Source organism: Rana temporaria, chromosome 10 (genome assembly GCF_905171775.1).
Source record: "Rana temporaria chromosome 10, aRanTem1.1, whole genome shotgun sequence".
NCBI lineage: Eukaryota > Metazoa > Chordata > Amphibia > Anura > Ranidae > Rana > Rana temporaria.
Window position 1 is genome coordinate 92,005,240 of NC_053498.1, and position 262,748 is coordinate 92,267,987.

General features: G+C 44.0%; 1 protein-coding gene across 1 annotated transcript; it reads right to left on the reverse strand.

Annotated features, from left to right (window-relative positions):
• Positions 1-10,214: 10,214 nt before the first annotated feature.
• Positions 10,215-199,799, reverse strand: LOC120915307 (brain-specific angiogenesis inhibitor 1-associated protein 2-like). The gene is made up of 14 exons (XM_040325687.1): positions 199,577-199,799; positions 137,302-137,377; positions 111,879-111,965; positions 94,633-94,694; positions 79,541-79,612; positions 79,288-79,425; positions 41,856-42,008; positions 35,067-35,276; positions 24,686-24,926; positions 24,399-24,600; positions 19,131-19,202; positions 15,464-15,635; positions 14,741-14,781; positions 10,215-13,279 (listed from the first exon to the last, which is right to left on the reverse strand). The coding sequence occupies exons 1-14, from the start codon at positions 199,622-199,624 to the stop codon at positions 13,207-13,209; spliced, it is 1,647 nt and encodes a 548-aa protein (XP_040181621.1). The 5' UTR covers positions 199,625-199,799; the 3' UTR covers positions 10,215-13,206.
• Positions 199,800-262,748: the final 62,949 nt, after the last annotated feature.

A 262,748-nucleotide genomic window follows, 5' to 3' on the forward strand; every position in this document is an offset into this window, starting at 1 on the left:
GTTCCACCCAAAAGTGGAACTTCTGCTTAAACCACTACTCACCCCCTTACATGCCACATTTTGCATGTCATTTTTTTTGGGGGGGAGTGGGAGCTTCAGTAGTGGTGGGACTTCCTGTCCCACTTCCTATTTCTGCCCAGTGACCTCTTAGACGATACGTCATATTGCCTTTTAGCGGCCCCTCCCTGTAGGTGATCACCTGGGACACATGACAGGTCCCAGGCGATCGCCTGTCCACTCAGATAGCGCAGCGCCGCTCACGCATGCGCAGTGAGTTCCTGGCCGTGAAGCCGAAAGCTGTCACGCCTGGGTTCCCACAGTTAGAATGGAGGCACCGGCGGAGAGGGGGGGATAGGAGCGGAGCTCCGGGCGTCGCGTTGCTGGACAGTGGAGCAGGTAAGTGTATGTTTATTAAAAGCCAGCAGCTATGCTTTTTGTAGCTGCTGACTTTTAATAAGCATAAAAAAAGGCTGGAACTCCGCTTTAAGACTCCATGAAACCTTGGATGAAAAAGGTTGCTATAGGTTCAACTTTCTGGCAGGGAAATAGAAAGGAATTTAAGGTGTGCTTTTGTTAAGAACAGTTGACAACATAGGAGCATTTAGACTAGCTGCATGACATGTTCTTGGTGTCAAAAGCTTCACAAAGCTTCAAAATGCCAGTGCTGAGCTGTTGAAGCCAAGACCATATAAAACAAGCTTAATGGAACATGCTTAGCATTTTTGGAGTGCTACAATCCCTTTAATATTTTTTTTATAAGGGGATTATTCCATATTGTAAAATATAGCGTAGTTATTGTTTACACACTAGAAAACCAGTCAGATTAAAAGACACTTTTGAAAGTAATTTGAAAATTCCTACAGTGCTACTGCATGGTAGCTAACCACTGCAGGTACCCCAAATCCCAAGGTTTAGTTAATAGCAAAATAGAGCTGATATGCAGGCAGTTGTACATTAGGTACTCTAAAATTATTGCAGGTCCATTTTAATCTACAGTCTTAATCTACAGGCTTCCCCGCCCTCCTGCCAAGAGAACATAATGGCTCCACAGGAGGGATTCCTCCATCAACAGAGACGATCGATGGGGGAATCAAGTGATTTTCTTTCCTGCAACCAGTGATTGCAGGAAAGAAGATCGCTCTGTCTATGGCTGGCCTTGAAAAGTGGTTGAAAAGCCTCAAGGTTTTTCACCTTAATGCATTCTATGCATTAAGGTGAAAAACCTTCTGCGCTGCAGCCTCCTCTCAGAGCCCCCCTTTTTGTTACTTGAGTCCGATCTGATCCAGTGATGTGCAAGCGGGGCACCCCAGAAGAAGAGGATTGAGGCTGCTCTGTGCAAAACGATTGCACAGAGCAGGTAAGTAAAGCCGTATTTGTTATTTTTCTTTAAAAAAAAAACGAGGGTTTCTCCGTTTTTTGTAGTACAGTGCAAATTAATGCTTACAATGTGTGTTTTGGTATGCTGTACTACAGGTGTGTTGGCAGCTACTGTACATGTGTGTTAAGTCTTAATGAACTGCAATGCAATGCACATAATACTGTGTGTTCACCTGCGTTGCAGTAGCATGCAGTAGAATGCATGTTTGATTGCACATTACCACAATACGTAGGTGTGAGACCAGCCGCAAAACCCCTTAGTTGAAAGACATGCATGATATTCTTTATCAGCTCAAGTAAATTACAACAGGTTCCAAAGTAAGCTGCTCATAATTCCTGCCAGAAATTTTATAGCATTACCTACAGTAGACATTCACATATTTACTGGAGGTATTTAGGGAACATTAATCCAGGATGATTTGTAATAGTCTTCAAAGGTGAAAGATTAATTCCAATATTTTACTAATTTTGTCCAAACTTTAGAAAGTAACATCAACACTCATCAGACTTATAGATACTCGGTGATATCTGGGGACACAGGCACAGTGTGATTTTTTTTCACTAATATTCCTATTGATTTATAATGTAACCAAGTAGGATAACATAGGATTAAAAGAGACTTCACTTAAAACTAAAAACCTTAGTTTTGAATGGATTTCCTTTTTAAGATCAAGGGAGGCTTAAGGCATTGCTGCTCCTTCCAATATGTATAAAATGGGTTATAAGAGTATAAATATATACATATATATATATGAGAAACCATAAAGACCGCAGTATTATCTCTCAGAAACTCACATTATTTTTACATGGTTAAAATGTGATGTATTTTGACAATTTTGTCTGTAAATAGGATACATTTGCTGTTCTTAAGTGCAAATTGAAAACAGAATTTTTCATTCAAAATGGTGTTTGTTCGCCAAAACAATGTTTGCCAAAAAGGGAAACACATTAAAATAAGATCTTATACTGACTGGCTGTTTTTGTTTGAATGACTGAGCATTTCTCAGGTTTGCACAGATGATATGATATATTATTATTCATACTGTAAGGATTTCTGTAAAATGTCAAACAGAATTGCAGTCAGGGACTTTAAAAGAAGAGGGTACTGGATATGGAGTTTTATACGTCAGCTCTTGTACTTATTAAATCTGGTCAGTGCATTTGCCTCTTATAAATGTGAACAAAGCAAAACCCCATCCATGTACTCACCAAAAATCAAGCACAATTCTACCTGGGTTGCAGCAGACAACACTGGCTGCATTCAATTTGCCGAAAGCATTACAGATGGTTGAAGTAACAAAAAATGTCTCCTACAGCAGCTCACCCCAGCTTAGAAGCCAAATTCCACCTCATTTAGGGTGTGTGTAAATATGCACATGCAACATGCTTTCAGATGCATTTACCTTGTGCTTAACCCTCCTCTTATGTTAGCTTTCTGTTACTATCCATGATGTTAACGGGTCGGTTTTGACCCGTGTCTTAAATCAGCCATAAAATACCCTTTGAACAATTATTTATCATCCAATTTGTTTCTTACCTCTTGGTTACCTTGTTAGGCTTCTTTATCCTTGAAAAGATTGGTTTTTAATATTTTTGGTGTGACCCCTTAGACCTTTCTTTTGATAGCATAACTCTCATTTTCAAATTAAAAAAATGGTAAAATAAACCTCAATAGAATAGAAATGTATTGGTCCTATGTTTCTTTACTTTATTTAGAGAAGCAGACAAGCAGGCAAAGAGATAGGCCCCTCCCTAACTACAGCTCACAGGGTTGAGAGGTGATTGGCTGTCAGTGTTACTAAGCAGAGAGAGTGTTTATGATTTCAGTTTTGGCACTTATTAGTGTCCTATAATCAGGGCTCAAGTCCTGCGGGAACGCGTGGGAACAGAGTTCCTGCACTTTTTTCACAGCAGGAACGCAGTTCCCTTTGCAGGACTAGAGAAGCCGAGCCGACCGAGCCAATCCTTCACTAAGTGGCGATGCCCAGCTCGAGTCACTTTTAGGGGAACTTGCTTCTTTCTAAATCCCACGATAACTCACGGCAGACCTCCGCGATGTCTCCTGGGAACAATGAAAAAAGCTCCCAGGAGACATTGCGGCATCGAGGAAGTGACGGAATACTCACACACTACCCGATGAATCCATATACAGGAAGCGGCCAGTAACATAAAGGATTACTAAGGTACAGTGGATCAGGAAAAAAAAGCATGTGGTTTAGTAATTATGCATATGAGCGTATCATTTTTTTGGTGGGGGAGTGAATCTTGGGTGGGAGTTCCCACACTTTTTTCCCCAGGACTTGACCCCTGCCTATAATCCTATATTATAACTGGGTCAGAATTGACCCTAACACCATAAACGTCTTAATTTTCACCACAGTATTTTATAATTTAGTGAAAAGGATTATTTTTCTATTACATTGTTAAATAGAGGTTCCTGACAAAGTAAAAAAATCTTGATGCAATAAACAAATTTATGTAATACTTATAGACATTCAAAACCTGAAAACGGGTTGGTTCTGACCCTAACACAAGAGGAGGGTTAAGATTGTTTTCAGATGTTTCAAAGTTCCTTCAGAGGTGCTCCTGACTTCTTTCTAAATTGTCACTTTGCCTATGCAATGTTTCCGGATAATCACCATGAATTCACCTTACCTACACTCCCACGGCTTCTTGTTCTTCTACAGCTGGCACAGAGATCGACTGTGACCCAGGGATAGCATGACATCATTGACCCAATCATATTGTCAATATTCCCATCGCACACATTCCTGGAATGGGCTCAAACATAATGGGTGCTGTAGCATCAATCAGCTGGAGACTGGAAACATCATAGATCAATGCACATATTTACCAGCACGCTACGGATCATCAAATGTCATCCAAAGCTTTTATTGAAGAATGATCACATCACATAGGACCTAATGCCACATTTCAGATCCACACAGGACCCCCTTGTCAGGCATGCCTGACCCTTTATCTCACGCCTGACAAAGGGGTCCTGTGCGGCTATAAAACATTGCACATGGTCTTTTATGATTTGATCATTCTTCAATAAAAGCTTTGGACGACACTCGATGATCCGTGGTTTTCTGGCAAAAATATGCATTACTCACCCGATCATGTGACATGATGGCATATAACAATTTAGTACACTGATCTTGCAGCTCCATACCATGACCAGGAAACCAGTAATTGCAGTCACACAACAAGAAGAAAGAGCACACTGTTTCGAGCAACAAAATAAACAACTTTATTATAGCAGAAAATAAAAATGCACTCACAAACTGAGCTGGAATTACAGTAGGTGTTTTACAGAGGTCATGTAGACATCCTGTGCTTGTGATTGGCCCACATACCTTGGCCAGTGGTATGGTTAACAGCCATATGATTGAATGTTAGGATTGGCATGAACCCAGACCTGCTCAAATAGATCACACAGGGTCAGCCTCACCAAGAGGGTTGCAAAATATCTCCTCTCACTTCAAGGTCATCATTGCTGTGACGAGTTTTGGGGGGTTCCCCCTTTGTCAATCCTGAAGTTTTGGAAAGCCTAGAGGCTTGACAAAACATTTCGCCATAGCAACTACTTGGGAAGGGATACTATGAAAAACCTTTTGGCAATGTAGATGCCACCAATATCTTTTGGAGCAGGTCCTGGTTCACACTGATCCCAACAGTCATCCAATATCCAGCTGTCAACCACACCGCTCTCAATAATGTATGGGTAAATCACAAGCAGGGGGTGCCTACGCAATCAATGCCAAATGCTTAATTCCAGCCGTTTGGGAGTGCACTTTAATTTTCTGCTTGAATAAAATTATGTTTTTCTTTGTGCACTTTTTATGTTAATAGAATTACTGGCTTAACTGGTCACGGTGTGGCATTGCTATTCAATATAATCCATAGTGTGTTGGTACTGGATAATTTTGATGAACTTCAAGCTATATTCACATTTTTTCTCTGTTAATTTGTGCATGTACCATCTAGCATTTTGGAAATTGGGTAGTTGTGCCACATATATTTTTCTGATGTCAACATACCCTTATAGCAGCGCTCCAGTTTCTCAATTTCTCCATTTCATGAGTTTAGGTATACTCCTGGCTGTGGTCACACAACCATTTCTGTCCTGTTTTCCCAATTGTGTTCAGCTTCCCTTACTACTGTATTGCTACAGGGATGGTATAACAGTCTGCCTAACGCTGCTAATGGGTTTTCCTTACACAGTCTGACGCTCACTGTCTTGCACAGTGAGCTGTAAAAGGCAGAACATCTTATGTGACAAGTGGCCTCTATGCAGATGAGCACCTCAGTGACCTCAGAGGAGATTATGGAGAGAAGAAGAACAAAACTGTCATGTGACCTCAACTTTTTATTACTTTTTTAAGTCTTCTAATATAATAAACATTGATCTTTAAACAGGGACAGGAGGTAGTATTTTATTGGATAACTGGAGCTCTGCCTTAATTGTCTGGGGTTAAGAAATGATTTATCAACATGGCCGAGAAGAAGGGGCATAGTATCAAATTAGGTAAATGTAAACAGGGAAAAATCAGACTTCTTACAAATCAAGTATTTGTTGGCATCACCAAATAACATACTGTATTTTTGTTTAAAACATTGCCCCTATTCTGTAATAAAAGGTGCTGCTCTGGGTTCCATGGTGTCAGGTAAAGTCTAAGTAAAACTTAAATGGTGAAAAAAATCCTTTGAACAAATATGTATGTGTGTGCTCAAAACATTTTTTTTTTTTAATTGTACATTGAGGCATCAGGTAAACCTCACAAAGGCTAAAATGGGCTCTGGTATATTGCTGCGTATCACCTAGAGCCTTACACACCACACTGTGTGTTCTAACTTTGGACACACAGTGCGGTGTGTAATGCTTTGTACACACGTATGGGTTTCCCGTCCGAAAAACTGCCATGAGAACTTTTGGCCGGGAATCCTGCCCATGTGTATGCTCCATCGCAGTTTTCCCGACAGGAAAAACTGCAAAGAAAAAAAAAGAGAACTAGCTCTCTTTTTTCCCGCCAGGGTTTTTAAGCCGTCAGTTTTCCTATGGGAATAGACTGCGGTGGAGCATACACACGGCCGGGTTTCCCGACCAAAGCTCTCATGGCAGTTTTCCTGACGGGAAACCCTTACGTGTGTAGGGGGACAAAGTAACCGACCAGGTTCTTGGTTTTCCCCTCGGGTTTCCCAGCAGTAAAAAGTCCGCCGGGAAACCCGTACGTGTGTACTAGGCATAAGGCTTTAGTCTAGGTGATATGCAGCAATATACCTGAGCCCATTTTAGCCTTTGTGAGGTTTACCTAATGCCTCAATGTTTGTTACATTAAGGATTCAATTCTGTTTGGCAACTGTAATTGTTAATAAGTTTTAAATAAAGAAGAAAGGAAAGGGATCTGCGGTGGCTCAACGCGATTGGCACTGCGCTGACAAGCCATTCACCTCTGCAGCTAGGGGTTCGGATCCCGGTCTCGGCTACATGTGAATTGAGTTTGATGGTCTCAGCCCGGCTCCCGGTGGGTGTGCTATGCGAGGCAAGCCTGCGCTTAGTACGCCTACCCCCCCCCCCCCCCTAACAACCACCACACTTACACGCACTCGAAATTGGGTTAACATGCACGCACTTTGACCACACGGTCTCTAAAAAGAGAGGCGAAGGACTAACGGGGCTGGTTGAGTCCCTCTGCCCCATTGGGCTTCAAAGCAGAGCAGGTAGGACGGGCTGTGTGGGAGGACCCCCTCACACACCCGCCATTGCCACCCGGGGCATTGAGAAAGGAGGCAGATTGCCTCTGGGGGAGGCCTGCCTACTCCCAACTCCTGCAGTCCGGCTCCTCTCTCGAGTACACGCACAAAAATACACTTAAAAAAAAAATAAAGAAGAAAAAAAATTTACGCTATGAGGAGCCCATTTTCTTTTTGATTGCCACAAGGTTAACCCTTGGATTATGGGCCGCAGCAAGGAGACATTGATCGGAGCCTGTCCTGGGGATTCCTTGGTCACGGAGACCGCTTAAGCACGTTGGACCTCTCTTATCGTACGATAATGAGGGTAAACATCTTTTGGTCAGTAGGGACATTTACTTCACTTACCAGTTGACTGGGGACACCTTTTCAACTTTATATCATCAGCGTGTGGAATTTCAACGAAGAGCACACACACATACATATTTATTCTAAGGAGTTTATTCACCGTTTTAGTTATGGACTTTTATTTTAGTATAGTTCTTGCATGTATATTACACAATTTCCATGATTGCACTATTTATGGGTGTACAAGTTGCTAATTGCATGCGCTGTTTGCACAAATATTTTAGATATTAATTTTCAAGGTGCGAGTGTTTATTTTTTCACAAAGTCTAAGTAAAGATTACATGGTCTCTCACTACTGTGTGCAATGTGGGTGTATGACATCATTTGAGAAGTCTGTGCCTTATCAGTAAGATAAGAGAAAACTCTGCTAATGTAAAGGACAAATACGGCTGCACACATAAAATGTGTTGCAAATGATACATAGAAAGTTTGATTTTAAAAGTACACTTTAATAAAACGCTTTAGCTGTCCATGTCTATATGGTTAAGTACAAAATATTAAAAAGCTCTAGGCTTTCCCCTGATAGAAATCTGGAGTCTGCCATTTCTGATTTCACCTAATGAAAATGCTAGTTGCCTGGCTGTCATGCTGAGTCACTATCCCAGAACAAGGGCACAGGGTCAGCAAAACAGCCAGACAACTAAAATGTTCAGAAAAAAGTGACTTTATATCTCCTAGGATGGTCTTCATATAACACCATACACGGGGGTGACTATGATCCAAAGAATACAAAAAGACATCATACCACAAAGTGGATTAAAGCAATATCTATTTGCTGAATTAGTGAAAAAGTCCATAGACATATTACAATGTATGTTACAATGTTACATTGTGTTACAAAAAGGTAACAGGCACTGCAGCATTAATTGTTGGCATTATATATTTCAGCTAAAATATACACATTATAGAAAGTACTTATACATAGACAATATCACTAGACATTTTATGATTCAACATCATTTCCGAGTAACAACATCCTGTGCCAGTCAGGTATGTAGATTTGAACAGTGCTACATAGTGCCTGGAGAACTTTGCAAGAACAAATATTCTTTGTCCAATGGCTGGGTGCTCAACCTGTGGCCCTCCAGCTGTTGTGGAACTACAAATCCCATGATGAATTGGGAGGCTGGCAGTTACAAACGTAACTCCCAAAAGCAAATGCCTGATGGGACTTGTAGTTTTGCAACAGCTGGAGGGCCACAGGTGTAGCACCCATAAGTCTTGTTTTGTGTTCATACAGACTATACAACATAAACATTTTCTAGCAGACAACAATCATAAGTACTCCTTGACATGAAATGTTCCTGCTATGTTCCCAAGTAGCAATAAAGGAACCAACAACACAACCCCAAGAAATTCAGAGATTGCAACTCATGATCTCCTTCATAAATGCAGTCTATAGCAATGCTGATCTTCTCAATTTAAGCCTGGTACCCACTATGAGTTTTATTTTTGGTCGAACAAAAAATAACTGTCCGCTCTGGTCATAGCCACTGTACTAACTATGCAAGGTTAGCACAGCGCTCTCCCCTGCTGAGCTGTTGTGTGAGACAGGGGGACGACCATTCACCAAAACACTCCGATCAGCGCTCTCTGCCATTGGCTGAGAGCACTGATCGGGAGTCGGTAGGCTGCTGGTTTTCCAGCATGTTTGTCCGAAAGAGGCCGGCTTCTGTTGGACAGGGTAGCATACACATGGGCCGAGTGTCGGCATTTTTTTTTAAACCGGCCGATGTCTCCCGACGTTTGGCCCGTGTATATGGGACTTTAGTTTATTCTGAGTCACTTATCTACAACAAATATGCAGGTAGTGAAGAACCCTGGCAAAGTACACTTCTTTCAGATCAGTGACTCCAAAGAGAAGATCAACATTTTATTAGGAGAGCTTATTTTTCAGAATGGGATTACCTATGAATTCTTTCATGACAAATTTCATTTAAGCACAGCCTTCAGTTTTCTTATGAAATTGATATTGTAATGCCCCGTACACACGATCTGGCCTTTTCCCGGCCAAAAGCACATCGGAATTTGTTCTATATTTAAACTCTGATGGAATTCGTCAGAATTTCTCAGATGGGGCACACACACGGTAGGAATTTCCGATGGAAAAAGTCCATCTGACTTTTTCCATCGGAAATTCCGATCGTGTGTACAAGGCATTAGACAGGACAGTGGGGCTCCATTGACACTTGTAGGACTCCAAAGTTGCAGCGATTTTGGAGTGCAACTTTGATGTAACTTTGGATGGGTGTTACTTGGATAAGACTTTGGCTTTGACCAGTAATAATGGACAACTTGCATAACTGTTGCATTGTAAATCATTCAGGTACGACTTTCATGCAACTTTTGAGGGTTAACATTGAAGTCTATGGCCCTCAAGTTGTATGAAAGTCAGACCAAAGTAGTGCATTAACTACATTGTAGATGCTGCAACTTTAAGTTGCACATATATGAACAGTTATCGTTGGAAAACATGGGGAACAACTTGTCATGCAACTAATGTCCAAAGATCCCAAAAACGCACAAGTGTGAATGGAGCCTAAAATATTCAGTTTTGCCGTATTCATCCCAATCTTGTTCTATTATACCGGAACAGAAGTATCTTATATCGTCTGAGAAAAGCTCACATATCTGTCTATAGTTTATTATGACAGCAACTACAAATGTTTCCCAATATACACAGTAGATAATTCAGCGGTCTGAACAGTTATAACTGAAAGTATGTGATAAAAGCCATTTGCAATGTTTATTGATTTTCCATAAGAATAGAGCCATGTTGTAAGTAATTAGTTATTTTCTACTTTTACGTGTCATTGCTTAGAGACCCGATCTTATTTCATATAAATATATTAAACTGTGGTTCTCCAGCTATTGCCAACTACAGACTAAGCTGCAAATGCACCATGGGACTGGGTTCTCTTCCCGAGTGGGAGCTACAGGTTGTCAGCATGGTCACGGTTTTTCCCAAACAGCATATTTGCACTGGATGCTGCTTTCTCTTATCAGGGACAGTATTTGTTTGTCCCTTCACACAGAGAATGCATGTACAGGTACTATATACTATCATAGTCACACTTTCCATACACTTTGCACAAATGCCTAATCAAATCCAATATCAAGAATAACAAAAAATATAATGCCATCATAAGCTGCAAAGCAGAGTACCCAGTACCCAACATAGCCCAACTCTCCATGACCAGGAACTGCAACTCAAGGTTTTGTGTGGAGGGTTTAACCCATGTTTTACCATATGACAGGGTAGGTCCTTGGCAGAACGAGAATAGAGTTCTCTTTTCATCTCTATTTTTATATCAAATTATTTATTTTGCGTCTAAATTAATTCTATTTTACTCTGGTAAATAGCTGGCCAACATCTACCCTAGTATACTGTACATTGATATGCTTTAGGTGATGAACTGAATTGTCAGAATAGATTTATAATGACAGCTAGTGATAAAAATATGTGTGTTACTCTTATCCTGTTTTATCCTTATCCTATTCATAGGCATCTGATGCCTACTCATTCAAGCCTCATCAATCTTTTTTCCCCACTGACTTCACTTCCCATGCACATTCGCTCTAGCCCTAGCCTAGAATATTCCCTCATAGCACATCCTACAACAATCATTTTGCAACTTTCGTTTTCTTTTCAGTAACATCTGTTCACCTGTGTTATGTTCTTGTGTTATTTTAATACATAAAATAAATTATTCTTGTATACAGCTGTTTCACATATTTATGTCCTATGTCTCCTAGCGGGCTTGGTAGTAATAGTTGGTTGAATCAGGGCATTTCTGCCAAGTCTTCACTTTGCTTCGCCATGGAATCAGGGTCTTCTGCTGAGAAATTATTAGGTTGAGACATAATGTCTGTGAAGGCTCTCATTTATCCAGGTGTTAGTATATCTAGTAACAGACACATTTAACTGGACTAGTTCTGTAATATTAAATATGTTTCATAGCTTGGATAAGTTACAAAACTTCTTCAACATGGAACAAGTACAGTTGATTGTGACTAACTACTACTAGATATAGCCAGTTGAAATGTATAATCCTTCCAGCTCCAGTCTACCTGGTGGTCGCCTCTCATTTGGAAGTGATTGAACACCTCAAGTAAGTGCCTTCTATAGGACACTGAAGCCATCACAACTGTATGCCAAAGTATTTGGTAACATTTCTTATTCTTCTATGGATAATACAGCCATTGCTTTGACTTCTGTAGAATGGAGTACTGTATTATTTATTTTGCGGCATTGACTCTTCCCACTGAGCTATCTGGTATGCTGGACAGTTCCCTGCCTGATCTGCTGGACAAACCTATCTGATCCGTTGGACAAACCGGCTTGTCTCTTGATTGCTGTTGAACCTTGAACCCCTTCCTCCTCCCATGAACTTGTCTCAGCACTTCCTCTTTGCCAGGTTATTGTGCCTTCTCAGCCTGTGTTTTGCTATTTGTCTGCCCAGCTGCCATCTGTATTTGCTACCACTCGTGTTTGACCTTGGCTTGTTCCTTGATTACTCTACTGCCTGATCCCAACCTGCAACCACTCGTGATTGGTCTCTTCACTTGTTTATTGACCACACTGCTGTTTAACCCTTATCTGCTACTGGACCCCGGCTTGCTCACACCCTGGTGGGGCAAACCCGACGACTGCAAACCTGGTACTAGCTCGCAGCTAAATCCATCTCCACCATCAGGAGCTCTGGTGAACACCAGCTAGTACTTAGACTCCGCACCTCAGGTGAGCCTGTGTCATCTGCCAGAAGTGACTCTGTATACCTGTCCTGCAACTGCTATAGCTACTGGTCTTCAAGCCCGACGCCTGATCATGACAACAGCATTCTGAAGTTAAAGCAATAACAAATTTACTAGTAATACTTTTGCTCTGTGAGTACTGTCAACATTTTGGCACAAAAATTAGTAATTGTCATACTGATTTGGGCCTATCCTTGGGGTTACTTCGGAGGGCATGGCTGCTACCAGGCCAATGAGGTCAGCTGGTGTTTTATCCCATTACATATTGTATATGCAGATATACAGAATTGAATGAATATATCATGCATATCACCTTTCTTATGCTTCCCTTTTTCCATTCATTTATCTGCTGTTTAAGTATGCAATATGCTTATTAGGTTTAAATAAAATGAGCATTAGACTTTAGTCTGAGATATTAGAAGGTATTCAGATTTTACACCAGAGCTCCAAGGCTTTTAGTTCTGCCACTGGACCTAAGTATAATGATCACATAACTTAGACAGTGTTTAATCTTTAAATTTAAACGTATATTTCATTACAATTTACATTTATAATAATCGTAACATCTTTGATCATGTTTTCTTTCAACGTGATCTTAGAACACATAGCTGATTTTCTCTCTTTTGTTCACCATGTGACTGGAGAAGGTCACCTTTTCTATAATACTGTTGAGGTCATATGTAAATACTTTAATCAGAACCTGGCACCAGCAGCCTATAGCTGACCATATGTGTCCACACACAGGGCTACTGGGAATCTGATAATCAGGTCAACAAAGATATTGCAGGCAATTTTCTCAAGAATGCTGTAAACTGGGTACATGATTTAAAGATGCTGGTTTACACTGAGACCAGTTCACAGTTTATTACATCAGTTTATTAGCTCTCATAGAGGAGATGAGATGTCAAAGGATTTTTTTCCTTCAAGGACAGGTCTTGAGTCACGTTCACCTTGAAGGATGTCACAAGGTCATTGGATGACAGGAGCTGAGCGATCATTGGTAACTGTCCTCTTCAGTTTAACATGAGCAAATGGGTTTCTTCTTTAAAAATAAAAAACAAAAAGTTTGTAGAGACTAAATACAATAAACGGCTATACATTTTTTTAAATATACAGCTTGAAGCTCACAGCAGAAATCTAACATGGAGGCCGTGGCCATACTGGGGGAAATAACATGGTGGTCCACCTCAGGTACAGCCATGTTGGGGATACTTTAGGACAGCACCTCCTTTCAGATGCACAATACTGTGTTGAATGTGGTTCTACAGGGAAAAAAAACAGCAGCTCCGTCAGACCACAGATACAGAGGCAGCACAGAATTAAAGAAAGCCTTCCAAGGAACTCGTATGTGTCACATGACACATTCAGGAGAACTTACTTTGCTGGGTGTAGTTCTATCCAAGGTTTAGTAACTATTTTAATGGAGGAAGTTTGCTAGGGAAAAGGGGGTTTGCTGAGGTAGGGGGAGTTTTGCTGGGGGTTAAGGGTTTTTGCTAGCGGGGGGTTTTCTGGGGTGGGGGCGGAGTTTTTTTTGGTGGGCGGTATATCTTAGGGAGGGGGATTGTTGCTGGTGGAGGTTTCTGCTGCACGAATGATTTTTTTTTCTGCTGGTTGGGGATTTAGCTGGGGAATGAATTGGGATTAGGGGGGGGGGGGTGTTTTGCTTGTGGGGGAGATAAAGGAAAAACATTTGGCCATATATGGTCACATTCGCCCATTTAGTGTCCGCATTTAGTTATGAATGCCCATTTGTTATCTGTAGATTTTCACAATTGCTCATATTTTTATAATAGGCTGTTTTCTGCATGCATATTGCAATGATTGCCTATTTTCTGCCTACATATTGTAACAGTTGACTGATTGCTGATGTACATTATGGACAATTGTCCATATGAAGCCAACTTTGTTTTCTGGCTAGCCATTTCGTGAGTATGTATTGCAGATGATCATTTTACTATCATTTAGTGCCTGCACTCCACTATTATCCTTATGTTTTGCCATGGTGCACAAAGTGCACCGCTATTAAACCCTTGAATTTTATGTTACTTAGCATGCCATTATTGTCCCCGTCAGTGGCTGCTGGTGCTCAATATTTTGGGAGGAGCGGGCAAGCCACCAATGACAACCCCCCCCCCCCCCCGCATTGGGAGACGGATGGGAATGTGGCGACCCCCCCACAGGAGACAGACGGGAATGTGGTACGCCCCCCTCGGGAGATGGACAGGAATGTCGCTGAGTGCTCTGCGCCCTGAGTCCACCCTTTTTTAAGCCAATTAGAGCCTCGTGCTTAAAAAAACTATTGAAATCCATGTGTCTGGCGTCCTGCATATAGAGTAGGGGGCCAGATGCATTGATTTGACGGACTGCCACTGGTCCCTGTGTGTCTCTGTGGTGCACTATGTGCCACTATTAAAAAAAAATTATTTAAAGTGCAGTTTGTTTTCTTTTGGGGGGGCTCACTACACATGCTTCTATTTCAACGTAAATGCTTGTTTGCGCTTACCTGGAAGGAGATGCTGCGGGGCTTCCAAATTGATTTGCTAACTGAAATAGAAAATAAAATATAATTTTGTTCTTTGTAAAACACCAGCTGCATTGCAAATTTTTTTCAAATACAATTTTGTAACTAAAATAGAAAAAAAATTTAACATGCATATTAACTGTAGTTGACACTAACAAAAAATGATTGTTTTCGCTCATTTTTTGTTCTGATGTCACATGGACAGGAAGTAAGAAAAAAAATCACCTCAATAGGTTCAGAGGCAAAAAGAAATGGGGCAATAAACTAAACAAAAAAACGATTAGGGTTAGGCTTAAAAACCTGCACTTACTCGTAGGTTTGTATTAAGGTGATAATGGGAACACCCAGAAACCCCTTTGTGAGACACCAAGGTATGTGGGTGAGTAGTAATAGTAATAGAAGTTACATTTAATTAGGACTATAATGATGAAGACATTTTGCTGCTCATCCATCCAGGTTCTCCAGTTCTTGTGTCAGGGACATACCCAAAACTGAAAGAGCGGCTTGGATGAGAGCTTTCGTGCTTTTATTATTACAAAACAAGTTCAGCTGAATGTGATAAACTATCTATACCTTGATCTGGCGAACTGAGAACCTTCACCAACAAACAAAGCATGAATAAGCCTACGACACTACATCTGTGAATAAAATATCACTTTTGGCTGGATTGACCTTTAAATTGATGCCTACTGATGGAAAACATACCTGCACCAGGTCCGGGCTGATCATGCTGTATGGCCGCTGCCGGAAGGTGCTTATACGTGGTGAAGGTGTGTATCTTACTGCTTCTAGCCGAAGATTTTCAGAATCTGGGATTGTAACACCAACTTTGTCCAGATTTCCAGTGCTGCTACTGTTTAATTTACTAAGAGGAAAACTGGAAATACAAATAATATGGGGTATAGGGTTACACAATATATTGTCACAGAGAGTTCTTCTTACCAAGCAAGAAAAATCATCAATACATGTATTATGTTTAAGCTATGTCAATCATCGCTTGCAGACATCAGGCCACGTAGGTGCAAGCTCAGGAGTGATAATGACCATCGCAATCATTGGAAAAGGTAATTATTATGCAAGGATAAAGTGCTGGAAAACCTCTGGGAGCATTCAGGTGTGCTCAAAGCATCAAGCCTTTCTTGCAATGGTGGAGAAGCAATTACAAACCAACAGTGTCAGATTTCTGACCAAGCTTTGTTCTCAGTGGAAAAATTGCCCATACATGACCAGCTCAGAGAAATTTGGTGATGACTGGAAAATGCAGCAACTAACTCACCCTTGCAGCCTATGTTATCTCAATGGAACATTAATAATCAGCTAGAAAAATCCAGCCAGATTGATCAATTCTTCCCTTAATATGCACTTGCTTGCAGACAGCAGGCCATGAAGGTGCAAGATCAAGAGTGATAATGACCATTGAAAGCATTGGAAAAGGTCATTACTATGCAAGGATATCCTCTAAAGTGCTGTAAAACTTCTGGGAGCATTACATAGTTACATAATTGGTAAGGTTGAATAAAGACAACAGTCCATCCAGTTCAACCTGTGTAGGTGTGTTTGTGTAGAAAAATAATTTCCCACAACCCTGTATATTGTTTTCGTTAAGATGCCCGTCGAAGAGCATTTTAAAACTATCTATGCTTCCTGCCGATACCACTGAGAGAGTTCCACATCCACATCCTTTCTGCCCTGACAGTAAAAAAAAACCCTAGGCAACCAAAAGACCTGACCACTGGGCCAGTAAAAGAGCGCAGCACGCTTCGTGCATGTGTAGAAGGGACCCGGGCGTGAAGCTACAATGCTTCACTGCCAGGTTCCCTTACCGGCAATGTCGGCGGCAGCACTTGGCAGCACTCGGCAGTGCCGATATTGCGCTTGTAGTCGTTCCTCATAATTAAGATCCTCCAGTCCCCATATTAGTTGCCCTTCTCTGGAGTCTCTCCAGCTCCAGCACATCCCTTCTGAGTATTGGTTACCAGAACTGGACGGTAACAGAGTTTTGTAAAGTGGCAGAATAATCACTTTATCTCTGGGGTAAATTCCCTTTTTTATGCATGCTAATATTCGCTGGCTTGGGTAGCCGCAGCTTGAAACTGCATGCTATTGCTCAGTCTGTCATCTACTAGGACCCCTAGATCCTACTCCATCTTGGAAGCCCCTAGGGGTTCTCCCCCTAGTGAGTAACTTGCATTTATATTTTTACCCCCAAGTACATTACCTTACATTTGTCAATGTTAAACTTAATTTTCCATGCAGTAGCCCACTCCATTCATTTATTCAGGTCCTCTTGTAAAGTTTCTTTATCCTGCTGTGTTGTTATTGCCCTGCATATTTTTGTGTCGCCAGCATACACTGAGATCGAGCTATTTATTCCATCCTCTATATCATTTATAAATAAATTAAACAGAATTGGTCCCAGGACAGAGCCTTGGGGAACCCCACTAACTACTCTAGACCATTCTGAGTATACATTATTTATCACAACCCTTTTGACACGCCCCCATAGCCAGTTTTCTATCCAAGAACAAACCTTATGGTCCATGCCTACAGACCTCAGATTAAACGTTTGTGGGGGACTGTATCAAATGCTTTAGCAAAATCCAAATACACCACATCCACCGGCCTTTGTCCAAATGGCACCTCACTTCCTTGTAGAATGTTAATAGGTTGGTTCGGCAAGAGCGACCTTTCATAAACCCGTGCTGATTACCGCATATTATACTGTTTTTGTAAGCAAATTCTTGGATATAGTCCCTTATTATCCCCTTCAATAGTTTACAAACTGACTGACGTAAGACTGACAGGCCTATAGTTCCCAGGAATAGATCTTTGCCCTTTTTTGAATATTGGTACCACATGGGCTTTTCACCAATCAGCTGGTACCAATCCTGTCAGTATGCTGTCCTTGAAGATTAGGAATAGCGGTCTGGCAATAACCTGACTGAGTTCTTTAAGGACTCTCAGGTGTAGGCCATCTGGTCCTAGTCATTTATTTATGTTAAGCTTATCTAATCCCTTCCAGACTCTGGTGTCTGTTAGCAACAAACCACATGATCTTCCCTCGTGGCTAAAAAAACTGCTGTGGTCGGTATACCCCTCGCTTTCCTGTGTGGAGACTGAGGAGAAGAAAGCATTTAGCACAGCTGCCTTCTCCTTGTCATTTGTAACCACCTTCCCTTCCGAGTCCTCTATGGAGCCTATGTGTTCCAACCTCGCCTTTTTACTGTTAATATATTTTAAAAACTTTCTAGGATTATTTTTTCTCTCCTCCGCTATATGTCTCTCATTGTCTTTTTTAGACACCCTGATTGTGTTCTTACACCTCACATTGCATTCCTTGTATTGTTGGAATGCTGACAATGACCCCCTCCACTTTGTACTTTTTAAAGGCCATTTTTTTCGTACCTCTGTGCTTGCCAACAAGGGTTTCTCCACCAAGTACTAAATCTTGTTTTGCTCGGGGATCAAATACTTATTTCACTCACTGAACTACATCTCAATTTATAATATTTGTATCATGTGTTTTTTTCTGGATTTTTGGTTGATATTCTGTCTCTATCATTTAAAATACACCTATGATAAAAATTATAGTCCCTTCATTTCTTTGTAAGTGGGCAAACTTACAAAATCTGCAGAGGATCAAATAATTATTTTCCCTACTGTATATATATATATATATATAGATACACACACCATTAAACTATAATAATTCTGACAAACTTGGTAATGGTCATTTGTACTGTCGATTGTACAGCCTTTTCATTATGGTGAACTTGTCTACTAGAGTTATTTCTAGATGTGACCTGCAATTCCTTAAAGTGGTTGTAAACCCTTACATACTGTATACCCAGTGAAGTGACTGGCCTCATGTGATACACAGAGCTGAAACAAATCCTCCTACATAAGTTGTAACTGTTTATCTGCAGTCTTCTTTTCTCTACATTCGTTCAAAGTCCAGAATTTATAAAGCTTGTGTGAGCATTCAAAAACAAGGGGCGGACAGCTGGAGTAAGGTGAGCTCTGAGAGTTGATTGGACAGAAGAAACACAAGACCCTTCACACAGCACACAGGAACAGAGCTGAGGTAATCAATCAGCTAGAGGTCCCTCCCCTGTCACCTTTTTTCTCTAGGTGTCAGGAAAAAAATTCAGAAGTGATTTATGCTGATAGCAGAGGAAAGAAGCAGCAGACAGAAATTACACTTAGTGCTCCTAATTAAGATAAATATTATTTGTTCATATTTCATGTCTGAGGTTTACAACCACTTTAAGGCTTGGCATAACACTTTATAGGTTGACACAACATACTCTGGCATGTTTAAGAGCATCCAAAATTGATCAGAAGACATAAAATAATTAGCAGTGATACTCACTTTGAGCCAAGTTTGTCTGAAGACTCTGACGGTGGAAGAGGACGAGTATAGGAAAATGGAAACCAGCCTTTCCTATAAAAAGAAATAATAAAAATAAAAACCTATTACTAATAACAATTCCACGGCTCAAATCTGTAGTGGGAGCACACTTCACAGGTAAGCCTAGATTTCCTATTGTCTCCTGCTCTTCTTGGAGGATTCCAAAGTGTTCATAAGCCAACTGCTACAGCTTCAAAAGGAGCCACCTAGGAGATCATGGTACAGTGGCAGCCCATCCATTAGGGGTGCATGGACGCCGCCACCAAATCCATGCATCTGACCCCTGATCTACATGCAGAGCTCTGGACACATTGAATTCCAATCAGGGTTATTCTTATTTTTTTTTAAGCACATGATTAAAGCCAGAGGGGTTAAAAAAAGGGTGGGCTTGGGGAACAGAGCACTGCGCCCGAAGCCCACCTAGTTGTATGACAATAGAAAATTAATATTCGCTTCCCGGCTAATCAGGAAGCAGGTCATCAGAACCGTCAATCGATTGGCCGAAAGGGGAAGGCGGGAGGAGACGCAGGAGAATCGAGGAAGCAGCCGGAGAAAACAGCCCGGAGAGAAGCGGACGCTGCCCGCAGCACTGCCCGGGAGATGGGGTAAGTACGGGGCCCCCCGACTGGCTGATTGACCGACCCGGGGGGGGGGGGGTTTAATGCCATGCTGACACCTCTGGATTGAGGGGTTGGAATTTGAAGACCCTGAACACTGGAGGGTTAGAATCGCCTAATTTTCTGTTCTGACACCCACCATGTGGAAAATAAGTGAGAGTTAAAGCGGAGGTCCACACAAAAAGTGAACCTCTGCTGTTCGGAAACCCTCCCCCCCTCCGCTGTCACATTTGGCACCTTTTGGGGGGAGGGGGATGCAGATACCTGTATAATAAAGGTATTTGCACCCACTTCCGGGAATAGACTGCCACGGGAGTCACGCCCCTTCGCGTCACCCCCCGCTGTCTTCTGGGAAACACACTGGTCCCAGGAGACAGCAGAGACCGGTGAGGGCGCGCCACGTGGCTCGCGCATGCGCAGTAGGGAACCGGGCAGTGAAGCCGCAATGCTTCACTTCCTGACTCCCTCACCGAGGATGGCGGCGGGAGCAGTCGAGAGACGAGCGATTGCTCGTCCTCGTCTGCCGACATCGCGGGGGCGCTGGACAGGTAAGTATCCATTTTTTGAAAGTAAGCAGCTGCAGTATTTGTAGCTGCTGACTTTTAAAAAAAAAAATTTGGGTTGACCTCCGCTTTTATGTCCCTAATGGGGACAAAGACAGCAATACAATCCTGACAAGGGGTTTAAATATTTAATTCTGTAAAATTAGAGCTAGAGTTGGGTTTTAATGTATAGATTTAGGCAGCCATCTCCAAGTGGATTTTTCACATTATTCCTATGTTTGCAAAGGTAGTAGGGACACAAGCATAAACACAGTAGCAGAGTAAGGAAGTGTTAGAACTTCTTACTGTGCAGGTGACCACACTCCCCAGTTCTTGACCTGGTGTCACAGGGATAGAATTTGAGAGAAGTCTTCCCAATGGAGTCACAGAAAGCCATTTAAAAATGTAAGACATTAAAGGAGAAGTTCAGCCAAAGCTTGTTCCACTCCTGTGGGTCTCCTGCAGTTCATTCTGACAGCTCTCTGCTCAGTGAGAACTGAGTGATCCGCAGTGTTTGATCAGTCAGTTCTTACTCTTGGAGCTGGCGGGGAGAGATGCTACATCGGACTGATTACTGCATCCACCTAGGTAAGTATAAAAAATCCCTAACTTCTCATTTAACATTTTAAAGAAAAGTGCGGGATTTAAAAATAACAAACACATATACTCACCTATGTAGATGTAGCGTGGATCGAAGCTACAGCTGTCCCCCACTGGCTCTAAGAAGCCCAAGAACTGATCGATCAAAGACCACTGATTGCTCAGTTCTCAGTCTTCAGTAAGTAGAGAGCCGGTGGCTGTCACTCACCGCTCTGTGCCCTGCACCTCCATTACTCACTGGAGCGCCAGGCTGTGGAGGGGGTGGGAGAGGCACACTGAGAGGCTGAGCCAGCTGTTGGTCAGGCATCTAGGCTTATCCCGACATTATTGTCAGAATCCTCGCAAAGCCTGGAGTGGCTCTGTGATGTCAGCTGTCGGTGGACTTTAGCCCGCTGTTGGCTGAATCTGGGTCACAGAATTAGGTGCATCCCTGTGACCCACAGGAGAAGTATGACCAAAAGAGCTGTGTCCATACTTCTCCTTTAAATTAGAACAAGGTATCCTTTTTCATTTGCTCATATGCAGCCACCAGCTTTATAAAATCCAAATGTAGTAATACACTTTAAAAAATGTCATTCAGCATTTTGGATTCACAAACTTGCAGAGACAGTAAAATTGCGTTGAATGTGAATTAATGCATCTTGATGTCGTGTCAAAAGTTAAGGAAAAATTGTCACAATGTGGTGTCAAAAGGGTACATTCTGACTCGTGATATTCCTGTATAGTATAGGCTAAACATATAGAGTTGTGCCAATTATGGAATAGCACTGTTATGAAAAATTACTGTTAGGTTAGTTAAAAATAAAATGCATTTTGGTTCAAAAACAATGGAAGCAATCACATCCCATTTCAGAATATAATACGTTTGGGTGCTATCACCACTAAAAAACACTAGAGGGCACCAACTGGTTATTGATACTCATACAGAAAGTGACTCTTTACAAATTTCCCCTCTGAAGTTCAGCAACATAAATGAGTAAAGCCAAATTTTCTGTAAAAACACTCCCATCGCAATAAAGGGCTCATGTACACAGCCATCGAAGGCACATACATCGTTTTTATCAGTAAACTTTTTTTTATGGCTCTAAACATAGGTGGGTTGTTTTCTATGAGTCCAAGCACACAGTTGGGTAAAACTCAGTAAACTTTCACTGAATTCAGATCCAGGGAAAAAAAATCTAAAATCTGCATATAAAATGTATTTTATGCTGTACACATGTAAACATTTGTACTAACATTTACATGAGTACAGCATACAGCGCAAATGTACTCTATTGGAATGCAAGAGCCGCCTGTGTCCTAGCAACAAAGGATGCTAAGCAGCAACAGCAACGGAGGACACTCATGCCCCGTACACACGATCGCGCTTTTGCCCGGCCAAACTCACATCGGAATTACGACGGAATTCCATCGGAGTAAAAGAGAACATGTTCTCTCTGTTAAAAAAAAAAAAAGAGGACATGTTCTCTCTGTAAACTCAGACGTAATTCCTCAGAATTTTCCGATGGAAAAGAGGGGGGACCTTATTAGCTGCTCGGATTGCTTTTACATTTTTCAGCATCACCAGCTGACTAAATACTGGGGTAATGATTGCAGCCATGGCTCCTTCAACCAGAGGACGTATGGGTACTTCCTTTTGGGGAAGGGATTAATGTGGAGGAGTTGGGAGGTTATGTGCAACTTAAAGTGGAACTAAATCCTCCTATCCTTTACAGCCAAGGAAGCTGCCATCTTAGCGTCTGTTTAATTTACAGTTGCCATGGTGCTGCACATGTGATCAGTCATGATACCAGCCATTTATTGGCTTTATAGTTCAGCTGAGAGCACAAGCAACCGTGACAGTTATTATTCACAGCTTTTAAAAAAAAACAGTGAATAGACAAGCTTTTTATTGCATAAGAGAAATGTAATGTCTATTCTGGAATAAAACAAACCTGGTGCTGGCAAGGGACCTCATACTATTGAAGCAGAGTTTTGCATAGTATTGCATACCTTAGTTCCGCTTTAATTCAGTGGGCCAGATTCTCAAAAGAGTTACGACGGTGTATCTCCAGATACACTGTCGTATCTCTGTTTCTGAGCCCGGGTATCTATGCGAGTGATTCTTAGAATCATTTACGCATAGATACCGCGTAGATCCGACTGGCGTAAGTCACTTACACCGTCGGATCTTAGATGTAATTCCACGCTGGCCGCTAGATGGCGTTTACAACGATTTCTCATTTGTTTATGCAAATGAGCCTGATACGCCGATTCCCGGACGTTTTTGCGCTGCCTCGTCGTCGTTTACGTCGTTTCCGTAAGCGTAAACTTACCCCTGCTATATGAGGGGTAAGTTTACGTAGGACCGTCGTATGCCATGTCAGGTCCGCGGACCAGTTTCAGCAGACATGTTCGGACATGTGTGTAGGCCCGAGCGGACAGGATTCCAGCGTACATTTGCCCGCCGGGCCTTTTTTCAGCGGGCAAATATTTCCAAACTTGTTTAGAAACAGTACGCTGGAATCCTGTCCGCTCAGACATGTTCGGTCGTCTGTACAGACCTACCGTACATGTCCGAGCGCCCGCCATCCCTCGCATGCGTCAAATGACATTGAACTGGCAGGGCCGCCCACGTCGCCGCGTCATCGTCGCGGCGACGGCGCGGCCACGCCACGCGTATTGTTTACGCGCGGATTTCTGTATGATGGTGAATACAGCCATCATACAGAAATCCCCGGGCAGACATGTACGGTGAAAACGGTCCGGCGGACCGGTTTCATCGTACATGTTTGCTCGTCTGTACAAGGCCTAAGTCGTTCGCGAATAGGGCTTTACGTTAATGACGCTCACGTCGGCTTCAATGACGTTTTCCGTCATGAGCTGAAGCATGCGCACTGGGCTATTTTTACGGCCGGCGCATGCGCAGTGCGATCGTCACGGGAGCGCGCTTAATTTAAATACAAGCCGCCCCCTTTGAATTACGCGGGGATACGCCGGGCCATTTACACTACGCCGCCGCAAACTACGGAGCAAGTGCTTTGAAAATACGGCACTTGCTCCAGTAAGTTGCGGCGACGTGGTGTAAATGGCTTACGCTACGCCGCCGCCGATTCTACGAGAATCTGGCCCAGTGAGTTTAGTTTTAGTTTTAAATTAACTCAGATAAGCTCAGGTAAATGCCTACATTCTCCTGGGAGATTAGGTATGGGGGTTCTTTGAAATCCTTACATGACCAGTAAGGATGGGCAAATGGTTCACCCCGAGCATGAGTTTGAGCCAACAAATCACTTATCGTGTTTAAATATAAATTCTTATTTGTAGTTTATATTCAATTACATTAGTAAAATGGATTTTGGTGGGACTGCTTCCATCCAGCGATCCTCATGAAAAATCAGCATGCAGCTGTTTGGGCTTATTACACAACACACACCCTACAAGAATAAGTGAGTCAGAGAAATAACTATGGCTACTACACAGCCATAACTTACATCTTGGTGGCTTCATTTTCTCCATAGTGCCAGCCATCTCTGGCCTCTGGCACAAGTAGAAGGATGATATCCCCTTCCTCGAAGTTTAATAAGGTGCTGTTCTCTGTAGCCGTATGTGAGAAGATGGCTTGAACTCTACGTCGCTCCACACGAGGAGGTAAGACAGAGAGGGGGCTGATCCGAGGTAGGGTTTTATTTTCCACTAATCAAAGAAAAAAAAATACCTGTTAAAACTCCAGCACTGACATTCTTCATAAATACAGGGCCATTATGACAATAATACTTACCCAGAGTGGCCAGTCTGTTCTCTGAGGCTGGTTTGCGTGGTATGGGTAAGGTGCATGAATACATTTCATTGACCTTGGGGGTTGGCGGTGTGGGAGAAGCTGGCGTTGAAGGAACTGGAGGGACCACTTGATTGGTGGATAATGGGTCTATAATAACAGGGTTTCCCATATCACGAGACCCCCTTGTGCGATGAAGACTTTCTCCATTAGGAATTGGGAGAACTTCTTGAACAGACATTCTCTGAAAATTTTTAGAAAGAGAAATAAAAAAATAGTGGAAAAGTTAAAGTACACCTAGAGGCTCTGATGTACTGTACAAGATTCATAAAGTAACAAACTTAATGTACCATTCCTGACTGAGCCAAATACTTCTTAACCTGTTTCACATGGTCCCCCTCCCAGACACTGCAGCTCAGTGTGAGGTTTTCTGTAATAGAGGCATTGCTGCCAATCCAGATATCGCTGGGCAGGACTAGGTGTGACCTAACAGATGGACAGCACATACACAAGGCAATATGACTTTCCTTCTATGGTGCAAGTTCACATCAGTGTTGCTGTGGTGCGTGCTGAGAAAAGAACTACATGCAGTCCTTTTTTTAGTCCAGTGGGTTGGGAGCGCAAGGCCTCTCTGGTTAACAGAACACTATTGAAATATCACCTGTGACATTTCACATAGAGATTATGCAACAAGCAGTGTAACCAATAAATAACTTCTCAATGAAGAAGGAAGGACGGGGCATGTCCACGTGGGGCCATCTATACTGCCTGAAGGCCCAAAGTTGTTAAAGCAGAGCTCCACCCCCCGCTGCCACATTTGGCACCTTTTGGAGAGGAGCGCCTATCTGGTTTTGACAGGCAAAATCAGACGGAAGTTCTTTACAGGTCCCAGAAGACTGCAGCCCATTCACATTCAGCATCTACAGTAGGAAACCGTTTGTGAAGCCGCACCGATTAAAGAATTGGCTCGGGTGAGGACACTTCTAAATGCCTGGACAGGTAAGTGCCCTTATATTAAAAGTCAGCAGCTACAGTATTTGAAGCATCAGACTTTAAAATTGGAGGGGAGGGGTGGGTTTGGTCTGGAGCTCCTCTTTAAACGGTTCCTGACCAGCTCATGTGAATATACTGAGGCAGAGTAGCACCGATGAGTGAAACACAGTACAGGAACGTCTTCCCCTTTAAGAGCCGCCAGAGGGCTGCACGGTGGGGGACCCGATGCGCACGATTGCCACCACCCACATGCAATTGCGTGCACGAGAGCCAGTACGGGGATTTGTGTGTGTAAACACACAAATCCCTCTTCTGTCAGGGGGAGGAGACATATTGTAGGAACAACGATATGTCTCCTTCCCCAGTTAGTCCTATCCCCATACAGTTAGAACACATCTAGGGAACACACATTTAACCCCATGATCACTCCCTAGTGTTAACCCCTTCCCTACCAGTGATTTACACAGTAATCAGTGCATATTTATAGAACTGATCACTGTATAAATGTCAATGGCAGTAGTGTATTTAGGTTTTGTGCTGCCCTAGGCCTGACTAAACTCATGCACCCCCTAATTTAAATATGACACACTCCTTCCTGTCAAGGCCACACCCCATTCTGTTTAAGACCCACCCTGAATTTTCGACACTAGTTCTAAAATCCTGAGGCAATGGATTCCCTTAATTTGCATAGATTTCTTCTTACTTCCTGTTTGGCTATGGGGCAGGAAGTGAAGGGAAATCTCTACAATGGGGCAGGGATGGTAAAAAAAAAACTGACAGGGGCTATAACCCTCCCTTACTCTATCCAAAATGAAAAAAAAAAGTGTTGCCTATAGTTCTACTTTAACCACTTAAGGACCCATTCACGCCGATATACGTCAGCAGAATGGTAGCCCAGCCGTGGAGTCGCAAGCGTGCCGCCGGTGGCGCTTTTGCGACCCGATCCGAAGCTCCGTGGCCGTGCCCGCGGGACCCGCAGACCCAATCGCCACCAGTGTCCCGCGATCGGTCACCGGAGCTGAAGAACGGGGAGAGGTGTGTGTAAACATACCTTCCCCGTTCTTCATTTTTTTTTGTTTACAAAAGTTTTATTGTATAGATTAGTATGAATACAAACATAGTCAATATGTATGAAAACGTCTCAAGAGGTACAAAACAAATAAACATCCAATTAACATTGTATGCAGATTTTACACGAGGTATAGCAATTTAGTGAGTCCGTTGGTGAGGAAATAATGAATAAGAAAAGAGAGAAATTAATATTTTGGTCATATAGAAACTAGTGAGTGAGATTGAGATTATTGTGTTATAGACCAGTATGACCATTTATCATCAAATGTGTGTAGGGTATCATTTAGTGTGTGGTAGATCTTTTCAGAGAGTTTTAGCAATTCCATCCTATCTAGAACCTGTGACCATTGTAGGGTATTTGACCTCCAGTTGAGAGCTATCATCCATTGGATGGAGCTACAGAGAGAATGAAACAATCTGCTACATGGGGGAGGAACATCAGGGATACTAAAATACAATAGACATATTTGTGGGGTAAGATTAAGTTTTTGTTTAGAGGAACTTTCAAATCTGTGTAGTGCGGCTTTCCAGATTGGAGTTAGGTGGGGGCAGCTCCAGAAAATATGCAATAATGTGCCCTCTATAGGGCAGCCCCTAAAACAATTAGGGGAGACTGAGGGATAATACTTATGAATTTTGGAGGGAGTTAGATACCATCTGCAAAAAAGTTTAATCGGGGTCTCTCTAAAGGAGGCCGCCCTATTACTTTTCCGGAGGTTTTCAGACATCGATTTCCAGGTATCAGGGGTGAAGTTCGACCCTATATCCGCCTCCCAGAGCAACATTGGTTGTGATTTGTCAGGAGTGGAGATGTCATTGAGGTGTTGATAAATTCTTGAGATCATCCCTTTGTCTCTAGAAGTGGAGAGGCAAATTCTCTCAAATAGTGTGTTCGTAGGTTGGGTGGAGAGGGAGAAGTGGGAGGAGAAGAATTCTTTTATCATAAGATACCTTTCATGTTCGACTAGGGGGAATCCATCTACTCTCTGGAGAGCCTCGAAGGACTTGAATTGCCATTTGTGTTGAAGAGATCCTAGTGTGGTCTTATTGGAGTTTATCCAGCATGAGAATGTGGATCTATCGTCAAGTGCTGAAACTAATCTGGGGTCTCCAAGGAAGGATGTGAGTGGCGAGATGGGGGAGGATAGTCCGAATGTGTCCTTAACTTTAAGCCATAATTGAAGCATATGTGCCACTATCATATTACATTTGCGGAGTTTACTGTATAGGACTAGGTCGGACCATAATATCCCCTGGAGATGATAAGGGAGGATGGAGGATGTTTCAAATCTAATCCAGGGGATATCCTGAGAGGGGGAGAACCATTGTGAAATTTGTGAGAGTCTGGCAGCCAGAAAATACTTCCATAGGTTAGGGAGGCTTAGTCCACCATTGGAGAGGGTTCTGTGTAATAGGGCGTAGCTATATCTGGGTTTTTTGTTGGAGAATATGAATTTATTAATAAGCCTTTGAATGGATTCTAATTTGGATTTGGGGATGTTGATAGGAAGGGTACGGAAATAGTATAACATTTTGGGTATAATGTTCATTTTAATAGCACAAATTCTTCCAAGGAAAGAAATGTTGTAAGTGGACCAGGTGTCTAGGAGGGAGCTAATATGGTTAAAGAGGGGAACGTAATTAAGTTTGTATAAGTCATTATGATTAGGAGTAATATTGACCCCTAAGTATCTCACAGAGCGTGAGTTCCAAGAAAAAGGGAAGTTGGCTTGAAGTAGGGAGAGGGTGTTTTGTGGGATGTTAATGGGCAAGGCTGAACATTTATTTAGATTTATTTTGAGACCTGAAATGTCATGAAACATGTTTAGTTCTTTTAGGAGGACCGGGATAGAGATATGGGGGTCTGTGATATATAATAATGCATCGTCAGCATAGAGGCTGACTTTATATTCCGATTGATCTTTAGAGTATCCCCTAATATCAGGATTAGCTCTTATGGCTTGTGCTAGGGGTTCAATGGCCAGAGCAAAAAGGAGTGGGGATAGGGGGCAGCCCTGTCTGGTGCCTCTACCAAGAGGGAAGAAATCCGAATTATAACCCGGGATCCTAATGCGGGTTTGTGGGGCATGGTATAGAGCGTTAAAGCCTTGCAGGAATTGGCCTGAGATTCCAAATCTAGGTAGGAGATTGTTCAAGTATGCCCAACTGACACTATCAAAGGCCTTATGTATGTCTAGGCTGAGTAGGCATGCTTGGCGCGAATGTAAGTTGGCGTCCTGTAAAATGTTGGTCACTAGTCTAATATTGTCGGTTATCTGTCTATGGGGGATGAAGCCTGATTGGTCTATATGTATTAGTGGGGAGATCACCTTAGCGAGCCTATCCGCAAGAATCCGTCCAAATAATTTAAGGTCATTGTTTAATACTGATATTGGTCTGAAATTTTGTGGGAGGGTATGGTCTTTGTCTGGTTTGGGAATGAGAGATAAATTTGCCAACAGCATCTCGTTAGGAAAGTTGTTACCTTCGAGTATGTGGTTAAACAACCTCACAAGATTGGGGGCTAGGAGTGGAGCAAACTTTTTGTAATATGACGATGTAAAACCGTCCGGGCCAGGGGCCGTAGAGGTTTTGAGGGATTTGATGATATTTGTTATTTCTTCGACTGTGCAAGGGGAGTTGAGGTAGTCAGTTTGTTGTTGCGTTAAGGAGGGGACCGAAAGAGACTCCAACCACAATTTGGACGCGTCTCCCGAAGCTCCATCAGGGCCTGCCATGAGCTCTTTATAGAAGGAACTAAAAATTTCAAGAACCTTTTGTGGGTGGGTGACCAAGTCTCCCTTACTGTTCCTTAATTTATAAATATGAGTGGGTTTACAGTCCTGATTTAGTTTCCTGGCAAACATCGCCGAGGTAGTGTTGCTGTAAAGCATGAACTTGGCCCTGGAGAATCTAAGGGATTTCTCTGCATTAGATGATAATATCAAGTCAAGGGCCTGCCTTTTTTCCTGAATCTGTTGGGTAATAAGTGGTGTGGTAGAGTGTTGTAGCTTGTTATATAGGTGGTGTAGGTCTCTAGTGAGTCTCTTAATGTCCGCTTGTCTTTCTTTGTTTTTGGTGGAAGCTATATTAATTATATGTCCTCTTAGGACCGCTTTATGGGCAACCCATATTGAGGTAGGCGCAGTTTCGTCGTTTATGTTTTCAGTGAAATAATTGTCAATATGGTTGGAGATTTTCGCAATGATTGTAGGGTCTGTAAGTAAAGAGTCATTAAGACGCCAGTTAAAGGTGGAAGGGGCAAGGCCAATATAAGAGATGTCAAAGGAGGTGATGCTGTGGTCTGACCACGAGCAGGGGTGGATTTGTGCTTGTGCGGAGTTTGCCATGAGGGTTGGGGTGCAGTATATATAGTCAAGCCTAGCATAGCAATCGTGTGGATGCGAGTAATGAGTATATGCTTTCACTCCTGTGTTGTGGGCCCTCCAAGAGTCAATTAGTTGCATCTTATTAATAAGTCTACTGATTGTCTTAGTGAAAGATTTAGTGTGGGGGGAGATCTTACTCCTATCTAGAACCGGGTGAGCAGCCAGATTGAAATCCCCTCCAATCACCAAATGTGGAGAGTGGTATTTGTCTATGGAGTCGAAGAATTTCGTGAAAAAGGATGTATGGGTGTCATTTGGGGCATATACGGATGCAATTGTGATATCTCTGTTATTTATTTTTCCTTTAAGGATGATGTATCTACTTTCGGGATCTTTAAAAGTGTGGTGGATGTCAAAGATTATTGAGTTGCGAATAAATATCGCCACTCCTCTGGTTTTATTAGTGAAGGTGGTGAAATATGCCTGATTGTAAGATCTGTGAAAATATTTAGGATGAGCTGAGGTGGCGAAATGTGTTTCTTGGAGCAGTATTATATCTGCTCCTAGCTTTTTATATTGTTGGAATGCTTTTTTGCGTTTATTAGGGGAGTTAAAGCCATTTGTGTTGTGGGATATTATTTTAAGGCCCATATTGTATCTTTCCTAGAACTATCGACTGAATATCGTACAAAACTATTCCTATTATAACCCTACAATGAAGGAATGGCACCCTTCTGTGTCTAGAGACAAAATCGCATATAGGTATAAAAAGGGGTGTAAAGGTGATTTCCTCAATGTGTGAGGGAAGTCTGGTGATTCTACCATAAATCAAGTAATATGGACACAAAGCTGTAGGAGCATACATATCATTAGGAACCAATGAGATTGCATATTTATATTCAAAAATTGCTATGTAACTATAGGCCCAAAAAGCCTTGGAAAGGTAAACAATGCTGAAGCATACTAGCATCAGTGGGACAGGGGAAAGTCTGTCAAAATTAACCTGTAAAGAACACAATAACGTGTGAAGGACCAAAAAGGGGTCCATTTCCTGCAGTAGACTCGGGTGCTGCAGGGTCTGATGTGCAGCAGACGAGTCTCTGAGCAGGAGTGGGGTCAATCCAGCAACGGCAGATGCCCCCGGTCATTGGAACAATAAAATGCAGAAAAAATAAACATATATAATAATATATTTAGTTAGCTTGGTGCATGGAGTTTGTATGCATAATCATAAACATATGAGCTGTTAAGAAGGAAGTATAGATATGCCTCTAAGTTATAGATTATTACATGTTCTACTTTAAATCAGCTATATCTTGTATGAGCAATAGGAGATTAGTCCAATCGTGTCAAGTTATAGAATGACACATTCCTATAGGAAGGTGGTTAGTGGGGTTGTCACACCTCACTCAGTGGGTGAGCATGTATGATGATTGGGTTATTAGATACTCTGCCCTGATGAGGGTATCAAGACAGGGTGAGATAGATACGTGACCCAGGGTAGGTTGTTATAACCTGGAAAGCTGGAGAGGGGTGGGGGGGGAGGCCTATGATGCAAACCTTGGACAAAAACCACTATCGCATTAATCAGAGAAAAAATCTCTCCTTCACAACTATTCAGCATAAACATATGACCTGTGGAAGGCAGGTAAATAATTAGAGCTGTCCAAGGGTTGTAAGTCACTATGCATATTCTCCGAGAAAGTTACAAGTCCTGTATATACCAGAAGCACTACTGGGCATATTAGACAACATTGTAGTATGTTCTGGAGGATAGTGGTTAAGGTATAAAAGACTTCAGGAGCAGGGGGGGGGGGGGGGGGTCTGTGGGGCAAGGCAAGGACAGAGGTGTCAGCCTCATTTCCCAGGGAGGATTCGTTCCTCAGGGGCTTCTGAGAAAAAAAAAAAAAAAAAAAAAAATATCCAAAAGTAAAGGTTTAGGGGACACAGGAGGGAGTGGTAATAATCAAATCGCAGTAAGTGCAGCTCCAAGCGATTCTAATGTAGCTGGGATTATCAATTATGTTGATTTTGAAAGGAATTGATCAGTCTCCTTTGGTCCCTCTGGTTGCGCCTGTTAGGGGGGGTGGACCAGATGGGTGAGGGTCTTGGAGTGGATGGAGGACGGGCGTGAGGATCTTGTGTCAGCAGGCCCAATTTTATCAGAAGCTCCTTGCCTTCGATCACATTAAAAACAGTGTATGTGGATCCATTGTGGGGTACTGTGAGCTTAAATGGGAATCCCCAGCGATATCTTATTCTGGCTGATTGTAGAACTGAGGTGACCTCCTTCATCCGACGTCTTCTATCTAGCGTGGCAGGGGAGATATCTGGGTATATCTGGATTCTTTTCCCTTCATGTGAAATATTGGGAGTGTTTCTGGATGCCCTCATGATGTCCTCTTTGACCAAGAAGTCCTTCATGCACATGATAATGTCCCTGGGGGGGTTATCAGCTGTGGGTTTTGGACGAAGGGCTCTGTGAATCCTGTCACATGCAAAAGCAGTTAATGGCTTGTCTGGGAGGAGACCATGAAAGATTTTAGACACTGCAGGCATTAGCTCTGTGACAGTCTCAGGGACCCCACGCAGCCGAATATTTTGGCGGCGATTTCTGTTGTCCAAATCTTCAACCTGTGCCTGCATAAAGGCAAAATTATCTGCCAGATTCTCATAGTCTTTTCTCAGGTCGTTATGGGCCAGTGAGAGCTCGTCATGTTTAGTCTCTAAGAGATCTGTGCGTGTGCCTATGGTGGCTATCTCATGCGAGAGGGCTGTAGTAGATTTGTGCACCTCTCTCTCTATTTTCTCCACAAGCTTGACATATATGGAGGTGAGACTCTCATCCAGGTCTGCCTTTGACAGAGGGGAGTTGTACTCACGATTTTCCTGGGTGCTGGGCTGTAGTGAGGCCTGCTCTCCCCCTCCCCACGTGAGGCCGCCGGCGCCATCTTGGGATGCCTTGCTGCTCCTCTGCTCCATGTCCAGGAGAAAGTTAGTGAGGCAGTGCTGGGGTCTTTTAAACCTGTTCTTCCTCGCTGATGGCATGCACCCTTTGTTCCCACGGGGGTGCTCGGTGTTTTCGCCGCGATTTGTGCTGTATAGCCCCGGGGAAATGAGCCAAGAGGACCGGGTACGACGGAGCTGTGCTCAGGCGGGTCCTGTCAGCATCGCGCCGCGCATGCGCCCCCCTCCCCGTTCTTCATTGTGGCAGTCTCAGTGATCGTCTTTTCCCTGATATAGGGAAAGACGATTACTGACATCACACATCCAGCCCCGCCCCCTACAGTTAGAAACACATATGAGGCCACACTTAACCCCTACAGTGCCCCCTAGTGGTTAACTCCTAAACTGCAAATGTCATTTTCACAGTAAACAGTGCATTTTTATAGCACTTTTTGCTGTGAAAATGACAATGGTCCCAAAAATGTGTCAAAATTGTCTGATGGGTCCGCCATAATGTCGCAGTCATGGAAAAAAACACTGATCGCCGCCATTAGTAGTAAAAAAAAATTATTAATAAAAATGCAAGTGTTAAATTGAAAAAAAGTCGAAGCCCCCTCTGTGGCACAATGGAAAAACTTGATAAACAATAATCTGTCACTGTTTAAAGAGACATACTATAACAGAGGAAATGGGGAAAAGTATAAGAAAATATGGGCAAATTGGATAGAAAATGTGACAACAGCTTCAGGGTAGGGAGGCACGGAAGTGGGAAGGAACTACAGCAATGGAAGAAAGGGATAAGAAAGAGGTAAATGGGAATAGGATGTGAAGCATGTAATGAAATGTCTGCATTAATGTGATTTTAATAAATGAAAATGTGAAATGTAAAAAAAAAAAATTAATAAAAATGCAATAAAACTATCCCCTATTTTGTAAACGCTATAAATTTTGCGCAAACCAATCGATAAACGCTCATTGTGATTTTTTACCAAAAATAGGTAGAATACGTATCGGCCTAAACTGAGGAAAACATTTTTTTTTATATATTTTTGGGGGATATTTATTATAGCAAAAAGTAAAAAATATTGAATTTTTTCAAAATTGTCGCTCTATTTTTGTTTATAGCGCAAAAAATAAAAACCACAGAGGTGATCAAATACCACAAAAAGAAAGCTCTATTTGTGGGGAAAAAAGGACACCAATTTTGTTTGGGAGCCACGACGCACGACCGCACAATTGTCAGTTAAAGCCACGCAGTGCCGAATCGCAAAAAGGGGCAAGGTCCTTAACCTGCATAATGGTCCGGGTCTTAAGTGGTTAAGCACAAATTTCTGATAATTTTATGGAGAGGACTAAGAAGAAACAACCATGCCAATGGTGCAGCAGAAAACATATAGCACAGTGAGGAAGGTTTGTGGTCCAGAATGATAGGACAGTCAAAATTAGAAGCAGAGGTGATCAAATACCACCAAAAGAAAGCTCTTTTGTGGGGAAAAAAAGGATGCACGTTTTGTTTTGGGTACAGCATTGCCTGACCGCGCAATTCTCAGTTAAAGCGACGCAGTACCAAATTGTAAACAAGTGACCTGGTCAGGAAGAGGGTAACATTTTCCGGGGCTGAAATGGTTAATCATTGCAGTGTCAGAGGTTTAAAGACAGGAAGAGGACCAGTATCCTGGCACTGAAGACTTCTACAGGATCCAGCTGCCTGCAGAACGTGAGGCATCCTTTGTTACAGGTACTGTAAAGTTATGTGACTAAAAAGTTTTGGATTTTTGTTTTTGTTTTTTACATTTTTTGGAATTTTTTAGATAAGCTTTAGCTTTAAGAAGACACACTAAATTACAGAGGCCTTTTTTTGTTTGATTAGATAAAATATCTTGTGTAAGATTTTACACAATTAAAGAGAAAGCAATTAATATGCACTTACATTATTATTATTCAGGATATATATAGCACCAACAGTTTGTGCGTGGCTTTATAAAATGAAGGTAGACAGTACAGTTATAATACAATTCAACACAAGAACGTTAGATGGTCCTTACATGATTTAAAGAGAGTCCCCCACCTAAAAGCGCAACGAGTTCAGGAGGGACATCTAGCGGTTTGGTGCTTGGCACCGGATCTGAGATGACTAGCTCAGTCGAAGCATTAGCAGTTTGTTTCACAAGCATCAGTGCACGTTCTGGAAGTTTTGTGGGCTGAGTACATGTCTGCTGCCATGACGGTAGCTTGGCACTTAACAGTTCCTTCACCTATAAAAATAGAAAAAATTCTGTTTTAGAAGAGAAGTTCAAGGTTTTAAAGAAATGAACATTTATACTCACCTAGGTGTCTCCCGCTGCTTCTGTAGTGAGAACTGAGTGATCAAACACCGCTGATGGCTCAGTTCTCATCCTCCGTCTGAGCAGAGACTGTCAATCAGCAGCTCTCTGCTCTCTCCTCCAGTGCTCACTGGGGTGCTGGGCTGTGGAGAGGATGGGAGTGGCTGACTCAGCCTCTCAGGCTTCTGGGTGAATACCAACCATATGGTCAGGATCTTTTCAGAGCCTGGACTGGCTCTGTGACATCAGCCGACAGCGATCTTCAGCCCGCTGTCAGCCTAAAATGGATCACAGGAGTGGCGAACGAATGGCACCCCTGAGATCCATAGGAGAAGTATGGCCAAAAAAGCTTTGGCCATACTTCTCCTTTATTAAACATGGTAAGCAGTTGCTTAAATTAGACTAAATCCTCCTATCTGTTGAGGACAGTGCCATCTTAGCTTCTATTTAGATCTGTATTTGTCATGGCGCTGCACACACGGCGAGCTATGATACCAGCCATTGAGGGCTTAAAAGCTTGGTTGAGAGCTGACATAATCACACTGACAACTGTGACAGTTATTACCAGAGGCAATGCCTTGAATGTAACATTCACTCTACATACGCTAATAGACAAAATGTAAATCAAAACTACATTGGTATGTTTGATTAAAAAACAACTCCGGGCCTAGATATTTTTTTTTTTTTTTTTTAATCTTTATTTTTCCCAATAATACTGTAATTTTGTTATTATTTCTGTAGCTTTCTAAGCTCCTCTATGTGTCTATGAACACCATTTTCAGGGTTGTGTTTCTGCTCCCTCACTCACAGGGTAGCTTAGAGAGATCCTGAAGTAATAAAAAAAATGACAGTATTCTTGAGAAAATGAAAGATAGAAAAACATATTGCCAGGGCCGGATTTGCTCTCCTTGCCGCCCCAAGGCCAGGTTCCGCAATGCACCCTCTCCCCGCCAACCGAACCCCCCCCCCCCCCAAATCAACGGAGAATGGGCGGCGCGGTTAGTTAATTTTTTTTATTTTTTATTACTTTTTTATCACATTTTTTTTTTGTAGCTTGTCGCTTACTTTTTTTTTATTTTTGTATAATTTTCTTATTATTTCCCTTATTATTTTTCTTATTCTTTACATTTTTATTTTATTAATTTAATTATTATTTCTTATTATTTATTTATTTTTTATCAAAATTTTTTTCACTTAACTTTTTTTGCTATCACACAGGAGAAAACAATTCCCTGTGTGATAGCAATTGGAGGTGACATGTTCTCTTTATTGACCCTGTCACCTCCAAGACAGGAGTCCTAGGACTCCCCCATAACTTACCTCCCTTAACTGTATGTTCTGGGCGTCGGGGGACTCCATGCCACTGCCCTGCCGCCCCAAGGCCTGGCCTCAGTGGCCTTGTGGGAAATCCAGGCCTGCATATTGCTGCGCCTTGGGTTGGCCTTCAATGATAATATTCATTTAACATTTCTATGCTGAGCATATTTTGGGAAACAAATAAATCATTGGATTTAGTTCCACTTTAAGAAGAGCCTATCACAAAGGAAGACACGTGTGATTAGACTTTGGGAAAGCTATCATTGAGGTCCCATTCACACCCGAGCATTTTGTACATTTTGGAAGCTCCAAAACGCTCAATATCAAAAATTTCAATGTTTTAAACTGTGCCTGTTCACTCCTGATCCTAGTGTTGCTTGAAGCTCAAAAAAGTACAGTGGAACCTCGGTTTAAGAGTAACTTGGTTTGAGAGCGTTTTGATTTGCGAGCAACTTATTTTTTTTTTTATTCTGACTCGGTTTGCGAGTGTTGACTTGCATGTCTAACAGAATTCAAGCTAAATAGGCCTGCAGTACCTCATTTGGCCTGAGGTACGTGGGGCGCAGAAGCCGAGCATAGCCGAAAATAGGCCTGCAGTACCTCATTTGGCCTGAGGTATGGGGGTGCAGGAGCCGAGAAAAGCCGAACATTGGCCTGCAGTACCTCATTTGGCCTGAGGTACAGGGGCACAGGAAATAAGCTGAAGTGTCCTCGGGCCTTTTCGGGCGTTTTTTGGCGCTCTCTGGCACCCCCCCACCTCTGGCCGCATTCGGTATTGCATCCCATTGAAGTCAATGCGGAAAGAATTATGTTTGTTTCCATTGACTTCAATGGGAAAACTCGCTTTGATATGCAAGTACTTTGGATTACGAGCATACTCCTGGAACGGACTATCCTCGTAATCCGAGGTTCAACTGTACATGAGTTTCTTTTGAGCAATAAACGTTAAGAGGTTTGGGGCCCAATCAACTTCAGTGGGAACACCTGAAAAAATGCTGTGTGTTCCTGTGCATCCCTGTGCGATTCCAATTCAGTTCTGTGTGGTGCAATTTCAGACCATTCAGAATGGGAATGGGCTTAAATTGTACCGCACCAAAAGGAGTGCATGCGCTACTTTTGGAAACTCACTGCAAATGCATCACATGGTACTTCTGTAACATGCGATGTGCTGTGGGCAAGCGCACTGCGTTGCGACCTGTGTTTGGGGTGTCATTAATTTAATATTGAGATGCAGATCACAACTGTAGTGCATTTTGAATGTGTTATTGTGGGAAACGAGCAGAGAACGCGGGTTTCCTGCACCGGGTTATGGTGTGAACTGGCCATTACTAACTGACTTGCTAGTGGAAAGGGAGATTGTTTTTTATGTTGTTACTAGCTATGACTAAGCATTGTATAACAATGTGAAACGCGTCAGCTATATTATCCCACCGTTTGCTGTTTCTCTGTTTGTGCAGTGTTTTTTTACTGGATTAAAGGCTTTTATTGTTTTTTACATTTATCGGAGTGCGGCTATCCATACCTTTTTGCTTCCATTTATAACTGACTTGCTACATACTAGTTATAAGGCAGTGACTAGTTAAAATATAATTTATAATATACATTTTTTTTTTTTTTTGGACAGAGTGGAGATGAATTTGAGCACCTGTCAGTATTTTATTGCTACTTCTGCACCGACTAGGGAGATTCACCCTGTCTATTTGTCCTGTTTATTTATCATTGAAAGTTAAGGTAAAAGAAAATCACAAATTCTTAGTTGTCCCTAGAACAGTAATGCCGCGTACACACGATCGGATTTTCCATCTAAAAAAACCTTGGATGGTTATTCCGACAGAATTCCGCTCAAGCTTGGCTTGCATACACACGGTCACACAAAAGTTCTCTGAACTTTCATCCGTCAAGAACGCAGTGACGTACAACACTACGAGGAGCTGAGAAAATGAAGTTCAATGCTTCCGAGAATGCGTCGAATTGTTTCCGTGCATGAGTCAGAATTTTGTGCGTCGGAATTGCTACAGGCAATCGGATTTTCTGATAGGAATTTTTTCCGTACGAAAATTGGAGAACCAGCTCTCAACCTTTTGTTTGGACGGAAATTCCGACAGCAAAATTCCGATGGAGCATACACACGGTCGGAATTTTCGTTCAAAAGCTCACATCGGACTTTTGCTGTCGGAATTTACAATCGTGTGTACGGGGCATTATAGAGGGTAAACCTTTCAATGGGGACACTGGTTCTAGTTACCTAGAGGGGGGATTTTCCTCTCACTTCCTGTTTTGGCTATATTCAGGAAGTGAAGGGAAATCTTACCAATAGGACACAGATAGCAAAAAAAAAGAAAAAAAACCTGACAGGGGTTATAACCTTCCCTGTAAGTTGGTCAGTTATCCAAAAATTCCTACAGTTCTACTTTAAATAGGTTTAAAGCGTATCTCATTTCTAAACTTACTTCATTTTTTCTCTCATTGTACTGTGCCTATGGACAGGAAGTATTTTACTACTAATGACCCCCACCCCCCCCCCCTACTTCCACACAAAGGTAACCTAGGCAGGAAGATAACACTGCTAGTGTATAGGACAAGCTTGCTTTCTGGGAGGATCAGCAGGTATTGTTGTAATTACACATATTAAACATATATAACAAAACATAACAAAACAGTGTGACTGGCATATACTGTATATATAACTGACCAAAAGATATCATTACTTCCTCTTAAGCCCTGTACACACGATTGGTTTGTCTGATGAAAACAGACCGATGGACCGTTTTCATCGGACAAACCAATCGTGTGGGGGTTTGTTTTCCATCAGTGGAAAAAAATAGAACATGTTTTAAATTCTTCCTATGGATAAAAAAACGATCGTCTGTGTGGAAGTCCATCGGTCAAAAATCCACGCATGGTCAGAAACAAGTCGACGCATGCTCGGAAAGCATCAAACTTAATTTTTCTCAGCACGTGGTACTGTTTTACGTCACCGCGTTTGGACACGGTCGGATTTTTGACCGATGGTGTGTAGACACGACTGATGAAAGTCAGCTTCATTGGATATCCGACGAAAAAATCCATCGGATTAGATTCCATCAGATATCCGATCGTGTGTACAGGGCTTTAGGTCTTCTGGACAGGAAGTAAAGATAAAATTCCCCAGTATAGACGCAAATGGCAATAAAAATCTGACAGAGGTTATAACCCTTCCCCACTCTAAAGTTAACATAGCTTTGCCTAACTTTTGCCTTTTATTGAAATTACTTTCTACACTATTAAACCCACTAAGATGATGAGAGACAAGATGCGACCAAGAGAGGGCTAATTTAAAATTTTACATCTTTAGAATCAATGACACTGATTTATAGGAACTTGATTATGAAGCCCATGGCAGCCAATTAGACTGCTTGAAAAATGTATGTACTGTAAACATCTTGAGCTGATTACCCAAAGGAGTTGAGAATTTTCACTCAAAAAATTGTGTGAATATTCACTTTAATTATCCAATCACATGAAAAGCTAATTCCTGTTTACTTTGAATACCCAATCATGTGCAGCGGCTTTTTACAGGACTGGATAATTGAAGTGAATATTCACAAGATTGAAGTGAGCATTCTAAACTCGTTTAATAATTCAGCCCAATTACCTTTAATTTTCCAAGCTGTGTTTGGGCATCATAATCATGTCCTTACAAAATTGGATTGTTCTGCCTACATATGATTAAATTAGTCTATCCTTGGTTGAGCTTAGGTTGACATTGGAGCGATTTGGCATGCGATTTGACATAAGCACTAAAGTTTGGTGTAAAAGGCGTCAGTTTTTACCCCGTCTGCTGTGGCATGCTTTTTGTGTGTTTTGTGTTTTTAACCACTTAAGGACCACCTAACGACGATATACGTCGGCAGAATGGCACCGCTGGGCACAATCACGTACCTGTACGTGGTTGTATAAAGCCCAGCGGTGGGTCGCGGGCGCGCTCCCGCGACCCGGTCCGAAGCTCTGTGACTGGGACCGCGAGACTCGAGCTGAAGAACGGGGAGAGCCGTATGTAAACATGGCTTACCCGTTCTTCACTGTGGCGCTGTCATCGATTGTGTGTTCCCTAATATAGGGACGCACAATCAATGACGTCAGACCTACAGCCACACCCCCCTAAAAATCGCTGATCGCCGCCATTAGTAGTAAAAAAAAAAAAAAATTAATAAAAATGCAATAAAACTATCCTCTATTTTGTAAACTCTATAAATGTTGCGCAAACCAATCGATAAACGCTTATTGCGATTTTTTTTACCAAAAATAGGTAGAAGAATACGTATCGGCCTAAACTGAGGGGAAAAAAATTATATATGTTTTTGGGGGATATTTATTATAGCAAAAAGTAAAAAATATTGTATTTTTTTTCAAAATTGTCGCTCTGTTTTTGTTTATAGCGCAAAAAATAAAAACCGCAGAGGTGATCAAATACCACCAAAAGAAAGCTCTATTTGTGGGGAAAAAAAGGACGCCAATTTTGTTTGGGAGCCACGTCGCACGACCACGCAATTGTCAGTTAAAGCGACGCAGTGCCGAATCGCAAAAAGGGGCCTAGTCTTTCACCTGCATTTTGGTCTGGGTCTTAAGTGGTTAAAATAAAAGCAATTTATTTTTGGAGTGCGGCTGTCCAGAAAGTTTTTCCTTCATTTTGCATCATTCCATGCATTGCCAGCACCCGTGGCTTTGGATCAGGTGAGGAGACTTTCTGATTAGTATCCTACAGCGGTGATTTCTCTTTTTCATATTCAAAGAGTAGTAGGTGCATAGAATAAACTGTACTTGTTATTAAAAAAAAATCATTGTAAAGAAATTTATATACAGTATATGTTATCTTAAATCACATCAAAACTAAATGAATAAACTAATAATATTACAACTGAGATCTGCTCAGTTGAGTATTGTGAGCTGTCAGAATTTACTCCTACTTTTAAAACCAAACAAGTGGGCCTAGGGCAGTTATACTGTTACCACAATTAGCTGTGACCTCTTCTTTTATCTACATCATGTATCTTAGCAATATCTTTTGGCCTTCATTTAGTCTTACGTGTTACATGGCTTTGGAACAAATTCCCCTTTGACCATATGTTAAAGCAGCTGTGTATACTGTATATTTATTAATAGTGATGAAGTTTAAGAAGTCCAGCACCAATACTGGTCAACTTTGTGCTGTACCTTGCTGTGGTAGGCACTGAAGTGCTTGGACACCGCACATTGCCGGTCCACCAGAAAGGAATATCTCCGTCGTTCTTCTGTTAGAGCTGCTTTATAGCCATCCGCCACAAATTGGTCCAATTCACACTGCTTGGTGCTCATAATTTCAACATACTGCAAAAACAAAACAGGGTACCTATTGAACAGTTATCATAATAATAAAAGAAATACAATGATGATATAGCTTTGCCAATGTGTAATCCAGATTTTCATCACAGCCTTTACATAGCAGCTTACATTCTGGCCCTCCTTTGCTTCATCCTTCGACTTCATACCACTGGAAAGGTGTAACTCAATGAGTAACAAAAGCTACTCCAGGAGCTCCTAACTTAATTATTTATATATTTGTTTCAATTAGCACTGGGGACAGTATTGACATTTAATAAAAAGTGGCATTTGTACTGGTGCCAGCTGTCCTAGTTGTAATATTCCATCCTCTGCCCCACACCCCCACAGCGCCAAACTTCTGGTGTTGTAGAGAGTTACTACAGCCACTGGACCTGTCATAGGCACTCATCAAGAGTGCCGACAATGCCTGCCCTTTCCACCCCCTCCTCCATTCATAGCTGTACTATATCTTCTATCAATTAAAATGACTCTATGAATGGAGGATAGGCAGATTAAAGAAAGGTCAGTCTCCTTCGTTTGTAGAGTGCATTTTATTGATGAAAACTTTAATACAGCTTTTTTGATTGGAGGAGGGGGTGGAAAAAATAAGTATAGCTGGAAGTTTTGATGAGTGCCTATGACAGGTCCAGTGGCTGTATTAGCATGCGCCTAATTACGAACGTACGCTTGCCTGTCGCAGTAAGGATACGCCGTTTACATAAGGCATTTTCAGGCGTAAAGATAATCCACCAAAAAGATGGCGCAGCCAATGTTAAGTATGGACGTCGGAACCGCGTCAAATTTTTCAAATTTTACGTCGTTTGCGTAACTCGTCCGTGAATGGGGCTGGCTGTAATTTACGTTCACGTCGAAACCAATGAGTCTTTGCGGCGTAATTTGGAGCATGCGCACTGGGTTACGTCCAAAACTTCATTTACATGGGGTCATGCTTAATTTACATAAAACACGCCCACCTCTTCCACATTTGGATTAGGCGTGCTTATCCTGGCACATTTACACTACGCCGCCGTAACTTAGGACGCAAGTTGTTTGTGAATACTGTACTTGCCTCTCTAACTTACGGCGGTGTAGCGTATATGAGATACGCTACGCCTGCCTAAAGTTAGGCACGTCTACCTGAATCTGGCTAGTAGTCTTTAAAGCATTAATCAAAGATACACTCAAGTCAAATCTGAAAATTAAGCTGCGAAATGCAGATTAAAGACACAGAGAGGGAGATTTACTAAAACTGGAGCACTCCAAATCTGGTGCAGCTGCGTATGGTAGCCAATCAGCTTCTAACCTCAGCTTGTTCAATAAAGCTTTGACAATAAAACCTGGCAGTTGATTTGTTACTATGTAGAGTGTCACAAGGTTTTGCACTCTCCAGTTTTAGTAAATATCCCCCAGAGTGTTGCTTTTTACCAAGGCATACTTATAGTACACCGCCCCTATCACACAGCACAGTCCTGTCTACAGGAGGGAGAGACCTGATGTTTCTCTGCTGCAGTTAGGTAAGGAAAGCAGGTGAATTTATCTTGGAATCTAGTTGGACTGGATAACAGAAAACTCAGATTAAGGTAAACAATGTGAACTTTCTGGCAGTTGAATTATTTCTGGCATACTGTTGCATTTTCACGTCGCTGGCTGATCTCACTTGAAAATCACCACTCAAGGCCGCTCCAACTGTTAGCATGCAAAGAGATCATTGGAGCAGATCCACCTCGTCCCCATGAAACAGAAAACAACTGGAATGCAGAAGAAGCAGAGTATACTTTTTTTATGCTGGTGCAGATATACACAAAGCAGATCACATTAAAATAAATCAAAACTAACAAAATTGTACACATTCATTGAGTGGTATAAATTAGGAATTATTAAAAAATTTCAAAAAGTACAATATAATACTGTATACAGAGTTCAGCAGTTAAGAAAATGTTATGTTTAGCACAGAGTAGAAGTTTGTGGTACTTGTTTGTGGTACTTTTGTGCAGTTATCTTGACAACATCCAGTGGAGAAGTGTGCAGGTGCAGTAGTGGTCAGTATAGAAGCGTGTGGGAAAAGTGATTGTGGAGAAGTGTGTGGGTATGGTGCTGGCCAGTTGAGAAAAATGTAGGTGACTCGAGGTGGTCAGTGGAAGTGTATGTGTGTAATATGTAGGTGCAGTGGTGGTCAGCGGAAGTGTATGTGTGTAATATGTAGGTGCAGTGGTGGTCAGTGGAAGTGTATGTGTGTAATATGTAGGTGCAGTGGTGGCCAGTGGAAGTGTATGTGTGAAATATGTAGGTGCAGTGGTGGTCAGTGGAAGTGTATGTGTGTAATATGTTGGTGAAGTGGTGGTCAATGGAAGTGTATGTGTGTAATATGTAGTTGCAATGGTGGTCAGTGGAAGTGTATGTGTGTAATATGTAGGTGCAGTGGTGGTCAGTGGAAGTGTATGTGTGTAATATGTAGGTGCAGTGGTGGTCAATGGAAGTGTATGTGTGTAATATGTAGGTGCAGTGGTGGTCAATGGAAGTGTATGTGTGTAATATGTAGGTGCAGTGGTGGTCAGTGGAAGTGTATGTGTGAAATATGTAGGTGCAGTGGTGGTCAATGGAAGTGTATGTGTGTAATATGTAGGTGCAGTGGTGGTCAATGGAAGTGTATGTGTGTAATATGTAGGTGCAGTGGTGGTCAGTGGAAGTGTATGTGTGAAATATGTAGGTGCAGTGGTGGTCAATGGAAGTGTATGTGTGTAATATGTAGTTGCAATGGTGGTCAGTGGAAGTGTATGTGTGAAATATGTAGGTGCAGTGGTGGTCAGTGGACAAGTATGTGGATGTAGTGGTGGTCAGAGTAAAAGTGAGTGGTTGCAGAGTAGGGATGAGCCGAACACCCCCCTGTTCGGCTTCGCACCAGAACCTGCGAACAGAGCAAAAGTTTGTTTGAACTCTAGAACCCTATTAAAGTCTTTGGGCACTCGAACGTTTGAAATCTAAAGTGCTAATTTTAAAGGCTATTATGCAAGTTATTGTCCTAAAAAGTATTTGGGGACCCGGGTCTTGCCCCAGGGAACATGTATCAATGCAAAAAAAGTTTTAAAAACTGAGGTTTTTTCAGGAGCAGTGATTTTAATAATGCCTGAAGGGTCTGGAATTGATATTTGGGGGGAACCCCACGTCTTTTTTTTTAATTTGATGCGGGGTTCCCCTTAATATCCATACCAGACCTGAAAGGCCTGATAATTGAATTTGGGGGACCCCCACGCATTTTATTTTTTATTTTTTATTAATGACTTTTCTCTGTATTGCCAGGAGCCGACAATTCATGATAGCCGTGATTGGTTTTAAATGACTTTTTTTCCTTCAGAAATGACACTTTGTGCAGGGACAGTTCTAAGCACGGGAAACAAGCGCTACTTTACAGGCATACTATACACTCCCTCTAGGTAGGAAATTTAAAGGAATATTTCACTTTTATTGTTTCACTTTAAGCATTATTAAAAACACTGCTCCCAAAAAAAATTCAGTTTTTAAAACATTTTTTGCATTGATACATGTCCCCTGGGGCAGGACCCAGGTCCCCAAACACTTTTTATGACAATAACTTGCATATTAGCACTTCATTTCAAACGTTCGAGTCCCATAGACTTTAACTGGGTTCTAAAGTACACACGAACTTGCCGTGAACACCCCAAATTGTTTGCTGTTCGGCGAAAACTCAAAGCTCATGCCTATTGCAGAGGCGGTCGGTGGAGGAGCGCATAGGTGCAGTGGCAATTAGCGGAGAAGTTACACTAGTGCAGCAGCTGTTAATGGAGATGTGCATGGATGGCGGTTAGTGGAGAAGTGCATAAATGCAGTGACAGTCACTGGAGAAATACATATCAAATCAGCTGCAGTCAATTGAGAAGTGCTTAGGTGTAGTGGTGGTTAGAGGAGAAGTGCATTGATGCAATGGCAGTTAGTTGAGAAGTGCTTTGGTGCAGCGGTGGTTAGTAGAAATGTGCGTAGGTACAGTGGCAGTTAGTGAAGGAGTGCATAGGTGCAGGAGTGCATAGTATTGGTAAGTGGAAAAGTACACATCAAAGCAGCTGCAGTGAAGAGAGAAGTGCCTGAATGCAGTAGTGGTTAGTGGAGATGTACATGGATGCAGTCATATTTAGTGGTGAAGTTCATTGGTGAAGTGGTGGTTAGTTGAGAAATGGCATCGGTGCAGTAGGGGTTGAGGGAGATGTGCATGAATTCAGTGTGATGGTTAGCAGAGATATATGTGGGTACAGTGGCAGCTAGTGGTGAAGTGCATTGGTGCAGTGCTGGTTAGTTAAGAAGGGCGTTGGTGTAGTGGCAGTTGGTGGAGATGTGCATTGGTGCAGTTGGGGGCGGTGGAGATGAGCATGGGCACAGTGGCGGTTGTCGAAGATGTGCATGTGTGTAGTGGCAGTTAGTGGTGAAGTGCACAGGTGCAATGCTGATTAATGGAGAAGTACGAATCAGTGCAGTAGCAGTCAATGGAAAAGTACATGAGTGCAGTGGTGGTTGGTAGTTGTGGTGGTTAGAAGCGCAGTGTGGAAGTGGCAGTTAGTGAAGGAGGACATAGGTGCAGTGGTGGTTGGTAGTGTCACCCCTATCCATTGCAGCACACGGATCTGCACACCGGTACCAACAGGGACCGGTTTCTGGGTGTGCACCATAACCATGCACTGCCAGCCCAAAACTAGCCTTCCCGGCGCCATGCAGGGCACTGTGGCAAGCTAGACAGGAGAACGTCCAATGCACTAGCCTGCCCAGTGTCTACTGCTCTGTCCTGCTCCTGCTATCACTGCGCACAAAAAGTGTAGTTCTATTATTTTCATATGATATTGTTATTTAAATTTGCTATTTGCCTAAAAGTTGTTAACGGCACTACTATTGTCATTATATGCAGTGTTATGTGGGGAAATAAATTATGGGGGGGTGACACCTTGTTTTATCGCACCAGGTGGCAGTAACTCTAGTGATGCCACTGCTCTTTGCACTCTGAATAACACTTTGGGGTTGATTTTCTAAAACTGGAAAGCGCAAGCTCTAGTGCAGCTCTGCATAGAAACCAATCAGTTTCCAGTTTCCAAGCTTAACCGCTTCCCGACCGCCACACACATATTTACGTCGACATAATGGCACTCCTGGGCAGAAGGACGTATATACGTCCCCTTTAAGGAAGCGCCATTGTGCACGTGCGCGTGTGCCCACCGCGGGTATACCTGTGATCGTCTCACAAAGAGATAGAAGATGCTTGCTTACATTGCCTAGTGACACTGAGGCCTCGTACACACGGCCGAGGAACTCGACGTGCCAAACACATCGAGTTCCTCGGCCAGTTCAGCCCTGAAGCCGCCGAGGAGCTCGGCGGGACGAGAGCTCCCATAGAACAACGAGGAAATAGAGAACATGTTCTCTATTTCCTCGCCGGGGTCCTCGTCGGCTTCCTCGGCCGAAAGTGTACACACGGCCGGGTTTCTCGGCAGAATTCGGCCAGAAACTCGGTCGGAAGCTGAATTCTGCCGAGGAAACTGGTCGTGTGTACGGGGCCTCACAGTGATCACCGCTTTCTGTAATCAGAAGCGGTGATGACTGTCTTGTCACACGTAGCCCATCCCCCCTACAGTAGGAAACACTCACTAGGGCACACTTAACCCCTATGGCGCCACCTAGTAGTTAACCCCTTCACTGCCAGTGTAATTTTCACAGAAATCAGTGCATTTTTATAGCACTGGTCGCTGTAAAAATGACAATGGTCCCAAAAATGTGTCAAAAGTGTCCAATGTGTCCGCCATAATGTCGCAGTCATGATAAAAATCTCTGATCGCCGCCATTTAATATAGAAAAAAAAACTATTATTAAAAATGCCATAAAACTATCCCCTATTTTGTAGACACTATGGGGCAGATCCACAGAGATCTGCATTGGCGCAGCATATGGGAGATACGCTATGCTGCTGTAACTTACTTTTTTAAACTTCAAATTCACAAAGAATTTGCGCCGTAAGTTACGGCGGCGTAGTCTATCTCTCGCGGCGTAAGGGTGCCTAATTAAAATCGGTGAGTAGGGGGCGTGTTTCATTTAAATGAAGCACGGCCCCACGCCGAATGAACTGCGCATGCGCCGTCCCTAAATTTCCCGCCGTGCATTGCGCTAAATGACGTTGCAAGGACGTCATATTTTTTAACATAGACGTGAATTACGTTCATCCCGATTCACGGACGACTTACGGAAAAAAAAAAATTCAAAATAAACGCGGGAACGACGGCCATACTTAACATGGCAAGTCTAACTATACGCCGCAAAACACCAGCTTTATCTATACGCCGGAAAAAGCCGACTAGAACCGACGTAAGAGAATGCGACGGCTGCGCGTACGTTTGTGGATCGCCGGAAATAGCTAATTTGCATACTCAACGCGGAAAACGACGAGAACTCCACCCAGCGGACGCCGAAGTATTGCATCTAAGATCCGAAGGCGTACGAAGCCATACGCCTGTCGGATCTAACCCAGATGCCGTCGTATCTTGGTTTGAGGATTCAAACCAAAGATACGACGTGGGTAATTTGAAAGTACGCCGGCGTATCAGTAGATGCGCCGGCGTACTCGCTCTGTGGATCTGCCCCTATAACTTTTGCGCAAACCAGTCAAACGCTTATTGCGATTTTCTTTACCAAAAATATGTAGAAAAATACGTATCGGCCTAAACTGAGGAAAAAATATGTTTTTTTATATATATTTTGGGGGGATATTTATTATAGCAAAAAGTAAAAAATATTGTTTTTTTTTCAAAATTGTCGCTCTTTTTTCGTTTATAAATAAAACTAAAATCGCAGAGGTGATCAAATACCACCAAAAGAAAGCTCTATTTGTGGGGAAAAAAAGGACGTCAATTTTGTTTGGGAGCCACATCGCATGACCGCGCAATTGTCAGTTAAAGCGACGCAGTGCCGAATCGCAAAAAGTGGCCCGGTCATTTAGCAACAAAATGGTCCGGGACTTAAGTCGTTAATTGAACAAGCTGAAGTTAGAAGCTCACTCCAGTTTTAGTAAATCAACCCATTTCTGTCTTTCATTTAGGTGTTAAATCTTAGGGGTCAACTTTAAAGCATTCACTGAGGAAAAAAAAATAATGATAAGAACTGTCAAGCTATCAGTTGACCAGACAAAATGCAGATTGCTTTAACTTTAACTGTTGACAGTTCTTGACAGATGCTTATTTACAGCAGAATCTTTCCCTTCTCTCCAGAACAATTAGAAAACATCTGGTGGACCTGCAATTCACCCCACAGCTTATCAGAGTCAATTTAAACTTAAGCCAAATACTAAAACATCCCTCTGTGAGTCAAGCAATGTCTACGACTAGGGCAAGAATTACTAAAAGGATGTATCAGCATGAGGAATATTCTGACACAGAAAGGGTTACCACGAGGTCTTTGGCCTCCTGATCTATAGCTGAATAAACAGGATGGCACCAAAGCATTACATTGGGGAAGAGTGGGTGGGGGGCATCCTTAGATTCTTTATAAGAAACAGTCACTATTCATTGCCCTCTCCCCTCCTCTCTGCCTCCACCACCAGCTTCATCTTCCCTCCTCAGTTAACCTCCCCCATAGCACTCCCCTACCAGACTGGCCTCAAGTAGGCAAGCCATGATCCAAAAGTAATGGTTGCTGTGGTGACCATGTTTACAAAAGGGATGCAGAGATAATGGCCAAGCCTTTCTAAATCACTGGAGCCAAATGCTGTTCCTCCCTCCAGCCTCCTCCCCCAGCCTCCTACACGGCTGACATACTAATGAAAAATGGACCCGGGAGCTGAGACAATGTAGATCCAAGCACACAGCAAATCAAAGGCCCGAGCCATAGAATGATGGAAGAAGCATTTAATATGTCTTTTCTATACATCTCTAGCTGCTCAATTACTTTTATTAACGTGGCATTCCAACCAAGACACGGGACAACGTGGGTCTCATGGATAATGATCCCCTAAATGCCAACACTGGAGAGTCACTATTGTTCTCAATAAAGAATGTTTCGTTGATGTGTTCATTCACTTTTCAGGATAGATCCATCTTTTTTTTTTCCACAATGCCATCATCAACATTTATATTGAAGGAGCCCAATGGAAATGTAAGTATGGGCAATGCCCTACTGGGTGGCAGAAGTATAGTTAAAATAAAATAAAAACTTGTCCATCGAGTTTATATTCCTAAATGATGGTACAGGAAAAAAAACATTTTTCTTTCTAGACCAGTTTAAAACACTCAGGCCCCGTACACACGACCGAGTTTCTCGGCAGAATTCAGCCAGAAACTCGATCGGAGCCGTATTCTGCCGAGAAACCCGGTCGTGTGTATACTTTTGGCTGAGGAAACCGACGAGGATCTCATCGGGCCAAATAGAGAACATGTTCTCTATTTCCTCGTTAGTCAATCAGGAAACTTGGCTCGCCGAGATCCTCGGCCGCTTCACAAGGAACTCGACGAGCAAAACGATGTGTTTTGCCCGTCGAGTTTCTCGGACGTGTGTACGGGGCTTCAGGCCTCGTACACACAACCAAGGAAATCGTAAATGAAACATCGTTTTCCTCGACGAGTTCCTTGTTAGGCTTGTCGAGAAACTTGACAAGCTTTCTTTGCGTACACACTGTCAAGACAAAATCTCGTCGTTCTCAAACGCGGTGACGTAAAACACGTACGACGGCACTATAAAGGGGAAGTTTGATTCCACTGGCGCCACACTTCTGAGCATGTGCGGGTTTCTAAGCATGCACACGAACGTGTTTCTCGTCGAAAACCAGCCAGACGAGGAACACGGCGAGGAAATTGAGACTCCCGACGAGGAAAAAGAGAACTCTCTTTTTTTCTCATCGAGTTCGTCGACAGTTTTCTCGATGAAAAACATACACACGACCGTTTTCCTCGGCAAAAAAGCTCTGCCACCAAGTTTCTTGATGGATTCTGTCGAGGAAAACGGTTGTGTGTACGAGGCCTCACAAGTGTGGTCTTTTTTTTTAAACAAATGTAGATTGTAAGCTAAGGAAATTGTTTCGGATGGCTGCACTTCCAAAAATCCTTTTATTGAAGCTTTATATTAAAAGTGGTTGACAGATGAAGCAGGGGACAAAAAGGTAGACGCGTTTCACGCAAATGTTAGCACTTGATTTCAATCTATAGTATATATGTAAAGCGCTAAGTACCTGTAATAATATTAGCCCCTTAACGCTGACATAACGCATATATGCGGCCTTCTGCTTCAAGGGTTTGTTTAGAGCCGACGGTTGGCCTTCAGCCGGCTCGAACAAAGCCAGAATTGGCTTACATCAGGTCTCGGATATAGTAACACCGAGGGGAGTTCTATGAACTGTTCTATGAACTGAGAAGGGGGGTGCCACGAATTGAGAAGGGGGGGTGCCGTGAATTAAGAACCGGGGGGGGAAATAGGCCGCGGGGGGGGGGCTGCCACCGCAAATTGAGGTGGGAGGGGGGCTTGGGGAGCTGACAAAAAAGGGGACCATCGGGCACCTTACAGGTGTACTGCCTGTACCCCCCTGATGGCGGCCCTGGTGATGCGCATGTGCAGTAGGAAACAGGCAGTGAAGCCGCAAGCTTCACTGCCTGTTTCCCTTACTGAGGATGGTGGTGCGGGACCTGCAATGATCCGGTTCGGCATCGGGGGGGGCCCATCATCGTGGGCGCCTAGGACAGGTAAGTGTCCTTATTAAAAGTCAGCAGCTGCAGTGTTTCTAGCTGCTGACTTTTAAGAAAAAAAAATTGCGGGTGGAATCCCGCTTTAAGTACCGTAGTTTATGACATTCCATAAATAACATGTTAGGCCTCGTACACACGGCCGAGGAACTCGACGTGCCAAACACATCGAGTTCCTCGGCCAGTTCAGCCCTGAAGCCACCGAGGAGCTCGGCGGGACGAGAGAACAACGAGGAAATAGAGAACATGTTCTCTATTTCCTCGCCGAGGTCCTCGTCGGCTTCCTTGGCCGAAAGTGTACACACGGCCGGGTTTCTCGGCAGAATTCAGCCAGAAACTCGGTCGGAAGCTGAATTCTGCCGAGGAAACTGGTCGTGTGTACGGGGCCTCAGGTATCTATTGACTCAGCGTAACATCATCTTTCACATTATACAAAAAAATTGGGCTAACTTTACTGTTTTTTTGCAAATACAGTGTGACATAAAATACATAACGACCGCCTTTTTATTCTCTAGGGTCTCTACAAAAAATATATATATAATGTTTTGGGGTTCTAAATAATTTTCTAGCCAAAAATACAGATTTTAACTTGTAAGCAACAAGTGTTAGATAAAAGCTTGGTCTTCAAGAAGTTAAATAATACATTTATCAAGCTCATCTACTATAGCAAAGAACAAAGAACAACAGCCCATAGAAAGCAGTCAGCATTCACTCATCCGCATTAAGTATTGATAGTTTCCTACGCCGTCGTATCGTGGGCGCATATTTACGCTGGCCGCAAGGGGCGCTCCCATTGATTTACGATTTGAATATGCAAATGAGTGAGATATGCCGATTCACGAACATACTTGCGCCCGGCGCATTAATGTACGCAGTTTACGTAAGGCTTACGTCCGGCGTATAGTTATTCCCCATCTATGAGGCGCAACTCATGCAAAGGTATGGACCAGGGAACAGCCGTCGTATTTTACGTCGTTTACGTAGTAGTACGTGAATAGGGCTGGGCGTAGGATACGTTCACGTCGTAGGCAGTGATTCGACGTATCTTAGGGAGTATTTTCGACGTGATTCTGAGCATGCGCACTGGGATGCGTCCACAGGACGGCGCATGCGCCGTTCGTTCGGCCCATCATTTGTATGGGGTCACGCTTCATTTAAATGGATCACGCCCATTTCAACTTACTTTAAATTAGGCTGGCTTACGCCTACGAATTTACATTACGCCAGCGCAACGTTGGGAGCAAGTGATTTGTGAATACTGTGCTCGCCGCTCTGCGCTACGTCGGCGTAGCGTATATTCGATACGCTACGCCGGTATAACTATGCGCCGCTGTATGTGAATCCGGGCCATTGTGTGCAATACCACAATGCATGTAGCTGCATATTTTCCTGCTTTAGTGTGTTGCAGTGCCATTCCTTTTTAATTAAATTCAAGATACTAACAAGTTACAAAGCCATGCACAACTCAGGCCCTAGCTACATGTCTAACCTAGTCTCAAAATACCAACCAAACTGTTCTCTTTGTTGCTCCCAAGACCTCCTGCTCTCTAGCTCCCTTGTCAACTCATCCCATGCTTGCATCCAGGACTTCTCCAGAGCAACTCCCATCCTCTGGAAATCCCTACCCCAATCTGTGCGACTATCTCCTACTCTGTCCTCATTCAGACGAACCCAAAAAACAAATCTCTTTAGAGAAGCCTATATGCCCCCCCAACAACTGTTTTTCTTTTCAACATCAGGCCACCCCCCACAGTTATTACCTCTTGTATCTCTTGACCCTCCCTCTTAGATTGTAAGCTCTAATGAGCAGGGCCCACTGATTCCTCTTGTAGTTTATTGAATTGTATTGTAACTGTACTGTTTGCCCTCATGTTGTACAGTGCTGTGTAAGCTGTCTGCGCTATATAAATCCTGTAAAATAATAATAATAATGGCACCCCAATGCACAAAGGCAATGCTGCAGTGCAACACATTTTATCATTATTTTGCGCCGACATGTGTTGCGCTCCCAAAAAAGGGTCAGGTGATTTTTGATCTATGTGACTGTTCCAGGTGATAGAGCCATATACATTATTAATGGGTTAGAGACAGCCAGGCAGCAATCATTTAGGTTTCATGTACATTGGATGTTTTTGGACGTTTTTACAGCAGCTGTTTTTGTCTTCTTTTCTGCGCTTTTTGTCCGCTAGCGGGGCGCTTTTAACCCCCGCTAGTGGCTGAAAAAGGGTTAAAAGCGCTCGCAAAGCGCCGCTGCAGTGCCGCTTTGCCGGCGCTTCGACGGCGTTGCCCATTGATTTCAATGGTCAGGGGAGCTTTAAGAGCTCCTACAGTGGCTCAAAGATGCTGCTTGCAGGAAATTTTTTGATGTCCTGCCAGCGCACAATTCCAGTGTTAAAGCCTCTCGGGCTTTCACATTGAAGAGACAGGAGAGGCGCTATTTTTAGCACTATAGCGCCTGTAAAGCACCTCAGTGTGAAAGAGGTCTAAGTCTAATTTCAACACTGGGGTGTCGCGGGCATTGGCGGTAAAGCACCGCTATTTTTAGGAGCGCTTTACGGCCGCTAGCTGTGTTTTTAACCCCCACTAGCGACCCATTGATTTCAATGGGCATGGGCACTTTAGGAGCAGTGTATTCACCACTCCTACAGTGCCGCAAAGATGCGACTGGCAGGACTTTGAGCGTCCTGCCAGTGCACCGCTCCAGTGTGAAAGCCCTTGGGCTTTCACATTGGAGTAAGATTAGCAGCTCTTTCAGGGCTCTTTTCAGGTGCTATAGCGCCTAAAAAGCGCTCCAGTGTAAAAGCAGCCTTAGTGATTCATTTTCTCCTTTCCTTTGGATCACCTTTTTTTTTTCTTTTTTCTTTTTTTTTTCATTCATCACTTGTTATTATTGACACTTTTTAGGCATTTAAATTCATCTGTTTGTTTTTATTCAATGAGGTTTTAATGCTGCACTATCTATGCATACCTTAAAAGTGGAAAAGTTATACAATTCAACTGATCTCTGTTCACGCCCAGGGCTTCTATACAATAAGGCAGTGGTCTCCAAACTGCGGCCCGGGGGCCAGATGCGGCCCTTTGCTTGCTTTTATCCGGCCCTTGGGGCACTATTTCATTCACCGATACCAACAATGGGGCAGTAGTTTCTCCTACTGACACCAACAACGGGGCCCAATGACATCAACGATGGGTCACAATTCTTCCCAATGACACCAACAATAGGGCACAGTTTTTCTCAATGACACCAACAATGGAACCCAATAACGGGGCACAGTTAGTCCCAATGAAACAATGGGGCGTTAATTTTCCCACTGATGTCGGGACCTTTTTGACTCCCACTGTCCGGCCCTCGTAAACTCTGAAGGACAGTAAACTGGCCCTTTGCTTAGAAAGTTTGGAGACCCCTGCAATAAGGAGTGTGGTGAGGTCACTGTCCAACAGAAATACTCCTTATCTCTAACATAATTTATAAATAACGGTGAACTTGCAATTCTGTACCATGCCTTATTCAATCAACATCATCATCTTCAACAACAAATACAAAAGGTTGAACAATACTGATGCCTATAAATTGCACATACAATGTGCTGCTTTTTGCAGCATTCAGTGTGTGATTATTGTGCTGTAGGAAATGCCCAGAGAAGATCTTTTATGTGGAACTATTTGCTAGCTTCAGACAAGTGTCTCTTTCCTTTCTGACAGCAAACAATAGAATGAAGAAGTTCAATGACAGGAACTGCATGACTTACATAGGAAGTGTATGTGACCTAGGTCATTCTGTTATACATTTGAACTTTATATTGTGTACAAACATTATAAATAAAGCTTAGTAAAAACTTTATTTATTAATGAAGCTAAATAATAGGCTAATTTAACAGAACAAACGGCAGTAACGCATTGTAACATATTTATTTAACTTTTTCTCTATAGACAAATCACTGAAAAAATACATTTTGATTTGTTGGTTCAAGATACTGCTCAATGCCTTAATAATCAACTCTTTGTTTTAAAGAACATTGAGTAGAATGTAGAAATAGGAACAGGGGCGGACTGACAACTCATGGGGCCCCCGGGCGATAGAAGATTATGGGGCCCCCGGGCTTACAGATGGCCACCAAGCCAGGAGGCAGTACAGAGGCGGGGCAGCTAAAATCTCGGGATTTACACATCAAAAGCATGTCGGTTTTGGACATATCAGGGACAGATGTAAAAAAAACACAGATTTTTACATACTGTCCCTGGTTTTACTAAGCCTGAGTGCCTCAATGATCATTGATTTAGGTTCTTATTATAGTTCCAAATCAAAAATCTGCATTAAGACAGGAGCTCTCTAGGGAGCTGCGGTGGCTCAACGCGATTGGCACTGCGCTGATAAGCCATTCACCTCTGCAGCTAGGGGTTCGGACCCCGGTCTCGGCTACATGTGAATTGAGTTTGGTGGTCTCAGCCCCGCCCCCGGTGGGTGTGCTATGCGAGGTAAGCCTGCGCTTAGTACTCCCACAAAAAAATACCACACTTACACGCACTCGAATTTGGGTTAACATGCACACACTTTGACCACGCGGTCTCTAAAAAGAGAGGCGAAGGACTAACAGGGCTGGTTGAGCGGGCAAATCCTCTCACTCCCTTATAGGGAGTCCCTCTGCCCCGTTGGGCTTCAAAGCGGAGCAGGTAGGGTGGGCTGTGTGGGAGGACCCCCACATGCACCCGCCATTGCCACCTGGGGCATGGAGAAAGGTGGCAGATTGCCCCTGGGGGAGGCCTCCCAACTCCTGCAGTCCGGCTCCTCTCTCGAGTACATGCACAAAAAAATACACTTAAAAAAAAAGAAAAAAAAAAAGACAGGAGCTCTCTGTGCGCAAACATGGCTCTGTGCAACTCTACAACCACCACTCATTGATTTTGACAGGTCCTAATACCGTTCATACATTTTTTATCATCTGTATGTATTGGCCAGCAATTCTCAAAACAAAAATAAAACATATTTCATTATAACTGTTTTATCTAAAAGGGTAGCTAGGTGATGGCAGGCAGCACCTGGGAATGCCACCATTCCATCAGAAAGCAAGAGGACACTTATTTATGGTAAACTCCAGTGCCAAACCTTTGTCTTTGTTTTGGTAGCGATAAGACCACTATCAGGTCTATATTTTAGAGAGAGGGAAGGGAGATTGGAACAGAAGAAATCCCAAAAGTGTTGTCTATGGGTAAATTAACCACGTAATACCAGCAGTAGGGATACAAGACTTTATTGATGAATGCACTAAAAATATATATTTAGCCTGTGCCACCATTAGGGTCTGAGCAAAGAGCTGTGTTTTTCTGCAGAAGAAAAATAGCTCTCCATAAGGACAGAAAACAAAAAAGTGTCAAAAATGTCAGTTAGGTGTCCGATCTGTCCGCCACAACGTCGCAGTCCCCACTAAAAATCGCTGATCACCACCATTACTAGTAAAAAATTATAGTAATAACAATAAAAATGCCATAAATCTATCCCCTATTTTGTAGACGCTATAACTTTTGTGCAAACCAATCAATATTGCTCATTGTTTTTTGTTTTTTTTACCAAAAATATGTAGAAGAATATACATCGGCCTAAACTGATGAATGAAATTCGTTTTTTTATATATTTTTTTGTGGATATGTATTGTAGCAGAAGGTAAAAAATATTGTTTTTTTTGTTGTTTTGATTGCTAAAAATAAAAACCGCAGATGTGATCAAATACCACCAAAAGAAAGCTCCATTTGTGGGGAAAAAAAGGACGTCAATTTTGTTTGGGTACAAAATGCCTAGTGCTGAATGGCCTAGTCATTAACCCCCCCTGGCGGTATTCCCGAGTCTGGCTCGGGGTAAGATTTTTATACCAAAATCGGTATCCCCGAGCCAGACTCGGGCTCGCCTCGCTGCAGCCACAGACAAAGTTACTTACCTTGTCCCTGGATCCAGCGATCCTCGCTCGATTCACACAGTGTCCTCCTGTGCCGCCGATCTCCGTTCTCTGCAACGTTACGACGCACGGGGGCGGAGAACAGCGCCAAATTCAAAAAGGTAAACAAACACCTTACATACAGTATACTGTAATCTTATAGATTACAGTACTGTATGTAAAAAATACACACACCCCTTGTCCCTAGTGGTCTGCCCAGTGCCCTACATGTACTTTTATATAATAAAAAATGTTCTTTCTGCCTGCAAACTGTAGATTGTCCATAGCAACCAAAAGCGTCTCTTTATGTCAAAAATGGTTTTAGAGCAGCTAGAAAACAGCGATAATAAATTGTAATCACTTGCAGAATTGTGCGATAGCGATTTGTGGGGAAATTCGTCATAAAAATATAAAAGTAATGACAGCGACAATTCTGCAACTGAGCAAATTTCAGTGATTTTGAGTTGATTACATTATTGAATAATTTTTATTATAATTATATTATTATTTGTTATAATTATTTATAATTATTTATTATATTATAATTTATAATTTTGTTTTTAAAAAAATGTCATATCCGGGATGTCTACTAGACTCTTGTTTGGACAGATTTAAGTGAGTTATTCCTAAGAATTACAGGCCTACAGTATAAAACGCCAAATTTCCTTGCAAATAATGGTACCGCTTTCAGCACCTTTTTTCTGAAATAATCATACCGTCAGGGAGGTTAATGGCGGGTACATTGTGTGAAAAAAATTCCAATGTGAACCGAAATCTATAACTACTGATAATTTATTGAATTGCAGATGACCAAATTCCTAAACACTGTTGGCTGCTACTTACATATCCATTCAGGAATGCAAACTTCACTACTTTACCCTTTTCTATGTGGCACACAAGGAATGTTTACTGCTACAGTACTATGGAGAGGGGAAGTTGTGTAAACCTGTTATATATTGTTTGCAGTCTTTAGAAGTGATATATTGTCCAGATGAGCACTGCAGAGTTTCCTGGGCAGATGTGTCATGTTTCTTGTTGCTTTTTGAAGGAATTCGGAAAGGCTAAAATTCTATTGTTCTATACAACAAGTTTGCTGGTAGATTAAATGAATGAGGGGTAAAAAAATAATAATTATATATATATATATATATATATATATATATATATATATATATATATATATATATATACACTAAGAAAAATTATAAATGCGACACTTTTGTGTTTCCCTCAATTTATTATGAGCTGAACTCAAAGATCTACGACTTTTTCAATGTACACAAAAGGCCTATTTCTCTGAAATGTTGTTTACAAATATGCCCTGGTTCACATTGGTATGGTTTGACATGTCAAGTTGCATGTCAAATCGGCAGCATTTTCCAGGAATTGGCAGCAATGGCACCGTCCTAATCTAAGTACTTTTTGCGATTTCGGACTGCGATTTACATTGACATCTGTGCAGAAATCTGTACAGATGTCTCTGAAATCGCAAAATGTCCGAAGTGACAAGCAGAAGTGAAATCGTGCGAGTTCGGCAGATATCGCACGGCTTAATTCCCGCATCCCAGTGTGAACCTGGGCTAAGGCTGGGTTCACAATTAATGCCAATGCCGATGCCGATGCAGCTCCCAGCAGGGGTCCTGTGGGACGGGTCTTAGTTCCCTGTTTCAGGTCCAATTTCAGCCCGAATTTTGGGCTGAATTCGGACCTGAAACAGACCAAAAGACGCACTGTAGCCGCTTTAGACATATGTTGACCGGCTCCTTAGAGTCACAATCTCCTGCTATTGCGAATTTGATGAAGGGATCCTGCATCCAATTCGCAATAGTGTGAACCTGGCCTAAATCTGTGTTAGTGAGCACTTCTCCCTTGCTGAGATAATCCATCCACCTCACAGGTTTGGAATAGATGCTGATTAGAGAGCATGAATAATGCACGGATGTGCCTTAGACCCCTTTCCCACTGAGCCGCCCATAGCATCAGCTATTTCTACCGCCGACGCTATGGGCAGATTTGCGGCACATTTCGTCCGCTAGCGGTGCAGTTTTACCCCCCGCTAGCGGCCAAAAAAGGAGCGGTGGAGGAGCAGTAAACACACTGCTCCTTCACTGCTCCAAAGATGCGGCTAGCAGGACTTTTTTTTACCGTCCTGCTAGCGCACCAATGAATGGTGCAGCTGTTTAAGGGCGTTTTGCAGGCGCTATTTTTAACGCTACAGCGCCTGCAAAACGTTCCAGTGTGAAAGGTGTCTTAGGCTGTGTACATAGAAAAGGCGTAGATCTTTGCATTCAGCTCATGATAAATAGGGGCAAATACAAAAGTACTTCTTTCAGATTTTTTTGCACATTCTTTGCACTTTCTTAACCACTTAAGACCCGGACCAATATGCAGGTTAAGGACCTTGCCCCTTTTTGCGATTCGGCACTGCGTCACTTTAACTGACAATTGCGCGGTCGTGTGATGTGGCTCCCAAACAAAATTGGTGTCCTTTTTTTTCCCACAAATAGAGCTTTCTTTTGGTGGTATTTGATCACCTCTGCGGTTTTTATTTTTTGCGCTATAAACAAAGATAGAGCGACAATTTTGAAAAAAATCCAATATTTTTGACTTTTTGCTATAATAAATATCCCCATTTCCTCAGTTTAGGCCAGTACATATTCTGCTACATATTTTTGGTAAAAAAAAATCGATTGTTTTGCGCAAAATTGATAGCATTTACAAAATAGGGGATAGTTTTTTTTTTATTAATATTTTTTTTTTTACTACTAATGACGGCCATCAGCGATTTTTTTTTTTGTGACTGCGACATTATGGCGGAGACATCGGACACTTTTGACACATTTTGGGACCATTGTCATTTTCAGTGCTATAAAAATGCACCGATTACTGTGAAAATGACAATGTCAGTGAAGGGGTTAACCACTAGGGGGGCTGTAGGGGTTAAGTGTGACCTCATGCTTGTTTCTAACTGTAGGGGGGCAGGGCTGGACGTCTGACGTCAGTGATCGTCGTTCCCTATATCAGGGAACAGACGATCACTGACATTGCTACAGAGAAGAACAGGGAAGGTTTGTTCACACACACTTCTCCCCATTCTTCAGCTCCTGTGACCGATCGCGGGACACCCACGGCAATTGGGTCCGCGGGTGCCGCGGTCACGAAGCTTCGGACCACGGCGCGCTCGCGACCCACGGCTGGGCTGGGCTCTTAAAGAGGACGTGTATCGTCGTATGGCGGTCCTTAAGTGGTTAATATATGGACATTTTTGGATTTACTCACGTTTTATATTAATACATTTTTTGGAGTTTCATATATGATTATTTCAAGTTCTTTAATGCATTTTACGTATTTTTAATTGGATACATAGTATTTGTACCACGTCTAGCACCTTATAATTTATTTTGGAGTGCAACACCATTTATTGATTTTTTAACAAACACAAAAGTGTTGCGCTTATAATTTTGCTCAGTATATATATATATATATATATATATATATATATATATATATACTATATATAGTATATATTCTGTATACATAATGATAGAACTAAGTATGTTTGCATAATATTTATAAAAAAAAAAACATTTTAAAAGAAACTTTGTTTAAACTTTTTTTAATACCTTTGCTAAGATTTAAATTTTTTCTAGAATAGTGTTTCCATAGGAGTGTGATGTATTGCCTCATACACACGGTCGGACTTCAAACAAACTTTTCCGAGGATTTTTGAAGGGCGTTGGCCTGTGAAATTGGTATACATTCACACGGCAAGGATTTTGTCAACAAACTTTCCCAAAATCACATGTTTTTTCTGCTCTTTACCGCCACCCTTTGGTCAACTTCTGCTTATTGTTGGTTGATTTTAACATTGGTTCTGAGCATGTGTGCTTGTACTTTGGACTAAAGTCTGATGGACATCTGTACACATGAAGGACTTCTGTTGCCGAAAAGTTTGTCCGTTTGCAGTGCGAACATTTTTCAGATGAAAACCGAAAAAGTTTGTCCGATAGAGCGTACACATGGTCGGATTTTTTTGAAAACCAGCTCATTTTGAAGTTTGTTGTCAAAAAGTGCGACCGTGTGTATGGGCCTTAAGGCTGAACATACAGAATTTTCTTTTGAAAATCAGAAAATTTGTGCTTTTTGTGATTTGATTGGTTTCGAAATTCGACCAACCAGGCCTTTAGTTTCACCTCATGTTGCTACAGAAAATAATGTTTGTATCTGGGAATCTTCTTTTCTTTCCGGGAATTTTCTTTTCTTGCACATGCGCATTTCTTTTTCGATTACATTTCTCGCACGATTCTCCCATCATTGATTAGAAAATCGTCCGTTTTACAAAAATTTTCAAAGGTGTCTCATTATTAACCACTTCCTGCCCGCCAATGACAAAAAAAAAAAAGTCTGGGCAAAAAAAAAAAAAAAAATGCCAATCAGTGCCCACAAATGGGCTCTGATTGGCACACATGGGTAAATCAGTGCCGCCCCACAGTGTCCATCAGTGCCACCCCACAGTGTCCATCAGTGCCACCCCACAGTGTCCATCAGTGCCACCCCACAGTGCCCATCCATGCCCAGTGCCCACCTATCAGTGCCCATCTGTGCCACCCATAAGTATCCATCGGTGCCCATACCCATAAGTGCTGCCCATCTGTGCCACCTATGAGTGCCCAGTGCCGCCCATGAGTGCCCATCAGTGCCGCCCATGAGTGCCCATCAGTGCCGCCCATGAGTGCCCATCAGTGCCGCATACCAGCGCCGCCAATCAGTGCCACCTCATCTGTGCCCGTCAGTACTACCTCATCGATGTCCGTCAGTGCCATCTCATCGGTGCCCATCAGTGCCCGTAATTGAAAGGGAAAACTTACTTATTTTCAAAAAAATTAATAAAAAAATAAAAACGTATTTTTTTTACAAAATTTTCAGTCTTTTTTTAGTTGTTGTGCAAAAAAAAAATCGCAGAGGTGATCAAATACCACCAAAAGAAAGCTCTATTTGTGGGGGGAAAAGGACGCCAATTTTGTTTGGGTACAGTGTAGCATGACCACGCAATTGCTATTCAAAGTGTGACAGTGCTGAAAGCTGAAAATTGGCTTGGGCGGGAAGGTGCGTAAGTGCCCTGTATGGAAGTGGTTAAAATTCAATGGCCGCACGAAAATTGGCTGTTGCTGCAGCCCACTAATGGTGCGAAATACGAACGAAAATTCTTAGATACGATTTTCGAAAGAAAATTCTTTCCAAATTCGACCCATGTATGGCCTGCCTAATCAGCGGCTGGTTTGTGTTGGATAACAGCAGTGCAACGGCAGTACATCGGGGTACATCACACTGTTTGGCTGCAGTGTAGTGCCAGTGGATGGATTGCGTCGCAGTGTGACAAACATCCACACATTTAGTATGGAAATCGCCTTATTTTCTATAATATATGTTGTTCCCATATCGTCAGAAAGTCTGCTCTAGCAATTCTCATATCTTTCTACTAGAACTTGTCTGACTTATGCCCTACCTGTAAATGAAACACTCACACACACTTAGACAGGGATGGACTGGCCATTGGGACTACAGGGAGTTTCCCGGTGGGCCGATGGCTCAGTGGCCTGGGAGTTTCTCACTTCTGCCTAATCTTGTCCCATAAGGGGGGGCACCAAACTGATTCTTTGCCCAGGGAGAAAATAATGTCTAGCTTCCCCACTGGTACTGCCTATAAGAGGACCAGTACCAGCCGTTCTACTCTAATAAAGTAAAACAGCTAGTGGTTAGTGAAGGGGGAGAGGGGGTGTGGGTGGCCCGGGGGGGGGGGGGTGCGGGATTGGTCCGGCCGCTGTGGGAGAGACCTGTCAAAGTGGGCCAGTCTGGATGAAGTCCAGGGCTAAATGTTTGTCCCAGTCCAGCCCTGCACTTAGATGTAACACTTCCATGTCTTTATTACCTCTCACAGAGATAACCATACTCTCCCTGACAATGCTTTCATCTGACCTTTCTCAAGAAGGATGGCGCCATCTTTGTTTAGTCATCATCCAGGGAACGTATCTCCATCCCAGACTGGAATGCTGACTCAGAGATGACACAAGAAGGTAAATTCTGATGCTTGTACGGTTCTTGGCTCTGATTGTAAATTTCTTATCTAGATCAGCTCTTTATTTCAGCCACTCACATTGCTGTTACGATGCTGCATTCTGAGGGATGGGGCAGGGAAAATTGAGGAAATGCCTGTAGCAGACTAATGACACAATCTCAGCCTAGCAAAGGCACTTTAATGGAGCTCAATTACGGCATTTAAATAATAAAAGCCACAGCTTTTTTGAAGAAAAAAAATGACACTGTTGCTTTATATTGTGACAAGGTCAGGAATTTGTTCATGCAGACTTAAAATTGAAAGGGTAACTCCACTTTCATGAGGAAAAAATAGCAAAAAAATTATAATAATATAGCATACAATTGTGACAGTCATATTGTATTTGAATGTTATTAAAAATTACCTTTCCTATTCAATCTTCAGCTCTGTAATTTTCTGTAAAGTGCAATGCAATATGGCTACCTGGAAGTGTTCTATACACAGAGGCCCAGATTCACGTAGAGCCGCGCATATTTCTGCCGGCGTAGCGCACATCATATGCGCTACGCCGACGTAACATCTCTAGGCAAGAAGAGAATTCACAAAGCACTTGCTCCCTTTGTTGCGCCGGCGTAACATAAATTGGCCGGCGTAAGCCCGCCTAATTCAAAGTAGGAAGGTAGTAGGCGTGAGCTATTAAAATGAACCGTGACCCCATGCAAATGATGGTCCGAACGAACGGCGCATGCACCGTACCGTGGACGCATCCCAATGCGCATGCTCAGAATCACGTCTAAAATACTCCATAAGATACGTCAAATCACTGCCTACAACGTGACGTAAGCTACGCCCAGCCCTATTCACGTAAACGACATAAAATTCGACGGCTGTTCCATCGTCCATACTTTTGCATGGCTTGCGCCTCCTATATGGTGGAATAACTTTACGCCGGACGTACGCCTTACGTAAACGGCGTAGATGACAGCGACGGGTGCAAGTACGTTCGTGAATCGGCGTATCTCGGTCATTTGCATATTCGACGCGTAAATCAATGGAAGCGCCCCTTGCAGCCAGCGTAAATATGCGCCCAAGATACGACGGCGTAGGAGACTTACGTCGGTCGGATGGAGCCAAAATTCTGGTGTATCTTATTTCAAGAATCAGGCCTTGTACACACGACCGAGTTCCTCTGCAAAAACCAGCAAGAAACTTGCTGGGAGATATTTTTTTGCCGAGGAAACCGGTCGTGTGTACACTTTCGTCGAGGAAACTGTCGAGAAACTCGACGAGCCAAAAAGAGAGCATGTTCTCTATTTCCTTGACGGGAATGGAGAAAATTGGCTTGTCGAGTTTCTCACCGGCTTTACAAGGAACTCGACGAGCAAAACGATGTGTTTCGCCCGTCGAGTTTCTCGGTCGTGTGTACGAGGCCTCAGGCGCAGAGATACGACGGCGCATCTGAGCACTTACGCCGCGTATATAAAGATACGTCGGCGTAAGTGCTTTCTGGATCCGGCCCAGAATGTGTACAGATCACCCCCCCAGAAACAAAATGTCCTGCTTGTGTGATTGGCTCACTGATTTCCCCAGAAGTCTGCCCTAATATACAAGTCAGATTTCAGGTATCCCTGCAACAAAAATTTCATTTTTTGTGAGATACTCCCAATAGGAACACGTCTGAAGGGATGCAGACCCAGCAGATTTCCCCATTAGTGCTCTGCAGTAGCTGCAGCTGATTGCTAATCATGACACCCCTCCCATTAGACTCACTGTACACATGGACACAGACAAACACACAGTGATTTCTTCAGAATAGAAGGAATAGGAATCTGCAACAAAGTTTGTTAAAATCCTTGTACTATACTAGGATCACCCAGAGGGGAATGCTTTTTTTCCCAACAAACACACAGTTACTCTTTAAAGTAGTTGTAACGTTTCTTGTTTTTTTTTTACCTTCATGCATTCTTTGCATTAAGGTAAATTATGTGCAGAGCCCCCCCCCCCCCCCAAATACTTATCTGAGCCCTATCTTGATCCAGCACTCTCTCTCTCTCTCTTCACTGACAGGACTCAATGAAACACAGGGGTTGATTTATTAAAAGCAAAATTATTGTGCATTTTGCAAAGTGCAGTTACTCCAGCGCTTAGTAAATGAGGTAAAACTTCACTTTACAAAAAGTACCCAATCAAGTGCAAGGAAAACAAAATGCACTCACATGAATGGATGATGAAAGTCAGCAGTTCATTTGCTCGTTTACAAAGCTCTGGAGCAACTGCTCTTGCAGAGCGCAACTGCACTTTACAAAGTGCACAGCATATTTGCCTTTAGTTAATCAACCCTATTGGCTTTGGATGCTGTCCATCAAATCCAGTGATGGTGGGATGGGGATGGGGGGCAGGTAACACAAACAGGCATACTGTAGTAACTCAAATGACCACTCATTACAACCAACCTTTGTAGAATACCCTCTCTGAACGCAGAACACATTAAACCTTGAAATGGATGGGCTACAGCAGCAGAAGATCACACTGGGTGCCACTCCTTTTAGCTAAGAACAGCAAACTGAGGCTACAATTATCACAGGCTCACCAAAATTGGACAACAAAAGATTGGAAAAATGTTGCCTGGACTGATGAGTCTCTATTTCAGCTGCAACATTCAAATAGTAGGGTCAGAATTTGGCATAAACAACATGAAAGCATGGATCAATCCTGCCCTGTATCAACGGTTCAGGCTGGTGGTGGTGTAATGATGAATATTTTTCTGGCACGCTTTGGGTCCTTTAGTACCAATTGAGCATTGTTTGAATGCCACGGCCTACCTGAGTATTGTTGCTGACCATGTCTTACAGTGTACCAGTCTACTGATGGCTACTTCCAGCAAGATAATGCTCCATGTCACAAAGCTCAAATCATCTCAAACCGGCTATCATGTCAACATGGACCAAAATCTCTGAGGAATGTTTCCAACGCCTTGTTGAAAATATGCCACAAAGAATTAAAGCAGTTCTGAAGGCAAAAGGGGGCCACTACTAGCAAGGTGTACCAAATAAAATGGCCGTTGAGGGTGTATATATATATATATATATATATATATATATATATATATATAGAGAGAGAGAGAGAGAGAGAGAGAGAGAGAGAGAGAGAGAGTATCACTGGGGAGGTTTCCCCTATTTCTAGGTAAATCCCCTGTTAGACAGTTGTCAGCATTGAAAGATTTCCTCTAACCTCATGTTTCCCTGACAGCCATAGCATTTTGGATTTCCCATCACTTTCTGTTCTGATGACATTATTCTCTAGGACACAAAGAAAGGTTAAGTCTCCTAAGGTTTTAACCCTTCCCTACTCTATAGAAGGACTCTGCAGTAAAAGGTTAACATGTTTTGACAGGAATACAATTAGGCTTGACACTTTCCTGGGAGTGACCTTGTGGCCTGCAGGAACAATTGCACTAATAACAATATATCTTAAATTCTTTGAAGCTTACTTTGATCTTAAATTAGGAGAAATCACATAACAGAGGACGATAACCTCTATAATTTAATCTTTACTATGCTAGGCATAAGCTACAATGGTGATTTGTATTAGCATGACCAGTTTCATGTGTTTACAATGGTCTTAAATGTGATCTCTCGAGGCAGGGAGGTCGGTACATACCTTCACCTAAAATTTGAACTGCAGTATAGTGGTTATAACAGTAATGGAAAAAAATATTGTGCTCATTCAAGGTGGACCAGCAGCAGCTAAACAGTGTTATATTACACCAGGGGTGGGGAACCTGCGGCCCGCAAAATCATTCCATCCACCCCCCCCCCCCGCAGGCGCAAGTTCTGCCATGGCCGCCTGCCAGTGTGTCACTTGGCTGTGTCATTACATAGTGAGGGCGCTCCTCCGAGTGCGGACTGTCACCTCCCCTCCCTTCACTGTGGAGGTTACTGTCTCCCCCTACGGAGGAGTCTCGTAGTCGCTCCCTGCCAGCGGCGTGACGTCACTCCACTCACGGCCGGGGGCGAGGTGGGAGCTGGAGAGGAGCGCTGTGCACAGGGAGCTGTGACTAACAGCCTGTAGGCTGTGCCCGAGCTAGAGGAGCCGAGGACCCGTCTCGAGGAGCCTGCCTGGCTCTAGCTGAAGCTAGCACTGTGCTACAGAGCAGACGGACTACTTGTAAAGTAAGCAGAAGTTGAACTTAGAGCAGATCAATAAATGGCTGTATTGGGGGGGGGGGGGGGATGGCTGAGGCAAGGTTAATGACCACTACTGTGTATTATAAAAAAAAAACAGCAGATAAAATATGGTTTTGAGTTATTTTAAATGAGCCATGCTTGCCATCTGACTTGCATTGTTGCTGCCCTCTGTTCATGTGTTCCCAAAGTGGCACCCCCACTGTGAAAGTGCATAAAATTGGAGTATGAACTGTATGCGAATTAACCACTTAAGCCCCGGACCATTATGCAGGTTAAGGACCTTGCCCCTTTTTGCGATTCGGCACTGCGTCGCTTTAACTGACATTTTGTACGGCCCCCGAATGATGTTACAAAAATCCAAATGGCCCTTGGCAGAAAAAAGGTTCCCCACCCCTGTGTTACACCAACAACAAATTAGCAAAACGACAGCTGCGCTAAAGGAAAAGATATGAGAATACAAATATGGATGCCACTATATAAATGAAGTGCACATGTTGAAAATAAAAAAATAGCAATGACTGAACATCAATAAATCAAATAAAGTGCTCACACGTGATTAAATGAAAAAAACAATAATAACAGGTGTGATGAAAGGGAGTCCAATTAATGAACTGTCCATATAATAAGATCTCAAGTCCATAGAAAAATGATCCCCAAATGGTGAATATAAATTCTTAAGAGTGTCTGAGGAAATAAGTATCCAGTGCACAAATAAATGTTTGTATAACAACACACCCCCATTGTGTTGTTGTTGGTCAAGCCTGCAATCCTGTTTTACACCTCAGGCAACATTTTATGTTGTGTGTTTTCCTCCGTAGTCATGTAAAACAGCCCCTCCCTTATCTTTTCTTCTGAAGTCCATATACACTGTACGCCTCATTAAAAGCAGACACCTTACGAACGCACAAACTGCTTCTCGTGTCTTGTTATTTAGGTGTCTCCAGATCATTTGTAAGAACGCTGTTGGGAGACCTATTAAGAAGGATAATTCATCCAGAATAACTAATATTTCCTTTCATGTATGTCTGATGAATAGCTATCATTCACTTGAACACATCAAACAGTGAACTGCAGATTTATAAAATGTTTGGTGATTTGTTTACATTTTCTGTACACCTCTCTCATCACATTTGATTAAACTGTATGTAAAGTATTATTTTTTTTTTGTTTCAGATAGAGTGTGCAAGGGTTATCGACCCTGTTAGGTTTGTATTGCTTGTCTCCTTGCTCACTGGGACACTGGGAACAGATATATCGCTATGTGTCCTGGTGACCATAATCTCCAGTAAGGTATGTGATGGGAAACTCAAAACATTTAAAAAAAAAAAAGAACGCTCGTATGGAAAAGCGACCATGGAGGAGTACACAGGGCCGATCCTAGGCAGGGTGCATTGCACCCAGGCGCCTGCAGAGGTGGGGGTGCCAAACATCTAACACAGCCCTCAAAATTTCCACTCGCCTACTAGCATTTGGCGAGTGGATTTAAGCTGGTGGCGAGTGATGACAGGGCTGCATGACCAATCTCCCTCCAATCTGTCCCTACACTTAGAGTCTCGATGAGATTGGCAGCCGAAGAGGAAAGGTGCATGCTCGGAAAAAGTAGTCTGGTGAGCCGCGCACAGGCAGAGCAGTACACAGGTGCTCTACTTACAATTCTCATTAAGCCATGGGACCCAACAGTATGACCTCTCTGAGCCTGCCCCCCTCCCCCGGACCCCGACCAATGTAGCTGAGGAGCAGAAAGTAATGAGTGAGGTGGAGGATTGCAAAAATTACCACTCCGGTGCAGCGCTCACTGAAAGTTGCCCTGACATGAGAGCGGCAGCCTTCTAGTTTGTGCAGTTTTCTTCTTCTTGTGCTCTATGTAAGTGTCCAACAGTTTAGCCTGAGCACTGTGAACAGACTGGTCTAAATGTGTGCTGTGCGCTGTCAGTGTGCGCTGTCAGTGTGCGCTGTGCTATGGTGTCAATGGCTGTGCAGTTGTGTGGATCTCAGCGCTGGATTGTACTCCCTCCCGCTGTGCTGCAGCTCCTCTCCTCTCTGCCAGCCTGAATAAAAGGGGGAAGTGGGGACATGCAAGCGTGGAGCCGCACACACAGGCTCCTGATGATGAGATGAATGGGAGAGAGAGAGAGGATGGATGGGAGTTGCAGAGGAGACAGCAAGAGAATGGGGAAGAGACCCAGTTCTAGTGCCCTGTCCCTCTGGTCTGCCCCCAGTGCCCTGTCCCTCTGGTCTGGCCCCAGTGCCCTGTCCCTCTGGTCTGCCCCCAGTGCCCTGTCCCTCTGGTCTGCCCCCAGTGCCCTGTCCCATTTTGTTAAAGTTGTTGTTGGTAATATTTAATTTTGTAACTTGATTCTGCATAAAACATTGTCATTCCATGAGATAATCTACGAGGGCGTGTTTACGGGTGCAATTAGGCGCAGGGCAGTGTATGAATTAGGTGGGGCAACTGGTGGCGAGTAACTCTTGAGGCCTGGCTAGTAGCTCAGGACTTGAAATTTTGAGCCCTGATCTAACAGACCCTCTAACAGAAGCCATCTCTGTGTTCATCACAGAGGCCCTTCTCCAGGTCCCAATAAAGTACTTTGCTTCTCTTCCTGTATTTTGTTTATTGTTAAGAGATCATGTAAGGATCCCAGGTTAATGAAGAATTTGTGGGGGGAGCATCTCTGTGGTTGAGTCATTGCCATAGAAACATTTGTAAAGGGGAGGAGTTAGTAAAATGACGATGCCCATGTGGGGGCGCCAGAAATATTTCTGCACCCAGGCACCTGTGACCCTAGTATCGGCCCTGGGAGTACACAGACCCAGGATGTAGGTTAGGGAGACAATTGGAATTAATAAAATCTTGTAAGAGGGTCAATATCCATAGTAAAAATCTTTAAAGGTCTTTAAAAACAGGGAAATCCATGATCCAGCACTAAGGGCAGCCAGTGTAAAAGAGCTAGAAGCAGTCTCTGCAATGCACAAAAGGAAGAAAACACAGCGCCTCTAAGTGCAGTATTAAGGAACCATATAATGGTAAAAACAGTAAACAGGCTACTCACAGACAGAGTATAGATACACGTATTGTGATCAGCAGTAATCCTGCAGTGTGATCCAGAGGAGGTCTCTGTTTATGTCCGTGTCCCCGGGGTTTAGCTGGTGTCTCGCACAGGTGGTTTCCGGCACTCACAGCCTATTCTGAACAGAGAAGGAGCACGCATGCTCCGAACACGAAGCCGGCACCCTTACCCTGCACCCTGATGTGCCGTCATCCCTGAGTCTCCAGCGTTCCCCGCTGTTCAGAATGGGCTCGAGTGCCGCAAACCACCTGTGCGAGCCGCCAGTTGGACCCCGGAGACACGGCATAAAGAGAGACCTCCTCTGGATCGCACAATGCATGTATCTATACTCTGTCTGTTAGTAACCTGTTTACTGTTTTTACCATTAAATGGATCCTTAATACTGGCCGCTGTGTTTTCTTCCTTTTTATTTTAGGTTGTCACAGAAAAAGGTTAGAGGAAACCTTCCAGTGAAGACATCTGTTCTAAAGACAATTCATTTTGAAGAGAGAGATTGAGGCTGGTTTCACACAATTGTGAATTGGATGCGGTACAAAATCTCATCCAATTTGCAATTGTGTGAACCCAGCCTCAATCTTATGTAAATGATTTGTTTCCCTGCATTCAATTCGCACGTCAAGAGATTATGACCAGCTCTCAATGGAGCCGTTTCACACATCTCCAGAGCGGCTCGTTGTGAATTGCACAGGAATCCTGTGGGTTTTCTGGTCCGTTTCAGGTCTGAATGCAGCCAAAAATTTCGGACCGAAAACAGACCTGAAACGGTAAACGTGGGACTCACCGGACCTCTGCTGTGGGCCGTTCCGTACTGCAGTGTGAACCCAGCCTAAAGCCTCGTATACACCAGCAAAAACCAGCAAGAAACTTGCTGTTTTTTTTTTTTTGGCCGAGGAAACCGGACGTGTGTACACTTTTCGACGAGGAAACTGTCGAGGATCTCGTCTAGCCAAAAAGAAAGCATGTCTTCTTTTTCCTCCACGGCAATGGGGAAATTTGGCTCGCCGAGATCCTCAACAGCCTAACAAGGAACTTGACGAGCAAAACGATGTGTTTCGTCCGTCGAGTTTCTCGGTCGTGTGTACGTCGAGTGGGCAGGAAATCTTCTCATTGGTAAATACCCGTATTTATCAGCGTATGACACGCACAGGCGTATAACACTCACCCTAACTTTAAGAGGGAAGCTTCAGGAAAAAAACTTTCCACAGCCCCCTGCGTATAACACGCAGGCACAGTTTACCCTCTATTTTCAGGGTAAAAAAGTGAGTGTTATACGCCAATAAATACAGTAGCTATAAAAAATATGACAGAGGTCTTAACCATTGCCTACTCTAAAATGTAGAGGTTTTGGTGCCAAGATACACTTTAAAGTGCAAATTCACACAAATCTATTTTGCTGTGAACATTTGATTTGACATTCCTCATCCTTTATCTTCTTCTAATATACTTAGTCCTCCGTATCACCTTGAAAAGTCAAGATGATTGTATCCATTTTAGTGCTCCTTTTTAAAAATTTACACAAACACTTTATTTTTCAGGACAACTTTTTTTAACAAATTCACTTTTTTTACCTCAATACTTTCTGCAAGAGTCAGTACTGTTTTGACCTCTTGAAGATAGTAGATCTATTGGACGTTTGTCCTGAAAGTTAACTGAAGTGCAAATAAAAATGTTTAGTAGTCAGCTGTTGGGAAATCCACTTGCTCATTTAATTAGTAAATTCCCACAAAGCAAAACTTCAATGTGAAAATATCTGAGCCCTACAAGTGCAGCTCCTTGATTCCAGGTCTTTGTGTGCCTGGTATTTATATCTTGTTATTGTAACAGACACTGGTGCTCCACTTGCCTGCTCAGCCCATCACTGGATTTCAATTCATGCCATTCCATTAAAGAGTTAACCATTGGTATGCACCACCGCCTAGAACAGGCACAGGATTTCAATGAATTACAAAGCCTTTTCTATCGCTAATGGGATTTGCCTGGTTTATGGGACATGTGTTGAACATAAAGACGGCCTCATATTGGTGTCTAGTACAACAGTGTTTTGGCTCTTCTATACTTGCTGACTATCTCAGACTGCTTTGTGAACAGTTATACATATGTGTTTTCTAATAACAAGCACATTGCTGAATACGTGGTTTACAATGTGAATGATTCTGCACACCAATGAATTATACATTTTATCTTCTATTTTATGAAGACAGCAGGGCACTTCATGTACGTGTTAGTGGATGGCTGTCACATTCACGAACATTCACCACCTCCTTCTCCTGTGGCCAGTTTCCACAGTTTCTCAACTCCCTGTTATTCCCTTTCCTTTGCGGTGGTGCAATTTCACCCAGCTACCTTCTTCATGGTGTCTCCGGTTTTCCTTACTTGTTCTGCTCTCAGTGTTCCCTTTCTGCAATTCCATATGACCTCATCTACCTTGCTCTGCACCCTTTGTCCTCATTTATGTTGTACTCTGTTATCTTCCTTCTCTGAGGCCCCGTACACACGTCCGAGAAACTCGACGAGCAAAACACATCGTTTTGCTTGTCAAGTTCCTTGTGAAGCCGCCGAGGATCTTGGCGAGCCAAGTTTCCTCATTGACTAACGAGGAAATAGAGAACATGTTCTCTATTTGGCCCGACGAGATCCTCGTCGGTTTCCTCGGCCGAAAGTGTACACATGTCATGGTCTTACCTCTCTCCTGTCTCCTTCGTTTGACATGTGCTGGCGGCCATCTTGGTTTCTGGGACTCTTGTAACCTACCATAACTCCAAGACCGCGGGGCATCCTGGTAAGAATCAGCTGTCCTGGGCTGTTTCACGTCTGTTCTGGTGGCCTTCCCTACGTTCCGACATCGCCGCATATGTAGCGGCATGCTCCGTTTGTGCCCAGAGTAAGTCCCCTCGGCACCTTCCGTTGGGCCTGCTGCAACCCATAGCCACCGGGGAGCGCCCATGGTCACACCTGGGGATGGATTTCATTGTGGATCTCCCTGCATCCCGAGGCCATACGGTCATTCTCATGATTGTGGATCGGTTTTCCAAAATGTGCCACTGTGTTCCTCTCAAGAAGTTACCCTCTGCACAAGAATTGGCCACGATTTTTGCCTGGGAGGTCTTCCGGTTGCACGGTTTGCCCAAGGAGATAGTGTCGGATCGGGGGAGTCAGTTTGTGTCCAGGTTCTGGCGCGCCTTTTGCTCCCAGTTGGGGATTCATCTCTCCTTCTCCTCGGCCTACCACCCTCAGTCCAATGGGGCCGCAGAACGATCCAATCAGGCCTTGGAGCAATTCCTTCGTTGCTATGTCTCCGATCACCAGGACAATTGGGTTGACCTCCTGCCTTGGGCTGAGTTTGCCAGGAACACGGCGGTGAACTCTTCCTCTGGGACGTCTCCCTTCATGGCCAATTATGGGTTCCAACCTGCCGTGTTACCGGAGGCATTCTCTCCCCAGGATATTCCGGCTGTGGAGGATCACCTTTCCGTCCTACGCGCCTCTTGGGTACAGATCCAGAAGTCCCTTGAGGTCTCTGCGCAGCGCCAGAAACTCCAGGCTGATCGCAGACGAGCGCCTGCTCCTTCCTACCAGGTCGGAGACCGTGTATGGTTGTCCACTCGCAACCTCAACCTTCGAGTGCCCACTCCCAAGCTGGCTCCTCGCTTTGTTGGTCCCTTCCGAGTGCTTCGCAGGGTAAACCCGGTAGCCTATGCCCTTGCGCTTCCTCCTGGCATGCGGATCTCCAACGTGTTTCATGTCTCCCTGTTGAAGCCACTGGTGTGCAATCGCTTCACTTCCTCGGTTCCTCGGCCTCGTCCGGTCCAAGTGGGCAATCATGAGGAGTATGAGGTGAGCAATATCCTGGACTCACGCCTGGTCCGCGGTCGGGTGCAGTTTTTGGTCCACTGGCGTGGTTACGGTCCAGAGGAGCGTTCCTGGGTTCCCTCCGCAGATGTCCATGCTCCTGCCTTGCTCCGAGCCTTCCACGCACGTTTCCCTCAGAAACCGTTTTTTGCACCGCGGAGGAGGGGCCCTTGAGGGGGAGGTACTGTCATGGTCTTACCTCTCTCCTGTCTCCTTCGTTTGACATGTGCTGGCGGCCATCTTGGTTTCTGGGACTCTTGTAGCCTCCCACCCTGCGGCTCCTCCTTCCCACTGGGAGGAGCTGGATGCCTGGCTCACATATATAGGAGCTCTGTGGCTTCAGTTCCTTGCTTGGTCCTCCTGTGTTCACATGCTTCTAAGACTGCTGCTGCTTCTGGTTCCGATCCTGGCTTCGTCTGACTTCCCTGCTGGTTCCTGATCCTGGCTTCGTCTGACTTCCCTTCTGGTTCCTGATCCTGGCTTCGTCTGACTACCCTTCTGGTTCCTGACCTCTGGCTTCGCAAGACTCTGTTTTAACCATCCGTTTGGACTTTTGCTTTACAGCTTGATTTTCAATAAAGCCTTCTTATTTTCACTTATCTCTTGTTGTACGTCTGGTTCATGGTTCCGTGACAACACATGACTGGGTTTCTCGGCAGAATACGTCTCCGATCGAGTTTCTGGCTGAATTCTGCCGAGAAACTCGGTCGTGTGTACGGGGCCTGAGTCTTTAGTCCATTTCAATGTGATTTTTTTCCCTGTTTGTGCTCTTTTTATGCTTTTTTTTTTTTTATCAGGCCCTGTTCTTGCTGTCAATTATTTACCTATCGTTTTCTGCACTCCACTTTCCTGTGTTCCCTGTCTGCAGTATTCATGCATTGCCATTCCAATCTGTCCCCTTATGTCACTTACTTTTTCATGGCAACCCTCTTGTGTGCCCATTCTGCTGTTCCTTCCCAATATACTACGCTTGCCTTGTTCACTCCTCATCCGTCTCAAGGCTGCTATTTAGCATTCTGAACTCTCACATCAGTGCTGTGTGCCACTTCTTTCCCATTCTCTTATTTCTACTGTAAACCTCAAATTAAGTTGTATATATGTCATTAAACAAAAAGTCCCAGTAAAAGAAAAATAGTAGATGCAAAAGTCCCACGATGCTACGATGATAGTAAGGATAGTCCCATGATGATAGTAAGGATTCTTTAGAAAATCCAGGTGACACCTCACACTCTCATGCTCTGCTTACCAGACAGCGTGTGACCCCCTTGTTAGAGTGGTCAAAAAGCGATTTAGTATAAAGAATAATCCAGCATTCTCGACGGACAAGAGAATCACTTTTAGACAGGCAGGAAAAGAACCAATCCAGCACCCGGAGAAACCGATCGTGTGTGGGACCCATCTGACTTTTTTCCATCGGTGAAAAAAAATAGAACGCGTTTTAAATTTTTCTGATGAAAAAAAAAAATCATAGTAAATTCCGATCATCTGTGTGGAACTCCATTGGAGAAAAATCCACGCATGCTCAGAATCAAGTCAATGCATGCTCGCAAGCATTGAACTTCATTATTTTCGGCTCTTCGTGGTGTTTTACGTCACTGTGTTTTGGCTCGGTCGGAATTTTGTCTGATAGTGTGTATGCAAGACTGATGAAAGTCCGCTTTATCGGAATTCCGACAAAAAATTCCATCTGATTTTATTCCATCAGAAATCCGATTGTGTGTACGCGGCATTAGACTCATTCCAGTGCCTGGATTACATGAAAACAAAAGCACTGCAATAGTGTAATATTGCTAAAAACCATATGCCTTTATTAAAACAAGAGGAGATACACTCACATGTCTTGTAAATATTAAATCGCACAATCCAGCGTGACAAACTCCGACAGATCGAGTTTTTCAATAGCAAAGATGGCCGACTCGCGACTGCTCATGCAAGGAAGTGTACGTACGTAGCTGCCTCTGGCACGTTTCGTCACATCTGATGTCATCAGGGTATTCAAAACATTAATGAGCAGGCTGAATGTACCAAGTTAATTGTTCGATTAACCAGCCTGACAGTTTTTTTTTCTTGCAGGGGGCTGCTATAGCTGCCAGTGATAATCACTGTCTTCTCCCAGCTTTCCCTGCCCGCTCCTGACCTCCTGGGAGAAGACAATGCCCAGGCAGAAGGGATGCCCCTTTCAGCACTGTCTGTGCTGATGGGGAAATTGTGCTAATTTCAACCTGCCTGCAGAAAATAATTGTGCACTGTCTATGGCCAGCCTAAGGCTCCAGATGAAGCAGTGTCCCCTATTCCAGAACTGGGTTCTAAAGTCACATTATTTTTTCTGAATCATCACAGATACTCTCTCTAAAGTTGTTCATACACTGCCATACACACAAGCAGGGCTACTTTTAGGAATTAAAGGTCCCTTTTCAACCTCCCTGACCCCCCCCCCCCCCCCAGAAAATATAAAATCAATATGTTCTCTAAAAATACAGTAAAATCTTTAATAGTAGACACAAACACAGCATAACTTACAAAATTCCTGCTAAATCTAAAGCATAAAACTATATTGAGTTAAAATAAAGCTCTGGGTGTGTGAATGCGGTCTTGGGGCTCATTCACATGGGCGCGCTGGCCAATACAGTGTGAATCAGTGTTCTTTTAGGTGCCTAGAGCTGTGTGCAGGCTCGAACACAGCCACAGGTCCTAATTTGACAGGCATGTCCCCAAACACAGACAGTGTGCATACGCGGATCACTCACCTGCACCTGCACACCTATCAAATTAGGACCTGTGGCTGTGTTCGTATAGCAGTTGCACCCCCGTAGAATAACAGGAGGCTTCAAATTGCACAAACTGCAGAGAACCCATGTAAATGAACCCTTAATTATGTGTTTATTATTTTTATTATTTCTTACAATGTTATATTACCCGGTATCTATATATTTTTTTTTTTTTACAAAAACAATTAACAGCCCTGTTGGAGGGCTTTGGTGAAATATCAGGGGTATAAACAGACACCTGCTGTCTCACTATTGATACAAATAAAGTGATAGAGGACACAATGCTCAATCTCTATCTCACTGCACTGAATAAATTAACAGGACGAGCTCCGCACAGTCTCCCTGTTCATTCACAAATTTAAACACAGTTTTGAATGAACACAGGGAATTATTGGTACCAATCACTCACTTTTATATATTTCTTACCTTTTAGATGCTTCCCAGGTGGAAGTGTTACAGCTGACGGCAATTTTTGGAACAATGCCTGCCCCAAATCAATCCTTGTTAACATATTGTACAAGGCAAGAAGCCCAGCCTTTTTGTTAGGACACAGATTTCAAATCTAGTTGCAATTGATCATGGGGGCAAGGGCCTCTTCCCTACAACTCTGTGCGGTGGTTGTGGAGGTCTGCAGGTGGGGGGGCTTATCGGAATCTGGAAGCCCCTTTTAACAAGAGGGCCCCCAGATCCCAGCCACCCTCATGTGACTATGTGAATGAGCATGGAGTACAGTGTATCCCTACTTATTCTCCAAAAAAAAAAGTGTCAGAGATAGTTTTTGTAAATTTTTTTATTAAAAAAATCAATGTTCCCCCAAAATAAATCCAGCGTTAATCACAATGAGTGCCACTGCTGCCAACTCGAGACAAACAAAGGTCCGGACCCGATGAAGGCTCCTGTCCTCTGACAGTTCATAAATAACTAAGGGGCAGGGCCACCCAATGATGTGGCCGGGCCCTCCACCCCTTTGTGATGCCATGTTGGGTCGATGCCTTCACAAGGGGGTGGGGGGTCGCCCGGTGATGTCATCAGGTGGCCACACCACTTAGTTATTGCTGCTGTCTGATGAGACTGTCAGACAGCAGGAGCCTTCATCGGATGCGGAACTCTTTTTTTTCCGAGGTCTTTCTTTTTGACACTTTTTTTGGCAAATCAGTAGGGGTACAATATGCCCTATACCCATTCACATAGGAGAGGGTGGGATCTGGGGGGCCCCCTTATTAAAGGGGGCTTCCAGATTCCGATAAGCCCTTGCCCCATCAACATGGGAACAAGGTGCTTTGGGGGGGGGGGGTGGGCAGAGCGGCCTCTGCCCAAAAGCACCCCCCTACGTGGCCAGGTATGGTTTAGGAGGGTGGATGCTCGCTTGTCCCCCCCGTTTTCTGACCTTGAATCGTTCTTAAAATTTGCAATTACTTAGAAAACTACTAAACAAAACAAAACAATTTTTTTCCATTCTGCACGTCTAGTGACTTTGTAGAGCACAAACAAAACAATCAGACAGGTCAAAGCCAAAGTCATAACAAAGTCGCACTCATCCAAAGTCACATCAAAGTCCCAAAAAGTTGCACTGTAAAGTCGCAATGGAAATTGCACTGTTTTGAAGTTGCACAAGTGTGAATGGGAACTTACATGCAAGTAAGATTTGGTATACCATGAAATTAAAACAAGTTTAAAATGTTTAAGTTTGCTCCAATGCAGTACTGAAACAACCCTACCTGCACTTCTTTGTCTCCATATTTCTGGGGGTTCTTGCTGTTCTGACACTTTTTTCTGAGCTTCTTGAGTTCAGATTGACATTTTTCAATTGACTCGGACTTGGAACGATGCTCAACCTGGTATTTCTTCAGTGTCGCCTGGGAATAGCGAAGGAAACACTATCAGTTACTAAGTGTCAAACCCCTAATATAAATAAGGCAGAACAAATTATCACAGTGGACATTGTAAAGTAGCGGAAACTAAAGTACCCACAGTTAAATACTTGATGTCTAATTCCAGCTTGTGTTCAAGTTGAGCCAGGAGTTCAGAGTGGAAAAGCTTTAACTGGAAAATAAAGAGAAATATGTTTTTCACCTTTAAATTATTATTCGAATGCACTTACTTGTCATTAAAATCAGAACATAATATTCACCACAGTGCCCACCTCTACCTGTATCTTAAAATTAATTATAATAACCCTGTATACATATGTAGCCAGGTGCTTGGCTAAGAGAGAGAAACATTGGCTGCAGCTGCTCTCTGTAGCTGCTGCCCTGTGGTGATGAACTGGTTAACAGCTACAGTATATCAGCAACAGGATGGAGCTGCCGATCAGGAAGAGTTCAATAGACTGAATAAGGCAGCACTGCACTGTGGGAACTGTAGTCCGGAGGAGAGAGACTCTACTGTAATCAAGAGCTTTTGAACTGCATTTCCCAGAGGTAGATTGCCAGGAGGAGGGAGAGAGGTGCATTTTCTCAAACTGTAGAGGAGGCAGCTTCCTCCTACCATGAGGGAGCCCAGTGAGTGCAAATTGCGGTCTAGTGTGCGCCACCACTGCTGCATACCGGTGGCTTGGAGTGCTGAGTTTAGGTGTACAAACAGCCAGAGTAACCTGGGTGCAGAGCGAGGGTGGACTAATCACTGTATATGATTAGATGGTAAGCTGCAATATCACTGGGACTGGTGAGCTGCTGCTGTGGGGATTTACTATCTGCTGCTATTGCTTATGCTAAGAGGTACCTCTCAGGGGACATTGCACCATATTCTAACCATTCTCTTAGACAGCACTCTAAACTAGTTATAGTATTATTATTCACATTGCAGTTAATGCTTATAGTGCCTTGAAAAAGTATTCACACCCCTAAAAAATGTACACAATTTGTCATTTTACAACCAAAAACATAAATGGATTTTATGTGATAGACCAACACAAAATGGCACATAAAGTGGAAGGAAAATGATAAATGGTTTTCAAAATGTTTTACAAATAAATATGCGAAAAGTGTGGCGTGCATTTGTATTTAGCCCCCTTTACTCGGGTAACCCTAACTAAAATCTAAAGGATCCAATTGCCTTCAGAAGTCACCTAATTAGTAAATAGAGTCCACCTGTGTGTAATTTAATCTCAGTATAAACAGCTGTTATGTGAAGCCCTCAGAGGTTTGTTAGAGAACCTTAGTGAACAAACAGCACCATGAAGGCCAAGGAACACACCAGACAGGTCAGGGATAAAGTTGTAGAGAATTTCAATTAGGTTATAATAGAATATAAACAAGCTGACAGCTGATGACTCATTGGTTATTAAGGACTCGGCGGCCGGCTTCCCGGCCCACTCCTTAACAACCAACTACTCTTCACACAGAATTTGAATTGGTCAATCATTTTTCAACCGATCCTAATTCGAATCTTTCCGAAAATGTTGAGTTCCTTAGAAAAGGAATAAAATAAAACAAAATTAAACTAAACTAAACAAATTTCAAAATGAATCAATGATCAAAATGTGTAGCATAACGAATCTACCTGGAATATCTTCCTTGGATAACTTGGTCACATATACCTCTTTTGCTTAAAAAACATACTTTACTAGGACCTACTCTAGTAGTAGTCCAATGAGCTGCTTCTCAATATAAGATATATACTTAACTGGGCCATCTAACTACCTTGATTAATAGTCCTGGATTCCTGCCTAGCATTAATAACCAATCATTCCCCTTCATTCAAATGATAATCCTATATTGGCCTTGGAATTTTATATTGGCAAATATAAAACTAAGACAGAGTTTACAAAATATACAAGGTGTCAATATACCTAATTAGATATATTGGATATATTTCCAAATTCTGAACTTTATCAATAATAATAAAAATGTAAACAATTTTTCACTAAGCTTGAAAATATCTGTGTTCAAGGAATGATTTTTACACATTCAATCTCATATAATTATAGTCTATTCTATGATATCAAACAAAGGGAACCAAATAAACATAACAATTTATGGAACAATGCCCTACTGGGTGGCTTGCACCCAAGGGCCATTAAGGAACTGAGTCAAGTAATTGCCAGACCATTGTTCCTAATTTTTACGAGCAGTTTACTGACTGAAATGTTACCAGCAGATTGCAGAAAAGCCAATATAGCACCAATATTTAAAAAAGGGCCAAGACACATCCCTTGGAATTACAGACCAGTTAGCCTAACATCAATAGTATGCAAGCTCTTGGAGGGGATGATAAGGATAAGGGACTATATACACGATTTTAGTAATGAAAATGGAATCATTAGTAGTAATCATCATGGATTCATGAAGAATCGTTCTTGCCAAACCAACGTACCAACCTTCTATGAGGAGGTGAGCTGCCATTTAGATAAAGGAAGGTCCATACACGTGGTGTATCTGGATTTTGCAAAGGCATTTGATACAGTTTGCCATACAAGTTTACTGTACAAACAAGGGAGGGGGCGAGCACGACACTCCACGCCAGGGAGAAAGCCTTGCATTACTGTGTGGAGTTACAGACAGAAGAACAGGAAGTGAGGTATTCTCAGAAGAAATAAGGACATTTAAAAGCAAAATGGAAGGATGAGGTAAGTGAAGGAGGACTGCACTAAGGTAAAGGAAGCTATTTAGGGGAAAAAAATGTTTACCTTTACAACCGCTTTAAGGTAAATATTAAGGAAAAAAATATATTTATTTTGGAAATAGTAAGTAAGTAGGTCAGGGACAGGACTCAGGAAGTTAGGAAATTAGAATGGCTGGCACACACAAATTAAATTGACTCACACAGTGACACTGACAGCAGTGTGCAGCAGCACAGATCACTGACAAGACATGTCCCCTCCTGAGTCACAGTGACAGTCTCCACACCATTTTTTACTGGCTGCGGGTAAAAATACTGACGGTTGGCAACACTGGTAGAATACCCTCAGTGAAAGATTGGTTGTACAAAATTGATTCTATATGTGCCATGAAAGAAACTAGAGCCTTGTCTTCTGATACGTTATCGCAAACTTTGTATAAACTGGTCCCTATTCAAGGATTTACCCTATTATAAAGCACTTATTTAAAACTAACTGCTGTATCTACCGCTTTTTGGGATTACTACCACGTTCAAATTTTTTTAGTTAATTTCCCTATTATGTATTTTTCTTTCTTACTTATATTCTACAAATTTTTCCTTTTATTTTATTGATCTAATGATTTGGGCTACATACACAATTAAAGATGGCCAATACGAAAACAGTACAGGTACCAACAAGCTCTTTATTGTGGTAATTTTATATGATAAACAAGACCAGTTGTATAGAATTATGTGTTTTTTGGTTATCATTACATAAATGTATTAGAGAGAAAGATTTATTACTGTAATTTCTCTTATCATATCATAACATATCATATTGATATGAAATCTTTTATTTAATGTCTACATTTTCTGTATTAAGTTAGAACTTTACATCTGTCGCTCTTTCTTTGATAAATTTGATAAATATATATTGAAACGAGTTTACATGCGTTTTGCCACGTTTCAGATACGTTCCAGATAGAAAAAAAAATGCAGCAGCAAATTTTGTTTACTGCACTAATGTTAACTAGGGCAATTAAAATGCATGGAAAATACTGTGCATGCATTTTTTTTATGCTGTTTAAAAGAACACTGTAAAGCATCTGGTGTGAACCAACCCTAAAAGTCAGGTGCCCTCTGACGGACTTTGGAAGTGGCACAACCAGTTCAATAGTAACCCTCTTAAAAGGGATATCAATTATGGGCAAGGGTACCAGCAGACTTCTAAAATGTGGTTGGTGCATCCATTTGACATTTAGGGCAAGACTTACTCCTGCTCAAACCTTTTATTTATTTATTTGTATTTTTTCTAACTCTAAATGACCATCCAACACAACCAGTACTATCCTTGTGTGAGACTGGGGAACCACCATCTGCACATGCTACAGTAGTTTATGGTATACTGAAACTTGGGTTTTTACCAGGCGATTTGGCGAAATCGTGGGTGCGCGATATTTCCACCGATACCCGCTTCCCGCGCTTTGTTCGAACCTCTGCGCCGACATATACCGAGCGCAGTACACTCGGGTATAGTCGGGCAGGCTCGGCTCCTCTCGCGGTCACGTCCTGTGCGTCCTGTACGTCCTTTACGCGAGAGGAGCCGAGGCCGCCCGACTATACCCGAGTGTACTCCGCTCGGTATATGTCGGCGCAGTGGTTGGAACACAGCGCGGGAAGCGGGGATCGAGCAGGGATGGCCGCAGAAGGACGCCAGACCGGACGAGTCCGCCGATGGACGATGGGCAGGACGCGATGAACGACGGGCAAGACACCGACGAGGGGCATCCAAACTGTAAGTATTTTTTTTTTTGCAGGAATCTTCCTTCAAGTTCGGGGGTGCGCACTATACGCCGGGGCACGTTATAGCCCGATAAATACGGTACCTTTACATTTTTCCATGCATTTTACAAATTAGGATCCATTCAATTCAATTAAATTCTCACTGGTATATCTGTTATTTCTGGCATTGGGGCAATTTCCCAAACCATGGAAAGTTGTGGCTGAAACCATAGGCTGCAGCAGGAAACCAGGCAATTGACAAACCCATGTGCGTTGGATGCGGAAGATTCTTTGGCAGTGGTAGAAGATCAGTGGCATGGACAGGCGATAAGTGCATTTTACATTTTTTTTGTTGGTGAGGATAGAGTAATTTTTAACTAAACTCAAAAGCCCTGTACACACGCTCGGTTTTCTCAGCGGTAAAAAGTCAGCCAAGAAGACCAAGGGAAAAGCCAAGAACCTTTTGGCCGGGAATCCCGGCAGTGTGTATGCTCCATCGGCACTGCCTCGCAGTCTTTCCCATAGGTAAGTAGTAGATCTAATAATACGTGCAAGCAAACAATAGTGAAGTGAAACCCTCACATATGAAGGGTATAAATGGTAAGTGCACAAAAAATCAATGTGTAAATTGAAAAACTGTAATGATAAAGTTCAATAACAAAAGTTCGGTATTCATATTCCAACGGAAGGTGACTCAGTGCTGGGAAGAAGATATAGTGAGTATTGAGTAGGTAATCCACCACCAAAATGAATCAGAGGCTTACCAGATGTAGTAGACCTAGATAGGTATATACCTAATAGGTCACAAGGGCTTAATGGTAGCGATGTCCTGGCTTCACAAGACTTGAACGATAAGGGAAGATGATTCCAATATTGTTGCAGTATACGAATAACCACAGGAGCACGGACCAATAGTGAACAAACTCCAGCACAGATAAGCAGATAAGCTCACCAACAATACATCCAGGGGTTCAAAGTATAATGGTTCAAGAAAAAAAGGAAATGGACATAGTGTGATACTGTATAAAAATTTACTGATAATAAAAAGAGTAAAAATATCACACTCACATATCACATGAAGATACAGGCATGTAAAAAGTGAACAGTGGGGTCAGCGGGTCCCGACGCATTTCGATCCAACGATCGTCATCTGGGGTACTGGGGTACTCGTATACTGCAACAATATTGGAATCATCTTCCCTTATCGTTCAAGTCTTGTGAAGCCAGGACATCGCTACCATTAAGCCCTTGTGACCTATTAGGTATATACCTATCTAGGTCCACTACGTCTGGTAAGCCTCTGATTAATTTTGGTGGTGGATTACCTACTCAATACTCACTATATCTTCCTCCCAGCACTGAGTCACCTTCCGTTGGAATATGAATACTGAACTTTTGTTATTGAACTTTATCATTACAATTTTTCAATTTACACATTGATTTTTTGTGCACTTACCATTTATACCCTTCATATGTGAGGGTTTCACTTCACTATTGTTTGCTTGCACGTATTATTAGCGCTACATTTTTTTCTTGTTTTTGCTTGTTTTTTCAGAATTTTATCTAATTCTGTAGTGTTGGCAGCTATCTATACGTTTATTAGTAGCGCGGTGATTTATATACTTTCTGTATATTGTATTTTTCAAGTAGTAGATCTGACGGGGAAAAAAACAACAACGGGAATCCCGACGGGAAAATAGAGAGCAGGTTCTCTATTTTCCCGACGGGATTCCCGGCTGTTTTCCTGAAGAGAAAAGTGCGAGGAAGCATACACACATCCAGTTTTCCCGGCCAAAAGCTCTCCTGGCAGTTTTCCTGTCGGGAAAACCAGTTGTGTGTACGAGGCTTAACTGCATATAGTAAAGACAGGCAGAAGAGATGGTGTCTCCTTATATTTGCTGTTGATTGTACAGGAAAATACATGCTATGCATTTGACTTTCAGTTGACAACAGTTAATTTATTGGAAAGTATTAGCAACACAAAAGGAACAGGATAATTACAATGTACTTGGGTAGACACAACACTGTAATTCATGTTATAATTAATTGCTTTGCAAAAAGGCAACAGATTAAATAAACAGTATAAGGTTTAATTAACTACTCATACACAAATACTGCTAAAATCTAGAAAACGGCACCTAACAGATACACCTGAGTAAACTAATTAATTATTAGCTAAGACTGGTGATCAAATGATTAAATAAACATTATCTTTAATCAACAGCTAAATACATTTGTAATATACATACACAACTGTTCAAACGTTTTTGGCAGGTTTGAAAATGCTGTAAATTATTTTTCTAAAAAAAATAAAATAAGAATGCTTTCGGAAATAGAAGTGTTAGTTTATTTTTATTAGTTAACAAAATGGAAAATAAATTAACAGAAGAGAAATACAAATTAAATCAATATTTGTTTTTTGCATTCAAAACAGCATCAATTCTTCTAGGTACCCTTGCACACAGTTTTTGAAGGAACTCAGCAGGTAGGTTGTTTCAAACATCTTGGAGAACTAATCACAGATCTTCTGTGGATGTAGGCAGACAGAATTGATAATGTTAAGATCAAGGCTGTGTGGGGGTCAAACCATCACTTCCAGGGCTCTTTGTTCTTTGTGCTGAAGATAGTTCTTAAAGGAGTTCTCTAAGCTAAAACTTTTAACCCCCGCTGTGCCCGGGCTGTAAAACTATACAAAATAAACTTTCACTTACCTGCCTACGATCCCCCGTTGTTCCGATATCGCCGTCCCGTTCTCCGGTCCCGGTCTCTTCCACTTCCTGCGGGTCGGTGACTCACAGTGTGCTCAGCCTATCAGCGGCCGCGACGGGACATTGCTGCGGCCGCTGATAGGCTGAGCGCACTGTGAGTCACCGACCCGCAGGAAGTGGAACAGACCGGGACCGGAGAACGGGACGGTGATATCGGAACAACGGGGGATCGTAGGCAGGTTAGTGAAAGTTTATTTTGTATAGTTTTACAGCCCGGGCACAGCGGGGGTTAAAAGTTTTAGCTTGGAGAACTCCTTTAATGACATTGGCTGCATGTTTAAGCTTGCAAAATAAATTTGGGGCCAATCACACGCCTCCCTGATTGTATGGCATGATGGATAAATATCTGCCTGTATTTCTCAGCATTGAGCACACCACAAATCCTGACCAAATCTCCAACTCCATTTGCAGAACCTTGCAAGGAATCTCCACCATGCTGTGCTGTACTCATTATTATATCGCTCTCCAGCCCTTCGGCAAACAAACTGCCTCCTGCTACAGCCAAATATTTAAAATAATTCATCAGTCCAGAGCACCTGCTGCCATTTTTATGCACCCTAGTTCCTACGTTTTTGTGCATAGTTGAGCCGCTTAGTTTTGTTTCCATGTCAGAGGTATGGCTTTTTTAGCCTCAATTCTTCCATTAATGACCACTTCTGGCCAGACTTCTCCAGACGAGTGTACCTGGGTCCCACCGGTTTCCGACAGTTCTGTGATGATGGCACTGCTGGACATATTTTGACATAGAAGGGAAGTAGGCATAATGTGAATTTAATCTGCTGCATTAAGTTTTCTATACTGACCACTATGTCTATAGTCCTCAGCGCTACCTGTTTCTTTGTGCTTCTTCGAAATAGCTTGAACAGCATATCTTGAAACCTCAGTCTGCTTTGAAATCTCTGCCTGGGAGCGACCTTGCTGATGCAGTAAAACTACATTGAGTCTTATTGCTGTGCTCAGTCTTGCCATGGTGTATGACCTGTGACAGTTTGGCTGTTCCTCACCCAGTTGTAAGTCTCCTAAACAGCTGTTTCTGTTTCAGTTAATGACTGTGTTTTAACCTACATATGAAATCAATGATCCTTAGCACCTGCTTGGTATAATTGGTTAATCATCCACCTGACTCTAATCCTACCAAATCCCTGACTTGGTGCAAGTGTACACAATGTGCAAGTGTAACAGTTGATGCTGATTTGAAGCCAAAGTGTAGTCATACCAAATTGATTTAATTTAGATTTTTCTTCTGTTCTCTCACTTTGCATTTTGTAAATTGATAAAATTAAACAATTAAAGCATATATTTTTTTAAAAGCATTCTTACTTTACAGCATTTCTTCACACCTGCCGTAAAGTTCTGCACAGTACTGTAAATGTCAAGGCCTGTGTCGACGCACTTAGGGCTTGTCCTTATGACATCAGTTGGACATTACTTTGAGATGCTTCTGAGATCATTCAGAATTCCTTCACAGGTGAATTTGACCTTGTATGGTATTGCAAAACCCATGTAATGAAAAGAAAAGTCTGTCAACGCAGGTTAAAATTAGTGTTTTTCCAATGAAAAGGGCAGTGGTAATAATTTCTGGTAATTTCTTTTAAAGCGGGAGTTCACCCGAAATTTTTTTTTAACATTAGATTCATGCTCATTTTGTCAAGGGGAATAGGGTGTTTTTTAAAAAACGAAGCAGTACTTACCGTTTTAGAGAGCGATCTTCTCCGCCGCTTCCGGATATGGTCTTCGGGACTGGGCGTTCCTATTTGATTGACAGGCTTCCGACGGTCGCATACATTGCGTCACGAGTAGCCGAAAGAAGGCGAACGTCGGTGTGGCTCTATACGGCGCCTGCGCGCCGACGTTCGGGTACTTTCAGAAAATCGTGACGCGATAGATGCGACCGTCGAAAGCCTGTCGGAAGACTGTCAATCAAATAGGAATGCCCAGTCCCGCAGCCCATACCCGGAAGCGGCGGAGAAGATCGCTCTCTAAAACATTTCCGGGTGAAACTCCACTTTAACTAATTGAATAAAACCTTTGTTTTTTTTATACAAATAAAGATTAATAAAAGGTTCTTTTCTATAAAGAAAGTGCATTCTCATTTTCTAGCTGTCTCTAATGAAAAACATAATCTGTGACAATGTAAGCTTCTCTACAGTGAATAACTTTAATCTATGTAATCGATACTCATAGCCAGGGGCAGACTGACCATTCGTGCACTCGGGCCCGAGGGCCCCATGCCACTAGGGGGCCCCATCAGGATTGCCAACCTCAGTAAAACCAGGGACAGTATGTAAATATCTTTTTTTTTTTAATCTTAAGATTATAGCTGCCCCGCCTCTCCAATACCTTTTCAGTGTGTGTATGTGTATTCTGTGTGTATGTATACTGTGTGTGTATATTGTGTGTCTGTGTGTATACTGTGTATGTATACTGTATGTGTGTGTATACTGTGTGGCCCCATAATCTATTGCCTGGGGGCCCCATAATCTCCTATTGTCCGTGGCCCCATAATCTCCTATTGCCCAGGGACCCATAATCTCCTATTGCCTGCGGGCCCCATGAGTTGTCAGTCCGCCCCTGCTCATAGCTAAGATCCTTCACCCCCCTTATTTATGCTCTTACTATCTCAGCAACGTCTTATGTGATTATTGGTGACCAAAACTGAACTGCATTATCAAGATGAGGCCAAACCAGTATTTTGTAAAGGAGAAGAAATATTGATTTATCTCTTGAATGTATGCCTGTTAAATGCAAGATAGTATTTTATTAGCTTTGTTAGCTGCAGCTTGGCATTTTGTTGCCCTGACATACACTTTCAGATTTGATTCTGTCTTAGTAACTGTCAACTCAAGGCCACAGCCCAGGAGTATCTCCAGTGCAAATCTAATGCCACGTACATACGACCGGAAATTTAGACAACAAATGTTCGATGTGAGCATTTTGTCAGAAATTCCGACCGTATGTAGGATCCATCAGACATTTGCTGTCAGAATTTCCGACAAGAAAAATTTGAGAGTGGGTTCTCAATTTTTCCCACAGCAACAGTTCTTGTTGGAAATTCCAATTGTCTGTATTCAATTCTGACAAACAAAAATCATACGCATGCTCGGAATCAATTCGACGCATGCTCAGAATCATTGAACTTCATTCGGCTCGTCATAGTGTTGTACATCAACGCGTTCTTGACGTTCTGAATTTCCGACAACACGTGTGACCGTGTGAATGCAAGACAAGTTTGAGCCAAAATTCAGTCGGAAAAAAATCCACGGTTTTGTTGTCGGAATTTCCGATTGTGTGTACGTGGCATAACTCTACAGTTAGGAGCTCCAGTGATGACCAGGCATTCTCAGTTCCTGACCCTTACTATGTGCCTCTTACCACCTGCTGGTGACATGACCTGTCTATTCACTTTTCTCTTATTGGCCCAGATTCTCAAAGGACTTACGACGGTGCAGCGCCATGTACGCCGTCGTAAATCCTAATCTGACCCTTCGTATCTATGCGACTGATTCTTAGAATCAGTTACGCATAGATATCCATTAAACTATATATCATAAATATATCATCTAAACTGCATTTTTTTTTACCGCTAGGTGGCGCTTCCGCCGAATTCCGCGTTGAGTATGCAAATTAGCTAGATACGCGAATTCCCAAACGTACGCCCGGCCGACGCAGTAAAGTTACGACGTTTACGTCAGGCTTTTCCCGGCGTAATGTTGCCCCTGCTATATGGTGGCATAAGTGCGACGCAACAATGTTAAGTATGGCCGTCGTTCCCGCGTCGAAATTTGAAAAAGTTACGTCGTTTGCGTAAGTCGTCTGTGAATGGGGCTGGACGTCATTTACGTTCACGTCGAAACCAATGCTGTCCTTGCGGCGTACTTTGGAGCAATGCACACTGGGAAATTCCACGGACGGCGCATGCGCCGTTCCGAAAAAACGTCAATCACGTCGGGTCACAGTAGTTTTGCATAAAACACGCCCCCCTGATCCAAATTTGAATTAGGCGGGCTTACGCCGGCCGAATTACGCTACGCCGCCGCAACTTACGGAGCAAGTGCTTTGAGAATACAGCACTTGCCCGTCTAAGTTGCGGAGGCGTAGCGTAAATCGGATACATTATGCCGCCGCAAGGATACGCTGTTCTACGAGAATCTGGCCCATTACGTGCAGAATTTTCACCCTATCCTTTCAGCTGACTACCTCTTCTGGCATTTGACCCTCAGCAATTCCCTAGGCTATCCTGTAGGGCTTTGATAATGTGTATGCCTTCCCTCGCTCCTGAACTAGGAGTTTTGAACTCCTCCAACCTCAGACAACATTCCCCTGTTGACAGTAATGCATGCCTTCTCTTTGGCCACCAAATGAAAAGATCTTGCTGACCAATACAATGTCCCAAAAGGCAGCAGGAGATGGGCCAAAGTGCAACAATTCAAGCTGTGGTTGGAATTTTCATAACAGTGCACCCCGGGGGTCTCTGGAAAATCTATATGAGCTTTAACCTGGAGGTGCCAAGACAGTTTATCAGATTTGCAGAAGCCAATGTTTGTGTTATAGACATTTAAGATGTAATGTGTCAGTTACATTACATTTTCAATTCAAAAAGCAGGCTCATTTGGTGTTCCTATTTCTTCAAGCCAACAGTAATTCACACTGAGCTGAGTGAATATTAACAAAAGTCTCCATTGTAAAGCACTAAGCAGATTCTGCTTACTTCGCCACATGCCACACTTATCTAAGTGACCTGCATATCAATATAAACAATATGAAACAGGGACATTTTCACCCTGATTACTAAGGCATGCTGGCTAAAATGCATATCTCCCAACTGGCCTTGAATTTGATAGACTGTCCCTGCTTTGGAGCAATGTTCCTCTGTCCCTCTTTCCTCCTGACTTGTCCCTCATTTGGCTATGATCTATATAGTTGTATATAGAATGCTCTTTTTATCTTTTAAAAAGTGTTTCCCAGAGCTAAACCTTTCATCTGATTTCTAAATTGCTGCATTTGTAAATCCCAAAAGCCAATATAAAGAAATCAGTGGTAAAAAAAGCACTTGTGGGTTTAAAGGGTCACTAAAGGAAAAAATTTTTTTTGCTGAAATGACTGTTTACAGGGTATAGAGACATAAAAGTTAACTGATTCCTTTTAAAAATGATTAAAAGTAGATAAAAATCAATCATATAATGTGCCTGCAGTTTCACTTTCACTTTTAAACTGGCTTCATGTTCCTGTGAACTAGAGAGACACACAGAACAAAAACAAACATATCCAGGGCAGTGTTTTGTTTTTAAAATGAATCTGATTGGTTCTGTTAAGTTTTAGACACACAGTAATGACAGCTTGGACCACCGTGATAAAGCTCCCAGTACGATGGTTTAAAAGGAAACAGACGAGCAGGAAGTGTGGAGATCACAGCAGAATTACAGCTACTTCAAAGCAAAAACAAACAATGAGGACATGAAACCAGTACTGCAGTAAGGTAAAGGAAGCTATTTAGATAAAAAAAAAAAATTCCTTTAGTGACCCTTTAAGCATTTTTTTTGTACAATTCTCCTTTAACCGGTTAAGACCCAGACCAATATGCAGATTAAGGACCTTGCCCCTTTTTGCGATTCGGCACTGCGTCGCTTTAACTGACAATTGCGCAGTCGTGCTGTGTGGCTCCCAAACAAAATTGACGTCTTTTTTTCCCCACAAATAGAGCTTTATTTTGGTGGTATTTGATCACCTCTGCGGTTTTTATTTTTTGCGCTATAAACAAAAATAGAGCGTAATTTTGAAAAAAATGCAATATTTATAACTTTTTGCTCTAATAAATATCCCCAAAAAATATATAACATTTTTTTTTCCTCAGTTTAGGCCGATACGTATTCTTCTACATATTTTTGGTTTGAGCAAAATTGATAGCGTTTACAAAATAGGGGATAGTTTTATGGCATTTTTATTATTATTTTTATTTTACTACTAATGGCGGCGATCAGCGATTTTTTTTTTTTTCGTGACTGCAACATTATGGCGGACACATCGGACACTTTTGTTCCATTTTTGGGACCATTGTCATTTTCACAGCGAAAAGTGCTATAAAAATGCACTGATTACTGTGAAAATGACAATGGCAGTGAAAGGGGTTAACCACTAGGGGGCGCTGTAGGGGTTAAGTGTGACCTCATGTGTGTTTCTAACTGTAGGGGGGCGGGGCTGAACATGTGACGTCAGTGATCGTCGTCGCCGTGAGTGGACATTTATGGTTCAATGCTCGGCACATAGGCTAAAGAAGAATTCTAATGTTAGCGGACTAGTAATAATAATAAATAAATATAATTATTACTAGTCATACAACATTAGAATTCTACTGTAGCTTTTGGGTGGAGCATTGGACCGGAAATGTACAATTGCGTCGTCGTACAGTTTAGCTGCTTTGTCGAATCTTCTTAGAACATTCGACAGACACCATAAGCCTTCAATTGACAGATTTGACCTTAATTAATTTGGATTTTCGGACCAATGCATTTTTTAACATTTTTTTTAACATTTTTCGGATGAAAACGAAATTTCGAAACAAAATATTTCAGTGTGCACATGTCTAGTAGCTACACATACTGCAGCTGCTGGCTTTTAATAATAGGACACCTGTGCTGGAGTCCAGCGATGTCGGCACCGCAGCTGATGTTTCCATCAGCTGTCGGGTGCTGCTGCCACTGTGGGTAGGGGAACCCGGCATTCAGACATTAAAGCCCAGGTACATGCTCACTATTCTGATCGGTTTGTTGCTTTATATGTTTCTACATAGTAGAAGGCCTTCATCTCTTTCTCAGAGGATCATTCCAGTTTCCTGAGGGTATTTTTTTTTGTCAGTTTAGTAAAAATTATGCTCATTCCACCCAGCTTTCTCTTTTGTTATACTCTACATCAGTTTGAATGCTTCCCCCCCCCAAAGTTGATATATGATAACATCTTTGAGCATTTTGGGGCAGATCCACGTACCTCTGCGCCGGGCGCAGCGTATCTAAGATACACTACGCCGCCGTAACTTTGTTCTTTTTTTTCGAATCCTGAAAGAATTTGCGCCGTAAGTTACGGTGGCGTAGTGTATCTTTGGCGGCATAATGGCGCGCCATTCAAATCTCTGTGATGGGGGCGTGTTTTATGTTAATACGTCGTGACCCGACGTAAACAACGTTTTTTTTTAAACTGCGCATGCGCCGTCCGTCCGTGTCCCAGTGCGCATGCTCAAAATGAACCGGAACAAGCCAATGCTCACGACGGTGACGTCATTCTACGCAAATCCCTATTCGCGAACGACTTACGCAAACGACGTAAAAAATTCAAAATTGTACGCGGGAACGACGGCCATACTTAACATTGAGTACGCCTCATAACAGCAGCTTTAACTATACGCCGGAAAAAGCCGAACGGAAACGACGTAAAAAAATGCGCCAGCCGGTCGTACGTTCGTGGATCGCCGTAACTAGCTAATTTGCATACTCGACGCGGAATTCGACGGAAATACCACCTAGCGGCAGCCGAAAAATTGCAGCTTAGATCCGACGGCGTACTAAGACGTATGCCTGTCGGATCTAGCCGAGATGCCGTCGTATCTTGTTTTGAGGATACAAAACAAAGATAGAATGTGCAAAATTTGAAATAACGCGGCGTATCAAGATATACGCCGGCGTAATACCTTTGTGGATCTGCCCCTTTATGTTTAAATATCTCAATGGGGTTTATTTATTCTGCAAGTTGTACATGGTACAACTTTACAATGGGGGAGTAAATGGAGTGGTTGTTAAAAAATGTGAAGATGTGTAATATTGATCTTGGGTTCCTTTTTCACTGCCGGGTCACACCAGAATTGCACAGAAACACACTCCACACACCTATAGTGATTGGAATGCTGTGCGATAAACAAACACGGAACGTGGATATCCCGCACTGCGTTCCAAAGTGTTTGGGCCATAACTGGGAATAAATACTTACAACTTCTTCAAGCTGCACTTGAATTTGTCGATGGACTTCAGCCATTTGGAATAATGTATCACCTGTAGAAATAAATCACAAAAAAAGAATAAACATCAAGTAAATCACAAACTGTTGGCTATGACATACTTCTTAGACTATCTGGATATGCATCAGAGATAACTGGTGGTTAGATGTTATAGAATATGAAGTTTATCTGTTATCCAAACAAAATGAGTTACCATAGGGATATGTGATACTCTTAGGCAGGGGCGCACTGACCATTCAGACACTCAGGCACTGCCCGAGTGCCCCATGCCACTAGGGGGCCCCATCAGGGTTGCCAGCCTCAGTAAAACCAGGGACAGTATGTAAAAATCTGTGTTTTTAAAAGAATCCCCAAATTATAGCTGCCCCGTCTCTCCAGTACCTTTTCAGTGTGTGTATGTGTATTCTGTGTATGTATACTGTGTGTGTATATTGTGTGTCTGTGTGTATACTGTGCATGTATACTGTATGTGTGGCCTCATAATCTATTGCCTGGGGGGCCCATAAACTCCTATTGCCCGGGAACCCCATAATCTTCTATTGCCAGGGGGCCCCATAATCTCCTATTGCCCGGGGGCCCCATAATCTCCTATTGCCTGGGGCCCCATAATCTCCTATTGCCCTGGGTCCCCATAATCTATTGCCCGGGAGCCCCATAATCTCCTATTGTCCGGGGGCCCCATAATCTCTATTGCCTGTGGGCCCCATGAGTTGTTAGTCCACCCCTGCTTTTAGGCCAGACCTTGGCAAATCATCCCAAAATCCAGGAGCAAGCCTATAAATGTTAGCATCAATGTGGCTTTAATCTGATGTATGTAGTTATCATTCCTCCACCCAACGCGACCACATACTGTATGGTTATCTTCCACTGGCCTCACACACATACAAAACATCAGCCATATACCACATATATAGTAATCTTAGCAGAGCAGCCATGTATATACCGTATCATATCTCAACAACCCTCCACCCTTACAACAGCCATATGCAAAGTTCTCCTAATCCTTACTCCATATAGGCCACATGCATATGGTAGTAAACATCTTACCCCCCACCTTTCCTAGATCTCTAGTTATATCATTGTTGACATAGCGGTCAAAAAATATTGCTGTGGTTAGGCACAGTGGAGGCATTACAATCATCCCATCACAGACCTGCCTGTTATAAAAAGAGTGACTCCCCATACTCTGAACTCCATTGAGCATCTATGTCACATGACAGGAAGTCAAGGCTACTTCCTGGCAATTCGCACTGACAAAGATTTGGGTGAAGGATACCTTTCCACATACATAAAACACAGCCTACCATCCTTTTGCTTCAGTTTTCTATCCAGGTATTGCTGTTGCATACCTCCCAAATTTTTGAGATGGGAATGAGGGACATCTATCAGCAAAAGTATGCAGGCATTGGACACACCCCTTACCACGCCCCCTTAAAGAAGAATTGTACAAAAAAAAAAACAAGATTGGGTAAACCCACAAGTGCTTTTTTTACCACTACAATTCCTTTATATTGGCTCTTGGAATTTACAGATGCAGCAATTGAGAAATCAGATGAAAGGATTAGAAAAAAAGAAAGCTATGACTAAGCACTAGATATTAGTGCGAAACGCGTCGGCTGTGTATCCCACTGTTTGCTGTGAACTGTAGTGCCTTTATCCTTTTACTAATAAAGGCAACTGAAAGTTTTTTTGGAGTGCGGCTGTCCATACATTTTTCTTTCTATTTTTGCTTCGTGCATTGCCAGCAACTGTGGTTTCTGAGAGGACACTGATCGCCAATTATATCCATCTGGAGCGGTGACTCCCTTTTCTCTATATGAAAGGATTAGACCTGGAAAACACGTTTTGATAGATAAAAAGTGCATTGTATATACATCTATATAGATCAGACCAAAATGAGGGGGAATGAGGGACAGAGGGACATTGCTCCAAATCAGGGACAGTCCCTCGAAATCAGGGACAGTTGGGAGGTATGCTGTTGTGAACCAGTTTTACCCTGCATCCCTTTTGTCAGTTATCTGCTAGGTTGGGAACCTTATTTCTTTCCTGTATTTAATGCACAAGGGCTATCTCCCAACACACCAACAGCAGAATTCTTTATATCCTCCATAGATACAGTAGAAAGCCTGACGTATTAAACTGTCAGCATTAAGAAGTTTCTGACAGCCTTTCAGCCATACCTTGGAAAGTTTAAGTAAAAGAAAAAATAAGGAATGGTTTCCTTACAATGTGGGGGAAAACCATAATCAAATTACCCATTGGTCTTTGCACTACTTGGTCACTTGCTGTAGGACTCCACACAGACATTCACATTAGTGAAATAATCAGCAGTGGTTTGGAGAGGTGGACTTTTTTTTTTGAAGAACATTAAAGGGATTTTAAAATTTTAATTGTTTTAAGCTATTTAAAATGCTCATGAAATCCCTTGGATGCTTAATGCTGATGTTTTAAAATTGTACTTTCCTGGAAAATCAGCTAGCCCCCTGAGCCTTGTTCCTGATCATAGGTGTGCACAGCCTATTGCATTAGGGTGTGCACCCCAAAGCTCAAACATATTTTCATGTGTATATACAGTATACTGATGGTGTCAGCAGAGCGGTGGACGGTGTCAGTAGGGCAGAGGACAATTTTTTTTTTTTTTTAGGAGATCCATTAGGGAGCTTTGGTGAAATATTGGGGGTATATTTCTGTGCATTACTGCATGTTTAACGCACTATATTCCAGTGTGTTACTGCACGTTTAATGCAGCATATTTCTGTGCATTAGTGAACGTTTAAAGTAGTATATTTTTGTGTGTTATGTGCCATTTAATGCTGTATTTTTCTGTTCGTTAGTGCCAGTTTAATGTAGTATGTGCACCACACAGGGTGATTAGGGTGTGCCCAGGCACACCTGGCACACCTGGCACACCCTGTGCGCACGCCTATGGTCCTAATGCCTAGTTTTCATGCACACTTCTGGGATTGGACTAAAGAGTAACAAGCCTAGGCAGCCGGAGATGTCAACAAACACAAAAGATCCGCCTTTGGTCCCCCCTCCACATGGATCGATTGGCTCAGATTGGCAAAATCTTCTGAATGACTGTGCAAAGATTTATGCTGGTGTTAAGCAGATGGGGGAATGCCATCCCTGCCGAAAGAAGACAGTGGGTATTGCAGCTATAGCAGCTGCTAGTGATAAAATCCGGCAGGCTGGTTGTACCCAAGTTGATTGATCAATCAACTTGGTACATTTAGCCTGCCCATTACCGATTCGATTCAAACTGTGTGTGGCCGGTCCTACTCCCGTATTTAGGTAACACGGTCCAAAAGCTGGAGTTAGCCATGAAAACAAAAAATTGTCAAGACAGTTGCTGTATATGACATCGATGTGAATGGCTGCTATCCTTGAAGAAAAGTTCAATTCTGATATTGCAGAAATTCACTTACTCTGTTCTGACCTCCTTTTAAAAATGCTTGTTACCTGGCTATGTGCATCTTCAATAATTTGAATTACTGACCTGGAACAAGCATACAGCAAGCAAAGTCAGGCGTTCTGATCTATGTACCGTATTTATCGGCGTATACCGCGCACTCTTTCCCCCTGCCGAGTCCCCCCGAGCGCCTCCGGAATTTACGAGCCATCTCTCCTGTTTACTCGGCTCTAACATCACACACACAGTCACGCTTCCGCCACCGGCATTGGACCAGTGTTCTATCAATCACAGGAGCTGGTCCAATGCCGATGGCGGAGGCGGGACTGTGTATGTGACTGCCGCCGAATGAACAAGAGATGACAGCTCGGTGATATATCACCCAGAAGTCTGGAAGCCCACCGAGGTAAGTTCAATATTAAATGATGGCATCATGTTCACATACTGCAACAAGATGACACTAGGGTGCCCACGTGTCCCGGATTGCCCGGGACTGTCCCGCAATTGACATGTCTGTCCCTGGTCCCAGGCACCTTCATTCCGGGACAATACAATGTCCCAGAATGAAATAGAGGACACAGCCACCCCCTACTAACTAATAACTACATTTCCGGAACTGGTTGCTAGGGCCGGCGCTGCCTGGTGTCTTGCAACCAGTGACAATTTACTCTCAGACAGTGAGACCGGGAGCGAGGCCTGCACCTAGTACAGCACTGCTGTCCCCACCCACCTCGGCACCTCCTCCTTTTCTGGCACCCAGTGGCAAGCGGCAGGGACTGGTGGGATCTTCACTCTCCAGATAGTGATGCCACTCCTTTCCTTCTACGCACGTGGCTCATGCAGAGGGAGTGACAGCAGCACTGCATCTGGTGGCAGGCTATGGGGGTGGCAGGAGGCACTGCATCTGGTGGCAAGTGGCACATTCACCTGACAAATAACCCGCCACCAAATTCCCCATTAACCCAGAGACTACATTTCCCCCCGCCCCACCTCATCTTTTTTTGGGGAACGTGAGAGAGAGAGAGGGTGTCCCTGAATGGCAGTTTGGAAATGTGGTCACCCTAGATGACACTCCTGGATTTGTGGCGGTGGGTGAAGACACAAAATACAGTAGAGAAATCCAAAACAAAACTGACATATAATGCCTGATAAATAACTCGAATCAGAGGCTGCAAATGGGCACATAGGCTGCATCTAGGCAAACTTAAATAACACAAATAGCCAGATTCAGGTAGAGTTACGCCGGCGTATCAGTAGATACGCCGTCGTAACTACAAATCTGCGCCGTCGAAGATTTAAGCGTATTCTCAAATTGAGATACGCTTAAATGTTGCTAAGATACGACCGCCGGCGCCGTCGTATCTTAGCTGACTATTTACGCTGGTCGCTAGGGGCGTGTACGCTGATTTACGCCTAGAAGGCGTAAATCAGCGAGACATGCCTATTCACGAACGTACGCTTGCCCGTCGCAGTAAAGATACGCCGTTTTCGTAAGGCGTTTTCAGGCGTAAAGATAAACCACCAAAAAGGGTATGTTAAGTATAGACGTCGGAACCGCATTGAATTTTACAATTTTTACGTTGTTTTTGCGCAAGTCGTCCGTGAATGGGGCTGGCCGTAATTTACGTTCACGTCGAAACCAATGAGTCTTTGCGGCGTAATTTGGAGCATGCGCACTGGATTATGTCCACGGACGGCGCATGCGCCGTACGTTCAAAACGTCAATTACGTGGGGTCATGCCTTATTACCAAAAACACGCCCACCCCTTCCCAATTTGAATTAGGCGCGCTTACGCCGGCACATTTACGCTACGCCACCGTAACTTAGGACGCAAGTGCTTTGTGAATACAGCACTTGCCTCTCTAACTTACGGCGGCGTAGCGTATATGAGATACGCTACGCCTGCCTAAAGCTAGGCACGTCTACGTGAATCTGGCTAATAGGCTGCATCTAGGCTGAAGATGGGCACATAGGCTGCATTTAGGCACAGATTAGGCTGCATTGAGGCTGCAGATGGACACTGACCACAAAAGTTTTTTCCTGAAACTTCCCTCTGAAATTGGGGTGCGCGTTATACGCCGATAAATACGGTACTTGTTGTGGGTCAGTAACTCAGAATAGAATCAGCATGGCCAGTCATGCAACTGGCATTTTGTTTTTCTCAGCAAAGTAGTAAATGCCCAGCATTGCTGTCTGTTCTCCTTACTTTCTAGCCTCTCTGCATTTGTCTCCAGGCTATCACTTGAAGGAAATCTGTCATGAAAGAAAAATGTGAACTGCCATTGCTGATGTCATTCTTTAAAAAGTTAGTTACAAGTCTGTCTCTTGTTTTAATACTTTGACTCACTGACCCAGAGCAAGTAGCAAGTCATTAAAACCAATCTGGTAAGCAGAAAACGTGTCCCCTGGGTCTGAGGTTCTGTGTTTTTAAAACTTTGGATCAGAATAAAAGTCATCCAAATGGCTTTTTTAGAAGGAAAGGTCAGTTATAGTCAATATTTTTCTTTCAGTGTGGCCTTTCTTTATCTTGGTCATAGAAACAATAGTGCAGGATAAGGGGGGAGGCAAGGCAACTTTCAGTAAGCCTGTACTTCCATAAGAATTTCAGGAGCCTCCTGTTCTTTACAGCCAAGGAAGTGGCCATCTTAGCTTCTGCTTGATCTGTAGTTGCTGTGGTGCTGCACATGTGATCAGTTCTAATGCCCGTACACACGATCATAGTCCTCTCCATAAAAATATCAGAAATTTGTGCTTAAAGTAGAACTATAGGCAACACATTTTTTTTTTTCATTTTGGATAGAGTAAGGAAGGATTATAGCCCTGTCAGTTTATTTTTTTTACCATCCCTCTCCCATTGCAGAGATTTCCTGTCACTTCCTGACCCATAGCCAAACAGTAAGTGAAGGTAAATCTATGCAAACTAAGAGAATTCATTGCCCCCCCCCCCCCCCCCAGGCCCTCAGAACTAGTGTCCCCACTTGAAAATTTCAGGGCGGGTCTTAAAAAGCAAGGGGTGTGGCCTTAACAGAAAGGGGTGGGTCATTTTTAAATTAGGGGGTGCATGAGTTTAGTCAGGCCTAGGGGGCAGCACAAAACCTAAATACACTAGTGGTATATATCCCCATCCCCACAAACAGCGTGGATGGACAAATCCCCCTGCCGGGCTTATGAATTTTGACAACCACTAGCAATGGCTGTCAGAATACCCAAACAGTGCCTGCAGCTGTTTGAGTACAGTGCCTGCAGTCCCGGAATAGCTGTAGACACTGTTTGGGTATTCCGACAGCCATTGCTAGTGGTTGTCAAAATACATTAGCCTGGCAGGGGGATTTGTCCATCCACGCTCGCTGTTTGTGGGGATGATGGAATAGTTGAATTTCTTTTGTTTAACCACTTAAGGACCCCTTCACGCCGATATACGTCGGCAGAATGGCACGGCTGGGCACATCAACAAATATGTAAGTTGTCCTTTAAGCCCAGCCGTGACCCAGCCCGAAGCTCTGTGACCGGGAACCACGGGACCCGATCGCTGCGAGTCCCGCGATCGGTCCCCGGAGCTGAAGAGCTGTGTGTAAACACGGCTTCCCCGTTCATCACTGTGGCGGCAGCATCGATCGTGTGATCCCTTTTATAGGGGGACACAATCGATGATGTCACACCTACAGCCACACCCCCCTACAGTTGTAAACACACTTCAGGTCACACATAACCCCATCAGCGCCCCCTGTGGTTAACTCCCAAACTGCAATTGTCATTTTCACAATAAACAATGCATTTTAAATCCCAAAAATGTGTCAAAATTGTCCGAAGTGTCCGCCATAAAGTCGCAGTCACGAAAAAAATCGCTGATCGCCGCCATTAGTAGTAAAAAAAATGTTTTTTATAAAAATGCAATAAAACTATACCCTATTTTGTAAACGCTATAAATTTTGCGCAAACCAACCGATAAACGCTTATTGCGATTTTTTTTACCAAAAATAGGTAGAAGAATACGTATCGGCCTAAACTGAGCAAAAAAAAAAATATTTTTATAGATTTTTGGGGGATATTTATTATAGCAAAAAGTAAAAAATATTGATTTTTTTTTCAAAATTGTCGCTCTATTTTTGTTTATAGCGCAAACAATAAAAACCGCAGAGGTGATCAAATACCACCAAAAGAAAGCTCTATTTGTGGGAAAAAAAGGACGCCAATTTTGTTTGGGAGCCACGTCGCACGACCGCGTAATTGTCAGTTAAACGCAGTGCTGAATCGCAAAAAGGGGCAAGGTCCTTTAGCTGCATTTTGGTCCGGGTCTTAAGTGATTAACAGACAGCATAAAGTAAGGAATTCTATTAGTAAATGAATAACTTTAGAGAGATTTTCTCTCATTTACTACCCTGCTGACAACGATTTCACTCCATAGGAAGTGAGGAAAAATACAAAAACAATACTTTTATAAAGCAGGGGACCGTTAGGACCCCCATCAGTTGTTTATTTCGGCTTGTGTCCCTGTAGCCGATTTTCCCCCACTTTCTCATAAAACAATTATTGCACAAACTCTTGGCACTATATAAATTCTTTATAACATTAATTATGGTTTGCACTGACACCAATATAAAGATACCTTTTTTCATGCGGTGCTGTTCGATTTAAAGTGGATGTAAACACAATTTTTTGTATTTTTTAATTAAGGCTTGCACCTTGTAGAGTATAGGATTTCATGTCATCTGTGCCCAGAGTCCATTTCTCCCCCTTGCTGTGAGTGACAGGTGATTTCCTTATCTCATGCACTGAGCCAGATAGAGACATTCTGTGTACTTCACATCCCCCCTTCGTTCTTCTCCAGCTCTCCCAGGATTGGCTGCTCCACACCTCAGCATGATTGTGCATGCTGAAGTCATGTTGAGTTGAATTGAGGTATCTTAATATAGCGCGGTCTTACCCCGAAGGGTCCCAACGCGCTTAGCAGAGTTCCTGGGGAAGAGAGACCCAAGGACTATGAGCTGCAAGGAGCAGCAAAGAGGGTGAAATTAGGGTGCAAGTTCCGTATTCAGAAAGAACTTGCGCCCTAAGTTACGGCGGCATAACGTATGTGGTCCGGCGTAAGCCCACTTAATTCAAATCTGGATGATATGGGCGTGTTTTATTTAAATTTCAGGTGACCCCACGTATTTTACGTTTTTTGCATGCGCCGTTCGTGAAAGAATCCCAGTGCGCATGCTCGAAATTACGCCGCAAATCTTCATTGCTTTAGACGTGAACGTAACTTACGTACAGCCCTATTCGCGAACGACTTACGCAAACGACGTAAAATTTTCAAAACTCGACGCGGGAACGACGTCCATACTTAACATAGGATACCCCTCATATAGCAGGGGTAACTTTACGCCAGAAAAATCCGAACGTAAACAACGTAAAAAAAAATGCGCCGGGCGGACGTACGTTTCTGAATCGGCGTATCTATATAATTAGCATATTCCTCGCGTAAATATACAGAAGCGCCACCTAGCGGCCAGCGTAAATATGCAGCCTAAGATACGACGGTGTAAGACACTTATGCCGGTCAGATCTTGGGGAAATCTTTGCGTAACTGATTCTATGAATCAGTCGCATAGATACGACGCCGCACACTCAGATACGACGGCGTATCCGGAAATACGCCATCGTATCTCATTTCTGAATCCGGGCCAGTGAGTTTACAGCCACTTTAAGCCCATATAAAATGACTGCAAAGAATTGCATGTGTAATTCCTGTCCGAATCAAATGCGTTTTCCCACACCACTCCTGTGTGAACCCTGGCTTGTCATAGTGACTTTAGCTTGAGTTCACACAGGAGCGGGGGCGGTGCGGGAAGCTGCATGTGATTCGGACAGGAATTACACATGCGATTCTTTGCAGTGCAATTTGAGCCCATTTTTTTTTTTTGTATGAGCTCAAATCACACCGCACCACACACACACAAAAAAAGGTATTGGTAATTGGTATTGGCGAGTACATGAGAAAAAGTATCGCTACTCGTACACACTGTGCAAAAAATGGTATCGGTGCATCCCTAATAATAATTATTATTATTGCTGTAACAATAAATAAGGGAAAACTATCTAAAGAGCCCCATGTAGAATTAGTAACAAACCAGAGATGTAATCTTTCCCAACTTTACCCAAAACTATAATAAAATGTTTTGGTTGGACATACACCTTACGTAAATGTTTAATAAGCTATGAATATAAGCTAAACTGTGGTGTTTACATTAGAAGGAATTCCTCTGGTTATGTCACTGGGTTTGCACCATAAAAACATCTCATCCTCACAAGCTACAATAAGAATGAATATTGTTTCCAACTGATTTTACCCTAATTACCACATTCTTGAAGGGCAACGTGACTCAGATTATCATTTAGTTCTAAAGAACTAGCGCATTGTTAATCACGCAGCTGCATAGCTGGAATACTCAGTCATGGAAGTTGGTGTCTGCATAGATGACAGACTGCATTAATCATAGCATGGCGCACACATTGTAGTTGTGAGGTGAAGTTAAAAGGAGCTTAAAATGTCACTAAACCCAGTTTGAAAAAACAAATATAATACTCCTTACCTTAATAAGCAGTCATCTAAATGTTGGATTCTATATGCCAAAATATATATGTGAAAATTTGTTTCTGCACACTTCCTTTATGAGGGTGGCGATGCTGGTTCTACATGGCACCACTGTGTGTGGAATGTAGCCACACTCCTCAATGTATTCCTGATCCGAATTTCTACGTGTCAGCGCATCCAGTACCGGCACGTAAAAGCTCTTTGCACGTTCATTGCAGCCCCACCCATGAGGTATAGCCCATGGGTTACTTGGGTGACAGCAGGACCAGATTCATACTTGTGGGAGGTACTAGAGCTGAAAATGAATGCTAATGGCTGTGCATGCGCACTGGTATATGCAAGTGCAATGATTCTTGGGATATTTAGTCCGTGTAGAACAATGCACTCACTTTCACTGTTCTACACAGCAGTGGCCATAGTACATGTGCACTGCTTGTACCTTGAAAGCGTAAGTGCGGGGAAAACTCTTCTGTGGACAGCGCAATGAGGTAAGTATTAGTATTCAGTAAATATTAGTAATCTGTGGATTAAAATCGAGAGGTGCTGGGTTGGATGTTTGTTTTTAGCTTAAGGGTTCAGGATCACTGTAAGCGTGAGGGGAAAAAAAGGCTGATCACTGGCTTTTGTCACAAGGACATCGGTCCCTCACACAGAGAGCCACGGCTGCCACCTGCCAGTGCCACCTATCAGTACCCACCAGTGCCACCTACCAGTGCCCACAGTGCCACCTACCAGTGCCCAAAGTAACATTATCAGAGCTCACCTGTTCTGCCAATCGATGCCCATCAGTGCCACTGATCAGTACTGCCTATCAGTGTCACCTACCAGTGCCCATTAGTGCCACTCATCAGTGATCATCAGTGCTGCCTATCAGTGTCACTCATTGGTGCCAATCATCAGTGCCACCCATCAGTGCCACCTCTCAGTGCAGCCTATCAGTGCCCATCAGTGCAGCCTCGTCACTGCACATCAATGAAGGCAAAAAATTACCTGTTTTCAAAATGTTTTTTTTTTTTTTTTTATTTACTCTGTGTAGCATCAAGGTTACCTCTTCATAGTTACAGGCTAGAATTATTGCTCTCGCTCTAATGTTTGTGGTGATACCTCACATGTGTGGTTTGGACACCGTTTACATGTGCTGGCGCCACGTACGGGTACTTTATTTTTATTATATTTTGACAACTTTCCCTTTACATTTTTTTTTGTTGATTACTTTTATTCCTATTACAAGGAATGTAAACATCCCTTGTAATAGGAATAGGGCATGACAGGTCCTCTTTACAGCAAGATCTGGGGTCTATAAGTCCCCAGATCTCTCCTCTAGGCTGGAAAAGCTGAATCACATCGCCAGGCGTAACTAATGTCTGAAGCACATCACTAGGTTTGGCGACTGTCTGAATCGCATCACCAGGTGTAACTGCAGTGGAACTTGCAGACAAGTTAGCCTGGCTGTGTGTCCAAGGGAGTTTAGCGACAGGCAAAGGTAGGGGTAATCCCGGGTGTATGACGTCTGAGGATTTAGAGGAAGTTTCCAAACAGGGCTCATGGTCAACGGACAGGAATAATATGAGATAGAACGTATTCTGGACTCCAGAAAAGTAAGGAGTGCTGTTCAGTATCTGGTGGCCTGGAAGGTCTTTGGTCCTGAAGAAAATTATTGGGTCCCAACTGCATCTGTTCACGCTAACAGACTTGTTCGGAACTTCCATCCCCAGAATCCGGACAAGCCTGCTACTAGGGTTCTGGGGCCCCCTCCTCAGAGGGGGGGTAATGTCAGGATTACTTAGTGCCCCTGTCCCTCATTCCAGCACCCGGGTGTTGGCTGTTGCTTCTTTCCCTGCCTGTGTTCACCTGCAGGTGATTGATCTGATCAGTCACCTGATAAAAGCAACCCAAACACTCTATACCTTGCTTGTGATAGAAACAGTTACCTGCATTGTTCCAGATCAAGCCTCCTGTTTGTCTGCCTTGCTGTTGGATTTCCCTGTGTATGACCCGGATCGGATATTGGACTACTCTCTGAACTCAGCCTGCCTTATTACCTGGACCATCTTAGAACCACGCTATCTGTCTGCTAAACTGCAAGTAGTCTGTTGTTTGCTCTGTTTGTGTCTGCCTTGGTGTGGTGGCCAAGCACTATAACATATAACATGTATATAAGTCCTGAGGGCAACCAAGTACCGGTAGGCCTGCTTGTCTTAAGGGAAAGGGGGCTGCTATAGGTGAAGCACACAGTAGCTAGCTATAGTGTGTGATCACCTGCATTGAGGTAGATGTGACATTCCTGACAGGTACTCTTTATGTCTAGAGGAAAAAAGATTTCATCTCCAAATACGAAAAGGTTTCTTCACAGTAAGAGCTGTGAAAATGTGGAATTGACTCCCTCCAGAGGTGGTTCTGGCCAGCTCAGTAGATTGATTTAAAAAAGGCCTGGATTCTTTCCTAAATGTACATAATATGACTGGATACTAACATTTATAGGTAAAATTGATTCAGGGAAAATCCGATTGCTTCTCGAGAGATCAGGAAGAATTGTATTTCCCCTGCTGTAACAAATTGGATCATGCTTTGCTGGGGTTTTTTGCCTTCCTCTGGATCATCTGTGGGTGAAGCATTGGAGTATACAGCATAGGATTGCATTTTATTTATTTTTTGGTTGAACTAGATGGACTTGTGTCTTTTTTTTTCAACCTGACCAACTATGTAACTATGTGTGTGACAGCTAAACCTCTGTATTTTTAGTGAGTATGTATGTTAAGTTACCGTATTACTGCAGCATTTACTTTGAAGTAACAGTTACATGATGATCCCATTTGCTAGCTCCTTCTACGATTTTGCTTTTTTATTTTTGTTCTTGTACTATAGGGCTTAGGCTCCTTTCACTGCGACTTTACAGTGCGACTTTCATGCAACTTTTGGTGCAACTTTAATCTGATTTTACATTCTCTGGACCAAATTTGCATCAAAAGTCAGACCAAAGTAGTGCAGGAACCTTTTCTAAGGTCGCAGCTGCTCAGTAGCATCAGTCGGAACGGCTCTCATAGACACACATTGAATTTCACATGTCCTACAAGTTGGGGTCTCACAAGTTGGATCCCAAGTCGCAGAAAGTTGCCTTAGGGGCGAGCATGAGTTAGGTCCGAACTTAGGTTTGGACCAAACCAAGAGGCAAGCTGTCACTCCCACCAAATAAGAGTCAAATCATATTTACCCAAGGCATTCGCCACCCCACAGCTGCGCTTAAAGTGGAGGACCCCCCAATTTTTTTTAAAAAGTCAGCAGCTACAAATACTGCAGCTGCTGACTTTTAAAAAATGAACACTTACCTGTCCAGCGCGCCCGCAAAGCCGGCAGAAGAGGACGAGCAATCGTTCGGTCCTCGGATGCTGCCACCGCCATGCTCGGTGAGGGAATCAGGAAGTGAAGCCTTGCGGCTTCACTGCCCGGTTCCCTACTGTAAGTGCGCGGCGCGCTGTTACTGGTCCCCGCTCTCTCCTGGGAATACTGCGTTTCCCAGAAGACAGCAGGGGAGTGACGCGAAGGGGCATGACTACCGCGGGAGTCAATACCTGAAAGTAGTGCAAATACCTGTTTTATACAGGTATCTGCACCCCCTCCCCCTGAAAGGTGTCAAATGTGACATCGATTGGGTTGAGGGTTCCGAAAAGCGGAAGTTCCACTTTTGGGTGGAACTCCGCTTTAATAAAGGGGTGACATCATTGACCTAATATGGCCACATAGTTATATTTGGTCAATGACATTGCCGAAAAGTTTGGACCTAACCAGTGCTTATCCCCCTTAACAGAATTTTAGACATGCAACCAGATGGAGATCTGAGTGCAATTATTCTTTATTCTTAAACAACTGTTCAGACAAAATATAATTAATATAAGCTTACCTTATTGGGGTAATTAACAAAGAGAAACACATACAGTTTTGTAGTGCAAATATTGGTGCATTTCTCATCTGACTAATTACCAATGATATAAGACACGTTTACGTGATATTGCACCAGCTGCACCATATCACAGTTAAAGTTTCTATGAACTGTCCGATCGCATGAATAATAATAATAATAATAATAATAATAATAATAATAATAATAATAATAATAATAATAATAATAATAATAATAATAATAAATATAATAATAAATATAATAATAAATATAATAATAAATATAATAATAAATATAATAATAAATATAATAATAATATGGCACTAATGTTTTAATTTAAAAACAGTTCTAAAATATAAACCATTACTAAAGTAATATAAATATTGTATTAAGGAGGGGCAGACAGCGACAATTGGCACTGCAACAAGGAGAGGAGAAGGAAAAATTTAGAACAATCCCAGCAGAAAATGACCTCAGATTTGTGCCAAAGCTTTGGCGCACGCTGAAGTAAGTGCATTCAAATCTGGCACACCACCATGTGATAAATTAACAAATTGGCGTGCTCCTCTTTTCTTGTTCCATCCCTTTATTGAAAATCAAACGGAATACAAACATTGGTGGAGTTGGTACAAATACAGAATAAAGTGGGATTCAACATCCATGGTAAGTAAAATATTTATTGGAACAAAGCAACTACACAACGTATAACAGTAACACGTAAATTGACTGATATTTAATAATAGGAGTGGAGATCAGAGAACCAGGCCGACGTAGTTAGAGTGGTATAAACTTCTGGGCACAAAAAAGACTTATAAAGCAGGCAATCCAGAGGAACCAGGGTGCAAAATAAGCACACAAAAAAAAAAAACAAGTAACATACACCAAAGAGTAGAGAAAAGAAAGTTGGAAAAGGCTGTGTTAAGGGAGCAGGGGGTAAAGAATGAGGTGTACTGCCCTCAGTGGGTTGGGGTAGTCCAGTCCCCTTACAGGCAATTGGAAAATCACAGTTCAAGAAGAGAAGAGTCAAAACCTGGAGGTAAAAAATGATCTACCAATGGTTGCCAAACCTGTAAATGTTTAGGGACTGTGTCGTATGTTACTGCGAAGCATGGCCTGTATGAAACAGCATGCACCACAGACTGCACCGCATGCACTTGCACCACAGACTGCTTTTCAGCAATGGAGGTATAAACCTTAAAGTTTAAACTTTTTTTTCCATACTGCATTCTCTGCATTTAGGTAAAAATTGCCCCAATAGCTATTCTCCCCCATCTCTAAACCCTTGCCTGCCACTGCTCCAGAACAGTCTGTCTCCAGCACCACTCCTCTTTTGTTCACAGGCTGCTGATGCTGTTAGTCAAACTCCTTTGAGAAAGGAGCAGGGGTGTGGCTTACCGGGGCTGTGTATGTCTATGTATGCACACCGTCCGGCTCCCAATGGGATCATGCAAACATGGGTAACTCCTTAGCACCCAGCTTGCTACAGAAAGCACTCAAAGGAGATAGGAGCCAACAGAGCCACTGGGGACTGTCAGAAGAAGAGGTAAGCAACCTTTCTGTGCAATATCATTGTACTGAACAGGTAAGTATTACCTCTTTTTTTTTATTTTAATTTTTTTTAGTAGCTCTTTAATCTCCCCCATGTTTTTAAATTTTGAGTGCATTACCAAACTGTTGTTGTTACTAAAGCAACCCTTCTACACTATACTTTGTGCTCTCGTTTAGTTTTTTATTGCTGTCTGTGTCCCTTCTAGGGGATTAACCTCTCTATTTATCCTGAGGGAAATTATCACCGGCTCTGTAAGTGAGGGAAAAGTTTTAGTTGTCGTTGGAAAAGGAATAGAAGAATCTATAACTGGGACAAAAAATAGGCCCGGGCATTTTGAATTGAGCAGCCCATGACATGTTAACCAGCCCTTTCCCCACTCTCCACCCGAATGAAAGCCAACAGATGCGTGGGACCAAGAAAGAGCGAGGGGGGGTGGAGAGCACAGGGAAGAACCTTGAGAACATGGGGTGGGGCGAGAGCACAGGTGAGGCAGAGAACACAGGGAGAAAGAGGAGAACACAGGGGGGGGGCAAGTGGAGCGCACGGGGGGGGAAAGTGGAGCGCACGGGGGGGGCAAGTGGAGCGCACGGGGGGGGGCAAGTGGAGAGCATGGGGGGGGGAAAGTGGAGAGCACGGGGGGGGAAAGTGGAGAGCACGGGGGGGGGAAAGTGGAGAGCATGGGGGGAAAGTGGAGAGCATGGGGGGAAAGTAGAGAGCATGGGGGGGGAGTGGAAAGCACAGGGGGGGTGGGGGAGAGCATACTGTGTGACAACTGTGAGCCTTGTTTGAGGCTTTTGATTGTGTTGCGGCCCCATTCATCTTAATTCCACCATTCACAGTACCAACCCCATATGCAACAAGGAGGATCATTTTTTGACATACCACGGCATGTTGTGTACACCCCCATTAGGCTGCCTTTGCAGCTTAAAGAGGGGTGGTTGGGGGTGGTGGTGATAAAAAAAAGGTTAACTTCCTAATTTTAATGTCCCCCAACTGCAAGTGTAAATTATCTTTCAAGAGATTTCCCTTAAGATGCTAAAACTCCTTAGTTACCTTTAGTTTGTATCCATCAAGAAACATTCATTCCCATGACTTGGGAGAATAATAAAGAGCCTTATTCTACATTTTAGGTGCTTATATAGTAGAACTTCCTCTACTCCCAGAAACAGCAATAAAATGAATGGAGCTGAACCCTTATGAATTGAGTTCAGGGCTTTCCTGACATAGAAAGCAGTTTCACGGAATGTGTAACAGCCATTAACTTAAAGCAAACCGTTTTGCATAACTTTGAAGGTCACTTGGGCAACAAAAGGTGTAAATGGAGACAAGTAACCCTGGCATGAAGAGGGAGGCCATGGGAGAGCCAGGCACTGACTATCCGCGCACCTCACCCATCCATTCTGTCAGTGTTAGGGAGAACTGAGCACGTTGCCAGGACAGCAAAACGGGGAATGCAATTTAATTTCAGAAAAGCAGGGAGCTGGCAACGATGTCAAGGAAGGAACAGAGCAGAATCTGAGGATTAGTTCATTTTACATTCCCCTTGCAGGAGCCACACCATATTTCACGTCTTACCAATTGTATGTGGAAGGAGAGAGTTAACAGGAATTTCTGTCTCTCCGCAGGAAAGCAGAGCTTCCTGTTTAATCAGCTTTGCAATGAATCCCTGATCTTGAAGGGTCCTAGACACTAAACACTCAATGCATGAAGGAGCCAAGTGCAAGGCTGGGAGGAGGGAATTGGATATAAAGATGAATTAATAAATACATAAAACTTACCAAGCTCTTTAGATCCTTGGCTGATGCTTGCAAGTTCGCCAAGTTTCACAAGGGCATCAAAGTAGCCCTTTGCCGCTACCGTAACACCTGCAACACAAAGGATAGCTTTATTTGTCTGGCAACTTAACATTTTCCATAGGTATTACTCCAACTATATGGTTATAAATACCACTATCACAAGTCATGGTTTTCTAAAGGATTGCAACCATTGGGCTAATGCAGTGGTCTCCAAACTGCAGCCCATGGGCAAGATGTGGCCCTTTGCTTGCCTTTACCCTGTTTCCCCAAAAATAAGGCCTACCCTGAAAATAAGACCTAGCATTATTTTCCAGGAGGGCTGCAATATAAGCCCTACCCCAAAAATAAGCCCTAGTTAAAAATGTTTGTAAAATCCTATAATCCACTCTATTATAGTATTATATAATGTACAATGTGTGTGTTTCTGTAATATAATTGCGGGGAAGAGAGCTCCGGCGGGTAACAGAAGTGCTGAGTGGCTCTATAACAAATGTATTTGGCACAATTATATTACAGAAACGCACACATTGTACATTATATACTACTGTAAGAGAGTGGATTATAGGATTTTACAAGCATTTTAACTCAGTTCACACTGGGGATTCCTGACAGGCAGGGAGGGAGAGAAGACCACACATTACATGGTAAGACCTACCCCGAAAATAAGCCCTACTGTGTCTTTTGTTGCCAAAATTAATATAAGACCCAGGCTTATTTTCAGGGAAACACGGTATCTGTCCCTTAAGACACTATTCCTCCTGCCTCGCATACACGACCGGTTTTCCCGTCAGGAAAACTGTCATGACAGCTTTTGGCTGGGAATCCCAGCCGTGTGTACGCTACATAATAGCTTTCCCGACAGGAAAACCACCGGGAATCCCAGCAGGAAAAATTAGAACATGTTTTCTTTTTTCCCGCCGGGATTCCCGGCATTTTTTAGGCCGGCAGTTTTTCTATGGGGAAAGCCTGCGGTGGAGCATACACATGGCCGGGTTTCCCGACCAAAGCTCTCATGGCAGTTTTCCTGCCAGGAAAACCGTCCGTGTGTAGGGGGAAAAAGCTACCAAGCAGGTTCTCCTCTCGGTTTTCCCGGCGGTCTTTTTACCGCCTGGAAAACTGATCATGTGTACAAGGCATCCCACTGACACCAACAATAGGTCACTATTCCTTCTACTGACACCAAAGATGGAGCACTATTCATTCCACTGAAACCAATGATAGGGCACTATTCCTCCCACTGACACCATAGATGGGGCATTATTCCGTCCACTGATGCCAAAGATGGGGCACTATTCCTTCCACCGATACCAATGATGGGGCACTATTTCTCCCACTAACAGCAATGATGGAGCCCTATTCCTCCCAGCTCTATTTCATCGGACAAACTGATCGTGTGTGGGCCCCATCGGTTTGTTTTCCATTGGTAAAAAAAAATAGAACAATAGAAAAAAATGATCTGTGTGGAAGTTCATAGGTCAAAAATCCATGCATGCTCAGAATCAAGTTGACGCATGCTCGGAAGCATTGAACTTCATTTTTATCAGCACGTCGTAGTGTTTTACATCACCACGTTTGGACACGGTCGGATTTTTGACCGATGGTGTGTTGGCAAGACTGATGAAAGTCAGCTTCATCGAATAGCCGACAAAAAAAATCCATCGGATTAGATTCCATCAAATATCCAATCGTGTGTACAGGGCTTTACTCAATGTGTCTCCAGCTCTGTGGTGTCTAGCAGCAGTGACACCTATGCCAAAATCAGCAGATAGGGTCTCCTCCAGCCCCTCACACTTCACATTTCTCACCAGTCAGCTGACCTCTAGTCTCTGTCTGCCCCACAGCCATGCCGTGAACTGAATGGGCAGCCACAGGCTCCAGGGACTGCCCTGCTGGGCAGCTGCGAAAAGGCTTAGAGTGCTGCAGGCTTCAGGAACAGCCCAAGAGCCGGTGACCCCTGGCAAATCGTCATTTGACCCCCAGGTTGAGAACCACTGGTTTACAGGCATACAATTACCAAAAACACACATACATGCCATGTTTGGTTCAGAGTGGATAGCAAACAGATTTGCTGTGCTCTCTCTTTGGAAAATATACAGTATACAGTAAAACATTGGTTTGAGAGCGTTGTGCAAGACGAGCAAAAATTGTTTAATAACTTTTGCCTCGATATACAAGCGATGTCTGGATATAAGAGTAGTGTCATGTCACAACTGAGCATAAAAGAGAAGAGAGGCATCTGTAAGTGTAGCAATATGGTTACATTTGATAAAGGTACAACATTTGGCAAGATATTGCTACACTTACACTTAACTCTCTTCTCTTTTATAACTCTGTAGCTCCTGCTGGATTTTTTGGGGATCTTCTAATCCCCTTGTGGAGGCTTCCATTTGTGGAGGGATATTTTATGGTTACACAACCTATCACATTGCTATAATCTTTTTATATGGACTTTAACCTGAAGGACCTATGAATAAATGGTCGTGGAACGAATCATTTGAGTTTCCATTATTTCTTATGGGGATATTTGCTTTGATATACAAGTGCTTTGGATTACAAGCATGTTTCTGGAATGAATTATGCTCGCAATCCAAGGTTTTACTGTACATTTGTGCACACTGTAATAAAAGTGATTCCAAAGCAAAGAGCAATACATGAACAAATAATATGAAAAAGTACCAATGACTAATTGCACAAATAGGCATCAAATGATTATTCATAAACTCCAAGCCACATGGCAGTAATCCACAACTGCCTGTGAATACATGTATCATATACACTCACCGGCCACTTTATTAGGTACACCTGTTCAATTGCTTGGTAACACAAATTGCTAATCAGCCAATCACCTGGCAGCAACTTAATGCATTTACGCATCTAGACGGGGTGAAGACCACATGTTGAAGTTTAAACGAGCATCAGCATGGGGAAGAAAGGGGATTTAAGTGCTTTTGATAGTGGCATGGTTGTTTCAAAAACTGCTGATCTACTGGGATTTTCACACACAAGCATCTCTAGGGTTTACAGATAATGGTCTGAAAAAGAGAAACTATCCAGTGAGTGGCAATTGTGTGGAAGAAAATGCCTTGTTGATGTCAGAGGAGAATGGGCAGACTGGTTTGAGATGATAGAAAAGCAACAGTAACTCAAATACCGTATTTTTCGGCGTATACCGCGCACTTTTTTCCCCTTAAAATAAGGGGGAAATCGTGGGTGCGCGATATACGCCGATACCCGCTTCCCGCACTCAGTTTGAACGCCTTCGCCGACATATACCGAGCGCAGTACACTCGGGTACATTTGGCCAGGCTCGGCTTCGCTCGTGGTCACGCTCTGTGACGTTTATGCGTGAGAAGCCGAGCATGCCCGAGTGTACTGCGCTCGGTATATGTCGGTGTAGGCGTTCAAACTGAGCGCGGGAAGCGAGGATTCGACTCGGAGACAGCGCTGGAGAAGCCGGGAGGACACCACAGAGGCCGTAGACGGACGCCGGACCGGACAAGGCCGCCGATGGACGCCGGGCAAGACACCAAAACTGTAAGTAATAAAATGTTTGTTTACAGGAATTTCGGGTCTACATTAGGGGTGCGCAATACCCCGATAAATACGGTAACCACTCGTTACAACCAAGGTGTGCAGAATACCATATCTTAAGTTACAACACATTGCACCTTGAAGCAGATAGGCTACAGCAGTGTTTCTCAACTCCAGTCCTCGGGGCGCACCAACAGGTCATGTTTTCAGGATTTCCCTCAGATCAAACTGCTGTGGTAATTACTAAGGCAGTGAAACTGATAAAATCACCTGTGCGCAATAATGGAAAGCCTGAAAACATGACCTGTTGGTGCGCCCGGAGGACTGGAGTTGAGAAACACTGGGCTACAGGAGCAGAAGACCACACCAGGTGCCACTCCTGTCATCTAAGAACAGAAACTGAGGCTATAATTCACACAGGTTCACCAAAATTGGACAATAGAAGATTGGAAAAAACGTTGCCTGGTCTGATGAGTCAATTTCAGCTGCGACATTCAGATGGTAGGGTCAGAATTTGGCATAAACAACATGAAAGCATTGATCCATCCTGCCTTGTATCAATTAGACGATGAAAAAAATAGTTTAGATTCATAATCTAATTATTTTGTTTTGTTCAATTCGGCTGATTCGTTAAATTCGTATTCGGAATTCGTTTTATGTATTTTTCAAATTTTTGGGGGATTACCTTTTTATTCGATTCAAAACGTTTGAACCTATGCCTTTTGAATCTGCTGAATCGATAACTTTTTATTTCGATGCTAATGTGGCAAAGTGAAAAAAAAAAAAAAAAATCTTCATCAAATGATTACAATGACTGTTTAACCACTTCCTTACCGGGCCTATTCTGGCACTCCTCTCGTACATGCAAAAATCATATTTTTTTTATTAGAAAATTACTCAGAACCCCCAAATACTAATATATATATATATATATGTGTGTGTGTGTGTGTGTGTGTGTGTGTGTGTGTGTGTGTGTGTGTGTGTGTGTGTGTGTGTGTGTTTTTTTAGCAGACACCCTAGGGAATAAAATGGCAGTCATTGCAACTTTTTATCTTGCACGGTATTTGCGCCATCATTTTTCAAACGCCTTTTTATGGGGAAAAAACGGTTTCATGAATAATAAAACTAAAAGTTAATAAAGTTAGCCCAATTATTTTGCATAATGTGAAAGATGATGTTACGCCAAGTAAATAGATACCTAACATGTCACCCTTCAAAATTGCACATGCTCGTGGAATGGCGCCAAACTTCGGTAAACAGCGAAGCGTCACTTCCGGGTTAGGTCACGGGGCGGTGCACGCGTTCGAGGCATGCGTGCCTCTCCATCAGGCTCTGATGAAGAGGCACACATGCCTCGAACACGCGCACCGCCCCGTGACCTAACCCGGAAGTGACGCTTCGCTGTTTGCTCTCCACGGCTGCGTTCCACCACGCCGGTCTACGGCGTCCCTGCACTTCCCTGCCATACCAGCGCTGGATTACCATCCAGGGATCCTCAGAGACGCTGCACCCTGCTCCAGCCCGTGGATCGCCCACTAGACTGAGTGCCTGAGCATATGTTAACCTAGCAAGATCTACACAGCGGAGTTCATATACCCCGGAAGCCAGCCACGGATGACACCCTATTTTCAATTGCCTGTACCCCCTGCAGTCTTGTGAGTACATCCCTCATAAGAATTGATGTCTATTTTGTGTCTTTCTATTAAATTTTATACTACGCTTAGAGGGCGCCGCTTTTTTGTTCCTTTGTTTTGTTTCAGAAATTGCTTCTTCTTGGCAGCTGGCAGCCTTCTCAGCAAGAGTATATAGTGCATACACGCGCATATATATATTTATGTTTCACCGCTTTATGAACTTCCTATGGACTGAACTTTTTCCTATCAATTATTCCCCTTTTTAAGATAGCTGTAACTGATTTTTTTTTTTCCCTTCCTGCCCCCCACATCCAGTCCCCTGCTATCTTACGATTTTTAATGTATCTGTTATCCTTTACATCTCATTTGGTGGGCGCTTGATTCCATTGTCTGTTTTACGTCGCATATACTCCCTAAGATACGACGGCTCAATGCCTACGACGTTAAAGTAACCTACGCCCAGCCCCATTCACGTAGGACTTACGTAAACGACGTAAAATACGATGGCTGTTCCCTGGTCCATACCCTAACATGACTTGCACCTGCTTTAGGTGGAATAACTTTACGCCGGATGTACGCCTTACGTAAACGACGTAGATTACAGCGACGGGCACAAGTACGTTAGTGAATCGGCGTATCTCGGTCATTTGCATATTCAACGCGTAAATCAATGGAAGCGCCCCTTGCGGCCAGCGTAAATATGCGCCCAGTCTCCGACGGCGTAGGAGACTTACGCTGGTCGGATAGAGCCAAAATTCAGGCGTATCTTATTTCAAGAATCCGGCGCATAGATACGACGGCGCATCTGTGCACTTACGCGGCGTATCAGAAGATACGTCGGCATAAGTGCTTTCTGAATCCAGACCTATGTAAGTCTTTACACTGCATTGCACTTCACTTGTCTTGTTAAAACTCTTGCTTGCTGCATTTTAGGTCAGTTAAAAAAACTGCACCAAAAATACACCTCCCCGTTGAAATGCATTGAAAACGCAGCAAGAATGCACCTGTTACCTATTTGATGCGTTTTCGAGTCACATGACCTATGAAAAACACACCATAAGCACAGTAAAATCGTGGCAAAATCAAAAACAGCAGAGGGAGCCATTAGCTCCTGCTGTCGATCACAGCCAGTGAAGAGGGAGCAGGGGCAGGGATGAGCTCCATTCTGTATGTCTTATGGACACATAGAACAGGGCTTAGGAGAAAACACGAATAAGTGCCCCCATAGCAAGCGGCTTGCTATAGGGGGCACTTGGAAGGGGGAGGAGCCAAGAGCCGGGTACCCGAGAATGGGAGGATCGGGGCTGCTTTGTGAAAACCATTGGACAGAGTAGGTAAGTATAACATGTTTGTTATTTCTTAAAAACAGCCTTTAGTATCCCTTTAAATCGATGGGTTTTGTTCCCTGTTTAGTGAACAAGCTGGAGATAGAAGCTGACTAGTTGTCATGAACAACTTCTCCAGATTCTTTCTGCTCCAGTTTTGATAAATCCCCCCTTTCTTGTTCCTATAGGCAACTCACGCATTATGGCCCAGATCCACAAAGAACTTACGCCGGCGTATCTATTGATACGCCGCGTAAGTTCTAAGATGCCCCGTCGTATCTTTGTTTTGTATCCACAAAACAAGATAGGACTGAATGTGGGCTCGATCCGACTAGCGTACGTCTTAGTACGCCGTCGGATCTTAGGTGCATATTTACGCTGGCTGCTAGGTGGCGCTTCCGTTGATTTCTGCGTAGAGTATGCAAATTATCTAGATACGTCGATCCACAAACGTACGTCCGCCCAGCGCATTTTTTTACGTAAGGCTTTTTTCGGCGTAACGTTACCCCTGCTCTATGAGGCGTACGCAATGTTAAGTATGGACGTTGGGCCAGCGTCAAATTTTCCTTCGTTTGCGTAAAACGTTCGCAAATAGGGCTTTGCGTAAATTACGTTCACGTCGAAAGCATTGACTGTTTGCGACGTGATTTCGAGCATGCGCACTGGGATACCCCCATGGACGGCGCATGCACCGTTAAAAAAAAACGTCATTTACTTGGGGTCAAGTTGAATTAACATAAACACGCCCACATCTTAGTCATTTGAATTTCGCGCCCGTACGCCGACACATTTACACTACGCTGCCGTAACTTACGGCGCAAATTCTTTGTGGATATGGAAAATATGCTGTAAGTTACGGTGGCGTAGTGTATCTGAGATAAGCTACGCCGGCCTTATATATGCGCTGAGGTACGTGGATCTGGCCCTTTGTTTTTAAATGTTTCACTCCACTTGTTCATACAACAAAATCTCCCCCAAGGTATAGTCCTAGTGCAAGCAATAAAGACAGATCCAAACAGGTTCGCAGGAAGCTGACAATCTCGGTGACAACATACACATTCTTGTGCTGTCCTGTTACTTGTCTCCTTCAGAGATCCTTGTCAAGTGATATACATCAAGGAATGTCACCTCTGGGGTTCCCACATACAGATTGGGACTTTTACTACAGGTTCGTGTCTTCAGCCTGCTGCCCGCTAACATCGACAACAGTGACCCACATCTGTGCATGCATTACTGCACAACTTGCTCTAACGCGCAATTCACACTGCTACTGAGTTAATGAGAAATATGTGAGGATAATTTGGGAGCTACTATTGCAGACTTGCTTTTGGAGATGCTTGCTCCAGGGCTGTCATTATGTTCCTGCATTTAAAACCTAGGGAGAAAGTATTCCAAACACAAGTTCAGGCTTCACTGGCTACATGCTTGTTTCACGCCACTGACTCAGTAGTTATTTATATATTATGAATTTACATTTCGGAACTAATGTTAGAATAACATAAGAATAGTTAACATTTGTGACCATGACCATTAAATGAGTCACATGCCCCCTATACCCGGAAGTACTAGGTGCTTCTCTTCTCTCCCCCAACAGCCAAATGTTGCAAACAAAGTGCACAGGAATGGGGAGCCTGCTGCTGGAAAAGGGGAGGGGGTAAAGCGTGGTTCCACCCAAAAGTGGAAGCTATGCTTATCTGCTTCCTCTCCACATTTGGCACCTATTAGGGGAGAGGGGGGAACGGGTACCTGTTTTTGACAGGTACCCTTCCCCACTTCTGGGAGATTGCACCACAGATGTTGGGCCCCCCTTCACCTTCCTCCGCCATCGGGCCAATTAGAAAGCACAGCACGCTTCATGCATGTGAAGTAGGGAACCAGCTGTGAAGCCAAAATGATTTACTGTTGGTTTCCCTTACCATGAATGGCATGGGTAGCACCCAAGAGCCAAACCGAAAATCGGCTGGGGTGCCGATATTGCGGGAACCCTGGACAGGTAAGTGTCCTAATATTAAAAGTCGGCAGCTACAGTATTTTCTTGGAGGGGGCGTAGCTTCACTTTAAAGGAAACTGTTGCTTGTATTTCATGGTCTCTTCCTTGCCAATTTCTACTGGCCAGGGAAGCTGACAATCATTCTGATAGGCCAATAGAAATTAGTATTTATTATTTATTACAGGTACTTTTATTGCGCCATCAATTTACGCAGCACTTTAGACACACACTCATATATATATATATATATATATATATATATATATATATATATATATATATATATATATATATATATATATATATATATATATATATATATATACTGTTGCCTTTCTATTATCTGGAATCAGTCTGCCCATTCTCCTCTGATATCAACAAGGACCTTCGTCCACACAACTGTCGTTCACTGGATATTTTCTCTTTTTGTGACCATTTTCCGTAAACCCGAGAGATGGTTGCAGGGCAGCCATCACAAATTTTGGGGCACCTTACACAGCTTTAGACAGGGCCCCCCTGGAGCAGAGAACCGGGGGGGGGGGCCCTCCTCTCTCCTGCTGTGAGATAAGTGGGGGGGTTGTGGTAACGAAAGTGTCATCTCTTCTCTTTTCTTCTCTCTCCTGCCGTGAGATGATAAGCGGGACAGGGCGCGGGGGGGGGTTTGTGCTGACGAACAAAACAAAGTCAAGTCAAGTCTTCTCTTCTCTCTCCTGCCGCGAGGTGCTAAAGTCAGACGGGAAAAAAATGGGGGCGGGCCCCTCCCGCGACTTACTGAAGGGGGGGTCAGACGGAAAAAAATGGGGGGCACCTGACCTCTGGTAACCATAGGGCCCCTTACAGGTGTAATGCCTGTACCCCCTGATAGCAGCCCTGGATGGTTGTGTGTGAAAATCAGTGGCCAGTGTCTGTGTGTGTATATATTACATTCACATCAGTCCCTTCCTTCAAGGAGCTTACAATCTAAGGCCCCTAACTCACATTCATACGTACACATACTAAGGCAATGTGTGGGGGCATGGCTTAGTAGCAAGCTCTGACACTACACTTCAGAATGGCTTGTGATAGGAAGGTTTGAAAAGCCTCTAGGCACCTGCATTTTTTACCTGCAGCATTTAATGTTTTTCTCTTCTACTGCCCAACTTGGGGCACATGAAATAAATTGCCCTTGGTGTGCCCCCTACCACAATACTGCAAGGGGTAACTGCTCGTTGTGTCTTGGGGTAGAGGTATAAGCTGTAGTACTTACCTTATTCCTCATGCCTGTAGGTGCCTGACAGATGCATTTGGCCCACAGCTGATATCCTTCTGACCTGCATTTGACCTGCTTCAAGATGGGTTTCATAGACATGTATTGGCAAAACCCATCAGAAGAGAACAAAATCCAGCAGACACAGTTCCATGTGACTTAAAACACAACGGCATTATACTCCCCCAGGATCAAGGGCTTGGTTTGCATAAATCTTGTTGAATTGGGGTAAGAACTATGGCCAGATTCAGGTAGAATCGCCTTACTCTGCGGCGGCGTAACGTATTACATTTACGTTACACCGCCGCAAGTTTTACGGGCAAGTGCTTGATTCACAAAGCACTTGCCTGTAAAGTTGCAGCGGCGTAGCGTAAATCCGCCCGGCAAAAGCCCGCCTAATTCAAATGTGGCGGGGACCATTTAAATTAGGCGCGTTGCCGCGCCGAACGTACTGCACATGCTCCATCCCTAAAATTTCCCGACGTGCATTGCGCTAAATGACGTTGCAAGGACGTCATTGGTTTTGACGTTAACGTAAATGGCGTCCAGCGCCATTCACAGACGACTTACGCAAACGACGTTAAATTTAAAATTTTGACGCGGGAACGACGGCCATACTTAACATTGGCTAGACCACCTAGAGGGCAGCTTTATCTTTATGCCGCGTATCTCTACAGAAACGGCGTACATTTACTGCGACGGGCAAAGCGTACGTTCGTGAATCGCCGTAACTAGTCATTTTCATATTCTACGCCGACCGCAATGGAATCGCCACCTAGTGGCCGGCCTAGAATTGCAGCCTAAGATCCGACGGTGTAAGTCACGTACACCTGTCGGATCTTAGGGAGATCTATGCGCAACCTGATTCTATGAATCAGGCACATAGATACGACCTTCGTATCTCAGAGATACGACGGCGTATCAGGAGATACGCCGTCGTATCTCTTTTATGAATCTGGCCCAATATTATTTGTTACCCCTGATGTTAATCCCACTACAGTCCAGACACCTTCTGTTCTAAACATAGTGGCAAACAATGGAACCTACACTCACCGGCCACATTATTATGTGCACCTATTCAATTCTTTGGTAACACAAATTGCTAATCAACCAGTTACATGGCAGCAACTCAATGCATTTAGGCATCTAGACGTAGTGAAGATGATTTGCTGAAGTTCAAACTGAGCAACAGATTGGTGAAGAAAGGGGATTTAAGTGACTTTGAATGTGGCATGGTGGTTGGTGCCAGACAGGCTGGTCTGAGTGTTTTAAAAACTGATGATCTACTGGTATTTTCACTCACAACTATCTCTCGGGTTTACAGAGAATGGTCTGGAAAAGTGAAAATATCCAGTGAGCGGCAGTTGCGTGGACGAAAAGGCCTTGTTGATGTCAAAGGTCAGAGGAGAATGGGCAGACTGGTTTGAGATGATAGAAAGGCAACAGTAATTCAAATAACCACTCATTACAACTGAAGTATGCCATTGCTATGCAGTATAGTATGCAGTAGTATGCAATTACTATGTCATTGGAGGTACTTGTACTTTACTTTGCGTTCCACATCTGGATATTGTAAAGGCTCTTTTACACGAGTAGCTGGAGGCCTTGTAGGTGTGGTAAAAACAGGCAGCTGAGCCTCGCTTTTACCACCCTCAAGCCACCAACCCAAGTTCTAATATTACAGCCTGAAAAGGCTATACACATGCTATGGCTGTTGCATTTTTAACTGAGGCTGCAGAGTTTAAAAGGTGGTACCGCCTGTCAAACTCACCTATTGCAATCAATGAGGCTACACCGCAAGTCTGCAACTGCAAACCAAACACTTGGGTCACAGTTACAGGGCAGTCCTGCAATGTAAAATCACCTTTACGCAAAAAAAAAAAAAGGCAACGGGAGGTGGCAGTAGTGCCTCTGAAAAACAATCCACGGCCTGTCTGATAGAGACCTAACAGTTTAGATCGGTCTTTATAAATCAGGGCTTACCCCAAGGTTGCTAGAGGTTCTCCGGTGAAACGCGTAGACCCACAAGGGATACAACTCATACTCTTTAATATCTTGTATGTTTTTTTATCTTTGAACACTGTGTTTGGTTTATATTTTTTGTAATAAAATATTTTTTGTTTTGCTATTTCTGTTGTCTTGCCTTCAAAGTCCGACCATTGGTTATTCTTTGAGTAATCCCCTTTGTTCTCCCAGATAAGTGATGACAATGGGGCTAGATTCAGATAGATCAGCGGATATTTAGATCCGCGTAATCTATCTTATTTACGATCCGCCAGCGCAAATTTTTGAGGCAAGTGCTGTATTCAGAAAGCACTTACCTCGAAACTTGCGCCGGCGGATCATAACTCCCCCGGCGGAATTCAAATTCCGCGGCTAGGGGAAGTGTATTATTTAAATCAGGCGCGTCCCCGCGCCGATCGTACTGTGCCTGCCCGTCGATAGGACGTCATTGGTTTCGGCTTGAGCGTAAATTACGTCCATCCGTATTCGCGACCGACTTACGCAAACGACGTAAAAGTTCAAAACTCGGCGCGGGAACGACAGCCATACTTAACATTGGATACGCCGCATATAGTAGGGGTAAGTATACGCCGGAAAAATCCGAACGCAAACGACGTAAAAAAAAAGCAACTGGCGGGCGTTCGTTTCTGAATCGGCGGAAATCGGAATTTGCATATTCCTTGCGTAAAAAACCGAAGCGTCACCTAGCAGCCGGCGGGACATTGCAGCCTAAGATCAGACAGTGTAAGTCACTTACACCTGTCGGATCTAAGGGAGATCTATGCGTAACTGATTCTTATGAATCAGTCGCATAGATCCGACCGTCGGATCTCAGAGATACACTGTTGTATCAGGAGATACGCCGTCATATCTCTTTCTGAATTTCCCCCAATGGTCTTTTATGTTGTCTGTATAGGGGAAGAAATAGATTTTTCCCAGTGACCACAAATATAAAGAGCATTCTTCTTACCGTGACGCTAATGTACTGTGGATATAGTATATGTTAGTAGGTGTTCTCCAAGACCAGAAAGTTATTTCAAGGGTTCCTCCGTGTTAAAAAGGTTGATTTAGATCCATTTTTAGTTAGAAAAAAAAATGTATTTATTCAGTATGTGACTTTTAACTTTAGCTTGATAAATCATAACACACCCAAAACGCACTGGAATTCTATTTTTATTTTATTTGTTTGGTTTTTAATACACTTCCAAAGTTTCTAAACATTTTTGGACAATACTAGATTGTCTTTTGCCAAATAGTCTGTCATTCTCTAAGTTTCCAATATCTGAATTGCTAGCAATGGAATTCACATATAACTGCCACGTGAAAACTATTTGTTAGCTGTTTCCTACAACATACAATTCTCCAATGTCCCTGTAATGAAACACCAGAAAATAGTTCTAGTCCATGGTCCATTGCGTGAAATGCACTGGTAAGAAAAAAAAGAGAACAGCTACAGTATATTCTCTCTCTCCTAACCTTTAAGGCCCCGTACACACGTCCGAGAAACTCGACGGGCAAAACACATCGTTTTGCTCATCGAGTTCCTTGTGAAGCCGCCGAGGATCTCGGCGAGCCAACTTTTCCCATTGACTAACGAGGAAATAGAGAACATGTTCTCTTTTTGGCCCGACGAGATCCTCGTCAGTTTCCTCGGCGAAAAGTGTACACACGACCGGTTTTCTCGGCAGAATACGTCTCCCATCGAGTTTCTGGCTGAATTCTGCCGAGAAAACCGGTCATGTGTACGGGGCCTTACTGTTAAGGCCTTCTTACATTGACAACCCTACTGCTCAGCTATCTCTTGATGATGGCAGATCTGAAGGCAGATTCTTTAGTGAGTGCAGAATCTTCCTGATCCTTGTCAAGCTTGACGGGATTCTTGTCTAGCTTTCCTTACATACACACTGTCAAGCCAAAATCTCGTCATTCTCAAATGCGGTGACGTACAACACGTACAACGGCACTATAAAGGGGAAGTTCGATTCCACTGGCGCCACCCTTGGGGCTGCTTTTGATAATCTCATGTTCCCGCATGTTAGTAAAAGTTTGGTGAGAGACGATTCGCGCTTTTCAGTCTTCGTGCTTTTCAGTCTGTTACAGCGTGACGAATGTGCTATCTCCATTACGAAAGCTAGTTTTACTGAAGGTGCGCTCCCGTCTCATACTTGATTCTGACCATGCGCAGATTTTTAAGACTCGCAAAACCATACACACAAAAACGTTTTTCTCGTCGTAGACCAGCCCGACGAGAATCGCGACGAGAAAATAGAGAGCAGGTCCTCTTTTTTCTCGTCAAGATTTACGACGAGAAACCATACACACGAACGGTTTTCTCTGCAAAAAGCTCTGCCAGAAGTTTTGACGTGAAAAACGAGCGTGTGTACGAAGCTTTACCCTTTAATGTAGAGGTATGCCCCTTTGGGGCAGATCCACAGACAGAGTACGCCGGCGTATCTACTGATACCTTTAAATTACACGCGTTGTATCTTTGGTTTGAATCCTCAAACCAAGATACAACGGTATCTGGGTTAGATCCGACAGGTATACGTCCTTGTACGCCTTTCCGATCTAAGATGCAATACTTCGGCGTCCGCAGGGTGGCGTTCACGTCGTTTTCCGCATCGGGTATGCAAATTAGCTATTTCCGTCGATCCACGAACGTACGAGCGGCCGTCGCATTTTCTTACGGCGTCTCTAGTCGGCTTTTTCCAGCGTATAGTTAAAGCTGGTATTTCTTGCGTATAGTTAGACCTGCCATGTTAAGTATGGCCGTCGTTCCCGCGTTTATTTTTTAATTTTTTTTTTTTTTTGCGTAAGTCGTTCGTGAATCGGGATTGTACGTAATTCACGTCTAAGTTAAAAAAAATGACGTTGTTGCGTCGTCATTTAGCGCAATGCACGGCGGAAAGTTTTGAAACGGAGCATGCGCAGTTCATTCGGCGCGGGGACGCGCTTCATGTAAATGAAACACTCCCCCTAATCGCCGATTTGAATTCCGCCGCCAGAGATACACTACACCGCCGTAACTTACGGCGCGAAATCTTTAAGGATTCGAAATTACGCCAGGTAAGGTACGGCGGTGTAGCGTATCTCTGATACGCTGCGCCGATCTATTTCTATGTGGATCTGGCCCTGTATCGCTAAAACCAAGGGGTATCTTCGATCACGCTTCTTTCTACAATGCACATCAAGGGTGCAGCCCTCCACCAACCTGTAAATCCTCCAAACAGTTTTTTGCAGTTCGTAGAGGTATATGAACTAATATAGAGCTCAGCCAGTCAATGTCTCTGGAGATCTCGGTAGACTTTCTCAAATCAGGGGCAAGTGGAAAAAGACATTCATTTCTGTATTGTAGCTATTGGCATGACTATGCCTGCACAAAAGAAAGCTCTTCTGGTAGGGCGTTTTTTAAACCCCAGGGGGAACAACGGAAGCTTGAGATAATGACACAGCTGTAAACAAACAGACTGAGTAATTTGAGCCAAATTAAAAGTGCAAAAAGTTGCAGAAACAACTGACAGTTAAGTGTCGAGGTAAAATATCTAACAAAGTCTGGTGATTATGGCACACTAACAGAGGAAACCATCAAACATGTGCCTTTCTCGTTATGTTATAGCATTGTGCCTGTAAATGCAGACTCGCCTTGTGTAAGCACCAATTTACTCTTGTATTGCACAACTCTTGCCTCTGTTCCTAAATTAAAGTGGAATTCCACCCATAAATATAACATTACATCAGTAGTTTTTTTTTAGATGCCTTCAAAGTGTTGTTGCTAGGCAGAATAGTTAATCTTCCCACTTCCTGCACCTAGGTGCTTAATGCTTCCTAACCTACACCGCACAGACTCCTGGGAATGTAGTGGGTGTAACTTTCCAGCAGTCTGTGCACTCCCCAGTCTCAAAGAATCATGTGACTTGGACTGCACAGGTGCTGAAACCTGATCTGACACTGCTTGTGCAGCACTGAGCATGTGCGAGATTTGCAAGGCTGAAATCCAGGAAGTCATACAGTCTGGCTTCATGATGCCCACACTTAAGATGGCCCCAGTCAATTTCTATTTTATAAAGTGTCTAAATGCTGTAACAACCTAACAAAACGGACCTTAGTTTACAGACTAACTTTACTAGAATACATTAAGCTTGTGTATTACAGGGGTATTTATATTTAAAAAGTGAAATTGTGTCCGGAACTCCGCTTTAAGAATTAATGTAGAGTGTGTAAAGTGCTGAGTAAATTGCCTCTAATTAACAAATCAAGATTCGAGAAATGTACATCTCAGCCACTCAGAAGCAGAATGATTAAAGGGGTTGTAAAGGTTTGTTTTTTATTTTCTAAATGGGTTCCTTTAAGCTAGTGCATTGTTGTTTCACTTACCTTTTCCTTTGATTTCCCTTCTAAATGTTTTTTTCTTTGTCTGAATTTCTCACTTCCTGTTCCTCCTCAGTAAGCTTGCCCCATCATCCGAGCCGTTCTGGCTGGGGGTTAGTCAGCGTGGTTGCCCCCTCCCTTGGGACTACATCCCTGCAGGGAGATGCTCACTTCCCGCAGGGATGTAGTCCCAAGGGAGGGGGCGAGCATGCTGACTAACCCCCAGCCAGAATGGCTGGGATGATGGGGGCAAGCTTACTGAGGAGGAACAGGAAGTGAGATATAGTCCATATATGATGAGACTCACTTTCATGACAGCTCGGTCTAGAGGCAAGAAACAACTCCGTAGATACAGGGAGAGAGTTGTGATGTCACGGATGTGATGTCCCGTCTGCCGCGTTTGCGTTCCACAGACCAGGAAGCACCAAGAGCCTCCAGCGCCCCTGAAAGTCGGGACCCAAGCCCTTCCTATCCACCCAGGTGTAGACCGGAATCCATGCCGACAAGGGCCCGTTGTTACAGCGCTACATGCTTGTTTTTATACTCGCGTGAGTAACATTCTTTTATCACAGGGAGAGAGGGAGATTACTTCCTTGTTACACTTAGCAGGCTCTTGTGTCTCCCTTTCTCCCTGTGGCTTGGTTCACACTGGTGCAATGCGGGAACCGCTGCAATTCTTATGTGGGTTCCTGCATCGCATCTGACTCTCAGGCAGTTCACACTGCTCTCTGCCAACTGCTGCGGGTGTCAAAATAAAGTTAATGGCACCCCCAAATTGGTTCGCAGAACGCAGTGCAAACTGTGGAATCGGATTGCATGGGTCTGAACAATTGCGGACCAAAAAAAGGATTATTTTGGTGCGAATGTGATGCCATTTCAGCCATACAAACTGTATAGCTGAAGTTGCATTGCACAGACATCACATGTGATGAGCACAGCAATGCAGGGCAAATCACATGCGATGTCTGGCATTGCATTAGTGTGAACCCAGTGTATCTATACAGTTGCTTCTTGCCTCTAGACCGAGCTGCCACAAAAGATGTATGACCGGAATCCATGCCGATAAGACCCATTGTTACAGCGTTACATGCTTGATTTTATACGCCGTTTATCTACGGAGTTGTTTCTTGCCTCTAGGCAAGGGGTCCCCAAACTACGGCCCTCCAGTTGTTCCGGAACTACAATTCCCATCTTGCCTAGTCATGTCTGTGGATGTCAGAGTTTTACAATGCCTCATGGGATGTGTAGTTCTGCAGCAGGTGGAGGGCCGTAGTTTGGATATCCCTGCTCTAGACCGAGCTGCCATCATATACGGACTTTCCTAACATGGACTAGTTTTGCATATGGACAATTTGCTTATTGTAAACCATATCCTCCTCCATTGAAGAAGCCAGATTGTGCTGCATTCGGGGTCACTAGGTGGCCTCAATTCTGTTGCCCTTAATAACATTTATATTGCTGCTTACAGGGCCGCCATCAGGAATTTTGGGGCCCCTTACAAAGCTTCAGGCATGGGCCCCCTGGAGCAGAGAACCCGGGGGGGGGGGGTGCTACCGTCTGAAATTGAGAAGCGGGGGGGCTGCCGCAAATTGAGGAGCAGGGGGGGGGCCTTTACAAAAAAGGAAGAAATAAAGAACAAAATATATATAAAATAAATTATAAAAAAAAGAGGGGTAGCCATCCGGGCCCCTGGGGACCTCTGGGTCCTTTAATAAAAATAAAAAATAAACCTCTGGTCCCTTTAATAAAAAATAAATATATATATATAAAAAAACATTTATAAAAAAATACACGAAAAAAAAGGGGGGGTTGCCATCTGGGGCCCTGGGGACCTCTGGGCCTTTTAATAAAAAAAATAAAATAAAAAAATATAAACAAAAATAAAAAAATAAACATTTATAAAAAAAAAGAGGGGGTTGCCACATGGGGCCCTGGGGACCTCTGAACCCTTTAATAATAAATAAAAAATAAATAAAAAAAAAGGGGGGTTGCCATCCGGGACCCTGGAGACCTCCGGACACCTAAAAAAAAAAATGGCGGCCCTGGCTGCTTATAATATCTGAAATTGTTTTACACTGACATTTCAGCATTTGCCTATATGTATGTTTTACCTGTTCTGGTGCACTGATTACCTTTTTAAAGCCATTTCCACCATGGAACTCATAAATGACATTAACTCATTAACTAGCCAAATACGAGACCCTTGAAGAATTATATACTTGTTTTCCCCTGTTTTTCTTTCAAACAAGACTGCTTTCTGCCCAAATCTGCCTATAAAGAGTGCTGCATTAAGTTTAGAAAAATAGAGCCAATGGTGGGACAATTTATTTTTGTCATATTACGTATCTCACACCATTTCCCCCAGGGGGTTGAGGATATTAAAAACATGTTCTTTAATTTCATTAGATTTAGAAAAGGAATGGTTCCAAATATCAGAATTTTGCACCCGTAAATGGATGCAAGTGATCATAAAACAGCAAGAGCAGAAGTATCATGATTTTCAACATCAAAATAAAATCCCTGTTACAGAACTCAAATTACACCTCATTTACCTTTACAATGGTTTTTTAACCCTTGAAAAACACACCAAAAGGAATGAAGAATAACTGACCCAAACGAAATTCGGTAAAATCCAGAGAGAGCTAGATGGCTACATTTACAACAGGGTGTTCAATAGGAAGAAATCACATAGTGCCCATCCCCCATCCGGCACCACACACAATACCATATTACCTATACCTCTCGTGGCTTGTCATCCAGTGCCCAGATTGCAAGTACCATTCGGGAGTACCAGACCTGAGCCTTCTGGTCATTCCAACACAGCCCCGCCTACCGCGTCTAAATCATCCAACACACACATGCGGGGTTCCACTACTCCTCAGAAATGTAATTCTAATTTCACTTCTGAGAATATACTTTCTCCCATAACTCACAGAGAAAAGAGAAAATCTTGTAGGAAGAATATACTATTCAGTCCAAGTTTAGCTCCAATGCAGAATACTCTGGGCCAGATTCACAGAAGAAGTACGCCGGAGTATCTGCTGATACTCCGGCGTATTTTAAAATTTGCCGCGTTTTATCTTAATTTGTGATTCACAAACAAGATACAACGGCATTTGGCTAAGATCCGACAGGCGTACGGCCTCATATAGCAGGAGTAACCTTACGCCGGAAAAAGCCTTACGCAAACGATGTAAAAAAAATTCACCGGGCGCACGTACGTTTCTGAATCGGCGTATCCAGCTCATTTGCATATTCTACTCTGAAATCGACGGCAGCACCACCTAGCGGCCAGCGTAAATATGCACCCTAAGATACGACGGCGTAAGAGACTTACACCAGTCGGAACTTAGCCTAATTTCGGCGTATCTTGCTTTCTGAATACAGAAAGAAGATACGCCGGCGCAGATTTGAATTTACGCGGCGTATCAATAGATACGCCGGCGTAAATTCTTTCTGAATCTAGCCCAACATGTCCTATATTCAAACTCCGATGGAATTAATTGCAATTTCCGATGGATTCTCTCCGATGGGGCATACAGACGGTCGGAATTCCTGATTTCCGATCTTGTGTACATGGCTTTACCCTTGATGTCTTAAAGTAGAATTCCTGGTTTAATTTCACTTTAAATAGTTAGTTGGCAGGATTAGTGCTTCTCCACATTTTAGGAGAAAAGTTGTGTTTTTATGAATATATACAAGGCTTCCTCTGATTGGCTGTGATGGAAACTGTGATGTGATCGGCCCACCTCTCCACCTTTGATAATCAGAGGAAACCTTTTATTCCCTGATAAAAATACAAGGCTTCTCTTGAATGATGGAGAAGCACTCAGCCTGACTCTCTTTATGTAACTTTAACCTCCAAAGGGGCCACTGGAAATAACCCAGGTCTCCCTTACCTGTTGAGTGGCTACCAGGCCAGGTACTAGTTCCAAAGTTCACTTACAAAATGAAGGCCCAGTCTAGGTGTGTCTTTTTGAAGATTTATTGCTGTACTTGAACACAGGCAAGTAGGGATGAGGGTGCAGGATAATCTTGGCACTTACAGTTATAAGAGAACATCTTCCTTAACCACTTAAGGACCCCTTCACGGCACGGCTGGGCACAAGCACGTACCTGTACGTGTCTCTTTAAGGCCCAGCCGTGGGGTCGGGAGCGCGCCCACGGGACCCGCGGACCCGATCGCCACCGGTGTCCCGCGATCGGTCACTGGAGCTGAAGAATGGGGAGAGGTGAGTGTAAACACACCTTCCCCGTTCTTCACTGTGGTAATGTCAGTGATCGTCTGATCCCTGATATAGGGAAAGACGTCACACGTCCAGCCCTGCCCCCTTACAGTTAGAAACACATATGAGGTCACACTTAACCCCTTCAGCGCCCCCTAGTGGTTAACTCCTAAACTGCAATTGTCATTTTCACAGAAATCGGTGCATTTTCATAGCACTTTTCGCTGTGAAAATGACAATGGTCCCAAAAATGTGTAAAAATTGTCTGAAGTGTCCGCCATAATGTCGCAGTCACGAAAAGAATCACTGATCGCCGTCATTAGTAGTAAAAAAAAAAATATTAATAAAAATGCCAGAAAACTATCCCCTAATTTTGCGCAAAACCAATCGATAAACGCTTATTGACATTTTTTTACCAAAAATAGGTAAAAGAATACGTATCGGCCTAAACTGAGGAAAAAACATTATTTTTATATCTTTTTTGGGGATATTTATTATAGCAAAAAGTAAAAAATATTGCATTTTTTTCAAAATTGTCGCTCTATTTTTGTTTATAGCGCAAAAAATTAAAACCGCAGAGGTGATCAAATACCACCAAAAGAAAGCTCTATTTGTGGGAAAAAAAGGATGCCAATTTTGTTTGGGTGCCACGCCGCATGACCGCGCAATTGTCAGTTAAAGCGACGTAGTGCCGAATCGCAAAAAGGGGCAAGGTCCTTAAAGGAGTTGTAAAGGAAAAAAGTGTTTTTGCTGAAATTACTGTTTACAGGGTATAGAGACATAATAGTTGACTGATTCCTTTTAAAATTGATTACAAATAGATAAAAATCAATCATATAAATGTACCTCGAGTTTCGTTTTTGCATCTAGTTTCGTTTTTGCATGTTATCCTGCCTCTGTGCATGTACAGAGCCATAGAGCAGTGATGGTTTGGAAAATGAAACTAGAATCTCCCAGTACTGTGGTCATCAGGAAACAGACAACCAGGAAGTGTCCAGAACAGAAAAGAATTACAGCAACATCAGAGCAAAAACAAACAATGAGGACATGAAACCAGGACTGCAGTAAGGTAAAGGAAGCTATTTAGCTAAAAAAAAAAATTCCTTTAGTGACCCGTCCGGGTCTTAAGTGGTTAAAGATCCTGGCTTCACTAGTAAGAGAATAAAAGGGGATAGCCAGCAATCTGATACTCTACAAGAGCAGTCCAAGTACACAACAGCAACTTCTGGGATCTACCATAAAAAAAAGTACTTCTAACCTGGAGCTTCAGGCAAGAGGGCCGTCACCTCTCCAGCCAAGCTTCCACAGGCAGCTTCCTCTAGCAAGTTCTCCTTAACCACTTAAGCCCCGGAACCTTTAGGCAGCTAAATGCCCAGGCCAGGTTTTGCGATTCGCCACTGCGTCGCTTTAAGAGACAATTGCGCGGTCGTGCGACGTGACTTCCAAACAAAATTGGCGTCCGTTTTTTCCCCCCCACAAATAGAGCTTTATTTTGGTGGTTTTTGTTCACCTCTGCGGTTTTTATTTTTTGCGCTATAAACAAAAATACAGCGACAATTTTGAAAAAAATGCAATATTTTTTACTTTTTGCTATAATAAATATCCTCAAACATATATAAAAATTATTTTTTCCTCAGTTTAGGCCGATACGTATTCTTCTACCTATTTTTGGTAAAAAAAAATCGCAATAAGCGTTTATCGATTGGTTTGTGCAAAATTTATAGCGTTTACAAAATAGGGGATAGTTTTATTATTTCTTTTTTTTTTTACTACTAATGGCGGCGATCAGCGATTTTTTTCGTGACTGCGACATTATGGCGGACACTTCGGACAATTTTGACACATTTTTGGGACCATTGTCATTTTCACAGCAAAAAAATTATTTAAATTGTTTATTGTGAAAATGACAGTTGCAGTTTGGGAGTTAACTACAGGGGGCGCTGAAGGAGTTAGGGTTCACCTAGTGTGTGTTTACAACTGTAGGGGGGTGTGGCTGTAGGTCTGATGTCATCGATCGAGTCTCCCTATAAAAGGGATGACTTAATCGATGCAGCCGCCACAGTGAAGCACGGGGAAGCCGTGTTTACATACGGCTCTCCCCGTTCTTCAGCTCCGGGGAGCGATCGCGAGGGGGCGGCTAGAAACGAATAGCCGTGCCCTCGTCCCGGATCGCTCCCCGCGGGTTTCCGACCGCCGTATGTAGCGGGGGGGGGGTCCCGATCGGACCCCCGACCCGCAGAAAGGCGGGGACATACATGTACGCCCATATGCCTGTACGTGCCATTCTGTGGACGTATATGTACATGTGGCAGGCGTTAACCAATTAATCCAGGCTCCTTCAGGCCCTCAGCCAAGCACATGGTAAGGCCTCACAGCAACAGCTCTTCAGTAACACTGGCTGTCTCCCAGTGGAGAAGTTCAAGGAGAGAAAGAGCAGACCGTCCCAAACATTTATCTTAACCCCGGCCACATCTTCTGGTTCTACCTCCCAGGGATTGGATTAGGCTAGATAAATATTCATAATCCAGTAGCTAACCCTCCTACTTTATTTCTGGAATCTTCCTCCAGAGGCAGGCAGCAGGAATCAACCATTAGGTTGGGTACAGCAGAGCCAAAAAACGAAATTAGCCAGCAGACGAGAAGTCACCTGTACTTCTGCCAAAACACAGCGCGCTTACTAAATGTAGCTAATATTACTATAGCCCATTACAGCACACACAGTTGCCGCCATGTAAACAGGAGATTCTCTTGTATGTAATCTGTTGGCACTCGTTCTGCCCCCTCCCTCTCCGAGGCTGCAGATGGGCATCGATCAGGCTGCACTGATGGCAATGGTAAGGCTGCATTCATGGCACATGTGAGGCTGCATTCATGGCACATGTGAGGCTGCATTCATGGCACATGTGAGGCTGCATTCATGGCACATGTGAGGCTGCATTCATGGCACATGTGAGGCTGCATTCATGGCACATGTGAGGCTGCATTCATGGCACATGTGAGGCTGCATTCATGGCACATGTGAGGCTGCATTCATGGCACATGTGAGGCTGTATTCATGGCACATGTGAGGCTGCTATCATGGCAATGGTAAGGCTGTATTCATGGCAATAGTAAGGCTACATTCAGGGAATGGTGAGGCTGCATTCATGGCAGTGGTGAGGCTGCATTAATGGCAATAGTGAGGCTGCATTAATGGCAATAGTGAGGCTGCATTCATGGCAATGGTGAGGCTTCATTCATGGCAATGTTAAAGTGGTTGTAAACCCCTCCTTACAACGTGCACCTACAGGTAAGCCTAGATTAAGGCTTACCTGTAGGTGCAAGAAATATCTCCTTAACCTACACGGTTAAGGAGATATTTGCAGTAAGGACTGCACCGATGTCTACAGCGCAGAGGGTCGTTTTTGTGATTGGAATAATGGAGGGTTAATGCCGGAATCCCGCGCGTGTGTGGGGATCTGCCGCTAGTCACAGCGCCGGAACGGTGATACAAGGAAGAAGATCGGAGGAGACATGGCGGCGGCGGAGGGGACCGGGGAGAACTTCGGGGGCTTCGATCTCAGGTAAGTCAATCATAATGAGCTATGCATAGTAGCTCATTATGACTTTCTCTTGCAGGGTTTTTAACCCCCCTGGCGGTGTTCCCGAGACTGACTCGGGGTTAGATTTTCCTGCTACGATCGGTAACCCCGAGTCAGTCTCGGGCTTGCCTCGCTAGATCCACAGGCACTTTTTACTTACCTTGTCCCTGGATCCAGCGATGCCACCGCGCTGTGTGAGCGAGCGGGACCTCGCTCGATTCACATAGTGCCTCCGTGTGACGCCGATCTCCGTTCCCTGTGACGTTACGACGCACGGGGACGGAGAACGGCGCCAAATTCAAAAACGTAAACAAACACCTTACATACAGTATACTGTAATCTTATAGATTACAGTACTGTATGTAAAAAAAACACACCCCCCCTGTCCCTAGTGGTCTGTCCTGTGTCATGCATGTCATTTTATATAATAAAAACGTTTCTTTCTCCCTGCAAACTGTAGATTGTCCATAGCAACCAAAAGTGTCCCTTTATGTCAAAAATAGTTTTAGATCAGCTAAAAAACAGCGATAATAAATTATAATCACTTGCAGAATTGAGCGATAGCGATTTGTGGGGAAATTCGTCATAAAAAAAAAAAAATAATGACAGCGACAATTCTGCAACTGAGCAAATTACAGTGATTTTAATTTGATTACATTATTGAATAATTTTTATTATAATTATATTATTATTTGTTATAATTATTTATAATTATTTATTATATTATAATTTATAATTTTGTTTTTAAAAAAATGTCATACCCGGGATGCCTATTAGAATCTTGTTTGGTCAGATTTAAGTGAGTTATTTCTAAAAATTACAGACCTACAATATAAAACGCCAAATTTCCTTGCAAATAATGGTACCGCTTTCAGCATGTTTTTTCTGAAAGAATCATACCGCCAGGGAGGTTAAGAAAAAAAATGTTTGAGGGTTTACTTACTCTTTAAGGCTGCATTTATGGCAATGGTAAGGCTGCATTCGTGGCAATGGTAAGGCTGCATTTGTGGCAATGGCGAGGCTGCATTTGTGGCAATGGCGAGGCTGCATTTGTGGCAATGGTGAGGCTGCATTTGTGGCAATGGCGAGGCTGTATTGATGGCAATGGCGAGGCTGTATTGATGGCAATGGCGAGGCTGTATTGATGGCAATGGCGAGGCTGTATTGATGGCAATGGCGAGGCTGTATTGATGGCAATGGCGAGGCTGTATTGATGGCAATGGCGAGGCTGCATTGATGGCAATGGCGAGGCTGCATTGATGGCAATGGCGAGGCTGCATTGATGGCAATGGTGAGGCTGCATTCATGTCAATGGTGAGGCTGCAGATGGGCATTGATTAGGCTGCATTGATGGGCACTGACCCTTGTTTTGCTTCACAGTTCTTTATTTAAATTTTTTTTTTTCTTGAAACTTCACTCAATGATCAAATTTCAAAATCAATGTGCAATAGTAGCACAACAATATAAACATATCATTAAATTACTACAGAACCAAATTACCTGAAAGTGCTTTTTCATAATGTTTGCCCATCGTCACAAAGTTCTTTAAGCTTGGGTTGAATTGGTCTAATATAACCTGTGGAACAGAAATAAAGCATATTAATAATGGGTTTTCTTCAGATTTTGCAACAAGAGCACAGAAGGATAACATCTTAAATAACAAACATTTCATACTTGCCTCCACTGTGCAGTTCGTTTTGCACAGAGTGGGGTCCTTTTTATCTTAATGCATTCTATGCATTAAGGTAAAAAAACTTCTGTATTGCAGGAGGCTCCCCAGCTCTGGTTTATTCTTATCTGAGCCTGATCTCGATCCAGCGCTGTGCACGAGAGTCAGGGCCGTCTTTAATATTGATTGTACCCTGGGAAAACATTTTCTTGCGACCCCTCCCTCTCCATGCAATTTTGCTCTCCACATGCTCTGAGACATACAATTCATAGCAGCTAGACACAAAGGCCCGGATTCACATACATTGGCGCATATTTATGCCGGCGTAGCTTATCGAATATACGCTACGCCGATGCAGCGCTCTCACTCGCTCTTAAAGATACGGATGCTAATGAGGCGTGACCCCATGCAAATGATGGCCCAAGCGTCATAGAAGTCCTTAAAACGAACGGCACATGCGCCGTCCCGTGGACGCATTCCAGTGCGCATGCTCAGAATCACGTCGGAACTACTCCCTAAGACACGACGGATCACTGCCTACGACGTGAACGTAACCTACGCCCAGCCCTATTCACGTACACGGCGTAGGCAAGTTACGTCGGACGAAGGAAGCCTATTTTTAGGCGTATCTCAGATTGTGGGCATGGCGCACAGATACGACGGCGCATAGATACACTTACGCGGCGTATGTCGAGATACGTCGGCGTAAGTGCTTTGTGAATCCGGGCCAAAATTTGCAGGTGTTTAGAGTTAATTAGTTGATTCAGATGATTAGGTTAAGAGCTCGTTTAGAGAACCTTTTCATGATATGCTAATTTTTGAGATAGGAATTTTGGGTTTTCATGAGCTGTATGCCAAAATCATCAATATTAAAACAATAAAAGGCTTGAACTACTTCAGTTGTGTGTAATGAATCTAAAATATATGAAAGTCTAATGTTTATCAGTACATTACAGAAAATAATGAACTTTATCACAATATGCTAATTTTTTGAGAAGAACCTGTATACCGTTATGTCCCTAGGCCTACTCTACCCAGAACCACTGGATTGCAGTAAAGATAACACCTAATTTAGTATTAATTCATTCATTCCAGCTTTCTGCCAAACAGCATACAGCTGTTTTAGGCTTGTTGGCCATCACCAGTGTAGTTAATGGAAACTGTGGCTTTTCTAAAATGTTTGTAGGCTAGCAAGAAAATATAATCACAAGGGAGATACAGTATATGAAAGAACAAGAAACCCTTGAGGTCGGTACTGTAATGTTTATCTGTCAATGTTTCCAACATTTAGAAAGTGAAAATCACGTCACATAAAAACAAGCACTATATACCGTAATATGACACATAATTATGCTTGCCATAGAACTATAGGACTTAACATCTATAGGACTTAACATTTGAAATAAGGAGTCATTTTGGTTCCTAGAGCACCAGGGGGCTGAATCATAATATACTATATATCCAAAATAATCTAAATTCATTTGCTGTCATTTCATGGGGCGACAGTACATCTGTGAGCCAAATGCTCTGGAATATGGCCAAATCAAAATGATGTCAGTTCCCAGCTTTGTGTGAGGCAGGTGACAGTGAGCATGACAGAAAAGTGGACATGTGGTTCGTCTGCAAAAGGAATTCTATTCTGCTCAATCCATATCTCAACAGGTTTTAATACAACAGAATATTTGTGTCTTTCACGCATGCCTGCTTGCTGTTTGTCAAACTGTAAATAACTTTAAAAAAAATCAAATGCAGCTGCAAAGCCCCAAACATCTGGAGTCACTGGGTACATATAATCATAAATTCAAAACATCTAGAAACCCCTTTTATCGCAGATGAAACAAAATTTGCAAAATTATAAATGCACGTATTGAGGAGTAGTTGGTGAATGCTGCAACAACTACTGCTAAATACTTGTGGGCAGTCCAGGGCTCAAGTCCTGCGGGAACGCGTGGGAACGGAGTTCCTGCACTTTTTTCACAGCAGGAACTCAGTTCCCTTTGCAAGACTAGAGCAGCCGAGAACAGCTGAGCCGCCCGAGCCAATCCTTCACTAAGCGGCGATGCCCAGCTCGAGTCACTGTTAGGGGCAGGCGAACCTTAGTAATCCTTTATGTTACTGGCCGCTTCCTGTATATGGATTCATCAGGTAGTGTGCGGGTATTCCGTCACTTCCTCGATGCCGCAATGTCTCCTGGGAACTTTTGTCATTGTTCCCAGGAGACATTGCGGAGGTCTGCCGCGAGATTTAGAAAGAACTTGCTACCCAATGAATCCAAATACAGGAAGCGGGCAGTAACAAAGGATTACTAAGGTACAGTGGATCGAAAAAAAAAAAAAACATTCGGTTTAGTAATTATGCATATGAGCGTATCATTTTTATTTTTTTTGGTGGGGGAGTGGATCTTGGATGGGAGTTCCCACACTTTTTTCCCCGGGAATTCACCCCTGGGGCAGTCCAATAGCTAAGTGGTTAACTTAGCACTCCTTCCTAGCAGCACTAAGGACGTCAGTTAGAACCCTAACCATGACAGTACCTGCCATGAGTTTGCATGTCCCCCTGTACCTGCGTGGGTTTCCTCAGTTTCCCCCAACACGCCAAAGACATGCAGGTAGCTTAATTGGTTCCTGTCTATGTCTGTGTATGTATGAATGTGAGTTAGGGACCTTGGATGGCAAGCTTCTTGAGCCCAAGGACTGATGTGAATGTATAATATTATATGTAAAGGGTGCGTAAATTGACAGTGCTATACAATATAAGTACCCGTAATAAATACATTTATTTGTGCAAATATTTTTTTTTTTTCCATGTCTAAAACAAACCCCATACCACACCGCATGATATTGTATCAAAATACCACCCCATGCACTCTCCTAAATCTCTTGGTACACTAAAAAAAAACTGTACTGAACAAAACAGAGCAATATGACTTCCAGTTCCAGCACCCAATGTGACCAGATGCTGAACAATGAAGTTCCAGCCTGACACTAACTTGCTCCAATTCAAATGGCCCAGTTGGACCCTGACAGGATTAGCATGAGGCAGACTCAACAACCTTATATCTCTTATGCTCCAATATAGAGAAATGTATTTCCAAAAGTCTTTACAAAATGAATCTCCCTGAAGACGAAGAACCGCCCTCAGCTAAGATGGCGGACAATGAGTATGCTGCATCACAAGATACTAAAGGGGAAGAACAACCGGAGTCCACTCAAACCTCTGCTCCACTATCTATCGTTTACAAACTGCTAATGACAGAGGTCATAGCGCTCCTCAAACCTGACTGCTGACTGCTATTAAAGCTAGAACCAAAGCCAAAATTGACAAGTTGCACTGAGGAAGAAAACTAAAGATCTGCAGACTTCCATCATCCAACCATGTGTAGCACTACCCCCGCAGGAGCCGCTGGTTAGATTGGGTTGGCGTGTTATGTTACCTCTGTGATGTGTCTAGGGGTGATGATGATGATGATGATGATGAGAGCAATGACGGAATGTCCAAACAGCAGGGTATCATTTTCTGTGCTTTTATTCTTGCCCAACACGGCAAACAATTAACTTGAGGTAGATTGAGATAGGTTGGTGAAAGGAGAACTTGCAGATTCAGGCCTATGGATGGCGGAAACAATCCTGCTTCCAATGGGACTCTAACCCCTCGTCGCCACTCCAGCCGGAGTGGGCATAGTGTACCCGGACAGGCCTCTCACACCGACCTGGCAGCCAGAGTATCACTGGGAACCTTGAGAAGGAACAAGTCTCTGCCACAGACTTGGCTCAAATACAAATAAGAGTGGAACCTCTGCCACAGGCCCGTGCTCTGGAACGTAGATGATAGAGCGGATCCTTCTCAATAAATCAAATTTGCCTGAATCTCCCTCAGGTAGACTTCTTAGTTTTGGGTCACTGACTGACAAGTTGCAACGTACAACTTTCCAGTGTCCAGTGACCCCCGATGGATTGTCTAGGCCCTGTTGGATCGCCTGCCTCCGGGCTCACCTCAGACTGACTCCCCATCGAACAGCACAACTTGCTTGGGATCTTCCTCTCAGAATGTGGGGACCCAGTCGATCACTGGGGCCCCTCCACAGCTTCAGTTGCTCCGGGCCATGAGGGCCCAGAACCGAGAACTCCGAGTAGCACCTGCGCCCCGGCCTGGTAGGCCATAACGCCGGGGCCCGTGATGTGCGCACACCCTAAAGGTGGGTGCCGCACCCGGAACACCAGAAGACCCCCTCAAAAATGGCGTCTGCCCTAGAAGTACCCTCCCCCAGCATGCCCCGCGAGGGAGAAACTCCTCTGATTGGCTGCTGGCAGGAAGGCGCCACCGCCTGGACTCCTCTGGCGCCACCTGTCACCCAGAGATGGAAAGGCATCTCCGGAACACAGAATGAAACCACAGGACAGCCCAACCTGGAAGAAACCCAATTTACATGAATCAACCGGATTAGAGCAAAGTAACTCTCTCATCCCCCTCTAAATTTAACATAGCACCTGGACTGAAAGTACACAGGCGCTACACATGTGCAAGCAAAAATGCTGTTTTTTTGGGTATTCTTTGCAAAGTGAAGCTTTACCTCATTTCCTTCAGCTCTGGAGCAACTGCATTTTGCACAGTCTATTTGCCTTTAGTAAATCAACCCCTGTGTGTGAGGGGAGCAGTCCTTAGATGTTAGGTGACAGAAGTACATTGTTTTTGATTATTCCTTCATTGTGAAAAGGATCAGTAAAGTAGAAACTAATATTTACCATACAAAGCAGAAGGCAGAACCTGAATATGTAATGTGAAAATAAAAACAGATATGGTAAAAATATAAAACAAAATTATATAATTTTTTTTTAATATAAAATATAAATCAATTAAAAAACGTATTTGAAAAAGGTAAAACCTAAATTATTAAGCCATTATATATATTGTCAGGCCATTAAAATTTACCTTTAATAGTTGTCTTTTAAAGAAAATTATACTTATACCAGACCGTCTTTTGAGGTAGATGTGTAAAGCATCTAAAGAAAGTGTAGTATATTGTGCACCAGTGTAATAAATGAATGACGCGTCCTGTCTTGGCCTGCTTCTGGCACTCTCACCATTTGGTTTGTTTGCTGTCTAATCCTTCTGGTCACATGACCACATAGGCTAAGCATTCTCATCACTGGAAAGTTGCCGGATGGGGCAGTTTTGTGTCCGTTGGACCCCAGCAGTGTGGGAGTTGACTCACCAAGTTCAAGCAAGCATATAATTAATTCCTAGCTTGTTATACAGTGTGCATTGGAAACTGCTGGCTTACAAAAGCTGCTATGAAATAAAACATGACCTCAAAGTCTGCTATTTGCATTATGACACATTGTGCAGGATTCATTGATGGCTATGAGCTGCTTTAATATACAGTATTGTTCTCAGTACAGTTTGTTTCCTTGGGTCTAAAAGGAAGGTCCATATTTGAAGCAGTTATAGCAGTGGCTCCTTACCTGACAAAATGTTTATTTTCCCTTCAGTGGCCCCATGCACAGGGCTGGACTGGGACAAAAATGTGGCCCTGGTCTTCATCCAGACCGGCCCACTTTAATTTTGAGTGTCACCAACAGCACCCCTTACATCAGTGTCCCCATCAGCGGTCCCCTTACATCAGAGTCCCCATTACCAGCAGCCCCCTTACATCAGAGTTCCCCTTACATCAGCATCCCCATTACCAGCAGCCCCTTGCATCAGCGTCCCCATTACCAGCAGCCCCCTTACATCAGAGTCCCCATTACCAGCAGCCCCCTTACATCAGAGTCCCCATTACCAGCAGTCCCCTTACATCAGCGTCCCCATTACCAGCAGCCCCTTACATCAGATTCCCCATTACCAGCAGCCCCCTTACATCAGAGTCCCCATTACCAGCAGCCCCCTTACATCAGAGTCCCCATTACCAGCAGCCCCTTACATCAGAGTCCCCATTACCAGCAGCCCCTTACATCAGCGTCCCCATTACCAGCAGCCCCTTACATCAGCGTCCCCATTACCAGCAGCCCCTTACATCAGCGTCCCCATTACCAGCAGCCCCTTACATCAGCGTCCCCATTACCAGCAGCCCCTTACATCAGCGTCCCCATTACCAGCAGCCCCTTACATCAGCGTCCCCATTACCAGCAGCCCCTTACATCAGAGTCCCCATTACATCAGCGTGTCCCCCTCTCCTCCCCCTCCCACATGTACTCACAGTTCTGAAGGCAGCATCTCGTTCCTCTCTCCAGTCATCATGTGATAAGTGACAAGTGATAAGTGGAGAGAGGAAGGATAGTCTGCCAGCTGTCTACCTACCCCTGCAGGCTGGACAGAGCAGATAGCCCAATTCTCTCTCCAGCAAGTGACGGGAACGCCTCCTCCGTGAGTGAATGTGATACTACACACACTGACTGTTCTGCTGTCTGACGTCATGCCGCTGGGACGGGGCTGTACACTTAGGAGGAGGGAAGTGTCGTGGCCGCGATGAAGGCTATTGGCTGGCGCTGCCGGCCGCCGGGTGCAGGCATAAGCATTAGCGTAAATGTGACAGATCAGAGAGACGAGTGAGTGACAGTGACACAGCCGAGCCGGCCCACTGACCAATCGGCCCACTGGGAAACTCCCGGTAGTCCCGATGGCCAGCCCATCCCTGCCCGTGCATCATAGTTGCTTTATCCCTTAAATTTCCATATATTGCTAAATGCAACCCAAAGAAATCTGGCTTAAAGTGGTTCCAAAGGCAAGCAGGAGCACTCCCGGGCCGCGGCTCTGTGTGTCCATTCACACACGGAGCTCTGGCTCGACCCCGCCCTCTCCGTCTCCAGACTGGCTGTGAATGACAGCAGCAGAGGCCAATGGCTCCCATGATGCCAAAAGCCAATCACGAGTGTGTGTCCCAGGAGAGGCAGGGCTCTCATGGACATTGCTGGATCGAGAGGGGGTCTCAGGTAAGCATTGGGCAGGAGGGAGCTGTTGCACACAGAAGGTTTTTCACAGCCTAACATTACATTTTCTGTGGGAGCCGAACACTGCATGAACCAAAGTTCCCACAACCTTTTTTTACTGGAAAGATTGAAAATAATATGACAGAGCACATTTTTTACCGACAACCTGAAAAAATTACAAAAATCCAATTAGAAACAAAAACTATTGATATTTAAACATTAGAAACACAATATGGAAACACTGACAATATCCACAACAAGTAATCGGCTTGGTGTACATTTAAAAAGTCAACACAGCAATGGGGCCACGCAGCCGCCACAAGACAAATGCTTGACTTGCGGTTTTGACAAAGTATTTCAATGTAAATATGAAAAAAAACGATTGATATTTTCTTGCATAAATGAACATTTACTGACAGCTGTAAAAAAATCACAGATTTTTACACACTGTCAGTAAATTTACTGACGGTTGGCAGCCATGATTTCCATCCAGATCAGGAACTAAGCAGACAGGGTATCGCTTGGTTAAACCAACTTGGAGGTCTGACAAAGAAGAACTGCTGGGTAATGTTAATCACTTATGGCAGCCTTTTCCAATAAAGGTGCCATGGCACCATGGGCTGCTTTCAGAGATCTTCAGGGGTACCTTGGCAAAATGCCTAAAAGATGTCTCAACTTTGCCAAAAAAAATCAAGAATCCGACAGGTGGATAAACCTTCCTTTTTTAGGTTTAAAGCTATAGTAAACTACACCATTTTTTTTAAACCCTGCATAGCATACTAGCACATTGTGAAACACCTTAGAACGAAGCCCTATATGTCCAATGTGTCCGCCATAATGTCGCAGTCACGATAAAAATTGTAGATCGCCGCCATTACTAATAAAAAAAAATCATTAAAAAAATGCTGTAAATCTATCCTCTATTTTGTAGACGATACAACTTTTGCGCAAACCAATTTATATACGCTTATTGCGTTTTTTTGGTTTTTTTTTAACAAAAAATATGTAGAAGAATACATAATCGGCCAAAAGGAAAATATTATATATATATTTTTGGGGAATATTTGTTACAGCAAAAAGTAAAAAATATTGTTTTTTTTTCAAAATTGTTGCTCTTTTTTTGTTTATAGCGCAAAAAATAAAAACCGCAGAGGTGATCAAATACCACCAAAAGAAAGCTCTATTTATGGGGAAAAAAAGGACATACATTTTGTTTGGGTGCAACGTGCAATTGTCAGTTAAAGCGATGCAGTGCCGTATCGCAAAAAGTGCTCCCTTCAGGAAGGGGGTAAATTCTTCCGGGGCTGAAGTGGTTAATATTTCAGTATATGGACTTTTTTTGCACTATATTGCATGGACATTTATCATGCATCTTGCATGTGTTTTGATCTTTATTGATTGTTTTGCTATATGCATTTTGTAATTCATGACTTAGCGCAGCACTTTCTAATATGAACATGGGGATATGATCAGTGTTAGCAGCTGGTTCTCTGATCACATTGGGGTTGAGGCTGGGTTCACACTACTACACTACTTTCATCCTACTTTGCTCTGTGTTCAATGTTTCCCTATGAGAGCGTCTTGTAGCGTCCTACACAAGTCGGTCCGACTTTGAAAATGCTCCCTGTACTACTTTTGGTCCTACATTGATCCTACTTCAGGCCCATTGAATATCATTGAAGTCGGACCAAAGTAGTATCCTGTTCATGAAAGTAGGATGGATGTAGGACCAATGTAGGATAAATGTAGGACCAATGTAGCAGAGCAAAGTAGGATGAAAGTAGTGTAGTAGTGTGAACCCAGCCTGATTTACGAAAGGCTGTAGATCTGAGGGGAAGCTTTGCTGATTTTATCATCCAGTCATGTGCAAGCAAAAATGCATTTTTTTTATTTTCCTTGCATGTCCCCCTCAGATTTGTAGTGAAAAGTGGATTTGCCCTTCGTAAATAACCCCCATTGCATCTATATAGCACACACAGGGGGTTATTTACAAAAGGCAAATCCACTTTGCACTAGAAGTTCAGTTGCTGTAGATCTAAGGGGGACATGCAAGTGTAGCGCTACCCCCGCAGGAGCCGCTGGTTAGATTGGGAAGGCGTGTCATGTTACCTATGTGATGTGTCTAGGGATGATGATGAGAACAATGACGGAATGTCCAAACAGCAGGGTGTCGTTTTCTGTGCTCTTATTTCTTGCCCAACACGGCAAACAGTTAACTTGAGGTAGATAGAAATAGGTTGGTGAAAGGAGAATTTGCAGATTCAGACCTATGGGTAACAGAAGCAGTCCTGCCTCCAATGGGACTTTAACTCACGTCGCCACTCCAGCCGGAGTGGGTACAGTGTACCTGGACAGGCCTCTCACACCGACCTGGCAGCCAGGGCATCACTCGGAACCTTTGAGAAGGAACAAGTCTCTGCCACGACTTGGCTCTAATAGAATTAGGAGTGGAACCTCTGCCACAGGCCCTCTACTCAGGAACGTAGATAATAGAGCGAATCCTCTCAAGGAATATAATTTTTGCCTGAATCTCCCTCAGGTAGACTTCTTGATTTTGGGGTCACCGACTGACAAGTTGCAGCATACAACTTCTCAGTGTCCGGCCACCCAGATCCTCGATGGATTGTCTAAGCCCTGTCGAATCACCTGTCTCCGGGCTCACCTCAGACCGACTCCCCACCGAACAGCATAACTCGCCTGGGATCTTCCTCATGAAGGGTGGGGACCCAGTAAGTCACTGGGGCCCCTTTGCAGCTTTAGTTGCTCTGGGCCATGAGGACCCAGAGTCAGGAACTCCGCGTAGCGCCCCGGCCTGGTAGGCCACATCGCCGGGGCCCGCGATGTGCGCACACCCTGAAGGTGGGTGCCGCACCCCGAACCAGGAACAGGCGAAGACCCTACAACATGGCGTCTGCCCTAGAAGTACCCTCCCACAGCATGCCCCGCGAGGGAAAAACTCCTCTGATTGGCTGCTGGCAGGAATGCGCCACCGCCTGGACTCCTCTGGAGCCACCTGTCACCCAGAGATGGAAAGGCATCTCTGGAACACAGAATGAAACCACAGGGCAGCCAAGCCTGGCAAAAACCCAATTTACACAAATCAACATGGATGAGAGCAAAGTAACTCTCTCATCCCCCTCTAAATTTAACATAGCACCTGTACTGAAAGTACACAGGCGCTACACAAGAAAAAAAAAACGGCATTTTAGCTTTCACTTGATTGGATGATAAAATCAGCAGAGCTTCCCCTTATTTCAGATCTACCCCTCAGATCTACAGAGACTGCACTTTCAGGTGCACTTGCAGTGCAAAGTGGATTTGCCTTTCGTAAATAACCCCCATAGTGTTAGTTCACAAGCAATTTTTTTTTGGTGTGGACAATGAGCATGTAAGCATCAGAATTGGACAACAGAGCAATACAAGAAGGTGGCCTGGTCTAATTAATCACATTTTCTTTTACATCATGTGGATGTAACCACAACGGGATTTACTATGGGAAGAAGGCCAGCCGACGGAAGTGTGATGTTTAGGGCCATGGTCTGCTGGGAAACCTTGGGGCTTGCCATTTATGTGGATGTTACATTGACAAGTGCCTCCTACCTAAACCTTTTTGCTGACCACACCCCTTTATGGAAATGATATTCTCTGATGGTAGTGGCATCTTTCAGCGAGATAATAATGTTCCCTGTCAAGCTGCACAGACACAGCTGTGGTATCCCAACAGGGATGGACTGGCCATTGGGACTACAGGGAGTTTCCCGGTGGGCCGATGGCTCAGTGGGCCGGCTTCAGTGACAGCAGACCGCCGCCCCCATCCGCTCCTCTGTCTCTCCCTCCCCTCAGCGCTCACCTGGGGGGAACAAAGAAGCAGGGGGAGGACCAGAGGAGCAGGGGGTACGACAGAGGAGCATGGGGGAGGGGACAGACAGCTGACTCAACAGATATGGCCTGGGAGTTTCTCACTTCTGCCTAATCTTGTCCCATAAGGGGGGGGCACCGAACTGATTCTTTGCCCCGGGTGAAATAATGTCTAGCTTCCCCACTGGTACTGCCTATAAGAGTACCAGTACCAGCCGTTCTACTCTAATAAAGTAGAATGGCTAGTGGCTAGTAAAGGGGGAGAGGGGGCTTGGGTGGCCGGGGGGGGGGGGGGGGTTGCGGGAGTTGTCTGGCTGCCTTGGGAGAGACCTGTCAAGGTGGGCCAGTCTGGATGAATTCCAGGACCAAATTTCTGTCCCAGTCCAGCCCTGTATCCCAATATGATATCTGTGTGGGCACAGGTGCTTGTCCCCAAATTCACACTATCTGTGTTCAGGGACACACACTGGCACCCACACATATGTGCAGCCACTGTTTCCCAATCCACATCCATTGGACTGCCTGAACAGAAATGCATAGAACATCGGTGCACCCCTGTGCAGGTAAACACGGTCCTGAATGGACGTATGGTATAGTACGCCCTGTGTGAAAGAGGCCTTATAATTGCAACTATATTTTAAATATACTGGGCAAAAAAGTAACAGGTTTACTTTACTCATTGACTCTCCAGCAGCATATAAATAATTTCCACTCAATCCCCCATTTCTCTGATCTACCACCAGCCCACATAAGAGATCCCCAGTATTTCTGGGAATGGAGAAATACATGACACACTTTTTTTTTCCACGGTGCAGCATTTGGGGCCTGAGCAGCCAATCACAAGACCAGAAAGCTGTCATGTATCTATGTAAATTGGCCTAACAAGTTGGGTGGGCAGGTGGCAATCGGAGTGGTGAGGAGCAGGGGAGGGCTAGCCTGAAGGGTAGAGGGGCTCCCCATACAAATAAGGTATGTTTAGCTGGAAGGTAAAGTGGAGATAATTTACCATCCAGACATCAATCTGAGCAGGATTCTCAGTCGAGAAAGTTACTCAATAATATATGACTACCTGCTCCCCATTTAAACTTGCGACCATGGCTTCGGACAAGCGCAGGTGTTAAAGTACTAACCTCCTTTTGTGGCTCTAATACACATGGCCGGATTTTCCGAGAAAAAATGTCAGAAGGGCTTTTTTCTAGGAAAGTCCGGCCGTGTGTAGCCTCCATCTGACTTTTTTTTGGAAGTCCGACGGACCTTAGAGAACCTGTTCTCTTTCTTCCCGTTGGACTTCTGACTGACTCACGGCGGACATTTGCATTGTCAAAAGTCCGACCGTGTGTACATGGCATAAGATGCCATGTGAATAAATGCTGAGAACTGCAAAGGGAGCTGATGCCACAATAAATCATGTCCTTTAGTAACACCCACCATTACCATGCCAGTCAATCCCTGCGGCACCATGGTTCACCTTGCGTGGTACAATTTCTGTAGCCAACAGTAGTCTGTCCCTACCATAAAATAGCTATTTGATTGCGTTTTTGATTGCGTTTGCCTCTTAGGCCGAAAAAACAATTCCATATGACAAGCAATAAAGTGCAAATGTGAAGCAAACAAAAACAAAGAATGGAGCTCAATTCTGAATAAATGCAGTAATTAAGTGATATTCAAATATTGTTATGACTTCAAGTCTCCATAAAGATAAACAGTAATGTCATATCTTGGTGAGAGCCGGTTCACACAGGGGCGGCACGACTTCGGGGGCGACTCGGCCAGGCGACATGAAGACGACATCTAAGGCGACTTGCAAAATGACTTCTGTATAGAAGTCAATGCAGGTCGCCCCGAGTCGCCTCCGAAGTAGTACAAGAACCTTTTTCTAAGTCGGAGCGACTTGTGTCGCTCCTATTAGAACGGTTCTATTCACTAGAATGGGACGCGACTTGTCAGGCGGCTGCGTCGCCTGACGAGTCGCCCCAGTGTGAACCGGGTCTTATAGGTAAAAATGTGGAAAATATAATCATATATAAACAAAGAAATCAAATGAAAAAATGTCCAATGTGATAATTCCCGACACCAAATAATCGTATGGATCTCGATTACAGGGATCTCCACAGTGGAAGCTTCACAGAAAGCATGTCTCCAAAACATTAAAGGATCACTAAAGTTATATATTTTTTTTTTTTTAAATAACAAACGTGTTATACTTACCTCCACTGTGCAGCTCGTTTTGCACAGAGTGGCCTCGAACCTGGTTTTCTGGGATCTCTCGGCAGCTGTCTTGGCTCCCCCCTGCAAGGACTCAACACCTTCATGTGAGCGAGCATGGTGTTGAGTCTTTGCGGCGCGCTCCCGTGATACAACCGGTGGCCCCACTCCGGCACGTCATTGGATGTGATTGACAGCAGCGCGAGCCAATGGCTGTGCTGCTTTCAATCAACCAATGACAGAGCCGGGAAGATGGCCAAGAAGCCTGCGCGTTCACGGCGCGGGAATTTCGAAGGGTCAGGTAAGTAAAGGGGGGGTTTGGGGGGCCTATAATCGGCAGATGTTTTTTCACCTTAAGGCTGCATTCACATCTAGGCGGACAAAATCGCGGAGTTTTGTCCCGCGAATTGCGGCGACAAATAGCAGCGTTTTGTACCGTGATTTGCGGCGACAAAACGCCGCGATTGTCCGCCTAGATGTGCCCCTAGATTGTCCCCCTATGGAGATGGTTCCCATCTCCTATGCCGAACGCCGAAAGCCGCCTGAAAAAAAGGTCCGGGACTTTTTTTCAGGCGGCAGGCGTGGAGATGTGAACCATCTCCATAGAGGGCAATGTTAAATCATCCCTCTGGCGTGTCGGGGCGGCAGCGGCGTCACACTACAGGCGACAAAACGCCTAGGTGTGAATGGGCTCTAATGCATAGAATACATTAAGGTGAAAAAACTTTTACCTTTACAACCCCTTTAATTGTTAGTGAGGCAAAGTAATCAAGTGTTAAAAACAAGCCAGCCATGGTGTCACCTGTCCAGACAGCCGCAATGACGTCACATATGGTATCCATCCAACGCGTTTCCCCAAAATATGGCGTCTTTTGCACTTCATTGCTTTTTATATGGAATTGTTTTTTGTCAGATCAATTTAACGTTGATTGTCACATTCATTTCAAAGGAACAGCGCACCATTTTGCATTTGTATTTTTTATTTGTCCAGCAGAATGAATTGCAAAACCTGTCATATTTTGTAGACTGCAACATCAATGTAATACAGAGGGTGAGATATACTGATAATTGCTGCATGGGTGGGCAGAGCTGGGGGTTCAGATGTAAAAATCTCGCTTTTGGACTGCCAAGGAAACAGAAGAAGCTGCTGGGTGATTTATATACTGTCATCTACAGTACCTGACTTCATTTACAAGTATCCAACTGTCTGTAATGATTCACAATACATGGATTTCACCACAATGTTCTTGTCGGAATTACTCATCCATTGACTCCTCCAGCTTTGTTCATAAGTGATTTAAAAATGAGAAATTATAGATTTACTGTTTCCTACCTTTATAACTAGATTAGATTGTATTGCACTGGAAAATATTTATCTATCTTATATTAACGTTCAAGGCAATTTCATTTGCATGTATAAAGAACTGATAATCATAGACTAGAGTAGGGGTCTCCAAACTTGTCATAACAAGGAGCACATCATAGATTTTACAAATATTGGCGGGCCGAAAAAAATGGCTTGGGCAGGAAGGGGGTGAAAGTGCCCTGTAGGCAAGTGGTTAAACAAGACATGCATATTACTTCTAATTTTCATACTAGCAATGATTCTGTGTTGGTCTTCTGATAATAAAGTTGGGAGGCGGCCAAAGAGCCTTGGCTAGTGGTGGCGTGGCTCTGTAAAGCCCATGCTGCCTGGGGGCTGAAGATTGGTCTTTTTGTCCAACCACTGCAGCCTCAAGGAGCCCAGATTGTTGGCTATAGGGGGCTGGTTAAAGCAGAACTTCACCCATATGACGTCTTCCCAGAACAATAGGGTCTTCCTCCCACCGTCATTTGACGGCGGGCGTGGACAAGAGGTTAATTAGAAATGACAGTCAGGCCTCGTACACACGACCGAGTTTCTCGGCAAAAACCAGCAAGAAACTTGCTGGGAGAAATTTTTTTGCCGAGGAAACCGGTCGTGTGTACATTTTCGTCGAAACTGTCGAGAAACTCGACGAGCCAAAAAGAGAGCATGTTCTCTCTTTCCTTGACGGGAATTGAGAAAATTGGCTTGTCGAGTTCCTCGACAGCCTAACAAGGAACTCGACGAGGAAAACAATGGCCCAGATTCTCGTAGATCGTGCGTATCTCTGCGGCGGCGTAACATATGTCATTTACGTTACGCCACCGCAAGTTTTTCATGCAAGTGCTTTATTCACAAAGCACTTGCGTGTAAAGTTGCGGCGACGTAGCGTAAATCACGTGGCGTAAGGCCGCGTAATTCAAATTCGGCGGGTAGGGGGCGTGTTTCATTTAAATGAAGCGCATCCCCGCGCCGAACGAACTGCGCATGCGCCGTTCGTAAAAATTCCCAGGGTGCATTGCTCCAAATGACGTCGCAAGGACGTCATTGTTTTCGACGTGAACGTAAATGGCGTCCAGCCCCATTCACGGACGACTTACGCAAACGACGTAACTTTTCAAATTTCAACGCGGGAACGACGGCCATACTTAACATTGGTTGCGCCTCATATAGCAGGGGCAACTTTACGCCGGGAAAAGCCTAACGTAAACGTCGGAACTTTACTGCGTCGGCCGCGCGTACGTTCGGGAATTCGCGTATCTAGCTAATTTGCATACTCAACGGGGAAAACAACCGAAGTGCCACCTAGCGGGCAAAAAAAAATTGCAGTTAAGATCCGACGGCGTAAGAGCCTTACGCCTGTCGGATCTAATGGATATCTATGCGTAACTGATTCTAAGAATCAGTCGCATAGATACGACGGCCCAGATTAGGACTTACGACGGCGTACATGGCGTTGCGCCGTCGTAAGCCCTTTGAGAATCTGGGCCAATGAGTTTCTCGATCGTGTGTGTACGAGGCTTAAAGTGGGAGTTCACCCATAAAGGCCCTTTTTGCTCTTTTACCCTTAGATGGATGCTCATTTAGTCTACGGGAATCGGGTTGTTGTTTAAAAATCCGAGCAGATTGTAGATCTTCTCCGCCACTTCCGGGTATGGGTCTTCGGGAGTGGGCGTTCCTTCTTGATTGACAGTCTTCCGAAAGGCTTCCGACGGTCGCATCCATCGCGTCACGAGTAGCCGAAAGAAGCCGAACGTCGGTGCGGCTCTATACTGCGCCTGCGCACCGACGTTCGGCTACTTTCGGAAAATCGTGACGCAATGGATGCGACCGTCGGAAGCCTTTCGGAAGCCTGTCGGAAGACTGTCAATCAAGAAGGAACGCCCAGTCCCGCAGCCCATACCCGGAAGTGGCGGAGAAGATCGCCCTCAACAACGGTAAGTAATGCTCGGATTTTTAAACAACCCGATTCCCGTAGACTAAATGAGCATACATCTAAGGGTAAAAACAGCATTTTACTGGCGAACCTCCGCTTTAAGAATAGAGAAACCTAAACTGAATATACAGGCAGACCTTACCTATTTGAAACCTTAGCTCAAGGTTAATGTTTATATTAGTAGAAAAGATTCATGTTAATCCCCAGTAATTATACACAAAAGCCCAGAATTCCCTAACAAAAAAAGCCCTAAAGTTCAATGTGTTACAATAAAACGGGCAAAACACTCCACAATAGTATACAAAGTAATGAAAGCAGAGCTGTGAATCCCACTGGCACAGTGTAGGTTACCATAGCTGCAGCTCAGCTCAGATTTTTTTACTGAACTTCATAACTGCCTGAGGGTCTCAAACAACTTCAAACTTGCAGGGATGTTCTGAGCTGACACTGTTTGTTCCGTGGCCTTTGTAGTTTCCAACCAGCTGGCATGAAACTAAAATTGGCCACGTGTTTACAAGATGACTGCGACTCCAACTTTTTGCTATGAAATCTTTCACAATGTATTCTGCAAACACAAGAAGCTTCTGTTTGCAGATCTGGAATAACATTAAATATTAAAAAGGAAACATGAAAATGTAAGGCTTCCATTCTAGGTAAACTGGACCTCCTGTAAACAATTGCCAAACTTATTCCTATATTTAAAGGGTCACTAAAGGAAAACATTTTTTTTTGCTGAAATGACTGTTTACAGGGTATAGAGACATAAAAGTTAACTGATTCCTTTTAAAAATGATTACAAATAGATAAAAACCAATCATATAATGTGCCTGCAGGTTAGTTTCACTTTTAAACTGGTTTCATGTTCCTGTGAACTAGAGAGACACGCAGAACAAAAACAAACAAATCCAGGGCAGTGTTTTGTTTTTAAAATGAATCTGATTGGTTCTGTTAAGTTTTAGACACACAGTAATGACAGCTTAGACCACAGTGAAAAGCTCCCAGTACTGTGGTTATAAGGAAACAGACAACCAGGAAGTGTGGAGATCAGAGCAGAATTACAGCAACTTCAAAGCAAAAACGAACAATGAGGACATGAAACCAGTACTGCAGTAAGGTAAAGGAAGCTAAAAAAAAATTCCTTTAGTGATCCTTTAAAGTGTTAATTTTTATGGTCAGGAAGAGAAAAAATCACAAATACAAATGGGGGTCCAGAGCCCACATTCAAGCTAGCCAGCAAAAAACAAATCTGTTTAAAGTGGTTGTACACCCTGTACAACCACTTTCACCTACAGGGAAGCCTATATTAACCGCTTGCTGACCAGCCACCGCAGTTTTACGGCGGCAGGTCAGCTCTGCTGGGCGAGATCACGTAGATCTACATCATCTCCCCTGACGCCGATGCGCGTGCCCGGCGGGCGCCATCACCGCCGGGCACACGCGATCGCTTGTTACAGAGCGAGAACCGGGAGCTGTGTGTGTAAACACACAGCTCCCGGTCCTGTCGGGGAGAAATGATTGATCGTCTGTTCATACAATGTATGAACAGCGATCAGTCATTTCCCCAAGTCAGTCCACCCCCCCCCCTTCAGTTAGAACATACCCAGGGGACATACTTAACCCCTTCCTTGCCCCCTAGTGTTGACCCCTTCCCTGCCAGTGGCTTTTTTATAGTAATCAATGCATTTTTAAAGCACTGATCGCTATAAAAATGCCAATGGTCCTAAAAATGTGTCAAAAGTGTCTGCCATAATGTCACAGTACCGGAAAAAAACGCTGATCGCCGCCATTACTAGTAAAAAAAAAAAATATTAATAAAAATGCAATAAAACTATCCCCTATTTTGTAAACACTATAACTTTTGCGCAAACCAATCAATGAACGCTTATTGCAATTTTTTTTTTTTACGAAAAATAGAAGAATACATATCGGCCTAAACTGAGGAAAAAAAAGGTGATCAAATACCACCAAAAGAAAGCTCTATTTGTGGGAAAAAAAGGATGCCAATTTTGTTTGGGAGCCACGTCGCACGACCGCGCAATTATCAGTTAAAGCGATGCATTGCCGAATCAAAAAAAGTGGCCTGGTCTTTGACCAGCAATATGGTCCGGGGCTGAAGTGGTTAAGGCTTACCTGTAGGCAGGGCTTTTTTTCAGGGGGAACTGGGTGGAACTCAGTTCCACCACCTCTGGCTCAGAGGATTGCTCACCACAATCACTTGTAAACACAGAAACCAGACTGTGTTTACAAGTGATAGCTCTGCACTCTGTATGTAATGCAATCCTGGTATTAATGGCCCTTTAAGACCCACCCACTATTTGATGTGATTTGGAGGGTGTGTGTAGGGGAGGGGTTTTGTGGGGCCGTGGTTAAGTTCCTGCACCCTTTGTTTGAGAAAAAAAGCCCTGCCTGTAGGTGCTGGAAATATCTCCTAAACCTACAGGGTTTAGGAGATATTTACAATGTCCCTGAACACTGTCGTCTTCTGCGCATGCGCCAATGTATTCGGCGCATGTGCACTTTAGAAAGAGCATGCTGTGCCGTTTCTAGAGGGGGTCATGCTGCGACTCCGGTCAGTCACAGAGCCGGCCCCCGGGAAGGAAGAGGGCTGAAGATGGACGCTTCCAGCCAGTGGGGACATCGCAGACTTTGGTTTCAGGCAGGGCTGGATATGCTCTCCCTACCGCCCCAAGGCCAGGTTCTGCAATGCTGCACCCCCCTCCCACCAACCGAAGCACCCCCCCAAATCAACGGAGAATAGCAAACGGTTAGTTCAAATATTTTTGTTTCTTTTTTTTTATCACTTTTTTTTTTATTTATTTGTAGCTTGTTGATTACTTTTTTTTATTTTTGTATAATTTTCTTATTATTTTTAATATTTTTCTTATTCTTTACTTTTTAATTACTTTTTTATTTTATTAATTTAATTATTATTATTTTATTTTTTATTAAAAAAAATTCACTTAACTTTATTGCTATCACACAGGAGAAAACAATTACCTGTGTGATAGCAATTGGAGGTGTCAGGCTCTCTTTATTGACCCTGTCACCTCCAGAACAGGGGTCCTAGCCCTGTGCTAGAGCTCCTGTCACAGCTGAGATGGGAAGAGCACAGCTCACCCCTCTCACTGTGTACATCGGCAGCAGGGACAGGAGACAGACTCGGCGGCTGGGGGGAGGATGGAGTCCCGAAGACAGAGCCAGCAGAGAGAGGTATGTGGGGGGGGGGGAGGACACATTTGACAAGTGATTTTGGCGACATCGCCGCAATCACTTAACGAACGAGCGGATTCCCCCACACAATTCTACCACACAGCAACTTACTGCCCTTAACTGTATGTTCCGGCCGTCGGGGGACTCCATGCCGCTGCCGCCCCGAGGCGCCCTGCCGCCCCGAGGCCTAGCCTCGGTGGCCTTGTGGGAAATCCAGGCCTGGTTTCAGGTAAGTGACACATAATGGGCTATTATGCGATGCATAGTAGCCCATTATGCTTTACCTTTGAAGGGAAATAAAGAGGAAGCAAAACCCACCAGGGTTTACGTCGTCTTTACTACTAAGGTTAAAACAAAGGCTTTAGGCTCATACATTTGCAAATATGTTTGGAAGCCACATTGCTGCTTCAAGGCACCTCTGATAAGTGTGTTCCTTAACTCTAAGCACTCTGAGTTTCCCAACTATGGAATATTTATAGCAACAGAGAGAAGGCTCACCAGAGAGCAGCCCTTTCCTTCCTAAATGGGTTGCTGCCTTCAGGTGAGCCTTCTCTCTGTTTGTGTACTGCTATATATGTCCCATAGTTGGGGAACTCAGATAGTGAAGCGATAGGGACCACGTTTATCAGAGATGCCTTTATATAGCAGTGTGGTTTCCACATCTACAGACGCATCTCAAAAAATTAGAATATTATCAAAATGTTAATTATTTTAGTAATACAATTCAAAAAATGAAACTTGTATATTATATACCGTATTTATCGGCGTATACCGCGCACTATTTTGCCCTGAAAATCAGGGAAAAATCGTGGGTGCGCGGTATACGCCGATACCCGATTTCCCGCGCCGAGTTTGAAAACTGCGCCGGCATATACCAAGCGCAGTACACTAGTGTATCTTCGGGCAGTCTCGGCTCCTCTCGCGCTGACGTCCTGGACGTACAGGACGTTGGCGCGAGAGTAGCCGAGCCTGCCCGACGATACACGAGTGTACTGCGCTCGGTATATGTCGGCGCAGTATTCAAACTCGGCGCAGGAAACGAGCGGGGAGGACGCGAGGACGCCGCAGAAGGACGCCGGACCCGACGAAGAGGACACCCGAAGCGCAGGCGGACGCCGGACCCGACGAGGCCACCAATGGACGCCGCGCAAGACACCAAAACTGTAAGTACAAAAAATCTTTTTTCCACAGGAATTCGGGGCAAGTTTAGGGGTGCGGTAGATTCATTACACACAGAGTGATATCGGTTACGCATTCATTTCTTTTAATTTTGATGATTATGGTTTACAGCTAGTGAAAGCAGAAAATTCAGTATCTCCGAAAATTTGAATATCATAAAAAAGTTCAATACTGTAGACTCATGGGGGTTGATTTACTAACAGCAAACAGACTGTGCACTTTTCAAAGCGCAGTTGTCCTCTGCAAGTGCAGTTGCTCCAGATTTTAGCAAATGAGGTAAAGCTTCACTTTTCAAAGAGTACCCAATCGCATTCAAGGAAAATTTTATAAAAACAGCATTTTTGCTTGCACATGATTGAATGATGGAAGACCTTCTGCTCATTTACTAAGCTCTGGAGCAACTGCTCTTGCAGAGTGTAACTCCACTTTGCAAAGTGCACAGTCTATTTGCCTTTAGTAAATCAAGCCTATGGTGTCACATTCTAATCAGCTCATTGACTCACAACACCTGTAAAGATTTCCTGAGCCTTAAAGGGCTCTTTCACACGGAGCGGATCCGTATTGATCTGCCCTGTGTGTGTCCGTCTGCTCAGCGGGGATCATCTGTAAATCCCCGCTGATCTGTCGGCGGACAGGGCGGTCCCCGCACACTGTGCAGAGACCGCCCTGTCTTTCCTCCGCTCTCCCCTATGGGGAATCGGATGAATATGGACCGTGTGTCCGTATTCATCTGATCCGTTCCGCCAGACGGAAGAAAAATAGGGGTTTTCTTCCGTCTGAAAAAGCGGATCTTTGCGGAGGCGGATGTTTGCGGACGTTAGCGGATGCTCAATCCGCTAACGTCTGCAATCCCATAGGGAAGCATTAAAGTCCGTAAACGGACTTGTAAAAAATGGACCGTTTGTCCGCCCGTGTGAAAGGGCCCTAAATGGTCTCTCAGACTGGTTCAGTACAGTAGGTGTTTGTGATATTGTGCTTTTAGCACGACAGCGTCGCGCTGATACTCGGCGACAGGGTGCCGAGATCGCGCCGACATCTCACACTCACTGGAATAGTGACAGCACATCCCAGCAAGCGCGTCATAGAAGCGACGGGAGATCCGACTTGGATTCCCGCCAATTCTACACGTGTGCGGCGTTTGTTATGAATCCTGAGGGGGAAGTCCCCGCCGGATTTTAAATAAAAATCCGGCATGGGTCCCCCCTCGGGAGCATACCGGGCCCTTAGGTCTGTTATGGGTTGTAAGGAGAGCCCCCCTACGCCGAAAAAAACGGCGTAGGGGGTCCCCCTACAATCCATTTCAGACCCGTATCCAAAGCACGCTACCCGGCCAGCCAGGAAGGGAGTGGGGACGAGCGAGCGCCCCCCCCCCCCTCCTGAGCCGTACCAGGCTGCATGCCCTCAACATGGGGGGGTTGGGTGCTCTGGGGCAGGGGGGCGCACTGCGGCCCCCCCCACCTCAGAGCACCCTGTCCCCATGTTGATGAGGACAGGGCCCCTTCCCGACAACCCTGGCCGTTGGTTGTCGGGGTATGCGGGCGGGAGGCTTATCGGAATCTGGGAGCCCCCTTTAATAAGGGGGCCCCCAGATACCGGCCCCCCACCCTAAGTGAATGAGTAGGGGTACATCGTACCCCTACCCATTCACCTGCAAGAAAAGTGGTAAAAACACAAATAAACCACACAGTGTATTAAAATATTTTATTTTTCTGCTCCGGAGGCCGCCCCCTGTCTTCTTTATTAGCTCTTTTACCAGGGGGGGCTTCTTCTTTGACGTCTTCGGGTGGGTGGGGGCCGCCGTCTGGTTCTCTTCCACCGCCGGGGGGGGGTGGCTTTTAAAAAAGCCCCCACCCCCCCGGCGGGTTTCCTCCGGCGTCTTCGGCGGGGCTCTTCTTCTTCCGCTATCCCGACGGGTCTTCTCAACTCTCCGGGGTTCTCCTTCTGTCTTCGCCGCTCTCCGTTGTTGACTCGGCGCACCCCGGTTCTTCGTCTCGCTGTCCGGTGTCTTCTTCCGTGATGTACGTCTTCTCCTTCCGTGCTGTGATGAGTTCTTCTTCCGTGCTGTGACGTCATGTTCTTCACTTCTCTCCTTCTCCCGATGTTGCCACGCCGGTCCTCCTCGCTGAAATGACGGATGCGCGCCTTGCATCGGACCTATATAGGCCTCACAGTCCCATCATGCTCTGTACCTACCCATGTGATACCTACCCACGTGGGTAGGTATCACATGGGTAGGTACAGAGCATGATGGGACTGTGAGGCCTATATAGGTCCGATGCAAGGCGCGCATCCGTCATTTCAGCGAGGAGGACCGGCGTGGCAACATCGGGAGAAGGAGAGAAGTGAAGAACATGACGTCACAGCACGGAAGAAGAACTCATCACAGCACGGAAGGAGAAGACGTACATCACGGAAGAAGACACCGGACAGCGAGACGAAGAACCGGGGTGCGCCGAGTCAACAACGGAGAGCGGCGAAGACAGAAGGAGAACCCCGGAGAGTTGAGAAGACCCGTCGGGATAGCGGAAGAAGAAGAGCCCCGCCGAAGACGCCGGAGGAAACCCGCCGGGGGGGTGGGGGCTTTTTTAAAAGCCACCCCCCCCCGGCGGTGGAAGAGAACCAGACGGCGGCCCCCACCCACCCGAAGACGTCAAAGAAGAAGCCCCCCCTGGTAAAAGAGCTAATAAAGAAGACAGGGGGCGGCCTCCGGAGCAGAAAAATAAAATATTTTAATACACTGTGTGGTTTATTTGTGTTTTTACCACTTTTCTTGCAGGTGAATGGGTAGGGGTACGATGTACCCCATACTCATTCACTTAGGGTGGGGGGCCGGTATCTGGGGGCCCCCTTATTAAAGGGGGCTCCCAGATTCCGATAAGCCTCCCGCCCGCATACCCCGACAACCAACGGCCAGGGTTGTCGGGAAGGGGCCCTGTCCTCATCAACATGGGGACAGGGTGCTCTGAGGTGGGGGGGGCCGCAGTGCGCCCCCCTGCCCCAGAGCACCCAACCCCCCCATGTTGAGGGCATGCAGCCTGGTATGGCTCAGGAGGGGGGGGGGGGGGCGCTCGCTCGTCCCCACTCCCTTCCTGGCTGGCCGGGTAGCGTGCTTTGGATACGGGTCTGGTATGGATTGTAGGGGGACCCCCTACACCGTTTTTTTCGGCGTAGGGGGGCTCTCCTTACAACCCATAACAGACCTAAGGGCCCGGTATGCTCCCGAGGGGGGACCCATGCCGGATTTTTATTTAAAATCCGGCGGGGACTTCCCCCTCAGGATTCATAACAAACGCCGCACACGTGTAGAATTGGCGGGAATCCAAGTCGGATCTCCCGTCGCTTCTATGACGGCTCTGTATCCATCGCGGCAAGCCAGCTCGGCGCTGGCTCCCGCGATGGGGCTCGTAGGTGCTCAATCTCGCTGAGAAAGAGAGCGAGATTGACACAAAATCGGGTTCACCTACTGTAGCTTACACAATCATGGGGAAGACTGCTGACTTGACAGTTGTCCAGAAGACAGTCATGGACACCCTCTGCAAGGGGAAAGTTGCAAAATGTTATTGCTAAAGAAGCTGGCTATTCACAAAGTGTTGTACCCAAGCACATTAATGGAAAATTTAGTGGAAAAAAAGTGTGGTGGAAAAAGGTGCACAAGCAACAGAGATAATCGCAGCCTTGAGAGGAATGTGAAGCAAAGGCCATTCAAGAATTTGAGAGAGATTGACAAGGAGTGGACTACGGCTGGTCTTAGTGCTTCAAGATACACAGATGTATCCAGGACATGGGCTACAACTGTTGCATTCCTTGTGTAAACCACTGAACTAGAGACAACAACAGAAGCGTATTACCTGGGCTAAGGAGAAAAAGGACTGGACTGTTGCTCAGTGGTCCAAGGTCCTCTTTTTGGATGAAAGTAAATTCTGGATTTCATTTTTAAACCAAGGTCCCAGAGTCTGGAGAAGAGTAGAGAGGCACAGAATCCAATTTGCATGAGGTCCAGTGTGAAGTTTCCACAGTCAACGCAGCCCTCTACCAGGAAATTCTAGAACACTTCATGCATCCCTTTCCACTTCATGCTTTATGGAGATGCTGATTTAATTTTCCAGGAGGACTTGGCACCTGCCCACACTGCCAAAATACCAAGACCTGGTTTAACGATCATGGTATCACTGTGCTTGATTGGCCAGCAAACTTGCCTGACCTAAATCCCATAGAGAATCTGTGGGGTATTGTCAAGAGGAAGATGAGAGACACCAGACCCAACAATGCAGACGAGCTGAAGGCTCCTATCAAAAAACCTGGACTTCCATAACACCTCAGCAGTGCCACAGACCTCCATACTATGCATTAAGGTGAAAAAAACATCTGATGACTAACAGCCCCCCAGCTCCCCCGTTTTACTTTCCGTATTTATCGGCGTATACCGCACACTTTTTTGCCAGGGCAAAATCGTGGGTGCGCGGTATACGCCGATACCCGCTTTCCCGCGCCGAGTTTTGAATACTGCGCCGACATATACCGAGCGCAGTACACTCGGGTATAGTCGGGCAGTCTCGGCTCCTTCCGCGCTCACGTCCTGGACGTACAGGACGTCAGCGTGGGTAGCCGAGCATTGCCGACAATACATGAGTGTACTGCGCTCTGTATATGTCGGCGCAGTATTCAAACTCGGCGCAGAAAACGAGCGGGGAGGACACCGCGAGGACGCCGCAGAAGGACGCGGGACCCGCAGAAGAGGACACCGGACCCGCAGAAGAGGACACCGGACGCGCCGAAGAGGACACCGGACCCGCCGCAGAAGGACACCCGAAGCCGCAGAAGGACGCCGGACCCGCCGAAGAGGACACCCAAAGCCGCAGACGAACGCCGGACCCGACGAGGCCGCCGATGGACGCCGCCCAAGACACCAAAACTGTAAGTGCAAAAACCACAAAAAAAAAAATTTCCACAGGATTCGGGTCAACTTTGGGGGTGCGCGGTATACGCGGGAGCGCGTTATACCACGATAAATACGGTACCTAAACCCTTAAGTCCTGCGTCGCAAATGCGCTCAATCTTTGCCCGGGCTCCTCGACTTTTCATTGGATAGATTGATAGCCGCCAGTGGCGGAACTACCGCCATAGCGACCCACGCGGGCGCTATGGGGCCCGCAGCCGAGTGGGGCCCGGTGAGGATCTGTGTTTCTAACCGTCCGTTTTTTTTTTTTTTTTTTTTTACGAACAGTCCGGTACAGGGGCGGACTGATCAGTCGGGCAGAAACCGAGGACCCCAGAGTCAGGGAGGCCCCATGAGCTGCTCAGTCTGCCCCTGGATGTGCCCACAGTTTATCATGGAAAGTTTGTGCACCGCAGAGGTAGTGGGTGATGTCAACCCTGCCTGCAGATGATGAGGCTGTATGAGAGGACTAGGTGCTGGCCAGGATTACAGAGCGATCATGGAGCCATGAGGATTTTTGCAATGACAGGCGCTCTGGCCACCTATCCTCCTAGGGAATTCAGCAGAGGGGCGGGGCCACAGTATACATCCATGCCGCGGGGGAAAGCCAGTGAGAGAGCTGGAGGCTGGAGAGGGAAGACACAGTGCAGTCATCATGTCGGAGACAGTCACCTGACCTGCCTTGTGTGCAGCAGCAGGTTAGTGTCTGTGATCATCAGCCAGGCTAAGTGTTCCTTCTTCCCCAGTGCCCATCTACCAGGAGCTATTCCCTGACACATGGATATCTGTACACTGAGTGTCCAAGTGTACAGATATATCAGTGTTGTATACAAGGAATAGCTCTCAATATACAGATATCAGTGTCAGGGAAAACACTCAGTGTATAGATGTCAGTGTAACACATAAGGAATAGCACTAAGTGTTATTCCCTATGTATAACTGACATCTATACACTGAGTGTTTTCCCTGATATCTGTATATTGAGAGCTATTCCTTGTATACAACACTGATATATCTGTACACTTCGACAAAAAGAACCATCAGTGGGAAGAATGTCCCTTACATTGGTGGTCAGCAGAAAGAATGTTTCTTACATTGGTGGTCTGTGCGAATAATGTTCCTTGCATTGGTGGTCCCCAGAAAGAATGTTCCTTGCATTGGTGGTCCCCAGAAAAAAATTTTCCTTGCATTGGTGGTCTGTGCTTATAATGTTCCTTACGTTGGTGATCAGCAGAAAGAATGTTCCTTACATTGGTGGTCACCAGAAAAAATTGTTCCGTGCATTGGTGGTCTGTGCTTATAATGTTCCTTACATTGGTGGTCAGCAGAAAGAATGTTCCTTACGTTGGTGATCAGCAGAAAGAATGTTCCTTACGTTGGTGATCAGCAGAAAGAATGTTCCTTACATTGGTGGTCACCATAAAAAATTGTTCCTTGCATTGGTGGTCTGTGCGAATAATGTTCCTTGCATTGGTGGTCCCCAGAAAGAATGTTCCTTGCATTGGTGGTCCCCAGAAATTTTTTTTCCTTGCATTGGTGGTCTGTGCTTATAATGTTCCTTACGTTGGTGATCAGCAGAAAGAATGTTCCTTACATTGGTGGTCACCAGAAAAAATTGTTCCGTGCATTGGTGGTCTGTGCTTATAATGTTCCTTACATTGGTGGTCAGCAGAAAGAATGTTCCTTACGTTGGTGATCAGCAGAAAGAATGTTCCTTACATTGGTGATCAGCAGAAAGAATGTTCCTTACATTGGTGGTCACCATAAAAAATTGTTCCTTGCATTGGTGGTCTGTGCGAATAATGTTCCTTACATTGGTGGTCACCAGAAAGAATGTTCCTTACATTGGCGGTCAGCAGAAAGAATGTTCCTTACATTGGTGGTCAGCAGAAAGAATGTTCCTTACATTGGTGGTCAGCAGAAAGAATGTTCCTTACATTGGTGGTCAGCAGAAAGAATGTTCTTTGCATTGGTGGCCAGCAGAAAGAATGCTCCTTACATTGGTGGTCTGTGCGAATAATGTTCCTTACATTGGTGGTCAGCAGAAAGAATGTTCCTTGCATTGGTGATCTGTGCGAATAATGTTCCTTACGTTGGTGGTCACCAGAAAGAATGTTCCTTGCATTGGTGGTCACCAGAAAGAATGTTCCTTACATTGGTGGTCTGTGCGAATAATGTTCCTTACATAGGTGGTCACCAGAAGAATGTTCCTGCAGACCCTGATGTAAGTGGGAACTCTGATGTAAAGGGAATGCAGTGGACTCTGATATAAGGTGGTCTCTGGTCACCAGCGCCCCTCCCCCCACATCAGAGTTCCCCCTTAGATCATGATCTGCAGCGTTCCCCTTTACATAAGAGTTCCCTTTTACTGTAAGGGGGAATCCTGCAGACTCTGATGTAAGGGGGGAACCCAGTGCTGGTAGGGTTATAGTGACCTGACCTTCATGTAAATGGAGAAATATGTTTTTTGACTTTTGTTTAACTTGAACACATTGCTAATAGTACTAGTACATGTTTATAGTTCAAAAATTTTACTTGCACTGTTTAGCACTGAAAACAGTAATTTTAGGTAGTTTTTTGTAGTGCCAGTAAAGAATTGGTGTCGTTCGTAAATTTTGGCATCCTTGCCAGTAAATTTCACTTCAGGGGGTTGGCAACACTGGTGAGGATGAAGAATGTAAGCCGGCTCCCAGCCCCGCGAGCCCGGCAGTGTCCCGAGCAGAGGCGTCGTTAGGCCCGGGCTAGGGGGGCTGGAAACCCCGAATGTGCCCCCGAAAAGCCCCCGAGTCTCAAAAAGGCACCATACACTATTTAGCCCCGAACGCCGGCGAGCAGGAAGCGATCTGATCTGCCGAGTCACAGGTCCCGCCTTCTGGAGCCTGCAGAACATATGATGTCCATCATACGCGTCGCCGGCTCCAGAAGGCGGGAGTTTCCAATCCCGCAGCCGCCGCCACATCACAACACTGAGATCCCCGCTCGCCGCTGAAGCGGGACTCAGGAGAGTTCAGATCAGGGCAGCGGAGGAGCGATCGGGCAAGTCTGAAATCTGCCACTGACTGCACCGATGAAGAGGAGGGGGATGAGGATGACCGGAGGAGCCCGCTGCACTGGGGTGAGTGTTGATTACCTGACCTGAGCTGTTGTTCAATGGCATTAGTTCATTTTTTTTGGAGGGGGGGCCCCATACAACATTTTGCTATGGGGCCCTGTGATTTCTAGTTACGCCCCTGATAGCCGCGCCATTGGCTCACGCTGCTGTCAATCAAATCCAATGACGTGGGCGGGACCGAGTCATACACTCGGCGACTATGGATATTAAAAAAATATACAGTATTCAGAATCGCCGTTTTCGCCGATCTGAATACTTTGAAGTGTAAAGGAGGGATTTGGGGTCTTTTAGACCCCTGATCCCTCCATAAAGAGTACCTGTCACCACCTATTACTTTCACAAGGGATGTTTACATTTCTTGTGACAGCAATAAAAGTGATACAGTTTTATTTATTTTTTAAAACACAATTTAATAATATATAAAAAAAAAAATAATAATAAATTTTTTTTTTTTTTTTTTAAAGCACCCATGTTCGCTTGAGCTCGCGCAGTAAAGAAAATGCATACGGAAGTCACGCCTGCATGTAAACGGTGTTCAAATCACACATGTGAGGTATTACCACGTTCCTCAGACTAAGAGCAATAATTCTAGCCCTAGACCTCCTCTGTAACTCTAATCTGGTAAAAAAATAAAAAAGTCGCCTATGGAGATTTTTAGGTACCGTCGTTTGTCGCCATTCCACAGTTGCATGCAATTATAAAGCGTGACATGTTTGGTATCTATTTACTCGGCCTAACATCATCTTTCACATTATAGAAAAAAGTTGGGCTAACGTTACTGTTTTTTTTTTTTAATTCACGAAAGTCTATTTTTCCCAAACAGTTGCGTTTAAAACACCGCTGCACAAATACCGTGTGACACAACATATTGCAACAATCGCCATTTTATTCTCTAGATCAGGGGTCTTCAAACTTTTCAAACAAAGGGCCAGTTTATTGTCCTTTAGATTTTAGGAGGGCCGGATTGTGGCCAGCAGGGTGCAGATAATGTCCCAGGCCCAACATCAGTGAGAATAAATATGGCCTCAGGATTGGTGGTCATTCAATAGGAGGAGGAGTAGTGCCTCTATTAGTAGGAGAAATAGTATCCTATCATTGGTATTGGTGGAAGAAATAGTGCCCCATTGTTGGTGTCAGTGGGAGAAATAGTGCCTCATATCAGTGGGAGGAGTAGTGCCCCAAAGGGCTGGATAAAGGCTAGCAAAGGGCCACGTCTGGCCCTCGGGCCACAGTTTGGAGAACCCTGCTCTAGATTCTCTGCTAAATATATATATATATATATATATATATATATATATATATATATATATATATATATATATATATATATATTGTTTGGGGGTTCTAAGTAATTTTCTTGCAAAAAATACAGATTTTAACTTGAAAAGAAAAAAAAAATCAGAAATAGGCTCAGTCATGAAAGGGATATTGTATACAGTTGCTCATTGTACAATATGTGAACATCATGAGTTCTGAAGGCAGTCTGGGGTAATTACCAGTGAAGATTGGAAATTTTTATTAGTCTTATGCCGCGTACACACGATCGGAATTTCCGACAAGAAAAGTTCGATGTGAGCTTTTGGTCGAAAATTCTAACCGTGTGTAGGCCCCATCGGACTTTTTCTGTTGGAATTTCCAACAGCAAAAATTTGAGAGCTGGTTCTCAAATTTTCCAACGGGAAAAGTTCTTGTATGCAATTCCGACACGCAAAAAAAAAAATGCATGCTCAGAATCACTGAACTTCCTTTTTCTCGGCTCGTTGCAGTGTTGTACGTCACCGCATTCTTGACTTTTGTGTGACCGTGTGTATGCAACACAAGTTTGAACTAAGATTCCGTCAGAAAAAAATCCACGGTTTTCTTGTCGGAATTTCCAATCATGTGTACGCAGCATTATTTGCTCATACTACTTTCGTTTCTACCTTAAAAGGTTATCATGTACTATAAAGTCACATAGTTAGGTTGAAAAAAGTCACAAGTCCATAGACTTGAAGTATATAACACTTTACACACTACACATCTTTGTACTGCCACTGCACAGTTATCTGGGGCTCAGCTCGGTGGGAACAGAGAAACTCTGTTCTGATTCCTCCAACTAATCTCAATGCCTGAGCCCTTCCATGGCAAAGTGGATGTTGGCCGACAAGCTGAAAATTCTGATTAGATGGTTTGGTGAGGTTCGTGAGCCTCTGTATAAGACAAATGGTTCTACAGAGGTTTATTTGACCTTTAAAACTAAATAGTAACGTTACGCAAACCCAAGGATTTCAGAATCGAAAATTATGTAAACCCAGAACTTTTCATTTTTACGAAACAAAGCAGGACCTATATTTGCAATACATCTATCAAACTAAGCTAGGTCATTTTGGTCACAATTAATAAATAGACAGCTGTGATCAGTTTTAGAACATACGCTATAGCAGTCCATATATCTGCTAGTGGATCAATAGACATGTGGGCCTTACATGGGCAAACTGTACCACTCATAGGGTTTGATTTACTAAAGTAAAATAGACTGTGCACCTTGCAAAGTGCAGTTGCCCTCTGCCAGTGCAATTGCTCCAAAGCTTAAAGCGGTTCTCCACCCTAAAGCGCTGATCGGACAGGTATTTGCACCCACTTCCAGCCCGGCATTCACAGGCAAAAGATGGGCATTGCGTCACATCCCGTCGCCCCCCCGTTGTGTGCTGGGAACACTCGGCTCCCAGCACACAGCGGGAGCCAATCGGCGGGCGCGGCGCGACTCGCGCATGCGCCGTAGGGAACCGGGCAGTGAAGCTGCAGCGCTTCACTTCCTGGTTCCCTCAGCGTGGATGGAGGGGGGAGCAGCAGGGTGACGAGCGATCGCTCGTCTTCTGCTGCGGACGGCGCTGGACTCCAGGACAGGTAAGTGTCCTAATATTAAAAGTCAGCAGCTGCAGTATTTGTAGCTGCTGGCTTTTAATATTTTTTTTGGGCGGAACATCCGCTTTAACCCCCTTGGCGGTATTCCCGAGTCTGGCTCGGTGTAAGATTTCTATACCAAAAGCGGTAACCCCAAGCCAGACTCTGGGCCGCCTCGCAGCATCCACAGGCACAAGTTACTTACCTTGTCCCTGGATCCTGCGATGCCTCCCCGCTGTATGAGCAAGCGGCGTCCTCGCTCGATTCACACAGTGTCCCCGTGTGCCGCCGATCTCCGTTCCCTGCGATGTTACGACGCACAGGGGCGGAGAACGGCGCCAAATTCAAAAAAGTAAATAAACACATTACATACAGATTACAGTACTGTATGTAAAAAATACACACCCCCGTGTCCCTAGTGGCCTGCCCAGTGTCCTACATGTACTTATGTATAATAAAAAAATTCTTTCTGCCTGCAAACTGTAGATTGTCCATAGCAACCAAAAGTGTCCCTTTATGTCAAACGTGGTTTTAGAGCAGCAAGAAAACAGCGATAATAAATTATAATCACTTGCAGAATTGTGCGATAGCGATTTGTGGGGAAATTCATCATCAAACACTGAAAGTAATGACACTGACAATTCTGCAACTGAGCAAATTTTAGTGTTTTTGATTTGATTACATTATTGAATAATTTTTATTATAATTACATTATTATTTGTTATAATTATTTAGAGTTATTTATTATATTATAATTTATGATTTTGTTTTTCAAACTTTATCATACCGGGGATGTCTACTAGACTCTTGTTTGGACAGATTTAAGTGAGTTATTCCTAAGAATTACAGGCCTACAATTTAAAACGACAAATTTCCATGCAAAATAATTGTACCGCTTTCAGCGCCTAAAATCTGAAAGAATCATACCGCTAGGGAGGTTAAGGGGTTGTAAAGGTACAATTTTTTTTCTTTCCTAAATAGCTTCCTTTACCTTAGTGCAGTCCTCCTTCACTTACCTCATCCTTCGATTTTGCTTTTAAATGTCCTTATTTCTTCTGAGAAATCCTCACTTCCTGTTCTTCTGTCTGTAACTCCACACAGTAATGTGAGATTTTCTCCCTGGTGTGGAGTGTCGTGCTCGCCCCCTCCCTTGGACTACAGGAGAGTCAGGACGCTCTCTACGTTGCAGATAGAGAAAGGAGCTGTGTGTTAGTGGGCGTCCTTACTTTCCTGTTGTCCAAGGGAGGAGGCGAGCACAACACTCCACACCAGGGAGAAAGCCTCGCATTACTGTGTGGAGTTACAGACAGAAGAACAGGAAGTGAGGATTTCTCCGAAGAAATAAGGACATTTAAAAGCAAAATGGAAGGATGAGGTAAGTGAGGGAGGACTGCACTAAGGTAAAGGAAGATATTTAGGAAAACAAAAATTGTACCTTTACAACCCCTTTTGTAAATGACATGAAGCTTCACTTTGCAATGAATACCCAATAACATCTAAAGTAATGTAATGTAAAAATACAAATAAAATTCTAGCACATGATTGGGTGATGGAAGTCAGCAGAGCTTACCTAATTTACTAAGCTATGGAAAAAGTTTAAAGATGAATCTATTTTATGGACTCATCCTGGTAGTTCCAATCACATCCCGATTTGCACCTTTCAGTCTGTTACAGCGTGACAAATGTGCTATCTCCATTACAAACGCTACTTTTACCGAAGGTGCGCTCCCGTCTCATACTTTATTCTGAGCATGCGTGGGTTTCTTAGCATACACATGCTCGCGTTTCTCGTTGAAAACCAGCCCGACGAGGAACACGACGAGGAAATTGAGACTCCTGTCGAGTTCTCTTTTTTTCCTCGTCGAGTTCCTCGACAGTTTCCCTGATGAAAAACGTACACACAACCGTTTTCCTCGGCAAAAAAGCTCTCCCGCCAAGTTTCTTGATGGATTCTATCGAGGAAAAGGGTCGTGTGTACGAGGCCTTAGGCCTCATGTACACTGCTGCTGGTAAACGGACGTTTAGGAGAAGTTGGGAATTTTTTTCAACTGCTCCTAAACTCTCCTCTGTTATCTTATCAGTACATGTACACAAGGTCGTTTCTGGTCCTTTCTAGGCAGTTGAGTTTAGAGGCTTTTTCTGGAACCCCAAAAAAATTGTTCAGAAGCTGTGTTTAGAGACATTTCAAACGTGTTAACTCGCGTTTAGCAGCGTTTTCCATTGACAGACGTTTTTCATTTTAACCCAAAAAATATTTTTTCTTTCAAACGCTTCTAGACTCAAACGCGGCTAAACGCGGCATGTAAATGCAGCTAAACGGACGTTTTTAGACGCCGGTTTCTAGCTGTCCCCTGTACATGAAGCCTGACTGCCTGGGGAGTCCACCCATACTATATTTTAACCATGGATGCTTCCGGAAAAATCACTCTATGGTAAATCCATCAGGACCGACTTTCACTTCTATTAGTCCAGCGCTATCACACACATCAGTCAACACTATGTCAGGAACCCTGACTGAGTTATAGCTGTCACCTTTGGCAATCGGGAAACTCAGTGGGGAGTTCAAGTCCTTGGGAAATACAGTGCATCCAGAAAGTATTCACAGCGCTTCACTTTTTCCACATTCTGTTATGTTACAGCCTTATTCCAAAATTGATTAAATTCATTATTTTCCACCAGTGTATTCAAAATAAAAAAATCACACGTACATACAGACATGGCCGAAATTGTTGGCACCTCAGAAATTTTGCCAGAAAATCAAGTATTTCTCACAGAAAAGTATTGCAGTAACACATGTTTTGCTATACACATGTTTATTCCCGTTGTGTGTATTGGAACAAAACAAAAAAAGGGAGGAAAAAAAGCAAGTTGGACATAATGTCACACAAAACTCCAAAAATGGGCTGGTCAAAATTCTTGGCACCCTTTCAAAATTGTGGATAAATAGTCTTTGCATTGTGTATCTGTGTGCTTACGGTCGTTGTTCTGTTGGAAGATGAACCTTCGCCCCAGTCTGAGGTCCGGAGCAGGTTTTCATCAAGGATGTCTCTGTACATTTCTGCATTCATCTTTCCCTCGATCCTGACTAATCTCTAAGTTCCTGCCACTGAAAAAGATCCACTGCCACAACTGCTACCACCATGCTTCACTGTAGGGATGGTATTGGCCCCGTGATGAGTGGTGCTGATTTCCTCCAGACATGACGCTTGCCATTCAGGCCAAAGAGTTTCATCTCTGCTTCAGCAGATCAGAGAATTTTGTTTCTCATGGTCCGTGATTCCTTCAGGTGCCTTTTGTCAAACTCTAGGCAGGCTGTCAAGTGCTATACAGGTCTGATTGGTGGAGTGCTGCAGGCCTGATTGGTGGAGATGGTTGTTCTTCTAGAAGGTTCTCTTCTCTCCACAGGGAAACGCTGGAATTCTGTCAGAGTGACCATTGGGTTCTTGGTCACCTCCCTGACTAAGGCCCTTCTTCTCCGATTGCTTAGTTTGGCCAGGTGGCCCACACTAGGAAGAGTCCTGGTGGTTCCAAACGTCTTCCATTCACAGATAATAGAGGCCACCTTGCTCATTGGGACCTTCAATGCTGCAGACATTTTTCTGTGCCTCGATACAATCCTGTCTTGGAGGTCTAAAGACAATTCCTTGAACTTCATGGCTTGGTTTGTACCCTGACATGCAACTGTTAACTGTGGGGCCTTATATAGACAGGTGTGTGCCTTTCCAAATCATGTCCAATCAAATTACCACAAGTGGACTCCAATCAAGTTGTAGAAACATATGAAGGATGATCAGTTGAAACAGAATGCATCTGAGCTAAATTTTGTGTTTCATGGCAAAGGCTGTGAATACTTTTTATTTTTTTTATTTTTAATAAATTTGCGAAGATTTCAAACAAACTTTTTTCACGTTGTTATAGGGTATTGTTTGTAGAATTTTGGGGATATAATTAATTTAATCCATTTTGGAATAAGGCTGTAACATAACAAAATGTGGAAAAAGTGAAGCGCTGTGAATACTTTCTGGATGTACTGTATGTGGTGCTACTGGTCAATGGAACTAACTAGCATCGACTAGTGGTGCAACGGATCGTGACCGATCCATGATCCGAACGGGTCGACCTTTTCGGATCGGCACACAACGCGATCCACGGAGCGCTCCGCTGTCTCGGCCTTAGGAAAGGTCGCGACTTTGGCATAGCTCCGGAGCGGCGGCCATCTTGGTACACCCAGCGGTGGCTGCCTAGGTGCGCGCTGACGTCATCACCCCTCCCTCAACTGCTCGTGGATCTGATCTGGCCGGCTTCTATTCTGTGGGAGAGATTGTGAATATTATAGTGAGTGGGGGCAATTGTGAATATTAGAGTGAGTGGGGGCAATTGTGGAAATTAGAGTGAGTGGGGGAGATTGTGGATATTACAGTGAGTGGGGGAAATTGTGGATATTACACTGAATGGGGGAGATTGTGGATATTACAGTGGGGAGATTGTGGATATTACAATGGGGGAGATGACGTGGATATTACAGTGAGTGTGGGAGATTGTGGATATTACAGTGAGTGGGGGAAATTGTGGATATTACAGTGAGCGGAGAGATGTCTATTACAGTGATTGGGGGAGATTGTGGATATTACAGTGGGGGGATGACGTGGATATTACAGTGGGGAGATGACGTGGATATTACAGTGGGGAGATGACGTGGATATTACAGTGGGGAGATGACGTGGATATTACAGTGGGGGAGATGACGTGGATATTACAGTGGGGAGATGACGTGGATATTACAGTGGGGGAGATGACGTGGATATTACAGCAGTGGGGGAGATTGTGGATATTACAGTGAGTGAGTGGGGGAGATTGTGGATATTACAGTGAGTGAGTGGGGGAGATTGTGGATATTACAATGAGTGAGTGGGGGAGATTGTGGATATTACAGTGAGTGAGTGGGGGAGATTGTGGATATTACAGTGGGGAGATGACGTGGATATTACAGTGCGGAGATGATGTGGATATTACAGCAGTGGGGAAGATTGTGGATATTACAGTGGGGGAGTTGTCTATTACAGTGAGTGGGGGAGATGTCTATAACAGTGGGGAGATGACGTGGATATAACAGTGGGGAGATGACGTGGATATTACAGTGGGGAGATGACATGGATATTACAGTGGGGAGATGACGTGGATATTACAGTAGTGGAGGAGATTGGGGATTATATGGTCGTGGAATTTTCACAGGTTTTTGCAAATTCAATTAATTGCATTTTGCACATTTATCCAAATTGACTTTTAGACTAGCCATAGTTTTTTCTAATTATTTTTAATATTTTTGGTGTTCTTGTCAATTCATGTGTTTACGTTTACGTCAGTCGTTCACTATTGTAATATTACATTTAGCACGATCCTATTTTTTCTCTATTTTATTCACTGTATTTGGGTTTTGCAGGATTGCTGCTTCCACTGAGTTTTAGGCAATTTTTGTGGTCAGACACCGGCCGCACAAGATCGCTTCTAGGTCTTAGCGCAGTTTCTTTCCTTTTTTCCAGGTGAGCTCCCCTGCCTTCCATGACTGGCAAGTCGGGCGACCGACTGCCCACTGTGCCCAGTGTTCCCTCCTCCAGGCTACCGAAGCGCCGCCACATCCTGCCTCTACTTTGGGGAAGGAATCGGTCCACACACACAGTGTGGTCATGGCGAGCGGAGGAACGGAGGAGCTTCAATGCCCTGCGTCATTTAAATCCCCTGTATGGGAGCATTTTGGCTTCCCTGTCAAATATGATGATGAAGGAAAGAGATTAGTGGATAAAACCGTGACGGTGTGTAGGCACTGTGGCACAAGAAAGCCATATGACAGTGGAAACACGTCAAGTATGGCCACGCATTTGAAGCGACATCACCCCGGTGTTTCACTGACAGGAGTGAAAACGAAAGCTGCTCAACAACCGCTTATCACCGCGGCATTTAATCAGCCCCTTGTTGCACAATCGGACCGGGCTAAAGCCATCACAAAAGCTGTGCAAAAATGTTGAGTATGGCCTCATGTAGAAAAAATAACAAGTATTAGAGATGTACCATCATCCAGATTTATAAAGACAAGAAAGGGGTGGGGGCAAAGGGATAAGGGACAGGGGCTAATGCTGGCCCTATATTATTCCCTCCCCCAAGAATTGATGGACTTGGTAAGGAAATATGTGCATGTTATTATAAAACATACATTTTATCATATAATAAATCCCTGGCTGTTAGGGGCATTTCTATATATCTTATACCTATTGTAACTCATACACATTGCTTTGACAGACTTTACAATTTTGAGCAGTCATTCGCAATGCTGGACTCTACCTATGATGCCACCTCAGTTAGGAGCACTCTGGGATGCCCCCACTTCCAATCCGCCTCACTGTCTTTGCTCTACAGCGAACCACCATTTGGTCTGGCAACTACAGTACTTTTTAACTACCTGGTGAGCCAATTGTGATCACTTTCTGTCCAGTTCATTGATTCATGGTTTTGGGCATCCCTTTCTGCTTTCCCCGTCCCCCTCCCCTCCTTTTACAATTTTAATTGTATGTTCAATTATTTTATATAATAAAATGTATGTTTTATAATAACATGTACATTGTTCCTTACCAAGTACCGACATAGTCCATCAATTCTTGGGGGAGGGAATAATATAGGGCCAGCATTAGCCCCTGTTCCCTATCCCTTTGCCCCCCCCCTCCCATCACAAAAGCTATCGGTGTGTTTATAGGTGCAGACATAAGGCCATATTCAGTTGTGCAAAACAAGGCCTTTAAACACATGCTGAAAGTGCTTGAGCCACGTTACTAAATCCCGTCCCGGACCCACTTCAGCGAAAAGATTGTGGCAGAACTTTATGAGCAGGAGAAGAAAAAAGTTGTGGATGAACTATCCCGATCTTCCCCTGTTCTCTCGCTCATGACAGACTGGTGGACGTCCAGGGGAACGGAGAGCTATGTGACGATAGCCGCTCACTTCATCACGGCAGACTTGGAGATGAGAAGTCCGGTGCTACAGACACGCCCCCTCTACGAAAGTCACACAAGCACGGGTAGCGTGCTTTGGATACGGTTCTGGTATGGATTGTGGGGGGACCCCCCATGTCGGCTTTTCGGCTTAGGGGGGGGTCTCTCTACAACCCATACCAGACCTAAGGGCCTGGTATGCTCTTTGGGGGGGAACCCATGCCCGTTTTTTATTTAAAATTTGGCGTGGGTTTCCTTCTCAGAATGCATACCAAACGCCGCAGCTAGAATTGGCGGGAATCCAGGTCGGCTCTCCCGTCGCTTCTATGACGCGCTCGCTGGAATGTGCTTTGTCTATTCCAGCGAGTGCGAGATGTCGGCACCCTGTCGTCGAGAATCAGCGTGATGCTGTCGTGCTGGAAACACATTCTCGGCAACAGGTACAGTACTGACACAAGCAGTGGAGTAATGGAAGATAAAGAGGCCCAGTCACAACTGATAATGCCAAAAATCAAATAAATGCAGTGAATGAGGCAGGAGTGGGCCCACAGATGGGGTGCTTTGCACATGTAGTGAATTTGGCATCACAGAAGGGAATCTCTGTCAATAGGATGGACCGCCTCCTTGGAAGGATCAGGAAGGTGGTTTCCTACTTCCACCGAAGCACAACAGCTGCTCATGTGCTTAAAGCGGGAGTTCACCCATTTGTTAAATTTTTTTTTTCTCCCCTTAGATTCCTGCTCGTTCGGTCTAGGGGAATCGGCTATTTGTATTAAAATATGAGCAGTACTTACCCGTTTTCGAGCTGCATCTTCTTCCGTCGCTTCCGGGTATGGGTCTTCGGGAGCGGGCGTTCCTTCTAGATTGACAGTCTTCGGAGAGGCTTCCGACGGTCGCATCCATCGCGTCACTCGTAGCCGAAAGAAGCCGAACGTCGGTGCGGCTCTATACTGCGCCTGCGCACCGACGTTCGGCTCCTTTCGGAAAATCGTGACGCGATGGATGCGACCGTCGGAAGCCTCTCGGAAGCCTGTCAATCAAGAAGGAACGCCCATTCCCGCAGCCCATACCCGGAAGCGACGGAGAGGATGCATCTCGTAAACGGGTAAGTACTGCACATATTTTAAAACAAATAGCCGATTCCCCTAGAGAAAACGAGCAGGAATCTAAGGGGAAAAAGTGCCCTCTAAGGGTGAACCCCCGCTTTAAGACAAAGCAAGAAATGCTAAAGCTGCCTACTCACAAGCTCATACATGATGTCTCAACAAGGTGGAACTCCACTTATGATATGCTGGAGCGTTATCTGGAGCAGCAGACAGCTATATACTCTGCACTGACCGACAAGACCCTGAAGAAAATTGTCAAAAACATCATTACCCTGTCTGATGATGATGTGAGAGTGGCAGAGGAGGTCCTCCAGGTGCTTCAACCCCTCAAATCTGTTACATCTCTGCTGAGCACTGAAAGTTCACCATCTGTGTCAATGATCCTGCCACTGGAAACAAGGATTCTGCAATCCATGGCTCCAAGTGTGGAAGACAGCACCATCACTCGAGATGTCAAGACTGCCATTAGAGAGGATCTGCAGCCCAGATACACTTCACCCCCTACTCTACAGGACTACCTTCACAGATCTACTGCCCTGGATCCGAGGTTCAAGTTCCTGTCTCACAAAAACCCTTCCCTACGCCAGAGGACATACAGTGACCTCACCACCGAGATTGTGAGCAGTCTGGGCACTGAAGACTGTGATTAGGTAAAGAAAGAATATTATTTAAAAATGATAAATTTAACTCTAAATAAAAAAAAAAAATCCGTAATAATGGCTTTTATTAAATGTTATTATTTTCATGTCTATGAAACATGAAAATAAATATTAGGTTTAATTAATCAAAATTTTTTTTCTGAAGGGTCAATCTGCAGAGCCAACAGGAGCAAACTTGGACACATCTCCTCCACAAAAGAAGTCGGCGATGGCAGAGCTTTTTGGAGAGACCTTTGCCAGCAAAGACAACAAGACTCCTGCTGACATCATCAAAGAGGAGGTGGCTTCCTACCTGCTGGCAGCAAGCGGCATTACAGTGGATGGTGATCCGATGACAGGGGCAGACTGACAACTCATGGGGCCCCCGGGCAATAGAAGATTATGGGGCCCTGGGCTTACAGATGGCCACCACGCCAGGAGGCAGTGCAGCTAAAATCTCGTGATTTTCACATCAAAAGCATGTCTGTTTTTGGACATATCAGGGACAGATGTAAAAAAACACAGATTTTTACATACTGTCCCTGGTTTTACTGAGCCTGGCAATCCTGATGGGGCCCCCTAGTGGCATGGGGCCCTCGGGCAGTGCCCGAGTGCCTCAATGGTCAGTCCGCCCCTGGTGGAAAAGCAATGAGTGTAAATATCCTCATATTGCCAAGATGGCAAGATGCTATCTCGCTGTGCCAGGCTCTTCAGTTCCTTCCGAGAGAGTGTTCTCAACAGCAGGGGACATAGTGACTGCAAAGAGGTCCACACTCTCCCCAGAGAATGTAGACATCCTTGTCTTTTTGAAAAATAATTTGAAATTATAAGCTCAGGAATGCTATGCTTTCTTTCTTTTATTCGTCTTTGATGTGGACATACTAGGCTTTCACAATCCATGTTTTAAGGAAGAAGATATGCCTTCTTATGTTGCACTTTAAGTTGTTTTTGGCTCATTGCCAGGCCCGGACTGGCCATAGGGCATACCGGGCATATGCCCGGTGGGCCGCGGCGGCCCGCGGGCCGGTAGTGGCCCGCGAATGGCCCTTGGCGGCCCGCGGGCCGATCGCGGCCCACGAACGGCCCTCGGTGGCCCGCGAACGGCCCTAGGCGGCCCACATGTCACTTCTACCCAGAGGTGTACCAAGGCCCTTGGGGCGGACTGGGCTGGGTTGCAAGAATGCATTTGCCCCCTGGGCTGCTCTAATGTCCTGCAAAAAGGCCACTGAGCTGGCCGAGTGCGCCACCTGCCACAAGTTGTGGATTGTCCACTGGCCACGTCACCTGCCATGTCACCTGGCTACGTCACCTGCCACAAGTTGTGGATTGTCCACTTGCCATGTCACCTGGCCACGTCACCTGCCACGTCACCTGGCCACATCACCTGCCACATCACCTGGCCACATCACCTGGCCACATCACCTGCCACATCACCTGCCACAAGTTGTGGATTGTCCACTGGCCACGTCACCTGCCACGTCAACTGGCCACGTCACCTGCCACAAGTTGTGGATTGTCCACTTGCCACGTCACCTGCCACAAGTGGATTATGCACTTGCCAAATCACCTGGCCACGTCACCTGCCACAAGTTGTGAATTGTCCACTGGCCACGTCACCTGCCATGTCACCTGGCCACGTTACCTGCCACAAATTGTGGATTGTCCACTTGCCATGTCACCTGGCCACGTCACCTGGCCACATCACCTGCCACGTCACCTGGCCACGTCACCTGCCACAAGTTGTGGATTGTCCACTGGCCACGTCACCTGCCACATCAACTGGCCACGTCAATTGCCACAAGTTGTGGATTGTCCACTGGCCACGTGACCTGGCCACGTCACCTGCCACATCACCTGGCCACGTCACTTACCACAAGTTGTGGATTGTCCACTTGCCACGTCACCTGCCATGTCACCTGGCCACGCCACCTGCCACAAGTTGTGGATTGTCCACTGACCACGTCACCTGGCCACGTCACCTGCCACAAGTTGTGGATTGTCCACTGGCCACGTCACCTGCCACGTCACCTGGCCACGTCACCTGCCACATCACCTGGCCACGTCACCTGCCACAAGTTGTGGAATGTCCACTGGCCACGTCACCTGCCACGTCAACTGGCCACGTCACCTGCCACAAGTTGTGGATTGTCCACTTGCCACGTCACCTGACCACGACACCTGCCACAAGTTGTGGATTGTCCACTTGCCACATCACCTGCCACAAGTGGATTATGCACTTGCCAAATCACCTGGCCACGTCACCTGCCACAAATTGTGGATTGTCCACTGGCCACGTCACCTGGCCACGTCACCTGCCATGTCACCTGGCCACGTTACCTGCCACAAGTTGTGGATTGTCCACTTGCCATGTCACCTGGCCACGTCACCTGGCCACATCACCTGCCACGTCACCTGGCCACGTCACCTGCCACAAGTTGTGGATTGTCCACTGGCCACGTCACCTGCCACGTCAACTGGCCATGTCAATTGCCACAAGTTGTGGATTGTCCACTGGCCACGTGACCTGGCCACGTCACCTGCCACATCACCTGGCCACGTCACTTACCACAAGTTGTGGATTGTCCACTTGCCACGTCACCTGCTTCAAGTTGTGTATTGTCCACTTGCCATGTCATCTGCCATGTCACCTGGCCACGCCACCTGCCACAAGTTGTGGATTGTCCACTGGCCACGTCACCTGGCCACGTCACCTGCCACAAGTTGTGGATTGTCCACTGGCCACGTCACCTGCCACATCACCTGGCCATGTCACCTGCCACAAGTTGTGGAATGTCCACTGGCCACGTCACCTGCCACGTCAACTGGCCACGTCACCTGCCACAAGTTGTGGATTGTCCACTTGCCATGTCATCTGCCATGTCACCTGGCCACGCCACCTGCCACAAGTTGTGGATTGTCCACTGGCCACGTCACCTGCCACAAGTTGTGGATTGTCCACTTGCCATGTCACCTGGCCACGTCACCTGCCACATCACCTGGCCACGTCACCTGCCACAAGTTGTGGAATGTCCACTGGCCACGTCACCTGCCACGTCAACTGGCCATGTCACCTGCCACAAGTTGTGGATTGTCCACTTGCCACGTCACCTGCCTCAAGTTGTGTATTGTCCACTTGCCACGTCATCTGCCATGTCACTTGGCCACGCCACCTGCCACAAGTTGTGGATTGTCCACCGGCCACGTCACCTGGCCACGTCACCTGCCACAAGTTGTGGATTGTCCACTTGCCATGTCACCTGGCCACGTCACCTTCCACGTCACCTGCCACATCACCTTGCCACGTCACCTGCCACGTCAACTGGCCACGTCACCTGCCACAAGTTGTGGATTGTCCACTTGCCACGTCACCTGCCTCAAGTTGTGGATTGTCCACTTGCCACGTCATCTGCCATGTCACCTGGCCACGCCACCTGCCACAAGTTGTGGATTGTCCACTGGCCACGTCACCTGCCACAAGTTGTGGATTGTCCACTTGCCATGTCACCTGGCCACGTCACCTGCCACATCACCTGGCCACGTCACCTGCCACAAGTTGTGGAATGTCCACTGGCCACGTCACCTGCCACGTCAACTGGCCATGTCACCTGCCACAAGTTGTGGATTGTCCACTTGCCACGTCACCTGCCTCAAGTTGTGTATTGTCCACTTGCCACGTCATCTGCCATGTCACTTGGCCACGCCACCTGCCACAAGTTGTGGATTGTCCACTGGCCACGTCACCTGGCCACGTCACCTGCCACAAGTTGTGGATTGTCCACTTGCCATGTCACCTGGCCACGTCACCTTCCACGTCACCTGCTACATCACCTGGCCACGTCACCTGCCACGTCAACTGGCCATGTCACCTGCCACAAGTTGTGGATTGTCCACTTGCCACGTCATCTGACCACGACACCTGCCACAAGTTGTGGATTGTCCACTTGTCACGTCACCTGCCACAAGTGGATTATCCACTTGCCAAATCACCTGGCCACGTCACCTGCCACAAGTTGTGGATTGTCCACTGGCCACGTCACCTGGCCACTTCACCTGCCACAAGTTGTGGATTGTCCACTTGCAATGTCACCTGCCACGTCACCTGCCACATCACCTGGCCACGTCACCTGCCACATCACCTGGCCACGTCACCTGCCACGTCAACTGGCCATGTCACCTGCCACAAGTTGTGGATTGTCCACTTGCCACGTCACCTGACCACGACACCTGCCACAAGTTGTGGATTGTCCACTTGTCATGTCACCTGCCACAAGTGGATTATCCACTTGCCAAATCACCTGGCCACGTCACCTGCCACGTCACCTGGCCATGTCACCTGCCACATCACCTGGCCACGTCACCTGCCACAAGTTGTGGAATGTCCACTGGCCACGTTACCTGCCACGTCAACTGGCCACGTCACCTGCCACAAGTTGTGGATTGTCCACTTGCCACGTCACCTGCCTCAAGTTGTGGATTGTCCACTTGCCACGTCATCTGCCATGTCACCTGGCCACGCCACCTGCCACAAGTTGTGGATTGTCCACTGGCCACGTCACCTGGCCACGTCACCTGCCACAAGTTGTGGATTGTTCACAATGCAATGCAAACAATTACATTTTTAATGTTTTTTTTATGGTTTTTCATAATTTGCCATAATTTTTGAGATTTCGAATGTAAAAAAATAGGTCACCTTTAAAAACGCCTATAAACGAAATCGCGGCAAAACGCCGGTACCACGTTTTGCCGCGTTTAGCAGCGATTTGCCGCGATTTGCGTCTGAAACGCGAAAACTTTTGCGTCTGAACCCAAAATTTTGCTTCTGAAAAAAACGAGCCTAAACCCAACTGCTTTAAAACGCAAAAAAAAAAACGAATGTGTGCATGGACACATAGGATAACATTAAATGTGTTCAGGGGCAGTTGAAAAAAATGCCCAAATGGCCTGCTGGCCTGCATTTGATGGGACAAAGTGGCTGCATTTGATGGGACAAAGTGGCTGCATTTGATGGGGCACAGTGGCTGCATTTGATGGGACACAGTGGCTGCATTTGATGGGGCACAGTGGCTGCATTTGATGGGGCACAGTGGCTGCATTTGATGGGGCACAGTGGCTGCATTTGATGGGGCACAGTGGCTGCATTTGATGGGGCAAAGTGGCTGCATTTGATGGGGCACAGTGGCTGCATTTGATGGGGCACAGTGGCTGCATTTGATGGGGCACAGTGGCTGCATTTGATGGGGCACAGTGGCTGCATTTGATGGGGCACAGTGGCTGCATTTGATGGGGCACAGTGGCTGCATTTGATGGGGCACAGTGGCTGCATTTGATGGGGCACAACGGCTGCATTTGATGGGACAAAGTGGCTGCATTTGATTAGCACAGTGCCTGCATTTAATGGGGCACAGTGGCTGCATATAATGGGGCACAGTGGCTGCATTTGATGGGGCACAGTGGCTGCATAGAATGGGGCACAGTGGCTGCATTTGATGTTTTTGTTCAGTTCGATTGCTTCCCCCCAAAAAAATGTTGAGCAACAGTGTGAGCCAAAAGGCTTGCACTCACAGATACTCCACTGAAAAGTTATCAATTCTCATTTCACTTTTCAGAGGCATTTGACAGACAGTAAGGAGGTGATGCCTAATTTCCTCCCTGCTTGTTTTAACCTCAGCCAGTCCCTCCAGATATTTCACTTTGTACTCCACCTTATTTTCATTACTCTTTATAGGTATTAGATGTTCTCTCACCTTATTCTTTGCACATCTAATACATAATGAGAGTTCTGGAAATAAGGTGGAGTTCAAAGTGAATTTCTAAACCTAAGTTGAGAACCCCTTTCTGAAGATTTGAGGATATTATTAAACTCAGAGACTGGTGGACTTAGGCCATCATAAATAGATTGAAATTTCTGCTGAACTGGCAGATTTTCAATCTATCAATGTGCAGACTGGTTATACAGACTCCGATCTATCAACTGACTTCAGTACAACAATGGGAAATGTCCAACGATTTCTCTCTGTTCCAGCAATGTGGAGCGATTTCTCTCTCTGTGCCACAAATGTGGAGCAGTCTCTCTCTCTGTGCGGGCATCCCATCATTAACCCCCGCCGCGTGCCCCCCCCCCCCCCCCCCCAGGCTGCTCAGTCTAAAATGCCCGGGCCTATTTTTTGTCCCAGTCCGGGCCTGCTCATTGCCCATTGGTCCATGTTTCAAGGAAGAAGATATGCCCTTTTATGTTGCACTTGAAGTTGTTTTTCATTATGTTAAAAAGAAGATATTATGCCTTGTGCACTTTAACTTGATTATATATATTTTCAAGTAAACAAAGACAAAACTTATGTTTGTCTTGTCTTTTTTTTTTTTTCTACTGATCCGAAAAAAGATTCGATCCGTGACTCTAATCCGAGGAACAATCCGAACCGTGAGTTTTTTGATCTGTTGCACCCCTAGCATCCACCCATAACAAATCTGTTTTGATTGGACGACTCTTTAACCACTTAAGCCCCGGACCATTACGCTGGTCAAAGACCAAGCCACTTTTTGCGATTAGGCTCTGCGTCGCTTTAACTGACAATTGCACGGTCGTGCAACGTGGCTCCCAAACAAAATTGACATCCTTTTTCCCCACAAATTGAGCATTCTTTTGGTGTTATTTGATCACCTCTGCGTTTTTTTTTTTGCGCAATAAACAAAAATATCCCCCAAAAAATATATAAAAAAATATTTTTTTCCCTCAGTTTAGGCCGATTATGTATTCTTCTACATATTTTTGGTAAAAAAAAAATCGCAATAAGCATATATTGATTGGTTTGCACAAAAGTTATAGCGTCTACAAAATAGGGAATAGTTTTATGGAATTTTTATTAATAATTTTATTTTTACTAGTAATGGCGGCGATCAGCGATGTTTATCGTGACTGCGACATTATGGCGGACACACCAGACACCTTTGACACATTTTTGGGACCATTGTCATTTTTACAGCGATCAGTGCTGTAAAAATGCACTGATTACTGTGAAAATTACACTGGCAGTGAAGGAGTTAACCACTAGGTGGCGCTGTAGGGGTTAAGTCAGTACTAGAGAGTGATTCTTACTGTTAGGGGGCGTGGCTACACGTGACACGTCACTGATGACCGTTCCCGATCACGGGGAACAGCCATCAGTGACAGTGTCACTAGACAGAATAGGGGAATGCCCCTTTCACACAATGCCTTGTGTGAAAGGGGCCTTAGGCCTAAGGGTACCAATTATTACCTCTGGATAACCTTTTTCTTTGCTGGACTTTTTTTTACAATTTCTAGTGATTCCCCAAGATAAGGCCAAGGCTTGCTGTACATGAATAAGGCACATAGTCTGCTGGTACACCATACACTAACTGATGTCACAGGGTTTATAAGAAGGGACAATAGACCTACTTCCATTCAGCTTTTAACCAAATCTTTTTTATTTCGAGACTGTCATCTGTGAATGATTGGCCCCTTTTTAACAGCTGTGCTTATATCAAGGCCTGGCTAGTGGCCTACAAATGATAAGTAAAGTAATAGCTGACTGAGTATTTTTATGGCCCCATGACATGTTGCCCAGAGGAGCCTGACCTATTCAGTGTTTGTAACAAAAAAGGCAGTAGTAAAAATCAGTACATAACATATGGTATGACCTCAATATTCCTGAAGCCGATCAAGAAAAGGCATTGTTCTCAGGCAGCTCTGCTGGGAAAACAAAGCCCCCCCATAGACTGTGATTGATGGGGTATGTCTAACCAGTACATACTCTGATTAGCAGTACAGAAAACAGTGCAATCATCCACAAGCATACATCAGATCAGTGGTGATTAAACTGTGGGTGAAATCCTAAAATGGGTCTGGAAAAAATAGTTTTGGGGCACAGTGAATGACAGGCTAGCTCTGGTAAGCTGATCTCTGTGTGATCCGGGCACTGGCAAGGCTGCATCTAATGGGCACTGGTAGGCTGCATCTGGTGGGCACTGATAGGCTGCATCTGGTGGGCACTGGCAAGCTACATCTGATGGACACTGGTAAGCTGCATCTGATGGACACTGGTAAGCTGCATCTGATGGACACTGGTAAGCTGCATCTGATGGACACTGGCAAGGCTGCATCTGATGGACACTGGCAAGGCTGCATCTGATGGACACTGGCAAGGCTGCATCTGATGGACACTGGCAAGGCTGCATCTGATGGACACTGGCAAGGCTGCATCTGATGGACACTGGCAAGGCTGCATCTGATGGACACTGGCAAGGCTGCATCTGATGGACACTGGCAAGGCTGCATCTGATGGACACTGGCAAGGCTGCATCCGATGGACACTGGCAAGGCTGCATCCGATGGACACTGGCAAGGCTGCATCCGATGGACACTTTCAAGGCTGCATCTGATAAACACTGGTAGGCTGCATCTGAAGGGCACCGCACTGGTAGGCTGCATCTGAAGGGCACCGCACTGGTAGGCTGCATCTGAAGGGCACCGCACTGGTAGGCTGCATCTGAAGGGCACCGCACTGGTAGGCTGCATCTGAAGGGCACCGCACTGGTAGGCTGCATCTGAAGGGCACCGCACTGGTAGGCTGCATCTGAAGGGCACCGCAATGGTAGGCTGCATCTGATGGGCACTGGCAAGGCTGCATCTGATGGGCACTGGTAGGCTGCATTTGATAGGCACTGGTGAGGCTGCACAGATCTCTTGTATCATGTCTGCAGTCTCTGACCATCTCCTGTACTATGTCTGCAGTCTCTGACCATCTCCTGTATCATGTCTGCTAGAGGTGCAGCGAATGGGAAAGTAAGAGATCGCAGACATGATACAAGAGATGGTTATAGACTGAGGATATTATACCAGAGATGGTCAGAGACTGCAGACTGTATTTTCCTTGAGCTTTTCTTGCACTAAAGGTGGCAATAATGACCAACAATAGATTCATATTATGGCCAAATCATATTCATATAAGTCGAATACAATTATATATATAAATATTTAAAATAAAACTGTCATTTTTGGTTTCGGTTTTCAGCTAAGTGCATCCTGCATTTTCGGCTTCCATTTCGGCACCAAAATTTCCAGTCGGTGCACCTCTAATACTTACCTTGTGGATTTTCACAAAGCAGCCTGGATCCTCCTCTTCTCAGGTCCCTCTTCTGTGATCCTGGGCCCTGGCTGAGTCACAGCTCCCTGTGTCCATTCAGACATGGAACCCCAACCTGGCCCTCTCTCCCGATTGGCTAGCTAACTTTGATTGACAGCAGTGGCAGCCAATTGCGCTGCTGCTGTTTCTCAGCCAATCGGGAGAATTTTCGGAAAGGCTGTGACACTCGTGGACATCCCTGGATGTCTTTATTTCAACCTGGTATAGGATAGGGAATGTGCTCTGACGACATAACACTGTATTAGGACTACATAACACTTCCCTCCATAATTGGCGAGTTGTTTCGTAGTCCCATGCAATAGCAGGGAACAATGCTAACTGATAACAGTCCAGAGACATAGGGCCAGATTCTCATACATTTACGTTGCTCCTGGGCAGCGTAATGTATGTGCTGTACGCTACACCGCCGCAGGTTTACAGGTTTACATCCTGATTCTCAGAACACTTACCTGTAAACTTGCGGCGGTGTATCGTTAATTCGCTCGGCGCAAGCCCGCCCAATTCAAATGGGGCGGGCACCATTTAAATTAGGCGCGCCGAGCGTACTGCGCATGCTCCGTCGGGTAAATTACCTGACGTGCATTGCGCTAAATGACGTCGCCCCGACGTCATTTGCTTAGACGTTTACGTAAATGGCGTCCAGCGCCATTCACGGACGTCTTACGCAAACGACGTATTTTTTTTAAACTTTGACGTGGGAACGACGGCCATAGTTAACATTGGTTGCCCCTGCTAATAGCAGGGGCAACCTTACGCGTCGCGTAAGCTACGGAAACGACGTAAATTCTCAGCGTCGGACGCGCGTAGGTTCGGGAATCTCGCGTACTTACCTCATTTGCATAGACGACGGGGAAAACGACGATGCGACACCTAGCGGCGGGAAAAAAAATTACTTTTAAGATCTGACAGCGTAACAGCCTTACGCATGTCAGATCTAATGGTTATCTATGCGCAACTGATTCTAAGAATCAGTCGCATAGATACCCGGGGCTCAGATGAGGAGTTACGACGGCGCTAATGGTGTTGCGCCGTCGTAACGCCTTTGAGAATCTGGCCCAAAGAGTACATAAATGTTTTCAGTTCATAAGATTTCTGAATGAACAGCTATTTTTTGCACTTGTTGAACAGATATAATAAAAGACTTTCACTGGAATATTTAACAGATCAAAATGGAGCAAAAAGGGCCAACTATTGTTTATGAGTTTACATACACATTAATCATAACATAATGTCTGCCTTTTATGTCTGGTTACCACTGTGCGGACCTGTGAGAATGGAATCATATGGCTGATATGTATGAAATGATTTGAAGACGGAGTTAATTTTTCACATCTGCTATTTGTGGGAACGTTCCGTTTCTGGTTGGCCGGCCCAAGCATCAAATACAGCAAACACCCAGGGATGTGGTGGCCAAGAAGAGGCCCTGGAAGTAAGAACATTTTCAGACACTTCCCAGACAACAAAAACACTGCTGTGGCTGGATCTACGTGGTCAGAGCTTGTAAAAGTTGTCAGCAACTTTGTAAATGATATGATTGATCAGATGTAACTTACAAGAGAATGTATAAGGGGTCCTAAAATTAATAGCTATGATATTACTTTTATGTTTCAAGTAAACCAGTCTTTACAAATAAAGAGACTCAAAGCAACTCAGTCCTGCAAGTGCAGGCATCATAAGGTACTTGTACGCACCTTCGGGTTCTCAGTCTGGCCCTCCAGAATGGCCTGAGAGCCCAGCTACCAGCGCCTAATTCAAGTCAGAATTTGCATGAGTTTTTGTACTGATATAAGCGATAAAGTCAGGTGTTCTTACCACCATTACGTTAACAACCTGCAGCTATGGAAGTGACAGATTTTGCAGATCAGAAAACAACTGGTTGTAACGTTTTTAACTTTTACCTACAGGTAAGCCTATAATAAAGCTTAGCTGTAGGTAAAAAAAATATCTCCTAAACCTTGACGGTTTAGGAGATATTACCCTCGCAATAAGCCTCTGAATGCAGCGGCGCATGCGCACAGGGGATTTTCGCCTTAAGGCCCGGCAGACACCGGACCTTGCTGGAATAAAGTCTCCCGCGTGCATGTGCGGGAGTGACGACATCGTGGCTCCAGCCACTCACAGCGCTGGAGCCGCGATACCTGGAAGACACGCCGAGACAAAATGTCAGCTGCCTCGGCGTGGACCGGAAGGGACACCGACGCCTCGTTCTAAGGTCCACGGCGACAGGTAAGTATACAGACGCTCGGGTTTCTTGGCCATGTGACGGGTGGCCCCGCCAATAACAGAAATGTCACAGCTTCACCCGCGTCATTCGCCGGGCTGTGTCCGGCGGAGAGAGGAGGGAGGCGACGCTGCGCTCTGGATCCCGGATGAGGAGATTAACCGTCGCTGGATACAGACAACGTTGGTGCAGGGAACCGGACCGAGTGGATTACCACCGCTGGATTTATTTTCATTTTTTTTATTAATAAAGGACTTTTTTCTACGGTGTGTGTGTGTGTGTTTTTTTACAACTATTTACACTTCCTTCGTAAAATGGTAGAGGTACAATGTACCCCATTACCAATTCACATAGGGGGGGGCCAGGATCTGGGGGTCCCCTTTGTTAAAGGGGTCTTCCAGATTCTGATAAGCCCCCCGCCCGCAGACCCCCACAACCACCGGGCAAGGGTTGTGGGGATGAGGCCCTTGTCCCCATCAACATGGGGACATCCTCCCCATGTTGAGGGCATGTGGCCTGGTACGGTTCAGGAGAGGGGGGGGCCGCACTCTGTCCCCCCCTCTTTTCTGCGGCCGGCCAGGTTAATGTGCTCGGATAAGGGGTCTGGTGTGGATTTTTGGGGGAACTCCACGCCGTTTTTTTTTTTTAATTTGGGGTGGAGCTCCCCTTAAAATCCACACCAGACCTGTAGCGTCTGGAATGGTTATTTGGGGGGGCCCCCCACGTCATTTTTTTTAATTGACGGCGGGGTTCCCCTTAATATCCATACCTGAAGGGCCTGGTAATTGAATTTGGGGGGACCCCCAAGCTATTTTTTTATTTTTATTTATGAATGAATCCTCTCTGAATTGCCGGGAGCCGACAATTCATTATAGCCGCAAGTCTGGTTTTAAATGCCTTTTTTTCTTTCAGAAATGACACTTTGTACAGGGACAGTTCTAAGTATGGGAAACATGCGCTATTTCACATGCTAACTTTACACCCCCCTAGGTACGAAATTTAAAGGAATATTTCACTTTTATTGTTTCACTTTTAGCATTATTAAATTCACTGCTCCCGAAAAAACGGCCATTTTTAAAACTTTTTTTTGCATTGATACATGTCCCCTGGGACAGGACCCAGGTCCCCAAACACTTTTTAGGACAATAACTTGCATATTAGCCTTTAAAATTAGAACTTTAGATTTCAAACGTTCGAGTCCCATAGACTTTAATAGGGTTCTAAAGTTCACACGAACATTTGGTGTGTTCGCAAGTTCTGGTGCGAACCGAACAGGGGGGTGTTCGGCTCATCCCTAGTATGGGGCTTTAGAACTTCTCATTCAGGGGAATGAACCAAAATTCTGTACGGCCAGCTTAGGGTTGTATTAAACAAATTAACAAATTGCAGCTTAAAAATTTAAACATATCCATCCTCCGCGTCTAATAACTGGTAAGCTGCAATATAATAAATGTTTGCTTTTGGGTTTACAGCGTAAGGCCCTTTCAGACGTCCGCTCCGCCTGTCCGTTACAAGTCCGTTAATGGACTTGTAATACATCCCTATGGGATCGCGTCCGTTAGCGGATGGAGCATCCGCTAGCGTCCGTCGGGATCTGGTTTTCGGACGGAAGAAAACCCTATTTTTCTTCCGTCCGGCGGAACAGAACTGATGCAGACGGACAGATGGTCCGTCTGCATCCGGTTCCCCATAGGGCAGAGCGGAGCTGAGACAGGGCGGTCCCTGCACTGTGTGCGGGGACCGCCCTATCCGCCGACAGCTGAGCGGGGATCCCCGCTGAGCCGACGGAGACACACGGAGCGGACCCAGAACCGGTCCGCTCCGTGTGAAAGAGCCCTAATGTGCTTTAAGAGTTTCTAATGCAAATCAAGCACACCTTTTTCATGCAGCCACCCATTTAATTTAGTTGCTTCAATGAATAGGATGTCTACGGTGATCATTTGTTTTAACACAAATGCTAAATTCACCTTTGTCAAAGTGTCCACTTTCATTGTCAAAAGTTTAGTGAAAAAAATTAAAATAAAAAATAAAATACAGCTTCAGCCCATTGATTGTGTCATGTGATCAGTCTGCATGCAATCAAAGATTTTCAACCCACCCAATCACTTCTTTCTTTGATCCTACAAATTTGGTCTGAAGAAATCAACATGAGAGTGAAAAAACGATTGCTAAAGTTGATAAGAATATCAAAGTGATCTTTTTACTGAACGTTTGGATCAATAAGTGTATGGCCAGTATCTAACCCTCCACCCATCAATAAACAATATCACTGAAGTCATTCTACACAGCCAGGGAAATATGGGATAAGTTAGATACCAGGTATTAGCAAGCTTTGCTCTAGTCTAGTTTTTAAAGTTGATACTGTTTCTTTTTTGCTTTGTTTTGTTTGTTTATTTTAATGCTACTCTGCTCTTTGTATACCAACAATGTATCAAATGGTTTAACAGCAGATAGCATAGCAATTAACTAGAATGTCATTTCATTTATTGCCATTAGGCAGTCTGAGAATCAGACTTTGAGGACATGTCACAGAGGAGCGATATGTGCGGCAATCAATACTACACCAGCAATGCATTACATTAAAAAAAAAAAAAAAAAAAAGCACTTAGCTAGAATGCTAGAATGTTTCCTTTACTGCCAATAGACATAGAAACACATAGAACACCCAAGTTTAGAAAAAGTCTCAGGCCTGTCACAACTCTGATGAGCAATCCACATTCAGATTTTGGTGTCACCTCCATTCACTTGAATGGGTCATGTTCGTGGCGGTACTGCTTGGTCAGTGTGACAGGAGCAATCTTTTTTGCCACAGACGTGAAGCAAATCATCTTGACCGTGCCATGAAAATATCCCCGCCCACTGCCTTTGCAGCTTAAAGTGGCAGTTTTTACACCCCTCAACCGCAAGTCTAAACAAACTCTAAAGCCTCGTACACACAACCTTTTTTCCATCGGGAAAACTGCCAGGAGAGCTTTTGGCTGGGAAAACCGGACGTGTGTTTGCTTCCTCTCAGTTTTCTCGTCAGGAAAACAGCCAGGAATCCCGTCGGAAAAACCTGCTCTCTATTTTCATGTCGGGATTCCTGGCATTTTTCTTTCTGCCAGATCTAATACTTACCTATTGAAAAGACTGCGAGGAAGTGCTGATGGAGCATACACAGGGCTGGAATTCCCAGGCCAAATCTCCATGGCGGTTTTCCTGCCGGGTTCTCGGCTTTCCCCTCGGTTTTCTCAGCGGACTTTTCACCGCTGAGGAAACCGAGCGTATGTACAGGGCTTAAGTCAATAGTCTCCAAACTGTGGGCCTGATCCACAAAAGGGATACGCCGGCGTATCTACTGATACGCCGTCGTATCCCTGTTTCTATCTATGGAACTGATCCACAGAATCAGTTTCTCATAGATAGGCAGAAGATCCGACATGTGTAAAGGACTTACACTGTCGGATCTTAGGATGCAGTACCGCAGCCGCCGCTGGGGGCATTTCTCGTCGAAATCCATCGTCGGGTATGCAAATTAGCACTTACGGAGATCCACGAAGCTTTTAAAGCGGGGGTTCACCCTATCGACAGGAAAAAAAAAATTTTTTTTCTTTTACCTTTAAATCAGGCACTGTAGCGCGAGCTACAGTATGCCTGTCCCGAATTTTTTCCCCCCATACTCACCTTGTAGTCGTCCATCGAAGATACCGGGGAATGGGCGTGCCTCTGGAGACGGAGGATGATTGACGGCCGGCTCTGGCGCGTCACGCTTCTCCGGAAATAGCCGAAATAGGCTTGGTCTTCACGACGCGTGCGCATAGCCTGTGCGCACGCGCCGTGAAGAGCCGAGACCTACTCCGGCTGTCTTCGGGGAGAGTGACGTGCCAGGGCCGGCCGTCAATCATCCTCCCTCTCCATAGGCACGCCCATTCCCCGCGGGAGCCGGAATCTACGATGGACGACTACGAGGTGAGTACGGGGTTAAAAAAATCGGGACAGGCATACTGTAGCTCGCGCTACAATGCCTGTCTCGATGGTAACATCATGTGGGTCAGGGTGAACTACCGCTTTAAGTATTAGTTTCCTGTCGCAAAATTAGGGCTGCTTTTACAAAGTGTAAACTGTTTACACCTTGTAAAAGTAGACCCTTATTTCCCACGACGCTGTCAATTTTTTTTTTTAATTTTTTTTTTTCCATCGCAACTTTTTTTACCCGGCGCGATTCACAAAACTCGGCGTAACGTAACTTCACGCAAAGCACGTCGGGAAAATCGCGTCGGGAGCATGCGCAGTACATTAGATTAGGAACGCCTTGCGCCGGACGGATTTAAGTTACACCGCTCAAAATTTCTAGGTAAGTGCTTTGTGGATCGGGCACTTAGGTAGAGATTTTGCGGCGGTGTAACTTAAACGGGAAAAATTAAGTTACGCCGGGTTTTTGTGGATCAGGCCCTGTGACCCTGGGGGACCAGATGTCCCCCTTTGCTTGCTCTGGGGCACTATTCCAACAACTGACACCAATGATGGAGCACCATTCCCTCTACTGACACCATCAATGGGGCACTATTCTTCTCATTGATATCAACAATGGAGAACTATTCCTCCCATTAAAACCAGTGATGGGGTATTATAAGTAAGTGTTTAAGTCTGCACCTATTTTATTTTTTAAACCATTATTAGTACACAGTATATCTACGTTTGTCCACACATGAGCCAGAATCTCGATGTACATGCATCAGTCAAAGGTTTAAGCACAGAATATAAGCATTTAGTTAGCGAGCAGAAAATGTTTTTTAAACTTTTTGTCAGAATATAAATCTATGTTTGTCCCATGCATAAGCCAGAGTCTTCACTTTACAGAGTATACCAGCATTGTATTCAATGGTTTTCAGGGGTCAAGTCCTGGGGAAAAAAGTGTGGGAACTCCCATCCAAGATCCACTCCCCCACCAAAAAAAAAAAATGATACGCTCATATGCATAATTACTAAACCGCATGTTTTTGGTTTTTTTCGATCCACTGTACCTTAGTAATCCTTTATGTTACTGGCCGCTTCCTGTACATGGATTCATCGGGTAGTGTGCCGGTATTCCGTCACTTCCTCAATGCCGCAATGTCTTCTGGGAGCTTTTGTCATTGTTGCCAGGAGACATTGCGGAGGTCTTTAAGCAAGTTCATTCTAAATCCCGCGATAACTCGCGGCAGACCTCCGCAATGGCTCCTGGAAACATTGACAAAAGCTCCCAGGAGACATTGCGGCATCGAGGAAGTGACGGAATACCCGCACACTACCCGATGAATCCATATACAGGAAGCGGCCAGTAACATAAAAGATTACTAAGGTTCCCCTGACAGTGACTCGAGCTGGGCATCGCCGCTTAGTGAAGGATTAGCTTGGGCGGCTCAGCTGCTCTAGTCCTGCAAAGGGAACTGCGTTCCTGCTGTGAAAAAAGTGCAGGGACTCCGTTCCCACGCATTCCCGCAGGACTTGAGCCCTGATGGTTTTACAACAGATGGCATATTAACTAGAATGCTATTTCATTTATTACCATTGGGCAGACTAAAGCCCTTCAAATATTCGTAGAAAAAACTGTAGTCAGAAGCTTCTTTCTTGCTGCCACAATTAGAATTTTGTTTGTTCCACGAAAAAATATTTAATTTACTACTATTAGAACACATAGATAGCAGAAAATATCTAGGTAGCCTATTGCAGGGCTTGACAAATTTTCTTGGAATCTAGGAGCCAGCTAAAAAAAGTTAGGAGCCAGGAATGAGCCCCGTCCCAAGGAGGTCGCATGCAGAAGCAAACGCATACGTGAGTAGCGCCTGCATATGAAAGCGGAGTTCAAACCACACATGTTAGGTATCGCCGCAATTGGTAGAGTGAGAGCAATAATTCTAGCCCCAGACCTCCTCTGTAACTCAAAACATGCAACCTGTAGAATTTTTTAAACATCGCCTATGGAGATTTAAAAGGGTAAAAGTTTGTCGCCATTCCACGAGCAGACGCAATTTTGAAGCATGACATGTTGGGTATCAATTTACTTGGTGTAACATTATCTTTCACACTATAAAAAAAACTGTTTTATTTTTTAATTAAAGTGTATTTTTTCCCAAAAAAAGTACGCTTGTAAGACTACTGCGCAAATATGGTGTGACAGAAAGTATTACAATGACCGCCATTTTATTCTATAGGGCCCTCCACCCTCTGTGTAGAATGGATAGATTCATGCATTGTATGGATCTATCCATGGCCGCTGTAAACAACCTTTTTGGTCGCCAGGCGCCTGAATTACAGTGTAAATTTTGGCAGCAAATTTCGATTTAGTTTTAGTCTCAGGACTAAAATGGAATTTTATTTTTAGTCCCATTTAAGTCTTCTGCAATTCTTTTAGTATTTTAGTCAACTAAATCTCTAGTACATTTTAGTTGACTAAAACTCATTTTAGTCATCTAAAATCTAATGGGTGTAATTAAATTGTAATGCATTATTTAAGCATTATTTCCAAACTCATTATATACTGCTGGAATGAAAAATCGAATATGTTATTATTTACGGTATTGAGGTATGAACATGCACTACAGACCAGTGTTAATTTTGAAGTCAAATTTCAATTTAGTTTTAGTCTTTTGACTAAAATGGCATTTTAGTCGTATTTTAGTAATCTCAATTGTTTTAGTTTTAGTCATAGGCTCTACTAGGCTTCAGAAAAGCAGTACTGCAAGGGCAAAGCATTGAATGAATATTTGCTTTGCTAACACTGAGCCGCCTCTCAGCCAATCAGGAGGTGCAGAACTAATACCTGTCACCTGATTGGCTGAAGGCACAGGCTTCCTGATTGGACGCCTAACGGAACGGAAGACCTGGAGGACAGAGAGTCATGGAGGACATAGGAGCACGCCTCCATCACTTGCTGCATGTCCCACAGCTCGCCGCCACCAGGATGGAGTAAGTGTGTGCCGGTCAGATGGCAAGCAGAGGGGGTCACAGAGGCTGCATATGATGGGCACAGAGGCTGCATATGATGGGCACGCAGGCTGCATATGATGTGCACACAGGCTGCATATGATGTGCACACAGGCTGCATATGATGGGCACACAGGCTACATATGATGGGCACAGAGGCTACATATGATGGGCACAGGCTACATATGATGACCACAGAGGCTACATATGATGGGCACAGAAGCTGCATATGATGGGCACAGAAGCTGCATATGATGGGCACACAGGCTGCATATAATGGGCATACCGGCTACATTAGATGGGCACAGAGGCTGCATATGATGGACACAAGCTGAATATGATGGACACAGAGGCTGCATATGATGGGCACAGGCGCTGCATTTTATGCGCACAGTGGCTGCATTTGAAGACACAGTGACTGCATTTGATGGCACAGTGGCTTTGTTTTATGGGGCACAGTGGCTTTGTTTTATGGGGCACAGTGGCTTTGTTTTATGGGGCACAGTGGCTTAGTTTTATGGGCACAGTGGCTGCATTTGAAGGCACAGTGGCTGCATTTGATGGCACAGTGGCTTTGTTTTATGGGGCACAGTGGCTTAGTTTTATGGGCACAGTGGCTGCATTCGAAGGCACAGTGGCTGCATTTGATGGCACAGTGGCTTCATTTTATGGGCACAGTGGCTGAAATTGGTGGCACAGTGAGGCTGCAATTGAGCACCAGCCGCCACTGCCACAGAGTATATATTGTATTCAGTGGTTTTATAGCAGATAACAGCTAGGTTGCTATTTCATTTATTACCATTAGACAGGCTGAGAATCAGACTCTGAGGACATTTCACAGACAGTAGTAGTAATCCTATATGTGCATCAATCAAAGTGAAGTGTATACATGTAAATCACAGTGCATACCAGCAATGGTTTTACAGAAGTTGGCTAGAATCATTTTTCATTTACTAGCATCAAGTAGAAGGAGGATCTGGCTGTGGTGGTGAGCTGTACATACATCAATCAAAGCTGAGTATCTCCATTTACACTACACAATGTACAGCAATGTATTTAATGGTTTAAGGACAGCAGATAGTCATTTAGCTGGACTGATATCTCATTTACTAGCATTAGTCAGAAGGGGGGTCCGGCTATGGTGGTGACTTGAGATGTACATGCATCAATCAAAGCAGAATATGTACCATTATACCACAGAGTATACCAGCATTATAGTAAATTGTTTTACAGAAGTTAGCTGGAAAGATGTTTCTTTTACTAGCTTTGGGCAGAAGGAAGATCTGGCTGAGGTGGTGTATATTCTATCTACATTTGCACTACAGAGTATACAGCAATGTATTTAGTGGTTTAAGGACAGCAGATAATAATTCAGCTGGAATATTGTATTTACTAACATTAGGCAGAAGGAAAATCTGGCTGTGGCGGTGAGCTCTACCTCTACCATGCATCAATCAAAGCTGAGTATCTACATTTACACCACAGAGTATACAGCAATGTGCAGCAGATAGTCATTTAGCTGGAATGATATCTAATTTACTAACATTAGACAGAAGGAGGATCTGGCTGTGGTGGTGATCTGTACATGCATTAATCAAAGCAGAAAAGATGCCCATTTACATCACAGAGTATACCAGCATTATATTAAATAGTTTCACAGAAGATTTTTCATTTACTAGCAGTAGGTAGAAGGATAATTTGGCTTTGGTGGTGAGCTGCACATTGTTACATAGTTAGTCTGGTTGAAAAAAGACACAAGTTCATCTTGTTCAACCAATAAAAGGGGGAAAAATCATACAATCCCATATACACAATCCTATACCCACAGTTGATCCAGAGGAAGGCAAAAAACCTGAGCAAAGCATGATCCAATTTGCTCCCCCAGGATTGGTACATGCATCAATCAAAGCAGAGTATCTACATTTACACCACAGAGTAGCAATGTATTTAATGGTTTAGGGACATAGTCATTTAGCTGGAATGATATCTCATCTCATTTACTAACATCAGACAGAAGGAGGATCTGGCTGTGCTGGTGCGCATGCATCCATCAAAGCAAAATATGCACATTTACATCACAGAGTATGCCAGCATCATATTAAATAGTTTCACAGCAGATATCTGGAATTATGTTTCATTTACTAGCATTAGACAGAAGGAGGATCTGGCTGTGGTGGTGAGCTGTACATGCATCAATCAAAGCAGAGTATCTACATTTACACCACAGAGTATCTACATTTACACCACAGAGTATCTACATTTACACCACAGAGTATACAGCAATGTATATAATGGTTTAGGGACATCAGATTGTCATTTAGCTGGAATGATATCTCCTTTACTAACATTAGACAGAAGGAGGATCTGGCTGTGGTGGTGAGCTGTACATGCATCAATCAAAGCTGAGTATACACATTTAGAACACAGAGTAAACAAGCAATATCTATATATTATTTTTACAGCAGATAGCTGGGATGATGTTTCATTTACTAACATTAGTTAGGAGGATCTGGCTGTGGTGGTGAGCTGTACATGCATCAATCAAAGCAGAGTATCTACATTTACATCACAGAGTATACAGAAATGTATTTAATGGTTAAGGACAGTATAGTAATTTAGCAAAACTACTATTTCATTTACTGGATCTGGCTGTGGTGGTGAGCTCTACATGCATAAATTAAAGCAGAGTATGCACATTTACCTTACACAGTACACAGCAATGTATTACAGCACGTAGTTGGAATCATATTTAATTTAGTAGCATTATGTGGAGGGGAGATCTGGCTGTGCTGGTGAGCTGTACATGCATAAATGAAAGCAGAGTATGCACATTTACACCACAGAGTATACCAGCATTAGCTGTATACAGCTGGTAGCTTGAATGACATTTATTTACTAGCATTAGGCAGAAAGAGTGGCTGTAGTGGTGAGCTCTACATGCATCAATCAAAGCTGAGTATCTACATTTACACCACAGAGTATACAGCAATGTGTTTAATGGTTAAGGACAGTAGATAGTCATTTAGCTAAACTACTATTTAATTTACTAACAAGGTAGAAGGAGGGTCTGGCTGTGGCGGTGAGCTCTACATGCATCAATCAAAGCAGAGTATGCACATTTACACCACAGAGTATCCAGCAATGTATTTAATTGGATAAAGACAGCAGATAGACATTTCGCTGAACTACTATCTCCTTTACTAACATTAGACAGAAGGCGGATCTGGCTGTGGTGGTGAGCTCTACATGCATCAATCAAAGCTGAGTATACACATTTCCACCCCAGAGTAACGTATTGCAGCAGCAGATAGTTGGAAGGACATTTCCTTCGCATTGTGCTTTTGGGAGGATGTGGCTTTGTTGGTGAGCTGTGCATACATCAATCAGAACAATACAGAGATCTGTACACAACACTGGGGGGTCAGCTCCCAGCAAAGGCAATGCTTATCCTTGTAGAATACTTACTCTGTACACATTCTCTGTCAGTCTGTTGACCTCATCGGACCTGGACATGGTGCTGGGCTGGTGTGTGCTGCTTACATGGAAGTAGTAGAATCCAGCTCCCTCCCTGGAGATGTGGAGACAGAAGAAGGTGTCCCTGTGATGCTGCGCTTGGCTTGGGGGGAGAGGTAGCCTGGGGAGGAAACAGGATGGGAGGGAGAACACAACCTCAGACAAAAGTTCTCTGCTCAGGAGAAAAAAAAAAAAAACTTCCAGCCAATCAGGATCGCCCTCTGCTGTCACCCAGCTAACGTGCCCAGTGTAAAGGGAGGGGTCTGCCTGACAGAAGGGGAGGGGCCTTGATGTAGACATGTGGGAGACACTATAGAAGGGGCTCTATAAGCTCCCTGGGCTCTTTCATCTTCCCCAATGTGAGGAGGACACCCCTCTGTATAGTATGATCCTGTAACCTGCACTGATGAATGGAGCTGTGTTCTCATTACTATGAATGGACTATTCTGTCCCATGTCAGTGATTGGGAATATACACACACACATAGGGCTCAGGCAGTAAGTATCTCAGTGTATACAAGGTGTTGCTACATCATGAGGCTCAGTACAGGGGGCATTTCTTATACACTTCCTTTGGGACTGCAGGACATTTTTTTTAACTAATAATCCCCCAAATGCCACTTCTGGTGAAGTAGATCATACATCATAGTGTCCATTCACACAGGCTTGTCTGCAGGAACGCAGCTTCTTATTGGCAGAGCTGGGAGAAGATCTTGCAGAAAATACGCATCCTAAAGTACTCGCATTTAGATGCGTACAGCGATTAAATGAGCGCAATTCTTCTTTCATTCAAATGACTGGCACATTTCTGGGTCTATGCGTTTAGATGCGTTTAGATGCGTTCATGCGTAAAATCTGCAGATCTGCGTGGTCCCGGATGCAGAAGTGTCCTACTTTTTTCTGCCTAGCTAAACACAGCGCACATTTTTGCAGATAGGCGCAGCTGTGTGTATGGGCTCATCGCTTACCGTACTGTGCATTAAGAGCGCCCAAAATTATAGGGCCAGATTCACAGAAGAGATACAACGGCGTATCTCCTGATACGCCGTCGTATCTCTGAGATACGATTGTCGTATCTATGCGACTGTTTCATAGAATCAGTTACGCATAGATAGCCCTAAGATCCGACAGGTGTAACTTGTGTTACACCGTCGGATCTTAGGCTGCAATTCTAGGCCGGCCGCTAGGTGGCGAGGCCATTGCGGTCGGCGTAGAATATGCAAATGACTAGTTACGGCGATTCACGAACGTCCACGATGCCCGTCGATCTAAATTTACGTTGTTTCCGTAGCTATACGTGTCGTAAAGATAAAGCTAAGCCCTAGGTGGTCTAGCCAATGTTAAGTATGGCCGTCGTTCCCGCGTCGAAATTTAAAATGTCACGTCGTTTGCGTAAGTCGTCCGTTAATGGCGCTGGACGCCATTTACGTTAACGTCAAACCAATGACGTCATTTAGCGCAATGCACGTCGGGTAATTTGACGGACGGAGCATGCGCAGTACGCTCGGCGCGGGAACGCGCCTAATTTAAATGGTGCCCGCCCCATTTGAATTAGGCGGGTTAGCGCCGAGCGGATTTACGTTACACCGCCGCAAGTTTACAGGTAAGTGCTTTGTGAATCAGGCACTTACGCTGTAAACCAGCGGCGGTGTAACGTAAATGGGATACGTTACGCGGCCGCTGCGTAACGTAAATCTACCTGAATCTGGCCCTTAGTGTGTATCGTTTTTTTCTGCCAATATGAATAAACCCATAACTACAAATCCTAATCATATTATACATCATTTACAGATTATACATTATATACAGGCAACCTTCCAAGGAATATTTCGGGTCCTTGCATCCTGCACAGTGCATATTCTTGCAAGTCACCGCAACTCAGTCACTTTTATAATACAAAGTCATTAATCATTACTATGGCTAAGTCTAAAGAGATATTAAAGGTTCAATATTTTTTTTTTTAAATAAGCAATATGTTATACTTACCTGCTCTGTGCAGTGGTTTTGCACAGAGCAGCCCCAATCCTCTTCTAGGGCCCCCTGTTGGTGCTCCTGGCCCCTTCTTTTCGACCAGTGCCCCCCATAGCAAACCATTTAATATAGGGGCACTGCATGTTCACTCCTGAGCACCACTCTATGTATACATTAGATACCTAGAGTCGAGGCTCGACTTCACCCCCACTCTTTCCTTATTGGCTCACTGGCTGTGATTGATAGAAGTGGGAGCCAATGGCTCCCACTTCTGTCTCAGCCAATGAGGAGAGACCCAGGACAGCCGAGGCTCTTGTGCGCAATGCTGGATCGAGAGGGGGCAGTGGGGGAAGCAGCACACAGAAGGTCAAGCGGTTAAAGGTGTAGTAGTGAGCTTACAAGGATAATAATTATAGCTGCATTTATTATAAGCCTCATGGTGTTAACATCTAAATGCAAAATACGCAATTTTCATGGATTTTTATTGTTGTTCCTGGATAACATAATTACTGGTATGGAAGTGTTATGGAAGTCCTGCATATAAAGAAGACATCTTTCAGAAGTGGTGAGAAGTTAAAGGGTTTGTAAAGGAATTTTTTTTTTTATCTTAATAGCTTTCTTTACCTTAAAGCGGTTCTCCACCCTAAAGTGAAGTCCCGCTGATCAGAACCCTCCCCCCTCCGGTGTCACATTTGACACCTTTCAGGGGGAGGGGGGGTGCAGATAACTGTCTAAAGACAGGTATTTGCACCCACTTCCGGCCCGGCATTCACAGGAAAAAGACAGGCATTGCGTCACATCCCGTCGCCCCCCCCCGTTGTGTGCTGGGAACACTCGGCTCCCAGCACACAGCGGGAGCCAATCGGCAGGCGTGGCGCGACTCGCGCATGCGCCGTAGGGAACCGGGCAGTGAAGCCGCAGCGCTTCACTTCCTGGTTCCCTCAGCGTGTATGGAGGGGGGAGCAGCAGGGTGACGAGCGATCGCTCGTCATCTGCTGCGGACGCCGCTGGACTCCAGGACAGGTAAGTGTCCTAATATTAAAAGTCAGCAGCTGCAGTATTTGTAGCTGCTGGCTTTTAATATTTTTTTTTTGGCGGAACATCCGCTTTAATGCAGTGCAGTTTTCATGTCCTCATTGTTCGTTTTTGCTCTCAAGTTGCTGTAATTCTTCTCTGATCTCCACACTTCCTGGTTGTCTGTTTTCTGATAACCACAGTACTGGGAGCTTTCTCTCTGTGGTCACTAATCAAGGAGGTGTGATTACTGTGTGTCTAAAACCCCTCAACACCAATCAGTTTCGTTTTCCAAACCATCACTGCCCTGTATTGGCTCTGTGGCTCTGTACAGCACAGAAGCAGGAAACAACATACAAAAACGAAACTAGAAACTGCAGGTACATTATATGATTGATTTGTATCTATTTTTAATCATTTTTTAAAGGAATCAGTTAACTATTATTTCTCTATACCCTGTAAACAGTCATTTCAGCAAAAACAAATTTTTCCTTTACAACTCCTTTAGGACCGCTGTCAGGTTTTTATTGCTGTCTGTGTCCCCATCAGGGAGATTTAGTCACCAGTTATAAAAGTGAGGATGCATCCACATTTTTGAGTTGAAACCAGAACAAAAAAAAAGGGGGAGTTTTTCCAATGAGGACACTTGTTCCTGTGACAGCTGTCTAATGCCGCGTTACTGCGTACACACGATCGTGCTTTTGCCCGGCCAAATCACATCGGAATTCCATCAGAAAAAAATAGAACATGTTCTATATATAAATTCTGATAGAATTCATCTGAATTTCCAATGAAAAAACTCTGATGGGGCTACACATGATCACAAAATCCGATGGAAAAAGTCCATTTGACTCCGATCATGTGTACGGGGCATAAGAGGGGATTTCCCTTACATTGAAAAGATATCCTCTCACTTCCTGTTAAGCCTATAGGACCGGAAGTAAAGGGAAATCTCCCCAATGAGACAAATATGGCACGCAAAATAAAACCTGACAGTGTTTTAAAACCTTCTCTACCTTTGTGAAAAAAAGTATTAGCTTTAGTTATACTTAAACCACTTGAAGATCGGCCTGTTAAAGTGGAAGAAATGCCTAGCAGCAGTGGCGGCTGGTGCTCAAAATGTTTGGGGGGGGGGCACAAACGAAAAAAAAATTGCAGCCTCACTGTGCCCATCAAATGCAGCCACTGTGCCATTAATTGTCACAACTGTGCAATGCCATCAAACGCAGCCACTGTGCCATTAATTGTCACCACTGTGCCATGCCATCAAACGCAGCCACTGTGCCATGCCATCAAACACAGCCACTGTGCCATCAATTGTCACCACTGTGCCCTTTAATTGTCACCACTGTGCCCTTTAATTGTCACCGCTGTGCCCTTTAATTGTCGCCGCTGTGCCCTTTAATTGTCCCCACTGTGCCTATTGTCGCCACTGTGCCCATTGATGTCGCCGCTGTGCCCTGTAAAGTGCCCCTTTCCCCCCCCGCCTACACTTACCTTTACTGGAGTCAGCCATCCACGTGCCTCGATGTCTTCTACCACCCTCGATGACTGACAGGCGTCTCAGCCAATCAGGTTACCGGTAGCCAGAATCGGCCAACCTGATTGGCTGAGACGCCTGTCATGCCTTATACAAGGAGCGCATCCCTAGTGTGTTCCTTGTATAAGCTTCCGGGACCCGAGGGCTGTACTCGGAAAAGCCGTTGGCTCTGATAGGCACTTCCGTACAGCCAACCAGCTGCCGTTATTCAGATGGCCGGATATGAGCGCCGACCATCTGAATAGAACAGCGGCAGCGGCGATAATAGCATAGATTCGTGCAATGCATGAATCTAGGTTATTAGACTCAGTGGCAGTGAGAGCCAGAGGGGGCGGCGCTCAAGCGCCCTCGATGGACGAACCGTCACTGCCTAGCACTATCTATTCTGAAAATTCCCAATCCCCCTCCTAATACAAATCCTCTACCCTGACCCCCTCCTTATACAAATTTTCTCCCCCTCCTTCTAGCATAAAACCCACTAACCAAATCCCCCCTCCCAGCACAAATTCCCTCATACCCCCTTCTTGCACAAATCCTCCCCCTCCAAATCCCCCCTCCCATCTACAATTCTCTCCCACTCTGTTTGCAAATATACCCCTCCCACAAATATCCTCTTCCCCTTCTGGCAAAAATCCCCTCTCTTACCACAACCTGAGAAGACAGTGATTATTGCTAAAGGCTCGATCAGCCACTAGCGATAATCGCACGCCAAAAAAAATCAAATAAATACAATTGATCAACTTGGTACATTCAGCCTGCCCATACATGGTTCGATTCTTAGCCGGCTCCTGCTGAACTGGCCGAGATTCATACTGTCTATGGCCGGCCTTATCATATTGCCAGGTTTAGAAGATATAGCCAATGTTTGCAGTTTTGATGTACCAGTTGATGAATTAATATATTGTGAGATAAAACATATTCATCATTGCAAAGCATACCTTTGGCATAGCTCCCAACTGTCCCTGATTTCGAGGGACTGTCCCTGATTTAGAGCAATGTTCCTTTGTCTCTGTTTCCACCTCATTTGTCCCTCATTTTGGTCTGCGCCATATTTTTGGCAAATACATTTTTTTTTTGTGCGTTTCCTGCATATCTGTAGGTGTGAGATAAACACTTTAGCTAGTGTTCTTCTATTGTTCTATTCAAAAAACACCCATTTAGGGCAAACAAATATATTTTACAGTTTTTCCTCCAGTGTTTGCAGTCTTGCCTGCATATCTGTACGTGTGAGATACACACTTTACATACTGTTTTTCTATTGTGCTATTCAAAAAAAAAATATTTTGGGCAAATAAGTTTTTTTTGGTGCGTTTCCTGCATATCTGTAGGTGTGAGATAAACACTTTAGCTAGTGTTCTTCTATTGTGCTATTCAAAAAACACCCATTTAGGGCAAGATCCTACGTTTGAGAAATATGAGGAGAATGTCAAATAAGGGACGTGGCTGCGGTTGTGGTGCTGCTGGTGGAGCTCCTGTTGCAGTGAGTGGATGTGGTCGATCTGTGCCAGCTACACGCACAAGTGAAACACCTTTCTCAGGTGCGAGTAGCCGACAGAGCCTGCAGCCAGGCCCGTCAGAACCCGACAGGCAAAGCAAGCATTTGCCTCGGGCCCCGAGCTGGCCAGGGGGCCCCCGAGCTGGCCAGGGACCCCAGCAGGGAAGGCCCTTGCCGCACTGCTGCGTCCTCCTGCAGTCCGGTCGACCGTGTACCATAACCACGCGGTACAGGAGAATCAGGTTCCTGTTCCCGGCCGGACTGACAGGAAATGCACACACTGAGTGTTCACTTCCTTTCAGTCCGGCCCCGGGAACAGCAAACTGAATCTCCTGTTCCGCGAGGTAATGTTACACGGCCGACTGGACTGCAGGAGGACGCAGCGATGCAGCAAGGGCCCTCCCTGCTGGGGCCCCTGTGCGAACACCAACATCTGCCTGCGTGTGCGTGGTGCGAGTAGTGCCTCCAGTTCCTTCACATTGTCTCCCAACCAGTCTTGTGCTGAAAGATCAGAGTTGGCACTTGCAGCCGATGTCCATCAGTCTTTCACCTCACCCCCTTGCAAATCAGCCAAGCAGTCTGAGCCCCAAATCATGCAGCAGTCTCTTCTGCTTTTTGATGACTCTGTTAGCATGTGTTCCCAGGGCCATCCACCTAGCCCTGCCCCAGAAGTGGAAGAGATTGAGTGCACCGATGCCCAACCACTTATGTTTCAAGATGAGTACATGGGGGACCATCACAGCACATCTCGGATGATGAAGAAACACAGTTGCCAACTGCTGCTGCTTTCGCAATTGTGCAGACCGACAAGGAGGGCAGTGGTGAAGACTGGGTGGAAGATGATGTGGTGGACGATGAGGTCCTCAACCCCACATGGAATCAACCTCATGAAGGTGACCCATGTAGTTCAGAGGAAGAGGCGGTGGTCGCACAGAGCCACCAGCACAGCAGAAGAGGGAGCAGGGTGCCAAAGCGGAGCGTCTGTCCCCTAGACAGTACGCCTGCTACTGACCAACGCAGCAAGGGACCGAGCACACCAACGCCAGGTCCAAGGAGTTCCCTAGCGTGGCAGTTCTTCACACAATGTGCTGATGACAAGACACGAGTGGTTTGCACGCTGTGCAATCAGAGGCTGAAGCGAGGCATAAACGTTCTCAACCTGAGCACAACCTGCATGACCAGGCATCTAAGTGCAAGGCACGAGCTGCAGTGGAGTAGACACCTCAAAAACCAAGAAAGGTCTCTGGCTCCTCCTGCTTCCTCTTCTGCTTCAGTCTCGGGCCTCTCGGCCTCTTCATCCACCTCTGTAGTGACAGTGCCACCTGCCACCCCGCAATTAGAGGACCGGCAAGCAACACTACCACCTGGGTCACCAAACATCTCCACAATGTCCCATGGAAGTATTCAGCTCTCTATCTCCCAAACACTGGAGCGGAAGAGGAAGTACCCCCCTACCCACCCGTGATCCCTGGCCCTGAATGCCAGCATTTCAAAATTCTTGGCCTTTGAAATGCTGTCATTCCGTGTGGTGGAGACACAGAGTTTAAAAGCCTTATGGCATTGGCTGTCCCACAGTACGTCGTGCCCAGCCGCCACTACTTTTCCAGGCGAGCCATCCCTTCCCAACCAAGTGGGGGACAAAATCAGGTGTGCACTGCGCAGCGCCATCTTTGGCAAGGTCCACCTAACTATGGATACGTGGACCAGTAAGCACGGTCAGGGACGTTATATCTCCGTAACAGCGCACTGGGTAAACGCAGTGGCGGCTGGGCCTGAGGCGGATAGCAGTTTGGCGCATGTCCTTCCACCACCGAGGATTGTAGGGCGCTTCAGTTTACCTCCTGTTGCTAACTCCTCCTACTCCGCTTCCTCATCCTCTACCGCCTCCTCATCCGGTTAGCGTAACACATTCACCACCAACTTAAGCACAGCCATGGGTAAACGCCAGCAGGCAGTTTTAAAACTTTCCTGTTTGGGGGGAAAACCCCACACCGCGCAGGAGTTGTGGAGGGACATGGAACAACAGACCGATGAGTGGTTGGCGTCAGTGAGCCTCAAGCAGAGCCTGGTGGTGTGCGATAACGGGCGAAATCTAGTAGCAGCTCTGGGCCTAGCCGGTTTGACGCACATCCCTTGCCTGGAGCATGTGCTGAATTTGGTGGTGCAGAGGTTCCTTAAAACTTACCCCAATATGCCACAGCTGCTGCAAAATGTGCGGGCCGTAACGACCGCCGTGTTTTGCACATTTTAACAGGTGCTGATTACTGGGTGGCCACGCTGCTGGATCCCCCTTATAATGACAATGTACCGTCCTTAATTCCCTCACTGGAGCATGATCGCAAGATGCGCGAGTACAAGCGCACGCTGATAGTGGAATTCCCACCTGACAGTGGGGGTACAGTGGAAGCACAAGGCTAAGGCAGAGGAGGAGGAAGAGGTCGCCAACGCAGCCGGGGCACCGCCAGCACCTCAGAAGGCAGGGTTAGCATGGCCAAAATGTGGAAAAGCTTTGTCAGCACGCCACAACAACCAGCACCACCAGCTGATATGGAACGTTTTAGCAGGAGGCAGCATTTCAGCATCATGGTGGAGCAGTATGTGTGCACACGCCTACATGTACTGAATGACGTACTGAATGACGGGTCTGCCACCTTAAACTTCTGGGTCTCCAAATTGGGCACATGGCCTGAGCTTGCCATTTACGCCTTGGAGGTGCTGGCCTGCCCTGAATGAATGAATGAATGAATGAATGAAAACTTATATAGCGCAACACATGCGAACTTAATCGCCTCTGGGCGCTTGTTGTTCCTGTCTCCTTTGGTATCAAAAGAGATGAGTGCCAGTGTATTATCTGAACGTGTATTTAGCACGGCAGGGGGCGTTATCACAGACAAGCGCAGCCGCCTGTCCAGAGCCAATGTGGACAAGCTCACGTTCATTAAAATGAACCAGGCATGGATCCCACAGGACTTGTCCGTACCCTGTGCAGAATAGACATGTATACCGGCCTTACTTAGCCATTCTTGTATTTCTGATCTTTCTAGGGTTGCCACCTCATCCCTTTAAAAGCGAAAACATATTTATTACACAGGTTCTCTGGCTGATTAAGGTGCTAATTAAACTCACTTGGAGCCTTATCGACATTAAATTAGCCCCAGAACCTGTGTAATTACTATGTGTTCGGGTTTAAAGGGATGAGGTGGCAACCCTAGATCTTTCTCACTCTTTTGGGGTGTACCCTAATTTAAAAAATAAATAAATTAAACACAAAAACCTGTATTGGCTACCCCGTCCTCCTCCACCGCCGCTTCCACCTACACCGCCACATCCACCGCCACCTCAACCTCCTACTCCATATGGACCTCGTCCTCCTAGATCAAGATAATTTTTTTTTTGTATGTTATTTTAAGTTATTTCCCTATCCACATTTATTTTCAGAGTATTTGCCATGCTCTTACCGACATTTTGCTGCCATTTTCAGCCCTCTAGCCCTTTCCCTTTTTTAAAAACATTTTAGTACTCAAAAGTTCGGGTCCCCATTGACTTCCATGGGGTTCAGGTTCGGGGTCAAGTTCGGGTCCTGAACCCGGACTTTTTTCTGAAGTTCGGCCGAACCCGTCGAACCCGAACATCCAGGTGTCCGCTCAACTCTAGTAATGGGGGCTTATTTGATTTTCACTGTTCTCTCTAGGCTGGCTGTAAGAGAAGCTCAGTTCATGTTGGAACAAGAAGACTATTGCATGCTCATGCACATGCTCATAATTATGAGCAAAGGCTCATTTCACAATAGGCATTGGCACACTGTCGCAAACATATTAGTGTGTACAGAAACCGCATTCGTACGCGCACATCCTGTATTATGACTGCCGCCAAACAGCCTATTTAAGCTGGGCTATGACATGAATGGATTGCTGAGTGGTGTTCCTGCTTAACCTGAGCCTTGACCTGCCTTACTTGCATAACTGTGTATGACTCGGCTTGCTCCTGATATGGCTGCCTATTGTGACCTCAGCTTATGTTCTGACCCAGCTCCTGTTTTGCGCTCCTGTACCTCATTGCCCTACTGTGTACTGATCTCAGCTTGTGTCCTGACTCTGCTTGATGTTCCTGTTCCTTTGCTGCCCGGCTGCTGATGACCTTCTGGCTTGTGTCCTGGCTACGCTCTTGTCTGCCAATCAAGTATCACCATGTTCCAGTACGTGGTTCCTGCCTGGTGATCTATGGTCACTTGCTTCCTGCAAACATCAGCCATAGCTGCCTGTTACACCTGCCTTTGTGCCACCTGTCATCACTACCAGGGGTGTTGGACAAGGGGCACAGCAGAAGCCCCCTCTCCAGCTCGATCTCAACCAGGTACATGAAACTGATGAAGTCCTTCTCAGCCAATTCTCTCTGCTCTCCCTTTTAACTTCTAACCTTGGGCAGGAGGGAGGGAGATATTGTACACAGACAGCCAGAGAGATGCTCAGATCTCATTTTCATAGACTGGCTGTTTGTGTAAAAGTGAATGAGAGAAGCGCTGTTTGCTGCGATAATCAGTAGACATGTGCACTACTGAAACATTTGTTTAGTTTAGTTTTCATTTCATTCGTTTTTTTTTTTTTTTCATTTATCGGATCATTTGCTATGATCGGCATTCGTTACTTCGGATCATTCGGAACTTCAGATGCATTTGTATTTGTTATATTCAATTCGTTTAGAAGCGACATTCATTACCTTGGATAATTCGAAGCTTTGTATGCATGCATATTCATTCTGTTCCATTCGTTTAGCTGCGGCATTCGTTACTTCGAATCATTTGTAAACTTCGGATGCAATCGCATTTGTTCCATTTCAGATGCAGCATTCATTACTTTGGATAATTTGGAACTCCGGATGCATTCATATTCATTCCGTTTCATCTGTTTAGATGCAGCATTCGTTACTTCTGATCATTCGTAACTTTGGAATGCAATCGTATTTGTTCCATTTAATTTGTTTTATATGCAGCATTCATTACTTTGGATAATTTGGAACTCCGGATGCATTCATATTCATTCCGTTCCCTTCGTTTAGATGCGGAATTCGTTACTTCGGATGATTTGTAAGTTTGGATGCATTCGTATTCATTCTGTTCCATTTGTTTAGATGCAGCATTCATTACTTCGGGAAAAATCCAACCAAACAGTGCCACTGGCCCACCACGCCCTGCCTGGACTCTGGATGGAAAGCAGTCTGACACAGAAAAACACACAAGGGAACAAGGGACAAGCTCATTGGCCAGAGATAGCACACTAACACTGCCCATCCGAAAATCAAATGAATCAGAATATATCCAAAAGAAATACGAAAACGAATGCATTAATCAATTATTTGTTTTTATTAACGAATAGTCGGAAAGAACAAAAATACGAAAACCTAAATTCTCCGAATGTAATCGATTCGTTAAACTCGTAGTTTGAATTGTTTTTCATTCTTTCGGATTTTTGGAATTTCCTTCCTTCAGATTTTCGTTCTTTCGGGTGTTCGTTCTTTCTGACAATATGTTTTTGTACACATTCGTCAAAAGAGTCTTTCGTTCATTTGGATGCTCCCGAATGAACGAATATGCAGACTTTGTAACTAAACTAATTGCACGTGTCTAATGATCAGTGGAGAACAGCTTCTTTGCTGATCATCTCAGTTACATAAACCGCTAATGATTTGACATGAGCTGCAATCATCATGACTGCAGCTTATCTCCGTTTCATAAACGGACACCTAAATATTTTGGCATGACTGCTTTCCAAAAAGGGGTCATTTTGGGGTTGTTTGTACTTTTCTGATATTTTATGGCCTCATGAAATGAGTTAGGCAGTGAGAACATCATTGCTGATAAATTTCAAATATTTATACCATAGTTCACACACTATATAACGTTCACAAGGTTTAAATAATAAACACTTGTATGGGATTGTTTTAAGCAAAAAAAAATATAGCACAATTCATTTTGGTATAAATTTATAAGGCAAGACTATTTGTTTGGATTTTTTTTTAGTTATAGTAAACAATCTTTTTAAAATGTTTGGTCTTTTTTCCTTCTTATAGTAAAAAATAATAATATAACGGTGGCGATTAACGTGTTATTATTATTTTTTTCGTTAAATGTGACGCAATTAATTTATGCCAAAATGTTCTAGTAAGCTGGAGGGCACATTATGACTTACCTGTCATATTGTACCCTCCAGAGTTGTACCGCCTCTAATCCCACAGGTCCTGAGCGCTTTCATCTTCTCCCAGTCTTTCTTTCAGGGGTTCCATCTATTGGGCCACTTGAATGACTGGGCTGCAATGATATCACTTCCACACTTTGAGTCTCTTCTGTCATAAAAAACCTACCTGTCCGTAGATCTTAGAAGTAAGAGCTTACTAACGTTTTAAATACTAGATATGTGTGATTCGTTTCATCCTGAATTAATATTTGGCCAAATTTTTCATTATTCTGAGATTCGGATATATCCGAATACCCAAATTACAATATAAACAAATTTAGCCGAATGCTCCGAATATCGAACCAAAATTCGTCCAAATTTCTGAAATTCAGACTGAAATTCGAATCAAATTTTACATTGAACTCCAGTAGAATTCTAATGCCGCGTACACACGGTCGTTTTTCGGCATTAAAAAAAATGACATTTTTCATCATGAAAAAAAACGAAGTTTTTCCAAATTCATCATTAAAAACGATGTTGCCCACACACCATCGTTTTTGAAAAATGGTGAACAAAGTGCAGTGACGTACAAAACGTACGACGGCACTCTAAAGGGGAAGTTCTATTCGCCTTTTGGCTGTTTTTAGCTGATTCCTGGTTAGTAAAAGACGATTTGCGCTTTTCTGTCTGTTACAGCGTGATGAATGTGCTTACTCCATTATGAATGGTAGTTCTACCTGAACGAGCGATGGACATGCGCAGGTTTAAAACGTCATTTTTGCCCACACACGATCATTTTTAACAACACGAAAAACGTCATTTTAAAACACGACGTGAAAAAATGCAGCATGTTCGAATTTTTTTTTTGTCGTTTTCCAGAAGCCGAAAAATGATGTGAAGCCCACACACGATCATTTTAAATTAAGTTTTTAAAAATGTCGTTTTTTTTCATCCCGAAAATTGATCGTGTGTACGCGGCATTATTGTAAACATGTTTCTGAAATCAAAGACTGTGAGGCCTCGTTCACATTACCGAGGAACTCGTCGGAAAAAACACATCGTTTTTCTCGACGAGTTCCTTGTTAGGCTTGTCGAGAAAATTGTCAAGACCAAATCTCCTCGTTCTCAAACGAGGTGACATAGAACACATACAACGGCAGGGGAAGTTCGATTCCACTGGCACAACCCTTGGGGCTGCTTTTGCTAATCTCATGTTACTGCGTGTTAAGTAAAAGTTTGGTAAGAGACGATTTGCACTTTTCAGACTGTTACAGCATGACAAATGTGCTATCTCCATTACAAACGCTACGTTTACCGAAGGTGCGCTTCCGTCTCATACTTTATTCAGAGCATGCGCGGGTTTCTTAGCATACACACGAACGTGTTTCTCGTCGAAAACCAGCCCGATGAGGAAATTGAGACTCCCGTCGAGGAAAAAGAGAACTTGTTCTTTTTTTTTTCTCGTCGAGTTCCTCGACAGTTTCCTCGATGAAAAACATACACACGACCGTTTTCCTCTGCAAAAAAAGTTCTGCCACCAAGTTTCTTGATGGATTCTGTCGAGGAAAACGGTCGTGTGTACGAGGCCTGAGTGTTATTAGAGTACCATTTTGAAATAAGTCATTGTAATCATTTGATGAAGATTTTTCTTTTGCTTGTTCACATTTGAATTGAAAAACAAAACCTAAAGTTTTAGATTATACCGATTTAAAATTTATTGTTTTGAATCAAACAAAATCTGTAAATTCAAAGATATTTGAAATATTCCGAATTCCTAATACCAGTCCCGAATACGAATTGAATGAATCAACCGAATTTAACTAAACTAAATAACTAGATTAACAAATCGAAACTAAACAAAACTATTTTTATCGTCATGCACATGTCTATTAACCACTTGACACCCGCACGCCGTCATATGACGTCCAAAACGGGGACCTGTTATCCTGGGTGGACGTCATATGACGTGATGGGCTTTGCGGGGGGATATCTCAATGATGCCTGCACCCGGAGGCATCATTGAGATATCATTTTTTAGCGGCGGCGATCCTGCGCACCGTAAGAACGATCATATCGGCGGTTCCGCCGCTAGATCGTTCTTACAGGCGGCGGGAGGGGACATCCCCCCCTCCCGCCGCCATCCGGTGCTTCTCCGGGCTCTCCCGTCCCACCGGGGGCCCGGAGAGATGATCGCCGTCCGCCGGATGTTTGCCATAGAGAAGACTGGTGACCATCTGGTCACCAGTCATCTCTATGACCGTCGGAGGCCCGGGCGCGATGTGATGACGTCACGCCCGGGTCCCCGTAAGTAAACAAACCGCAATTGCGGCTAGTTTGAATGAGATCTGTGAATTTTTTTTCACGATCTCATTCTTTCCAGCCTGCAGGAGAGATGTGGGGTCTTATTGACCCTGCATCTCTCCTTAAAGAGGACCTGTCATGCACATTCCTATTACAAGGGATGTTTACATTCCTTGTAATAGGAATAAAAGCGATTGAAAAAAAAAAAAGTGTAAAAAAAAGTGTAAAAAATAAAGAAATAAGTAAAATAAAAAAGAAAAAATAATAATAAAAAAATTAAAATGCCCCTGTCCCCGGTAGCTCGCGCTCAGAAGCGTACGCACACGTAAGTCCCGCCCACGTATGTAAACGTCGTTCAAACCACACATGTGAGGTGTCGCCGCGTGCGTTAGAGCGTGTGCAACAATTCTAGCACTAGACCTCCTCTGTAACTCTAAACTGGCAACCTGTAAAAATTTTAAAGTGTCGCCTATGGAGATTTTTAAGTAACGAAGTTTGGCGCCATTCCATGAGTGTACGCAATTTTAAAGCGTGACATGTTAGGTACCTAGTTACTCGGCGTAACATCATCTTTCATATTTTACCAAAAAATTGGGCTAACGTTACTGTTTTGTTATTTTTTAATTTATGAAACCGTTTTTTTTACAAAAAAAAGCCGTTTAAAAAATTATTGCGCAAATACGGTGCAAGATAAAAAGTTGCAATGACCGCCATTTTATTCCCTAGGGTGTCTGCTAAAAAAAACATATATAATGTTTGGGGGTTCTGAGTAATTTTCTAGCAAAAGAATGAGGATTTGTACATGTAGGAAAGAAGTGCCAGAATAGGCCCGGGAAGGAGGTGGGTTTTAAAGCCCGGTATTGAAGTGGTTAAATTCCACCAAAAGAAAACCCAATCTGGCTCAAAAAAACAATATTAAATTTGTTTGGGTAAAATGTTGCACAACTTAGTAATTGTCAGTCAAAATATCCCTGCGCTGAAAACTGAACAATGGTTTGGAGAGGAAGGGGGTTTTTAAAGTGGATAAATCCAGCTAGATTACACTACCTCATAAACTGTTGTTACACCAGTAATTTTGGATATTGTTTCTCTTGTTTTGAAAGCAAGCACATTCAATGACCTATGAAACTGGCAATACATAAACAAATATCTTGCCAATAAAGCCAAAATATTCAATTGTTCCAAAATCACTGAGCAGTTGTAGCAGCTAATTTCCAACTCAGATTTATTTTTAGTTGTTCAAAGGGTACAAAGTAAAAAAAAATGCTACTTTCTTGTTAAAAGAAAAAAAATAGATTTCTTGACAGAGTGCTACATTTCTAAACAATGAAAGGGCTCATTCACACTGCAGCTCATAAAAAAAAGCTGCTTTTACAGCCATTTGAACCTTTTTTTTCATCTTAAAGAAGCTTGTACTTTTTTGGGCTCTTTTGCACGTTTTTATTGAGCTTCCTTGAGCACCTTTGAGCTTTTTTGAGCATAAGTGTATTTTTCACAAACCATTCCCTCAGTTAATTTTTCCTATTTTTTGTGTGTGTGTGTTTTACAGCTTCTTTGAGCTTTTTCATGCTTTTTCATGCTCATTCATGCTCATCTTTTTTGCACGTTTTTGGGCACTTAGGCATCTTTTTCTGCTCAAAAGCTGTTTCTACCTGTAAGAGCATATGCCTGAAAAAGCCACAGTGTGCATGGACACATTGGCTAACATGGAGGGGAGTTTCCAGGCATAAAAAATGAGAGTTCAAAAAAGCTCAAAAGTCTGTAGGGACCACTTCTTTAAGCTTCTTTAAGCTGCAGTGTGCATAAGCCCAAATACTTGAGGTTCATATATAGTATTTTCAAGCATGCTGTTTTGTCTGCCAACCTACATGTTTACTCTGTGGCAGTAATGTTAATTTATAAATAAGATTGCTTCATTTTTAGATAATTGGAATAAAGTTTTTATTTTTTGTAGTTTATGGTAGTATTTGTTGGATCCACCTTCTCGAGGTTTTACCGTCAAGCCCCATACACACTATCAGTTTTCCTGCAGGCTTTTCTCTTTAGGTTTACCAAAACCATGTAGTGCAAGGGCCTGCCTGACTGTCACCTTTCCTTTTTAGGGCAAAGTGACAGTGTCTGTCCAAGGCACTGTCCGCTTCTTTATACTTACAGTACCTTGCAAGCATCACCTCACCGCTCATTCCTCAGTCACAACTCCCACTAAAACGTTTGTCTGGTGTTGGAAAAACCTGTAGATCATCTCTCTATGTCTTTTTAAGTTAAAGCGGCGCTCCACCCTAAAGTGGAACTTCCGCTTATTGGATTCCTCCCCCCCTCCGGTGTCACAATTGGCACCTTTCAGGGGGGGGGCAGGATACCTGTCTTTGACAGGTATCCTTTCCCACTTCCGGGGGTCCGGCCACAGCTGTGATGCAGTAGTGACATCACCCCGGGGCTCCCTCATCCCCCTCCCCTGGCCGCCAGGCTAATAGGTGAGAGGAGCGGGGCCTCGCGCATGCACAGTAGGGTTCCCGGCGTGAAGCCGAAAGGCTACACTGCCGGGTTCCCTTACCCGCAATGGCGGCGGCAGTGTAGCCTTTTCGGCTTCACGCCCGGGAACCCTACTGCCGACATCGCTGGACTCCAGGACAGGTAAGTGTCCATTTATTAAAAGCCAGCAGCTGCAAAAAATTCCGGACCGCCCTTTTTAATCTATTTCAATAATTCAATTCAAAAAGTGAAACTCTTATATTTTATATAGATGCGTAACACACAGAGTAATAAGCATTTCTTTCTTTTAATGTTGATCATTATAGCTTAAAGCTAGTGAAAACCCAAAATTCAATATCTCAGAAAATTTGAATATTACATAAGAGCAATAAAAAAAGGATTTTTAATACAGAAATGTAGGCTTACTGAAAAGTATTTCCATGTACAGTATAGTATGCACTCAATACTTGGTGGGGGTCATTTTGCATAAATCACTGCATCAATGCCGTGGTATGGAGGCGATCAGCCTGTGGCACTGCTGAGATGTTATAGAAGAAGAAGACCAGGTTGCTTTGATAGTGGCCTTCAGCTTGTCTGCATTGTTGGGTCTGGTGTTTCTCTTCTTCCTCTTTACAATACCCCACAGATTCTCTATGGGGTTTAGGTCACATGAGTTTGCTGGCCAATCAAGCACAGTGATAATATGATCATTAATTAGGTATTGGTACTTTTGGCAGTGTGAGCAGGTACCAAGTTCTGCTGGAAAATGAAATCAGCATCTCCATAAAGCTGGTCAGCAGGGGGAAGCATGATGTGCGCTAGAATTTCCTGGTAGATGGCTTGATAAAACACAGTGGACCAACAATAGCAGATGTAATGGCTCACCAAATTATAACTGACTGTGGAAACTTCACACTGGACCTCATGCAACTTGGATTCTGTGCCTGTCCACACTTTCTTCAGACTCTAGGACCTTGATTTCCAAATGAAATGCAAAATGTTCCATGTCATCTGCTGGTATTGGTCCACTGTGTTTTATAAAGTCCAAAGTCAGCGCAGCCCTCTACCAGGAAATTCTAGAGCACTTCATGCTTTCCTCTGCTAACCAGCTTCATGGAGATGCTGATTTCATTTTCCAGCAGCAATTGGCACCTGCCCACACTGCCAAAAGTACCAACACCTGGTTTAATAATCATGGTATCACCGTGCTTGATTGGCCAGCAAACTTGCCTGACCTAAACCCCATAGAGAATCTGGGGGGTATTGGTCAAGAGGTAGATGAGACACCAGACCCAACAATGCAGATGAGCTTAAGGCCGGTATCAAAGAACCCTGGGCTTTCATAACACCTCAGCAGTGCCACAGGCTGATTGCCTCCATGCCACGCCGCATTGATGCAGGAAATCATGAAAATGGAGCCCGGCCAAGTATTGAGTGCATACTTTACTGTACATGGACATACTTTTTAGTAAGCCAAAAATTCTGTATCCTTTTTTTATCGGTATTATGTAATATTCTCATTTTCTGAGATTCTAAATGTTGTGTTTTCACCAGCTGTAAGCCATAATGATCAAAATTAAAAGAAAGAAATGCTTGAAATATATCACTCTGAGTGTAACGCATGGTGACGGTGGTAGTCGTAGGACTCGGAGGGTGGCACCGCTCCCCAGCCATCAGATGGTGAAAGGAGACATTGGAAGACGACGTCATGACGTCACGCTCTCCAAGCGGAAGCCGGTCCCCCGCCCTCTATCCATGCCGCCTCCGTACAGCCCCCATCCCCTTTTCTCTCTTAAGTGCAGATCAGCTGCTAGAAGTTAGCAGCAATTACGAGCACCATTTAAGACAGAAGCCTGATCCTCATTTCCACGCTGCTACCCGGTATGAGTGGATGTGTTCCATGCTGCACTGCTACAGGTATCACCAACAGCCCTTTGGTTTTTCTCTTTCCTTGCATTTTGTGATTATTATTTCTCTTTCAATCTCCCTGTTATCACTAGCAAGCGCAATGCAATATTGATTAAATATCATGGATAGTGATGTATGCTTTTATATCCATAGTCTAGCACAATTTTTGGAATAGACATTTTATGGCTATCACACCATTTGGGACTATTATAGAACACAATATTGTGCAATCTAAGTATCAGACAGGGTGATGATTTAATATAATATATTCTCTATTATTAATTTTTCTTTAGACTAAGTCTGGCCATTACACCTTGCAGTGCGTCTGTTATCCACTAGTTTTCTTGCTTCTCTATAATTCCAATTAAATAGGTATGTATACAACAGCCCTATTTCTAGTCCTTGATGTAGGCTCTAGATAGATGTATATTATCAGACTTCACTATCTTGATCCTGATGCCGCGTACACACGGTCGTTTTTTGTGATGAAAAAAAACGTAATTTTTTAGCATGAAAAAAAAACGACGTTTTTCAAACTTCATTTTAAAAAACTACGTTGCCTACACACCATCGTTTTTTCAAAGAGCTCTAGCAAAGCACTCTGTTCCATTCAAGCTTGCGTCATAACTTGCTTCTGAGCATGCGCGGGTTTAAAAACGTTGTTTTAAACATCGTTTTAGCTACACACGGTCATTTTTTATGACACAAAAAACAACATAAAAAATTGAAGCATGCTCGAATATTTTTTTGGTCGTTTTTCAGAAGACATAAAAATAAGTTTTCCCCACACACGGTCATTTTAAATGACGTTTTTAAAAATGTTGTTTTTTTCATCACAAAAAACGACCGTGTGTACGCGGCATCATTCTTTTCTGTGCATCCAGATAACTTAGGGAATATAGAGGTCGGCAGGTTACTCAACCTGCTTTTCGGTTGTGGGCGCCCTTTGTGTTTGGCTGCGGCGCGGTGTGTGCATGGCCCTCCCCATATGAGGTTATTCGTCTCTTTGTCCACTGACAGTGAAAATTCACCCCTGTTTTTCAAATGGATGTGATGACGATTTTTGCACATGCAATGTATCCACATGATCCTGGTATTGCAATTGTTAATTCCAGTTTTCTGTTAAACCTTTAGATTACAGTGCATATTACCACTTGCCCCTAAAGAAGAGGTCTTTCACCAATTTACAGCCTTGAAACGCGTCGGCACCTCTGTGTCCTGTTTCTTAGGACGGAATCAAGTGTTTTTGTTCTTGCACCACTGTAACCATTGTTGTTGCATTTATGTCATATGTTCTGTACAGTTTACATCCATTTTTATTCTACTTTCATACATTTTTAACCTTAATGAAATAAATATTTATAGCGCTCTGCTCCTGGCGACAGGCGCTATGTCAAATTTAGAGGGTGTCTGAGCCGATAGTTTAGCTCAGACTTTGTTAATTAAGGCTAAATCAGCCTCTGTTCCGGCTATGGCTGTGCTGGAGGGATTTCCCTTTGTTTGCCTGTAGGTGGCGATACCACCACAGGCCAATGTTGGAACTAAGGCAAGCCATGGTGTATTGGGTGTCTTTCCTCTGGAACAGCCCAGTGGGAGTGGTCTCCCGGCTGGGCATGCTGGGGAAGGATACTTAAGGGCCAGAGGCCATTTTTATGGGGGCTTTCTTCGCCTCGTGGTCTTCCTGGCGCGAGGTATGTGTCGCGTGATTTTTTAGCCTCTGGGCCATGCTGGCCCGAGGCTGCATTTCTGCGTGGCAGACCCAGTTATCCTGACTGGGGCCTACGCGTTGGAGGTGATCCTGTGCTGTCTGTCCTGCGGGAGGAAGCCACTCAATGGAGGAAGCCAGGGGAGGACCTGTCCCAGAAAGGCCTGAGCGGAATGCTGGTACTTTGGGCGAGGCCTGGTAACTTATTGAAGGATGCACCATAGCCTACAATACCTTACAGTGTGCCGGGTTGGCTTAAAGGCTCTAGAACTGTAAGGCTGGATCTCCGGGTACCAAATCCTGTGGTAGAGGATTCCGGAATCCCTCATCTGAACTTGCAACCAGTCTGTGGCAGAGACTGAGATTATTCTTGTCCGTGCATCATCCCGGCTGCTAGGCCAGGTAAGAGGGGCCTATCCAGGTGAGCAATACCCACTTGAGAGAAAGTGGTGAGTGTGACTTTGAAGTTTAGCAATTCCCCAGTGATCTGCCTTGTGCGCCGGAACCTTCCCCTGATCCTTTAACCCTCTACTTCTACAAGTTGGTTGAAAATAAAGTGAAGGAAAACTATAACTATAACTTATGGACATTGAACTTTTTACAGACTCTCAACCCCTAGACGACAAGGAAGGAGGTAACGTGCAAGGCCCAAATTTAAACCAGCAGCTCCTACTGGGGTAGTGCTACATATTGTATTTTTGTTACTAACATTGGTTTATCCAGACTCTCTGCCTTATAAAGTCCCATAGAGGATCCAATCCAAATGTGTACTTTAATTTGGAATGTGGGCAGACTGTCTTCCTTCAATTTAGTCTTTGTCACTAACACATACTATAAAATTGGTGGTAATCTTAAAGGCGTGCTCTCCATACTTGTATCCTAAGTGCGTGACTGTGTAGAGATATAGGTCCAGCTCTTGCCTCCTGTTGGGGGTGGCTGAGCAGACAACATCACTAAACATCCGAATGCCAAAACAAATTTGGTGACTGTTAGTTTACGGTTGAGCCTGGGGTCTTTCGCCTCTCGACCACTGAGACGTCCCCCCAGGCGTATGATCTGTTATCAGCCAAATTGTGCACTGAAATGAGCAGAGACGCTAGATTGACATCCTTGCCCTCCAAGATGTCCTTCCTGAGGCTGGCAGGGACAAGGTGAGCAGGGAGGATGGAAGTGCAGACTCTGGTGTACCTGCAGGAGTGGATTCCAGCACCAAGACTGTGACTGGGTCAGGGAAGGTCGTGGGAGGGCGTACCCCCAGAGCTGCCACTTTGGCCTGCACATCAGAAACTGCTGCAGATAGAGAGGAGGCCATGGAGTGCAGCTGGGAGATGGCCCCAGAGATAAACTTCAGGGATGACTGAGGGGCGCAAGGCCCTGCAGTGGCTGCCGGTGGTAAGAGCAGCTTGAAGAGCTCTGCCTTCCTGGCCATAGCAGGGTAGGGGATGCCCTTGCATCTGAGCTCAGCTGTGAGTTTGGGAATGGTCCACGTAGAGAGGGACTCTCACTCTCTGAGCCCGTGGAGGGTGACAGAGGGACGGGTGTGAGGTCATCACTGCTGGCCTGCGACATGGCTCTGACTAATATGCAATAAGGGGGTGCAAGTGTTACGAAGAGATGTAGCAGTGCATAGAGAACGAAGTGGGTCACAGAGAGAAAAACCCATGAACTACACACCTGACTGGCATCCTAGTAGCGAGGTCATGGCACGGGTCGACTGGAAACCTGTGGTGAGGGGAACATAAGTGTAACATGTATACTTCTTTTACCTGAAATTAACTGACCTACCCCTGTCATGTGACTGGCCCTGGTGAAGATGCAAACTGTATGTTCATCCCCTCTTTTTTTTTTACCTGGGGAGATAATGTCCAACCTGGTGCAGGATGGAAACCTGAACACGACTGACCTAAGGGAGAAAGACAGAAAAAATTATGAGTGACCCGCATGCCACTGGAGATAAATGGCCAACCGGGTGCCACTATGTGTTTGTGTGGCTGATTGTGTGCCACTGAGGTGTGTTTGCAAGTTAGTTTTGTATGCAGGTTTGCACGTAGGTGCGTGACGCAAAGTTTTTTATGCTACTGGAGACGGTATTGCATGGTTGCAAGGGTCTCAACGAGAGTCAAGTTTCTGAGATGATATTGCGTGGTTGCAAGGATCTCAATGAGTATCAGGTTGCTGAGATGATATTGCATGGTTGCAAGGAGCTCAAGGAGTGTTGGGTTGCTGAGACAATATTGCATGGTTGCAATGATCTCAACGAGTGCTGGGTTGCTGAGACAACTTTGCATGGTTGCAAGGGTCTCAACAAATGTTGAGTTGCTGAGATGACTTTGCGAGGTTGCGAGAGTCTTAATGAGTATCAGGTTGCTGAGATGATTACATGGTTGCAAGGGTCTCAATGAGTGTCAGGTTGCTGAGACGATATTGCGTGGTTGCAAGGGTCTCAAAATGAGTGTTGGGTTGCTGAGACGGATTTGCGAGGTTGCAAGGGTCTCAATGGTTTGCAAGTGTGTGTGCTGCAGAAGATGTTGTTGCAGAGACTGCACGTGTCAGTGCTGCAGTAGATGTGGTTGCAAAGGGACAGGTAGCTGTCTCAAAGGTGGCCTTTGTCAGGCGAAGACAGAAAAAATAAAAAATTTACTGTGGAGGCTTAATTGTAACCCTAAGCTGTCAAGTATATGGGATAAGGACAACATTCGTATAATACGTAAGTTCTGTAGCGGAAACTAACGAACGACATGGGGAACACAGTAAATGGTAATGAATTGACATGACATAAAAAATGTAGTAACAAATCAAAGCTGCGACAGTGAGCCGTGCGAGTTTCTATCGGACGGTGGCGGGAGGGCACCGTACCGGAAAAGTGTATCGTAGCGCCGTGCATGAAGCACTTAAAAATAACTTTGGCTTAGTGAAAAGATGAGAGAAGAAGCACATACGAATGATTCATAAGTTCAACACATGACATGGGTGACACAACGAGTGGCCACTAATTGACAAATATAAAAAAGAAAATGTAGCGCCCAAAATGTAAATAAACCCCTAAAAAGGGTGAATATAGCGTGTACCCTAAAGGTAAAAGACTAATATTCAAAGTCTAATGCCTCTTCATACACTATAGTGAAATAGTGAAGTGAATGATGGGAGCTGTGAGGTGAGAAAAAAGCTCCTATATCAAAACCTTACATACAAATCTGTGCTATAAAAAATCACCAGGTAAAAATACATATGTGAAATAACTGTGGTGTGATCACCATACTTATATATAGAAATATAATATGCAAAAATAAATGAATAAAGAAAGACAGTCCTCCAAGGCCAACGTTCCACTGTTGATCAAATGTGCCTTAATATAGAAGGCGTGAACTCAATCCTGCAAATATCACAGAGTCTGCCAAGAAGGACAAAGTCTAAACTTGTGCAAATAAACTTTCAGTGTTGGGTGGAGCAAAATCTTCAATACCAAGAAATCTTCAGCACTGGACACGAAAATAGATAAATGGGTGGGTACCCTTACCAGAAATGGTGGACCCTCTCAACCACCATACGGTGGGAGGGTCATCAAGGCTTGTATAGACCGATTGTCTGGGTCCAATGGTCCTCACTCCGCGTGTCCAATCCAGAAATGGTTAATGAAGCGCTTGTTTTTTCAAGGTAGATAACCAAAGTTGATTGATCGATAGTAGCTCAAAACACCCAAAGTGGTAAAAAAGGAAAAATATAGAGGTGCTCCTCATAGTGTAAAAACATTTAATAAAAAAGCATTGCAAATATACACATGCAGTAAAAATATAAAAACTTCAAAAAGCCACACAGGAAAAAATAGATCACTTAGCTAGTAATCAAAAGAAAAAATAGCACAAGTAAAAATTAAGTGAATTATAGCAGCAAACTCCCACCTTGGATAAAGGTATAGGGAGTATATCCAACAAAGTTGAGAGTGCAATGGGAATGCAGTGGAGTAATCACCCGACCGGTTTCGTCGCTACACGGACTTCTACTGGGGTATCTGGACCTCCTCTGCTCCCCCCATTGCATTAAATACCTTACATCCAGGTCCCTGATTGCTGACATCTGTTCTTCCATATCAAAACCGGCGTGCGTTCCATCGTAGGGAACCGGAAACGTCGTCTGCGTTCCAAAAGCCGGAAGTAGTGGGGCGGGGCTTAGCGTCAAAAGCGCCAGCGTCCAGACGTATTAAACGTTAGGACATCCAGGATGATTCAGTCACTCCCCCCTCCTCCTCCTTGACAGGCAGGAGGTGTGATAGTCAGCCAACCAATGGGCATTAATCAGCAGCCCTTCCGCAGCGTCATGACGTCAGCGCCGTACGCCGCGTTCCACGATGCGTTCCAGGCATATCACAGGCAGACGTCAGTATCAAAGCACAGACGCTCCGGGACACACAGCGTCATATATCAGCCCAAAGATGGAAGAGAACCCACCGGGGTTATACGAGGTCATCCTGAGTCACCCCAATCTAATTGGACTTTACAGAGAACACACATAATCAGTATGTAAATACTATTTATGAATCAGATGAAAGCCAGCAATCAAGGAGGTGAACTAAAGGCCCCACTTAGAAATGTGATAATTAAAAAGACATGCACATATGACAATTAAAAATTAAAATTAAAATTCATCTTCAAAACCTCCAAGACACCTAATATATTGTCTCTGAACCACAAACAATTGACGAATCAGAGAAAACAAAGACCAGGTATGACAAGGTAAATGATACTGAGAATCACAAAATGAATAATAAAGTTAGGACTGATTAATAAAAGCATTCACGTCCCATTCGACGTTGAGTCCAAAAGGGGCGTAACTCTTGAGGGTATAAATCCAATATACTTCTAACTTCGAGACTCCTCTGGTGCTCGGTTCACCCCTCCAATGGGGAACAAATTTGTCAATAATCAAAAAGGAAGTACCTATCAATGATTTATTGTGAACTTGTAAATAGTGTCTAGGCACTGTGTGTTTATCGTTGCCTTTCTTGATTTTTGCGACATGTTCACCTACCCTTGTGGAAAAACTGCGGATGGTACGGCCCACATATTGTTTTCCACAAGGGCAGGTGATCAGATAAACTATATATGTAGAAGCACAGGTGGAAAAATGCTTCATAGGATAGTCAATCTGAGTAACACTAGACCGGAAAGAAATGGTTTTCTTTCTCCCATGAATATTCTCAAGGCATACCTTGCATTTCCTGCAAGGGTGAAAGCCCTTGGATAAGGGAAAAAAAGTTGGTTTTATAGGCGGATCTATAACATTGGGGGCAACCTGATTTTTTAAAAGAAGAGGCACCCCTATAGATGACTGTGGCATTGTTTGGCAGGGAAGGTCCCAACACTTGATCCTCTTTGAGGATCCCCCAATGTTTGCAAATGATATTTTTAATTTGCTTATGTTGACTCGAGAACGTAGTAAAAAATGCGTTTCTAAATTTAGGATCTGGTAACGCTTTGGTTCTTTCAAGTGTAAGTGTTGTACGGTCCACCCTACCAATGTGTTGAATCTCTTCATCAATTTGCTCTCTTGGATAACCCTTATCCAGAAACCTCTGTTTTAAGACCTCTGCTTGTAAGTAGAAGTCTTTGGTGTCAGAACAGTTGCGTCGTATACGCAACAGCTGACTTTTGGGGATAGACTTCAGCCAAGCGGGATGGTGACAACTATCCGTGGGGATATAGCTGTTACGATCGGTGTTTTTAAAATATGTTCTAGTTACCAAACGATCGTTCTTGGCTTCGATAACGAGGTCTAAAAAATGGATGTTAGAGAAACTTGCCTCGTATGTGAGAATAATCCCCACCTCATTGTTGTTTAATGTGGCCATAAATGAATCCAAAGAGTCCTGGTCACCCTTCCATAGGAGGAGGATGTCGTCAATGTACCGTGCCCAGAGAACAATTTCTGGTCGGTTTAAAGCATAGACGACATCCTCCTCCCACTTAGCCATAAAAATATTAGCAAGGCTAGGGGCGAACTTGGCACCCATAGCGACCCCTCTTTGTTGCAGGAAAAAGTCACCATTATACCAGAAATAGTTATTGGTAGTTGCGAACTTCAACAGATCCATAATAAAATATTTCTGTACAACCGGGATGTTATCGTTTCGACGAAGGAAACATTCCACCGCCTGAAAGCCCAAATGATGGGCGATGCTGGTGTAGAGGGAGGACACGTCTGCTGTTACCAGCATAATGTCCTCACTATACACCACATCATTAAGACGAGCAATAGTGTGTCTCGTATCCTTTAGATATGACGGAGCATCTTTGACCATGGGTTGCAAGTGAAAATCAATGTATCTCCCTATACGGGAGGTGATGGAATTGATCCCACTGATAATGGGTCTTCCAGGGGGGTTGACAACATCCTTTTGTATCTTTGGCAAAAAATACATAGTAGGAATGCGAGGAACTTTCGGCATGAGGTATGCTCGCTCCTTTTTATCAAGTATCCCTTTTTTAGTTCCTGTATCAAGTAGTTTGCACAATGAGGCTTTAATTTTAGAAGTGGGGTTTAAGGGTAATTTAACATAGGTATTAGTATCACCCAAAATCCGAAGCATCTCAGCATGGTAGGCGGATTTATCCAACACGACAATGCCACCTCCTTTGTCCGCGGGGCGGATCACCAAATCTTTGTGTTCACAAAGACTTTTTAAACCAGTCCTAATACTAGGATCTGTAAAAGATACCCCAGTAGAAGTCCGTGTAGCGACGAAACCGGTCAGGTGATTACTCCACTGCATTCCCATTGCACTCTCAACTTTGTTGGATATACTCCCTATACCTTTATCCAAGGTGGGAGTTTGCTGCTATAATTCACTTAATTTTTACTTGTGCTATTTTTTCTTTTGATTACTAGCTAAGTGATCTATTTTTTCCTGTGTGGCTTTTTGAAGTTTTTATATTTTTACTGCATGTGTATATTTGCAATGCTTTTTTATTAAATGTTTTTACACTATGAGGAGCACCTCTATATTTTTCCTTTTTTACCACTTTGGGTGTTTTGAGCTACTATCGATCAATCAACTTTGGTTATCTACCTTGAAAAAACAAGCGCTTCATTAACCATTTCTGGATTGGACACGCGGAGTGAGGACCATTGGACCCAGACAATCGGTCTATACAAGCCTTGATGACCCTCCCACCGTATGGTGGTTGAGAGGGTCCACCATTTCTGGTAAGGGTACCCACCCATTTATCTATTTTCGTGTCCAGTGCTGAAGATTTCTTGGTATTGAAGATTTTGCTCCACCCAACACTGAAAGTTTATTTGCACAAGTTTAGACTTTGTCCTTCTTGGCAGACTCTGTGATATTTGCAGGATTGAGTTCACGCCTTCTATATTAAGGCACATTTGATCAACAGTGGAACGTTGGCCTTGGAGGACTGTCTTTCTTTATTCATTTATTTTTGCATATTATATTTCTATATATAAGTATGGTGATCACACCACAGTTATTTCACATATGTATTTTTACCTGGTGATTTTTTATAGCACAGATTTGTATGTAAGGTTTTGATATAGGAGCTTTTTTCTCACATCACAGCTCCCATCATTCACTTCACTATTTCACTATAGTGTATGAAGAGGCATTAGACTTTGAATATTAGTCTTTTACCTTTAGGGTACACGCTATATTCACCCTTTTTAGGGGTTTATTTACATTTTGGGCGCTACATTTTCTTTTTTATATTTTTCACCTTATATCCACATGGTATGTTGGCAGCCTGATTCACGTTAAATATTTGGTTTGCGCATCGTTATACATACACTTATTCACTAATTGACAAGACAAAAAAATTGTAACAAATCCTTCCTGCGACAGTGGACCGTGCAATTGAGTTTGCATCGGACTGTAGCGAGCGTGCAATGTATTAGAAAAGTGTGGTGTGGCGCTGTGCATGACGCACTCAAAATAACTTTTTTGTTTGATAAATAAATGGGAGAAGAACCGTGTGCAAACGATTCGTAAGTTTCGCTGTGGGAACTAAACACACGGTATGGGGGATACAAACAATGGCAACGTTTAGGACATGATACGAATGCGAAGTAAGGACTCCTACCTGCGACAGAGAGCAAGACTTGATCGAAAACCACAAATAAGTAACCGCAACACACTGTATTCGGCAACAACAGACTCACAAACACAAAGTGAGCTAAAGAGTCGGCCTGGTGATGTAACGAATAGCGCACTGAAACCGATGAGGAGCATGGGCGAGTGGGCTGCTTAAGTACCCCCCGGCTCCTCCCATAAATACAGGCCACCATACTGGCCTTCTTACATACTGTATATAAAATATATGAGTTTCACTTTTTGAATTATTGAAATAAATAAACTTTTTGATGATATTATAATTTTATGAGCTGCACATATATACAGTATACAATTCTGATGTTGGTGTCTTGTTCATGTACGCATTTGCTTCCTGCCCCAGTAGGTCACCCAAAAGAATTGTGTACACTGATAAACATGATAATATTACACAGTGGTATGCTGTAAATACTAGATGTAGTACTTGTGCCTACTTAGCCTAATAAATACACAGAATATGTCATGAAGAAAAATGTAATATTGTATATGGCATCTGATTTCACATTCATCAGTTGTTATTAGAAAAGCAGTATAATAGAAACTTATGAAGGTCATTTTAGAGTGAGGGGCTGTTAGAGTACAGCTTTTCTCTCTCTGATCTTTATTTACAATAGATTTGACAGAGATCAACTTAAAGTGAATAATCTTATCAGTGTACTGTATGTTAGAGGCCATGTAGTTTAGTCTGTCTTAAATAAACACTTGCCGTCTGCCCACAGTATATATGAATCATTACTTTGACGGTAAATAACACTGTTATTGGAGCAGCTTGCTGCCATAACCCCGGTATTTATTTATATTGTGAGCTGATCACTTTAAGAGCCCATTCACACCTAGGCGTTTTGTCACCTGTAGTGTGACGTCCGCTGCCGCCCCGACACGCCAGAGGGATGATTTAACATTGCCCTCTATGGAGATGGTTCACATCTCCACGCCGAACGCCTGCCTACCTTTTTTTCAGGCGGCTTTCGCCGTTCGGTATAGGAGATGGGAACCATCTCCATAGGGGGACAATCTAGGGGCACATCTAGGCGGACAATCGCGGCGGTTTGTCGCCGCAAATCGCGGTACAAAACGCTGCTATTTGTCACTGCAATTCGCGGGACAAAACGCCGCGATTTTGTCCGCCTAGATGTGAATGCAGCCTTAGAGGCGGCAAGAGAGGTGACCCCTCCCCCCGCCGCTTCCTGGTCATCTTCGGGCTTACTGGACCTATCGGTTAGCCCGTAGCCGATCTCATCTGTTCTATGACTGGGCAGGAAGCCGAGTGAGGGCAAGATAGCCCTCACTCAGCTCTATGCCCTTGGAGTACCGGAGCGACGTCACTTCGGCCTTTCGGCCTTAAAGGAATGATTTTTTCCGTCTTTTTTTCGTTTTTTGGCATGCGCCGTCCCGTGGACGTATCCCAGTGTGCATGCTCAGAATCACGTCGGAACTACTCCCTAAGATACGACGAATCACTGCCTACGACGTGAACGTAACCTACGCCCAGCCCTATTCACTTACTAAGTAAACAACGTAAAATACGACGGCTGTGTTCCCTGGTCGCCTCATATATGGGGAATAACTTTACGCCGGGCGTACGACTTACGCAAACCACGTATATTATGCACCAGCGCAAGTACGTTCGTGAATCGACGTATCTCCCTCATTTCCATATTTGAATAGGAAATCAATGGGAGCGCCACTTGCGGCCAGCGTAAATATGCGCCCACGATACGCCGGCGTAGGAAAGTTACGTCGGTCGGATGAAGCCTATTTTCAGGCGTATCTCAGTTTATGGGCACGGCGCATAGATACGACGGTGCATATTTACACTTACGCGGCGTATCTCGAGATACGTCGGCGTAAGTGCTTTGTGAATCCGGGCCTATATATTTATATGTATATTTGAGCCTGAGGGGACTTGGGTTAGGCTTCACCCTGGGTCTTCTTCTTCCTCGGTTTCTCAGGGGCACAGCTTCACTTGCATCTCCTCTCTCTTCCTCCTCGGAGGCTAATAGGATCACTTCTCCTCTCGGCCAATCGGGTCTCAGGACCTGCTTCCTAACTAGGGATTAGCCGAGAGGAGAATCAGGAAGACAATAGCGAATATTAATTTGCTATTGTCACACAACTGGGTAGGCTCGGGTACAGTGCTCTGCGCCCCAAGCCCACCCTTTTTTTAAGCCAGTTAGAGCCATGGGTCTTGCGTCCTGCATGTAAATTATGGGCCAGGAGCATGGATTAGGGAGGAGGCATTGTAAATGTGAGATCAGATTTTTTTTACCCCAGATCTTGCAATAAAGAGGTGCTTATTGTTATTACAAGAAATGTTTACATTCCATGTAATAGGAATAAAAGGAAATCAAGGATGCAAAAATTCAAAAATTGCAAAAGATAGTAGGACAAACCCCAACAAATTCTTTAAATATATTAATAGTAAAAAGGTGAAGTCTGAGCATGTAGGCCCCTTACAAAATAATCTAGAGTGGGTGACTGGGGACAAAGAGAAGGCAAATTTATTAAATGTTTTCTTCAGCTCTGTGTATACAATGGAGCATGGGGGAGCTCATGTCCAAAATGGGGGTGGGAGTGACACAGCCTCAAATCCACAATGGCTCAAAAGTGATATGGTCCAGAAATATTTAGACAGAATAAAGGTGGATAAAGCACCTGGACCTGATGGCATCCATCCACGGATCCTAGGTGAGTTGAGCTCTGTCATTTCAAAGCCACTGTATCTAATATTTAGGGACTCATTAAAGACAGGAATAGTACCACTGGATTGGCGCAGGGCCAATGTGGTGCCCATATTTAAAAAGGGAACAAAGTCTTTACCAAGTAACTATAGACCTGTTAGTTTAACTTCTATAACTGGGAAGATACTGGAACGTTTAATAAAAGACCACATGGATGAGTTCTTGCTGGAAAAAAACTATTTAAGCAGCAGACAACATGGATTCATGAAAGACAGAAGTTGTCAGACAAACCTGATGTCCTTTTATGAAGAGGTAAGTAAAACCCTGGACAGAGGCGTGGCTGTGGACGTGATATATTTGGATTTTGCAAAAGCGTTCGATACAGTTCCGCACACACGGCTCATGTGTAAATTAGGTCTACTGGATTGGATATATCAGTTTGTAAATGGATAGAAAACTGGCTGAAAGACAGAATTCAGAGAGTCGTGGTTAATGATTCTTACTCTGAATGGTCCAAGGTTATCAGTGGTGTACTCCAAGGTTCAGTGCTGGGACCCTTACTTTTCAATATATTTATAAATGATATTGGGTCTGAGATCAAAAGTAACATTTCTGTCTTTGCAGATGACACCAAGCTATGCAGTGGAATAACGTCCTTGCAGGATGTCTCCAATTTACAAGCCGACCTCAATGCTCTGTCTAATTGGGCGACTAAGTGGCAGATGAGGTTTAATGTAGATAGATGTAAAGTTATGCACTTGGGGGCTAAGAATATGCATGCATCATACATACTAGGGGGAGTACAACTGGGGGGATCTGTAGTGGAGAAGGATCTGGGGGTTTTAGTTGATCATAAGCTCAATAATGGCATGCAATGCCAAGCTGCGGTTTCCAAAGCGAGCAAAGTCCTTTCTTGTATTAAGAGAGGTATGGACTCCAGAGACAGAGATATATTTTTGCCCCTGTACAAGTCATTAGTAAGACCTCATCTGGAATATGCAGTTCAGTTTTGGGCACCAGTTCTCAAAAAGGACATCGGAGAACTGGAGAAAGTGCAGAGAAGGGCAACCAAACTGATAAGAGGCATGGAGGAGCTCAGCTATGAGGAAAGATTAGAGGAACTGAATTTATTCACTCTTGAGAAGAGGAGAATAAGGGGGGATATGATCAACATGTACAAATATATAAGAGGTCCATACAGTGAACTTGGTGTTGAGTTATTCACTTTACGGTCAACACTGAGGACAAGGGGGCACTCTTTACGTCTAGAGGAAAAGAGATTTCACCTCCAAATACGGAAAGGTTTTTTCACAGTAAGAGCTGTGAAAATGTGGAACAGACTCCCTCCAGAGGTGGTTCTGGCCAGCTCAGTAGATTGCTTTAAGAAAGGCCTGGATTCTTTCCTAAATGTACATAAAATAACTGAGTACTAAGATTTGTAGGTAAAGTTGATCCAGGGTAAATCCGATTGCCTCTCGGGGGATCAGGAAGGAATTTTTTCCCCTGCTGTAGCAAATTGGATCATGCTCTGCTGGGGTTTTTTGCCTTCCTCTGGATCAACTGTGGGTATGGAGTTGGGTGTATAGGATTTTACTGTGTTTTTTATTTTGTTTTTTTATTTTTTGTGGTTGAACTGGATGGACTTGTGTCTTTTTTCAACCTGACTAACTATGTAACTATGTAACTATGTAACTATGTAAAAGTGATAAAAAAAAAAAAAATTTAAAGGGACAATGTGAAAATAAAAAGTAAAATAAATAAGAAAAAAATAATTTAAAGTGCCCCATCCCTCCGAGATTGAGCGCAGAGGCTGAGCCAGTGTGTGAGCCATAATTCTAGCACTAGACCTACTCTGTAACTTTAAACAGGTTAACCTGTAAACATTTTTGAAGCTTATGTAGATTTTTAAGTACCGTAGTTTGTGGCCATCCCACGAACGTGCGCAATTTTAAAGTATGATATGTTATCTTTTGCAATATACAAAAAAAAATGGGCTAACTTTACTGGGGTTTTTTTTATTCAAAAAAGTGTATTTTTAAAAAATAAAATGCTTTTGTAAGACAGCTGCGCAAATACGATGTGACATAAAATATTACAATGATAGCCATTTCATTCTCTGGGTTCAAAGCTAAAAAAATATATAATGTTTGCAGGTTCTAAGTAAGTTTCTAGCAAAAAATGCAGAAAAGGCCTGATCTTAAAGTGGTTACCGTAATTACAGCAATCCTGTGCTGTGCTCAGTCAGGACAAGTTGGCAGGCAACCCCTGGTGTTGGTCATACTGTATGTGGTTAGTTTTTTTTTTTTTTCTTTTTTTTAGAAATGCCCCCTCCTGATATTGTAGGTTTCCTAAAATTACAATGGATTGTATGTTTCCTAAAATTACAATGAGGCAATGCAGCTATTTTAGATGAAAAAAAAGCATATGGGAGTTCTTGAAGGGGTTTATATTAAATTATATTATAGTATATTATAATACTTGTAGTTTTGTGTCGTTATATAAGCAATTCATAGATAAACCCTTATAAAGAAAAAAAAAAAGAAATTACTCTGGACATGCACACGATCCATGGCAGCCCTGGAATAAAAGATTTATTTATTTGACACATTTGCAGCAATTCCCAGTTCTGCTTTGCTCTACCAGGTTATTCAAATCTTGTGAAAAATGTGCACTTTATTCAGAGGGCATTAACCGCACATTACTTCTTTCTTTCTTGTAGCGACCGTGTCAAAGTAATTTATCCCACTTGTAAATGCAGCATTAGTTGTTGGAATGAAATTCTCAGACAAAAGGAACACTGTGCAACAGCTAAAAACTAAAAATAAAGGGAAAAAAAATAATAAAGAAACGGATATCTGAGGTCTAGCTGTAGCTGAGAACAAGAACTAGAAAAATGTTTAGTTCTAAATCATATTGGTCACCATTGTTATGTTGTTAAAAGGTTAGGGCAGCCAATGCACTGTCTGTGAGCGACATAGTTCATAAATATTTGCGTGTTAAAAAAAATAGCATAAAAAAACCTACAAGGGACACACAACCTACATTGTGACGCAGTGTATAATCCTCGGGTTACCAGACCAATTCTGCATGCCAGGGGTTCCCAGCTCCACCTATAGATTATGCATGCTGCTGATGAACTGTAATTATGCACAACCCTATTGTTTAACCATTTTTCTACTAGGCACTAACACTTACATTCCTGCCCAGGCCAATTTTTAGCTTTCAGCGCTGTTACATTTTAAATGACAATTGCACAGTCAGGCTACACTGTGCCCATCTGCGATTTTTTCATTTTTTTCACACAAATAGAGCTTTCTTTTGGTGGTATTTAATCACCACTGGGTTTTTTATTTTTTGCTAAATAAATGAAAAAATACCAAAAATGTTGAAAAAAGTATTTCAAAGTTTTATACAATTTTGCAAACAGGTCATTTTTCTCTTTCACTGATGTGCACTGATAATGCTGCACCAATGGGCACTGATGAGGCAGCACTGGTGGACACTGATGAGAAGGCACTTTTGAGGCTGCACTGATAGGCGGTACTAATAGGTGGCACTGATAGATGGCACTGATAGGTGGCCCTGATGAGGAGGCACTGATTGGCAGCACTGGTGGATATTGAATATGGAGTTTAAATTTCTAAATTTAAAACCTAATAGGGTGGGACTTTAAATGAGGCTATGGCCATCCGGCACGTAAGCCTCCATCCCCGGCAACATGAAATAGGGAAAATAAGTTGTTAATTGAAACAGAACACTAGGGCAGAGTGAATCAATCAATATGATAAAAAATATTTATTAATGGCATGCTAGGGCACAATGCAATGTAGGTAAACAGGGTAGATCAATAAATGAGTTACAATGTATAACAGAAGCATGATTGGTAAATCATATAGCATTCTAATAGTAACATAAACAAACATAATAACACATGATGAACAACGAAACCAGCAATGTGACCCAGAATGAAAAATAACCATGATAAATAGTAAAATACAATTGATGATTCAGATAATATCAAGCCCATAGTAGTAAGCATCTTCACTGTGATATGACAGCTATATTGTATGTTCGTATGCTCAACGCGTTTCGTGGAATATCTCCACTCATCAGGAGCAGCTAGAGACTGGGGTAACCTACAGTAAATGATAGTTGATAATGAGAAACAAATTAATGGTAATTAATTAGAAAGGGAAGAGAGGGAACACTGTGATTCCTAACAATCTTACCTATGGGTATTTGGTAAAACAGTATAAGCAGTAGCAAAACTGATAGAAGGCATTTGGGGGCTGAGAGATCATATCCCGGGAGCTGAAGTGGCTGCAAAAACTGGTGGGTATTGATTGGCAGCACTGGTGGGACTGCACTGATAATCAGGACACTTATAATAAGTGCCCTGATTTATCATTGCCACCCGTGATTCTGAGGAGGAGAGCAGGGGAAGAAGAAGCCACCGCCCATGATGTCAAGGAGGAGAGCAGAGGAATAAGAAGAAGCCACCATCCGTCACCTTAGTGAGGCGCTGCCTGCAATAGAAGTAGTAGTAGTAGGAATATTTGCCAGCACACCATGGAGCGACATAAATAGCGTCCAAACTGATGTTTTATTGCATGATCACAACACAAAGAGAGTGCAACGTTTCGGAGCCGCGCAGGGCCCCTTCGCCAGGCATGTGATAAATGTGGGGTTACAATGTGCAAAATTTAAAGAGCCATCAACCAATTAAAAGAGACAGAGAAAGAAAAAACACAGCAAAAGCCAAGCTCCTCCCACCCTCAGACTGGTATGACGTCATAAGTATGAGTATGAGTGTGTTTCTGTCAGTGGGTTTTGTAAAAAGAGATGTGAGCAGAGACCCTTGACAATTAATTATCATTACGTCCAAGAATGAAATGTTGCATGGTGAGATTTCTGGTGAAAACACAACCCCTGTGAAAATTCTGTTCAGGAAGTCGACAAAGTCGAAAAAACGGTCGTCATCATCAGTCCAGATAAGGAAAATCTCGTCAATATACCTAAACCAACATTTAATATGTTTGGTGAAGGCATCTGATGGAAAAGAAATCCAACAAAAAGGTTGGCAAAAGACGGGGCCGCTGAGCTCCCCATGGCTGTGCCACGGATCTGTGTGTACTTGGTGCCCTCAAATGTAAAGTAATTATTTACATGGCCTCCCTGCACATCCACGTCAGACGCCCTATGGGCACCGCTGGTTGCCTGGATACCACTGCGATATACAACAACACCGCTTGCACTCACTCTAGCCTGCATCGGCGCCATCCAATGAAGCAGCACACACGAATCCCGCACGGCAGCCAAAACGTTTGCCCAGTGACTTATGTCATATACCAGGTACTACTGAGGCACCCCTAAATATGCCTTCTCCGATTGCCTCCGCTTTTACTTTGTTTTTATGTCACTCTCATTAGCATACTATTGTAATTTTGGCTGTTTTCTGGCGGGATTTAATTTCATACCAGTCTGGGGGTGGGAGGAGCTTGGCTTTTGCTGTGTTTTTTTCTTTCTCTGTCTCTTTTGATTGGTTGATGGCTCTTTACATTTTGCACATTGTAACCCCACATTTATCACATGCCTGACGAAGGGCCCTGCGCGGCTCCGAAGCGTTGCACTCTCTTTGTGTTGTGATCATGCAATAAAACATCCGTTTGGACACTATTTATGTCGCTCCATGTTGTGCTGGCAAATATTCCTACTGTAACGTGTACCAGTATCCAGCTGGTTGTTGCTACAAGCACACAAACCCAAGAGCGGATCCAGGAAAGTGTGCGATGGGAATATGAAGTAAGGCCTGCTATAGAAGGGTTAAGTGGCAGTGCTCCTGATGACCTGACCAACCGGATCGAGTGGGGTTGCCCGCAATTTTTTTTTTACCATCAGCCGCCACTGCCTGGACCACTACTTATTGAACTCATGCTTTTATTAACCACTTGACCACTGGGCACTTAAACCCCCTTCCTAACCAGATCAATTTTCAGCTTTCGGTGCTCTCACAATTTGAATGACAATTACTCAGTCATACAACATTGTACCCATTTGAAATTTTTGTCCTTTTTTTCCCCACAAATAGAGCTTTCTTTTGGGGGTATTTGATCACCTCTGGGTTTTTTATTTTTTGCGTTATAAAAGAAAAAACACTGTAAAAAAAGAAAAAAAATCTTGTTTCTGTCATATTAGCAGGTATTGCGGAGTATTGGGGGTATTGCAGAGTATTGGGGGGTTATTGCAGAGTATGGGGGGGTTATTGCAGAGTATGGGGGGTTATCGCAGAGTATGGGGGGGTTATTGCAGAGTATGGGGGGGGTTATTGCAGAGTATTGCTGGTATTGCAGAGTATTGCACAGGGAGGGATGGATGGCTGGATCTGTGACTGCATTTGTCACAGATCCAGCCACAGCAGCTGCTGCTGCCACCCGCTCTCCCCCCTCTCCTCTCACACTGTACCGATCGGTACAGAGAGGAGAGGGAGGGACCGGCGTCATCACATGACGCCGGTTTGTTTACAAGTGATCGCTCTGTCTTTTGACAGAGCGATCACGTGGTAAACGGCCGCTATCAGCGGCAATTTACCGCGATCTGTGATGCGCCGGGTCTTCTAGACCCGGCGCTCACAGATGATTCCGGAAGCGCGCCCCAGGCGGCGCGCGAGAGGAGGATTCTGGGAGGATGTCCCAGGGACGTCCTCCCAGAACAACTCCACCGCGCTGTAGACGTGTTTTGTCTATAGCGCGGTGGTAAAGAGGTTAATTAATTTCCTTTATTGTATTGACCCTATAATGTATTTACAGAGCGTGTTTGCTTTTTGAAATAAATACCACATAAGGTGATAGAGAATTGACATTTTCAGAATTGCATGAGATCAGTGGAAAAAGTGTGTCATGTGATTCCATTATCTCTTGTGATATTCTTTAGTGAATCGAGCCCATCCATTACCCTTCATTCTATAGGAACTTATGCATGAAGAGAGTCATAGATCTTAGGGAGCCACAACTGGAAAGCCATATCTATTTAGTCACACCCAGCATGCAACATTGTCTGTTTTAGTTTTGAATAGTAAGGCAAGCATCAGAACCTCTGTTGTTTTTTTATTGCTGCTTTTGTCTCATTTAGGGGCACATTTCTCCTCTTTTCTTGTCCTGGTAACTATATAAATTCCTGCCAGCAGTTCATAGTCCTGTTAAGGTTTAACAGACGTTATCAAGTCTTAACATAGGCCTCCTATTTATTGTGATCCTAATACAATCCACTTCTCAAGCCCTGAAGAGGGGAGGCCTTTCCCATGTGTTGGCTTTATTTGATGCTCTTAACCAATAAAAAAAATCAAAAAGACCTTTAAGTGATATGAACTTTTTGTACTAGGTGCTTCTCAATAACTACTCCAGTAACTTTACAGAAAGCCAGGAACAACCTCGCAGTTGGTACAGAGCATGCAATAAAAAATCTGACAGAGGTTCTCATCCTTCTCTGTTCTATTAAAAAGTATTTTTTTTTCTTTTTTTTTTTTCTGTGTCCCGTTTGGAGAGATTACTCCCCAGTTACATATTGTAGACCACTATGAAAATGGAAAATGGTTCTTAAAGTGAAGCTTCACCCAAAAGGAAAGTTCAACTTTAAGGCCTTCTCTCCTTTCCTGTAAATTAAATGGCACTTTTGGGGGGAGAGAGTACCTGAATTTGAAGTAGTTGTAAAAAAAAAAAAAAAAACAATTCTCCTGTTCCTTTAAGGCATTAGATATAGCACAGTGCTTATGTCATGTCAATTGTCCTTTTCTATGTTGTACAATACCTGATTGATCCTGCCTGTCCCGCCCCCCCACTTCTGTAAACTGACCATGTTTATCATGGCTGCTGATCTCTGAGGCCCCGTACACACGACCGAGTTTCTCGGCAGAATTCAGCCAGAAACTCGGTCGGAGCTGGATTCTACTGAGAAACTCGGTCGTGTGTACACTTTTCAGCGAGGAAGCCGACAAGGAACTCGTCGGGCCGAAAAGAGAACATGTTCTCTATTTCCTCGTTGTTCAATGAGGAAAGCCGGCCCGCCGAGATCTTGGCGGCTTCCACACTGAACTCGACGAGGAACTCGATGTGTTTGGCACGTCGAGTTCCTCGGACGTGTGTACGGGGCCTGATAGTTTACGTGCTTCTGTTATCCAGCTATCTCCTCAATGTCTCAGCATCTCCCCTTCCCTCTCCCTGTCTCTTCCGTAGTTTGTGTGAGAGCCGATCTCCTCCCCGTCCCTACCCTCCCCTCCTCTCCCCTCTCCTCATTTCCTCTCATGCCTGTGTAATTATTTACCCTGTAGCTGCTCCAGTGCTTGTAAAGTAAAGAAACATGTATTAATTACTTTGAACCTCTTTGTTTTAGGTCCCTGTACAGTGTGTGTGTTTTCCTAAAATTATAATGCTAAATACCCTGCTGTGCAGACATGTGACCTCCCTCTGCCAGCTTGCATTCATCAGAGGAGAATCTCAGGTCCTCTGACTGCTCTCTTTTAAAGGGTCAGCAAAGGAATTTTTTTTTTTAGCTAAATAGCTTCCTTTACTGCACATTACTGCAGTCCTGGTTTCATGTCCTCATTGTTCGTTTTTGCTCTAATCCTTCTCTGTTCTGAACACTTCCTGGTTGTCTGTTTCCTGATGAAAAAAGTCATGGGCGCTTTCTCTCTGTGGTCACTAATCAAGGAGGTGTGATTACTGTGTGTCTAAAACCCCTCAGCACCAATCAGTTTTGTTTTAAAAACCATCACTGCCCTGTATTGGCTCTGTGGCTCTGTACATCACAGAGCAGGAAACAGCATGCAAAAACGAAACTGAAACTGTAGGTCCATTATATGATTGATTTTTATCTATTTTTAATCATTTTTAAAAGGAATAAGTTAACTATTATGTCTCTATACCCTCTAAACAGTCATTTCAGCAAAAAAAATTCCTTTACAACTCCTTTAAGCCCCGTACACACATGCCTAATGCCGGGCATTATCGGTCAGTTCAATAAAAAACAGCCGACATTAGGCTCATGTGTCTACTTATGGTGCCCAAAGGCATTGAATGTCTGTCTTTTGATCCAAAAGTTTGTGACCAATTGTTTGAGGAAGTGTTAAAATGTGGGCTTGATTTTCCGCGTGTGGCTACAAATGTGGGTGTAATTTTACCGGCATGGTTAAAAGTGGGCAGGGTCACTAGGGTGTCCCCACATTTCACTGGGGATTCTGGTAACTGTAATATAGAATGTAGTTGAATATTCCCTTTGCACAGGGCATAGTATAAGGGAACGTTAATCTGCAGATTTCAGGTGTGATTTTAAGCTGAACCCATCAGGCTGAAATTCAGGAGCTACAATCATAAACTTAAAGTGATTGTAAAGTCTATTTTTTTCCCCTGCACTAAGGTAAAGGAAGCTATTTAGGAAAAAAAATGTACCTTTACAACCCCTTTAAGGTAAAAAAAAACTTCTGACTTTACAAGAGCCCAGCCCAGAGATAGTTAAATTTTCTTTCTTTCTACCATTGGTGGAATAAAAGAAAATCACTTGATTCCCACATCAACATAGTCAGCGTTGATGGGGAAATGCCTACCACAGCATTGTTGTGTTCTGTTCAGCAGGGAGGCAAGGAGCCTTCTTGGCTGGCAGAACACAATGATTACTGCTAGCAGCTATGGCCACCAGTAGTAATCTAATGTAAAATATTAGACAGGCTGGTTGTACCCAAGTCAATCGATGGATTGGCTTGGGTACATTCATCTTGCCCATAGATGGATCGACTGTCAGCCAGTCCCTGCCGAACCAGAAAAATTTCAAGTATGTGCATTTTAGAAATCAAGACAGCTAGAGGGTCTATGAAAAAAAGTTTGAATACATTTGATACATGTTTTCACAGCTCCAACAAAATGTTCAATATTTTGTGTTTATAGAACTATCTTGTAAGATTAAAAATGCCATCTAGTGGCCGAAACTCCTTTTTTTTTCCAACAGAGGTATTTAAAAAGCAAATACCTCATTATGACCACTAGATGGTGCTAATGATTATACAAGATAGTTATATAACAGAATATGGCAAATTTTGTTGGAGATGTGCAAATGTGTCACATTCAATCAGTAAATGTTTTATACATAGAGGGGCAGATCCACAAAGATCTGCACCGGCGCAGCATATCTGAGATACGCTACGCCGCCGTAACGTACTTGGCTTTGGTTTGAATCCTGAAAGAATTTGCGCCGTAAGTTACGGCGGCGTAGTGTATCTCTCATGGCGTAAGGGCGCGGAATTCAAATGCGGCGAGTAGGGGGCGTGTTTCATTTAAATGAAGCGCGTCCCCACGCCGAACGAACTGCGCATGCTCCGTCCGTCAAAACTCCCAGGGTGCATTGCTCCAAATGACGTCGCAAGGACGTCATTGTTTTCGACGTGAACGTAAATGGCGTCCAGCCCCATTCACGGACGACTTACACAAACAAAATCCAATTTTCAAAATTATATGCGGGAACGACGGCCATACTTAACATTGAGTACGCCACCAGATAGCAGCTTTAACTATACGCCGGAAAAAGCCGAACGAAAACGACGTAACAAAATGCGACGGCCGCTCGTACGTTTGTGGATCGTCAGAAATAGCTAATTTGCATACTCGACGCGGATTACGACGGGAACGCCACCTAGCGGACGCCGAAAAATTGCATCTAAGATCCGAAGGCGTATGAAGACGTACGCCTGTCGGATCTAACCCAGATGCCATTGTATCTTGTTTTGAGGAATTTTGAAATTACGTCGGCGTATCAATAGATACGCTGGCGTACTTTCTTTGTGGATCTGCCCCAGACCCTCTAATGTACACATGCTTACTCTGGGTCAGTGACTTACTAAGCAGTGAAGCAAGGATAAGAATGACAAACCAAGTCATCAATGGCAACTTCCATATTTTTATCATGATGGGTTTCCTTTATTATACGGTGACCATAGGTGTGCGCAGCCTATTGCATTAGGGTTTGCACCCCAAAGCTCAAACACACTCACCATCTTCATTCGGAAAGGGGCCAGTAAATTACATACTTACTTACTGGCCCTTTCCCCCACTCATTCTAAAACCCCACAGCAACAGCCAGCGGGAGAGGAGAGGAAGGAAGCCAGAAGTGCTGTAGGGAGAAGGGGAGGAGCTAGGGCAGTAGGGGGAATTTGTGCTGCACAGGGTGATTAGTAGGCATGTGCAAAAGGGAAAAATCCATTTAGTTTTAATTTGTTATTTAATTAATTTCGTTAAGTTAGATTCGTTACATGTGTTAAATTAGTTTTCGGAAATTGGTTCGTTTTCGACCGAATTTCGAAAAATCCGGTCGAAATCGAAAATATTTCGACCGGATTCGAAAACAAATAGTCTCTTTTCGAATAGAATTTTTTTTTCGAATTCAATACGAATAGAATTTTTTTTTCGAATTCCAATCGAATTTCGTCCGTGGGTTTTCGATTCGGAATCGAAAATGTTCGTTCAGATTCGGTAAATTCGTTAATATTGCAATTCGGGAATTCGTATGCATCCGAATGTCCGAATAATGAAAAATGTGTCCGAATTTCGATTCGGAACGAAACTAAATGCACATGCCTAGTGATTAGGGTGTGCCTGGGCACACCTGGCACACCCTGTGCGCACGCCTATGACAGTGACAGTATTTCTGAAAACAAAAACAGGTCCTGTTCTACAGTTTCCCCCCCCCCCCCTGTATTTCTTAGGTTGGTCTTGCTCTTTGCCCCATCCCTCTTGACATTGAATTCTTCGAACTTCCCCATCCATCATTATAATCTGCCACGTGGGGTAGTAAGATAATAAAAAGAAACGTAGGAGAGGAGAAGGAGAAATAAAACAATTCTTGTAGCATATAAACACCTCATACCTTCATAATTCAGGATTCTGGTTTTTAGAAAAATATTTAATATTATATTTGAATTCTTCTTCCTACAAATACACCTGTCCTGTATTTGATGAATCATATCGGAACACTGCAAATGATGTGCTATTTGGAATTTTACAAAGGGATCCTAAGCAGCACACAGATGATTCTGATAAAGGCATGATCTGCTTCATGCACCTACTCGTATTTTCTGTGCATGTGTGTATGTTTCTGTATGATAAGGAATGAATGAATGACTTACCTCTGCACAGTGTATCCCTCTACAAGCCTGCAGGCCTGTGTTAAGCTTCCTTTGTGGGTCTGATTCAGTATAGACTCTGGCAGCTCAGAACAGTACTGCAGTGTGATCATCTGAACTGGAGTATATTAATTCAGGCCAGTATTATGTGTGAGTGCATGTATGCACGTGTTTTACAGAGCTAAAGGGTCCTGTTTACATGGTTTTAAAATATAATGACTGATACGTTAATAATACTTATACTAGGATTTCTGCTCATGAAATTATATAGTGCTCTTAACCACTTAAGACCCGGACCAAAATGCAGGTTAAGGACCTGGCCAGTTTTTGCGATTCGGCATTGCGTCACTTTAACTGACAACTGCGCGGTCGTGCAAAGTGGCTCCCAAACAAAATTGGTGTCCTTTTTTTCCCACAAATAGAGCTTTCTTTTGGTGGTATTTGATCCCCTCTGCGTTTTTTTTCGCAATAAGCGTTTATCGATTGGTTTGCGCAAAATTTATAGGGGCAGATCCACAAAGAAATTACGCCGGCGTATCTATTGATACGCCGCGTAATTTCAAAGTTCCCGTGTCGTATCTTTGTTTTGTATCCACAAAACAAGATACGACTGAATGAGGGATCGATCCGACAGGCGTATGTCTTAGTACGCCGTTGGATCGTAGGTGTATATTTACGCTGGCCGCTAGGTGGCGTTTCCGTCGAATTCCGCGTTGAGTATGCAAATTAGCTAGATACAGCAATCCATGGACGTACATCCGGGCGGCGCATTTTTTTCTGTCGTTTGCATTCGGTTTTTTCCGGCGTATAGTTAAAGCTGCTACATGGTGGCGTACTCAATGTTAAGTATGGCCGTCGTTCCTGCGTCAAAATTTGAATTTTTTACGTCGTTTGCGAATAGGGATTTGCGTAGAATGACGTCACCGTCGTAAGCATTGGCTTGTTCTCCTTTAATTTCGAGCATGCGCACTGGGATACCCCCACGGACGGCGCATGCGCCAATAAAAAAAAACGTCATTTACATCGGGTCACAACGTATTTACATAAAACACGCCCCCATCAAATCGTTTTGAATTGCGCACCCTTACGCCGCCAAAGATACACTACGCCGCCGTAACTTACGGCGCGCATTCTTTGAGGATTTGAAAAAAATAAATAAGTTACGGCGGCGTAGTGTATTTTAGATACGCTACGCCCGGCGGGAATATGCGCCGCGCTACGTGGATCTGCCCCATATAGGGCATAGTTTTATTGCATTTTTATTAATAATATTTTTTTTACTTTTTTACTTTTTTTAATTATTACCAACAGTAATATCAGAGCTAGAACTAGCAGAAATCTAATTTAATATGCATAATTCTCTGAGAAGTTCTAATTAACAAAATTGAATTTGTAATAATGTTAACTGTTATAACATTTTTCAAGATGAAATTAGTAATGAAAATCTAAAACAACATTAAAACATGAAAGAAAATAAAATACAACTATTTTGTCATTTATAATTAAAAATGCATGTTCTTAGGCTATTTGCCACCATGTCACCAATTTCTTCTGCATCATGGACAGTGCTGTAGTGATTATTTGAGATTACTGAGACCCAAAACTAAATAAAATATTGATAGGTAGAAAGACAATGGAAAAAAAAAGTTTTAAAAACTGACGTTTTTTCTGGAGCAGCGATTTTAATGATGTTTAAAGTGAGAAATTTTTAAAAAAAATTCCTTTAAATATCGTACCTGCTGGGTGCTACTATAAGAAAAAAGTTTTTAAAACTACTTGCGGCTTTAATGTAATGTCTGCAATATGGATGAAAATCATTGAGAAAAATAGCATGGGTTTCCCCGCCCCTTTGGCCCTATATACTTTGAACAGCAGTATACAGGCAGTGCAAACAAGACAGGGATTGTAGGTTTGTTATTAAGTATAATCTGTTTGTAATTTTGAACTGGTACTTTTTTAAAGTGTACCTCCAGCCCAAAAAAAAATTTTTTAAGCTTTTTGGAAAACATAGAGAGGGGTCAACCCTGTAACATTTGTTTTACTGTCTGTGCGCATCTGTTTAGAAGATTGCACCTCACTTTCTGTCCCAATGACAAATGATTTTTTGAAAAAAAAAAATTTTTTGGTGCCCCTCGGCCTCCCGACTGTGTTTTAAAGGTCCAACTTCACATCTATGCGATGCATCAGAGTATGTGCCTTGCTGCAGAACAGCCTCAATAGCACCAAAGTGCATGGGCCTTTTTGTTTATTTTATTTTTTAATGCCGCTGCACCAAAATGCATGGTGCTTTTGTTAGCATGCATTTTTATTTTTGTGATTTATTTTTTATTTTCTACACACTATATATATATATATATATAAATATAAATATATATATATATATATATATATATATAATGTGTGTGTGTAAATAAAATTAAAAAAAAATCACAAAAATGCATGCTAACAAAAACACTATGCATTTTTTTGAGAATCGTGAGAGAACCGTGATCTTCATTCTAAGCAAAAGAATCGTGATTCTTTTTTTTCCCAGAATCGTGCAGCTCTACTGCCTTTAGGAATTAATATGAGAAACACCAGCAAATCTATTGACGTAGCTTTAGGTGCACACTGTACAGAGGACACAGACAGTACACCAGGTGAAAATACTGCAGCTAGCACAATCACCTGCCTGCCTGTCAGTAAATTAGGAAGAGCGGATCTAGCTAAACTCAATACAGTGTATAAATATATATACAACACCTGGGATGAATATATATCCTCTACTCACTGTAACTCTAACTGATTAGCCTGCCTGCCTGCATCTAACTCTAAAAAATGACACTCTCTCTCTCTCTCTCTGTCTCTCTCTGTAAAACACCAACACACTACACAAGGCCAACTTCCAGGAAGCATTATATAGTGTGGGCAGGGCCGGACTTACCATTGGGCTTGACTGGGCTCAAGCCCATGGGCCCCGCCAAATAGAGGGCCGCGGATGGCAACCCCCTTTTATTTATATTTATATATATATATATATATATATATATATATATATATATATATATATATATATATTATTATTAAAGTGCCCAGAAGTCTCCAGGGCCTCCAGGGCCCCCGGATGGCAACCCTCCCTTTTTTTTTATAAAAAAAAAATATATATTTTTTTATATATATATTTTTTTATTAAAGGGCTCAGAGGTCCCCAGGGCCCCATGTGGCAACCCCCCCTTTTTTATTTTATTTTTTATAAATGTTTATTTTTTTTATTTTTGTTTAAAATTTTTTATTTTTTATTAAAATGCCCAGAGGTCCCCAGGGGCCCCTTTTTTGAATGTATTTTTTTTATAAATGTTTTTTATTTTTTTTTATTAAAGGGCCCAGGGGTTTCTTTTTTCTTTTTATGAAAGGGCCCAGAGGTCCCCAGGCTTTTTTTGTAAAGGCCCCCCCCCCCCGCGGCAGCACCCCCCCCCCCCGCTCCAGGGGGCCCATGCCTTAAGCTGTGTAAGGGGCCCAAAATTCCTGATGGCGGCCCTTTGCCTGCCTCCCAACATGCACGGATTCTGCTGGACTTTCCCGCACAGACAGCTTCTTCCCGCAGTCCCGCAAAAGGGTTAATTTTCCCGCACTGCAAGAGGAGGCAGCACGGAAGCAGAGTGTGGATGTCTGCTGAAGGGAGATGCGCCGCCCCCACTCAACAACTTTAATGCGCCCTCCCCCGCTCAACAACTATGATCCCCCCCTCGCTCAACATCTTCGACCCCCCCCAATTCTCGGCTCCAGGGGGCCCCTTCAACACTCAAGCCCAGGGGCCCCCACCACCCTAAGTCCTGCCCTGAGTGTGGGACGTGTACTAAACCCCCTGAGCCATAATTGGCCAAAGCCACCCTGGCTTTGGCCAATTATGGCTCTCCGTTTTTTGCAAGCTGTGATTGGCCAAGCATGCGAGTCATAGTGCATGGCCAATCATCAGCCAGCAATTCACTGCGATGCCGCAGTGAATTATGGGCAGTGACACGCCACTCGAATTTGGCGCGAACGGCCCAAAACTTTTGTAATTCGACGAACGATCGAACATACGATGTTCGAGTCGAACGTGAGTTTGACTCAAATACGAAGCTCATCCCTAATGCTGATACCTCACTAATGACAGTTTCCAGGTGCTGCTGGATTTTATATGACGATACTGTATATACAAATTTTAACACATTGTACAATATACAGTATGAATATGAACATGTTATATATGCAGCAATATTACAGTGGGTAAAATAACTATTGAACATGTCACCATTTTTCTAGGTAAATATTTCTAAAGGTCCTATCGACATAAAATTTTCACCTCATGTTGGTAACAATCCATACAACCCCTATGCGCAAAGAAACTAAAACAAATAAGTTCATAAATTAACTTTTGTGTAATAAAATAGAATGACACAGAGAAAAAGTATTGAACTAAAATGTATTTAATACTTCACACTAAATCCTTTGTTAGTAATGACAGCTCCAAGACGTCTCCTGTATGAGGAAACTAGTCACTTGCATTGCTTAGGTGTGATTTTGGCCCATTCTTCCACACAGCCTTTACATTTTGAAGGTTCCGTGGGCCTATTCTATGAACTCTGATATTTAGTTCTTTACATAGATTTTATATTGGATTCAAGTCAGGTGATTGGCCGGGCCATTCTAGCTTTATTTTCTTTCTTTGAAACCAATTGAGAGTTTCCTTGGCTTTGTGTTTGGGATCACTGTCTTGCTGAAATGAGCACTCTCGTTTCATATTCATCATCCTGGTGATCATCAACTTATTTTACCCGCTGTATACGTGTATAAACACATTGGCCCAGATTCAGCTAGATCCGAGCAATATTTGCGTGGGCAAAGAGCAAATATTTTTCTCTGCGCCCACGCAAATATTGCGTTTTGCCCGCGATTCACGGAGCAGTTGCTCCGTAAATTGCCCGGGCGATATGCTAAACAGCCGGGCGTAAGGCTGCCTAATGTAAATGATCCCGCCGGGGGCGGGAATCATTTAAATTAGGCGCGCTCCCGCGCCGAGCGAACAGCGCATGCTCCGTCGGGAAACTTTCCCGACGTGCATTGCGGCAAATGACGTCGCAAGGACGTCATTTGCTTCTAAGTGAACGTGAATGGCGTCCAGCGCCATTCACGAATCACTTGCGTAAACGACGTGAAATTTAAATTTCACGAGCGGGAAGCGCAGCTATACTTTAGCATTGGCTGCCCCTGCTACAGCAGGAGCAACCTTGCGCTAAAGTTGCCGTACGGAAACTCCGTACCTTGCGCGCTCAGGGCCCGCGCAACTTTTGTGAATCGGTGGTAGTATGCAATTTGCATACTATACGCCGATCACAATGGCCGCGCCCCCTAGCGGCCAACGCAAGAATGCAGCCTGGGATATGAAGGCATAAGGAGGCTTATGTCTGTCATATCCTAGGCTGCAGTCGGTGTAACGAGGTTCCTGAATCAGGAGCACTCGTTACACCGGAGCAAGTAAGCCCTTGCGCCGCGCAACCTATGGTTGCGCGGGCGCAAGTGCTTCTTGAATCTGGGCCATTCTATTTGCAGCTAGGGATAAGTTGAAAGTACTAGGGTTCAGTTTGCAGGAGGTTCGCCAAACTCTTCAAAGGTCTCAGCATTAATCCCGATCATATTGAAGTCAATGGGAACTGATTCTGTAAATTCTGGCCATTTTCAAGATAATAGGCAAGGGACTGTTAAAAAAGGGGCCGATAACTGTGCAGTGCCCTAGGGGAAATGTACCAATCCTAAAAAAAAAATATTTTATTTTTGTGTTGCTGTTGCCGAAAGAAGCCGAACGTCGGTGTGCCTCTATACGGCGCCTGCGCACCGACGTTCGGCTACTTTCGGCAACCCGTGACGCGCTGTATGTGACGGTCGGAAGCCTGTCATTCAAATAGGAACGCCCAGTCCCGCAGTCCATACCCGGAAGCGGCGGAGAACATCTCTCTCTAAAAAGGTATGCACTGCATTGATTTAAAAAAAAACACCCGATTGTGCTTCCCCCAATTAGCCTCAATCTAATGTTAAAAATTTGTTTTTTGGGTGAACCCCCGCTTTAAGAGGGAATTGGATTGTACACAAATGTATCAAGAATTAATGCAGTATTGGAAATGTGATGTTTAATCTTAGCACCTTGAAGAAGACTGGAGGCCACAAAATGAAGCTGGATGAGAAGTGATTTAATTCTAATTGGCGTAAAGAGTTCTACACTGTCAGAGTGGTGGTAGAACACCCTGCCACAGTTGGTGATTTTAGCTGAGAGTATAGCTCCTAGTTGAGTCTCTCAGTAAACAAAATGTACAGGGATATGGGAGTCTGTAACAATGTGTACACACACACACCTATGTAAAAATAACAAATTCCTTTAATAACATGCCTATGGGATTCCCTCTGTACAATGTATATATTCTACTGACATTTACAAAGACCAAAAAAATACCATTTAAATTGCTAATGAATGACATTTCCCAGCCTCTCTATTCTGTTTGTAAACAAATGGCTGGGGATTCCCTTATATACCAGACCCTTAGAGCCGGTTCACACTGGGGCGTTCCATTCTATGCAATAGAACCGTAATAATAGGAGCGATGCAAGTCGCTCCGACTTAGAAAAAGGTTCTTGTACGACTTCGGGGGCAGCTCGGGGCGATTTGCATTGACTTCTATACAGAAGTCATTTTGCTAATCGCCTCTGAAGTCGTCTTCAGGACGCATTGCAGAGTCGCCCCCGAAGTCGTGCCACCGCAGTGTGAACCGGCTTTAAATCTAGGCCTAGAGTGTCTAGTATATTTTTTGCATATTTCTCATGCCGCATACACACCATCACTTTATGTGTTGAAAAAAAACGACATTTTCTGTGAAGTAAAAAACGACGTTTTTGAAACTTCAATTTTCAAAGACGAAGTTGCCTACACACCATCGTTTTTCTCACAATGTTCTAGCAAAGCGAGGTTACGTTCACCACGTTTTTCCATTGAAGCTCGCTTCACAACTAGCTTCTGGGCATGCGCGGGTGTAAAAACGTATTTTTAAACAACGTTTTTTGCTACACACGGTCAATTTCTGTGAAGTAAAAAACGACGTTTTGAAAAACGACACATAAAATTGAAGCATGCTTCAATTTTTTTTGGTCGTTTTTTACAAGACATAAAATTAAGTTTTCCCCCACACACGGTCATTTAAAGTGACGTTTTTAAAAACGTCGTTTTTTTCATCACATAAAGTGATGGTGTGTACGGGGCATTACACTTAAATGATTCAGATCATCAAAGAAATTTTAATATTAAACAAAGATAACCAGAGTAAATCCAAGATGCAGTTTTTAAATCATTATTTCATTTATTAAGGGAAAAAAGCTGTTCAAACCTGCCTTTCCCTAAGTGAAAAAGTAATTGCCCCCTCCAATGCTGAATCATGAATGAACTGTGATTAACCAAATTTTTTGGAAAGCAGAGTTAAATTTCACTTGCCACACCCAGGCCTGATTACTGCCAGACCTGTTGAATCAAGAAATCACATAAATAGAAGCTGTGTGACAAAGTGATGCACACTAACAGATCACAAAATGCCACGCATCATGCCACAATCTAAAAAAAAATCAAGAACAGATTAGAAACTAAGTAATGTACATTTATTGGTCTAGGAAGGGTTTCAAAATAATTTCTAATGCTTTGGAACTCCAGTGAACCACAGGGAGAGTCATTATCCACAAATGGAGATAACTTGGTACAGTGGTGAACCTTCCCAGGAGTCCAGGGAAAGATGGTTGCCTCCTTCCAACTTCGAATAGAGACACCTTTCTCCAGTAATGCCAGACTAGAACTTCAGCAGACTGCCCTCAGTCAGCTCACTATAGCTTCAACATCCAGGCCCTCAAGCACGTGGCAGTGTTGCCTTGGAGGGCAGCAGATCTCCTGGCTGGACTGATCCTCTCCAGGAAAAGACACAGAATCTAAGGGCCAGATTCTCATACAGCGGCGTAACTATAGGCGGGCGTAACGTATCCGATTTACGTTACGCCTCCGCAACTTAGACGGGCAAGTGCAGTATTCTCAAAGCACTTGCTCCATAAGTTGCGGCGGCGTAGCGTAAATCGGCCGGCGTATGCCCGCCTAATTCAAATGTGGAACAGGGGGGCGTGTTTTATGTAAAATAACCATGACCCGACGTGATTGACGTTTTTCACGAACGGCGCATGCGCCGTCCGTGGAAATATCCCAGTGTGCATTGCTCCAAAAAATCCGCAAGGACGTATTGGTTTTGACGTGAACGTAAATTACGTCCACCCCCATTCACGGACGACTTACGCAAACGACGTAAAATATTCAAAATTCAATGCGGGAACGACGTCCATATTTAACATTGGTACGTCGCATGTACGCCACCATATAGCAGGGGTAACTTTACGCCGGGAAAAGCCTAACGTAAACGGCGTATCTGTACTGCGTCGGCCGGGCGTACAGTCGCGAATTCGCGTATCTAGCTGATTTACATACTTCGACGCCTAAATCAGCGTACACGCCCCTAGCGGCCAGCGTAAATATGCAGTTACGATCGGACGGCGTAAGAGACTTACGCCGGTCGGATCTAATAGAAATCTATGCGTAACTGATTCTAATAATCAGGCGCATAGATACGACTGCACAACTCAGAGATACGACGGCGTATCTGGAGATACGCTGTCGTATCTCCTTTGTGAATCTGGGCCTCAGTGTCTCAAAGTATTTATGCAGTCTTCCAGCAGCCTTCAGGGCCCTGCTCCCTGGGATTGGCCAGGGCTGCATAAATATTCATACTGCCATCTGCATAGCTCCACATCTATGTTCTAGAGAATTGATAAGAACAAACTAATAGAATACTTGGGGCATCATGAAGAATTCTCAAGTGAGCACTGAACAAATACAGTTGGCTATTTTCCTCATAAAAGATGTAACTTGTGCACATAGTCCTCTTTTTTTAAATCCTATTTTTGGATGTGTTTGCATTGTAAGTTTTTAAATATTGGAACATCTTCAGTGAATCATCTAGGGTAGGTATATACAATATATTTGGTGTTACAAATCAGTAAAATTCTAACAGAATTTAGCAGCACTAAATTTTGACATCACATTTTTCACACACGTGATTGTTTTTTATTAACATTCACATTATTTATTGGCTTAAATACAGCAGCAACAGAACAATCTGATTCATGTGCTTTTGTCTTGCCCAGAGCTTCCTAATGGGGTTTAGGCCCAGGCTGTTTCCTGGCCATTCAATAACATTTATACAATGGGATGAAGACCAGTCCTTTTACAACCTTGGCATTGCAAAGAGAATTTTCTTACAGCGTCGTTTCTACAAGCTGAATATGGCCAACAGCAGGGCTCAAGTCCTGCGGGAACGCGTGGGAACGGAGTTCCTGCACTTTTTTCACAGCAGGAACGCAGTTCCCTTTGCAGGACTAGAGCAGCCGACCCACCCGAGCAAATCTTTCACTGAGCAGCGATGCCCAGCTTGACTCACTGTCAGGGGCAGGAGAACCTTAGTAATCCTTTATGTTACTGGCCGCTTCCTGTATATGGATTCATCGGGTAGTGTGCGGGTATTCCGTCACTTCCTCGATGCTGCAATGTCTCCTGGGAGCATTTGTCATTGTTCCCAGGAGACATTGCGGAGGTCTGCCGCAAGTTATTGTGGGATTTAGAAAGAACTTGCTTTAAAAAAAAAAAAACATGCACTTGTAATTATGCATATGAGCGTATCATTTTTTTTTTTGGTGGGGGAGTGGATCTTGGGTGGGAGTTCCCACACTTTTTTCCCCAGGACTCGACCCCTGGCATAACTAGACATGCACCTCCCATGCTACCCTTTAGTCCTCAAACCAATAACATCATCCTATATGCATATCTTATAGGGAGATGAGATGGAATTAGACACAGAACTTAACTCTGAGGCCGGGTACACACGGGCAAACATGTACGATGAAACCGGTCCGTCGGACCGTTTTCACCGTACATGTCTGCCCGGGGACTTCTGTACGATGGCTGTACTAACCATCGTACAGAAGTCCGCACGTAAACAATACGTGGGGCGTGTCCGCGCCGTCGCCGCGACGATGGCGCGGCGATGACGCGGCGACGTGGGCGGGCCTGCCTTTTAAATGCTTCCACGCATGCGTCGAAGTCATTCGACGCATGCGAGGGACGGCGGGCGCTCGGACATGTACGGTAGGTCTGTACTGACGACCATACATGTCCGAGCGGGCAGGATTCCAGCGGACGGTTTTAAAACAAGTCCAGGAATATTTGCCTGCTGGGAAAAGGCCCGGCGGGCAAATGTTTGCTGGAATTCTGCCCGCTCGCGCCTACACATGACCGAACATGTATGCTGAAACTGGTCCGCGGACCAGTTTCAGCATACATGTTTGGTCGTGTGTACGGGGCCTGAGAGATAGAAATATTGACTATTAGAATTCCTTTATTCAGATATTTATTGCACACAGTGCATCGGAACTAGGTAGAAAGTTTTGAATGTAACTTTACAGCAACTGAAAAAAAAATTGTTACAAAACCTGGTAATAATGCAGACTATGGTAGGTGGAAGCATGTTGGCTGAATTATAGCCTGTTGGAGGATGTAAATGAGTATGAGCGAGCAGGTTGTACTGGCTGGAATATTTCTGTTGGAACTTGAACTATGGAAGCATTGTTGTGTGGGGAAGGTATGGCCTAAGGAGGGAGTCCATGAAAAGGGGCGTCCCTCCTGACAAGTGGACATGTTAGAGGTGGTGTGCATGTATAAGTCACAGCATACCTGATGATTCTTGCTGGGAGGGCTATTCCTCAGGAAGGGTATTAGGCACCTTAGGAAGATAACATCAGGTTCAGAGAGATTGTGAAATGCATTGCTTCCCTTTAGCCCTGATGTCTGTGAAGCTGATTGTCTCCTCAGCTCCCCCACAAGGCAGATAACAAAATCATGCATTGGGGTCTCCTGCTGCTGTCACCTTCATTGGCTTGCTTGGTGCTGTGGCTGTAGGGAGCCTTCTGATTTCTCTAACAACAACATGAGGCTAGAAAGAAAACAAAACATTTTGTACTAATGCCACTAGGGGGCGGCTGATGCTCATATGCCATGTAATGTTCAGTAGTCAGCGGATCTCATGATCTGCTGCGCCTGCTACGTAGACTTGTTCCCTTCATCACAAAAGAAGACACAGCAGTAGTGGTGGGAACAATAATCAACTCCAGGCTCGACTATGCAAACGCCCTTTACCTCGGACTCCCAAAATACCAGGTTGCTCGTCTACAAGTCGCCCAGAATACGGCGGCACAACTTGTAACAGGAAAAAAAACCTGGGAATCAATCACTCCCTCAGGTCCCTCCACTGGTTGCCCGTAAAAGACCGGATCAAATTTAAGGCCCTCTGCCTGATGCAGAAATCGCTCCCCAATATTTATGTGATAAAATAAAAGGCCACAACCCCAATCACTTTCTCCGATCTACCAACCAAATCTACTTCAAATACCCAAGGCCTGCTACAAGACAAGGAGAACGAAGATTTGCAATCCAAGGACCTCGACTGTGGAACGCATTACCAACCAGTATCCGAACGGAAGTGAATCACCAGGCCTTTAGAAAAAAACTCAAGACCCACCTATTCTGAAGGCAAAAAATAGAAGGACATGGATACCAAGCGCTTTGAGGCGATTCAGTTCGCATTTGTAGCGCTATTATTCAAGTTTTTCACTCACTCATTCAATGTATAATTGTCTTTTAGGCCACTAGTGAGAAAATGACATCTGTTTCAATATACAGTAAAACCTTGGTTTGCGAGCATAATTCATTCCAGAAACATGCTTGTAATCCAAAGCACTTGTATATCAAAGCATTTTTTTTTACAGGGTATAAAAGAGAAGAGAGGCACCTCCTAAGTGTAGCAATAAGTTTCTAAATGTTGTACCTTCATTAAATGTAACCATATTGCTACACTTAGAGGTTCCTCTCTTCTTTTTTTATACTCAGTTGTGACATGACGCTACTCTTATATCAAGACATCGCTTGTATATCAAGGCAAAATTTACTAAAACATTTTTCTTGTCTTGCAAAACGCTCTCAAACCAAGTTACTCTCAAACCAAGGTTTTACTGTATTAACAATTTTGACATTGAGCGAATGTTAGTTCCAGTGTCAGATTGATGTCTATATAGTATAGTACAGGGGTGCCCACCCAGTGGCCCGCTAAGCCCTCTGATGTGGCCCGCGATCTCCTGCTCTGGGATGGACTAGAATAGAACACTGTTATTAAAGGTCAATTTATTACTAAAATCACAGGGCCGGATTCAGATAGGTTAGCGGATCTTTAGATCCGCGTAACCTATCTGATTTAAGATCCGCCGCCGCAAGTTTTTGAGGCGAGTGCTTAATTCAGAAAGCACTTACCTCAAAACTTGCGGCGGCGTATCGTAAATCCCCCTGGTGGAATTGTACTATTTACTATTTAAATCAGGCGCGTCCCCGCGCCGATTTAACTGGGCATGCGCCGCCGGCTAAATTTCCCAGCGTGCATTGCTCCAAATGACTTCGCTAGGACGTCATTGGTTTCGGTGTGAGCGTAATTTGCGTCCGGCCGTATTCTGAATCGACTTACGCAAACAACGTAAAAATTCAAAACTCGGCGCTGGAACGACGACCATACTTAACATAGGATACGCCTCACATAGCAGGGGTAAGTATACGCTGGAAAAAGCCGAACGCAAGCGTCGTAAAAAAAAAGCGACGGGCGGGCGTTCGTTTCTGAATCGGCGTAAATGCTCATTAGCATATTTGACGCGTAAAAGACACGGAAGCGCCACCTAGCGGCCGGCCTGGAATTGCAGCCTAAGATCCGACGGTGTAAGTCACTTACACCTGTCGGATCTTAGGCATATCTATGCGTAACTGATTCTATGAATCAGTCGCATAGATACGACCGGCCGGCCTTGGAGATACGACGGCGTATCAGGAGATATGCCGTCGTATCTCCTATCTGAATCTGGCCCACAGTGTATATATGGGTACATCTGTTCTGCAATGGTCACTGGGCTACTTTCAAACTAATCCGCAGATGCAGTGCAGTTTACCTGTGGGTTACCTGCACTGAACCATAGACTTCTGTTGTTACCTGCGAGTTTGGTGAGCTTTCTGAAAGTGCACCAACCTGCAGAATATAATAGAAGTTTATTGCAAAGTGCAGAAAAGCCAAAGGTACACTGTGTTGCACCCACGGACCCCTTTCACATGGTCAGTCTGAGTGGCAGATGTAAACCGACTTGTGTCCTACCTCCAATACGATCATGCTGTGTCCGCTCTGCATATGCAGAGCAGACATGGACCTGCCATCTGCCCGCTCCGCTGATTGTGGCCCGTGACCAGTTACCAAGTCGCTTAAGTGGCCCTCGCTCTTCAAAAGGTTGGGCACCCCTGGTTTAGTAGGACTATTTAATTCTTATTCAATATCATTTACCGTTTCGGCCAGTTGAACATCTTCTGGAACTGAAGGCCTTATTCCACCTCCTCCATAGCCACTTCCTCTACCTCATGAGCTTGAAGGAGTGGTGGCCTGCATACTGGAGCTTGACCCAAATGTAATATTGTAGTTAGTCCTGAAAAGCAAACCAATTGAATACTGTAGAGATGAATGTACATTCTTATGATCAATCACATTGAGGCCACTAAGCTGTGCTATATTGTCACATATAGCCTGTTTTCTAGCTTTCTTCGCAAATTGCATGTGATCATCAAAAACAGAAGTTTAGAGGCATTTCGTGACATAAACTTGCACTTTGCAATATGAACAACTGACATTACCAAAAAAAGTTTACACTGGTGTTCAATGGTCCATAGATGTGTATATATACTTAGTGCCATGTCTCAATTGTCCTCCTTAAAAAGAAAAGCTCCTGTACATTGGGATAAGATTCCCAGCTTCTCCATTCTATCCATCACAACTTCTCTGTAGGTATCCCTTAGTGACCACCACTGCTTATACATCTCTTTACCTGTAATATGAAGACACAATTAGTTTTGTTGCTATACTTAGCATATCTCAACAACCCTGGCCACATATTTCTTCCTTTCTAGATTGCCACTGACAAGGCTACACATATCTGTAGGTTTGGTGGTGCATTGCAGTTAGAATTATGGCCACAAGATGTCACCCCATTACCAGGGAAGCTAGAGTAAAATGTAATGTCATGGCCATGGAGACATACAGTACTGTACATTGATGTAGAGAAGAGGAGCAACAGAAACAAGCAGGACATTAGAATTCTCCTGAACACCAAATTAACTTAGGACATATAGCTGGACTCTACTTGGGTAAAATAAACATGCTAACTCATTACATTATACATCTGCTGCTGACAGGCGCTTTGAAATACTAACATTGCTGTACATTAGTTTTTTCATTCGCCACGTGTTTCTTGGTCAGCTACTAATAGAGATTTCCAATTGGGTGTGAGCTTCCTGTAGACCACTTCCCAGAGCATTCTTTTTTGTTAACGTCACAATATTCCAGAATCTCTGTACCCCATATCTCAGATCGGACATGAACAGCATAGTTGCCAACATTTGAAAAACATTTCCAGGGACACTCTTTTTTCTGTGCATCCAGCAAACCAATGTAGGCAGAGAATGTTCTTTAACCATTTTAATACCTTATCTGGTCCGTTTTTTCAATTCCCTTAGCAAAGGCTCTTCCCTTGAACCTGCAGCGAACCTAGCGTACATCTCTGTCATCCCTAAACCGGGCAAAGATCCGAGTGAAGTATGTAATTATAGACCAATTTCACTAATAAACAATGACCTGAAGATAATGACTAAAGTTTTATCCAATAGACTAGCATCCTTCATAGGTTCATATGTCCATAAAGACTAGGTCGGGTTTATCCCAGGGAGACAGGGGCTGGATCAGATAAGGAGGGCAGTAGATGTGGTTTCCCTACTCAATTCCAGCTGGGATGGAGGAACGCCACAGGAGGGCTTCCTTTTATCCATAGACCTTCAAAAGGCCTTTGACACCGTTACCTGGCCCTACTTTGCCACACTAGAAAAATGGGGATTCAGGAATAGCTTCCTCAATATTTTAATAGCCCTCTACTCCCACCCAAGGGCACAAGTGAGACTTCAAGGTCACCTTTCGGACCTATTCCCTATCACAAAGGGGACTCGACAGGGATGCCCCCTCTCCTGTTCGCTATTGTGATAGAAACGCTAGCTATAGCGAAATGCAGCCAGCTATCCCACAAATGTGTGCTTTTTGCTGATGACGTCCTTCTTTTTATCACTTCCCCACTCATTTCCACCCCTAACATTCTCCAGCTTCTGAACAAATTTGGTCAGGTTTCAGGCCTAGAAGTCAACATGTTCAAATCCGTCGCCCTCAACATTTCAACCCCCAATCACTAATAGACAGACTGAAAAAGCACTTCCCCTTCTCTTGAAATTATACTTCCATTCTATATCTAGGCATCCACCTGGCGAACAATAGAAGTCAGTTATGCAAATGTAATTACCCGCCCATGTTCAAAAAGCTTACAGAAGATCTGGACCAATGGTCATTATATAGGTTGTCTTGGCTAGGCAGAGTAAATGCGGTCAAAATGACCCTCTTACCAAGAATCCTCTACCTTTTCCGCTCTCTCTCCCCCTCCCTACCACCAAACTCCATTTAAATAACCTTCAGTCAGCCATAATCCGCTTTATCTGGGGAAAAATCTGAACACCGCCTTGCGAAAAAAGTCCTTTTTATACCAAATTTCAACCATTTACACCTGGGGCCCAAAACTCGACTGGATAGGGATGGAGAGGCAGACGACCCCTAACTTCACTATAGACTTTCTACTCTGGCGACCTCCCAGAAGTAAACCTCTGATTCTTTTACCTACGTTATCCCACTCGATAACATTATACGATTCCTTACACAAAAGGAATCTAATAACTTCCAAGTGGCAACCCCTGGCTCACATCTTTCACAACCTCCAGTTCCCCCAGGGATGGACATTAAGGCCCTTCAGTGGTGGCTGGACAAAGGCCTCTATCGCATAGGGCATTTTTTTTTAACTCATCTGGACCTCTCAAACTGAATTACTGCACCACAAAAGTAGATATGCCCCCCTCAGAGAAATTTTGATTTTTCCAACCATCTCACTTTCTACATTCTATCATAACCCAACATACCCACCCTCTTTCTGTAACCCCATATGAACAATGGTGCTCTACTGCCATGGATACGAAGGGGGGACTTTCCCTGATATACTCAGCCCTAGCCGTCCTACATGTTGAGCTGGGAGCGTGACCTTGACATTGAGTGGGACTTAGACACTTGGCACTCTAACTTTGCTAGCGCTTTTAAGGGGATGCTAAATATATCCTTAGTAGAAGCTAAGCTTAAGGTTATGTCGTGCCCACAAGCCTAGCTAAATACTTCCCAGAGTCCTTGCCACTCTGCTTTAGGGGATGATGCCACTTAGTCACTATCTTACACATTTGGTGCGAATGTCCCTGAATTAGAGGCTATTGGAATAAACTCTTCAATCTGATCCGCAAGACCACTGGGATTGCAGTCAACCAAAACCCAGCAATAGTTCTCCTCAACCAAAGGATACCAAAACTATCAATATCTATCCAGAGTTTAATACATTTTATTTTTCTTGGAGCCAAAATCACAATAGCATGAGCCTGGAAATCTCCCTCAGCTTCTTTTTTCTCAACTAAACAAAATATTTCTTGGATTATGTCTCAAGAGAGAATCTCCAACACTATTCTTGATAACTTGGAGGAATTTAAACGCATTTAGGAGCCCTGGGCACGACACATTGGGGTAACTCTGTAATCACAAGGGCCCTCTTTAGCATCCGGGGCCCACATTCCATCGAGCTACCAATCATCCTTCAGCTCTCCATGTAGCTTGCATCACTACCCCTGCCTTTCCCCCTCTCCTCTATTCCCATCTGTTGCTTTTCTTCCTCCCTCTATTTTTCACCTCTTCTCCCTATCCTAGCTTCCAGTACTCCTGTGAGCCTCTGCAGGCAGAAATGTGTTTTTATAGGCGATATACCTGTTCTTCTTTAACTTCTCATTGCTAGGATACCAAACATGTTACAGATTCCCATCTTGTTATTTATCTACAGAATGGTCAGTTACCATTAGTCGACCACATCCTAGATAAGTTAGCAGCCTCAATTGTTTTGGGGTTCTTTTTTTTTTTTTTTATATCTTCTTGCCTTTAGCAGTTCTTTAACCTTAAGTCGAGCGGTCTAGCCGCCCATTGCACAGCTTAATCCCATACGGGTGCGGAAGGTGGCAGGAGGATGTCTCGCAGCCAACAAGCAATGATGACTACATAATTTGCTCTGTGTATCTTGGATGGTTGATTGTTCACATATTTCACAAAAGTTTGTATCAATGTGGATTAACCCATGTCTGTATCTATGCATTTACTTAATAAAAACAAATAAAAAAAATAGCTTTGCACACAAATAGAACTTTTTTTGGGTGGTATTTAATCACCACTTTTAGTTTTTTGCTAAATAAATAAAAAAAGAACGAAAACTTTGAAAAAAAATGTTTTCTTTATTTTTGTTATAAAAATTTGCAAATAACCCTTCTTCATAAATTTAAGTCAGAATGTATTCTGCTAGATTTTTTGGGTGAAAATAACCAAAATCAGTGTATAATATTTAGTCCGCAGGAAAGTCCACAAAATGTAGGAATATATCTGAAATCCTGGTGTACTTACAGGCTATCTAATTTCTTGAGATCTGAAAATGCCAGGACAGTAGAATTATCCCCCAAATGACCCCTTTTTGGAAAGAATACAGTCCAAGGTATTTACATAGTTACATAGTTAGTCCATCAAGTTCAACCACAAGAAATAAAACAAAAATAATATCGTACAATCACATATACCCAATTTTATACCCACAGTTGATCCAGAGGAAGGCAAAAAACTGAGCTGGCCAGAACCACCTCTGGAGGGAGTCTATTCCACATTTTCACAGCTCTTACTGTAAAGAAACCTTTCCGTATTTGGAGTGAAATCTCTTTTCCTCTACATGTAAAGAGTGCCCCCTTGTCCTCAGTGTTGACCGTAAAGTGAATAACTCAACACCAAGTTCACTATATGGACCCCTTTTATATTTGTACATGTTGATCATATGCCCCCTTAATCTCCTCTTCTCAAGAGTGAATAAATTCAGTTCTTCTAATCTTTCCTCATAGCTGAGCTCCTCCATTCCTCTTATCAGTTTGGTTGCTCTTCTTTGCACTTTCTCCAGTTCCCCAATATCCTTCTTGAGAACTGGAGCCCAAAACTGATTTAGTAAGAGAAGTGACAAATTTTTAAAGTTATTTTTTTTGTCCAAATTTTTTGGAAAATTAAGAAATTAAAATTTTTTTAATTAAGGAAATTTAAAAAAAAAGCTTTTTTTTGTTACATACTGTCTCCAGTGCATATAACTGATGTATAATAATTTTAGATAGTTTTTTTCTTTTTAACACACTGTGACCAGGGCAATACAGTGTTAGTAGCACTGTACTATTCTGAGGAAGGGTTTAAGATTTTTTATTTATTTTACACATTGCTTATACCAATGAATTTAATTGATATAAGCAACCATTTTTACTGAATGACACTGATTCATTCAGTGTCTTTTGTTGTGATTATCTGTGATTGGCCAAAGCTAATCACATGGTACAAATGGACTGTGATTGGCTCTGTCTGTACCATATGATCACTGTGACCAATCACAGCTAGCAATTATATACAATGGATGGCAGGAAAGAAAGCCATCTATTGTTTACAGCTGTCATCTTATCTGCTCTGATTGACACATTGACACTGGCAGCAGGCTGGTATAGTGATCAGTCATTAGACAGATTGCACCGCTGTGCTGCACCTTTTGAGAGGACGTCATATGATCTCTGCTCCGAAGGAGAAAACTACCGCTCAGCTTATAGCAGGTGTTAATTAGGAGCAGAGGTTTCATTTCAATTGGGAGTGGTCCTACAAGAGGCAATCATTAATCTGTTGAACAATAAAAAAAATTAAATATTGTATATAGATAACGATTTATAATAATGATAGCAAGATAGCTAAGAAGGTATGTTCAGTAGTAAAACTTATTGCTGTGTTTGTTTAGCTAGCTACTACTTTTAAACTGGCCACACATGGCTCCAGCTGAATAAACTGAATTTGCACCATTGGGCAGCCCTGTCAGCACCACCCAGTCCAACTAAAGTCGGCTTCAAAATCAATGGAGCGGGTGGAAAATTATGACTGTCATCCCCATGCACCTTGCGCACATTCACCTACACCAAAAGGGCCCGCATTTTGGTGTGGGCATGATTTTTTTTAAGTTTGGTTTGGGTGCATATACAGTATGAGTTCTGTATCCCCCCTCCCAGTCATTGATGAATTGCTCCACCAGACTCTCACCTCTGTCCTCTGGTCCTGGTTTCTCCTTCCTGGGTGAAGTGTCCAGCCAGTCATTGTTATCGGGGGATAGGACTCTGTCAGTGGGAGGATGGAGGTCATTAGTTAAAT

Excerpts from the sequence above, each read along its gene's own strand:
- LOC120915307 (XM_040325687.1), bottom strand. The coding sequence starts at position 199,624 with ATGTCCAGGTCCGATGAGGTCAACAGACTGACAGAGAATGTGTACAGA. Across the intron at positions 35,277-41,855 it reads TCAGTGCCTACCACAGCAAG|GTGAAGGAACTGTTAAGTGC; the intron begins GTACAGCACAAA and ends CTATTTTTATAG. Across the intron at positions 19,203-24,398 it reads GAAAATGAAGCCACCAAGAT|GAAAGGCTGGTTTCCATTTT; the intron begins GTAAGTTATGGC and ends TTCTTTTTATAG.